We start from the raw sequence: 221,194 nt of genomic DNA on the forward strand, positions 1-221,194 counted from the left end.
CCAGCTTCCAAGTCGGTGCCTATACAAGGAGGCACATATTAGCTTCTGAAGAGCCGCATGTGGCTCCAGAGCCACTAGTTGGCCAACCCTGTCCAAAACCAACTTGAATTACCACACGCTGTTGGAATTCATGAACAAGCTCCTTCAGGAATGCAAACCTCAGTCCAGGCCATCCTGGACACAGGAAAACTAGTTGCAAGATCTTTCCTCTGGGTGTCCCTTAAGGCAGTGGACACAGTGTCATGCTCCATGGTGTCTTGGCTACAGGCCTCGAGTTTCCCCAAAGAGGTCCAAACTACCATGAAGGATTTTCCCTTTGAGGGTATCAACCTCTTTAGTGAGGAAACAGAGTCATCACTGCATACCCTAAACCTCTGAAACTACCCTCCTTTCTGGGGATATATATTCTGACTTCCCACAGAGACTCCAAGGTCTCCTCTGCCTCCATCCTTCTTCCAACAAAGGACATATAAACCTCCCTGGGAATGACTGAGGACCCAGTGGAGTAGACAGCCTGCACCATCATCCTCTGCTCTGCAGTCTTAGCTACTGCTCAGAAAGTCATTTTGATGTGGCATCTGACAGCGTCTTCTGCTACCCCCTTTTTGGTGGCTGCCTGGCCTGTTTTCTTCCAATGTAGACCATTATCACAATGGACAAATGGGTCCTGGTCATCCCTGCAACACCCCTTCCCTTTTCCTCTTCAGAGACACCTCCAACGAAACAATTCTCAAACAAGAGGCAGACTCCCTTCTCCAACTGGGGACACCAGAGACTGCACCATCCCTCACACAGGGAAGGACTTTTTTTACGTAAGGTACTTCCTCACCCCTCAAAAGAAGTAGGGCTGGAGACCCATTCTGGACTTCAAAGAGCTGAATATCTTCCTATGACACGCAAAGTTCAGAATGACCACCCTGGCCTCTAATATCTCCTTCCTCACTTTGAAAGATGCATATTTTCATTTGGACATGCACCCCACTCCCAGGAGCATCCTGTGCTTCATAGTGGGCTCAAAGCACTTTCAATACAGGGTGCCCCTCTTCGGCCTCTCCATGCCCACAACAGTATTTATGAAAATACTTGTGGTGGTGACTGCATACCTTTACAGATAGGGAGGACTGATCTTTCCATATCTGTTCAATTGGCTGCTTGTGGGTTGGTCATGCCAGGAGGTATGAGCAACATCACTATCACTGTAAGTAAGTCCATATTGATACCGAGGCAAAAAATCTAATTCATCAGGATGGACCTGAACTTGGTCACAGCCAAGGCCTACTTACCTCATGACTGATTCCTTGCCATGAGGGATCTCATCAACTAGCTTTAACTCAGACGCCAGCCCAATCCTGCCTCATTCTATTCAGTTACATGGTGGTGTGCACCTCTGTTACCCCGTTTGCACATCCCACTACTGAAAAATTTCTAAAAGGCGTCACATGGACATTCCCTCTGGTTTCAAAACCAGCCCGTCTGGGATCTGAACCTCAACCTCTTTTGCTTTCATGAGACCACCATTTACCTTCTTGTTCCTGCACCTGTCTTTCAAAGTCACCTTGATAGCAATGACCTCTATTAGAAGGGTTGGGGAGCTTGGAGTCCTTCGGGCAGACCTACCTTACACAATTTTCCACGAAGACAAAGTTTTGTTGAGACTGCATCCAAAGTTCATACCAAAAGTACCTTCACTTTAACCAGCCTGTTCACCTTCTGTGGTTTTACCCTTAGCCGCACCACAGCATGTAGGAGACAAGACTCCATTCTCTGGACATGTGCAGGGCTCTAGCCTTCTACCTGCATGGAACAGCAGCATCCTTTTGGAAGTCTCCAAGGTTGTTCACTGCTATTGCCGAAAGAATGAAAGGGTAATCGATCTCCTTTCAAAGGCTCTCTAGGTGAATTTCCTCCTGCATTATCCTTTGCTATGATCTGATGATAACCTCTCCTCCTGAATCTGTCAGGGCCCAATCTACAAGAGCCCAAGTGGCATCCGTAGCGTCCTTACAGTATATCCCCCTTTTAGATATGCAGAGCAACTACTTGGGCTTCGTGCACACCTTTACCAGGCAAGCTTTGGCTGCCAGTGCCTCCTTTGGCTCAGAGATCCTCCACTCTGTAGTACTGCATGTTTCCTGGCACCCTTCTCCTCAGCAAACACTTCTTGGGAGTCAACCCGTAGTGAACACTCAAAGGAAACAGAAAGGAAGGTTGCTTACATGACAGTAACTGGAGTTATTTGAGATGTGGTCCCTATTGGTATTCACCGCTCGCCCTCCTCCTCTGCTCAGGTCATCACGTGATTTGAACCATGCTGCCCGTTATGGCCTCAGTTGGGAGCACGAAGAGGCACAGAGGCAACCTGCAGATACAGCTGTTGAATAATTTCCAGTCCAGGGGGCAGAGAGCACATGGGCACCCAACGAGAATACCACAAATAAAACACATCCAGAAGAACTCCAGTTCCCTAGGGTAAGTTACCTTCCTTTTAAACATGATAAAATTTCCTAAATGAAGACAAGGCCTTGAAATCAAATTCCCTAACTCTTAGCATAGTCAGTGTTGTGCTCAAGATCAGGTCATTTGGTTTGAAAGATCAAGAACTGTATTTTTGAATATCTGGTGAGGATCAGTTTCCTTGGTCCATTTAAGTGCCAAATAGGGTCGTGGTCCATGCCTAAGGCTCCTAGGTGCTATAGTAATACAAATAATTAAGACGACGACAACGAAGACAAAGAAGGGACTTGCAAAAATATCTTCCTGGGTCTTGCAGGTGAAGGAATTTTTTAAGAAAGAGTTAAGATTGCCACACGCCTAGTCTGTGGGTGTATGACAGGTGTGTGCTATCCTCTTGAGGAACAGGGAGTTTAACTTTTGTTTCCATGCTTTTGGAGTTGTGTTGAGTACATTGCTATACACACGATCTTCCCTGTTTAGGAAATTTAAACACACAATTTTATTGTGGGGGAAGAGGATCCTTGAACTATACCTCGCAGTACAGCTACTGCTAGAGACGTTTCCATCTATCAGCAGCTGCACTTCTCTGAAACAATAAACCTTCTCTGTTATTGGATAAAATCTGACTGAAAGGTGTAACTGCTGTCAACGTTTTTATGCATATGCTAGAGAAGAGTTTACCCCACAGAAGATAAGCATTTAGCTGCTTCCCACTAAAAATTTGAGAAGAAAAACAAATACATAGAAAATTCCAAGGCCGTAAAAGCTAACCCGGTGTGAGACTTCACACTGAAAGGCCACCTACATGTAGAGGAAAAGCAGAACTTTACACTCTATTTAAAGCCCATTTCAGAATGCAGCTTCAGCCAGGGATTGGTGACTAGTGCCTCCATAATGAGCTGTTAGTGTGAAACCTCACACTAGGGTTGTGCATGAGGTGTTAAGCATTTGCAAGTTTAAGCTTCTACTTGAAAAGGGTGAGAGAATGTGAGCTAAAAGTGTTTGCTCCCTTAGGAAACTAGCCAACTTCATTCTAGCCTTTCACTCTTCCCCCTTTAGAGCCTGGAGGTCTATAAAGGCACAGAACTTGTCCTTCCGCAGACATAACTAAAGGAAGTTGCGTGTGTGCTTGTCTGTGGAGAAGGTTCCGTTTGGATTTCCAGCCAAGCTGTAACCGCATTTGCTTCAGTCCCTCAGACAGAGACAAACACCTACAGAATCTCTGTCAAGCATTCTTAAAACTGCAATACCTACCCCGTGAAGTGAAGTGAAGAAACAGATTGACTTCTCGGTACCCTTCTGGCTCTGTCACCTACTACAGGACAGGCACAACAAAGAAAGTAACATAACGCCACTAGCCATTACCTACAGCCCCCAACTAAAACCTCCAGTGCATCATCATCAAGGATCTACAACCTATCCTGAAGGACAATCCTTCACTCTCACAGACCTAGGAAGACAGGCCAGTCTTTGCCTACAGATAGCCCCCGAACCTGAAGCAAATACTCACCAGCAACTACACACCACACAACAAAAATACCAACCCAGGAACCAAACCCTGGTGCCAACTCTGTCCACATATCTATTCCAGAGACACCATCATAGGACCTAATCACATCAGCCACACCATCAGGGGCTCATTCAGCTGTACATCTATCAATGTGATACGTCATGTGCCAGCAATGCCCCTCTGCCATGTACATTGGCCAAACCAAACAGTCTCTATGCAAAAGAATAAATGGACACAAATCAGACATCAGGAATCATAATATTCAAAAGCCAGTAGGAGAACACTTCATTCTCTTTGATCACTCAATAACAGACCTAAAAAAGTGGCAATTCAACAAAAAAACACCCTTAAAAAACAGACTCCAATGTGAAGCTGCAGAACTGGAATTAACTTGCAAACTTGCACATCAGATTAGGCCTGAATAAAGACTGGGAGTGGTTGGATCATTACAAAACCTAAACTCAATTTCCCCAATACTAATTTCTCCCTACTGTTACCACCTCAAAAATTATTTTTCCTCCCTTGGTATCCTGCTGTTAATGGATTTATCTTGTTAGACTGACCTCACACTTGGTAAAGCAACCCCCCATCCTTTCATGTATTTATACCTCCTCCTGTATTTTCTAGCCCACGAAAGCTTATGCGCAAATAAATGTGTTAATCTCTAAGGTGCCACGAGGACTCCTCATTATTTTTGCTGACAGAGACTAACACGGCTGCTACTCTGAAACCTGCCACAGGGCTCAGTTTGCTTTCCAACCCATGGTAAAACTGCAGGCTTGATCATGCTCTAACAAGCAGACTGTTGCTATCAGTATTTAACATTCTGCAAACATGGCAACACAGTTTTTCCACAGTTGCAAACACAATCACAGTTGCTAGGTATTAACACTTATCCTGCAAGAGGAAGAGAAAGGGGCTGAATAGCATCCCCTGTAACAAATGGTCTTGTAATCACAAGTAGGAAATGTAAGAAGCCAACGTTTGCTTCTCCTCCCTGTTTAAAGGACAGTGGTGTAGCTACAATGGTGCAAGTGCAGCAGTTGCACCAGGACCCCCGAGGTTAAGGGAAACCAGCCAGCCGGAGCAGTGCTCCAGCACTTCACCTGGCACATTGGGTCACAACCCCATTCACTCAAATTTGGCCCCATGGCCCCTCTGTCAGACAGAGGGGTGGCTGGGACAAATCTGAATGGCTCTGCAACCAGATGCATGTAGGTTGCAGTGCTGCTCAGGTTTGGCCAAGCTGCCCCTCCATCATGAGGGCAGAAAGGTTCCAGGGCAGTGGAGGGGGGGTGAGTGTTGTGGAGGGAGTTATGAGGGGGTATGTAGCAGAGCAATGAGGTATATTGGGGGGTGGAAAAAAAATTTTTGGCATTGAGAAGTGCCATCCTCCTCTCCCCCCAACCTAGTCTTGCACAAGGGCCCTCTGGGGCCTTGTTACGCCACTGTAAATGGAAGAGCTAGCATTTCACTGCCAAACTTTCTAAGGGATTTAAAGCAAGGCTGCTGCTGATTAATTAGCAGCAGCACCTTTCAATGAGCCTAAAGGGACCACTGCCCTTTTTAATGCAGCTCTAAAACACACCAGTTCTGCAGGGAAATCCAGGGAACCAGCAGCCTAGAGAAGGAATCAAATAGGCCAGAGTTCAGAGCAGGGCAGTGCTAGCACCAGAAACAGAAAAGTTTGAAGAGCCAAGCTGTTGCAGCATGGCCAAGTTTGTGCAGCTCCACCGTGACACCCTCTTGACATGACATAAGTCAATTATTTACCTCATGGGGTTTCCCCTCCTCTCTCCTCCCTTTGGGAGCTGTGACAGCAGGTGTGGGAAGCAAAAAAGGGCTGTGGGAGTTGATGGGCAGGGACTGGGAGCTAGAGGCAGCTGGGAAGCCAATAGGGATCAGGGTTTTGTAGGGAGTCGAGGACCATTGGGAGGGTGAGTGGGTTGGTTGCTGTATTATTGGTGGGCAGGGAGGGGAATCCAGGGGCAACTCAGAGATGATGTAGGGCAGTCAGGGTGGGTTGTGAAAGGGGAAAGAGGCTGGGGAGGGGGTTTATGGGGCAATGGGAACTTGGCCTGCTTTTGCCACAGAAGCCTCCCCACTGACGCCATTTTGTTCCTGCCTCCTCCCCACACCCCATGTACTTGGTCACCTGACCCATCAGCTGCTGCCGTTGCCACTTCCTGAAGGCTTCAGGCTGGTCTGCTGCAAGCCAGGGAAGCACAGGGGCTGCCTGGAACCTAGTGCCCCTTATGATACTGTGTGCCCTGTATTCGTCATAGATTGTTATGAGTATGGCACAACGATGATGTGTTTTGTGCCAAATAAGGCATGCGAGATAGCATTGGATAGATTATGAATGTACTGAATATGATTATCCTATTTGTATGCCTGTATCATGTCTGCATCTGACGTTAGGAATATTGACTGTATCGATTACAACCTGTACAGAAAAAACCTGGGGAACACCCACCAGGCAGAACGCAATCCGTCTAGATGGCTCGCTGTGAGGAGGAGCCATTAGAGAGAATCACAGGTCTTTGAAGATGCTAATCTGCCACCCTCCTGGGAAGCTTCCTGGGGATGCTGCAAACAGCCTCCGAGTCACGGCTGCTATGGCCCTATGGAGACATGTGACCAAGTCAGCTGGTACTGGAATCCATCTCGGACTACCAGTGTTTTTCCACTGACTGATGTGGGAACTAAGTTTGGAAACAAAGGGTTCCCATCCTATCCAAAAGCTGTTTAAGGCAAGGGAGTGATATCATCTGAGTTGTTCTTCACTGTCTCCCCCTCCAAGATGACTGCTGTAAACACCTCAGAGTGAACTGGAGAAGAAAGGACTGAACCCAGGTTAGAGGGTGTCTGGCCTCTGAAAGGAATATCTGGAGTTTTAAGCTGCAAGCAAGTCTCTGCAATCTGCCCAAAACATGAGTTAGGGTGAGAATTTTACTACTTGTAAATTTATTACTTTAGTATATTAATCTTCGATTGCATTTTTTTATTTGCTGGGTAGTCTCCTTGATATGTTTGCTATCCGTTATCATTTCAAATCTGTCTTTTGTAGATGTTAAACTTGGTTTTGTTTTGTCTAAAACCCAGCATGTGAAATTCATAACTAGGGGGCGAAAAGCTGTTGCATCTCCACATTGAGGGAGAGGGTGAATTTCATGAGCTTACGCTGGACAATTCTCTGTGCAGCATAAGATGGTACAATTTGGGGGTTGTATTCCGGGGGGTGTACTTGAGTATCTGGGCAGTTCCTTAGCTGAAGCCTTCCCATGCAGGGGCTAGTCAGAAAGTCTGTTTGCATGTTACAACAGCTGGGCGTGTCCCGACCTGTATGTGTGCTGGTGAAAGTGAGAGACCAGGAGTGGGTCTGCAGCTTGTCACAGCAGTACAAGGTAAAGCAGGGGTGGCCAAGCTGTGGCTCCACAGCACCATGCGGCTCTTCAGAAGTTAATATGGGGCTCCCTAGAATCATAGAATATCAGGGTTGGAAGGGACCTCAGGAGGTCAGCTAGTCCAACCCCCTGCTCAAAGCAGGACCAGTGCTGACTCCAGGGCTGGAGCTACAGGTGCCAACTTTCCACTGCTCAACCCTAGGCCCCCGTCCCCACTCCACCCTTTCCCGCCCCCTCCCCTATTTCTCCTCCCCGCTCCAACCCAGAGCTGCCTCCTGTACTCTGTGAAACAGCTGATTGTGGCAGGCAGGAGGGAGGGAAGGTGCTGATCAGCAGGGCTGCTGGCAGGCAGGAAGTGCTGTGGGGGGAGGGACTGCTGATGTATTACTGTGGCTCTTTGGCAATGTACCTTGGTAAATTCTCCTTCTCAGGCTCAGGTTGGCCACCCCTGGTGTAAAGGGAACCCAGGCTGGTTGGTCAGGCAGGCTCAGTGATACCCCAGTTCCAAGTGGCACCTGTCAGCTGGGAGGAAGAACCACAGCTGCCCATGCCTCACAGCCCGGCTACAGGCACAGGATCACAGCTGGACTGCAGGCAGGCTTGACAGAGTTGCCACATGTGAGTAACTTTTGGGGCCAAAAACAGTGGTGTGTCACTTTAAAATCAGGAGGAATAAGAACACAGGCAAAGGTCATATAAAACAAAACTTGAAAAAAAAAAATTTTTTTTTTTTTTTAAAGGCAGAGTTCAGAGTATTTCTCCCCCTTACCCTACATTTCAATTTCTGGTTTCCACCTAACCTGACCACAAGTGATGAAATACCATGGGAAACTGCTTAAGAATTTGGTGGGGGGCGGGGCGTGAAGGAATCTCAGCAGGAAACACCAGACATCTCTTGAACTTTTTCTCATAAAAACTTGCAGCCCAGTATGCAGACTCTTGGGATGGTTAAGCATCAGAGCCCAAACCCTGAATTTTTTTGAGGTGCTCAAGAAAAACAGTGCTCCGACCCTATATTTAGCTCTAAATGACTCCCTACTGGGAAAAACAGACTAAAAACCAAAACCACTACAAGCTTAACGGCTATCGATCCTTCCCTGAAGTTTCACACTAACCATACTACAGTTTAATTACACAAACCACAGACAGACCCTTTCCAAATATACAATCAACCCTTGTGGTCATGCAATACTAGAAACTGGGAGACAAATACACTGGAAATCCAAGGATTGATTTTGGAATCAATATGGTAAAAGAAAAATTGAAACAGTGAGATTTTCTAGTTAAATATATAAAATGAAAGTATATAAGATACTTCCTCAAACTACTAGAACTGAGTGTAAAGCAACAAAGAAAAGAGACAGCAGACAACAATAATAATAATAATAAATCATCATCATGCAGCCTATGCCTGAATCAAAAATGGGGCAGCAATGGGACATGGATTTGTTACATTAAACCTCTCACCTATCAAGCACTGTGCTACTCGCAAATATTTGATGTATCAACTCTGGCAACTTCTGTCATACAAGTAAACTTGTTGAGGTTGGCCACAGAAATCATCTGTCCTTAGTTACATCACCCTTAGGGTCAGTTACAGAGAACTTCTTTGGGCTGTTTGTTTATCCTGTTATGGGAAATCCTGAGTATGTCAAAAGTAATGCAATGCTTGTCGATGAGGTTAAGATCATGGGGGTTGGACGGCAGCCAGCCTCATAGCCCCTCTGAACTCTGTATGCTGGATCCAACAGCTGCTTATTCTGCTCTTTGCTTCTTTCAGAAAGCTTCTCTGTTACCTGTATTTCAGTGCAGGTACTCAGAGTGAACAGAAACCCTTCTGCACAATATTTAGTTTGGACTTGTGCTTTTGAAACACAAGACACTTCTTAAAAGGCCCTTCTCAGTCTGAGTAAATCCTGGTTAGTTTGTTGTGGGGGTTTGGTTTGACTCAACCACATGATCGGAGTCAGGTGATGGAATTGGGAAGAAAAACTAAAAAAGAGACAAACTATTAGCTGTAGGAGCTTAACAGCTGCTCTCGCTTAGTGAGGAGCCGTGACCCGCTTAGAAAATGGGTTCCTTTCCCAGGTCTCTGCTTTGGAGTTTAGGTGCAGCTTGTTTGATGGGTGAGTAACTACTTTTAAAATGTGACACTTGTTCTTTGTGGTCTAGAAAGATACTAGCTATGATTCTAAACTGCTGCACTGGGGCTTTGCATTTTCATACAGTTACTGTTTTTGGAAAGAATGTATAACAGCAGGGAAAAGGGTGAGGGAACAGAGGAAAGGAAAAGAGGCTGCAAAGACATGATTTAAAAGCATTTAGTCTTGCAATTGGATATAAATATATACAGCAACAGTCAGCTGGTACAATGGCCCTGAACAACAAATATGGCTGAGCACATTGCTCAGCTATGTTTAAATATTTTGGAAGAAAGACTTAAGTTGAGCTAAACCCTGAATGTTCTGTAACTTTGCTTGCAGAATGGCAAAAAAAGCAGGAGGAAGTCTTAGAAAATGATCCTTGCAGCTCCTAGGTACACAAAATAATCAGTCTTTCTGCAAAGCAAAGCATAGATACTGAACATACTGCAAGAAGGTTTTACATACTTATCTTTCTGTTACAACAGATAACATGCTATGGGCCAGATGTCACCCTCAGATGCATAGCTCCCACAGAGTTCAATGAGAGTTGCTTTCAGGTCTTTGAGGGCAGAATTTGTCCCTCTGTTTAGTCTGTAAATAAATATTTTATATTAGTTTTAGTGTTTTTACTGTTGGGATTCCAAGAACTTTGTATTCTTTACAATATGTATCATATTTATGCCAAGTGGCATTGTCTGTCCGCATGGTGGAGGCCTATACCTTTTGATTGTAAACTCTTGGGGGGGTGAGGGCAGTTTTTTTGTTCTGCCTAGCGCCAGGGGGCTCTGGGGCATGACTGGTGCACCAACATACTACTGGAATACAAACAAACAACACATCCTGCTACTCCATTGAAATGGGCAGGCTTGCATTTTTAAAGCCACGTACAAGGGTGTTAAGCTGCTCAAATAACTAACTTTTTAGTTTTATGTGTCGGACAAAGATATAACACAAATGAGCAAGACTTGCAGTCCCTGCTCTGCTGAGAGTTAAGCAAATATGGATGCTCTCCCACTCAGAAGACACTTGTTCACCTCTTCATTCTTTAGTAAAACAAAAGGTGGTTTTTTTAATATACTTATCTAGATATGTAGGTTTGTTTTGATTTATTTCACTTGGATTTGAATGATTATTTTCACCAGATTTGCAGACAGTGTAGGGGGAGGAGGGCAGAGGAAGGAAATCCAGCAGACTACCAGGCTTCATTTGCAAACTGTAGACTAAAGACTGCCTGCCTTACATATCAATGGTTGCAAATACTGTAAGTTAGGAAGAATTTGTCTCTGTAATTGAAAGAGTTGAAAGAATTTCCAGGACAAATAAAGGCTGTTTGGTCAATGTTGTGGGCCTAGCTGGCAGGAGTTGTCCCATCTTCAACACTTTCTGGAGGTTTTTTAGCTGTACTTTTAGTGATCTTTTAAAAAAAATTGTTCCATCTAGAAACAAGAATAAATCACTAAATTCAGTAAATTAAAATTTTCAATAAGTCATTTCAGCACCAATTTCTAGAATGTTGGATAAAAACTACTTGTATAAGCACAATTTCTGTAAAAAGTCAGAAACTTCAATGGTTTTGTGAAAATTTGACAACTCCCTCCCTCCACTCACAGTTTTTGAATAAAATAGCTATTTTCAACAAAGGATTTCATTTAAAAAAGTCAGTCCTGTGCAATCCAGGGAACTTAAATCTACTTCAGTACCTGTGGCTGAAGACAAACTTCCATGGCAAGACAAATATCCAGGAGCTGTTCTGCAGCAGGTCTTACTAGGTGATTATAATGGTTCCTTCTGAAAACTTTTCCAGGAGAGCCCAGTGGTATGCTAGAGCCAATGCACATGCACCACTCAGCTTATTGTGAGACCGATTTAACAAAACTGGAATTGGAACTAGGGCAACTCAGTGGCATGTGTTCCCAAGGGGAGAAGATTTTAAGGAAGGCTGAGTCAGAAAAGAGGGACTCCATGTCTTGGTCTTTGGTCAAGGTATGGACACCAAAGTGCCCTTCCTTAAAGGTACTGCAGAATTGCTGTTTCCGATTAGGATCAGCATTGAGTCCCTCACATCTCAGAAGAAATAATCAAGGCCATGGAGGAAATGAGTCCTAGCAAGATCCCCAGCCCTGATGGCCCACTGATAGAATTCTATCAACATTTCAAAGCAATTCTGGCCTTTAAGCTCTAATACAGGGGTAGGCAACTTATGGCACGGGTGGCGAAGATGGCACATGAGCTGATTTTCAGTGGCACTTATACTGCCTAGGTCCTGGCTACTGGTCTGGGGAGCTCTGCATTTTAATTTAATTTTAAATTAAGCTTCTTAAACATTTTAAAACATTTTAAAAACCTTATTTACTTTACATACAACAATAGTTTAGTTATATATTATAGACTTAGAAAAAGACCTTCTAAAAACATTAAAATGTATTACCGGCACGCGAAACCTTAAATTAGAGTGAACAAATGAAGACTTGGCACAGCACTTCTGAAAGGTTGCCGACCCCTGCTCTAATACATTTACGAAGATGCCTTCAAGAAATGTGTTACCTCCTACTCTGAGGGAAGCCCTAATTGCTGTAATACATAAAGCAGGTAAGGATGCACAAAAGTGTCATAGCTATAGACCCATCTCTTTAATCAACACTGATATAGAAATATTTTTACAAATATTGGCTAAGAGATTTGAAAAAGTAATGAGTGATATGGTTCACCCCCATTGGGTGGGATTTAAGAAAATATGCATAGTTCAAATAACACACATCAATTATGCCATTCAACACTCTAGAAATCTCCATGCAATCATTTCACTTGATGCAAAGATAGCTTTTCACAACGTGAGCTGGCAATATCTGTTTCTTACCCTGGATAAATCTTTTATTTCATGGATAAAGCTGTTATTCCAAACACAACTCTTGTATCCTAACAAATAGCACAATATTCACACATACCCCCTCTTTGACTGGTTTCAGGGAATCAGACGGGAATGCTCCCTCCCTGTCCCCTGACCCTTGTTCAATCTAACATTAGAACCGCTTGCAGTACTAATTAGGGAACACCAAGGGATTCCAGGGATCAAATCAGGGTGCCAGGAGACAAATATCCTTCCCTATGCAGACAACATCCTCCTATTTATTAAAAATCCAGATCAATCCATTCCAAATACCTACAAACATTAGATAACTTTGGCAAATACTCTGGCTACAACATAAATTGGAGGTAGTCAGAGTTAACCTAGCTGCATTAATCATGCCATTAGCAATTCCAATAGATGGCAGGCACTAACTCTCACAATGAATTCCCTTCCCAGGATCGTTTTTATTCTGAATTCCCTCCTTAACCATATTCCTCACTTTTATTTTACCAAAATTGACACCATGTTCAGTCCTTCTTGTGTGGTGCTGGTGCTGGTAACAAACCTTAGAGAGATTACAGTTCTTCGTCAAAACAGGTGTGTGATGGTCCATGCCCCTAGGGTCAGGGCAGAGCGGCCTAGCGGCTGGCATTGGGGCACCCCTTATGGGGTGTGGCAGCCCCAGTAGGGGGGGGGCCCGACCCGGGGCCCTAACAGTGGCGTAGCAGCTTCCACTGACTCAGAGGGGGAGTCCTACTGAAACACACTGAGTTTCCCCAGGTGGGAGGTACCATTCCATCCCCATCCCTGGGTCACTTTCTACCAGAGTCTGTGTTGGGGTTTCCCATGAGACATCAGGGCCTCTGTGTTCAGTGGGGCCAGTCGTCGCCAGGGTTTCCTCCAGTCACCGGGGTGCAGGCGAGCCATGGATGGCTTTGGTTCCCGATGCAGTCAGAGGCTGTGGCTGGCCCTCCGCAGGAGCTTCCCACGCAGGTCCTTACCTTGCAGCCTCTCACCCAAAATGAGCTGTTCTCCCTCCCTTTATACTACTAGAGCACTTGGATAATGCCCAGTCTTGCCAGGGAGCGGGACTTCTGCTGTCAATACCTGGGGCTTTACCCTGTCTAGGCTAGTGCGGGGTAAGCAGAGCCCGTCACAAGGTGGTTTCAGATTTTCCAACTTTGAATGTTACTATCAGGCAAAAATTCTCAGCCAAGCAGCACAGTAGCTCATTCCCTCGTGCTGTAGCAGCCTGGATTGACTCCCTCTGAAAGCAGAATTGGTTTCTCCATTACCCCTTCCAAATGTGCTGCTGGGATTATTACTGACGCTCTAAAGAACAGTCACCAACTATTGTGGCAGCCAAATATACTTGGTGTCCACTGTCTGCTAAACTTAAAAATCACCCCATTTTACATACCAAGGCCTCTCTCTGGGATACCTCAAAATTCTGTAAAACCCCATCATTTGGCCAGATTGTATTAGGAAAGTGATTTACTGAAACTGACACCTTCCTCCCTTTTACAATATTAAAAGAAAGGTTCAGGCTGGAGGCTAAGAAGGAGTGGCAATATATCCATCTGAAACATGGTGTCTCCTATCTGTTTGGTCCCATTGCCTGCACTACCTCCACCACCTAAACTACTTTCACTTCTCCAAATATCACTCAGGCTGCCAAGAGCTATGGCAACACTATATGCACACTTGGCTAGCAAATTTGAATTAAACACAGCTTCCCTAAAAAAAAAAATGGGAGGAAGAACTAGGCCAATTATTGTCTGCTAATCAATGGAAACAAATTTTAGCCAGTGCTCCAAAATGTTCCTTCAACCTCTGTTTAAGATTAATCCAGCAGAAAATCATATGGCGGATGCATTGGCTCCCTTGCCAACTATTCAAAACATGTGCCACTAAACCAGACAAATGGTGGCACTGTGATTCAGCAGGTGCTAACTTAATCCATATACCAGTGGTTCCCAAACTGGGGTTTGTGAATCCCTGGGGGTTCATGAAATGTTACGGGGGTTCTCAGGAAAAAATTCCCTAATGGTCCCTTGGAACCCTGGGCAGCATGGGGCCAGCAGCCCAGAGCCCCTGGACTTCCAAGGGCTAAGCAGATCAAAGCAAGCATAGCTATCACACTGAGGAGATTTAAACTTCAAGATTCCTTATAAGAAATTGAAAGGGAGGTGGATATTATTTGCTGTTTTTAAAATTAAATAGGCAGCTAGGATTGTTCTTCATAATAGTTTTAAAAACAAGTTTAAGCTTTGTTGTAACGTGCGTTGTTTGCCTGGACTGCTCAAGACCTGAATACTTGTATAGGAGGAACAATTTGAATTGGCTTCTTAAATACCTTCATGCTGTTTCACATCTGATACTCCCTGATGAAACATAGGAACCTTGTCTTATAACAGGCTTATTCAAAGTGATACAGGCTACGAAAGTGAGATCTTGGAAGAGTGTGGCCGTTTTCATAATGTAATAAAAATACTGTAATGATTAATAACAACAAATAGTGTGTAATAAGCATGTAATAAAAACAAATTTTATATTTCCAAGATCACTGCTTTTAGAATTTATACTCAGGTAAAGGAGAAAATCCCTGGAAATATTCACTTTTAGGAGGGGGTTCGTGAGACGTTATTTTAGTGAAAGGGGTTCACAGGTTGTTAAAGTTTGGGAACCACTGCCATATGCTCTGGGACTGCTCCTCTACCCTTATGTTTTGGGCACAACTTAATTGCAGAATTAATTTTCTTCCTATCAAATAAAATTGCGTTACGAGAGAAACATATAATCTTAAAACGAATGGGTGTTAATTGGAGTTGAATAAATCTGAAAAGCTTTGGCTCATCAGAGCACTAATAATCGCTAAAAGCCTAGTATCACAAATCTGGAAATCCGAAAAAAGACCAACAATTGAAGACTGGAGCATAGACATTGTAAGCTTGGCCACCATGGAAATAACTGTATGCTGTACCAGAAACACCCAAGGAACATTCTCAGAGATGTGAAATGCTTTTCTGGAAGTATCTGAATGACCCTATGAAATGCATGGTCCCCCTTTTTCCTCCCTCCTCTTTACCCTCTTCCTTCCCTCCCTGTCTCTATCCCCCTTCTCTGAATTTTGCTTCTATTTTTGATCTTATTTTAATAATTTTACTTTAACCAGTTGGGAGTCTTATAAACAAATTGTGTTTGTAAATTGTGTAATACAAATAATTGATTTATATTTTGATTACATTTGGTATACATACATATATATGATTATATTCATATTTTATATAATTAAATGTTTCAAATATAGCTAAGGTGAAGTAGCAAATAGTTAATCTATTATAAAAAGTGTATGTATTATGAGAAGTTTACCTATAGTTTATTTGTGTGTGTGTGTGTATTTTATATATATATAAAATTTAATATAAAGTTAATAGGAAAAAAAGGATCAGCACTGAGAAAGATTGCCAAGATCATTCAAGCTAATTTGCTACAAAGGCTTTTGTTGCAAAGCACCCCAAATGTGCTGAGCACTGAATATGCTCTTAGGAAAAAATACCATTAAGAGCTTACAATCTTAACAGACTAGACAAGCAACAATCAATACGGAGCATGCATGGAGAATGGTCAAGATGTTAGGTACTCCTCCGCTTAAATATTTTTAAGTTGTAGATCTCCGATTCCAAATCAACTAAGAAGTTAGTGTCAGTGTAATGTGCTAATCTCTGTAAAGCACAGAAAAGTTTCCTCAACAGAGAAGTTTTCAGATGACTAAAAGGCCAGAGTTCTTAAAGGTTAACTGTCAATGGACCCATTTGTTCAGCTGCGTGATTCTGTTGTAGAAATTAAATTCTGTATTTTTGTCATATTTCTCAAATGTCCTTGGGTTACAAACCAACTGAATTCCCATGAGGATGGTGGTGTTTACATCATAGCAGTCCCAGCTGATTGCAGTCCCATTGTGCCACATTCTGTACAAACGCATAGTAAGAGAATCTCTGCCCTGAAAAAAAAAATTATCATCTAAATAGGCAGACAGAAAAAGGGTGGAGGGGAAAGTAAGCTCAGAGAGGTGAAGTGTCTTGCATTGTGCCACGTTGCAGGTCAGTGGCAGAGCTAAGAGTATAATCCTGGTCTCCTGACTCGCAGTTCAGTGCCATACCTATTAGACCATGCAGCCTCCCCATGGTGTACATGTCCTGTTGTTTCCATAGCTTATATCAAACTGATCCATTCACCTCCTTGAAACTGAACATTGCAGCAGCAGCAGTTCTTAAATGTTGTTTAAACTTGTCCTTTCCCCTGCTACTTACATTTAAGTTCCACACACTCCCTTTATGCTGGAGCCTCCTAAATGTGTCCTGAGTAGGACGAGGTCGGTAGACATCAGGTGAAGCAGAAGAAAATTCAATGAATAAAATGATGGCGTGTGAATCACTGGCTTATTCTGAAAATTAAGATGTTATTTTTGTGCTACACACTTCAATAATATTTACATTTCTTACATATAGTATCGAGATCTGTCCACTTATTCAAATCTAAATTCCTAGCCATTTAGGGAAAGAATTTTATTTCTTTTTAATTAATTTCTCTTAACACTAGCACAATAACTGGTGAGCAGTTTTTTGACATATTGTATCTATGCCCGATCCAGCTTCCAGACACTGATGTAAGTTACAACGATGATGATTCTTGGGCTAAGGCGTTGAGGTGGGAACAAAGAAATCCTTTAGTCTCATAATTGTGTTTTACATCTGAGAGAGGTATCCGTTCACACAATTTCAGCAGCAACAGTTAGTTATTGTAAAAAGTACCTAAAAAATCCCCATGCCAACTTCCTGATCTATTGCACTCCCTCGTCCTACACTGATGTGACAGCTGTTGCTGTTTTTTGAAATGCCTTAATCACTATGTTGCTAAATTTAAATCATCTTGCTACTCTCTTTGCTTTTTAGTTTAATGGGTCTTTCTCCCCTTCAGCGATGGGTAACAGGGCCAAAATGGCTACTCCCAGGTCAAAGGCTTGTAGATTTCACTTTTAGCAAGCAGACATATTTTAACCTATTACATGTAACAGCAAAGCAATCTGAATCACAATCGTTCCTGTAGGATTTTGAGGAATCCACCTCTCCAAACACTCAAAGATGCACAGTGTAAAAGCGAAAGCATTAGGAACCTTACAGAATAGAGCCTTTCAGATGCTGATTCAAGCATTGTAGAGATGCTGATATAGTTCAGAATTATGATGCCCTAAAGGTGACCCAGTGAGTGAAAAGGAGACTTTTTGCATGCAGAATTGTAGATTATATTTTTAAAAATGCACCATCCTCCAATGAACAGCTCCTGCAACTCAAATGTAATGCTGAGGGTGCTGTTCGTTCTGCCCCAGGTACTGTGGATTGCCTGCAGATACTTCCACAGTATCCAGTATGAGACGCATTCCATTTCTAGGAACATAGGAATTGCTAAAGTGGTGGGCAGGGAAAAACACTTTGAAGAGTATGATGCCATGGGGCGGTCTCCTTTAGGTCAAGCACATACTTACTATTGGTTAGTTTAGTCCATAATTTAGGAGTGCTCCTGGATTCCTCACTGACATTAAGCTTTCACAGAGCAGCAACTATAAGTAATGCTTTCTATCATCTCTGGTTGGATAGGACTCTCTGTGCCACCCTGGCAGACAATGACCTGATCATCTTTGTCACCCCTCCTTGGGACTATAGCAATACAATATGGCTCACCAAGAGTCACCAGCCCGTAGGAGATTTCAGCCAAGTACAGAACACTGCAGTTCATCTGCTCAGCAAAATGGGCTACCTCAAACACATCAAACCTGTTCTCCACTCTCTTTAAACTGGCCTCCCTGAGAATATGTAATCAAATCTGAAGGTGTGAGCCTTATCTTCAGAGCACTCGATGGCCTGGTCTGGGATATCTAAATGTATCACCTAAAGCACCAGGATGAAGACTGTGGTTGACAACTTCGCTCCTTAGGCACAATGCAACTTTCTAGTATAAGGGTAAAGCTCATCTGTGCATGAGACAGAGCTTTCTCAGGCGGCCAGTCCAAGCCTGGAATGAACTCCTCCAGGAACTAAGGACCATCACAAACCTCATCACATTCAACTCCCAGTGCAAAATGCACTTCTGTGACCTGCCTTCTCCAATGTAACTACCAAGCAGCATGGACATTAAAACCAAACCAAACCAAACTAAACCCTACCAAAACAAAACACTACACTGCACACACAGTTCTCCCCCTGGAGACGAGATATGAGAGGAATGAACAATATAAGTGACAGATGTTAGGCACATCCCTTAATGCACTAGTGAAAGGCACTCAGATACACTGGTGATAAGAATACAAGGAATAAAATTGAATGGATCAGATGAAAGTCCATCTAGTTCAGTACCTGTCTCCAACAGTGGGCCTCAGAGGAAGGTGTAAGAACCCCACAGTGGGCAGATGAGGATAATTCACCTCCCATTAACTATTAGAGATCAGGATAAGATTTAGAGATTGACATGAGCCCTGAAGCATGAAGTTCAAGATACCCTTCAATGCGTGTTATTACAATTCTGGATATTCTTGTTATTCATATAAATATCCAGTCACTTTCTGGATTTTATATTCTTGGCCTCAACAACTTCCTGTGGCAATGAGTTCCACAGTTTACCCATGCACTTTGTGAAAAATATTTTCTGTTATCAGTTCTGAATTTGTCGCTCGTTAATTTAATTGAAGGTCTCCTTGTGTTATAAGATGGAGAGAATAGAAGCATCTGATCTACCTTTTCTAGACCATTAATTACTGTATATACTTTTATCTGGTTTGCTTCTCTCTGCATCACTTCTTGAGCATAATGGAGAAAATGTTTCCGAACGAACATCAAAAAAGCAAATGGATTTGGGTGAACTGCTAGATAAATGAGTCTCCATGGAGTTGTCTCTCCAGATGGAGTACACTAACTGAACCACTAACAATAAATGTTTCCCTCTTAGGTATTGTTGTTGGACAAACGACTACTGCCCAGGTCTCTGCGGAATCACCAGTGGTATCTGCTGGTGTTTCATCAGCTGCTCCAAATGCAACCATTGTCGGGGTCTCTACGGTATCAACTACAGCTGTAACAGTAACAGCTGAAGTGCTGTCAACCACTGCAAACCCCACGGTGCCATCTGCCACAACAGTATCTGCTGAGGTTTCGTCCACCACCCGAACTGCAACAGTGTCCACTATTCCAAATAGGACCACTGTTCAGGTTTCTCCAGGACCAACATCAGCTATGACAGAATCGGCTGGCATAACATCAGCTACCCCCCATGGCACAGTACCTACCAGCATGCTGTCTGCTGCTCCAAATGTGACAGCATCTGTTGGGGTTCCATCAGCCACTCCATTCGTAACCACCATGGAGTCCATAAACTGCAGTGCAGTGAACACAACAGCCTGTACAGCTTGTTCACCAGGAATGTTTCCCAGCAATGGTAAGATTCGGAAGATTTCCCTCCCCCCTGCAGCTCTCTTGCTTTGTCTATAGAGGTGATTGCAAAAGGGACAAAAACTGGGTGTGTGATTTTATTTTTTTATTGCTGTATCATGCCACAAAAAAAAAAGAAGGGCTCAGTTTTTCCCCCCTACTTGTTTTTTACGTTAGAACATCAGGCCTTGTCCACCCTGTCTAACTGGAGGACTCCATGGTTGATTGAAGAAGTGGTAGAATTACAACCTAAAAACACAATGCAGGTGAAACGTAGCTAATTGAGAGGGGGAAGTGATTCTAAGTATGGTAGATATGAACAAAAACAATTTCAAACTATTTGTTTCAAACAATTGGAAAGAAACCTCCATTAAAGATTCAGTATCCCTACCCCTTCAATTAAGTGTTAAGAGAGCTCCCAGTCCACCTCTGTTACACAGGAAGCCCCTCAGCAATGAGACTTGACACTTCTGATTTTCTAAAGTAAAAACTATCAAACAAGAAAAAAATAAGCCTTTCCAGACCCCCTTCATACTCTTTAAAGAATCAAAAAAGGGCAACCTGCTCCCCCCTTTATTTTCCCCACTGCAGTTCACCTTTAAGGGTGAGTGTGCACTTTCTTTCTCATTTTTAAGCTCACTTTTTTAGGCAATAAGAACGAATTTAAAAGCTCAGATGAATATAAAGCCCAGAAACAGATTGCAAATGTTTCCACTAACCAGTCGGCTGGTGGGGCCATCATCTCCATCCGTACACAATACTGAGTACCTGCTCTGTGCTAATGCCTAGAGTATTCAGCTCTTCAGAAGGATTCATGTTCCACAATGAAAAAAATCACCCCAAAGGAAATTCTCCTTCATATCACATGTGGTCAACCTATGGAATTCACTATAGCAGGAGGTCAGTCGAATAAATACCATAGTTTTAATGTTTAAAACCAGACTGGATAACGTTAGGATCAATAATAAAATATGTATCAGGGCATGCTAAGAGAGGGATAACCAGCTCTCATGCTTCGAGGCATGAGACAATCTTTGCAGAGGTCAAGAACTAATTACCAACACCATCATATACAACTTTGTACAATTGGGTCCGTTATAATCTTTCCTGTCCCACATGCTCTCTTGCAAGGTAGCAGGCACTGGCTCCTGCCAGAGGAAGGATAACAGATTTGAGGACCAAGAGCTGGCATGGAAAATCCTACATAATTATTCTATGTAGAATAAACTAGTTTTGTAGAATTAAGACTGATAGAATTTTTATGCTGTGGGAACAGTAAGTGTCACATGCTCAAAAGACTTTCTCCGTAAGGCAGAATTCTCTGTTTTGGGGTTTTCTGCTTCAGTTCTATTTCCTGCTAAACTTATATTAATCCATGATCAAAAGTAATTTTTTTAAATTTATTTTTTCGACTGAGAGTGAGGAGAAACCTCCTGGACTCTCAAATTAAAACCAGCTTTGTTAACTATAAAGATTACACAATGGAGACAACAGATTTGAGACCCTGGACTATAACCTACTCTCTGTTTAACAATTGTTCTTGTGCCAGTCTGAGCAGAACTCTGGGATTATTAAAATCTGATTTTTAAGATAAAATTAAATATTTTTTGTTTTCCATCCTACAGTGTTATGTGAGGACAAAATTGTGATGTTGTCTGAGGCTCACTTAGAGAAAGATATTTTTACATTCATTATATTGATCTGTGTTTTAAAAACTGGTGTTTTATCTTTGGATACAACTATCATTTTTAAAAAAAAATGTTTATTCTGCTTTAGAGACATTGGGTTGTGTATGCTGCTCAGAGGGCTTCTGCGCAGACCCTATTGCTTGCACACCCTGTCCAGTGGGTCACTATCAGCCTCTAGCTGGACAACTGTCATGTCTGCTTTGCCCACAAGGATATTACACTAAGTAAGTCTCTAGACCACTGTTGTGATTGGGATTGTATTTTTGGTTAGGCAGAAATTGTGTATTCTTTCTCTCTCTCGCTCTCATTGCAATGGGGTCTACTACTTTGTGTTTGTACAAGTTCCTAGCCCAATAGGTCCTTGTTCTTGGTTCACCATTAGGCACTACTGAAATAAACATGATTACTAGTCATTTTATGGAATGAAGGATCTCTTTTGCTGCCCCCAATTAGGCTGCAGGAGCAGTGTTAATGGGGTTTCCCAACAGTAGAAAATGCAAGATTTTACTTAATCAAAAACTAAGGCTGGGAAGCAAGAGATGTGAATTTTTCACTCCAGCTCTTCCACGGACTTCCTCCTGGGTAATTCAAAGGAGTCTTGTAGCCTCTGTCTCTGCATCTTAGTTTTCCCATCTGTAAAAGGGGATAGTATTTCACTACCTCAATGAGGTGCTCTGAGGCTTAATTAATTAATGGCTGCAAGGTGCTATCATGACTATCAAAATGCCTACAAATACATGTGTTGGCCCAAGAAACCAGTCCTCAGGTTGTCCAGACTTCATAACCTAAGTGAGACCTGTGGCATAGTGCAGCGTTGACTTGGTTGCAGCTGTAATTTGTCTGTGCTCATCTGCTTTATTTTATGTCTCCTGTAGAAATTAGATCTTTGCCTCGTGTGCATGGTCAGTTGTGACTCATGGATCATGTGTGTGCAAATATTTCATTTGGAAGAATGTATTGGCCATTTTCACACATTAGATATATACAAATGTTTACAGGCAGCCTCAGAGCTGTAGAATGCATTGGCATACTTTAATAAGAGGTCCTGTCACTGGGTACCAAAAGCTTCAGCTGATTATGGTTTAGCAGCTAATTCTTCTTTCATCCCAGTTCATGAAACCCTCATGGATGATGGAGGGCTCTGCAGTAGCTTGTTCTCTTGGTGACTTTAATTTAGGGCAAGTGAGTGGTCAAAGGCCAAGCTAAATTCTTGCAATTAATCTATTACAATGGCCACAGTTGGACTCCTGAACTATTGAGAGATTACCAGGTTTCTCAATCTGACTAGTGATGCCTTAAATAAGGATCTCACAGGTCCAAGAACAAATGCTTCTACCACTTAAATCTATTCTCCTAATTTTTACCTTTAATACAAATCCCAGCTGGAGCTAGCCACTAGTCCACTGCAATATTAACCTGCATTCAGTGCCTCTTTCCTCCAGCCTGGTATACAATGAATTCTACGAGGCCTCAGAATCAGTAACAATATGATATATCTGATCAGAGTGCAAGTTCCAAGGTGGCATTAATTACCATTAGTAATAGGGGATGGGAAAAGATACCTAAGGAGGCATAGAGGAGAGGGATCAAACTGAGTAGGAAGTTCCTCATGTAGAAAAGTGGTATGATTTGGACCTGCCGATAAGAAACGCAATAGCCAGTATATGGACCCCTTCTGAAAAAAGAGAGAGCATATTTCATTACCATCCCCAGCTCCTGGTCAGGTCTCATTTAGGCTTTATGGCCAAGATTTTCAAAACTGGATACCTAGACTCCTAAATCCTTGTTGAGGCTTCTGTTGAAGTGACCTGATGTTCAAAGGTGCTGAACACCCAGCAGCTCCCATAAAAATCTATGGTAGATGCTGGGTATTCTGCCCCTTTGAAAATCAGGCCTCTTATTCGCCTGAGTGTGAACTTAGGCTCCTAACTTCAGGCACCCGTTTTAAAATCTTGGCCTAACTTCCTTGAGGATGGGACCTTGTAATCTTGTCCCACCCACTTATCTGTAAAGTTTGCAGCACACTGCAGGAAATGCATAAACAATCTCTAGTAACAATGCAATCGAGAACTTCATTTCTTAACTGAATGTTTAAAGTTCAGGCTTTTTTCCTCTGAATTGCCTCACCTTCATTAAACTATTTCTGTATTTCCTAGAGATGCACAATATACAAGCAAGTAAATAGGTCTGTCACGCTCAGAAGCTTCCATTTAAGCAGCTTAAATTTGACTGAAACTTCTTTCCTCATGAAAAATACATAAAACTGAACTAACTCGATTCAACTTTCTTTTTAGTTTAATGAAAAGTGTTGTATGCCTGCCCTGTCAGCCTGGCTCTTATTCCAATGAGTCTGGGGCACCAGCTTGCAGACCATGTGGAAAAGGTATGCTTTGACTCTTACTCACCTCCAAAGTGTGCTGTGATGCCAGAATGTACAAGATTTTTCTTATACTGGTTACAGTAACAGATTACTTAAAAGAAAAAGTAGCATTTAGTAACAGGCTTGTTTTCTCAGACCAAAAAAACTTGAACTATGAATTCCATTTCTTTTGACTGTTCTAATATGTTTTTCTAATTTGATGGAAAAATTGCCACGGAACCATGCATATCACCTTGTTCTTGTGTGTAACAAAATAGCGTACGCTCCCCCCTCACACCTGTACTAGCCTGTGATAACCCTCCTGTAGGGTCTCTCTCTCTCTTCAAGTCCTCTTGATTTTCTTCAGAGTGGGAGGCCAGGTGTTCATGTACCTCGACTAGTGTAAGTTCCTCCTACTTCAGATGACTGGGTCAGAAGCACAGTTGCCTTTCCTCAGTCCAGGCAAAACATCCCTCCCTATAGCTTTTGTATGGGAAGGTAGGACAGCAACTGCACATCCTTGAGAACTCGCTGGTAGCCTATACCCAAAACTACATTTTTGTCAATAGCCTTTTTCACTTTCACTCGATTCAATGTAAAATGGGGATGGAGCGCTCCTCCCTGCAACACCAGCAGCTCTGCAGGGCCTGTCTACCCATCACAGTGGCACTACGTGTAATTTTGCAGTTCCTGAGGGTTTTAAATCTTGGCAATAGCACTAGATTGAAGTGGAGTGTCTGAGCCTCCTAGATGTCATGCTAGTATTGCAAGGTCATTATGATAGTACCCTAGTTTTAGGGCTCCTTAAAAAAAAATCCAAACACCCCTCTCCCTAAAATTATTGGCAGGAGAACACACAACAAGGTTTTACACATCATTGATGAGACTCATCTTAATTCTTTGTAACCTTGATAATTTCGTGACTGGTGACATTACAGGGAAGATTCCTCTTTTCTATTTCTTTAGGGCATTTCAGCTTCCAGAAAAATTCAGCATTCTGCATGCCGTGTCCACGTGGATCATTTTGCAAGTAAGAAATTCATATATATTTCAAGGGTGTGGGAAAGGGTAGTAGGATTCTTTTACTATTGGCAAATGATTCAAGAGACCAATTCAACTGGCAAAAAGGGAGACATCCTTGTTTTTCACGCTGATCAATTAATATCTCCCTGCCGAGCAACGTTATAAGAGGGACCTGGCTGTTTGGAGAGAGAGAGTCTCTTGAAGATCCCAAAACTCTGTTCTCCTTAACTGAAATTGATACTGTAGTGAACACTGACTTAAGGTAAAAGATGCTAAAAATTCAGTGGGTCCGTGATGATGAGCGAATGGTGACCCTATACATGTGTTTCAGTGGTGCCATGAGGCTAGCCCAGTAATCGTGCAATGGCAACATATTTAGCTGCTGCTTGGGAGATTTCAGTTCAGGATTCCCCTTCTTCCCAGACTACGCTGTTGTGCAGCAGACAAGCAGCCAACAAGCGAATAGAATTAGAAACTCCCATCAGTTGACAGTCACACTGCAGTCCAAGATGTGGTTTTATATTAAGGATTAAACTCACTGGGTAACGGAGGAGAAGAGGGCAGCAGATAAACTCCTCTGTACAAAGGCATGCGAGTCATTTTGGATGGAGAGGAACTTGAGAATTCACGAACAAAAATTCCTCCAGGGGAAGGAAGGGTCAAAACGAAAACAAGTAATAATAAGCTGGCAAATACTGGTCTTGTGTTTTAAGAAAGCTGGGGCATTTAGTGTCAAACACTATGTGTGATGAGCTTGGATGCTGAGAAGTTACCAGAACTGATTAGTATTCTGTGAAGGTTTCACATTCCATAAGGCCATTCTCCTTTTCTTTCTCCCCTTCCCTGTTCTGTTTTCTTTTGATGTCTACCTTCTGGCCTAGGCTTTGTGTACATTAGGGTGCCAGCCACTTGAATGCAAATCCCTACTGTAGATGTGCTGCACTACTGTAAGTTGTGACTTGCATTGGTGTAGCTTACCTTAGCTAGGGGGGTCTGCACTAGAAGTTTGTACCAATGCAGCCACACCGCTGGCTAAAACCCAAATATAGACAAAGGCCTCAGTTCTTAATTTAAGGACTGAAGGGGAAATAAAGCCAGCATTAACATCCAAGTAGTTTAGACCTAGTCAGCCTTTGCTCAATGTGATATTCAGTTTACATTCTGTATCAGATGATTTAGCTAGAGTTCAGCTATATTTGTGTATTTCTTTTTCTCTCTCCTCTTCTCTCCAAAGTACTACCAACTGCAGCAATTGTACAATGTGCCCCACTGGAGAAGAGGCCCTTACAGAAGCATCTGAAGAATGTTCACCTTGTCTGCCAGGTAATTAATTAAAAGAAGGGAAATGCAGCTGATATTCTTTCTGGCTGAGGACAACAAGCCTTATTTAGAGAATAAAACTTGCAGAAGCTTTAGGCTGACCTCTACTAGAAAACTGGCCAGCAGCTGGCACCTGTTGTCAGCAACAATGCTAAAATGGGTTTACCAGCTACTATTAGCAGAACACACCATTTCATCATTATTGCAGAAGAGTTCTTGCAACTTTTATTTTTTACCAGGGAGGCAGGCAAACTGTTTTCAGCACCAATACATGAGGATTTTGGCTGCATTTTGACCAATACATCAGCAGTGGTCTGTCTTACCAAATGTAGCTGATCTATTACAAGCTGAATACTAGTACCCTAGGTTGGTTACAGCAGACTCAAAAACACTTCTACTTATTCCTGGGGGAATTTTGTGTCAAAAAGTTAAAAATTCTGCATATTTTGTCAAAACACCACATTATAATCATGCTAGTTTCAATTACTTTGGTAATTTATTTCAAAATACCTGTCAGCAAGTACATCTGTAACAATACAGACCAAAAATAAGATAGTTCAAGAAATGTTTTGACAAATGGATTCCCTACTAGGCATATTAATACAGAACTCTGAGTAATTCATTTAAACTACAATAGAGAACTGTATTTCCTGCACCTCCCAGAACCAGTACAAAGGCTTAGGGGAGTCCAGTGTAATGGAAGAGCTGAGGAAGAGGGAAGGAGCCTGGGAGTGAACCTAGAGGGTTGTTGGGTGTGGGTGGGAGAAGTATGGAACAGGTTTTGTTTTGGGTTTTTGTTGGTTTTTTGGGGGGGATTATTAGGGAGTTGGGGAGCCCCCCCATTCAGACCCTGGCTGATTCCTAGCCTCTTCCATTCCATCAGGCACATCTGCCGCACCGTCATATGGCCCTGCAACCTCCCTACCCCTTGTGGCCCTGCAGGCCCCTTCCCATTCAGTTCCTGTCTCAATGCTGTCACCCCACTAGCTCCTGAGCCCCAGGCTGTCCCCTCACTAGTCCTTCTGAACGCCAGTGTGATCTCATTCCCCCCCCCCCCAAGAACTCCACTCTTTCCCTCCCATGCCTCCTTACCTGACCCCACTGTGAGGAATGCAGCCTCTTCCCGCTCCCTCTCCATTAGCTGGCTGCCCTCTCTTCTGACATCACAACAGCCCTTGATAGGCAAAAGTTGTAATTGCAGCACCTCTCCAACAGAATCTATATTCTGTGGAGAAAAAGAAATCTGCGGGGGACATGAATTCTGTGCACATGCAGTGGCACAGAATTCCCCCAGGAGTATTCTATAGTAGGCCAGACTTTGGCTTATACTACAGACTTTGTCCAGCATAGCTACATTGGTCCAGAGTGTGATGAGGTGTAATCCCTGACTGATACACTTGTGCCAGCAAAAAGCCCCTAATACAGTGCTTTTGCCTGTATAATTTATTTTTCTCAGGGGGAATGAATTAAGCTATACGGGCAAAAGCACAGTCACTAAGTGCTGCATCCACTAGAAGAGCTTTGCTGGGATAATATGCTGATATTCCTATGCTAGTACTCACATTGTAGACCTGGCTTAAGTCTATAAACAAGCAGTGCAGGGAAAGCTCATGAAGGGGAAAATGAGGAAATGTGATTTCTAGCCTCTATTCAATATTGTCTTATATAAACACCAAGCTACCTATAAGTCAGTGATATGGCATTATGCTACAGTCCCTGCAGCAGAGCTAAAAAACACCAGCAAGTTCTCTAGTGAAGTAGAAGCATCCGACGAAGTGGGTATTCACCCATGAAAGCTCAAGCTCCAATATGTCTGTTAGTCTATAAGGTGCCACAGGACTCTTTGCTGCTTTTACAGATCCAGACGAACACGGCTATCGCTCTGATATAGTGAAGTAGTGTTTTTAAATATACAAGACACATTAAACATTAATGCAGCAAACATACAGTCCCACAATTTTAAAAGACTCACAGTTCTTATGAACATATGAAGGTCAGAAAATTTTAAAAAATTAAACATCATTTAACAATTTTTAAACAGCTATCAACTTTCAGTTGGATAGGAGATGGATTCAACCCACAATTATGGACAAACACCACTGAACTTTGGATCCAGTGTAGAACGTTGCAGCTTGTTCTCATCATTGGTTTTGAAATATGTGAAAATGCAGAATAGTATTTCCCTGTATTTTACTGAACTCATGATTCAAACTAACTCTATTTGCCAAGTTTAAAAATGCAGGCTTCCTCCTTCTTCCCCAAGCCCATGTGTTCTCTTTTAGTTTTCTCTGCCCACCAGCATAGACCAGTTGAGAGCCCAATTTTTGCTTTGTGCATTAAATGTTTTCAGCAGTTTTCCTCTCTCCTTTAAAGCACAGGTCAGCCATGCACTGGTACCAAAAGTCCCAGTAATCTAGTCCTACCCCTCATTTTGTGCTTCTTTTGATTTGTAGGTACATATAAAGGCCCCAGCAACAGCAAATGTGAAATCTGCAATATAGGAGAATACCAAGTACGAAGGGGCAAGGAGAGCTGTGACAAATGCCCAGAAAATTATTACTGTCCTGTAAGTATCTCTAAGCTGCAGCAGTGGTCTATCTTACCAAATGTAGCTGATCTATTACAAGCTGAATACATTTTGATTAACACCATCTTTATTCAATCCCCTTCCCTTGTAGGGTTCTTGTAGCTTTTTTTGCTTAAAAAAATGTAAACACAGCCATGTTAGAGAGGAGTCGTTGCAAACGTTAGCCACCTCTAGAGCCATGTACCTATCCTTGTTCCACACATGAAGCTTCCACTGACCTCCACTGGGAGTTTTGGTGAAAACTAAAGCCTGGAAAGTGGCCCATTCATTGTGTTACTTGAAATATGGACAAGGCTGTGTAAGAGACCTGTTGCTCTAAATCCTACAAATAATGGTGCCATCCTGTGTACCCATGAATAACTTGAGCCTAATTTAACCAACCTGAAGTTACCACTCTTCACTTGCTGTAAATTTCAGGCTTGTCTACACCAGGGGTTCTCAACCTTTTTCTTGCTGAGGCCCCCTTCAACATGCCTTAAAAGTGCCAGGGCCCAGCAGGAGTGTGGGGTAACTCAGAGCTCTGGGCCGGGGAGGACTCTTGTATATAGGCATAGTTTTACTTCTATTTGGGGGTCCAGGGAGGGAGCGCCACCTCCACCCTCTGACTCATTCAGGAGGTCACCCAGCTCATCTGGGCTGTGTGGGGACACAACCAAATATAAAACTCAAAGGGGGGACTCAGTTCAAAACGTTTAAAAACTGCTCATGGTGCAGGGAGGGCGTAGCTAGGGGCTGTGTGAAGTGAGGGGGTAGTTCAGGGTGTGGGGGAGGGGGTGGAAGAGAGAGAGTGAGTGTGTGTGTGTGCCATCCCAGTGCAGCTTCCAGCTTCAGCCCCCACTGCTCCTGGCTTATTTAGTGTCCTGCACCATGCTGGGCAGTGTCAGTGCTTAACAAATAATACAGTCTTACCTGTCTGATGAAACTACCTATTTTGTATTTTCACTTCCTTAGAGTCCAGATGTGAACCCAATTGCGTGTCCTTCTAATGCCTTCTGCCCAGCTGGGAGCACTCACCCACAATATTGTATGGAAACATTTCTTTATAAGGCAGGAAACTCTTGTGAACTGGCTCCTCTAACCATTGTATTACTAGCCGTTTCTTCAGCAGGTGAGTAGTATTCATGCTATAGTAAAAGTGGAATACATTCCACTCTGCAGCTTGGGTAACTTCTTGTTTAATCAACCGTGGAGGTGTCCCCTTGGTGGTATATTCTTGACTAGTTTTCTGATATCTTTATTTCTTGTGTGGGTTCTCTTCTTTTGGCCACTGCTTGTTCCTTGTATTTTTGTTTTCAGAGGAATTAATTTTCTGTGCCTTAATTATGGTGCCTCCTAGGATTCTCTAGCCTATTTTCATTAGATTTCTTAATATCCCTAAAATATTGCCCGAAAGCACAATAGTACAGTATGATAGAAGTATGGGACAGCAGCTTTAAAGACACAAGAATAGCTTCCGAGGTTGCTGTCAGATGTCTAAGTCACCACTTGCCTAGTCAAGGGTGTAACATTTGACAGAAATCAGTGAGTTGTTCCATGTTGCTGCTTTACAGCTGTTACATATTGGCACATTTCTGAAGCAGCCAAAGATGCTGCCTGTGCCTTGGTGGAGGATGCCCTAATAATCGGAGGGAAAGAGGCTGAACACCTGATAGTTTGTAGAGAGACACTGTGTGATCCATTTAGAAATTCTGCAATGAGATAGCTTGGCCATTCAACAAGCCAGATATAGCCACTGAGATGAGGAGACAGACTAAAAAGGTCTAGTCCTGTCCTGGTAATAAAATAAAGCTCTGCAAACATCCATCAAATGTAGTTTGCATTAAATGTGACTTCAGGAACAACATTGGTGCTTTATTCAACTAATCAGGTGAAACTCTAGAGCAGTGTTTCCCAAACTGTGTTCTGCGGAACACTGGTGTTCCACATGATGTGAATAGGTGTTCCGTGAAAGAATTGTAATAAAAAAAAAAAGGTCTTTAATTTTTTTTTAATTTTAGGTTTGGCATATTTGAAGTGTAGTTTACAACGCTTTTTGAATGACTATAATTAACAGAAAACTCTTTTTCCGGTTATTGATAGATCTCATATTGAATATCATGGCGTAAAGAGAACACGGCACGCAAGCATGTTGACATCTACCCCTTTTGGGCATGTTTCAGTTAGTGACATCATATCCCTTCCACTCGAGGCTGTGTGAACTGCAGCGGTATGCACACACCATTCTCTTTACGCCATGTTGAATATAACATTCACTCAACACGTTCAAACCTGTGGATCTTTACCGTGTGTGCGATAAGCACACTAAAGTAGCTTCACTCGAAACAATATAAATATTTGTGACAAACAAAATTTGACAAAAATTAGTATTTCTAAATATTGTTACTAATCACCATGGATTTGTGGCTAAAAGAAGGAACTTGGAGTACCAGAAGAACTTGCTTTTCATTTCAAACTGTGGCCGAAATAAACAAGCAAAATATTGTGACACTTCAAAGTGAGGATGAACAATCACAGTCTTTTGTTGCTGAAAAATCTGTTAGTACTAGTGAGTTATCCAAGGTGAAAGAATTTGCACCGAAGTATATCAAAAAACAAGAAGCAGGTGTTAAAACACCTAAACAAAAGTATGATGAAAGTTACGTGTCTTTCGGTTTTACGTGTGTTGGAAATAAAGGTGTTCCTGATGCGCAGTGTGCAACAAAATACCAGCAAACAGTTCATTGGCTCCTGCTAAACTTCGTAGGCATTTGAAAACCAAGCATGCTGATTATAAAGACAAAGATATAAGTTTTTTCAAGAGGTAGTGTGACTCACTTGGAAATTGTAAACTTTCAATGATCAAAATTGTTAAAACAGACAGCGAAAGTGCAACAGAGGCATCTTATCGAGTAAGTTACCGTATAGCGCTTGCTAGAGAAGCTCACACTATTGGAAAAACGCTTATCAAGCCTTGCATGAAAGATATTGTAATATGCATGTTGAGCGAGCAGTCTGGTAAAAAAATTGATGCTGTACAGTTGTCAAATAATAATGTTGCACGCCATATTAAAGATCTTGCAGATGACAGAAAAAGAGCTAGTTTGCTGACTGAAAATTTGCCATGAGTATTCATTGCAGCTAGATGAGTGCACTGACGTTTCAGGACTTGCTGTGCTACTAGTATTTGTCTGATATAGATTTAATACTATTATTGAAGAGGACCTGCTCTTATGTGAATCTCTGCAAAGCAACATGACTGGAGAAGAAATATTCAACTGCATCAATAATTTGATCAGAAAGCATGAAATTAGTTGGGGAAAATGTATTGATGTATGTACTGACGGTGCTCGGGCAATGATCGAGAAGATGAAGGGAGCTGTAACACGAATCGTAAGTGTGGCACCAGAAAGCCCTAAGAGCCATTGCGTTCTACACAGACAAGCATCTGCAGTTAAAAAAAAATACCAGCATATCTGAAAATTGTGCTCGATGAAGCAGTACAAATGATCAATTTTGTCAAATCTCGACCACTTCAATCCAGGTTATTTAAAAATTTGTGTGAGGAAATGGGTAATCAGCACAAAATGCTTCTTTTACATACAGAAGTGAGGTGGCTATCCAGAGGAAAAGTGCTTGTGAGGTTTTTTGAGCTTCGTAGTGAACTACTGGTATTCTTCACTTCAGATAATTCAGGATGAAAATTTAATGACTGTCTGACAAATTCCTCGTGGCTCATGAGACTTGCTATCTTACAGATATTTTTGCAAAATGAAATGAAATTAATCTGTCGCTGCAAGAATGTGACCATTTTTACGACAATGGATAAAATTTTGTCATGAAAAAAAAACAACTTGAATTATGGGCATCTTCTGTAAAACAGAATAACTTGGACTGCTTCCCTACAGTACATGAATTTCTGACTGAAATAAATTCTACAGTCCATGAAGAAGTTTCCAGCACCATTTTACAGCACTTACGTGACTTGCAGGCTCTTTATTAAAATAATTTCCTATAACTACTGATGATGATGCTTGGGTTTGAAATCCGTTTGTAATTACAGCCAAACCAGTCGGCTTCACTGCGCACAATTATGAAAGCCTAATTGACTTAATTTCTGACTCTGATTTGAAAAAGAAGTTTAAGGATCTTCCGCTGAATAATTTTTGTAGCAGCCTAATAGAAGAATACCCTAATATGTGGCTAAAGGTGCAGTTCGAGTGCTCCTTCCTTTTGCTACAACTTGTGTGTGAGACGGGATTTTCGTATTATACTGCAACAAAAACCAAATATAGGAATAGACTTGATGCTGTGCCTGATATGAGGATTCAACTTTCCAGCATCATTCCTAATACTATGCGAATTTGTGATAGAAAAATGTAGAAACACCAATCCCATTAAATCCATATTTGTATTTGTTTATAAAAATAGATTTTCCTAGTAAAAATCTACTTTGTTTGGTGTTTGTGTATATATAAAAACAGTTTTTTTTAAGTAGAAGTGTTTTTAATTTTGACTCTTGCACTTGATTTTTTGAACTACTTTATACGTGCTTTCTAGTTGGAAATTGTTATTTCAAGTCATTTTAAATTTTTTGCTTTGTTTTATAAAAGAAAAATATATTTGAGCATAAATAACGCAATTTTTTATATGAAAACCAAAAACGACTAAAATAATGTTGTGTGTTCTGTAATAGGCTAAAAAGTGTTCCGTGGCCAAAAAAGTTTGGGAAACGCTGCTCTAGAGACCACCTTAAGGATGCATAGGGAGGTCCTGCTTTAAGAGTTTGTAGCTCGTTGATTCTGTGCGGAGGCGATGGCCAATAAAAAGACAGTTGTGAAGCTAAGGTCATTACTGAGCACATTGCTGGTTGGGAAGTTTTCAGTTAAACTGATTGTCATCAGTGATGCCTCGTCATTGAAATCAAAACTTTTTGTGGCCTTTGAGCCTCAGTATACTTGCTGAGTAACTCCACACACTCAAAGGGCATTTCATTCATGGCCTACTCCTTCCTAGGCGTGCTTGATACTTAGAGCCATGATTCTCTACACAGCATCACTGCCAAGGCCACAGATCTAGCTGCTATGTCAGAGGCATCCATTACTGCCTGTAAAGCCAATTTGGCCTTCCTTAATTATTTCCCTGAGTTCCTCCCTGCTGTCATGTAGGAGTTTTGAGGGAATAAGTGTCATTGTTGATCCCAAGTCAAAAGAGTTCTGAAGGTTTATATGAAGGGTTTGATTAAATTTAGTCAAAGCTAAGAACTAGCAGGTCAGATATGTACCAGGTTCTGTCTTGCTGCCATGGGCAATAAGAGGGAACTCAGGGAGGATCACAGCCACCCTATCCTGCACAGCCCGTGAACACTGCCATTTAAAATATATCTCTATATATCTATCTGATCTTATGCATGAAGCACATGTGCATCTACAGTGGGATCCACATTGATACATATACAAAGACATGGCAGTAACAGCACTGCCAGCTTTCCCAAATGATACAAGATTGTTTTGACCCCCATATCAGGAGCTCTTGATGGCTACCTGATGGTGTGGAGCTACCAGCTTCTTCCCATTCTACTTAATTTTGTGTCCCACTTCCAGTCCCAATCTCTGCCGAAGTGCAGCAAATAATCCTGCCCCCCGTTCTCTCACTGCCCCCCATCCCTGCCTCTTGCCCCTCAGTGCACCTCTGCTCCTCCAAGGATTCTTCCACTCCCCACCCAGGCCTGGGACAGCAGTTACAGCTATCCTCTTCTTAGGCATGGGGTGATCCAGGGATGGGGCGGGCGCATGAAGTGTGTGTGTGGGGAGCAGAGTGACCCATTTTTCACTAGGAGGAGGAGGAGCAGAGCTGCCCTGACTTGCTGAGCTTATCCTGCTCCCTTCTTACCCTGCCTTGTGAGAACGGTGTCAGCCTCTCAGCGCCACCTCTTCCCCTCCTGCAAAACCTCCCCTCAGCTTCCAAGAGGAAAAGGGAGAGCCTGCATTCTGCAGTGGACCTGATTGGCTGCTCTTCCTCAGTAGATGGGGATGTGATGAAGGCAGCCAATCAAATGGGGTTTTGCCTGGCCAAGATGGGAAATCATTTGAAGGCTGGATCCTCTCCTCCTTCAGCTGGTCAAAACAGCATTTCAAGAGTCAGGAGCTGTGTATGTTCCAAAATTGTCACGAAGGTAGCAGTTAAAATAGGTATTTGGTACAAAAAAATATTAAAAAAAAAAAGGGCGTGTGTGAAAAAGACTGTCCAGTTTGGAGTCACCTCCTACCACTCTTGGGCTTTCCCATCAGAAATGCTTTTGAAGAAAAACATTCAACACTCAGTTAAATCATGTACTTCAAATGGAGTTTAGCCTGAATGAGGACTAAATAGAAAAATACCAAATTCACAAGAACCAGGGAATATTTCATAAAGGTTCAAAGGTTCTGTCCTGGGTGTGCATGTGGGTGGATCACAGCAGAGGAGCATAAATGTGTCAATAAGATCAGTTTCTCTGGTGTGGTTTGGCCAAAAAGCAACTAAAAATAGCATAGCAGAGCTTGATATCTGTCAATTATTTTCATGTCCAGTATGCTCAGTTTAGAAGTAATTTTTTTCCTGACAATCCTGAACACTCAGTCTAGAATCAGTTAATCTGGGTTCTTTCCTCCTTGTGCCTCATTATAGGATTATAAGGATTCTGCAGGTCAAACTCATTTCTCAGCCAAGTCTTTCAATAGATGTGCACAGGTATAATCAACTCAGAAAAAGAATTCTGGTGATGCATGTTAAATAGAATCCAGCCCTCTTTCTACTAGCACGGAAGAAAAGTTAACAGGAGTGAAAGAGCAGCCAACTTTAATTTTGTCATTCATCTGCCAACAAAACTGCACATCAAAAAGGAGATTTGAATAAGATCATTTTTATAGTCACCTTTCATAGTAGAGTTGTACTTTCAAAGTTGTGTTTTGAGAAGTGAAATTATACCTACCCAAAATCAATTTGCACTAATTTAAATGAAAATAAAGCCTTAGGTTGTCAGAGTGTGAGACTGCTTTGTCAATAAAGCTCAGAATAAGTTACCTCTGACACCTTTTTGCTTCCCTCCTGAAAATAATTTTCATTGTTCATTTTTCCAGGTGGAGTCCTTCTTGTGTCTGTAATAATTCTGAAACAAAGGCAAGAAAATGGCAGGAAAACTGTAAAATCTCCATTACTTTCAAAAGGAGCGAGGCCACACACAACTTATGGTGTGACTGGGCACACAGAACCAGTATATGCTGGCTGGTAGTTGGCTAGGATTGTACAGAGTTGTAAAAATCACAAGCCTTTTCTCAATTTCTATTCTCATGTCTGGTGATTTGATAGATGTGAATTTAGGAATGTAAGACATCATTAATCCATAGGGATTTGTTTGTGTAGCCAAAACATTTAATTGTACCCATGAGTGAACAAAAATGAAACTTAAAAAGTGATTTGATTTGTGCAGGTCTGGCTTAATTCAAGAATAAGGTGCATCCTTACACATTATCACTCCCACCTCCAAGGGACAAAATTGTGTGTCATGGCAATCCTCTCAATTTCAACAACAGACAATACCGTGAGTATACGGTAGCATCACATAACATAGCCTCGTTACAGTATGCTAGCTATTCCTACCATGGCAGGACTTAACACAAAACTAATTCCTCTTAAGAACATACAGAATCTCTTCTTCCACTCCCAAAACATGACTGTTTCCCCTAAGCAGGAGTGGGGCAGAGAAAGCTGCATGCAGGGGCGGCTCTATCCATTTTGCCGCCCCAAGCACAGCAGTCAGGCGGCTTTTGGCAGCACGCCTGCAGGAGGTCTGCTGGTAACACGGATTCGGTGGCATGCCTGCGGGAGGTCCGCCGGTTCTGCGCCTTCAGTGTACCCACCGCCGAATTGCCGCTGAAACCGAGGGACTGGCAGACTTCCTGCAGGCACGCCGCCAAAAGTTGCCTGCCGCCGCCCTCTCAGCGACCAGCAGGCTGCTCCCTGCAGCTTGCCGCCCCAGCACGTGCCTGGGGCGCTGGTGCCTGGCGCCGCCCCTGGCTGCATGATTCCAGATTCACCCTTCTCCCATAACTGTGAGAGGGTATCTGTAGGGAAAGTGGTGGGCAATTATGGAAAAATCTCTCTCCAGTGTTTGCTCTAGTCCCCAATGGAACTGGCTGCAGAAGTTGCTCACTATTATAGGGCTGCTGCATCAGACAAGCAGCCCAACAGTCATTTCCTCCTCCTTCATGGCACTCAGCAACCCGGCCCCCCAGAGCCACTAAACTGCACATAGCATTGGTGAGTATGAACAACAAAAGGTAGGTCTACTCTGCAAAAACAGACCCATAGCAGCGAATCTCAGAGTCCACGTCAACTGACTTGGGCTTACGGCACACACCCCCAGCCAGGTTTGAGAGTCCAGGCTCCAGTTTGAGCCCAAATATCTATACTGCTATATTTAAGCCCCAGAGTGTGAACCCGAGTCAGCTGACCTGGGCTCTGAGATTCACTACTGAGAGTCTTCTTTTTTGCCGCATACACATAACCAAAAGGTGAAAATACAAGATAAGACAGGAGTAAGGGAGAAAAGAGACAAAAGCAGATACAACTACTCAAGTGTGAGGAGGTGTTTCCTCTGTTCCATCTCAATCAGACCTCTATTCAGAAAACGTTGGGAAGCACTACTGTAATTGAAAGCAGCTTTCTGCATATAGGACCAACCAGAACTGTACTAGATACTATTACTGGAATGCCTATGACAAAGTTATGGCCCTATCCATGATGACTGATCAGTCATTACAACATATGAAATGCTGTACTTGATCTGGCCCAAATTGTATAGAAAACTTCAGCCTCTGCTAACACCAATCATTCTTTAATCTACCCATCCTTTTGAGACACTTCTCTCTCTCTAAAGAAAACTGCATGTTGATGCACCTTTATTGGAAGTGATTTTTTAAAAATAATTGTATAAGTATTTCATTTCTGTGTAAGAATGAGGTGAAGAAATCCTAGCCCTATTTAAGTAAGACTCCCACTGACTTCTGTGGGGCCAGGATTTCAACCATGGTGCAATACCACCATTCTTTGTGCATTATTGTCACTTTCTACTAGGGTGGAATTCATACAGAGGACCCATGCTAGCTGTCTTGCAAAAGCTCTATGGAATGGACAGAGCAGTCATGGTGGGAAGTTCCTGCTCTCCCTTTTTGTCACAAAGGTGTACTTCACCTGCTTTAAATACATTGACAGAGAGCAGCACTTGTGGAGAGGGCAGTAAGTCATGCTTGCACATGGATGCAGTTAATAGGAACCCCATATAAAAAAGCAGCAGCAACTATTCCAGACTGTATGTTGCAGGAGGAATAGGGGATTGTACTTTAACTTTCTTATCTCTTGCACTGGGGATGGAATCTGTTTTCACTCAGCCCCCATTTTACTCAAGTTTTGTAGGAGTGGAATGAATTTCACAAAAGCCACTCCTTCCAACTACTTCAGTGTAGAGGCTTTACCATGGGTAGTCTCTCTCAGTGACGTATTTAATTTTTCCATACCGCCTCTGTATGAAGAAATTGCTTTCATCTCCTCATATGTATTTCTGTTTTATCATCTCAGAATACTGGGTTCTCCTTTCTGTATATATCTATTTTACAAAAAAGTGCTGGGTATTAACACACATTTAAAAAACCCTTGCTTCTGTATGAAAGACCCACACAACATACTATCTGACTACAAAGGGTAAACAACACATGCAACATGCTGTCATGGAAACAACATTTTGGGTCTGTGCAAGTTTGAAAGCTTCTCTCTCTCACCAATAGAGTTTGGACAATACAAGATATTACCTCACCCACCTTGTGTGTCTACTCTTCTGGGACCAACACAGCTACACCACAACTGTCTACAGGAATTAACCCTTGCAGCTAAGGCTGGGATCAGCTAGCTCTATCTCCTTACTGAGCAACAGAAGACTCACAGCAGAATCAGCTCATTGTCCAGACTGCCTAACTGGCTGCAGGAACCAAGAGGCACACTCTTAAGCCCAGCAGCAGCATTACGCCAATGGCTGCTCAGAACATTCTCCCAGTAAGTTCCTCTGCTTACCTGTCCCCAGTCTTGCTCTTGCCTTCTTCCTGCTCTGGACCCAGACGTGCCTCATTCCAGGTAACCCAGCTCTGACCCTCAACTCTGATTCCTGATTTCAGCTCTGACCCCTCACTCCAGCTCCGTATCAGAGGGATAGCCGTGTTAGTCTGGATCTGTAAAAGCAGCAAAGAATCCTGTGGCACCTTATAGACTAACAGACGTTTTGGAGCATGAGCTTTCGTGGGCGAATACCCACTTCGTCAGATGCATGTAGTGGAAATTTCCAGGGGCAGGTATATATGTGCAAGCAAGCTAGAGATAACGAGGTTAGTTCAATCAGGGAGGATGAGGCCCTGTTCTAGCAGTTGAGGTGTGAAAACCAAGGGAGGAGAAACTGGTTTTGTAGTTGGCAAGCCATTCACAGTCTTTGTTTAAACCTGAGCTGATGGTGTCAAATTCGCAGATGAACTGAAGCTTAGCAGTTTCTCTTTGAAGTCTGGTCCTGAAGTTTGGAGCTTTTCTGTTTTCAAATAAATTAGAGCAGGGCATTTTGGATTTTACCACCTGAAGTGCATTGTAAATTAGACTGTAAGCTCACTGCAGCAAAGACCTTGGTTTATCTGTTACCATAGTATGCCCATCAGATGCTGGAACCCTGCGAAATAAAAGAAGTATGGATTTTTCATACACTCGCCACTGGGAATAAGGATTCTAAGTATACGTGAGCAGAGTTACAGCTCTTCAAATCTGGACAGGCACAGTTTTTCATATTTAGGGCCTGACCCAACTCCTAATGAAGTCAATGGGAATATTTTGATTGACTAAGGAGAGCTGGAATGACCCCTTGGTGAGAAATTGCCTTGGAACCAGGGATGTCAGGTGATGCATTTTTTTTCCACAAGAGCCATCATCAAACAGGAACGTTCCACATGTGGTAGTTTTGTCTATCTGCCCACAATTAATTCAGAATCATTCTGACTGGAGCAGTGTTGGGCCAGATACCTTTACAATTATTCCTTTCTTTTCCAAGAGTCACAAAACCCTTAACTTGTATCAAAGTCACAAAGATCTACAGCCCTTTATATATATATAAAATGCTTACCAGCAACATTATACTCCAGTGAAGTGTTTGTATACTTAATTGTCCTAAGACTCTTATCTTTAAAAAATGGTCAAGTTCAGAAAATGCCCCACAAGTGTATTTACTCTTACAATATTACACAACTATTACATTTCCTTCAAATGAAAAATCCTTGAGGCATGCATATTAAGTGCCTGAACCTGAAAGTAACTGAAATATTGAATCAGTTCATACAATAAACATTTCAAATGGGTTGTAAGAAAATCTAGTTTAAAACAGTTTTACATAGAGAATAGTCAATGTTATTTTGCTCAATTATTTTCTGTTTCAAGTCTGGTTTTCCAGTTTTTTCAAGTATTAGTACTCAATTCAGAGAATAAAATACCTCAATATACTCAGGAGTCTGAATATTGCTAGTTTCATCTTTAAAAACCTTACGTGAACCAAAAGTGATGACAGTTTGACATTGCTGTGTAGGTATAAAATGGAGCTGGTTCAAATTTAAGTACTAGAAAAATATTTAAAAAATTGGAAACAATGCTTTTCAGAGATCCTTAGAGTAGGAATTCAGCATCATGACTGGGAACTGGACTGGGAACTTGGAGAGCTTTGGTACACATTATGCATCCAGTGTTGTTCAGTATCATAGTATAAAAATCGATTTGCTATTCTGCATCTTAGTTTCCCCAGCAGGCTCCGTGCCCAGACAATCTCAGTTTCCCCCCATCCTCCTTATCTCATCTCACCTTCCCTCCACCCACTCTCTCTCAGCCCCCGCCCATTTAATCTCAGTTCTCCTCCCGACCACTACCCATTTGATCAGTCCCCCCCCTTCTCCTCCAGTCCCTTATCCTCTCTCAAGGCTGCTTGTCCCAATTCCTCCAACACACTGCCTGGGCTCAGCAGAGTGGCACTGAAAGCACAGGGGAGATAGACTCCCTGCTCAGATCCCTGCCTTGTCCACAGCAGCCGCCAGGAGGAGCAATTGCAGGGTAGTTAGCCTGCTCAGGCCTTAGCTACACTTGAGAGTTACAGCGCTGGTGGTGGCTTTACAGCGCTGTAACTCACTCCCCGTTCACACTGGCAAGGCACATACAGTGCTGTATCTCCCTGGCTACAGCGCTGCATGTACTCCACCTCGACGAGAAGAATAAAGAGAATAGCGCTGCTGCTGCTGCAGTGCTGGGGTGCCAATGTAAACAGGGAATAATCTTATTATGCTGTAACTGACCTCCGGAACCTTCCCATAATGCTTTTTAGTAAAGATAACTCTCTGTTTTGTTGTGATGCCTTTGTTTTGTTGTGAACTCCGGGCTCCCGAAGCTGCTTATCAAAAAACCAAACACTGTTCCTGTTTGCTATGAATGAGCTCCCCTTGGAACGCCCACAGCTAGTGTCTGCTTGAAGAGAGGGGGCTTGAGGAAAGAGGCAGCACAGCGTGCGGGAGGGAGGGGTTCCGTTTCAGGGAGGCTGCTTATCTAGTCTGTGAGGGAAAAAAACAAAGAGGGCTAATTACTTTCAGTGAGCGAGAGAGAGGTGGGGGAGGGGGTCTGAACTTGCAGCTGCTGACAGAGTGTCGGCTCCAAAAATCCACTCTCTCTCTCTCCCACGCTCCCTATCACACTCCACCCCCCCCTTTTGAAAAGCACGTTGCAGCCACCTGAATGCTGGGATAGCTGCTCATAATGCACCACTCCCAACACCGCTGCAAATGTGGCCACGACAGAGCGCTAGTAGCTGTCAGTGTGGCCAGACTGCAGCGCTTTCCCTACTTAGCTGTACGAAGACAGCTTTAACTCCCAGCACTGTACAGCTGCAAGTGTAGCCATACTCTCAGTCTCTGCAAACCTGGGATGAAGCATTCTCACAGAAAGGTAATCTGCACAGAATTTAGTTGCCAAACTCAAAACAACTCTCTACTGAGCATATGCAATAGGGGATCTTTCAAAGGCTTATGATCTGGCCAAATTTGGGTGATTTTTCACAGGAAAAGCAAAAGGCACATTCCTGACACAAAGGCTACCCCCCATATCCAATTTGAAATCCCTGCTCCAGAGAATGAATGTGCAAATTTCTCAACAAAACAAATGTGAGAATCTTTTTTCCAACATGGGCAAAACAACAATTTTTTCTAATCTTGTTCTTGGGAACATTTGACCATTTCTGCTGAAACTTGACAAAATAAATATAAAAATTAACCTGACAGTCACCTGGAATGGAAAATGTCAGCCCAAATGATTATAAGCAACTGATAGCAGAAACAGGTCAATTCCTCCTTATAATGAGAAGTGTTGGGCTGAACTACCATCTCTACCTATAACAAACTGAAAGACATAACAGCGAACTCTAAAGCACAACCAGTAACACCTAAATAAAAGCTTAAAATGGTGCTAATTCTGGTCAACCTTTTCAAAAACCCTGAAGCATAAATTTTCATTATGAAGCCACAGTCCTTTCAAGCCTTACTGCTACAGCAATACACTCATGTATTTCCACAATATATACCATTTCATTGTTTTTTAAAAGATTACAGTAAGAATAGAGCCTGCACTATATTCACATATCCAAACAAAACTGGCAATTTCAAAAAGAAGATAACTAGGAATGAACTTTAATATTTAATAAGACACAAATTTCTCAAAGGGTTGCCAAGGAATAATGACTAGCAATATAGAATATTTCCTTTAATACTTCTCCAAAGTAACTCCAGTATTTAAAATATTTAAAATAAAAGCCCCTAAAAACTTATCATGAATGCAAACTACCGAACAAACCCACAATTCAATTTAATTGATTATATTTCCAGACTGTATAAAAATACTTCTGATATGTTTTAACTGGAACCATACTTCTCATTTCATCAGGAGGCAACAACCTATTTTAATTTGCCTATTGTATACCAACTTAGTGTAGCAGAATTTACTGAAAAAAAATCAGCTCTTATATCTCAATGGCTGAGATGAAATGTAAACATTTTGATACAAGTTTATGACATGCTTATATCACAATTGGTATTTAGATGACTTTACAATTGGATGCCCAGTCTTTGTAGATGTTGGCTACTAAAGGTTCTTGTGTCCCTTTACATGAGGCGGTCTGTTTTTTAAGACATAAGGGGTAGAAAGTATTAATTTTAAAAAAGATGTTTAAAATATCTTACTGAACCACAGACTAAATTATACCCTGAGCTACATTCAAAGCAATCCTGCTGAGCTCAGTAAGGCTGCATGGGATATGAATCGGGAGAATTTGACCAATATTTGTAAAGGGTATCAATTTCAAGAGTAAGTAATCAATAGAAAGAATAGGATTTTCAATAATTAACTAATTTAACTAACTTAAAGTAAACATCTAGAGGTGCAAGCCCTAGAGTTTATTCTTCTCAGGGATGCAAGTAACTTTTGGCCCAAATAATTTAGGATTGGGAAGAAAGTAGAAAGAATAAACCACAGACAGCAGGAAATCACTCTCTAAATTTTGAAAAAGCGTTAGAAATGACAGCCATGGAGACTGAAGTCTTTATTTATCCATAGACAAGCACAGCATGAATGGCAGTAGTGCACGCTGCTGCACTGATGTGCTTCAGAATCTAACCAAGAAGGTAAATTGGCAGATTCCACAATCATTCAGTTTTTGGTCTCTGCAGTGGTGCCAATTAATACCAGTGCTGATGGTGGTTTCTGTGATGGGGATATCTGCCCATTAGGAACAGGACCACAACTATTCCAACACACTGGAACTAGGACAGCAATGAGGTGATACAAAGCTACAAACCTATGAACAATATAAAATGTTTAAAGCACTAGAATTCAAGGTAAGTTTTATAAATAACTTATTTAAAAAGTATTCTTATAAACCTTTCCTTACAGGTTATTTTATCCAAAGAAACAAATATTGAAATATTCATTCTTATTACACCAAATTCCTTCATTTTGCTTGAAAGTGATCAGGAAAATTTTTTTTGCTTTTTCTCCCTTCCCCTTCTCCCCTCCCTCCCTTCAAAATATATCTAACTTCCCTTCCCTATCCTGAAAGAATATACAGCATACCTTTTTGGTTTTCATTTTAGGTACCTGTCTATGCTTCAGCCTTGGCAGTATAAGAAAGGACCTCCAAAGAAAGAACATTCCCCACAAACACATTTGAGAAACCTTCAATTTTTACATCATGTGCAAGTCTTTGTATATTGATTTGCTAAAAGTGAAGTAAAAATCTCATAACCACTAATGTAACACTTTTTCCTACATTGAAGTGTTTGTTACTTCAAGCAAAGGATTAGTTGAAAAAAGGAAGAATTAACCTTCCAACAGTGTTTATAAACTTTGATAAAAAACAAAACAAAAAAGCAAAGCAGTTGCTCAGTTTACAGAACAAAAATAAAGAGATTTCAGATTTCGCCATGGGGTAAAGATACATTTTAGAATTGTTTCAATTAAAATTTTCTAATAAAACGACAGTCACAAAGTTTTCATATATGGGGAACAGGTGTAGATTTCAATAATTAAAGCTAGATCTGCAATCAAGCCCTGAAAAAATATACATTTTTATGATATAGCTATGCTTCATTAAAGACGAGCTACGCAGCGGTTCCGCACTATTTTAGGCAAACTAAGCTAGAATATATAAAAATTATTAAATGGGCATAAGAGTGTACATTGCATTTATGTGGGCTAAGTTATGATTGCACAAGTCAAAACTTGTTTGTAACGTTGCCTAACCATATTGCAATTACACAAAAATAGCATCAAATAGCAGGTAAAATTTCAGATATTTTTCTTCACCTTTTTTCCCTAATTCTATAATTATTACCATTTAGCCTAAATATTGTATGCATGTATACTGTAATTTTGAAAATCTTCTGGGAGTCAAAAAATTGAAACAGCTTTGCTGAAATAATGGAGTGGTGGTAAAAAGCCAGGTGGTGAACTCCTAAGCCACTAAGCAATGACTTCAGGTAGTTTGCCCTATCTGAGTCAAGCAGTCATTTTTCATAAAAGCTGTTGAAAAAGGGACATAGTTAAATATAAAATTTAACTTGATTATGTCATTTGTGTTAGTTTAAAATCTATTTCACTTTTAAACAATTTCTTCTCGCTTTTTCATTTAATTGACTATTCAGTTTCACATTTTGTTTTTTTGCACTAACATGATGCAATGTTTGGATTGTAAACTGTGGAGAAATGCTTGACTTTGAACAAAAAATGGTCATCAAATTTGAGGAAAAAACAGTTTTTAAAATTAAAAAACAAATACTCTAAATATTGGGCCCCGATTGCAAGACAATATCACTTAAATCTGGACTTTGTATAGTGCTGCAAGGTCAAGAGTATTTCTATTTAGCTGAAATTAAATAGAGGGGGAAAAAAAGAGCATAGAAAAAAAAAATCTCTTGCAAGGTTTCCCCTTGCTAGTACAGTGTGCTTCTTTCCACCAAGCACCGTATTGCTTGGTGGAAGGATATTTAAAACCAATTATTTTTTATTTAAGAACAATTAGACAGCCATTTTGTAAGAGCAAGAACAAATTGTAAAGTCTGTGGTTATACTGAGCTATGCACCTGGGTTGTGCATGGCACTCGAGCACTTCCTCCACAATGAATACAAGGCAAGCACATCTCATTGGGACTGCATATCAAGCCACTTCTTATTTAAAACAACTTGAGAACTAATAACATCTTTCAAGGATATACTATTTTAAACATCTGTTGGATGGCAAATACTATCTCACGAACTACATTTATATGCCTACCTGGTTGATTTTAATTTACCCCCAAACGGAAAAACATTGGAGGGAACCTTTTACAACTGTAAAATTCAAGTGTAACTGTAATGCTGAGTAATAAGCTTGGTTTGTCCTGAAAAATTTCTGAACTATGTATGCCATAGTTCGTTATCAGTGCAGATGCAGCAGAAGACTGCTGTGGTTGGCTCAGTGGATTAAAAAATGCTTTTCACCCAAATGTAACCTTTACAGGATATATGTAAAATTGTGTCCTTCTCTGGCCCTATTCACAACTTATCTACAACATAGTGTTGGCAGTAGAAACTGCAGTTCATTATTATTTGCATTCAGCTCTCATCCATCTGTTTCTTCGCTTTCTCTTAGGCTTCAACTTGGTCAATTTTTGGGGGGGTTTCTCAGTCTTCTGATTTTCAACAGAATCTACCCCAAGAACATGTTCAGAGCAGCATAACTGTCCATCTAATGTAGAATTTAGTACTGTCCCATCTTCATGTTCTTTGCAGAAAGAATTTGGGCAGAAGTGGCAAAAAGAAACAGAAGGTTTGCCACAAACATCACAGTGGTGCCAAGGACACTCCCACTTTCCTGTAATTAAAGATGAAGAGCATTAGATAAATTGAGATTTTCTTTGTTAACAGGAGAATAAACTTCATGTTGCAAAAAAGCAGAGTATACATTTAGCGTTCTAATGTCTGTATGATAAATACTGACTTTGCTTTAAAAAAAGTGGATAGTTTTTTTTTTAATAACTCAAGATTTTAACTGTTGTTACTAATTACTCTTGTCAAAAGCAAAATAGTAGAGTACTTTTAGTTAAGCTCAGTAGACTGTATTGAACAGCACACGTGACCACATCTTACTTAAACAGCACCGGAGTCAAATCAGTATAAATTACTCAGGGGGTTACTTGCAATATCTTGAGTTCCAATCCAGTATAGTAAAATCTTTCTGCCTTTTAATGAGAACGTCTGTTCATGTGGAAATCAAACAATTCAGTGAACTCCATGCTGCTGCTTTTTTGCTTTGGTTAATCCATGGTTTATGGAAACCTCTATCCATCCCAGAAGTTACAGCACAGAACTGACAGACATCTCTAAATCTACTTTTGTGTCACACTTCTGTGTGCCCATCTATCTTTTCCCTATTCTGAAGTTGCTGACTGCCAAAAAAACAAAAATAAACAAGTGGTGCAGAGTTAAATGCAGGGAAAATTAATTCTTCTTTGAGCATTATCTACATGGATCTTCATTGCAGGTGATGTAGATACCACTGAAACTATGCAAGTTGCAGTGTCCTGTGGGGATTTGTAGACACCGTATGTCCTCAGCACTCTTACTCCAAGATTTTATGTGATACAGCTCCAACCACCATTTCAGTCATTTCTAATCATAGTAGCCAACAAGCAAGATTCAGCAGCATTCATTGCCATCCCTATCTGCTTCCTTTCATGAAAGTTTAGAATTTCTCTGAGTCCTGCATTTAGGGACTATTAAGAATTTCTGCTATAAGCTGGGGGCTAATCAGTTGGAAATAACAGAAGAGGAAAAAGTCCTGGGTGTATTGATGAATCACAGGATGATCATGAGCCACCAACATGATGTGGCCAGAAAATAGGCAAATATTACCCTATGATGTATGAGGTGAATTACTTTCAGTAGAATTAGGGAGGTATTAATACCATTGAACAAAGCACTGGTAAGATCTCATCTGGAATTCTGGGTACATTTCTGCTCACCCACGTCCAGGAAAGATTCATTCAAACTGGAATAGGTGCAGAGAAAAGCTAGAACGATGATCAGAGGAATGGAGAGTCTTACAAGAGGCGATAGAAAAAGCTTGGCTGTTTAGCCTTGGCTGACAGGGGATAGGGTTGCTCTCTATAAATACATCAGGGGGATAAAGAGCAGGAGGGGATAAGAGCTATTTAAACTAAAGGACAGTACTGAACCAAAAGCAAATGGCTATAAACTGGCCATGAATAAATTTAGATGGTAATTAGAAAGTTTCTTACCATCAGAGGGGTGACTTTCTGCAGTCTTCCAATAGGAGTAGTGGGGCAAAACAGCTTCTAACTAGTTTTCAGATGGAGCTTGTTAAATTTATAAACAGGACTATACACAGGAGGTCCTTTCCAGTCCTATGTTCATTCCTATTCCATGCCCCTGCGGATAGCACCATATCCATAACAGCCAAGACAGTCAGGCACATTCCTGATCAGTGTTCATTGTGCAAGGTTTTTACCATCCACAAGGAAAGCGATCATCTTCCAAGAGTGGCTATGTCAGCATTGTCTTCTGGAACTGTCTGTCTGAAGCATGGTGGATTGATTTAAATCCACCAAGTGGAAAGCCTCAATTTAAATCATTAACTTTAGTCAACTTTTCCATTTGTACTTCAGTTATTTTCTAAAGGTACATTCTCATTTGTTGATATAACCCAGGGGTCAGCAACCTATGGCACATGTGCCAAACGAAGCACACAAGCCGATTCTGAGTGGCATGCTGCTGTGGTCCCGGACCCCAGCCCCACTCAGCCCCCCCGCCCACTGCTTTCCCCTGCAGGGGCAGGAAGCAGAAGCTTGGTCCTGTGGCAGCCAAGCTTCACCCTCCCCGGCTTCTTCCCCCAGCATGGTGCTTTCCTGCCCTCCCCCTCTCCTTCCTTGCACCAATCAGCTGATGGCCCTAGTGAGGGGGAGGGGGAAGAGTGGCAGCGTGCACACAGCTCCGAAGAAAAGGCAGAGAAGAGGTAGGGACGGGGCCTTGGGGAAGGGGGTGGAACAGAGCATATCCCTTCCAGCCCCCTGCCTTGAGCTGCTCAGGGCAGGGGGCTGGAAGCACCCGTACGAGCTGAGCACCCCAGCCCTCTGCCCTGCACGCCCCCACACCCCTACTTCCCTCTGCCCTGCACCCCCAGCCCTCTGCCCTGACCCCTGAACACCCCCTCACATCCAGCCTTCTGCCTTGCACCTGCCACACCCCCACTGCCCTCTGCCCTGACCCCCCCCACAACCCATCCCTCCGCCCTACACCCCCCGCACTCCCCATCCCTCAGCCTTGAACCTCTGCACACACCCAGCCCTCTGCCCTGACCCCTGAACCACCCCCACCAGGTCAGGGGTCCCAGCCGCAGGCCCCGCTCAGCCCGCTGCCAGCCTAGGTGAACAGAACCTCAGGTTCCAGCGAGCTGAGCAGGCTGGCGGCGTAAGATCAGCATTTTAATTTAATTTTAAATGAAGCTTCTTAAATATTTTGAAAACCTTGTTTACTTTACATACAAAAATAGTTTAGTTATATAATATAGACTTATAGAAAGAGACCTTCTAAAAACGTTAAAATGTATTACCGGCAGTCGAAACCTTAAATTAGAGTGAATAAATGAAGACTCGGCACACCACTTCTGAAAGATTGCCAACCCCTGATAGAACCATTAAAACGATGTTGCTTTATAACTAAATAGAACCTTTACACTAGATACAGGTACATATTTTTTGCTAGCTAAGAGGGTACACTAACTATAAGCAATTATACAGTTTAATATTTTCAAATTCCCTATTAACTGTACATTTTTATTACGTTAGAAAATGGTAAATGATATGTTGTTTCTTTACTAGATAATTAACTTTTTGCTCTTAATTTGCATTATGATGGTAACTGGAATTCAACTGAACACATAAAACAGCATATACAATTTATTTTATTAAACAGACAACCTTAAATGTTTTGATAAGAGAAGTGTGTGTGTCCAAAATAGATTTCACATTTACAACTAAATGATTTACTAAATAGAGGGATTAACTGTAGCTAGTGAATTAAGCTAATTATTTCAGGTCAGCTTGGGAAAATGTTCAAACATGCCTAAGTGAAAAAAACTGGACTGTAAATTCCTAGTCTCATGAAAATCGAAGTCCCCTAAATTACTTAAGCTTTATAAATATGGCATAGTAGGTCAGCCTGACTTCAAAAGTTAGATTCCCGCCCTCCCCCAATTCTTTTTTATATAGAAAAGCAGGCTTTAACTCACAGCTTTTGAAAGAGGGTCATGGATTCAGCATATTTACTTTTTATTTAAATGTTTTAAGAGATTATAAACAGTTAAGTCCTTAACATAATTTGTATTAAATTCAGATTTCATTTCAAACAGGCTTATTTTAAAAAAGAAAAAAATATAATTTAAACAAAAGAAGTCCAATTTAAATTTTAAAAATTGCATTTTTAATTTTTTTTTAATTATTGATTTTTATCCACCAGATCTGAAGGATTAAACATCCAATTCCTGGAATTGACCTGTTAAAATGGGAATGAGCAGCCAAATGGATTCAAGGGCCTAGGAACAGCTAGATGTACATGAACTTCGCATGTCATCCTGCATGACAGACTGTGTTGAGCAGAATCATGCTAAGCCATCCCCCCAGAGCTGTTCAACCTTGGATGCAATTCCCCTGGCAAAGTAAGCTGGAACATCAACTTAGAAACAATGAGTGCAGACAGCAGGTCTACTGAGTTCAAGGTATTTTCCTTCCTTGGAGTTCAGGTAAAACCATGAAATGACCCTCCTCCATACCATGATACTGAATACATTCAGTGTCTGGACCATCCTTAGTGTTAACATTTTCAGCAACCGGTATCTTGACACCAACTGGCTTCTGGTACAACTGGCCCCTTCATTCCAAGCTTTGGTCACAGGCAGAGTTCCCATATCACCAACTCTATATTCAGCCAATCCCTCCTGCCCTGGGACATTGGCTTGGTCATCATTTTACTTGGCTTTGAATAGACAGGCTTTGCTTGTTTCTCCTTTTCATATATCAGGTTCAGTTCTGGGACCAGAGATGTGTAACAGACCTCACTCAAACACATATGAGGCATAACTTGAGACCCACCACTCCAAAAGTCCTCATATTTACCTCAGTCCAGATGCTGCTGCTTTTCCTTTAGTACGTGCATCTTTGAACTATCTGAGTTCATGAGTTCTTCTGGGGATGATTTCACTTTCTATGTGACAGCAGAACCCTGGCCTAACTGAGTGACATGAGCACCACTGCCTGGGTTCCTTAAACTAAATGTCATTTTCCCAGAAAGGCATGAAAGAGTACTATTAGATCTCAATCTTCAAGGACTCCTACTCCTTTTACAAATACAGCACTCACTCACTATAACAAAAAAAAGTCGATTTCAAAACAGGGAAGTCTTGAAAAGATGCAATGTATACATCAATATTTTTGCAAGCCCTGTATGAGACATATTTCAATAAAGTACTTTATTATATACAGCTTCTTCCCTTTCCCACCCCTTCACAAATGCTTTACTCACCAAAAGGACGTTTCACCAAGTCAAGACAGGAGAGATGGTATGCCTTAGTACAAGATTTCCTGTCACACAATACAAGTTGACCTCCATCCCCACAACGGAAACAGTCATCTTCAGACTCTTTCTTTCCCTCACTTTTTGTTTTACGTCTCCGAGTTCTTTTTTTGGTCTTTTTGCCTTTTTCCTCTGAAGAATTAGTGGAAGAATTCTGAAGAAGGAAATTACAAGTTTTTAGATCCAAATTTTGAAAAAGAAAAAAAAAAATGCTCCATAACTCAGAAAAACATTTTTAAAAGGTAAACAAATCTGGTCACTATCTCTAAAAAATTAAGTTGCAGTACTAGAAAGGGCCAGAGAAGGGAAAGAAGGATGATTGCAGCACGCACGGCTTCATGCTAGAAGAGATTGAGGCAGCTTGGGCTCCCAGTTCCCATATGTTGGCATTAACTGACTTCCTCATGGGCAGTCACAGTAGGGAGGCCAAGGCTCGATTCACTACAGGGCACTGGAATACCCTCTTATCCCCAGATAATATCCTTGCAATGTCAAAGCTGAGACAACACATTAGCAGGATACTGTGAAGAAGCCTGCCCTACTGCCACCCATGTGTGCATGTTTGGTGTATAGAGGACTTCAGTCTCTGGGGCTGTCAAATTTTTCTAACAGTACCAAAAGAATACATAGAAAAAATATTGGAACTATATTTTAGAAAGCAGAAGAGTGGCAGCATATAAAATAAATAATATCAAGAAACTACAAAATCCTTTCCAAATTATAAAATCAAGAGGAACACTCAATATTAAAAAGGTAAGAAAAATAAAATGTATTTAAAATATTCTAAACTTTCTTATATATTTGATGCAATAACCTAGAAACCTAGCCCGTGAGTTTGCCAACTAATTGAATGTTGCATAAAAATATTTTTAAACAGTCACTTGAATTAAGGAGAACATCTGCAGTTATGCTAGCTATAAAAAATGTTGTAACAGCCTCAGATTTTAAAGCAAAAATGGTCAATTTTATAATCTGATCTGCTAAATCTAGGTCATGGAACCTCATCCATTAATTCCTGCATCAAGCCTATTAGCATCTGGTTGAGTTAGGGCATATATCTTTTAAAAAGACATGCAATCTCGATCTAAAGACTTCAAGGGATAGAAATCCACCACATTCCAAGATGTGTTTTTCCAGTGGTTTATTATTAATCAGTTAAAAATTTGTGCCTTATTTTCAGTCTGAATGTATGTAGCTTCAACTTCTAGCCACTGAATCTTGTTATGCCTTTAACTTAAAGACTCCTCTACTATTAGAAATCGCCTCCACTCAGACTATGATCAAGTTGCCTATAAATCTTCTCTTTGATAAACTAAATAGACCAAGCTTATTTTAGTCTCTCACTGTAGAGTAGGTTTTCCAGACCTCAAATCATTCTTATAGTTCTTTCCTGATACTCTTCCAGTTTTTCAAAATGTTTTTGAAGAGAAAACATCAGAAATTGACACATTGTTCCATGGTCTCCCTGATGCTGTACACAGAGGTAATACTGCATCTCTACTGGATATTCCCCAGATTATACATCCAAGGATCAAATTTGTTGTCAGTCACAGCACCACACTGAGAGCCCACATTCAGATGGTTATCTCCCATGAGTGACTTAGCATATATACTCGTTCATAAGCCGAATTTTTTTTAATAAAAAAGGGAAGCACTAGAGAAGGGGGTCAGCTTATGAACGGGTATAGAGAGGGAAAGGTGGGACACAGTCCCTCCCCCCAACAGAGAGAGCAAGGTGGGACACAGTCCCTCCCCGCAACAGAGGGAGGGAGGAGAGGCAGCACATCCAGCAGAGCCAGTAGGGAAGAGGCAGGGCCAGAGTCTCTCCACTTCTGGCCACGCTTCTTTCCCCTCAGCCTCAGAAGCAGCTGCAACTCCAGGGCAGCCACTTGCCCCACCCCCCCAAGCACGCTGCAGCCGTGCTGCCCGTCCCAGCCCACTGGAACATGCTGCGGCCGTGCCGCCCGATCTGGCCTGCCCACCTGCCAGAGCAGCTCCAGCCAGATCAGAGACATCCTCCTCTGGCCCTCTCCAGATAAGGTGGAAAGGGATGGGATGGCGAGAGTGTGGAGGTCCCGGGCTAGGGTTGGAGTCATGTAGGGGGTGGTCACAGGGCTTACTCCCTGACTCCCAGCTTCTCTCCCCACCAAAAACATTTCTCCATCAGTTGCTGTCCCAGCCTGTCAGGGTAAGCAGCTGGCACATTGGGATACTTTGTGCCTGCAGATGCTTGAGGTAAACAAACCATCTCGGCCCCCCAGCAGTTTATCCTGATGGCCCAGGAGCCAAAGTTTGCTGACCCCAGAATTATAGGGTTGGTGTATGAACGCGTTATAAAAAATTTCCATTTTTACTTATCCATCTTAGGGGGGGTTGGCTTATAAACGAACTGGTTTATGATCAAGTATATACGGTACATATTTTGATCCTGGCTGTACATATAACCTCGCATTTGGCTGCATTAAAACACGTTCAAATAAGGCCACCTTACCAAGCAAGCCAGAAAGCTTGCTAAAACTGACCTGTGATGTTTAATTTCTGCAGGGTTCTGTGTATGAGCTGATCACAAGGCTGGAGTGAAAAAACCCTTCTAAAAAGGTATAATTTGGGGCACTGTGGAGGTTTTACATCCTCCCTCTTAAGCGTCTAGCATTGAGTAGTATCAAGGACCAAATATTAGACAACAGCCTCTCCATAGTTAAGTTTGAAACTTTCTTTCCTTTAGGAGCTTGATTTTCCCCTTCCTCTGCCATTTCCCCCAAAAAACGCAATACAGGTTATTTTCACTTCATTTTTGCATGTGGCCTGTGCCCAGATTACAATTTTTGACCAAATTTGAGGGGATTAAGAGGCCATTCCTGTATATGGTACAGGAAAAACACAGATGTCAGTTATATTTCAAATACTTCAAAACTGCTTGTTTCAAAAGGTTCATATGGGCTTTAATCGAAAGAACTTTGAGAAATCTAACATACAAAATTATAATTTTTCAGAGGAGGAAATACTGGTAAACTATAATGTCAGAATGACCTGTTGGGCTATGGTGGACTTTAAAAAGGCACCAAGCAACTATTAGAGATCTAAGCTTTCATTTTAGGAAAGAAAGTCTATCGTTTTTGATTTATGAAGATAAATTTCAAAACATGAACTGATGTGGGAAACGTGTTGCAGTTTTTTAAAAAAAAGAAAAAACAAAGCCACAATCTTCTTTTTCCCTCACTCACTGTGCTCTTGCCAATTCCTCAATCACCAGTAGCCTGAGCTCTTACCTCAATTTCTGACTGCTTCTAAAATACTTTCCTTTCTGCCACACTCTAAAGGAGACATGCAACAATGGAAGGCTATTCACTGTGTCTCCTACTACCTATGTTTTCCACTTGATTTCAGGATCTAATGATAGCTGGTCTACCAATGCCTCTCCCCTAACAGCTGAGCCAACTCAGCTTTTCCCACTTCTACATAATGAAGTGGTTCCCATTAACAACCTGTGAACCCCTTTCAATAAAATGTCAAGTCTTGCAAAGCCCCACCTAAAAATGAATACTTCCAGAGATATTCTCCTTTAACTGAGTATTAATTAAAAAAGCATTGATCTTGGAAATATAAAATTTGTTTTTATGACATGCTTATTACACACTATTATTAATTATTATTTATCATTACAGTATTTTTATTACATTATGAAAACGGCCACACTCTTCCAAGATCTCACTTTCGTAGCCTGTATCACTTTGAATAAGCCTGTTATAAGACAAGGTTCCTATGTTTCATCAGGAAGTATCAGATGTGAAACAGTATGAAGGTATTTAAGAAGCCAACTCAAAGAGTTCCTCCTACACAAGTATTCAGGTCTTGAGCAGTCCAGGCAAACGACGCACATTACAACAAAGCTTAAACTTGTTTTTAAAATTATTATGAAGAACAATCCTAGCTGCCTATTTAATTTTAAAAACAGTAAATAATATCCACCTCCCTTTCCATTTCTTATAAGGAATCTTGAAGTTTAAATCTCCTAAGTGTGATAGAGATGCTTGCTTTGATCTGCTTAGCTCTTGGAAGTCCAGGGGCTCTGGGCTCCTGGCCCCGTGCAGCCTGGTGTCCCTAGAGACAGCTCTGTCCACCATTAGGTATTTTTTTCCTGAAACCCTCCTGCAACATTTTGCAAACCCCCAAGGGCTCATGAACCCCAGTTTGGGAACCACTGCCATAGAGAGACGTCAACTTTTACCAAGGGGATGTCTCCTGATAAAATTCCAGGGTGCTTAGAAAGTTTTGAGGAAACTCCCTCAGGAAATCACAGTCTTTGTGCCACATTTTTTAGGATGTGTGCGGAGTAAGAGAGATGACAGAGGGAGCGATCCAACAGCAAAATCTTTTAGTCTTTCCCTGTCTTCAGCACCCAACAAAGGGGAGGCAAGCAGCAGCAGAAAACTCACCAGTCTCACTGGATGGCAACATAATGTTTACACCTTCCCATGAAGGAAGTGGACAGCATAATGTGCGTACATGTACACACACACACACCCCCCTCAGAAAGGGAAAGGGATATATGATACCATTTCCTTCCACAGCAATTGCTATGGATCTCAGGAATGGACATCTGATAGTTTTTAGAGGATGTTACTTTATTTGCTAAAGTTTTCATACAGTATAACCCCCCTCCAACTGCCACATACTCAAACATACATAATCCCACATATATTTTTGAATACTTACAATATTTTAACTTAATTTTAGTTTTGAAGGATACTACTTTTAAATTCAGACTACACCTTACATACCTTTGGTCTATCCCCAAGAAATCCACTGCAGTTTGGGGCACCACATTTACAGATAGTTTTTTCATTGCCCAGACAGTCAAGGTTGTAGTTAAAAGTCAGCTCTGTCCCTGAACAAAAGATAAGAGACTGTTTATCATTTCCTTTTAATAAATGTGAAATACAGGATAACAAAATACATCAACAGTTAATCCACAAGTAAATGTTCCACTCTGCTTCTCCCCTTTAATATCTGGCCTCTGATCATCTATCTTATTTTTTCCTTTGTATAGTTCACAAACATTGATCATGACTAGGTACATGTCCAGTACAGACTTCTAATATTTATCTTATTCAATGATACGTTTTATATAAATTGATTTGAAACCATCTAGGTGTGCACACAGCTGGCCTATGTAAACATGTTTTTATTACTGTTTGCTACATCCTCCCTTCCCCACTCTGATTGTTACACCCACATGCTAAATCTTGTCTCAAAGAATGAAATTCTATTTAAGAGAAGGACCATCTTTTGCTATGTATTGGTAAAAGAGCACATCACAGTGGGACCCCAACACTAAATGGGGCCTGTAGGAGCTACCATGACACACACAAGCAATAATAATAAAAAGCAGCATTTTCTAGGGTTGTCTAAGGCTCAGTAATAAGGATGAGCTTATTAAAGGAAATGCATGAATCCACATTCTCTTCTCTAAGAAGAGAAAACAAACTGAGCTCCCCGAAGAATACTTTGCTGAATTTAATCAGTTAAATCAAACCATAACTGTCTCACATCAAGTCTCATTTGACAGAAATTCAAAGATTTATGTAGCAGTAGGTTTAAACTTCATGTATTAAAACACAAACATACAAACCTGCAGGAATATCACACACAGCGAACAGGCCTACACGAGTGTCTCCATTCACTGTCCATTTTAGAGTCTCACAATTTGGTTGGCAGCTGTGATTCATAAAACGAGAATAGTTTCCTTTGGGGCCAGCATCAATAATACGGTCCTGGAAATTAGAAGAGTAATAAAATGAAATTTTATTCATCAGAAGAAATTACACAAGATATTTTAAAAATTAAAGTAATTTTTGAAGGATATGAATGCTCTATTTAGCCAAAAGCATGCAAACATGTCAACTTTACATGTTGTACTGAAAACTGTTGTGTCTCACAAACTGGGATGAGACACTCCCAAAGCAATACTCATGATCTTGCTCACATTTTTCCAACATCTATCACAGTCACATGGCAGGATAGGTTTGCTTGTGAGCATGCTGGTTTAGACAGGCAGGCAAAAGCTTCAAAGAATAAAAACCAAATTAATCAATTTACTTTTAACTCTGTGTTTGAAACACTTATGTTTTGAAAATACCGTATTAAATATTTGTCAATTCGCCATTTGTTTGCAGGCATTACAAGTTCCTCACAGACTTTTTAAAAAAAATTATCCTTGTCCAATTCAAAAAAAGTGTTTAGTAAATTGTCTTTAAGCAACTGCATCCTTACACTCCGTGCTCTTTTAATTTCCACAGCCCCAAAGACACCACATACAATAAAAAATGAAATAATGAAAGTAGTCTAAAATAGTTTTGAAAACATGACTCCTTGAAGAGCTGTTTAAGACTCCTCTATGGTTAGGTAAGTCTTTTGGCATCCTGTGAGATCAGAACCAACAAAAACCTATGCGAAAAACACAGTACCATTATATCTTTAAGGTAGAATGATAGTTTAAGACATGAATAATAAATTCAGAGTTCTTAATTTTTTGAAGGGGGGCAGCGGATGAAGATTTTATGTTGCTGTCTTATATATAAAGGGAAGTGTAACAACCTTTATGTATGCAATAACAAAATCCCTTCTGGCCAGAGGTACAGAATCAGTTTACCTGTAAGAGGTTAAGAAGCTCAAATAACCTGGTTGGCACCTGACCAAAAGGACAAATAAGGAAAGAAGATACTTTCAATGGGCGGAGGAGGGAAGAGGGAGAGAGGTTTATTGTGTGCTCTTTGTTTGTTCCCTCTGTGGATGGGGAGAGAGACCAGGGCAGGAAAAAACATCTCCTGAAAACATACCTGAAGTGAGCATCTAAGATTACAAAAATTGTAAGTAAGGCAAGAAAATGTGTTAGATTACCTTTGGTTTTACTCTGTGCTAAGAGTGAGTTTTATTCTTGTTTTTGTAGCTTTGAAGCTAAGCCTAGAGGGGAATCCTCTGTGTTTTAAATCTTTTTATTACCCTGTAAAGTTACCGTCCATCTTGATGTTGCAGAGATGATTCTTTTACTTTTTTCTTTATAACGAAGTTCTTCTTTTAAGAACCTGATTGATTTTCAGTGTCCTAGAAACCAAAGGGTTTGGTTTGTGCTCACATTGTAACCAACTGGTTAGTATATTATTCTCAAGCCTACCCAGGAAAGGGGGTGAAGGGGCTTAGGGTGATACTTTGGGGAAATAGGGACTTCAAGTGGTCTATTTCCTGAATTTTTGTCTAAATCAGTTGGTGGTGGCAGCAATACTGTCCAAGGACAAGGAAAGGATGTGTGCCTTGGGGAAGTTTTTAACCTAAGCTGGTAGAAATAAGGTTAGGGGGTCTTTCATGCAGGTGCCCACATCTGTACCCCAAAGTTCAGAGCGGGGAGGGAACCCTGACAGTTGTACTTTACTGAGTTGGGAGGCAAAATTACGTATTAATTTGTTGCATTCTGGTGTTATTTCAAAAGCAACATATCAGAAAAGAAAGTATTTAAATAACTTTATTAAAACTTCATCCTTGTAATTTAGGGCCAGTTTATATTGTGTGTGTGTGTAATTATTTTGACTCTATGTGTGTGTAAATCTAGTAACTTAGTCAGCAAATGGCTAGTTACAGGCTTCACTGGTCATTTGCATACAGTTATCACATCTGCATGCATGCACATTTTGGGCACGCAAATGTATGGATATTTTTGAAAAACTGACCCTAACAACCTCAGGCTGTTGGCTATATCAAGGGTCAATTACAAATTTCCAGTATTGAGATTTAAAACTATGTAATGGTGTGTTAGTTTTTTACCCCTTTATTGAATCAAGTAACTGGATGGTTATAGCTTAATCTTCATTAGGTGATGAGCTACTTCTCTGATAGTAACTAAATCCTACAGGACAAAGTAAGAGCGTCTGCAGAGACACAGCAAACTGTACTATGTATAGTGAAGATGACTGGAATTGAGCAATATGCAGACAGTACTTCTAGGGAAGATCTTCTACAAAAGAGCATGCTGTTCTTGGGTGTCTTTCTGCAGATCCCTGCTTCAAACAAACAAACAAAAACAAACAAACTGGCTGAAAACTCAGATTAGAAGACCAAAAAACCTGACCTACTGTGCCAGTTAAAATTCCTCCCTCTCCCTTCAAGAAACCTGTTACATTTTTAATTCAGTCTTACTAGATCTAACAAATGTATACATTTTCCCCTATGCCTTTATCTTTGCTGTGCTTTGTTGCAGGCAACAAAGTGCAAATGACAAATCTTCTATAGACATTTCCAGAAATGCTTATCACCTCATTTCTAAGTGTTGAATAAAGCAAACATCCACAGAGTGAAAAGAATTTTGAGTGCACGAGACTACAAATCAAAGCATAATTGATAGGTCAAGCCTTCTGGCCTACTATCTTCCATACTGTTTTTCTTAGGAAAGGAAATCAAAAGTGTATTAAAATTATAATTACATTCAAATAAGAAAAATTGTAGAATACTGTACCTTATCAATAGTGAGCATATAGAAGTGAGTGATGTCATTTTCATGTGCATATTTGATTCTTGCCCTACACTCCTCTTCATCGATTAGTTCACCAACATATTCATTCACAAACTCTCCCTGAAGGATAGAAGAATGTCACTAGTAAAGAACACACCAAGCCCATCAACAGTGTCACAAGCTACCAGTGCTTCATTAGGATGGAATGAAGAGTTCTCATTTTATTTTGATGTTCACTATTGAGCAAATAAATTCCTTTCAGAGACAAAGATTCATACGTTTTTCTTTTAGGCGCAATGTAAAATGTCCCCCAAAATAATTATGGAATATTAATTCCTGTTATCAGGAACTGAGAAGTGTCACGATTCCTACCTTTTTTATGTCCCTCTTAGCGACCAGACCCCACCCTTTGCCATCGGTTTTGATGATCTTTGTCTCAGGGTAATGACGTTTGGTAAAGCACTGATTTTGGCAGCGTTCTCCAGCTGGACAAACTTGTGGATGACATTCATACATTAGCATCCGGTTTAGACACTCAGAATCAAAACCACAAGGGTTTTCATCTGAGGGTTTGCAGTTGCACTTGGGAATTTCAGAAATATCAGCAGTATAAATCTGAACTTTACCACAAGGTTTGTTCACCTGAATAAAACAAAAATAGTTCAAATATTTTAAAACGCTTGTTAGATTTTTTTTTAAAAAAACATTTAAAGGTTAATATATATTCAAGTATGAGAGAGTTTATCCAGTATAAGCTCTCCTCCCCATCTTACAACCCATTCTATGCACTCTATCATCAGTCTTGGACTTAGTCATCTCTCTGGTCCATCTCCAACTCTTGTCCCATTTCATCCTAGCTACAGACCTCTCTCACTCCCTCTCTTCCATTCTCTTACACTTATATTCAAACATGCTCTTATACCCTCCTGACCCTATTTATTTATTCAAATTCGTCTCCATCTCTCCCTTCTCAAATGCCTCTGACCTCTTAGACCATGCTATCCAGAAACACCCTTATATAAACCAGATTTCACTCTTCGCTCCATTAAAACTGTTTTTCTTCTTAGATAGTATCTCCATTTCTGGAGGTTTGCAACCAGGGTAGGACATTCTGTATTATCCTCTGCTAATGTCTTTGTGAATGAATAGTCCTTTTGATACACTCAGGATACCACATCGTCCATCCAAGATCATCTTTTTCTGCCTCATGTTTCTTCTGCCATCATAACATTCCCTTCCAGTGCCCATAAAACATACATCAACCCCTAAACATCCTAAAATGTGCTCTTCTAATAGTCTCTCTCTTTTCATAAGATCACTGACCAGCATTTGCTCAGTTCCAATCATCTCCAGTACTTTTTCACAGATTATGCAGTCTAGCCATGATATTTTCAGAATTATTCTTCAACACCATAATTCAAAGGATTGTAGGTTTTTAAATTATCAATTGTTTGAATGCCCATCTTTCACAGCTATGATTTAACACAGGTCAAATCTAAGTTTTTAAGAGAGATGGCATTTAGTCTTCAGACTTATGTCCCTTCTTATCAGATGTTTGTTCTTCCAGAATGTCTTACTGTTCTGGTGCTGACTTCAGTATCCATATTTTCATCTTTTGATATGATGATTCCTAAATTGGAATAATTTTTCACTTGCTGTACAGCTGCGTCATTCACTGGAAATTGTGCACATTTCCCCAAGATCCATAGTTTTTGTCTTGTCCACATTCAACTCTACACCATATTCATATATAATCTTCACTAACTTCATCAATCAGCCAAAAGCACTTTCATCTGCACAGCAAATGCTATTCACCCATTTTCGATTCATCTTAATACCTTCTTGTGTTTCTTTGATTAATTTAATCAAACACTCACAATAAATGTTGAATAAAGTCAATGACATTATACAACATTTTCTCCTCGAGTGCTAACATTTTAATTTTTTTATCTCACATTATAATCACCTTCTGATTCCAGTATAATTGTTTTATTATTCGGTGTTCATATCCATCAATCCAACAGATCTTAATATGTTGAGCAATTTGTAATTGTAGATTCTGTCTGATGCTTTTTGTAAGTCAATAAAATACAATATACAATTTTCCTCATCAACTGATCTTTCTAATAAGAGCTTCAAGTTCATAATGGCGTTTATTGTGTTCTCTCCTTATTTGACACTATTATTGTTCACTTATTTCCTTTCCATTCTTTTCTTGTATTTGGTCTTTAACAACTCACAAAAGTATTTTAGAAGCATGCAATGCTAGGCTGATTGTTCTGTAGTCTTTACAATCCACAGTGTTGGTCTCTTTTGGGATTTGTACACAGTGAGATTGTAAAAAGTCTTCTAGCAATTCTCCTGTCAAACATATTCTTCATTACCTCGACAGGACTTTCAAGCCTTTATCCCCTATGCTTTTAAAAATTCAGTTGGTATTCCATTCTAACCCAGCACTTTTTCATTCAGAAGTCTTTTTATTTATGCCACGATTTCATCATTGGCAGGCTTACTTGATTCACATCCACAACTGAGGTTTTTCAGGTCTATCATCACTATAGAGTTCCTTGACATATTTTGCCATCTCTTGTTCTTGTCTTTAGGATCTGTCATTTTTGTCCTTAAGGATCGTATTGGTCACCTTTCTTTCTTCTGTCATTGTGTTACTTACCTTTATTGTTTTCACTAAGGTCATAAACTTGGTCACAAGGAGTGAGATAAAAGTACCTCTTTTCTCTGTGCATTTCCTTAATCCATCTTTGCTCCTCAGAGATGATCATTCTCTCCTCAGGTTTCTGTGACTGTATATTCTTCTGTTTTTCTTCCTACTTTTCCATCCAATCTTTCAGTGTCTTCTATTCAATTACTAGTTAGCAACCCCAATTCTGTTTTCAGATGCCTACTTTAAACATTTCAGACCCTTTCAATTCTGTTTCTGAGCAAGCACAACTGCTCCCACAGCTTCCTAATTTACATGCTGATTTTCCTCAAATCTGCATCTCTCCAGTGACCTCTTCCTGCGTTCAATCTTTTCTTGATGTCTTGTTATCATCTCAAATTTCGCATGATGAAAAAAGCCTTATTCCTCCTCCTAAGTTCTCTTCTCATTCCCTTCTCTTAATTGTAGGCACTGCCATCTTCCTCTCAGCTACTCAGGATTGTAACTTCAGTGTTAGACTCATCTTCCCCCACCTTCATGGCTCTTCTTAAATCCTGCATCTTTCTCCTCTCCAAGATTTTGAAAAGTCAGCTCTTTAAATTTATCACCAAGATCCTTCTCCAAGTCCTGATGGTTATCTCTTGCCTCAAGTGCAACCTTCTCCTTTGTGGTCTCCCCCATCTCACATTGTCCATCTACTCTAAACAAAACACTGCTGCTAACATCAACATTTCAATATTATTCTCCCCAAAGACAGATCAAATTATTTTTTTCATTCTCCAAAGATATCTGCACCACTGGTCCAAACATTGGACCTTCATCAAGTTTATCATGAACTGTGTCCAATTTAGACTAGATTCCCTAGGGCAGACCACATATTAAGAGAAATGCATTTTTTAAAAGTCATATTAAGTTCAACATCCATACATTTCAAAATAAATTCTGCAACTTAAAATTTGTCCACCTTTTTCTCCTTCACAGCAGATTTCCTCAAACCTTACCTTTATGTGTTTGTATGGTGGAGGTTTACGTTCATTTTCTTGGGTTTCTTTGGCTTCTCGCTGAAGTTTTATTTCTCGAAATCGAGATTCAGCTTCTTGCAAGGCTAAAAAACAGTTATATCATTAGAACTTGTAGACAGACTATTATTTCCTGTAGCCCACCATGCCCCTCCCCATTTTTTATTTAGTTAATCCCATAGTATCTTCTACCTCCCCTTCTAGACGCTTTAATCCCCTTCTATAGAAACAAATCTAAGTATCTGTATATAAACTCCTCTCTATAGGTAAGGATATTATAAGAATTGCTAAAATAGTAAGAAATAAAAACAACTGCATTACTTCAGTGACATCCTGGGAATGCTATATAGCAAGGTAAAACCTGAGTACTCTCTTGCTTCCTAAGCGGGGGATGGGGAGATGCTTCAGTAAGAATAGGGTTGTTTTGTCTCTTTATGCAGTCACAATGTACAATCCAATTTAAAAGATAAAGATATCCATTCTGGAAGAGGCTCCATCCCAAGAAGAAGAAATAGTATGTTTTTAAATCCAAAGTGGAATATGTTAGAGATAAACAGCTGAGATCCAGTCTGAATTGATTTTGAGCAGTTAGATCCATGAAAATTTTACATGATTCATCAGTGTATGATATCTGGGACAAGGAATTTATTGTATTATTTGTAAAATTATGGTTTAGCTTTGTGGTGCTAGCAGACGTGCCATGGCACCAGGCCTCAATCAACACTTACAAATGCATAGCTGGAAACCAGACTGAGTAATATTGTCAAAATAGATATCAGAGTAATAAGAATGTGTTTAGTGTTTAGATTTTATGTTTGTAGGATGCAGCATATATTAGTTTCACTTATCTGGACCCAATGTTATAGAGCAATAGCAAATGTTTGCATTATAAATCTCTATAATTGTGTAACTCACCAAACAGGAAAGAAGCATTAACTAGTGTAAAGTTCTGGGGCTGCAGACAAGAAGGTCCATTGAAATCAAATGAGCCATTGTGTAACATAAAAGGACGAAGACTATGTCAATTGCCCTCCCCCTCACACGAAGATGAGAGAGGCTGAGACGCTTGTATTCTGTTAGTCTGAACTCTGTGAGAGGGGAATAAAAATGCCTGACTAGAAGAAACCTGTGGTGATATGCTGCTTGAACTCTGAGGGGGCAAGGATTTCTAAGCACAAGCAAGAAGTCCCAAACGATTTAAGCTTGCGTTAGCCCAAAAGGACATATAAAGCATGTATATTATAACAGCTGCTATCAACTTTTGGAACCTGAGACTGTATTTTATTTGTGTGTGTATATCTTTACCTATCATGAGCCACTCCAGATGGCGTGACAAACTTATGCTGGCATTTATTATAAATGACACAATTTACTTTGTACCCAAGACTGTCTCTTCTCCACTCAACCAGTTTGAACTGTTTTTCACAGAATGCATTCTTGTCCCTTCAAAAGCTAACATACATGGGTATTTACACAGGTGACTAATATGCAAAGACTGCTGAAACAATTTTATTTACACTGCAAGTGAAGAAAAACGGAGTTTACTTACCTGTAATGGGAGGCTGAGATGTATGGTTTTCCCATCTGTACTCCACTGTGGGTACACATACACCATGTGACTGAATCCATACATTTTTACTAAGCTGTGTTCGTTGGTTCACACGCAAGTAGTAGTTCTCTTTGTGCTCCAAACAGAGTATAATTAGACAACGCAGACTGACATCTCCACTTCCTTTTCTTACTGCAAATCTGGCTATCGCATGGAATGGAATACAGATAGGGACCACACATCTTGAAGAACTTCAAGTTACAGGTAACTAACCACCACAATAGGAGGATGAAAAGTGCTGATTGCTGCCAGACTGACCCATAGAGAACTGATAAAGAGACTTGATGTCTTAAGGGTCAATCAGTAAATTAGGATAGCAGGGAACTCTGGAAACAACTGATGTTGTCGTGACCAAAAGGAGAAATGCTTCCCATTTGGCTGAATAACATTTCCTGGCAGATTGCTTCCTATCTGATTGACGATGGATTGAACTGCTATTGAACATGAATGCTGTACATCTGATGTCCATCCGAATACCATGCCTTGAGCTCAAGATCTCGTTAAGAAAGGAATCGTCAATCTCCCATTCGAGGTCTGTTGAAAAATGTATGCTGAGACTGAGGGAATTCTGAGCACCTTATCAGTATGCTGGTGAGTTATGTAATATCTGACTAACTAATTCCAGAGGTCAACTGTCTATACACAGGGGTAGGTATCTTGTTCCCCTGCTTGATTACAAAGACGACAGTTATGTTTTCCATCATCATCTGGCTATGACGAGATCAGATGAGTGGAAGGGATGCATTGTAGGCCCAGTGGACCACCCTTATTTCCAGGAAATTGAACCTGCTGCAGAGGAAAGGAGGGGTCTGGCCCATCCTACTCTCCATGTTGCCACCACGACCCTCACCAGGAAAAGCAGCATAAAGGAAAAAAAGAAGCTTCTCATATGTGGATTCATATGGGAGTTTATGAAGTATGTCTTTACAGTCTGCAAATTTGACATAATTTAGGAGATCGTATTTCGTTACCACCACCTGGTAGTTTGCAACTCTGAACTGGAGACTAGCCAAAGAGAATACTTTCCTACCCAGAAGGCTGAGGCATTTAGTGCCCTTGTCTAATGGAGTAGTTTCGGAGTACTGCATCCTGGACCTTTCTGTAGCCACCTGCACCACTAAGGAGTAGGGCACCAGATGAATGAATAAAAACTCTGCTCCTCCACTAGATGGCACAAAATATTGTTTCCAGGCTCTCTTCAGGGTATGGGACAAGAGGCAGGGGTGTGGCATACTGATCTGGTGGGTTCCAAAATGGCTTGGATAACTGGAAGGGCCAACCTCAAAGGGCCAGATTATGTCCAGTAGGGCCTATTGTGTGTCCTGGACCTTTGCAACAACTTCTGGTACTGTTTGTGGTCATTGGGTGGACAGGGAGATGATGATGCGATCACCTCATCCAGAGAGGAGGTCAACACAACCATCAGAACTGTTGGGTACAGCTCAACTACCTCGTCTGCAAATTCTGATGGAGCCAGTTGGCATAAGTTGGGAAACGAGGGTCGGTGGGCTTCCTGCACAGATCCAGGGTGCCTGCTGTATGGATCCCACAAGCTTCCGTAAGACCAGAAAGCTCAACTAGAGGGAGAGGCCTCAAGGCATTGGGTACCAGCAGTCCCTTGTGTAGCCATATTTGGAATGAAGCAGCTAGTTCTAATACCATCCTTGGCCTCCGACTAGGCTTGTTTCTCTTGGGGGAGAAACCCCATCTGGAGTATTAGATTTTTCTTGATGAAATGATAGGCTCCTATTCTATCAATGATGCCGATGGTACCAGTGGGAGGATGTTCTAGGTTGTGATCGCAAGAAGGCAGGATACTCTTCCCCTCAAGGTGGTTTTTTCCAGGTGTAGGGATATCTCTAAGAAGAGCTGGGCCCAATACTAGGGGAGATTGTGCGCCAGACAAGGTGAATATCTCCTCCAGCAAGGTAAAGGCTTCGGTCCTTCCCTGGTATTTTAGGGCTCCTAAGAAAGGTACCAGAGGATCAGATCATAAGAAGGTCTAATGTTAGGGGAAACCTCATGGAGAACATCAGAGCCACTGGATGGGGTCCCAGCATCAAATTTCCAGATGGAATCATTAGGTACCGCTCATTAGGTTATGGGGTGGAGTTGGAGCTAGTATCACTGAATCCTTCCTCCAGATGGAATCATTAGGTACCGCTCATTAGGTTATGGGGTGGAGTTGGAGCTAGTATCACTGAATCCTTCCTCCTTCACACCTTTCTTTCTTGGCCAGAAGGTTTATATAAAACTAATTCTTTAGGATCCATTCCTGAGAACTTGCCTGACTTTGACCAACATGGGGCAGAATCCTTTCTATTAGAGGCAGATATGTACCTGCCTATGTTCACATCCCCTACTCAGCTGTGAGAGTTTCTTAGGCTTCATAATTTTTGCCTTGATGCCAGACCTTGTGTCCGGAGGGCACTGCTTACTGTCTGAGGCTGTTGTATGAGGGAGTCTCCTTGGTCTGAATCTAAATGGAGTTTCATGGCCTACTCCTTGTGGTACTTTTGCAGATGGAGTTCTCATCCATCATGAGTTTAGGGAAAGAAGGAGCAGCAGATGCTGCACTTGGTGGTAATATGGGCCTCCCCACGCAATAAAGGCAGAGCTGGTGATCATCACTGAAGGAGATGGAACAGGAGCAGGGGAGACAATTCTTGAACCCCAGAACTCTTGGCATAGTCCCTCTTTACAGGAAGGAGCTCCCTGGGACAGGGAGACAAACTACACTTACTACAAAAACACTAAAAAACTAAACTATTAAAAGCTATTTACAAATTGCATTCATAGGTTCACTGTATAGGAAGATTAAAGCAAACATGGAGGATTCCAACTCAGGCCATGTGGCAATAAGAAAAGAAACTGCAGAAGCATTCGTCTGCACTGCCCTCTACGCTCTTGACTTTGAGTACCAGGAGAACAACTGTGCATGTGGAGACCAATGAACACTACTTGCTAAAAACATCCAGATGCAGGAGCATGCGTATCCACGTGCACAATACATGTAGGAACCATCACTTGAAGAATGATCAGATTCACAGATTAACTGCCAATGTAAAATGACCTTGCATGAGTGAAGTAAGTAGTGTTTATTCTAACTTCATAATTATCAGCTTTAAACCTCTGTTGTATTTCAATGTTGCAGCATTCTGCTATACACCCATCCTTGTCAAGTACAACGTAAAGAAAAAAAAGATGTACCATGGTTAAAACTCTCCTTATTCAGAAGGTGTCAATATATTTAAAGGATTATCCCAAGTTTTGTGGATGGTCATTTATGCTTAATGCTTGCCTGTCAGAAAAGCAAAATTGTCAATGCACTGCTTAGGTTATACTCTGCTAGACGTCTCAGGAACAAAGCTTTTAATTCAGAGTAATAATAGTAACTAAAGTGTTCTGAACAATTCTCCTGTTGTATATTGTGACATGAGATACTACATAAGCAGACCTGGGCTCAGTATCTTGTCTAAAGAAAGCAAAGCATACATTCCACAAGATTAATTTTTATTTGATTAAAGCTCTATACCAGTTTTGAAGACTTTCCCAATTCCTTTAATTCCTTGGTATCTACTTCCTCTGTCTCCCTCCATATATGGAAACACACGAGCTTGATGTGTCCAATAATAATCCTTAGAACCAAAGAAAAACACTGGAAATTCTCCAATTTCATGCTTCATTTTCTGGATATTTGGGGGAACATTTTTTGGATGGCAAACTTCTGCAGGCCACCATCTATCACAGAAGTACAAATGAAAAAAAAAAAAGTGACAGAATTTTAGTCAAGCCTTCCTCCAAAAGACAATTTAGCAACAGTAGTTTAACAGTAAACAATTACTACTTAATGTACTGTGAATAGGGTGTCACGTAGAACAAGATTTAAGGGAGCAAGTCACTAGACAATAAAACACAATAGAGCAGTTTTAAACCTAAGCAAAAAAAATAAAATAAAGGGACCCTGCTCTGAGTGCAATGGCATTTTAAACATTGCATCCAATGAATTTTCAAATTTCAAGGGATGTTCTAGGTATCAATGGGCAGAACCTTATGGATTTTGACAAAAGTCAAAACCCAGCAAGGGGAAACTAGGGGACACATAGCTGCTCACATCTGAGTAACAAAACCAACAGCTTTAACCAGGTCTTTAATTGTCTATAGATCGAAGAACTGGTTGATGGTTCCATTAATACCTTCCAGCAGAACACTGCCCCTCAAACTCAGCTCTGCTCACTGTTCCAATGGCTTTTAAAATGCAGACACACTGCAAGACTTCTCTCCCAAACTGAAAAAATTATAATTTAGCCAGGAACAGATTATACAATCTTAACAATACATATTTACATATGTCTCAAATACAGGAGGACATGAAAGCAGCACACCAAGAGGAGGTTACTAACCTGTAACTGGAGGTTCTTTGAGATGTGTGGTCCCTATCTATATTCCACTGATGGTTATACTCATGTGCCGTACATCAAGCCAGAGCTTTCTAAAGTAGTAGGGTCTCTTGGTCTGCACAGGCACTCTTGCTCTGCCTCATGGTTTGGAGAGAGGCAATAAAGGGTGAGGCGGACCGACTGCATCCTCAGTTCCTTCACTGCAAATCGTGCAGCAGAGGGTAAGGAGTGAAAGATTGGAATGCAGATAGGGACCACACACCTTGAAGATCCTCCAGTTACGGGTAAGTAACTTCGAGTGATTGTCCCTATTGTACTCCACTGAGGGTGATTGTTATGGATGTCTTATTCAGCGTGGCTGTTCTTCGTTCCATGGTTCTGTCATCTTCATCACATCTTTCTCCTAATTAGTACTGCTTGGCAGAGTCCTGCACCAGGGCATAATGGGAAGACAAGGTATGTACCAAACTTCACGTGGCCTCCCTACATATGTCCATGAGTGGCATATCGTGAAGTGCAGCTATAGTTGATGCTTGCACTCTCGTGGAGTAGGTTCATACCCCAAGGGCTGGAGACAGTCCTGATAATCGATACAGAGTGATGCACACCAAAACCCACTTAGAAACAGGGTTGCCCAGAGCAGGGGAGAGGGTCGGGGCGGGAGAGACAAGTGGGGCAATTTGCCCCCCCCACAAGAATACAGTATTCTATAGTATTGCAACTTTTTTTTTATGGAAGGGGCCCCCGAAATTGCTTCGCCCTAGGCCCCTCAATCCTCTGGGCAGCCCTGCTCAGAAATCCTCTGAGTGGAGCTGACCTGCACCTTAATCCTTTCCTCCGTAGCAATAAATAGTCTTGGCTTCGTCCTCTGCAGGTTAAAGGCCACGGACCTACAGACATCAAGGGGGTGAAGGAACCAGTCCTCCACTGAGGTATGCGGCTTCAGAAAGAAGGCAGGTAAGCATATGGATTGGTTGAAATGAAAGCGAGAAACAACTTTCAGAAGAAACTTGGGATGCAAGCACAGGGAAATTTTATCTTTTTGGAATGTGCGCGCACGTGTGTGTGTGGGGAGGTTTCCACCATCATGGCCCCTAGTTCGCCCATCCTTCTCACAGAGGCAATAGCTACCAGGAAGGTGACTTTCATGAAGAGAACAGTAGCATGAGGCCTGAGGTTTGAAAGGAGATTTCATCAATGCTGTCAAGTATCAGAAGGGTAGACGTGTTAGTCTGGATCTGTAAAAAGCGACAAAGAGTCCTGTGGCACCTTACAGACTAACACGTATTGGAGCATAAGCTTTCGTGGGTGAATATCCACTTTGTCAGATGTCTCTTAGTCTGTAAGGTGCTACAGACTCTGTCGCTTTCATCGATGCTGTGAGGACATGGTTGAGGTCCCACTGGGGAGTGATAGGGAGAATAGGAGGATACATTCGGATGAGGCCATTCTAGAACCTTGCAGTCAAGGGGTGAGTGAAAACAGAGTGCCCTTCCACAGGGGGGTGTAAAGCACTTGTGGCCACTATGTGTACCCCAGACTCCTTCAAGGACAGGAGATAGTCTAAAAAGAGAGGAATGTCCGCAGCCTCAGAGGCAAGGCCCTTCTGCTGGGCCCAGGAGGCAAAATGTTTCCATTTGGCTTGGTAGGACAGCCTCGTGGACCCTTTCCTCCTACTCGACAGGAAAGTAAGAAAGGATACATCCGTGGGTAGGAGAATGGACATAAGGAGGAAGGGTAATGTTGATACTAGTGTAATAGGTGATACTGGCAGTAGAATGTCTGTGCCTAATCGGGTAAAGAATGTGAGAGAAACCAAACAGCAAAAATTAAGATGTTTGCACACTAATGCGAGGAGCCTAGGTAGAAAAATGGAAGAACTAGAGGTACTGGTGCAGGAAGTGAAACCGGATATTATAGGGATAACAGAAACATGGTGGAATAGTAGTCATGACTGGAGTACAGGTATTGAAGGCTATGTGCTGTTTAGGAACGACAGAAATAAAGGTAAAAGGTGGTGGAGTAGCATTGTATATCAATGATGAGGCAGACTGTAAAGAAATAAGAAGTGATGGAATGGATAAGGCAGAGTATGTCTGGGCAAAAATCACCATGGGGAAGAAAGCTACTAGTGCCTCCCCTGGGATAGTGCTTGGAGTGTGCTATAGACTACCAGGATCCGATCTGAAGTAGTGAGGACTTCATAGAAGAAATGGTTGTAGGGGACAACCTTGGTTCGAGTGATCATGCTGACTCATCAGTTCAAACTAAATGGAAGGATAAACAAAAATACATCTGTGATTGGGGTTTTTTATTTCAAAAGGGCTAACTTAAGGAAATTAGTTAGGGAAGTGGATTGGACTGAAGAACTTGTGGATCTAAAGGCAGAGGAGGCCTGGATTTACTTCAAGTCACGGTTGCAGAAACTATCAGAAGCCTGCATCCCAAGAAAGGGAAAAACTCATAGGCATGAGTTGTAGACCAAGCTGGATGAGCAACCATCTCAGAGAGCTGATTTAAAAAAAAGCAGAAAGCCTACAAAAAGTGGAACATGGGAGGGATCAGCAAGGAAAGCTATCTTATTGAGGTCAGAACATGTAGGGATAAAGTGAGAGAGGCCAAAAGCCATGTAGAGTTGGACCTTGCAAAGGGAATTAAAACCAATAGTAAAAGGTTCTATAGCCATATAAATAAGAGGAAAACAAAGAAAGAAGAAGTGGGACCGCTAGACACTGAGGATGGAGTGGAGGTTAAAGATAATCTAGGCATGGCCCAATATCTAAATAAATACTTTGCCTCAGTCTTTAATGAGGCTAACGAGGAGCTTAGGGATAATAGTAGGATGACAAATGGGAATGAGGATATGGAGGTAGATATTAACACATCTGAGGTAAAAGTCAAACTCGAACAGCTTACTGGAACTAAATTGGGGGGGCCCAGATAATCTTCATCCAAGAATATTAAACGAACTTGCACATGAAATTGCAAGCCCATTAGCAATAATTTTTAATGAATCTGTAAACTCAGGGGTTGTACCTTATAACTGGAGAATTGCTAACATAGTTCCTCTTTTTAAGGGAAAAAAGGTGATCCAGGTAACTACAGGCCTGTTCGTTGGACATCTGTAGTGTGCAAGGTCTTGGAAAAAAATTTTGAAGGAGAAAGTAGTTAAGGACATTGAGGTCAATGGTAATTGGGACAAAATACAACATGGTGTTACAAAAGGTAGATCATGCCAAACCAACCTGATCTCCTTCTTTGAGAAGGAAACAGATATTTTAGACAAAGGAAATGCAGTGGATCTAATTTACCCCGATTTCAGTAAGGCATCTGATATGGTTCCACATGGGGAATTATTAGCTAAATTGGAAAAGATATGGATCAATATGAAAACTGAAAGGTGGATAAGGAACTGGTTAAAGGGAAGACTACAGAGGGTCATACTGAAAGGTGAACTGTCAGGCTGGAAAGAGGTTACTAGTGGAGTTCCTCAGGATTGGTTTTGGGACCAATCTTTTTATTACTGAGCTTGGCACAAAAAGTGGGAATGTGCTAACTGTGGATGAGAAGAAGCTGAGAGGTATTGCCAATACAGAGAGGACCAGGATATCATACAGGAAGATCTGGATGACCCTGTAAATGAAATTTAATAGTGAAAAGTGCAAGGTCATGCATTTAGGGTTTAACAACAAGAATTCTGGTTATAAACTGGGGACGCATCACTTGGAAGTAACAGAGGAGGAGAAGGACCTTGGAGTATTCGTTGATCACAGGATGACTATGAGCCTCCAATGTGATATGGCCGTTAAAAAAGCTAATGCGTCTTGGGATGCATCAGGTGAGGTATTTCCAGTAGAGATAAGGAGGCACCAGTAACATTATACAAGGCACTGGTGAGACCTCATCTGGAATACTGTGTGCAGTTCCGGTCTCCCATGTTTAAGAAGGATGAATTCAAACTGAAACAGGTACAGAGAAGAGCTACTAGGATGATCGGAGGAATGGAAAACCTCTCTTATAAAAGGAGACTCAAAGAGCTTGGCTTGTTTAGCCTAACCAAAAGAAGGCTGAGGGGAGATATGATTGCTCTCTATAAAGGTAGCAGAGGGCTAAATACCAGGGAGGGAGAGAAATTATTTAAGTTCAGTACCAATGCGGACACAAGAACAAATGGATATAAACTGGCCATAAGAAAGTTTAGACTTGAAATTAGACAAAGGTTTCTAACTATCAGAGGAGTGAAGTTCTGGAATAGCGTTCAAGGGGAACAGTGAAGGCAAAAGACATATCTGGCTTCAAGACTAAGCTTGATAAATTTATTGAAGGAATGGTATGATGGGATAGCCTAATTTTGGCAATTAATTGACTATTAGCGGTAAATATGTCCAATGGCCTGTGATGGGACACTAGACAGGGTGGGATCTGAGTTACTACAGATAATTCTTTCCTGGGTTTCTGGCTGGTGAGTCTTGCCCACATGCTCAGGGCTTAGCTGATTGTCATATTTGGGGTCAGGAAGAAATTTTCCTCCAGGGCAGATTGGCAGAGGCCCTGGGGGTTTTTCATCTTCCTTTGCAGCATGATGCACGGGTCACTTGCTGGAGGATTCTCTGCACCCTGAAGTCTTTAAAGCACAAGTTGAGGACTTCAGTAGCTCAAAATAGGTCAGTAGTTTGTTACAGGAGTGGGTGGGTGAGATTCTGTGGCCTGCGTTGCGCAGGAGGTCAGACTAGAAAATCATAATGGTCCCTTATGACCTTAAAGTCTATGAGTCAGTGTTCATTGGCAGTACAAGACTCACACTCATTGTAGCGAAGATGCCCATCCAAAAAGCCGGCTCTCGGGTGAAGCATCTGCAGATCGGGATGTCTGATCCTGCCATTGTGTTGTGTGAGCAGTTCAGGGAACGTCAGTAATGGAAATGGAGGATGCTTCAAAATACAGAGAAGAGGAGGGAATCAAAACTGGTGAGGCCAGAATGGGACAATCAGGATGAGCATGGCTCTCTCCTGCTGAATCTTGTGGAGGACCTGGGGAAGGAAGGATGGGATGGGAGAAGGCATAACTTATCTGGTCCGACCAGCAGATGACATGAGCATCACCTTGGGAATAGCCTCCAGTCCCATCCCTGGAACAGTCCTGGAAGCATTTGGTATTAGCGTGAGAGGCGAAAAGATCCCTGTTTGCAGTCCCCAAATGGTCAAAAATGCTCATGACCACAGTGTCGTGCAGCTCCCATTTGTGGTCGGCCACAAAATTCCTGCTGAGAGCATCTGGAATCATGTTCTGAGTCCCCGGGAGATAAGCTGCTAACAACAAAGTCCTGTGTGCGATGCACCATTTCCAGAGGCGAACAGCTTTCGCAAAAAAGCACTGGTGACCCTGTGTCCATTGCTTGTTTATGTAGTAAACAGTGGTAGTGTTGTCTGACATGATGAGAACATGACGGGAGCAGATGGGAGAGGAGAAATACATGACATGCTCTCTTTATCACCTGAAGTTCCAGGATGTTGATGTGCACACTGGATTCCCGAACGGTTCACCTCCATGGTATAATGTGTTTGCCCACGTGGGCACCCCATCTGTCAAGCGTTGTGTCTGCAATCATCATCATGCTTGGGGAGGACGGAAGAAAAGGCATCCAGGTGCAGACCTCAGCCGGGTCTGTCCACCACTAAAGGGAGGAAAGAACCTTGGGGGTGGGGGACAGTCACTGGTTGTCCATGGAATGGAGCCTCAGGAATGGGCTCTCTGTAGCCACAGCAGTAGACAGCAGAAGGGAAGGTGAGAGAATGGGGTAACGTATGTGCATGTCACCATGTGGCCAAGTAGAGAAAGGACTGGGTGGATATCTATGTGGAAGTAAGCGTCCTGCATATCGAGATCCGTAAACCACATGCCTCTTTCTAGCAAGGGTATGACTGTGGCAAGAGTGACCATACGAAATTTTGCCCTGCATATGAACTGCGTGAGATAACTGAGATCTAGGATTGGTCTCAATCTTCCCTTTTTCTTGGGTACCAGGAAATAGCTAGAGTAGAACCCTGCACTCTGAAAGATTGTGGGAACAAGTTCTATTGCTCCTCTCTGAAAGAGGAAGTCCACCTCTAGAGCGAGGATACTGTCATGAAAGTGGTTTCGAAGCTGGGATCGGGACAGGGGATATGGATGAGGTAGTGTCATGAACATGATCATATAGCCATATCTGAATAAGATCCAGGACCGCACTCCACACTGGTAGAAAAAGAGTGATAGATAGCATCCAAAGAGGGTGGGTTGTAAAATCTGTGGGGTGCAAGGTGGTTGATAGCTCTCTTCAAGGAACTCAGAAATATCGCTTACTCAAAGATTGCGTGTGTGATGTCAAAGATTGCGCTGATGGACCAGGCAGATGAGGCCATCGGATATTTCAACGCTTATGGGGAAGCTCAGAGGGTCAGATGGAAAAACTGAGGAGCTCTGTACCGTTGTGCTGGAGTGGACAATAGCAATTTATACACTAGCTCCCAAGTACAAAATCAAGCAATTGCAGGGTGGCTCTAGAGTCTTTAAGGGATATCTGGTTAAAGAAGTGAGATTCATCAAAGGGGAAGTCCACAATTGTGTTCTGTATCTCCCTTGTGAAACGAGACTAATGCATCCAGGATTCCCTCCTCATGACAATTCCTGTGGCCACAGTGTGCAAAGATGTGTCCGCTGAATGTACTTCAGCTGGAGCACTCTCTCGCCGACCAGTTTGCCTTCTTCTAAAATAGCCTGGAAGAGGGTATGATCCTGCTGGAGAAGCTTGTCCACAAGGTCTGCTAACTGGCCATAATTCAAAAAGTCATATATTGCCAGTAATGCCAGGTACTTAGAGATGCGAAACTGAAGGCTGGCTGAAGAAAAGACCTTATGACCTAGGAGGTCATATCTCTTATCCACCTTATCGGTCAGAGTGGAACATAGGATTGTTGCCTAGCCCATTCAGTAGCAGCCTGAATAAAAGACGGTTACTCACCTTTGTAACTGTTGTTCTTCGAGATGTGTTGCTCACATCCATTCCAGTTAGGTGTGCGCGCCGCGCGTGCACGTTCGTCGGAAACTTTTTTACCCTAGCAACTCCAGTGGGCCGGCAGGTCGCCCCCTGGAGTGGCGCCGCCATGGCGCCCAATATATATCCCTGCCGGCCCACCCGCTCCTCGGTTCCTTCTTGCCGGCTACTCCGACAGTGGGGAAGGAGGGCGGGTGTGGAATGGATGTGAGCAACACATCTCGAAGAACAACAGTTACAAAGGTGAGTAACCGTCTTTTCTTCTTCGAGTGATTGCTCACATCCATTCCAGTTAGGTGAATCCCAAGCCATACCTAGGCGGTGGGGTCGGAGCGAGAAGTCGCGGCATGGAGCACTGCAGATCCGAAGGCCGCGTCCTCTCTAGACTGCTGGACCAGGGCGTAGTGGGAAGCAAAGGTGTGGACCGATGACCAGGTCGCTGCCCGACAGATTTCCTGGATGGGCACACGGGCGAGGAAAGCCAGCGACGACGCCTGCGCCCTGGTAGAATGCGCAGTCACACGGCCCGTAGGGACATGGGCCAAGTCATAGCAGGTCCTGATGCAGGACGTTACCCAAGAGGATAACCTCTGGGAGGAGATAGGAAGCCCTTTCATGCGGTCCGCTACTGCCACGAAAAGCTGGGGGGATTTGCGGAAGGGCTTGGTCCTCTCCACGTAGAACGCGAGAGCCCTACGGACATCAAGCGAGTGGAGCTGCTGCTCCCTGCCTGAGGAGTGAGGTTTCGGGAAAAAAACCGGAAGGAATATCTCTTGGTTGACGTGGAAGGCTGAGACCACCTTGGGGAGAAAAGCAGGGTGTGGTCTCAGCTGCACCTTGTCCTTGTGGAAGACCGTATATGGGGGGTCTACCACAAGAGCCCGGAGTTCCGACACCCGTCTAGCCGAGGTGATAGCTACTAGAAAGGCCGTCTTCCAAGAGAGGTAAAGCAGGGAGCAAGTGGCTAACGGCTCAAAGGGGGGCCCCATGAGCCGGGACAACACCAGGTTAAGATCCCAGGTTGGAGCAGGGGGACGGACGTTAGGGTATAAACGTTCCAACCCCTTAAGGAATCTAGACACCGTCGGGTGAGAAAAAACAGAGCGACCATCCGCACCCGGATGAAAGGTGGAGATAGCTGCTAGGTGGACTCGCAACGACGATATGGCCAGACCTTGCCCTTTAAGGGACCAAATGTAGTCCAAGATATCGGCTACCGAAACTTCCATAGGGCGGAGATTTCTCTCCACGCACCAACAGGAGAAGCGCTTCCATTTGGCCAAATATGTCGCTCTTGTGGACGGCTTCCTGCTGCCCAAGAGCACCTCCCTCACCGGCGAGGAACAGCGCAGCTCAGAGCCAGTCAGCCACGCAGGAGCCACGCTGCTAGGTGCAGCGACTGCAGGTCCGGGTGACAGAGGGTCCCGTGCTCCTGGGTAATCAGGTCCGGATGAAGGGGCAGGGGAACTGGGTCGGCTATAGTCAGGTCCAGCAGCATGGGGTACCAGTGTTGTCTGGGCCATGCCGGGGCTACCATGATCACGTGAGCCCTGTCCCTGCGTACCTTCAGAAGGACCCTGTGGACCAAAGGGAATGGGGGAAACGCATAGTACAGGTGGGTCGACCACTGGATGAGGAAGGCATCCGCTATCGACCCGGGCTCCCTGCCCTGAAAGGAGCAGAACGCTTGGCACTTCCTGTTCCCCTTGGACGCGAAGAGGTCTACCCGGGGATAACCCCACCTCCGGAAGATGGAGAGGGCGACGTCTGGGCGAAGGGACCACTCGTGTGACAGGAAGGATCTGCTCAATCGATCCGCCAGCGTGTTCCGTACTCCGGGGAGGAAGGAAGCCATGAGGTGAATGGAGTGGGCTACACAAAAGTCCCAGAGTCGTATCGCCTCGTGGCACAGGGAGGAGGATCTGGTGCCGCCCTGCTTGTTGATATAATACATGGTCGTCGTGTTGTCGGTGAACACCGCGACACAGCGACCCTGAAGCTGATGACAGAACGTTTGACAAGCAAGACGGACCGCTCTCAACTCCCGCATGTTGATGTGTAGCCCCACCTCCTCCTGGGACCACAGGCCCTGCGTTCTCAGGGTCCCTACGTGGGCCCCCCAGCCGAGATCTGAGGCATCCGTTGTTAGGGACACCAAGGGCTGAGATGGGTGGAAGGGGAGACCCGCACACAACACTGACTGGTCTAGCCACCAGCCGAGAGAATCTAGGACCCTCTGGGGGATTGTGATTAACATATCTAGCGGCTGTCTTGTCGGCCTGTAATGACTGATGAGCCACAGCTGGAGGGGCCTCATGCGGAGCCGAGCGTAATTGGTCACAAAAGTACAAGCCGCCATGTGGCCTAACAGGGTTAGACATGTCCTTACTGACGTTAAGGGGGCTGACCGCAGCCGTTGCACGATCGCCGACAAGGCCTGGAACCGCTGCAATGGCAGCAAGGCCCTGCCCACAGTGGCGTCCAGGACGGCCCCGATGAATTCCACCCTTTGAGTGGGAACCAGGGTGGACTTGTCTGTGTTCACCAAGATGCCCAGAGTGGCGAACATGTCGGTGATCACGCGGACACGGCTGCAGACTTGTTGTTCCGACGTGCCCCGAATCAACCAATCGTCCAGATACGGAAACACGTGGATACGACTGCGCCGGAGCTGCGCCACAACAACTGCCATGCACTTCGTAAACACCCTCGGGGCCGTGGACAAGCCAAATGGGAGGACTGCAAATTGGTAATGAAGAGACCCCACAACGAAGCGAAGGAAACGTCTGTGACGTGGCCAGATAGCAATGTGAAAATACGCGTCCTGCATGTCGAGGGCGGCGTACCAGTCTCCCGGATCCAAGGATGGGATAATGGTCCCCAAGGAAACCATGCGGAACTTCAACTTCACCAGGTACTTGTTGAGCTCTCGCAGGTCGAGGATAGGCCTGAGGCCCCCCTTGGCCTTGGGGATCAGAAAGTAGCGGGAATAAAACCCCTTGCCTTTCTCGTTCTCCGGCACCGCCTCTATAGCTCCTTTGCGGAGGAGCGTCTGCACCTCCTGCCGAAGGAATTGCTCGTGAGAGGGGTCCCTGAAGAGGGACGAGGAAGGGGGGCGGGGAGGAGGAAATGAAACAAACTGCAGGCGGTAACCCGACTGCACCGTGCGTAAGACCCAGCGGTCTGATGTTATTAGGGACCACGCCGGGAGGAAAAACGAAAGGCGGTTGGAAAACGGGGGGGAAGGATCCATTGGGGAAACTGTTACTGCGCCCTCGGGCGCACCTTCAAAATGAAGGCTTAGGTCCAGGCGGGGGCTTAGAGGAGCCTTGGTTCTGCCCCCCTTGGTTCCCCGAGTGCCTGCGCCTTCCGTTCCTGCCGCGGCGCCTGTTAAGGTCCTGCCGCTGGCGGAACTGGGAATACGGCCTGCGCTGTTGTTGTTGTTGCTGCGGCCAGAAGGGTCTGCGTTGCGTCACTGGTGTGTGCATCCCAAGTGACCGCATAATGACTCGGTTGTCTTTCAGACTCTTGAGTCTGGGGTCTGTCTTATCCGAGAATAAGCCTTGGCCTTCGAAAGGAAGGTCCTGTATAGTGTGCTGGAGCTCCGGCGGAAGGCCAGAAACCTGCAGCCAGGAGAGGCGACGCATCGTTACACCCGACGCGAGGGTACGGGCAGCCGAGTCCGCAGCGTCCAAAGAGGCTTGCAAGGACGTGCGTGCGACCTTCTTGCCTTCCTCCAAAATGGCCGTAAACTCCTGACGAACATCTTGTGGCAGCAGCTCCTTGAATTTATCCGCTGCCACCCAGGAGTTGAAGGCGTACCTGCTCAGCAGGGCCTGCTGGTTGGAGACCCTGAGCTGCAGCGCCCCAGCGGAGTACACTTTACGGCCGAGGAGATCCATCCGCCTGGCCTCCCTGGATTTGGGGGCTGGAGCTTCCTGGCCGTGACGCTCTTTATCGTTGACAGATTGGACCACCAGGGAACACGGGGTCAGGTGCACGTGGAGGTACTCGTAGCCCTTAGAAGGAGCCATGTACTTCCTCTCTACGCCCTTCGCGGTGGGAGGAATGGAGGCCGGAGACTGCCAAATGGTGTTGGCGTTGGCCTGGATGGTTCGTACGAACGGCAGGGCGACTCTGGTGGGAGCGTCTGCCGAGAGGATGGTCACAATTGGATCCTCTATCTCCGAGACCTCCTCGGCTTGCAGACTCAGATTTTGAGCTACTCGCCTGAGGAGGTCCTGGTGCGCCCTGAGGTCCAGCGGGGGGGGGGCTGTTGGAGGAGGTCCCAGCCACCGCTTCATCCGGGGAGGAGGATGAGGAGACCCCCGGCAAGAGAGTGTCTAACGGTGGGTCTCCTTCGGCCCTCGCCTCTGCCTCAGGAGCCAAAGCGGAGTCTTGATGCTTGGACCCTTCCTCCCCATCCGGGGAGGGAGGGGGGCGAGACAACGAGGCTTCAGGTGCCCTGCGCTCCGCAGTCGCCGGCCTAGCAGGGAGCTGTTGGGGGCCCTGGGCCTGATGATATGCCCAGGGTGTCCAGAATCCCCATTGCTGCGGGCCTTGGTCCTGCTGTGGCGGATCGCTGAACAGCGCCGCCTGCCGGTCGGTGCCCAGCGCGTACCCACTGTCCGTCAGCGAGGATACGGACGGCTGTCTGGAGGGCCATGGCGGGGCGGACCCTGGATGGTAAGGGTCCGCGCGGGCCGGTACGGACGATCGTCTCGGTGCCGGGGACCGGTGCCGGGAGTCATATCGGTGCCTGGACCGGGACCGGGTTCTCTCACGGTGCCGGGATCTGGACCGGTACCGGGCGCCGCTTCGTTGCCGGGATCGGGACCTGCCACCAGCTCGGTGCCGGGAGGTCGACCGGGACCGGGACCTGCCACCAGCTCGGCGCCGGGAGGTCGACCGGTGCGGCGAATAAAGTCTGGATCGGCTCCTGGAATCACGGTGCCGGTGTCGGCGGCTGGAGTCCGACCGCGATCGTCGTGATGTCGACCGGTGCCGCGAGTGCGACCGGTACCGCTGAGGGGAGCGGTGCCGGGACTGCGAGCGGCGGCGGGATCCGGAGCGACCGTGACGTCGGGACCTGGATCGAGAACGTGAGTCCCGGGACGGTGCCGACATCATAGGTTTGCCTCTGGACACGACCCGCACCGGCGGTACCGGGGGTGGCCGCTGAGTGGGCTCAGTCATGGCTATGAGGTCCCGTGCCGAGGCGAAGGTCTCTGGTGTGGATGGCACCACTATCTCAACCCCAGATGTCATGGGGGAGCTTGGCGGCACCGGACTCGACGGACCCGCCGGGCCCGGAGTCGACGGTGCCGGCGGCGCCGCGGCCGATGTTGAGGCCGGGCGCTCCAGTCGGGTCTGCCTAGCCGGAGTAATAGACTTCGACGGCCTAGGCTCTGTCCCTGGTGCCGGAGAAGGTCGGTGCCGGGGAGTCTTCTCGGTGCCGGTGCGATCCGGTGCCGGCGCCGAGATCACGGCCTGCGAAGCCGCCGGGTCAAGTGCCGCCTCCATAAGGAGAGTCCGGAGCCTTTGATCCCTCTCCTTCTTAGTCCTTGGCTTAAAAGCCTTGCAGATGCGGCACTTGTCGGATCTGTGCGATTCCCCCAGGCACTTCAGGCACGCGTCGTGGGGATCGCTGGTGGGCATGGGCTTCTTGCAGGCCGCACACTGCTTGAAGCCCGGCGAACCAGGCATGAGCCTGGTGCCGGGTGCCGGGAAGGGCTAAGCCCCCGGCGAAGAACTATTTACAAACTACTTAACTTAACTACTACTATCTACACTTAACAATCTAATTAACAACTACAATAGTGCTAGAGATAAACGATAGAGAACAAGGAGAGCTAGGGACGTGGAGGACAGCTATGCCGCGCTCCACAGTTCCAACGACCGACACGGCGGTAAGAAGGAACTGAGGAGCGGGTGGGCCGGCAGGGATATATATTGGGCGCCATGGCGGCGCCACTCCAGGGGGCGACCTGCCGGCCCACTGGAGTTGCTAGGGTAAAAAAGTTTCCGACGAACGTGCACGCACGGCGCGCACACCTAACTGGAATGGATGTGAGCAATCACTCGAAGAAGAACCAGGGAATTGGGTGAAGGGTGAGAAAACAGAAACTCAGATCCTTTTTAGAGGAACATAGTATCTTTTTTCTGCCTCTTTGAGGTGTGTGCGCAAGTGGCCAGGGTATCCCAGACAGTACATGGTACCAATCAACAATGCCATTCTTCAGCAGGCACCACTCTAGCTGGTAACGATGCATGAAGAATGTCAAATAATTGATGTTGGCTGTCCTGCACCTCCTCCAGTGGAATAGGGAAGGCATCAGCCACCCTCTAACGCCAGTTCCAGGAATAGATATAGTTGGCTGGGACAGGGAGGAAGGAATTGACACTGCTGCATCTGGAGACAATGGGAATCTCTCCAGATCTGGCGGCACCGGATTCAGGCTAGCTGGTGCATCCTCCCAACCCTCGTTCCGAACATCTACTAGATGAAGGCCAGAGTGGCGAGATAGGGGACTCCATTCAGATGGATTGGGAAGGTTCTGAAGGGGTTATTGGGGCCAAGGCCCCCAATACAGCCAACCAGACAGATCTGGCAGTTGCTGCAGTGGATAACACAGACTGGGGTACCAGTGGCTTCTGTGCTGAGTCGGTGAAACCTTCGGCTGTTTATGCCAGCGGTACAGGAGAGGCGGACCTTGTGTTCCATCTGAGTCCACCCATGCTGAGGAGTCACAGCTTTGTTTGAACTGTGGTACTGTCAGAACCAAGTTAGTCACAGGGGTGCGCACAGGAACACAATCCAAATGCAGCAAGTCCAATGCTCTTATGAGGCAAATGCACCAAGAGACGTGGCGATCTTACCTCATCCAGGGCAAACAATTCATGAATGGAGAACTGCCTCGGAACCAGTGATTTCTGTGACTTTGGTGGTACCGATCCAGAAGGCACACGTGACTCAGTAACTGGGATCAGCTGGTCCAGTGTTCTATGTGACTTCTTGCCATGCTTGTGAGCCTGGAAACGCACTGCTTTTCCGTGACTGAACTTGTAGAGGATGAAATGTCCTTCTTGGGCCTTAAGGAAGATTTACTGCCATGCTTATGACGTGCTTCCTTGCCCCATGGCTAGTCCCTGGCATGGAGTCCTTAGTACTGGTACTGGCAGAACCAGACTGGGACTCTGCAGTAGGAGGCGTTCTGCTCGACTGCTCAGGCAGATGTACGGGGTGTTCCCTGGCCTGGATCTGACCATGGCTTCATGGCAATCTCTATGAGGTGCTTCTTGAGGCGGAGAGCCTGGACTTCCTAGGTATGGGCTGGAAAGGAGAGACAGATATTGCACCTTGATGCAACATGGACTTCCCCCAAGCAGTAAAGGCAGCATTGGTGCTCATCACTGATCAAAAACAAGCGATGGCAGGAAGCGCAGATCTTGAACCCAGGCGTCTTCAGCATAATCCAGTACCCAAGCATGGGTGCTGGGGGATGAAGGAGGTCAGTAAAACAGTATCCCAAAGTCCTTAAAACCTTGAAAAACACTAATACTAAGACTACTACAAAAATAACAGAATACTGAACTATATACAAGCATATACTGAGGAAAGTGCGTCACAAGAGACCAGCGAACAGAAGACACTCTGAATTAGACCATGCGGTGGCGAGAAGGAGTCTGCCCTGCCCTTTATCGTCTCAGTCAAAACCATGAGGTAGAGCCACGGCCCATGTGTGAATGAAGGGACAATGCTATTTTCAAAAGCTCTGGGTCCATGTGCATAACCCTCAGCGGGACAACGGGGAACATCACTCAAATGAGACAGGGATACAAGGAACTACTGATGTGTGCCATGAGCCTGGCCTACAGAAGCAGTGGGTGACACTCTAGTCTAGACACAGATAGGCTAAGACAGGAGCAGTTACAAGGGAATGGGGGACACACAGTTCCTAGCATGGGGAAAATGGGGATCCCTGGTAAGGGAGAGAGGGCACACAGAGCCCCTGCATCGGGCGAGGGGAGAATGGGTCACAACAGTATGGGGGAAAAGGGCATGGAATAGAACAGCTCCTGGTGGGGGACTGAGGGGCACACGGAGCCCCTAGTTGCTGTGAGTCCCTGAAATGGAAGAGGAGAGAGTGGCACACAGAACAGTTGGGGGGTGGGGGAGAGGAAAGGAGTCGTGCAAGGAGCCCTTGGTTCATGCACTGATCTTGGCCTCCAGATGCACCAAAGCATGCAATCCCCTAGTTTAACAGATTTCCACACACAAAACTTGTTTTCAAGTTACTTTTAGCAAAAGTAATTTTATATTATATTATATTTATATTAAATGAAAAAATCTAAGTCCATTCATCAGACCTGTAATTTCCAAGTTTGACCCAAATGATATCCTGGAAACGGAGTTTCTTTCCAGCCCTACAGTCGTTGCAGTACCAGCTACCATCTGGCATTTCAATATTTAAACAGTCTGGGTGAAATGCTGCAGGACATGACTCACAGCACAACAGGCTTCCTCCTGTGTACAAAATAAAAGATTGAAAGTTTAAGTTTCAAGGGGGAAAAAAGTTTAGCATTTCAGTGTGATTTAAATCACAGTAGCATGTAACTAGACACTACATTTTTTTTAAAACTGGTTGGAACATACTGATCTGCAACAAATGGATATCACTCATTCATATGAAAAAACACAGAAAACCTCATTAACTTGGGTGATTAGAAGACTCAGATTACTAAATTATACAAATTAGCAATATGCCGTGATGTTGTAGTCCTATTTAGCTGTGACACACAGAGTCTTCCAGACCTGAAGAAGAGCTCTATGTAAGTTCAAAAGCTTGTCTCAAAGCAACAGAAGTTGGGCCAATAAAAATATTACCTCACCCACCTTGTCTCACAAATTAGCACATGAACTAACAATCAAATAAAAGCTAGGATAATGCATCACAAATTGTAATTACTCCATTTTATTTTAACAATTGTAGTTTAATTTATGACAATGCTTAACAGTATGTAAATTTTTAATAAAAACTAGCATCTAAAGAATGTTTCCAATCAAATTGAATCAAGGAGATCTCACTATTTAGCATGTGTCACATTTGGTACTGCAAAACAACACCCTGGCACTCCCATATTCACCATATATATATATATGGTGATATAATTATGATGTGTTTTGTACAAAGCATGCTTTGTGAGGTATCATTTTAAAAGTACCTGCTGAACATTAATATCCAGTTGGATTGTATGTGCTATCATTGTATGTGAAGTTATGAAGTCTTCCTATATGTGTGTGTTGCTGAAATATGTTGGGAAACACCCACAACCAGCCTTTCAGGTACAACAATGGAGAAGCCAGGCAGCATTGATGGCCCAGTAAGGGGAATACACGCGCACAAGGACTACTCCAGGAACTATATACAACGGAGACCTCTCAGAGAGAGTATGTAGACAATGGAGACTGCTTGACTCACCTCATAGCAAAAGATCTTTCCAGCAAGCTGGAGGATCCTATAAAGGAGGGGAAGTGACATCATCATTTCTCCTCTCTCCCCCCACAACTCAACACCTGGAAACACATCTGGAGGACAAAGACTGAACTGGGGAGGTGGTCCCAGGCTGGAAAGGAGAATCCCAGCTTGTGTATTAAGAAACTATACCGTCAGGATGAGAAACTGCTTAATTCATATCCAGTTTAGTTAATAGAACTCAGATTGCGATTTTACTTTGATTTCTTAACTGACCAACTTTGATCTGTATGCTTACTGCTTATAATCACTTAAAATCTTCCTGTAGTTAATAAATCTGTTTTACATTTTACCTAAAACCTTTTGCTTGAAGTGCTTGGGAAATCTACTCAGGAACAGGAGCTGGTGCATGTCCTCTTCGCATGGAGGGAGGGGTGGACTAGGTAAAAAACTTACAATGGTCAGGCTTCTGACCAGGGAAAGATGGTACAGCTCTGGAGTCCTAGGGCTGGGGAGCTGTGGAGAACTGGCTGGAGCCTCTCTATTGTTGATTCAGGAGTGGCAAGCAAAAGTATTCATGTAATGCAGCTGGGTGTGTCCCTGCCTTTCGATGTCTGTGTTAAGTGCAGTACCTAGAGAGGTTTGCAGCTTGTCACAGCATCACAGTGTGAGAGGAAGTCCAGGTTGCTGAGACAGAGGGCTCAGTGATACCCCATTTCCAGGCTGCACCCTGTCACAGTGCGCATGAATTTTCAAGTGGGTAGTTAAGCAAACTGTGACTTAACAAGCTTCCACAGTGTTTATTTAATTTGTCATCAGGTCTGGTAGTTTGCTTCCTCCATATTCTAATCACCACTGTGTACAGTGGCTGTACTCATTAAGCTTCTCTGCATAACAATTAAATCAAAGGGTAGTTGGATAAAGTGCAAGTAAAAAAAAAATCCAAAAAATTTAATGACATCTGCAGTTAACAAGATATTCCAATACCTTCAACAACACTTTGAAGAAATCTGAAGTTACACTATGTGTCTGGTGTTTTTCTTTAAATATCTTAATAAAATACATTGAAAAATGAATATTTAGATGCTGATTAGTTTATACTTTTAGTAAAGCAATAAAATAAAGATTTGCACATCAATTTACCTTTTGAGCACACAAAACACCAGCTCACATTGATGTGTGCATGATGACTTTTTCCCTTCATGGCCGTGAAATGATTGGTACAAACAATGCTGTTGGAAGTGATCACTGCACACCCTGCAGCAATGCAAACATCTCCAGCATGGTAAGCAACAGGACAGCGAATACACCGCATCATTTTGCCTAGCAGAAGCAGAATACTTTTATATTATCTTTCTAAACTAGAGATTTAATTGGTCTGCAGATATATTCAAAAATGTTTGTTATTACTGCATAATGTAGCCTATAAACATACATACAAAATGTGAAAAACATCGTATCTTTAAAAACCATGCATTTTAAATTCAATCAGAATACTGAATTAATGCAGGTTTTCTACACTGAGTTTTGCTTTTAAGGAAGAAGAGATCCCACACTGAATTAAAGGCACTGTAACATGCTAAGAAGAGCTTCATACATACACAACAGAATGTGTGTAGTAAGTTGTTAAAAAAAAATAAGCTTTAAGTACACATTAAAACTAAAGGGTCCCCAAATTAACAACATTTCATTGCATGTTATTTATATAAATATTCCCAATTCTCTCTTACTCACACTCTCCCACATCTGTCCTATCTAATTTCTAGCCTGTTTAGGAAAGAGATGTCTAACTATCAGTATTTATTCTGTGACATGACTGGCACAACTTGACAAGATACAAGTAAGAATCCTCATGACGACAGATAATTATTCATGTACTTCTACATGTAGTTTCCCAGATAATAAACTTTATTTTGTATATATGTGTGGAGATCTGCAGTTGGCACATACTTTAAAGGGGAAATTCTGCTACTCTTACTCACGTAAGTACCCATTCAAATGAGTAGTTCAGCTAACATTAACGGGACTATATATCCAAGTGCTGAAGGAATGGGGCCTGAAACAGTAATAAAAGTGGCATAGTGCATAGGTGCCTTATGGCTTTTCAGTCCATTTGAACACTTTTCCCAACCATTTTTCTACTTTAGACATAGCATACACTTCTTCTTGAGTTGTTCTGAATTCTCAAGGTGAAAAAAACAACCTCCCCCCCCAACATTTTATTAGGGCAGTTGATTAATTGCAGCTAACTCACATGATTAACTAAAAAAATTATCGCACTTGCAATTTTAATCGCACTGTTAAACAATAATATACCAACTGAAATGTATTAAATATTTTTGGATATTTTTCTACATTTTCAAATATTATGATTTCAATTACAACACAGAATACAAAATTGACCGTGCTCACTTTACATTACTATTTTTATTACTAATATTTGCACTGTAAAAATGGCAAACAAAAGAAATACTATTTTTCAATTCACTTCATGCAAGTACTGGTGTGCAATCTCTATCATGGAAGTGCAACTTACAAATTTATATGTTACATAACTGTACTCAAAATAAAAAAATGTAAAACTTTAGAGCCTACAAGTCCACTCAGTCCTACTTCTTGTTTAGCCAACTGCTAAGACAAACAAGTTTGTTTACATTTAGGGGAGATAAAGCTAGACGCTTCTTATTTACAACGTCACCTGAAAGTGAGAACAAGCATTCGCATGGCATTCTGAAACGTAAGTACCTTGTAATGCCAGCAACAAGTTATGCTAAACATTTGTATGCCCCTTCATGCTTTGGCCACTATTCCAGAGAACATGCTTCCATGCTAATGACGCTTGTTAAAAAAAATAATGCATTAATTAAAATTGTGGCTGAACTCCCTGGGGGAGAATTGTATGTCTCCTGCTATGTTTTACCCTCATTCTGCCATATATTTATTGTTATAGTAGTCTTGGATGATGACTCAGCACGTTGTTCATTTTAAGAACACTTCCACTGCAGATTTGACAAAATGCAAAGAAGGTAACAATGTGAGCTTTTTAAAGATAGTTACAGCACTCAACCCAAGGTTTGAGAATCTGAAGTGCCTTTCAGTATCTGAGTGCGATGAAGTGTGAAGCATGCTTTCAGAAGTCTTAAAAGAGCAATACTCCAATGCAGAAACTACAGAACTCAAACCACCAAAAAAGAAATTCAACCTTTTGTTGGTGACATCTGACTCACATAATGAAAATAAACATGCATCAGCCCGCATTGCTTTGGATGGTTATCAAGCAGAACCCATTATCAGCATAGATGCATGTCCTCTGGAATGGTGGTTGAAGTATGAAAGGACATATGAATCTTTAGCGCATCTGGCATATAAATATTCTGCAATGCCGGCTTCAACAGTGCCACGTGAAAGCTTGTTCTCGCTTTCAGATGATATTGTAAACAAGAAGTGGGCAGCATTATCTCTTGCAAACGTAAAACTTGTTTGTCTGAGCAACTGGCTGAACAAGAAGTAGGACTGGATTTGAAGGCTCTGAAGTTTTACACTGTTTTGTTTTTGAACGCAGTTATTTTTTGTACATAGTTCTACATTTGTATGTTCAACTTTCATGATAAAGAGACTGCACTACCATACTTTTATTAGGTGGATTGAAAAATACTATTTATTTTGTTTTCTATAGTACAAATATTTATAATAAAAAATAGAGTGAGCACTGTACACACTGTATTCTGTCTTGTAATTGAAATCAATATATTTGAAAATATCCAAAACTATTTAACTAAATGGTATTCTATTATTGCAGTGGTCTCTAACCTTTTTACGCACAAGATCACTTTCTGAATTTAAGAGAAACCCAGGCTCTACCCTGTCCCTTCCCCGAGGCCCCGCCCCACTCACTCCATCCCCACCTCTCTCTGTTGCTCTCTCTCTTACACCTTCACTCACTTTCACTGGGCTGGGGTAAGGGGGTTGGACTTCGGGAGGGGATGCAGGCTCTGGGCTGGGGCCGAGGGGTTCTCAGTGTGGGAGGGGGCTCTGGGCTCTGGGGAGAGTGTTGGGGTGCAGGTGGGGGTGAGGGATGCAAACTCTGGGAGGGAGTTTGGGAGCAGGAGGGGGCTCCAGGCTGGAGAAGAGTGCTGGGGCGCAGGAGAGAGTATGGGGTGCTGGTTCTGGGAGGGGAGGATCAGGGCTGGGGCAGGGGTGCAGGAGGGGGTATGGTGTGCTGGCTCTGGGAGGCCTGCCGTGGCCCCTCGCCGCTCCCAGAAGGGGCCAACGTGCCCCTGCAGAGGGGTGTGTGTGTGTAAAAAGATATGTCTGTGCCTCCGCACGTTGCCCCTCTCTGCGGGCACTGCACCCACAGTTCCCATTGGCCACAGTTCCCCATTTCTGGCCAATGAGAGCTACAGGGGTGGTGTTTACAGGCAGGAGCAGCACACAGAGACCCGTATCCCCTCCTCCCCTGTGGGGGGGTGTGCTGGCCACTTCTGGGAGCGGCATGGGGCCGGGGCAGGAAGGGAGCCCACCTTAGCGACAGCCTCACTACAAAGCGGGACTTTTAGCGGCCGGAGATTGCGATCGACAGGGAGAGTCTCTAGGATCGACCAGTCGATCACGATCAACCGGTTGGTGACGTCTGTATTAAAAGTGCAATTAATCACACAATTAATTGTTTTAATTATTTGACAGCCCTAATTTTTATTGTTATAGATAAAATAAGTACATGAATAAGAAATGGCCATATGGAATTTTACTCGACATAGAAAAAAGTTACTTTTGATCAGGGATCCATCATGAAATACATAAATCTGAAAATAATTTTCTTTCAGATAACTATAAGTGACCGAGGCTCCAAGTGAAAGTGCCTCTTTAATTACAACCAGAGTTGTCCTACAACATTACTATAATAAAGTATGTTGAATAGGTTGAACAAGATTAACAACTCAGTTAGCAGAGGTACCTTTAATTCTTTATGTACAACAATGCTAGTTGGAGCTAAACTCAGAAAGTTTAAGAAAAAAAACCTGAAAAAAAAAATGAAGGAATACCTTTTGATATTCTTGGATTTGAGGGGTTAGTAACATGACAGCTTACACAGCTGTGGAAAGGACATCGAAAACCTCTGTTCTCAAATACAGTAAGATGAAATTTTCTCACACAAGCCTCATGGTAGAATTTACCACACTGGGATACAATACAGCGTTTCACATCTGCCTTTCTCTCCTTACACACAAAACATGTGTGAACACCTAAAAATAAAAGCAAAAAAGCAACATTCTATTTTTTACTCGAGTTTCTGTATTTAGATTATATTTCGCTGGGGAGAAAAAGGAACAAAAACAAAACTCTTACTTGATCTAAATCATTGACTCAAATTTAGTTATAACTTTGAGAATTAAATGGCTTCTAATCAACCCATCCCAAAACAAATCAAATATAACTACAATATAAATCAATTACTGTGTAAATTGTACACAGAAACTCCAACTCTTCAATCGCTGACTTGCTTACGTGTTCTTAATTAAAGAACCTTTTAATACTACAGGAGTACTATAAAGGCAATTCTTTTTAACAATGAAGTCAATAACATGGGTTGTCTGTGATCCTGAAGATGACAAGATCAGCCTACAATGTGAGACAGTTTATGAAGCTTATTTCTGTGCCACTTGAAAACCAAGTCATGAAAACTTCATTATTATGAGTCACAGTTTACTTTAACAAGGTTCAGCATCTTTTCTGTTTAAGGATGCAACAGGACTACAATAGCTTTTAAGTCATGTTCAAGTATTATAAACCAGCAGTAGTTATTACAGGAGAAAGAGCAACAGAGATTTATTACTAAGAAGTACAGTTAGTCTTTTTGTAGGATGAAGAAGAGATTGAAAAATGAGAAGACTGGGGGGCAGGGGGAAGAACAGGAATTGTTTAAACTACTTCTTTTACCTGATTGTAGGACTTCTAATGCTTTCCACAGGTTTTGAGTCTTCTGGAATTACATATGATGACAAGTATTCTGCAAGTGTTATGATTATGCATTGCACATGCTAAACCAGCTCAAGATGCACGTGGTTTCAACTAAAAATGCTGGGTACCTGGATTTTCCAGCACTTACATGAAGAGACAAAGTTAATGGTAATGTGAGCTCCCATCCTGCCTGGCACCAGGAGAAAAATGGTTCCTTCAGATATACATAATCTCAGCTAACAAGATTTGTTAGGACAAATGATATAAACACTATGGCTTTTTATTAACAGAAATGGACAAGACTTGCCTGATGTACATTCACGACAAATGAATTTTCCTGCTGGTCTTCCAGGGAGCCCAAGGCAGCTTACATGAAAAGCTCCAAAGCACAGGCCTTCACACAACAGGAGATCACCTGGTTTTTCACACAGCTTTTAAATCAAAAAAGTATTGAGCGTTAAAAATACGCACATGGGATTTACTGTTTTCTTTGTTATTTCTCTCACCTACTTCTCCTCTCACACTCTTTGTATCTGAAGTGGAGGAAAAGATAATTCTACAACCATCAGATCATCTAGTTTCCAAGCAGAAATGTTTTTTCCATTCCTACAAATATTTAGGATGTATTTAATAAATACAAACTATTTACATGTATGCCTTCTAGACAGACACACACACAGTGCTAAATAATGTAGATTCAATCTAATAAGTACAAAAAGATTGTAAACAAATTTTCTACTCTTGGAAATTGCAGACTAAGGAAGGCTAAAAGCAACCTTATTTTCTCCTTACCAGGAATACTTAACGTAATATGCTAGGCCTTGTGATACTTCCAGGCCTGAATTGTCAGCATTAGCACATGAATAAAAAGCGGTTACCTGCCTTTTCAAATCTGTTGTTCTCTGAGATGTGTTGCTCATGTCCATTCCATTTTAGGTGTGTTCACATCCACATGCACAGTTGTCTCAGATTTCTGCCTTAGCAGTATCCATAGGGACAGCTGTGGAGCCCCCAGAGTGGCGCTCCCATGGTCTGGTACATCAGGCACTGCCGGACCTGTGCCCTCTCAGTTCCTTCTAGCCAGCAACTCTGACAGAGGTAGAAGGGTAGGAAATGGAATGGACATGAGCAACACATCTCAAAGAACAACAGTTATGAAAAGACAGGTAACTGGTTCTTCTTCTAGTGCTTGCTCATGTTGATTCCAATTTCAGTCACTCACAAGCAGTATCCACGGAGGTGGGCTCGGAGTTCACAGTTAGCGGCTTGCAGTACTTCCCTACCAAAGCCAGCATCTGGGTCAGTGCATAATGGGACGTAAAAGTGTGGATGGATGACCAGGTGGCCACTCTACAGATGTCTTGAATAGGCATATGGGCCAGAAAGGCTGCCAAATAAGCCTGTGCCCTGGTTGAGTGAGTGATGACAATCGCTGGGGGTGGCACCTTCATTGGTCGTAGCAGAAACGAACGCAGGCAGGGATCCAAGAAGAAATTATTTCAGTAGATACAGGGTGACCTTTCATTCTGTCGGCCACAGCGACGAATAACTGCGCTGACTTATGGAACGGCTTAGTCCTGCCAATGTAGAAGGAAGCGCCTGTCTGACGTGTAGGGCACGTAGCCTGTGCTCCTCCACAGACTTATGTGGCTTCGGAAAGAAGACTGGTAAGTAAATGTCCTGGCTCGACTGAAACTGAGAGACTACCTTGGGAAGAAATGCCAGGTGTGGCCTTCGTTGGACCAAGTCTAAGACTGTGTAAGGTGGCTCCAAGGTGAACGCCTGAATCTCAGATACCTAGTGGGCAGACGTCACTGCAACCAGGAACGCAACCTTCCAGGACAAAAGGAGGGAGCAGGAAGCCAGCAGCTCAAAGGGAGGACCCACAAACTGCGACAGCACCAGATTCAAGTTCCACGGAAGGTCGAGATCCCTGACATACTGGCAGAGGTGCTCTAGGCCCTTAAAGAATCTGGCTGTGATATCCTGAGCAAAAACCGACCTGACCTTGAATGGCAGATGGAAGGCCAAGATGGCCACTAGACGGACCTTGATCGATAAGAGGAACAAGCCCTGGAGCTTAAAGTGCAGGATGTAGTCCAGAATAAGTTACAGTGAAGCCCGCTTAGGATGAACACCTTTGTCTGCAATCCAGCAGGTGAATCGTTTCCACTCGACCAGGTAGATCGCTCTGGTGGAGGACTTCCTACTTCTCAACAGAACGCGATGAACCTCAGCCGAGCACTGCTGCTCCTTCGTGTTTAGCCACGCAGCAGCCAAGCCATCAGATATAACACTGCCAGGTTGGGTGCAGAACAATACCATGGTTCTGGGACAATAGCTTCGACCTGAGTGGTAACTGCAATATGGTCACCACTGAGCGGTCCAGCAGAGTGCTGAACCAATGGTGGCGTGGCCGCATCGGTGCTATGAGGATGACCCTCACCCTGTCCTGTTTGATTTTCATGAGGATCCTGGGTAGCAATGGCACTGGGAGGAAAGGCATATATCAGAGCCTCGAACCTCAGCAGCAGAAAGGTGTCTGACAGAGCTCTTCTGTCCATGCCACCAATTGAGAAAACGACATGGCATCTCCTGTTCTGCCAGGATTCAAATAGGTTCACCCGGGGAGTTCCCCACCTCTGGAAGATGGAACCGACCACCTCCGAATTAAGAGACCACTTGTGGCGAGACGAGAATGTCCTGCTGAAGCAATCTGGACCGTGGAAGGTGAGCAGCCATGGGATGGATGTTGTGATGTAGGCAGAAGTCCCAGAGCCAGAGGGCTTCCTTCGCAAAGGGCAGACAACCTAGCTCCACCTTGCCTGTTGATAAAGAAGTCTGTAGCCATGTTGTCCATCAGGACCTGAAGTACTCTGTGTTGTATATGAGGCAGAAAGGCTTGGCAGGCTAGTCAAACCACACTGAGTTCCCTGATATTGACTGAGGTTTTCGACCTTCTGAATGAGGAGTTGCTCATGAGAAGGGTCCCTGAAGAGGGATGGGATAATGGGGATGGGAAGGATGGTTGGCGATAAACTGCAGGGTGTAGCCTGAAGAAGCCGTATCAAGCACCCAGTGGTCTGAGGTGACACGGGACCAGGCAGACTGAAAATGGTGGAGGCAGTTGAGGAAAGGGAGAGTTGAGTCCAGTATATTGACTGGGGTGCGGTTCTCAAGCGCATCTTCAAAATGACTGCTTCTGGCCTCCCTGACTTGTGGGAGGGTCAGGTTGGGCAGCCAGGCAGGAAGAGGACAGGTAGCGTCTTAGGCCCTTTGTCCTTTCGCCTGTAGGAGTCAGACTATGTCAGAAGAAGTGGAGGATGGAACGGCGGAGGGGTGTGCAAGCCCAGGGATTGGAGGGTGACTCAGGAGTCCTTGAGCCCACAGCCAGGAGTCAAATAGCTCATAAAAGAGCACCGAACCCTCGAATGGCAGGTCCTGGATTGTGGTTTGCATCTCTTGGGATAGCCCAGAAGCCTGCAACCAGGAGCTACGTCTCATGGCCACCGCCAACATGACCACCCTGCCAGCCAAGTCCATTGTGTCCCAGGACACCTGAGAGGACTCCCCAGGCCACCACTGTGCCTTTGCTCACCAACATGGCAAACTCTTGGACACGATCCTGTGGAAGGGCCTTTGTGAACTTATTGAGTCCCACAGGTTAAAGTTATAACGTCCCAACAGGGCCCGGTGGTTAGAGACCCTGTACTATAAGCTGGCTGTCAAATAAACTTTCCTGCCAAATAAGTCGAGTCTTTGCAAGGACACAGTATTTCTTTTCCGCTTTCGCTGATGTCAGCGGAACAGATGAAGGGTTTGCCACACCAATTTGGTTATTTTGAGCACTCCTGGGTGGATGGGAAATGCAATTTTTGCTAGTGTGGTGGCCAAAATGACATTGAAGAAGTCGTCTGCCTCCTCAGCAACCTCCTCAACATGCAGACCAAGATTTTCAGCCACCCATTTAAAAGATGGCCTGGTGCTCCTTAAAATCGTCCAGAGGACTGCTGGTGTGGGAAGGTCCAGCCACCACCTCGTTTGGGGACGAAGAGGACAATTCTGTTGCCTGAGGGATGGTGTCATCCCCTCCCTTCTCAGGGGAGGACTTCCTCGACTCCAGGGTATGGTGCATAGGCTCTGCTTCCACCGTGGTACCGTGTTCTGATTGTGGCACCAACGGTACCTCAGCTGGTTTGTCTGATGCAGCCAGGGAGGGCTGGGAGTACTGGACCGGCATCACTGGCACCCCTCACAGGTTCCAGAATGGCAACTGGGGGGTGGGGGGCCATGGCCCCTGCTGTGTTGGAACCGTGGCCGGGGACCACCTCCGTCTCCCATGTCTCGGCGACAGACTAAAATTGCAGTCTAACCCTGATCACTGTCCTCTGGTGACCATGGAGGGTCTGTTGAGGCCTGGTTCTGCCTACCGACCCTGGTAAGCGATCAATAGGGGGAAACAGAGAGTAATGTCACCTGCCGGAAGAATGGTACCAGGGCAAGTGCAAATGACACCGAGATCTTGAATGAGCCCTCCAGGACAGAGACGAACGACGAGGAAACCTTCTGGGAGAGCGTGTTTGGCATCTAGGTGACATATGGACAGATGGTCGTTGGTACGGGGAGCAGCACCACGAGTCCAGAGTCCCTCACCTAGTAGGAGGGGATCTTGATGGAGATTTAGGCCTTCTGGCTAGCAAGCTAGGCTGGGGTGCCTGATCCCGAGGTCACAGCGATGGGGACTTGCGCCTTTGATCCGGTGACCAATCTATGCTGCAGCACCCTGGTGGCTTTCTCCTTTGGTGCCGTGAATGGAGTCGTTACTGGTCACCTGGCGTGGCACCTGTGGAGCCAGTCGGCCTTGTTCCTTAGCCACTGGGACCACTTCGGGCACTCAAGGACCCACCACTGGCTGGGACCCCCTGCTGCTTCCTAGGGTGGGAGGCGGGGCTGGTGGGTCAGACATCTGCGCTACTCCCATAGTGAGTGCATGACCTGACACAAGTCCTTTGCCCGAAGCCCCTCTCTCCTTTGGTGCCAAGGGGCTTCTTTTCTTCAGCCTATTCTTTGGCGCAGGTGAAACGGAACGGTGCCAGGCCAAGTCTGACACCGGCGGCGAGCACCGAGGCCAAAGTGTTGGACGTTGGCGCTGCCATGGAAGGTTCTGATGCTGGATGATGAGCAGCCTCCATGAGTAACGCCCTCAAGAGGATATCCTGCTCTTTCTGAGTCCGCAGGCAAAAGATGGTACAGATGCGGCACCTGTCTTTCCTGTGGCCTTCACCCAGACACTTAAGACAGCTATCGTGTGGATCGCTGATAGGCACTGGCCTGCTGCATGACGCATACGGCTTGAAACCGGGGGAGTGAGGCATGCCCGCTTAGGGCAAAGTCCAAAGTAGGACTCTCTTGACTAACACACACTACCAACTGTCTATGAAACTATGTATAACAACCACTAAATCAGTCAGTGGACAACCGCTGCTGCTCTTGTGAAGCAAGACAAGGCGCTCCAACCAACCGTAATGGGAAGTTAGAAGGAAATGAGAAGGCGCAGGGCCAGCAGCACCTGATATTCCGCCACAAAGGAGTGCCACACCAGGGGGCGCCAAGCCAGCCCTACGGATACCGCTAAGGCAGAAATCTCAGACAATTGTGCACCTGGGTGCGCACACACATAAAATGGAATCTACATGAACAAGCACTCAAAGAACTAAAAACTATCAAGCTATAATGACTGCACAGTTAGTGATCAGTCACCTCAACATTTTAAAATAAATGTAATTTCATTATTACTATATGTAAAGAGTGAGAGATAGAGACAATTTGCTTGTTTGGTCCTTGGAGACAAACCAGATATTCCCTGATGTATGTTACCTCATTTTCACAAGTAATGATCCCTTTTTAAATACTGCTAGCAGCATTTTATTTTATTTTTTTTTAAAAGCCTGACCATACCAATACCATCATTAAAGCAAGTGTTATTTATATTACAGTCGTGCCCAGAGGCTGTAATCTGGGTCTCACTGTGGTGTCACTGACACTTTACAAACACACACACACACACACACACACACACACACGTCTCTGCGCTCTAGGGTTTACAATCTAACACTATCTAGTTACCTGCCCTCCTTTGAGAAAGGTATTATGTTTGTTTTGCAGTTATAGAAACTAAAGTGTAAAGGCTACATCATTTGCCCATGGTCAAATAGAGGAATAAACTAGAATTCAACAATCCCTGTCTTCTAGTCTAGTGCTCATATCACTGAACTATTCCTCCCTCAAGAGATGTAAATAACCCAGGCTTGGATGAAGCACTAACTCCCCCTCGAGTTCCCAAAACTCTACTTCCAGTCTCAGTTTTGTATCTTTTAAAAAATGTTTCTAGAGAAAACGCAACAGTAACAAATGACTAACTAATGTCTCTCACCTGACACACATATTCTTTTTTTGCTGCTGCTCCTCGCTCAGATTTTTTGGATGATATAGATGCTTCTGTCTGAGTCTCATCTGCACTTTCATAGGGTGACTCTGATCGCTCATCTCCTTGACCATCCGAGATCTGAAGATTAAATGTACGCATTAAATCTATCAAATTCACAGAGGAAAATGGTTGAGTGTAATCAGTTTTGTGAGAAAGTTACTAAAGGAAATATGAAGATGGAATTCTAGACTAAGACCGTGTCAGACTATTATTTGCTTTGCCACCACAAAAGTAAATTTTCTTAAAAAAACTAGTTACATGATTGTGGATGTCCTGTAAAAAGGACTAAACCACTGTTTTCAGAGACTAAACAAATAGTGTAGATCAGGGGTAGGCAACCTATGGCATGAGTGCCGAAGGTGGCAGATGAGCTGATTTTCAGCGGCAGTCAAGTTGCCCGGGTCCTGGCCACTAGTCTGGGGGGGCTCTGTATTTTAAATGAAGCTTCTTAAACATTTTAAAAACCTTATTTACTTTACATACAACAATAGTTTAGTTATATATTATAGAATTATAGAAAGAGACCTTCTACAAACATTAAAATGTATTACTGGCACGCGAAACCTTAAAGTGAATAAATGAAGACTTGGCACACCACTTCTGAAAGGCTGCCAACCCCTGGTGCAGATAAAAATCTCAGGATCTTGCTGCATGCCATTTTAGATTCAATTTTCTATTATAACTAGTCAAAGATCAACATATTGTACCATATGCACACGAATGGTAGATTTGTCTAAGGACTAGAAAACATGTGTTCTTTGAAGAACGTTCTCTGCAAATTCACACTTATTAGATGCATATAATCAGTGCTGTTGAGCTTTGGATACCCTGTGGAAAAGCACTGCCCCACTGGACAGTAGAAACATCACTTCATAAAACTGAACTTTGGAGCCTTGCCTAGAACACGTGAAGACATCCCCAACTACCTTGACTCAGTCCACTAAATCTCCATCTCATGAATGCAGAGCTCCAAGGAAAAGGAAAAGACAGACCTGTAGTGTGAATATGCAGAGGCAACACACTCAAAATCACATTTACTATGGTAAATAACCTTTTTCCCCCTTTTTCAGGGTGGCCTATGCATATTCATACCAGTGGGAGTCTAACAAGCAATAAATCCCCCCCCAACCCCCTCAAGGAGAGCGGGGTGAGGACTTCTAATTAAAAAATGATTGCAAAACTGTCCTCTTAAAGTAAGCATCAGAACCAGAAGCCAAGTCAAAAGAGTAGTGCAGCATTCCTGAAGATTTCTACAATTAAAATACTATGGAGGCAGGCAATCAATGCCACTTTAGCCTACACTAAAGTGAAGCTGAAGACTTTTGGTACTTGTCATCCTAGTTAACATATGTTTCAATACACAAATGAATTCTCTTGGAGACACTGAATGAAAATGAAATGGTCCTTTAGGCTAACCCCAATGGCTACAAAACATCCAGTTTACTTCCTAAATGCTCTAGTTCTATTCCAAAAACAGGAATTAAAGCCCTTTTGATATCTATGGTACAGATGACCTAATGTATCCTGGTGAAATACAGTGACTGGAAAAAACTTGAAAGCTTATCTCACAGATGTAACTGGAATTTAAAAAAAACGCCAGTTCCTTAGGGTACATGCTCTACATCTGCTGACACAGCTGGCTCCCTAAAGCATGCTGATTCTTCAGCTCTATTGTTTAAATCTGTGAAAAATTAGAAAAAAAAATCTTTTAAACCCAGATATTCATGTATTACACCTTAGCTCATCTACAGTGTTCACATTTAAGATATTCTACCTATTTGCAACTTCTATCTGTAAGAGATATTTGTTCTACAGGGAAGACTGCTAAAACTGGTAAAAGCTTTCAAATAGGTAAGAGGTGTGTCCACTCTAAGGCCCAAAATTGTGACCTAATATAATTATTATAAATATGGGGTGATCATTTGGATTGTAGAGAGTTTCTGTGGTTCTGGAAACTTGGGTGAGAGGGCTGTTTGCTAAATGAAGAAAGACAAAATTGGTAGGCAAGGACATTTTATTTCAAACTGCTGAAGTTTTACAGAAAGGCTCAAATCCATATATTGCAATGGGAAGAGAGGGAGAAGGGGAAAAGGTGTTTCTTCAAATATGTTTAGATAAAGTTTTGGATAACTGAAATAATTTCAATGTTAATTGATGTAAGAAGAGACGATCCTGATTTGGATAACAGGAAATTTCATATAATTGAGGTCCAGAAAGGCTGTGGGTTTTTAAAATTACCATTTTTAATCAGTTATTTGTAAAGACAAAACCATAGTTTGATAGTGTTCTTTTAATCCCCTAGGACTATGTATGTGTCTACACACACAATGATTTTTACCCATTTCAAAACACTGAAGAATTTTGTTTAGCAGTTTTAAAACTCTCAGAATTTAAATAGTTAAAGGAAACTGTTTCTCTGAGCAAAGTAATCAATCAATTTATATTGGGAGATGTACCTCATATCAAAGAATTCTGAAATAATTAGTTTCATATAGTTTTAAGTTGAAAATGAAATTTTTGAGTGCACCGCTAGCAGCAGTTATCTTGCTGAAAAATGAGTTTGAGATAGACAGTTTTGGGAGCTTGTGGAAATACACAACCATTTCCATTCTGGTTTAAATTATCTGACACATTGACCATGTTTATGATAATCATAGCAATTTTAATTTGTATGAGCAGTATTTAAACTGTTTTGTATTCTCATTTTTTCATCCCCTAGTATGTTTACATCCCCCCCAGACGGCCCAAACTGATCATTTTTAAACAAAACATCCAGGAGCTGTTAGGTACCCTTAAAGGAATGAAAACTTAACTCTGCTCTATATGCTTTAACACTAAAAAAATACAAACTAAAAAATGTAAAATTTATAAAATACAGCAATACTAGTTGCTCCCCCAAAGAAACACCATCAAAAAGCATTCCCTAAAACTTGAGAGATGCGAAGTGTGCCTTAAAGGTTAACATAGCCTCTGCTGCATTAAAGAGGGTAAGAATGTTCCAGAATCCTCACATGGAAAATGCCTTTCTCATTCCCAGTCTCCTTTTTCTTTAAGCCAGAGTAATGTTAACACAAGATTGTCTCTAAATTTTTATTTTTTTTTAAATTAAAGATATGTTTTAGGAATTATTTTGGGGAAACTCTATGGTCTGTATTATACAGGTGGTCAGATTAGATGATCACAAATGGTTCCTCCTGGCTTTGTAATCTATGAAACATTTCAAAATGTCACAACAGCAAAGGGCAAGTGCTAAACTATTTGGGTTTTATACCTTAAACTCAACCCAGGAGCTAATAGGAAATCAGCAAGAACTTGAAATACTACAACAGTCATCTGCATAAACACTGGCACCACCAGAAAGGACCAACCCACGCACCTCCAATGCAACTGCAGTGATGACTTAATCAGCCCACTTAGGGTAACAAAGAACCGTTAACACCTTCCTGGGATACTAACACAACATACAAACTCTCAGCCAAATCTAGTTTTGTGGGAGGAAACCACCTACACAGAACAAAAAAAAGGCACAACTATGCCACCATTCAAATACTCTCCCGGACTGTACCATATATCTGAACAGAGACGAACCCATCAACAATGGCCCGACAGTGTCCTCTGATCAGATCAGTTATACCTCTATTGTATAACAATGCGTGAAACTGAGGGTAAGTCTACACTACAAAATTACATCGACCTAAGTTATGCCGACCTACAGCCACCACAGTAATTAAATCGCTTTTGCACGTCCACACTATGCTCCTTGTGTTGGCAGTGAGCATCCTCACCATGAGCATTTGCACTGATTTAACTGTTAGTGTGAGGCATTGTGGGACGGCTTCTGAAAGGCAGCAAGTGTCAATTAAGCAACACAGTGCCTACACTAACACTGCGTCAAACTAACTACATCAACTTAAGCACTCCACTGAGGTGGAGTTATTAAGTTGGTACGGTGGGTGTGTAACATTGGTGGAAGCTACATTTTAGTGTAGATGCATACAGAGTTAGGTCAACGTAAGATGCCTTATGTTGACATAACTCTGTAGTGTAGACCAGAGCTAATAGAACTAAAATCAAACATCTCAGCTTTTCATTATGTCCACAACACAATTTCACATAACTTGCTTATGTCCACAACTGCCATACAAACTGAAAGGGGAGCTTCCCATAATCCTTCTTCCACCCTCCAGGTGCTTCATGTTTTCAATGCACAGTGGCATTGTTCAACCCTGTAACTCTAAGGTAAGTCTGATCTACACTACAGAGTCAGGTTGACGTAAGGCAGCTTACGTTGACCTAACTAAACATCTATGCTGAAATCTCCCATCCATAACTCGCCCACTCTGCCTACTTAACTCCATCTTAGCAAGAGGCATAGTGCCTAGGTTGATGTAGTAAGGTGTAGATACTGAGTGGCTTACATCGACTGTTGCTGCCTTTCAGAAGCCATCCCCCACAATGCTCTCCACTCACCGTTAAATCAGTGCTTGTGCTCAGGTGAGGATGTGCACTGCCATCACAAGGAGCATAGTTTGGATGTACAAAAATGACTTAATTACTGCAGGGGCTGTACGTCGATGTAATTTAAGTCAACTTAATTTTCTAGTGTAGACTTGCCTGTTGCCATTGAAAGGACACAGCTATCAAACTAGGGGAAGACTGCAAACACCTAATGAAACACTCACCCAAACAACTATTAACCACTTCCACAAAGTAATCTCTCCAACAACCCAAGTCCATCCAAGCTTCTCTCCAACATCATCAGTATCAATACTCCTATATCCCACTCTGTACCACAGCCTCCAAGTGCCTCATGTGGGCTGCTGCTATGAAACAATATCCTTGCTGCCATTTATGGCAGCATGGTAGATGAAATCATTCTGAAGGTGGAGAAAAGCTTAATAATTATGTCTCATAACCATGCTTCATGAAACACTCATATGTAAAACAAGAATCCCACAAATATCTACCACATCATAATCTTTATGTTCTCAGCTTCTTTAGCTCTCATCTCATCAAGATTTGTAAGCGAGTTCAACAATTTCCAATCTCCAAAGTTATCCAGAAAAGAGGATGGAAATATCTGGTACAGGTATTAAGAATAAAGCTAAAGGCTCTGCTATTGCACGCATGCTACTGGGCAGCAGGAGGTACATGTAAAAAGGAGGCAACTGAAAGAAACCCTATGTCTAGCACAAGAAGGAAAACTCATGAGACTTGACATACGGGACACATGCGAAGTGTGACCTGGACTAGACAGGGATGGCAGTGCCTTGCTCATGCCCTAAACAATGTCTGATATTGTGGGAAGGATTCAGAATAATCTGGGTGATGAAAGAATTTAATAGCACTAAATATTATGTTTTTTTTAACTAACAAAAGTATAATTAAGGATCAGTTCACTCAATGTACTGCAGTCACCTCTAGAGTGAAACATAACTAAGAAGATTACTATTTTAATGTGTCTGTTAAAATACTGCATAGTAAAAGCATCAAACAAAAGATCATATGCAGGCTGCATATTTGGGGGGAGGGGGAAAGAGAGAGAGAGAGAGAGAGTGTGAGTGTGTGTAAAATGTAAGTTCCTATTTATTAGAATTTACCCCAAGTCCACTAACTGAGCATGTATTCATATAACAAACAGTAGAGCAATCTCCTTATATAAGGCATAAATTGCATAAAATTAACTTCTCTTTCCTGATCTTCAGTCAAAATTGAGGGTGACTATCACTCACAGTGGCAAGACCAGATATTTAATACTTTTTAGCTATGGGTAGCCTGCAATTTTAATTTTATTATGTGTCTTTTTACACTTACAAAGGAATATTACCCTCCCCACACACTCAGTGCTACTTTTAAAAAATAATAACCAAAAAACACTAATGGGAAAATAAGCTTAACTCAATGCAGACATTTGTTTAAAATATTAACTGTAAAAATTGGCAGGTTTCTTCAATGTGACCTTACTCAAAAGTTAAGTGTTCTATTACTCTTTTGTGCATTGTGTACACAATGAAATACATACAAAAACAGAGGATCGCTATTTCATTGTTTTGCCTAAGTTAGGTGGAGGTGTGTCATCAACCTATCTAGAAACTTGAGCACTATCAAACCTGCCAGTTGCTATAGGGTAATCATTCTCTCTCTAACTCCCCTCCTCCCCCAAGTTGTTAGGAAAGACTGCCTCTGAAGCATCTACCCAGCATAATATTGACAAAGCAGCAAATGACTTATAGTCAGTTGACAGGGAGGGAGTTTTAGAAATCAAATACATAATTTCTTCACTGGAAATTGGGGGAAAGGAGGAGTGAAATTCTGGCCCTATTGAAGTCAATGAGAGTTTTGCTGTTGACTTCAACTGGGCCAAGATTTCACTCTGGGACTTTGTTCTCACCTAAATAGCAATGACCTCATTAGTCATTCAATTAAGTCACTTGCAGGAGTAAAAAAATTCTTCTTTAGTGCCTGAAGATCTCATATTCCCAGTGCATGCTATACATCATATATTGCTTAAGTAAGCAATACATGAGATCTTTAAAAAAAAGTGAGTCTAGTCAAGAAATTTGATTGCATTGCTTTTTAACATTTAAATTTCTCCATAGTTTTATTACTGACAGACTTTGCAGTACTGAGTCAAACTGAAATAAACATTTTCAGATGCATTTATAAAATCTTTTGTTTTAATAGTGCCATGTTTCAACTGATTTTCAGCAACTGGAAGTTATGTAAAACTATATAAAATGTGATAGTATATAATCAAGCAAAGCACGTTGTCAGTAAGCCTGAGTCTCTTCTCTCACCCATTTTATACTAGTGTAGTAACATTCTCTTCAATGAAGTTACTCCAGATTTACACTGGTGTATGAAAGAGCATATTCAGGCCTCATTTCCTACAAAGTTCCCCCTTCCTTGAAATACGTCTTTAAATTGCCTTACAGTCCTTTCCATGGTTACCAAAGGCAGAGGATTGTCTAATGGATTGTCTTTGACAATGGTAAGCATACTTTTAAGAAGGCTATATAAATGATTTTAATAAAAGCTCTCTTCATTATTGTTTCCTTACATAACAAGAATGCTTTGCATACCACAATATTTGATGCACAAATCTATTGTAACTAAACCAGTAACAGACCCTGAATTTTGGTTCATATTAGTCCATATTTATGGGTATAACTTTGCAAGTAGGCCCAATATTTCCCACCTATTCTATTACTTTGGCCGAGCAGCTTTGTGCAGGAGTAAATAATAATAATAATGCACAATAAAACCTCAATGGGCCTGTACAAAACAATGAGACAGTTTTGTGGAATAATGCAGTTTCCTTCCTGAGAAAACAGATGTTGATTAGATGAGGGTGTGCTCATATGCAATTTTTGTGGGGGATGCTAGGGAAGGGTGAAGGAAGAAATTAGGTGTTTCTCTGTACAAGCTGAGATAACTAAGGCCCAAGAATCAGTGTATATTTTCTGGAGTTAGTATTTCTAATTTCAATGTGTCTAGTGAAATTGTTTGGTGGCGTTTTCTCTTCTGGAACAAATGGGAAAGGGGGATTAAAAGTAGTATTTATGTACAAAAAAGTCATTTTTTCCAATTTTCTTAATTTAAAAACTCCCATCAGGTGCAAGCTATAATTATGTGCCAACTAAAAATCATTCATCAGAAGGGTCTTGAGGGCTCAGAGGATATTATGACACTGCAACAGATATCACACAAATGTTAGGCATTTTATCTAAATTTGAGATAAAACAATTCCTTTTTACAAGTAGAGTCATTTATCACAATGTTTTTGTAGCAAATATCTGATGCCAGTTCCATCATTGTATTTAACAGATAACGAGGGAGCAGCAAGCCAATTCACCATACTCTAGGGACCAAGAGCAATTGATTTTTTAAAATTTAGATTATCAAGTGAGCCACACCTAATCTGCGCACACTCACTTCACATAAGGACTAGGTGTATGCACACCAAGTATTAACATGGGCTCCACACCTGGACAAAGGAATTCTCATGTGTAAAGTGAACTGGACATATTGATATAATCGATTTGGCCTCCAGACATGTGATAAGCAGTCTGGCAGCAAAGAAAGGAAATTTTAGCCGGAGTTTCAAATGAGCATGTACCAAAGTAAGTTATTTCTGAAGTTGTTTTTTTTTTAATACAAAAACAAAAAAAAGCAATATTCACTCCCTCCACATACACATTTCTTTACAGAAAAACATACTACCTTTAAAACAGTCAGTTCCAAATATTAAATACGTAGGTTCTTGGGGTGGGAGGGGGCGAGAAGGGTATAGGAATTCTAGGCACCAAAATTATAAGCAAAAGAAGGCTGCACTCATCCAATCTGCAGTCCATTTAAAAAAAAATCCAAATTGATTTTCTCAGCTGGCCCTTAGCTAACAGACCTAGAGAAATTAAACATTAAGACTTTTTTGTCCTAGGTTTATGATTATCTACAAATTTAAGAATTTTTTAAAATGTATTTCTTCAATGTCTCATTTGCCATGAATTTTTCCTTAAAAAAAAACAAAAGCCAAGACATCACTTAGTTTTAAATGGCCTAGAAAAAAAACGCAAAAATTTGCTGATGCAAGAACATGAAAGTCAGGAAGCAGAAGCAAGTTTTGAATATTGTCCATCATATGTTAGCAAACGCAGAGCTAGGAAGGGTTAAGTACATTTTCTATGGCATTAGTATTAAGAATTAGTATTCTATGGCATTAGTATAGCATGGCATTAGTATTATGAATCTTTCCTTCCTGTAGCCCTGACTTACACAAGCTTTCCCAGAGACAGGCAAATCCTCTCTAGCCTAGTAAGGCTCAAAACAGCATTTTAAAGTGTAAAAGTGTTAGTAATGTTTTTACACTATTTGTTTTCCACCTTTGATACACACATGGAATGGACTCCAAGGTAGGGTTAGCCCCTCACATAGCCAGTCTCCTTTCAGATTTCCATGCCACTAAAAGTGTAATTTTAAAGTTTCAACTATTTTTTCCTTAGATTGACACGTCATGTTTTTATTATTTAATTTTTGTATAAAATGCTTGTTATAATACCAGCACTGTGCATGTGTAACAGCACTTCCCCAAATGCTATACAGCATGATTCTATGTGGCCTTAGATCTCACACTGTACCCAAGACATGTTAAGTCACAACTTCCTAGTCAGGTATTGCTTGCTTTTATTATCTTTAACATTGTGCATATGCATTTTATAAAGAGACAGATATCCAAGAAATTAAAGAAAAATGTTCCAAGTACCAGAAAAGCTAGCCCTCCCAATTTCCCATTTTAACCAAGCACTGATGTTTAGAATCACGAGGAACCTAGAAAAATACTCAACAAATTCATTTTTAATGGATATTTAAAATGAAAACAGGTATGTCAGAAAGGTTTCATTTGCTCCTACTGCTGTCTGTTAAAACAATCACCTCTACAGAATTACAAACAAGACCAACTCAAATACCTTGCTTTCCCATAGACCTCCGTGGACCTCCCCCATTTCCCCAATTAAATAGTTTGAGTTTTCTCAAGACACTGGGCTGGCTTAAGTGGCATCCTCTATCAGGCACCCTCCCTCTCCTTTATAAACACATTAGTAGGATTACAATCACACAGAAATCAAGGTTTAGAAGTTTCTTCAAGAAGTCTGGGCTTGAAGGCTGGCTATTCACTTCCACGACTCTTAAGACTAAGGACATCCACCCTTCAAGCCCTGAAGTAACTTCTAAGACTTGATTCCTGTGTCATAGTAGTCCAGGAAGTGGTTTTCTGTATAAACTTGAGTATGAGGGTATGCCTATGCTACAGTGTCACATATACAGCACTGCAGCTGCGCCACTGTAGCGTAGATGCTTCTTTCAGTGATGGAAAGGGTTTTTCTGTCTATGTAGGTAAACCACGTCTACAAGAGGCAGTAGCTAGGTCACCTTAAAAATTCCGGTTGAGTCTACAGGGAGTTAGGTTGACTGCATTCCATGGGGCACAAAATTTTTCAAAGCGCTGAACAATTTAACTGGGTTACTCTAATTTCTAGGTGTGTACCAGGCCTGAGACTTCTGACAAACTAATGTTTTCTAAGGTAAAGAATCTACTTTAATTTATTCCTCACTTTTTTGAATGGCTTAACTATTGTGGTTTTTCAATCTAAGTAAAATTGATATGGGAATCATATAGCTCAACGTGCAAATGACAGACTGTATTCAGAACACAAAAATCTATTGTGGAAAGAGACAGAAAAACTGACAGAGCCAACTGAGTTACAGTTAAATTTTATTTTATTTCAGTATAGGAGATCCTGAACTGAAGATGTATCTTTTGGCCCAAACTGTTAAACTGGATACGTTATTCTCTAAATATATTGTGTCATAAGTGTACACGGTACTATGATAGTAAGAAGTCTAGTACATGTTCCACCTTTACCATTAGCAATGGCTTGAAGTTTCAGATAAGGTATGCATTGCTGAATAATCCTGGAATATAAACGACAACTGTGGAACTTTATTTAATATTATTGATTGCATACAGGTATTCAAGACACCATGGTGATGGATGTGGAATAAAAGCCTACATTATGTGAACATGTTATAAACAGAATCTCAGCTTTTGGAAGTTCAAAGAGTTTACAAGATGAGAATAATACGTGAGAAATTCAATTATCTATTTTAAAAAAACATGTTGCCAAAGAACAACATTCAAGCTTAGAACTTTCTCATGTGAATGTGAAAGCATCTAAATAAAACAGTAAGGTATGGCAGGCAACGCCGGTCTCTTCAGTTACTGCAGGCCTTGGGTGATGTTAAGTAGTAAAAGACTAAAATTCTGTTACTTGCAATGATTCCCCATTTCAGATGTTTATTGGTTGCATGAAATAGGAAAAAAATATCAAAAGTTAATCCCCTCCCCTCCCCTCCCCATTTCTCGCTAATGCGCACAGGACAAAGACAAGAAAAACTCCAGTAGACATTAGAATTACAGGTTGTGGATAACCTCCAATGATTTTTCATTTTGGTTTATTCTTAAATATTATTTTGCAGAGGGGATTACCTAGAAGGATCGCTAGAAAAAACAGTGCTAGAAATACAGATTTTAGTTTTCCAGGCCTGCAAGAACAGCTTGAACTACTTTTCTTTAGCATAGTAATTTCTTCAAAATCCTGTGAACTCATTCCTCTATCTTCTGGGATATCTCCTCCTAAGATAGTATCTTTATATGTTTTTAATCGTGGTATTTTGAGGATTCTATCTGTATACTGTATAAAATGAGACTTCTGTGTAGATAAATGGAATTGAAGTGGTGTTTTAATTATAAGTTGCATGTGTTTTATTAGGCTTGTCTTCATAATCAAATATCTTACCTTGTCTTAGATTTCTTCATTGTGTGCGTATTTGCTAGCACCAGTAAAAACAAATGATATAACAAATCTGCCACAAATTGATAGTGATAGAATTATTTACTGTATGCAAAAACAGTACAACTTGAAGTCGATGTTTTGGAATATTATGTCATTCTAAACACTGTATGTTGTAGTTATGAACAGAAATCCAGCTTTTGATACTGGGTGTTAATGAAGTAAAAATTTTCTCCGTAAGAGGACAAAATTTACTATGCAGTATTAATATAATACTGTTAAACTCCTTGCATGGGAAAAACCCTTTCACAGGTTTCTTTAAACTGCTGTGTGATGGCCAACTCAATTCATTCTTCCCATGTGTGGGAAATGACAGCCTGACTAAGAACTTAGAATACTTTAAGTCCCATACTTCTCACTTCCACTTTTCTGTGTCAAAGTTTGAGAATGTACCTATACCTTAAACTGCATGAAATTGATACTTTACCTGTTCTGAAATATTAAAAAAAGTCTACCAATTTAACTGAATCTAATCTATATCCATAAAATTTGATTGGAATGTTGAACCAGGTATGCCTCATTGCAAACACAGTGAAAGATGTGTGCCAATAATCTAGTAGTCCTAGGGGCCTGGAGCTTTAAAAACAAACAAAAAAATGGTTGCACTCTAAGGGCACCCACATGCAATACATAAATATTTACCCATCTACTCCATTTTTTTTTTTTTTTTATCAGAGGGGTAGCCATATTAGTCTGGATCTGTAAAAGCAGCAGAGTGTCCTGTGGCACCTTATAGACTAACAGACGTTTTGGAGCATGAGCTTTCGTGAGTGAATACCCACTTCGTCGGTTGCATCCGACAAAGTGAGTATTCACCCACAAAAGCTAATGCTCCAAAACTTCTGTTAGTCTATAAGGTGCCAAAGGACTCTTTGCTGCTTTTCCATTTTTTATGTAAAGAACCAAAAAGTAAAACTAAACACCACTTGTTTTATCCTCTAGAAAGAGATCAATGACATAACAACATGTCTTCTCACAAAGATCATGCAACTTTCATGGTGTTATGCCAATTTGTTCTATATCATATACAAGCCTTTTCTCATTCTCTATAGCCTTTGCAGTGTTACAATAAAATTCTAATTCTATTCCATCATAGGTAATTCGTTTAGAATTTTACTTCCAAAGTAACATTTCACATGAGATATAAAGACAAACATTACTGATGCAAAGTGCATATACAAAAAATTAACTACTTTTGTCTCAGAAGTAGATTCATCTATAGTTTTATTTCTGAGGTGGTGATCTACATTAACAACTACAAAATAATTAAAAACTAAGTTTCATCTGGTGATGAAGTCTAAGATTTTCAAAAATGATTAGTGATTTTGGGTGTTCAACTTAAGACACCTTGAAGGGCCTGATCTTTTGAAAGTCTTAGCACCTACCGTCTGAAAAATCAAGACCCTTTAAAGTATTTCAAGTTAGGCACCCAAAGTCACTATTAACTGGAAAATTTTGGACTTACTTGATTGTTCATGTGACTTTATGCAGAATTTTTTTAAAAGCTCCTTTTAATAAATAACTAATTTACTTCCCCTTGTTTTAAACTAAAATACTTCCTTTATAAAAATTAGTAGCAATGAAGACAAATTTAAGGGCTCAATGCAGCTTCCAACAATCCCAGAAAAATATTTTGTTGCATTTGAATCTGGTCCCATCCTGGAATCAATCTACATTCATTTATTGAAAAGAGCACGAAGGACAGAAGTTTTTCCACATTGCACTGTGAATGTGCACGTGCGTGCTTATGGAAGCAAGATGTGTGTTATTTTTCTCATCCACCTTAAAAGACAATGTCTAACTCAACATTTTAAGCTATAAAAGTGACCACAAAAAATATAAAGCAGATCAAATATGTTTAATATAAAATAATTGCTTCCTATAAATTAGCTTGCACCTCTGTCCCATAAAAACAAATATCAATTTGCTTAATCATCTCATCTTTTGTTTTACATTTATTTTTAAATGCTCCCCTTCCTTTACCAACCAGGAGATTTTTCTGTTGATTAACACCCTTAGGCCACATGTCTACATTGCCAAACATGCAAGCACTAAAGCAACATTACACTTTTTTTAAGCCACCCACAAGATCCAAAGTTTATTTACATCTTACTTTGTTTCATAGAAGAATCACTAATAAATTCAGTAGCAAATGCCTAGCATGTTTCGTTTATTTACTGGCATAATAGCTATCATCATAGAAAACTCACTAGGACAAATCCTTAGTTGGTATAAATTAAAGTCAGTGCTGATTTACACCAGTTAAGGACCCAGCACATGACCAACTATTACTCTGAAGTCTCCACTGTTTGTGAAAAATTTAAGATAATGTTAAGTTGTCAATAAATTTCTTTTCAACCTTCCTTAGAAACCATTAAAATAATTCACTTCCTTGTTTGCAAACCTGTATTGTGTTAGCACAGCTCTGACAATAGTGTGTATTACTCTTCCTCCTATCTCATTTGCAACAGAGTTTGCAGCGGAGATTTCAGAGGTTCCAACTCAGCCCATGCACTTGTACAATTTGGCTCACAATCATTTGTAGGTGGAAAAAGAATTTGATCCTAGATTTTCCTAAGTCCTAAAACAACTGAACCTTTGAAGAAAGATCTCTGGACAGTGAATTTTTTTAATTGATATTTAGAAATCAGAGAACATGTCTTCCCAGATTACAACATCGAGAGACGTACATTTTAAACCAAATAGATTGACAATTTCCTCCTTACATGTATTTGATTGACAAGTCAAATCCCACAAACACATACAGCATTAGGTAGAAAGCCTCAACAGTTGCTCCAAAAAAGTGGAAAGCTTAAGCCAAAAGAAGGAACACAGCTGATTCAGATAAAGACGAGAACTAGTATTAACTAGGCTGTCCTTCCTGAGGGTTTTTCTGTTTTTGGTTGTTTGGTTTTTTTGTTGGGGGGAGGTGGGGGTGAAGAGCGGGAAGTAAAACATTTTTGAAGTCATAGTAACTATACACAGCAGTTAATGTGCTATCATTCCAATTTGTAAAAATAAGCCATTTACGGAAAACAGTCTAGATACTTATATTGCACTCATGATGCTATCTGAGCACCTTAGGTTTTCAACAAAACAGTGAAATGGGAGAAGTGAAAGGAACTGAAGCTTGAAGTTCTATTGCCTCGCAAACAAAACATTAATTCTCTTCTTTGACTAACCTAAAACCTTCATGATTTCTTTTATGTCTGTTCCTGCTAAGTGTCTGGAATCCCCTTTTAGAACAGCATGCAAAGGTTGTTCTCATTATACCATTCTTTGGCTGTTTGTTTTAACAGTATAGATGACCAGTAGAATGGATTCCATTTATTGTATATGAATATACACTTAATTTACTGTATGTCAATGGAGGAGAGTTACAATACCAAATATGCAGACCTAAGACTACGATAAGTAAATATCAAAAAGATACATCCTTCACTGCCTGTTTAAGTATGCTGGAGATTAAGCTACTTGCACCACAGAAATAGTACCCAGTTGAACAGATCAAAAAAGAGCACATAAAAGGTCACTGCTCAGAAAACTGACCAAGACTGGTGTAGACCAAATACAGAGGATCAAGAAACTTGCTTCAATATAAAACCTATGGCAACATGACATTTTTCTTACACGATGTAATTAACATAGTCGACACTTGAATAAAATCTGTAGAAGAAAATACACAACACACTGGCATTTTACTTTGCTTCTAATAGAGGGTTACAATTCAATTTTTTTGGGTTAAATACATTTAAAAAACACAATATCTGAAGTCCCTAAGTGGACGTTTGTTACAATAAATGAATTTGCAATACACACACTAACAGGTTTTACAGAGGCCAGAACTGTAGCTCATCTAGAGCAAGGTTAGAGAATTTAATCTGTCTTTTTTTTTTTGTTCTGTATTTTTAAAAAAGATTTACATCTGATACTTTTTGTAACTATATGGCTGTGTGTGAAGACCACTTTTTTTTTACCTCATTCTCAGTTAAGGAAGCTGAAGGAGATGAACTCTTGCTAAAAGCAAGAGTTGAAGATTCTGCTGCTGAAGCCCGATTTCGCTTCTTCAGTGGTTTACATGCATCAGACAGATTTTTCGTTGCTGTAAAATAATTTTGGTTTACAAAGTGAAGTTTGGAACTTTAAAACGTTATCTCCCTGAAGCCATTTAAAATATTCCCTCAGATAAGGGAAGGAATTGTTTAGGTTTGTCTTCTGGGCGCCTATGTAGTACCGAGTAAGCAGTGCACAATCAATCAGTTTTGAAATAATGATGTGTTTTGTTTTGAAGACTCAAGAGATCTCCAATTAAACAAATATGTACTTAAAATATTGTTAAAAATTTCCCAATTAGTTTGCTAAATATTTTTAAATTATAATACTCTGTAATTTATGACTTTTTTAAAAAAGATGTAACACTAATTTGCTCAAACACTACATTAGAAGGCCTACATGAACTCAGCAAAATCAGATTCACTTTGTTAACAAACATCCCCTTTTTCAAAAAAAAGTTATATATAAGGAACTGGATGCTTACATTAAAAATAGCAACAATATCATGTATATTAGTTTAGATCTTTTTGCAGCGTATTAACACTTTTGAAACTGAATGTAAGAGTTAAATATATGTGTTCTTGTGCTCTTATAAAAAGTTACCTTAAACCTGCACATGATTAACAAATCTGATCAATGAACCATTTAGCACACAAGATTGTTTTACAACTCCCTCTCAACTCTCCACATTGCCTCCCGTCAAACAATTGTTATAAAGAAGTTCTTGAATCACATATTAATTTAAGTTTGATGGTCACTATTTAGTAAATACAGTTATTTTATTGGATAAAATGTATAATTAATCATGCATTTGAACAGCAAGGTTTAAATTGCTACTTTACAGTATCAATGGGCAACAGCTTTAATTTGGTGCCATCAAATGGTGAACTTCAGAACTGCTGCTTTAAATCAGCAATACACAATTTCAATCAAATATAGTACTGCAAAATGCTGGCAGTGCAGAAAAGAGTGCAACCCCTCAAACTGAGGTTTAATGAGTATAACTCAGTGCGGCTTCAGCAAAGTTTAGATGGCTGTCTCAGACAACCTGTTTAGTTTAAATGATTTAACTGAAAAAGTTAATTAAAACTTATTCTGACCACATTACCTGACTGGTTCTTTTGTGAAGAGAAGGTTTCTGTGACCTTTGTTTTTGCTGTTTTGTCATTGCTTGTCTCCCTCTGTCACAAAATAAAAATAAAAAAAGAAAAAAGAAAAAAAACTCCTAATTTATGAGTGATTGGATAAAGGTGGAAATTACGTTTGGATTTCTGCTATTAGAAAGAAAATGTCTTTGCAAACATCCTGGTCTATACTGTAATGTAGTTCAGCTATGGTAAGTTCCCATTTCAGGCATGTTTATTTTTTATAAACCACCAACAGCAGAGGCTATAAAACTTGCAAACAAAAAAACCCAACCCCAACTTGATATTCAGTTTCTAATCTATTCACCTGAAACTGAAATATGAACCCCTGCATGAAAAGGAAAATGCTATATGAAGATAAAGCATTTCAAGCAGCTTTATTATTCTTGTGTCCAAACTGGTCAAGTTAATACCTTTAAATTACTAATGTAACTGCAGCAGAAATATATAAATTTGAGGACCCTGAACTGAATTTTAAGTCTCAGATACTTGTTTTCAATGTCAGTGCTTATAGCAGTGTCATTTTTTTGCACTGTTATTGTTTAAGGTTGTGCCAGCATTTCCATTATAAAATACTATTTTCAAGGGAATATTGATATTGCATAAATTTGCGCCAGACTGAAACTTATCAAATATTCTAGGCCAAGAAGTATTTTGAGAAATTTGGGAATTTACATTCAGCAGTTTGACTATGGACATTGCACCTGGTCAAAAATAGGGCACCTCCCTTAATTACTTAAGCAACAGGGATAGCCATGAATATCTTAACTATAAGCTATGGATCCACTGAAGTAGGAAATCATGCAAATACACCTCTACCCCGATATAACGCTGTCCTTGGGAACCAAAAAATCTTACTGTGTTATATGTGAGACTGCATTATATCAAACTTGCTTTGATCCTCTGGAGCGCACAGTCCTCTCCCCCTCCCCCGAAGTGCTGCTTTACCGCATTATATCCAAATTCAGGTTATATCGGGTCACGTCATATCGGGGTAGAGATGTAGTAGTCAACGTTGCTTAACCCTAAACTGATGCAGATCTAATCAACAAGATGGACACTATGGAAGGACCCAACTGCCAATATATTTTGATTTTGAAAAGCAGATTTAAGTATTTATTGATTTTCCTCGGTCAATCCATCGTTGAGCTGGTAAGGTTTTGTAGAATACCTCAAAGCCAGATTACAAAGGAAGAGGTGGCCCTGCTGGATCAAAAAACCCCACCATAATGGAAACCAATACTATCCATAAGCCATACTCTTTGCTGAATAAGTCAGTCTGTATTTATATAAACTTCCTATCACCGAGACAACTAGAAGCTATAGTTCCATCAAGTTAATAAATTTCTTGATTTTTTTTTTAACAAGATGATTGAGGATCCATGGCCTGATTCACTTGTCACTGAAAGTGTCCTTGCTTTTGTTACATAGTTATGCTCCTTTAATGCAGCTCCCATTGTGCCGATGTGATTTCTATATGCACCATAAGTTCCGAAGTTACACATTTTTCAGACAGAATCTATGAATATGTATTATTACCTAATCATTTTGTTCTATAGCATTTAAATTTCATAAAGAATAATTAAGGACACAGAATAGCAATAGCAACACACTGATCCTTTGCAAGGAACAAAGGCTCATGATCAATCCCAAAGCTTCTTGCTCCCCAGGACAGAGGACATTAAAAATCTGCCACTGAGTTGAAACTAAAGAACAGGAAGTGCAGCTTCAATGCTCTTCACTACTCCACAGGTGGATGACAGCTAAGTGATCTTTAAACTGTTTATGGTGATAAAGTGGACAGCTGGAACTATTCTAGGTTTCTAAGAGGAGAAAACGGGTAAAAGGTGATTCATACAAAGTAATAAGAAAGCAACCATTCTGCTATGTCTGAGACCTTCTGGAGCCAAAGGCATAAAAAGAGCATGCACATATGTATTCAAATTACTTAGTAAGCACTGGATCACAATGCTCCTTCCTCCAGAGGATTCACAACACTATTTTACAGTAAGTCTTCATATACTATATTACTATGGCCTGATCTGGAAAACACTTACATACATGCTTATGTTTTCATAAGATTAGTCACACAGAGTTTGCAGGGTCTACCCACATGGAAAAGGATAAGTACATGCCTAAATGTTTGCAGAGTATGGGCTCACTGTTATAAACAGAATCCCTAGTGATCTAGGCAAATCCATAAAAGAAGTTAGTCACCTTGTGTAGTAAAGATGATTCTTTAAGATGTGTCCCCTAATGGGTGCTCCACTGTAGGTGTGTCTGTGTCCCTACAGTGGAGCACCCATTTGGACACTATTCAAAGAAGGAGAATTATCTAATCCTGACAAACAAGCTAGAAACTGAAGAGGAGCCAGTTAAAGGCCTGCTATCTGAACAACAAGTTGTTATATATACCGCAAATTTCTAAATTTGACAGATTGGAGTTCAGAACACCATGCCAGCCTAAAGTGCTTTATAAGTTTAAATCTGATTCTTAAAAGTGTTTATTTGTACTTTATTCATTTTTAAGGACACAATCTTTGATTCAGACAAATGGTGGTAACAGTCACATACACATCTCTACATTTTGACACATAGAAAAGGGATGAAATTGTAAAGCAAGAAAACCAGTGGGCTAAGCCCTTGCCCATGGGAATTGAATTCTATTCGTATATTTTTTCAGCTAGGTTCAAGTAACTAGCAAGGACCTCTTTTCAGATGTCTCCACCTCAACACTAAATTAAAAAAATCTGTTTAACAAGTGCATCCAAACAGACATCTTGACAGTTGCTTCATTTGATGCAGTTAAAAACCAGTAAATATTAAATCCTGAAAATGGAAATGCTGACAAACTTAACTATAGCAGAGTGACTGGTGCTGCTATAATTGACTTAAACAAACCAATGATATAATTACCTTCCGATTATTCTGTTTATCCATCCTGAGTCTTTTCCTAGGTGCTTCCTGAACTTCAAAATCTTCTGAAGGTTCCTTTGTCCTCTTTTTTTGGTTTCTTTTATTTCCATGTAAGTTACCTTGGGTGGGGGATGGGGGAAACTTACATGAAAAAAAATCTAATGCTCACTTTGAAATTATCTTAAACTGATCTAAATTATATTTAAATTGTTACTTTTTAAAAAACGGTTAAAATTTTTAACAAATTTGATTAACCCCTTGATGCCCAGGGTCCAGTTTCTATTATTGAATGCTAGTTCTAAAACATATCCAAATTCCTAATTGCTAAATGTTCCACTTTAGTAAGACAGATCTATCTGCACAAGCACTAGTCTAAAATCTGAATATGCAATGTTCCACATTTGTGTCTTATCAAATAAGATAGAGCTGTTCTAAAAAGCTGTAACTGTTATTCTCCGTAACAGTGCTTTACCACTGAACAAAAGTTTTGAATGTCTCCCTCATTCTTTTATTAAGTTTTCCCAAGGATATAGATGTAGGTACTGGAGACTGAAGACATCTATTAAGGGGCCTCTGTCAGAGACAGGATATCACCAATCATATGGACCATTGGCCTTTTCTTGCATGGCAATTCCTATCTTTAAACATACAAGTGCATAGAAGGCCTTAAAAACTCCATTGTGCTTCTGTTTTGTTCTGTTTAAGATTACATGAATTCTTTATATAATAATTCATTTGCTTAATTTCAGTGTAAAGCTCCAACACAAAAGATCAGTGACTGGTCTACATAGCCACTTACTAAGTTTAATTATCTACCATTTTGAGGTACGGTTGGCATAATAACGGCTTAGAATGAAGTCTGGTTCATTTATGATGCATGATGAGACCTAGTACACTTACTCTTAACATTGACCCTCCAGTACTTTCCAAGGTCAGAGGCAATATTGCATGTTTAGTATGGAGAAATTACAGAGTCCTAGACCATAAATATATTATCTAAAAATCTTTCACAAAAGTTAGCATTTTAAAATTGTTCTACAGCTAGAAGTGTTCTGTTTCAATGGGAACTGATTTCTGATAAACATTTCAAAGAAAGGCAACAAACTTAAAATTAAGAATAGTTGTCAAATTGGTTTTTTTCCATATTCAATTGATTTAGGACTTTACTATCTTAAATTCAAAGCAGCTCTGAATCTGCAAACTTAAATTAAAATGGCTCCAGGAGAACCTGCTATTTACAAAAAGCCAGCATTAAAAAACAAAAGCAAAACAAAAAAAATCCAATACGTTTTCTAGTAGGGTCTGGATGGGGAACGATTGAACTGACATGTTTTCATTTATAGAGAACTGAAAACGTACACAAAGATATGTACTAGAAACACCTGGTACAGGTACAATTCCAATTACATTTCTTGCAATATGACACTGAGGAAGTTGAATAAAATTCAGTACTACAATTTTTAGATATTTAATTTGGGATCTATTAAAACTAAGTCAAAGACGACAACATCTGAGAAGAAATAAAGAGGTTATGATACGTGAGTGATTACAAAAAAGGTACACTCCATAGCTACTTATAATGATGAACTAATTGCACATAACACAAATTTCAATTACTTCTGGATCTTGATCTCCTTTTAGGTGAGTCTTGAAACACTTTACGTTTGGCCTCTCCAATATTCTTCAGAGATGAACCTTGAGAGATACAGAATGTTGTTGTTTTTTTGTTGTTTTTTTTTTAAAACCGATATCCAAATATTTGACACTTAAAATTCTGTTAAAAACTTCACCAATTTTCCACAAAATGTTATTTCACACACAGAAAGATAACAAAAACTGACTGCTGTTTTTATACATTTTTTTTGTTTCGAATCTGACAATCTTTCAAACACTTTCTCTCATTCTTGTCACTGCCCAAAGCAGCACCTGGTAGCTTCAAATACTTCCACAGCAGGCCTTCCTATAGTGCTATAAAATACTATGTATACCAGACATTTGTAACTGGACTGAGAAGGGTCAAGCAAATGCCACACACCCTCCATTCTTTCTTTTTAAGGAAGCTACTCCAAAGAACGACTCAAATTATCGTCTCAAAATTCTAAATAAACTGTTGTTTATCAAGACCATGAATCTTAGCCAACAGCAAAAAAGTTATCCTACAATTTCTTATGCGGTCCTAAAAGCTTTGCAGTACACCACAATAAAATGCCAAAAATGGAAGAAAGGTTTACAACATAGTTTGGAATACTTGCTTCCTGAGCTGATGAATGTTGAGGTAACACTTTTTAAAAAGTGTGTGTGTGTGTGTGTGTTTGTGTGTGTGTATGTGTGTGTGTAAAGAAAGGACAGTACTGGTTATATTTTATAAACCATTTCTTAAACTATTCTTAAGAACTAACTCATAAGTTTACATTAATAAAAAATGACTGATCTTCCCATTCCCACCACCCACATTTAGTGGGCAGTGAAGATAATGGCAGCTGCTTATGGGCAGAAGAAGAAGGAGAACCCACCAATCTCTAAACAGTAGAATGTTTACATATAACAACTTTGTAGAACAATGAGTAAGGAATGTAGACTTCATGGATTGCTTTTATTGTAACCATTGGCATTCTTTGCCTATTGGCACAAACACCAAGAATTAAAACCAGAAAACAATGATAGCTGTTTTCCCTACAGGTCTCATATATGTGCTTAGTTTAACATCACTATGTATATCAAATTTAGTTAGAGTACACTAGCACAGTTTTACGTTTACCAGAGTCTTCTTCAGATTTGGGAGAGGTCACTATGGCAAACTTTGTGTTATAGCGAGCTTTCTGTTTTTCACTAAGCATGTTCCACTGCGATTCAAGCAGTTCTTCAATCTCCTCACGCGAAGCATCTGGATGTTCAGCAACCACCTGTTTATGCAAAAATGGGGCATACATTAACAAGACAAAACATTAAAGTAGTGCTGTACAGATCTGTATTATTCTAATACAGTGGTTTAATACATACAAACCCACTTAAAATTTGTACTATATTCATAAAGAACTACTACAGTACAGACTGGAAGATTCCCTGCATATCCCATTTATCCCAAAAAATAAGGTTTTAGTAACAGATTTCAGCAGCATGGATTTAAAAGTACAATAAATAATTCTAAAAAATTACTTGGATACCTTTTAACATTCACAATACTGAGAATGAATGAACCACCTCATTGAAAATAAATCTTGTAATTTCATAGTTGGCAAAATTTAAATAAATACCACAATAAAAATTAGGTGAATATTAGTGGAAAAAAACCAAGTGATGGCTTTCATAGATTCCACTGAAGTAATGAGAAGTATTCAGAAATAGTTTGGCAGATATAATTATTATATGTGCTGCAATAATTTAGAGTTAAGATCTTCCCAAACCACTTTACATATTTTAGAATATATTCTATATTTAATTCTATTCTATACTCTAACTACTCTGTTTAAATCCAATCAAGTATGAAGAAGCCCATGTGTGGTAGGTATCTTTAGGATACAAAAACATTTGCGTTTTAAGCATACTGGGTCAGATTTGATCATATACTCTTCTTGGAAAGTAAGGTAGCATAGAGAAATCCTCCCAAATCCCAGCTATCACTGGTCTGAGGCGGCATCCCTCAAAAGCACCACACAATAGGAGAAACTCAAAGGCTAGGCCCCTAAAACCACATTCTCAATCAGAAAAATCATTAAATGGAGAAGGAAACAACAACCACTTTAATCTTCTGCTGATGAATACAAGATCAGCCACCAATAAAACCAGCACCATTCATTATTTTATTTTTAATAAAGCACCCAGCCTTGCTTACATCACTAAGATTTGGTTCAATGTTACTTCTAACCCTATTGTAATACATCCAACCCCACAGCATATACCAGTGTTTCTCAACCAGTGGTTTGTGGCCATGAGCAGGTTTCAAGGCCCCACGGCTGAAACCTAGAGCCCCGAGCCCCAGTGCTCTCGCGGGACTGACAGCTCCAAGCCCTGGCACCACCCATGGGGTTAAACCTCAGAATCCCCCAACCTGTGGAGTTAAAGCTGGGAGCCCCGAGAGGCAGAAGCTCCTGTGCTCCTAACCGCACAGGGCTAACACCCCACGCCCTCCTCCCTGCTCAGTAAGGGAATTCCAGAGCCCTGAGTGCCCCACCCTCACCCGTGGCTGAAGTTGGGAGTGCCAAATCCCCTACTCCAGCAGCTGAAACCCAGGCCATCTTCCAGCCCCTCAATGGGCCCTGGAGTTTTTATAGCATGTGCAAAAAGGGTTGAGAACACCTGCTCTATACATTACAGGACAAAGAAAGACACCTAGGGGGGCAGGGGGAGGAAGTAGCAGTCCTGTTCCCCAACCATCTCAGTTGCAGAAGACATCCCTCTCAAGACAAAAATATTTATCCCACCCAAGACAAAAATATTTGAATGCATCTATGAAGAGAAGTACAAGACACACTTAGGACTCTTAGGCCATGGCTACACTGGCACTTTACAGCGCTGCAACTTTCGCGCTCAGGGGTGTGAACAAACAACCCCGAGCGCTGCAAGATACAGCGCTGTAAAGCCTCACTGTAATCAGTGCCGCAGCGCTGGGAGCGCGGCTCCGAGCGCTGCAAGCTACACCCGTAAGGGATGTGGTTTACATGCAGCGCTGGGAGAGCTCTCTCTCAGCGCTGGCGCTCCAACTACTTTGAAATTTCAAGTGTAGCCATACCCTTAGTGGTATACACAGGTCCATATAGAAACCTTCTCAATTTCCTGGAAAAACTAATGACGACTGCCCAATAGTACTGGAATCTCCCTAATTCTTTGTCCTGTTACTTCAATCTCCATAAATAGAATGCAAGTTATACAATAGTACTTGATCTAATGGCCTACATGAAAACCATGGGATTGTCCTGGAAGTTTCTGCACCTACACATGCAACTGGACATACATTTAAACCAATCTTCAGCCCAGGAGTAGATATGGGAGACGTTGCCAACATATTACTTTCTTGGTCTCACCACCACCTCATCTAGGCAAAATCAGAGCCTTCCTTTCTATTCATTAGCACAGTGAACAACCCAACCTTGCCCACTCCCAGAGACTCTCCAGGTTTTCAGCTTAACTTAAGAGAACAAGCCACACAAATACAAGGACAAAGTGTCAATAAGTTAGCTCAGCAGTCCAATCACATGATATCCATTACTACTGATACCAGCCCACACCCCCTGAGATAATTATGGTTCACAAGATGAAGTGTCCAAGCAGAAAGAGTGCCAGTGGTGCAAATCACATTCTGAATCCATTTGCCAGCAGCACAAATCTCTCCTACAGGAATGCACCACTCCAATAAAGGATACAAAACAAGTATCCTATTCCTCCACATCAACCCAGCAGAGTCACATCCAGTAGAGCTATTCCATCTTGTGAACCAGCTCTTATCAAACCAAACTGCATAGCTCAGACACCAGACCCAAGCATGGGCTGATGTTGAGAGCTGTCAGCATACTTCATTATGAGATCAACTGAACATGTATGGTGACAATCAGTAACAAGAATTCCACCCGAGATCCGAGTATTATCCACCAAATCACCCTTACTGAGTTTGGCCTCACCACACATTTCAAAACTCAAGCACCCAGGAAAGTTTTAGAGCCACAGTTTGTGAATGAGATCCATGCCCCTCCTTTCTAGTAAAAACTAGCATAGAATAACTATGCCCGCTACCAAATTGAAATAGTCAATGCCTTCCCTTCAGAGAAGCCCACCTACCAAACTCCTTGAAAAACACAATAAGTGGCCCAATATTCAAGCAGCCATCACTTCATCTTGCAGTTTACTCCACAATAATTGAGGGCCAATTTCCAAAGCAGAAAATAATTATGAGCTAATTCAGCCAGGAAGAAGAATTTAATAAAAAACTTGAGTGATAATTGGGAATCATGTAAGAACACCTTACTTGTTGTACAAAAAGCCACAATCCCACTAGGCAGTGCTGGTTAAAAAAATGAACCTGATTTAGAGCGGAAGCAAAGGCAGCTATAAAAAATAAGATACAAGACATGGAAGAAAGAGGAAGTTGATAGTAATCAATATAATTCTGAAGTTAGGAATTGCAGAAAACTGACAAGGAAGCAAAGGGATACAAGGAGAAATTAATGGCCAGCAAAGTTAAGGACAAGGTGCTTTTTAAAATATTAGGAACAAAAAGAATGGCATTGATCCATTACTAGATGGAAATGGCAGAATCATCAATAGTAATGTAAAAAAGACAAATATTTCTGGTTTGTATTTGGGGAAAAACATAATATAGCCTCATCATATGGTGATGAGAACACACTTTTGATTCCACTGTTACCTCTGGAACATGTTAAACAGAAACTACTAAAATTGGACATCTTAAATCACCTGGTCCAGATAACTTGCATTCAAGGGTTTTAAAAGAGCTGGATCAGTAGCTCGCTGGATCATTAATGTTGATTTTCAGTAAGTCTTGGAGCATTGGGGAAGATCCAGAAGACTGGAAGAAAGCTAATGTTGTGTCAATTTTTCTAAAGGGTTCATGGGATGACCTGGATAATTATAGGTCTGTGAGCCTGACATTGATGCTGGACAAGATTGATGCTGGAATGGCTGATACAGGACTCTATTAATAAAATAAAGGATGGTAATGGAGATAATCAACATAGGTTTATGGATATTATTAGGTCCTGTCAAATTAACTTGATTTTTTAAAATAAAGTTACAGGTTTGGTTGATAAGATAATCGTGTTCTGTAAGTCATCTGACTTGGTACCACATATTTTGATTAAAAAACTAGAGCGATATAAAATTAACAAAGCACACAAACGAATTATAAATTTGCTAACTGATCTCAGAATATAATTGTAAACAGGGAATCATCATCAAGTGCATGTGTGTCCACTGGGGTCCCGAAGGGATTGGTTTTAACCATATGCTTTTTCACATTTTGATCGCTGACCTGAAAGAAACTGATAAAAAGTTTGCATATTTAAAAAAAAATTAGGGAAGTGGTAAATAATGAAGAGGACAGGTCACTGATACAAAGCAGTCTGGATTGCTTGATAAACTATGCACAAGCAAACAAAATCTGTTTTAATACTGTTAAATGGAAACGTATACATCTAGGAACAAAGAAGGTAGACCATATTTATAGAATGGGGGACTATCGTGAGAAGCAGTGACTCAAAGAGATTTGGGAGCGGTGCTGCAGTCAGCTGAACATGAGATTCCAATGTGATGCTGTGATCGGAAGAGCTACTGCAAGCCTGGGATACATAATCAGGGAAAATTTCAGTAGGAGTAGAGAAGTTATTTCACCTCTGTATTTGGCACTTGCAGCGATGTCCTGGTGCCTGTCCTGCCCTCATCCACGAGAGCTAAGAATTCTGGCTTAGAGTCTGGTGGGACAAGGTCCAAAAAATTGGACATTGCACCCCATGAATTAAAGTTATATCGGCTAAGGATCGCTACTGGTTTTCAGTCTGAAGCTGGAGCCCTTCAGTGAAGTATATCTTCTTCCTAAAGAGGTCCAGCTTCTTCGCATCCTGAGCTCGAGGAGTAGGTCCTTGCCTCTCCTTTTCATTGACAACCGCAACAAATAGTCATAGCCTTTGGAGGGCATGAAGTACTTTCTCTCGACTCTTTTAGCTGTGGGAGCCAGAGAGGTTGGCATTTGTCAGAGAGTTTTTGCGTTCTCCTGAATGGTTTTAATCAGGGGAAAGGCCACCCTGGTGGGTCTTGCCGGGGATAAAATGTCCACTATTGGGTCTGACACCTCAGTGTTTTCTTCCATCTGTATGCTGAGGTTCTGAGCAATCCGCCTCAGCAGTTTAAGGTGGGCTCTGCTGTCAGGAGGGGGAGGCCCCGAAAATGCTCCTGCCACCGCCTCATCTGGAGAAGATGATGATGAGGAACCCCGAACTAGGGAGGGCCCCTCCTGCCCAACCGTTTCCTCAAAATGCTTCGGCTCCACCCCCAAATCGGAGTCCGCATCTGTGCTGGCCACGGTACTGGCCATTGTGCTGGCTGCAGTGCCTTCCACAGCACTGATCGTAGCCGCAGTGCCAGACAGGGTGCCTGGTGCGATGCCAGCTCTGTTGTCAGTGCCAGGCATGGTACGATTGTGGTGCTAGCGGTAGTAGCAGTGGCCGACACTCAAGAGAGATCCCTGGCACTGGATGCAGTCTCTCTCTCAGAGCATGCCGAGGCGGACCCCTGTGACTGATGGTAAGCCTACAGGGTCCAGAAGGGCCACTGAGTCTGCATCTGAGCTGGTACTTCCATTGTGGTGGTCATGGTACCAGGGGGAAGGTTTGAGTCCATCCCCGCAATCTGAGAGTGCCAGCAGCTACGGTGCTGGCTTCCATGGAGCACATACGAGTCTGTGTCCGATTCAGACTCCCAGGAGTCTGCGCAGAGAGACTATAGCGGCATTGTGCCCGTTGATGCCAGGGCAATGAAGATCATTGCCAAGTCATGGCCACCTTGCCCCTGGACTGCACAGGTAGCCTCTGTGTTGTCTGGGGCCTTGGGGATGGTGCAGTGCCTCTGTGATCAGGAGAGTAAGGACCCGTTGGAGTTATCAGGGTGAAGGCAACCTCATAAGTCTCAGGTGTGGAAGGGAGTTCAAAATCCTCCACCTGGGTCTCCTTCAGTGGCACCAGATTTAATGATCCCTCCCATGGGCCTGGAGTCGACGGTGATGGCTGTTGAGCAGGAGGGGAGGTTTGTTCTTGCAAGTGTCGCCCTCCCTTGGGTGGTTCCTGTTCCCTTGCTTGGGAGGGGGAGCACCTCCTGTCCATCTTCCTATGCTTCTTCCTTGGGACAGGAAACTGTGATCGGTGCCGTGACTGTCACCGTGCCGCGGAGATCAGTAATGGGGAGTGCCGGTGCCAAGGGTCTCTGACCCCAGAGTCCTTCCACAGCACCTCCTGGGATCAAAGCTGGCACACTGTGCACCAATGCTGAGGAGCCCAGTGCAGTCTCCATGGGGCTCGACTCGGACTGAGGGCGCAGCGCTGCTTCCATTAGCAGTAACTTTAACCTGTGGTCCTTCTCTTTCTTCGTGCAGGGACAAAACCTCCTACAGATCTTACACCTGTCCATTTGATGGGACTCCTCCAAGCACTTTAGACTAGCCGAGTATGGGTTGCCCTTGGGCACAGGATTTTAGCAAATCCCACAAGACTTAAACCCCTGGGAACAAGGCATGTCCCAGGCCTGGGAAACAGGGGAGGGAAAACCCCCCCCCCCCCAGTACCCTGACCTCAAATATTTAACTAACTACAAACAACTTCTTAAACTGTCTATTTACAGAAATACTGTGCTAGAGGATTGCTCAAGAAAACAAGACAAAACCCTCCAACGACCATCACTGGCAGTAAGAAGGAACTGGGGAGACAGCAGGTTGACAGGGCCCTATATACGGCGCCATGAAGGCACGACTCCAAGGGATGCAGAGCCAACCCGACAGATGCTGCTAGGGGAAAAACCTTCTGACGACTGTGCATGCAGCATGTGCACACCTAACTGGAATCGATATGAGCAAGCACTCGAAGAAAAACTTTTCAGACTTTATGAATTTAATAGTCTTAGACCCAAAATAGGTCTCCACTCTCCATCTTTCTTTGGTACAAAGTACTTTGACTAGAACTCCTTTCATCTGTGAGGAGCTGGGACCGGCTCTGTCACTCCTAACTGAAGGAGAAAGTCTATTTCCTCTCTCAGAAAAGGCTCGTGAGAGACATCCATAAACAGTGACAAGGAAGGGAGCGATGTAAAGTGGATGGTGTATCCAAGTGTTAGGACATCTATGATCCACTTGTCTGCAGTAATCTGCCTCCAAGCATGATGGAAATGAGGAAGAATGTCACTAAAAGGAGTGAGGTGGGCAAAGGGTTGCAGCTGCTCAACTAGAGAGAGAATCCTGAACCCTCCACGACCCATCAAAACTATTGTTTTGATGATGATGACTGGGTACATGTGGAAGGAAGGTGAGAAACACTCTCTCTCTGGAACTTCTCTCTCCTCCTGGTGGGATTCAGTGGATCTGTAAAATCCAAAGAACTGAGCCAGGTGAACTTTCCAGGCTGTTTGTGACTGCTATACCCAGAGATCTTAACATGGCTCCGGAGTCTTTCAGTGAAGCATGTGAAGAGATTTGTTCATAGTTTCTGCAAAAAGCTTTCAATCAAAGGGGATGTCATCAGTGGTATTCTGAAGCTCCCTCAGGAACCCTGAGAGTTGGAGCCATGATACCCTACGCATAACCACGACCGTAGAGATGGGCTTGGCAGTGGTGTCTGTAGCAACTACAGACACTTAAAGAGACATCCTGACTAATAACTGACCCTCCAAAATGATAGCCTGAAATTGTTCCTTCTGTTCCTGTGGAAGACCATGAATTTATTATAGTTTGTGAAACTGTATTTGGCCATAAACACTGATGGTTTGAGATCCAAAATTGAAGCGTTGTGGAAGAACATGACTTCTGTCCAAAGAGGTCTGTATGCTTTTGGTCCTTGTCATAAGGGGCACACTTGGAGTAGTGTTGATTACCCTGTTCATTCACTGAACCACTACCAGAGATTTAGATAGGGGGTGGGAGAATAAAAATTTGGAGTCCTTGGAGGGGACATATTTTTTATCCGTCTGTTTGCAAGTTGATGGAACAGTAACAGGCGTTTGCCAAACTCTCTTTCCTGGGTCCAGGAGTACTTCATTAATGCGTAGCACAAGTCTAAACGGTATTCCTGACTGCAAAATGTCAAGCAATTTGTGTTGCAAATCCTTGGCCTCTTCAAGAGATATTTGAAGAGACTGTCAGCTACCTGCTTTATAAGATCCTGAAACTTACACAGATTATTGACCATGGATTCTGGTGGAGGCATGACTTCATCATCTCCAGATGAGGCAGAGACAGGAGTACGAGGCGGCTTCATGTGCCTATGCTCAAACATCTCCTTTTGTTGCAGAACTGGCTGGGGAGGAAATGGCTAAACATCTAACCTCATGTGTTAGAGCCAGTGATCTGGTAAACTGCAGTCAGTATGCAGCCCAGGGATCCCAGTGTAGCCATTGAGGGCCCAGGTGGGAGACATGTGGCATCCAGGATTGGTCCCACCACCCTTGGTGTCAAGCATCAGGGTCTCTCCTATGGGAGTCAAAGAACGAGTTCCTGTATGGATATGTAGGCGAATCCTCCTTGGAGATGGATGAGACTGAAGAAAGGTCTTCCCCTTCTTCAGTGTCCTCCAATGGAAGGTAGCCATCAGTAGAAGAGAATGGAGAGTCTGACAATACCAAAGGGTGATGGTAGATTGGACACTGGGGTCTCAGTACCAAGAGGCATTCAGTACCCATGAACTGAGGAGATTCTGGTTTATCTACCACTGATAAGTTCTTTGAGTATCTGAATTCCTGCAGCACTGAGTGAATGATCGATACCAACATAGTAGCGTGCCTGGCAATGGAAGCAGACGGTACTGTAGAGTTTAAGCATACTGAGGGAGCAATGGTATCGGATGCTTCAGTTTGCATAGTACTGAGGGTCCTGACTAGGGAGGTACTGATGACTGAGTCATGCTTGATTGTACCAGTCTAGATGACTGCTTATCCTTGCCCTTCTTGTCCCTCTTAGACAGAATGGGGGGAATGGAGGATCCCCAACAGGGCAAGCATGATGAATCCAGTGGGTGTTGCACCAGGCCTCAGGGTGTAGGGAACTATTGGCTCCTCTGCAGCTGTAAACGAGGATAATGCCACAAATGTAGACCGCCTCTTTAGGTACTTGTAGAAGCAGTAAAGGATGGGCAGACCCTGTGCTTCTTCCAAATCCTCTGAGCATGGAAACTCAGATCCTGGTTCCATTGGCAGTACCATCGGAACTGGTGGAAGTGTGTGGACCACTGGAGGATGTGGTGAAAGCTGTCTTGACTGTGGTATGTCTTGGGTGGAAGATCTGATCTCCCCAGAGGTGGATGGGAGTAGAAGGCATGGAGATCACAGGGCAAACAGTTCGTGGCCCTCTGGCACTTTCACAGCCAACCTGGTGTTAATGGCACCCTTTCTGTAGCCAGAGGGTGGACTTCCCCAGAGCCAATAGGTCTCATACCTTACTGGAAACCAACACTGACAATGTGCATGGCTTGGTACCTGACACCAGCAGATCCGCCGGTACGTGCATTTTTTTGTCATGTTTGCATTTTTTGAAGTGCGCTGCTACCCCATGGCTGGAACTCATGGAAGGTGAGTCTCCCTTCTTCTGTTTAGAGGAAGACTTAATGTCCTGCTTATGTGAATTCTTCCTTACCTCTTGACTAGGCCCCGGCATGAGGTCCATAATGTTGGTATTACTGGAGCTGGACTATCTTCATAGCCAGATACACATTCCTGGCTATCTCAGGCCGATGTATGGGCAGGGTTTCCTGACCTGGGTCTGACTGAGGTCTCATGGCAACTTTCATGAAGTGCTTCTTGAGGTGGAGAACCTGGCCTTCTTGGGTATGACTTGGAAAGGACTGGCAGACTCTGCATCAGGATGAAATATGGGCTTTGCCCAAGCAGTAGAACCAGCACTGATGTTCATCGCTGATCAACAAGGAAAACTGGCAGAAGGTGCAGATTTTCAAGCCTGAGATCTTTGGCATAATCCAGTACCCATGCATAGTGCGGGGTGGAGGGTTTAAAAGTAAACAGATTTGCCCTAAAAGTCTCAAATCAACTCTAAATAACTACTAAAATGAGTAAAAACTATGTAAAAACAGCTAAATATTACAAAAAATAACTATACATACAGGTACTTATCAAATTCATGGTCCATTTTGTCAATTTTATGGTCAAAGGATTTTAAAAATAGTCAATTTCATGGTTTCATACGTTTACATCTGAAATTTCAGTGTTGTAACTGTGAGGATCCTGACCCAAAAGGGAGTTGTGGGGTTGGTCGCAAAGATGTTGTAGAGGGTGGTCATGTGATTGCTGCCTTTATTTCTGTGCTGCCTTTGAAGCTGGGCTCTGAAGGTAGTACAGCCAGAGCACTTCCTGAAGGGAGGGTACATGGAGGTGGCTCTGATCTCCCCCTGAGAGCAGCCATACAGGGGAAGAGGAAGTCCCATTCCTCTCCAGCCCCCCACTCAGACTAGTACTTGGCCCCCAATGCACGGTAGGAAGCCCCAGATGGATGCCCCAACCCTGTCCCTCTTCTTCCCCTACAATAGTCAGATTTCACAGTGTGTGATGCATTTTTCATGGCTATGAATTTGGCAGGGCCCTACACACACACACAATACTCTTTTAAAGGTGCATCATACACAGGAGGATACGAATAGTGCTGACCCAGACCATGTGATGGTGAGAAGGAACTGGATATGTGGTCGGTACACCCTGCCCTTTGTCACCTCAGACGAAACCATGAGGCAAAGCAAGGGCGCATGCGCGGACTGACAGACACTACTTCTTTTAAATTCTCCAGCTCCGGATACATGGTGTGCATACGTAAACCCTCAGTGGAATACAGTTGGGACCATCACTCCAAGAAGAACTGCTTTATTTGAAAGGGGGCTTTTGTTTTTAATAGGTTTCTGACTGAAAGAGCATTCAAAGAGTAGTAATCCAGATGCTCCTAACTAACTGAAGACTATTTCACCCCATTATTAAAAGCTTCCAAAACCCAACTGGCTTTCTGTAAATGTAAAAATGGTTGTAATATTGGAGTATAATGGATTTCAAAACCATTTGGTTGCTAAGATATTCTAGGCAGACTTCGTAGCAACATCTAGAGAATTAAGGTTGCTCAACAATTTCCTTTACAAATCAGTTTTCAGATACTTATAACTTTGCTGAACTTTAACCATCTGGTCAAATTTTCTCATGCTCATTCAGGATGATTTTTTAAGTATCAGCAAACTAAGTTGTTTCCAAAAGAGAGGGTAAGGGAAAAATAAATAAATTTTCCCAATGTTAATTTCTTCCTTACTGTTTCCTTGGAGAGCCTTCATGTTTTGGAAAAGGAACTTGAAATCTGACCTGGGGAATAATTCTGAAGTCAGAGGAGTGCTTTTGTTATCATGGTGAAAAATTTAACCAGATTTGTTCAAGTTATAAGCCTCTGGGAGATGATAAAAAAATCATAGTTTACACATACTAAGTAGAACTTTTGCTTGCCATTAAAATCTCTGAAGATTTCAACTGTACTGAGCATGCTGCCATCTCCTCAGAGCTTCCTACAGACTCACTGCCATGGCATTCCCTAAACTGCTCTACATGGTACACAAACAAAGCAACAGCTGCTAAATATCTTTTGGTCTATGGGAAGGTGGGCTCTGCTGGGAATCAGATCAGCAGCTATAGTCTCTGCTCTTCCACTGACTTGCTATTAACCTCATTCACGTTACTGCCTATATTACTGGGCAAATCCACATACCCTAACCTTAAGAGGAAGGAAAGTAACATGTCTCCCTGACATTTTACAGAGGCTGCACAAGGGGATTTCTAGCACAGCTGGAAATAGAAATCAGAGATCTAATATGGCAGACCCAAGTCTCATCCCCTCATCAGAATGAATGTGCCAAATCTATGTGCTTGACTAGGCTGTCTGTAAGCACTAGAGCATTCTCCTCTCCACACAGAGAACAACCACCACCTACTACTGTTAGCAGTCCTTCAGCTTAAATGGCAGAGATCTATAAAGGTCCTGGATTCATGCACTGGTGAGGACCCATACTGCAGATGGTCAATATGGATCCACACAGTGGAATTTGTGTTTCAATTTTTTTAAAGCTTAGGAAATAACATTTAAAAAACTGTCACAAAATGTTACAATAATATAATAAAGACTATTACATTAGAGAATATATTATTTGTCCTAGAGGACACCTGCCTCATTCAGTGCACAGAATAAACAGAATGAGGAAGAGGGTTGCAGGAAGAGACAATGTTCAAGTGTTTAACGTAATAGCCTAGGACCCAAGTAGCTAGGTTTATTTCTGGCTCCACCAGACTTCCTATGGGATGCTGGGCAAGACTATTATTTAAACACAAGATCATCCTTACTCCAGAAGGGTGTAAGGAGGGCCTTTGTCCACATCCCATTAGACTACAGACTTTGGACAACTGTTGAGAGATTCATTTATTTATTTAGGGAAAGGCTGCAATTTCCCTTCCCTCCTAGGTAGTGAGGAAGAGCATTTGGGGAATTGGAAGACAAGGGAACAAGTAGTGTTGAGTAAATCCACTTACTTATGGGGAATGGGTGGGTTAAGGATAAACAGAAAGCCAGAAAGGTACTTGGGAACATAAGTTTATGCATTAAAAATAAATGTAAAGAGGAACTAACAACGACTAGATAAAAGGTCACTAGAGGATAAAATATTTAAACATAAATTAACAAAAAACAGCACTAGGATAATGGCACTAACAAAACCACTTTATTTTACGTTCTATTCTGTCCTTATCCTCATCGCCACTTTTTGTCTTATGTCTTTAGACGACAAGTTCTTCGAGGCAGGGATTAGCTTCTTAAATATCTGAGGACTATCTCATAGGTTTTGGCTGCCATCTTCAAAAAATATAACTTACTTTTCAGATGTTCTTCAGCTAAGAGAAAGAAGATACTCTATACATGTGAAAAACAGAACACGAATAGAACAACACTTACACTTATTCACGCAACAAAAAACTAACCTCATCTCTGTGCTTCTGACAAAAGACCAAAAACTGAGACACGGCATCTCCCTTCCTGCTTCGTGGAGTGGATGTTGCAGCTTTCTTTTTACTGATGGGAGAGCCTATTCCTCTTTTGGCTTCTCCTTGTTCAAATGCCTTCTGGGGAGTAGTATTCTTAGTCCCTGACTGACCACTTTCTTGTGTGCCATTAGTCGCAAGCAATTTTGATGTCCTCCTCCTTCTCTTGCTAGGAATGCCAGACTCCTTCATCGATTTCAGACTTTGAGTGGTTTCTTCATTCGAGTAAGATGACTCATCTATTTCCTCCAATGGTTCCACAGCAATACCAGCCTCCTTTGCGACTCGAGGATTAAGATGAGGTCTGTCCCTAATGTAGATAAAGGTGAACTTGGCTTTCCGTTCTTCCACTGTCATGCCTAGTGCTTCAGTGGCTTGCTTAATGCCCATCTCCCACTGAGGCCGTAGTTTCCCGGAAACAGGCTTTAACATCTGCAAGAAAAATATAAGCCAGTTTGAGTTGTTTACCTTTTTTTACAGAACATCAGTAATAATTAAAAACAATTAGAAGAAGATTAAGTGTACAGTATGTCTATATTGCAAATACTCCAGTGAAACCTGTATGAACGGTCCTGATATAAAGGAAGAACTACTAAACAAATCCTTCTGTGCGTGAATCAGTGACATTTGCCAATTTGCAAAAAGTAATGAGCACTCACTGAGCCATCATGTATTCTATGTTTTTAAATGTGAAATGCAAAACTAAACGATGCTATAAAACAAGCAGTCATGAAAGCTCTCTAGATTGTTTTGAAATGTCATCTGATACCTAACCATTGGAGAGAAACAAAGTAAAAAGCCTGCAAAAAAATGGGAGGGGGGTTGGAGGGGAAGGAGGTGTTGTAGCCTCTTACCTTTATTTTCTCAGCTTTAAGGAGGGCTTGTTTTGCACTTTCCTGGCATAATTGTTCAAACTGTTGTTCTCCTTTGAATGACACAAGGCTCTTCTCAAATATCCAAGCTCGTTCTGGGGCATCGCCAAAAAACTGTACATGATACTGACGAAAACTCTTTTTTTGTCCTGAAAATTTAACAGTAAGTTTATACAAGTTACTGGGTTGGTTTTGGTTTTAGCATTTTAAATACGTTTCACACTTTGAAATCCTTCAGCAAATTGCAGTATGCAGAGCAATGACAAATACTTTTTGTCCAGTTTTCCTTCTAAAAATCTAATAGATTGACATTTCTCAGTAAACTAATCTATGAAGCTTCATGTAAAAGGAATGACTCCAACTGCTATGTTAATCCAAAGAGAACCCACAGATGCAAGAACAACAGTATGATCATCGTGCTATCTGTTTATTTTGGAAAGAGGAATGTTGGTCTTATGCTTAAGACACCAAAAATCAGTTTCTTCTGATATAAACCAGGTGTTAATTTTAAGATTAATTTAGAGGATCTAAACAGGGATTGGAAAGGCTCTTTCTTTTGCCTTCCACAATAAAATGTTTTGTTTAAGAAATAAATAAATAAGGTAGTATAAATTTAACTAGAGAAAAAAAAGCTGAATTGTTGGATTGGATAGAAAGTTTCTCCCTTCACCCAGATGCCACACAAATCTTTTGTTAAAGTGAAGTTAAGTTTGCAGGTTTTGGGAAGAAGACAGGTAAACAATGATTCAGATAAATTCCAAGACCAGCTTGGGGATGAATTTTGGGTGAAGTTTCAGTATCGCTTTATCTCTCTGGATTGTTGTGTAAAGAGAATCAAACAAACTGCTATAATTCACTCGCTCTTCTGTCCAACAGGATGGCTACTAGGAGACTGCCTTCAGAGTAAGATGATGAAGTGTTCTGAAAGATCCTCAAAGAGAGGCTCCAGAAGCCTCAGGAGAACTATACTGAGATCCTAAACAGAAGTAGCTTCTCTAATTGATGGGTAAGTATGGAAGATCCCTTTCAGAAACTTGGACACCTCTGGAAAGTATTGGAAAAGACTGCACTAAGTGATGGCAAAAAAACAGATTACTACAAGATAGATCTTAATCAAACTAAATGAAAAGCCAGCTCTTTAAATGCAGTAAGTAGTTGAGGATCTTCAGTACAGACACGTACACTGGGTCCAGCCCCTGCTGAGCTGTCCATATTGAGAATCAATCCTATTTTGATAAGTAATCTCGTTGATTACTTCCTGCTCTGTATCAGGATTTCTTGGATTGACAGGGCATAGTCTCTGTCCATGGTACTTAACCAGCCAACACCTGTGCTGTGATTTGAGGTCTGGATGGTGTATCTGGAAGCAATGTTGTGATATCAGATGTAGGCAGTCTGGGAGCTAGATGGATGGTTAGATGGACACACATACTAGATCTATCTACCAAAACTGCCATGACCAGTAAGGAGTCATGAGGCTGATCTGTCTCACTTAATCTAGAATATCATACTGAGAAGCAGAGGAATCAGTGGAAAGGCATAAGGAGGCCTTGGGACCATTGAGAAAGGAGGAGTCCAGTAACAAATCCAGGCTCATGCTCCCTCTGGAACAAGAGTTCTGACATTTGGTATTGTTGTTGGTGACATACACATCTACCCTGGAAGTTTCCCACTGAAGGAATATCTGTTCCAATGATGGACATCTGCGGTGACCATTCGTGATTGGTAACTGCCTGCCTGCTCACAAAGTCTACCAAGTTGCCGCTACCTTGTGAGAGGTGAAGAGCCATAAGGGTTATCCCATTTCAGTGGCAGCATGACCAGAGCTCAATATCTTCCAGACCAAAAGAATGAAGAAAAGCATGCAGCTCCTTATTTATGTAGTGCATTGGGGACATATTAGCCACCAGTATCTCCACTGTGGAATTTGGGAGAAGTAGTAGTATGGCTATGCAAGCTAGCCAGATGGCCTTGAGCTTCAGGGCCTTTACATGAAGCTTCATGTCTTCTGTAGGCCAGGTCCTTTGCATTCATAGGTAGCCCAAGTGGGCTCTCCAACTTGTTCCTGACACAGCCGTGATTAGTTACTATAAGGAAGGGAACCAACACTGCCACTCTTCCATGTATGTTCTTGGGTTCCTGCTACTACCTCAGTTTTGTGATGATGGGAAAAGGGAACCACGACTCTTTTGCTCATATACAGTGCTTCAGAGTATTGGACTTGATATAAGTCAGAGTCACAGGATGAAGCCTGACAAATGGCATACACACTGACATATGGCCCAAAGAGTCCCAGATGCATCAGCACCATCATACTTGGGTTTACCTATCCCAATTAATAGAGATTGCATTAACAAGAACCTACCTTGGGAAGCTATGCTCTCACTGATGTGGAGCTGAAGACTCCTATGAACTATCATTTGTGATGAATAGGGTTAAGATTTTGTCATGGTTATTTTTAGTACAAGTCATGGACACGGGCAATAAACAAAAATTCATGGATGCCTGCGGAAGTGGGTGAGATGAGAGCTCAAGACCCACTGCAAGGGAAGGGGGAGTCTCCAGGGCCCCTGTCATAAACATACCGTTAAGGGTTAATTCCACTTTAACCTGTAAAGGATTAAGAAGCTCACATAACCTAGCTGACACCTGACCAGAAGGACCAATAAAGGGACAGGATACTTTAAAATCTGGACAGGAAAAAAAAAGTATTTTGGCTGTGCGAGGTGTGTGCTTTTTGCCAGACACAGAGAAAGAAAAAGCCACTCCACTCCTATAGGGTAGTGAGTATGTAGAAAAGGAAGGTATAAGATTACTTTTATTTTCTACTTGTGATTTCTTTTGCAAAATAGAGGGAAGATAAAATTGGGTTCTTTGTGTAACTTTAAAGTTTGGCCCAGAGGGAAACCCTCTGTGTTTTGAATCTGTTTGTCTGTGAGATTATCTTGCATGTTAATCTTGCAGATGTATTCCTTTCACCTTTTTCTCTAATTGAAATTCTTCTTCTAAGAACTTGATTGATTTTTCATTGTTTTAAGATCCAAGGGTTTTGGGTCTGTGTTCACCAGCACTAACTGGGTGAGGGTATACTCCCAAGCATACCCAGGAAAAGGCTGTAAGGACTTGAGGGCGGGGGGAGGACAAATTAGTCTCAAATCTGCCCAGGAAAGGGGGGGTTAGGGACTTGAGAAATATTTGGGGAAAGGCAGAGTTCCAAGTGGCTCTCCCCTAAGATTTGGAACATGGTTGGTGGTGGCAGCTTACTGTTAACCTAAGCTGGTAAATAAGCTTACAGGGTCTTTCATGCAGGTCCCCACATCTGTACCCTAAAGTTCAGAGTGGGGAGGGAACACTGACAGCCCTCACCACCAAAAGGGCTCTGGGAGCCTGCCAGCTGACAGCTCCAGCCCAGTCACCCCAGGGCCGAAGAGGAAAATGTCATGGAGGTCTCAAAGTCACGGAATCTGTGACTTCCATGACAATTTTATCCTTAGTGATGAGCTAAGGGATGATTTTTGTAGTTCAGCAGAAGATGTAGCTGTTAACAAAGGAAAAGGACATATTTAAAGCTTGCCATTTTTTCCTGTTGAGATACACCTTTGTTCAGCCAATTGTCCAGGCCAGGGTTGATATGAATGCTCTTCCTTCACAGATAGGCTGCTATCATCCACAGGCACTTTGTGAAAACTCTCAGTGCCATGGAGACTACTGGTAATGATTAATGCCCACTGTGAATCTTAGTAACTTCTTCTGGACCAGTTGGATGGCTGTGTGGAAGTACACATCCTGCAAGCCAAAAGCCATGAACCAGTCTTGAATCTGAACAGATCCTGAATCTAAGGTAGCATATGTATTGCTCAGCCTTCTCAGATCTAGGACAGGATAAAGACCTCTTTTCTTCTTCAGGATAAGGAAATACCAGGAGAAGCAGCCTCTTCCTTTCTACTCTGTAAGTATCTCTTCTATGGCTCCTGGATAAAGGAGGGGGTCATTTCTGTTTGTAACAGGCTCTCATGAGAAGAGTTACTGAAAAAGGATGGGAAATGGGAGTGGATAGGGTAAGGAGTAGAAACTGATATGGTAGCCTTGGTCAAGGATGTCTACTACCTATTTGTCAGCTGTGATGGTCACCCAGGTCCTGTGGAAAGGGACAAGGTGGTTCATGAAGGTGGAAGCACACTCTGGATTGGCACCTATGACTCGATGTTCCTCTCAAATGGTGTTAGGTTAATCATATGAAGTATTTAGACCTTTCTTTTGTGGGTAGTCTGGCTGTCAACCATGGGAGTACTACAGTGTCCTCTGTTCTTTGGCTAAAGAGCTCCATTCCATCAAAGGGTTGATCCTCTACTGTGGCTTCTACTTGCATGGTATGCCAGATACCTGAAGCCACAAGCCCCGGCTCATTTTGACAGCCATGGCAATCAATCTTGTAGCTGTGCCATGTGTGTCCATAATTGTCTGCAAGGATGTTCCAGCAACAATCTGGACCTCTCTGATAACTTTCCTTTCCTGCAGGAGTTTTGACAGGGAGTGGATGACCCTCTCCCAGATGAAAAAGGGTTATTTTGCAAACATATCCTGATAGTTCACAGCCTGGAGCTGCATATGGCAAGGAATGTGCCTTGCATCCTAATAAGACTAGCTTCTTAAGATCATTTGTCCTTACCTATGCCATTGGCGGACTTGGAATTTCCCTGCAGTGATAACACAGCCAGCAACCCTCAATTTGGATAGGTGCATAAGTTCTCAAAGTCCTTTGGAGGCATCAGGTATCTCTTCTCCACTCATTGGGAAGTGGGAGGAAGAATGGCAGGGGTTGCCACAGTCCTTTACCCAGTTCAAAGAACACATTGCTGATAAGAAAGGAGATCCTAGTCAGAGTTGTAGAGCTTGAGACGTCAAAAAACAACGGGACTTCTATATGAGTGTTGCTTCTACATCTGTGATATTCTCAGGGTGGGACAGGAGGTCCTGGAATGCTTTAAAGTTGTCAGTTGCTGGCATGAAGACTAATGCCTCGTCTCATGATAAGGATGACTCCTTGGATAGAGATGGGAGTTGCCATTGTCCTATTTGCCTCATGTTTGCAGAAGCTATTGTCTTGCTCCAGTGTTGGTGGTACAGCCAACGATGACACTAAGGAATGATACTGCCTCATCTTTCTAGGTGCCTGTGAACCAGATCTTGCTCCTAGACACTTGCAACAAAAGTAAGGCCAATATAGGAATACTGGCCTAGTTGAGGCTGGCTGGCCCAATGCCATTCATGGGTGGATGTCTCAGTTAGGATAGCCTACTGTGCTCCCTAGTGACACTCTTCAAAGGTGGGAGAGGGAGCTCTACTAAACATTGGAGAAAAGGAGTGACTCAACAAGAGGAGTAGATCTCTTCTTCAAACTGCTGTCTCATATGGTGATACATTTCCAGTGCCAATCATCACTTCAGCGCAAAAGATGTCTCCACAGAGAACACTGAGTTCTCCAGGAAGTAACACAGCCCTCTGCAGGGCACAGACATGGGAAATCAAGGTCAGTACCTATTCCTGTACCCCACATGCTCCTCCAGTTTTTGTGGAGGATACAGGAAGAGTTTTGTTTCAAGTCCTCCTCCTAGGACTGTCCTTGTGGGGCTATGTTGAGGCTCCATCTGGCTCTGTCTCACCAAGTCACCTTTTCATGAGGCACTAGTGTTGACTTTATTGCCGTATCTGGCTTTATGACTGTACTGTTAGCGTTTTCACTGACTGAACCTAGATTGTGATGCCTGCTTGAGGGAGTGCTAGCTGATGCTGTTTTTTTTAGCCTCACTTCAATTGCTAACAGGTGTACCATGAACATCCCCTGGATTTGCAGATCCTTGTAGACAAGGACTTGTGCACAGACCACATAGCTGGCATGTGGCTCTCTTCTAGGTAGAAGAGATATCAACTATGTCCATCCTTAAAGGAACCAGTCCTTTGCAGAAAGGAAGGGTTTGAACCCTTAGGACTTAGAATCCACCACAAAGTGTAGTGGTTGGCACAAAGCGTACGGCTCAGAGGGTACTGATTTGTCCAATTGGAGGAAAAAGCAAATGGAAATGTGAAGGTAAAGTTCCTCCGCAGTAGATAAAATCAAGTTCAATTCTCTAAAGAGAGCAGCAGGTCAGGCACTCGTTGTGTTCTTCCTCACTGACTGGGTGGCAAGAAGGAAGTTTGTGATCGCTCTGCTTTTTATGCTCTTACCCAGAAGCATGAGGTGGCACAGGACATATGCACCCAAGAGAAACTGATCTCAGGTGCATGCACACCTACAGTGGAATCTGAGATTCACGCTGAAAACACACTCAAAAATTTTCCTTCTTTACTGGCAAGATATCTTAGAACTGTTTAAATTTGAAATCTCTTTGTGCAAGAAAAAGGGTTATTCCACCCTCTCTCCAATAATGTAAAATATAGGCCTCCAGCAGCCATTTGACATCACAGACAGGACTGGAAGGGACCTCGAGAGGTCATCTAGTCCAATCTCCTGCACTCATGGCAGGTCTAAGTATTATCTAGTCGATCCCTGACAGGTGTTTATCTAACCTGCTCTTAAAAACCTTCAGTAATGGAAATTCCACAACCTCCTAAGCAATTAATCCAGTGCTTATCTACCCTGACAGAAAGTTTTTCCTAATGTCCAGCCTAAACTGCCCTTGCTCCAATTTAAGCCCATTGTCTCTTATTTTATCTTCAAAGGTTAACAAGAACAATTTTTTGCCCTCCTCCTTGTAACAACCTTTTATGTACTTGAAAACTTATGTCCCCTCTCAGTCTTCTTCTCCAGACTAAACAATTTTTTCTATCTTTCCTCAGAGGGCATCCTATACAATCTTGCAAAAACTTATGACCTATAGAAATGTTTCTACTGAGACGAATACTTTTCAAATATATTGTAATCAACTAAAAATTAGTCCTAGACACTAGATCTCAGCCTGGGAAGCATAGTAAACTAGGTCCTCTCTCCGCCTTTACATAACTTGCTGAACTGTAGCAAAAGTTTGAAAAAATTCTAACTCTATTGAACCCTACAGTTTTGTGACATCATTCTGAAACTTGTTGTCCAATTCATTTTGAATTCCATAGATTTTTTTTTTCTTTTTTTTAAACTTCAACTCATTTTGAGATTGATAAAACTCTCTGGATTTTAGAAAAGACCCAAACTGGTCACTCCATAATGAAAAATGTAAGGGAAGAAACAAACCAGAAACTGTATCCTCCTAGAAGGCAGCAGGATTTCTTTTATTGCTTCACTAGGAAAAGGAAGATTGTTTGATAAGAAAAGCTACAAGACAAAGCCTTAGCTATATTCCTGCCCTGATGAAGAGCAGCAACACAATTATGCAGACACTAAAGAATTTATCCTGTTCACTGTTGATGTAATATAGGGAGTTGTAACTTCTCTTTGATTTAACTGAAAACACAAACATTAAAATATTGAAAACAAGTTTCAAACTTTAAGGTATACTGTGAATTTTCTCTCCTACTTCAGTCTTTTGTTTCTATTAATTCATTGTTATCAAAGGTTTTACCTTCATATTCTCTAACCTATTTTTCTAAATTTCCATTTAAATTAAGCTTCCCCAGAACATCACTTCTTTCCAATGCAACCTGATGTTACTAGCCAGTAAGAGGTAATTAACAAACAGCATAAACAAGTGCTGAAGCACAAAGGATTTTGGTTTATCAATTTATCTGAATGGATGAAATGAAGAAATGAAACTTCCAGAATGTAATGTCTCTATGTCCATGAAGATGTGTGCAGCAATGAAGACATACCTTTTAGTTTAGTGTAGGAATGAAGAAGAGGATCAGCTGAAACCATGCATGGCCACCAGGGGTAACCAGACACTTTAGACCACACTAAATCCCCTATATTGTACTTCAACACATGGATTTTGTCGTCTTTCACAGTACTTGGAATTGAATCTTTCTTAGCAGGAGTCTTTTAAAAAAGAAAACATACACTGTGTTACCATATTTCCCCTTTCAAAACTGTACCTTGATTAATTAATAGTATACGCATAACAAATACTAATTAATCAACTAACACAGCTTATAAAGTACATCTTTGAAGTGTGTGTGTGTGGGGGGGGGGCAGATTGGGGTGATAGCAGTGGGTTGTGACAAAAAATAGCATGGCAGAAGAGAAAGCAATAATGTTTGCCCAAAAGAGTAGTAAATGAATAGTATTTCACATGTATTAGAAAGGGGAATGAAAAAGATTTTTTTTTAAAATTGTTTGCTCTTTTGTTTGTTTCTCTTTCTTCCTTTCTGTATATAATAAAATATGAACTTTGGTTGGTTGGTTGAATTATTTATTTTTTAAACCTTTGAAATATCAGTAATGTCAAATTTGCTCTTTTCTGGTTTTAGTGGATGACCGCTGGGAAGTTCACTGTGAGCTCAAACACCTTAACTGAAGAGTACAAGACATGAAATCTTAAACAGTCTTTCTTTGTATAAAATGTTGTTCACTAAAGTTTAGTAAATATTAAGATAAGCATGTTAAATGAAGTTTAAACACTACTGTAGATTCTTCCAGCTGACATAGGACCTACATTTCTAAGCAAAACGAAAATGAGTATATTTCAGGTCTTCTTCATATGTCAGAACATCAAAATACAGCAAAAGGCTAGAGGTTTTTTTCCTTTTTGCTAGCCACTTTTTGAAAAAATGCTTTCAACAGTAGAAGTAAAATCTTTAGAATTTTAGCTGGTCCCTCCCAACGCTATTTATTTTAAATAATATGAGGAAAGCATAAATACTTCTGCTTTAAGGCTCTTTGTCAAGTTAACAGCAAAGCATTTAGAATAAACTAAAAACAATTTCCTCCCTGTAGCTATGACACACATACTAACAGGTTTGCCATATCATGGTATAGTCGAGTTATAATAAAGACAAAGATTCACACGCCAGCATAAGTCATTACATGTTTTATTTCTACTGTGTCTAACTTTCACTTTATCCATAATACATTATTTGCCCGTATTCAATATCAACAGGCATGTAGATCTATTGCACATTTTAAAATCTAGCATTACAAGTAATTAAAGTTATGTTTAAAGAAACGCTACATTTTGATTCATCATTTCCAGTGGTCTGTTACTATTTAATCATTTAAAATGTGACATCATTAGCCTTTTCCAGCACCATTCCAACGTTCAGAAGGTGGACCAAAATGTCTAGACTCTAGGCTTTTAGACTGTAGAATTGAGCAAAAAGGGAGAGAAGAGATGACATTATGAAGTATCTAGAGTGTTTAAAATAGAATTAAGAAGCCTAGTGTTTTGAGATGTAGTACTAAGTCAGGATATTCATAGGTCAGATGAGAATAGTACCTCCTGGCTTTAAAAATCTATGACTAAGACATGATTTCCAAAACACAACAACAAACCTTAGCTACACCATAATGATTTTAGATTATGGTACTTTAAAAAAAAAACATTATTTAAAAAGTTATGTCTAGTTGTGAAATAATGCTTAAAGCTTATTATTTTTGAAAAGCTTTCCAGGGTTGAGAGGAGGGGAGCCCTTCTTGTGATGAAAAGACGGTTACTCACCTTTGTAACTGTTGTTCTTCGAGATGTGTTGCTCATATCCATTCCAGTTAGGTGTGCGCGCCGCGCGTGCACGTTCGTCGGAAACTTTTTATCCTAGCAACTCCAGTGGGCCGGCAGGTCGCCCCCTAGAGTGGCGCCGCCATGGCGCCTGATAAATACCCCTGCCAGCCCACCCGCTCCTCAGTTCCTTCTTGCCGGCTACTCCGACAGTGGGGAAGGAGGGCGGGTGTGGAATGGATATGAGCAACACATCTCGAAGAACAACAGTTACAAAGGTGAGTAACCGTCTTTTCTTCTTCGAGTGATTGCTCATATCCATTCCAGTTAGGTGAATCCCAAGCCATACCTAGGCGGTGGGGTCGGAGTGAGAAGTAGCGGCATGGAGCACTGCAGATCCGAAGGCCGCGTCCTCTCTGGACTGCTGGACCAGGGCGTAGTGGGAAGCAAAGGTGTGGACCGATGACCAGGTCGCTGCCCGACAGATTTCCTGGATGGGCACACGGGCAAAGAAAGCCAGCGACGACACCTGCGCCCTGGTAGAGTGCGCAGTCACACAGCCCATAGGAACGTGAGCCAAGTCATAGCAGGTCCTGATACAGGACGTTACCCACGAGGATAACCTCTGTGAGGAAATGGGAAGCTCCTTAATGCGGTCCGCTACTGCCACGAAAAGCTGGGGGGGGATTTGCGGAACGGTTTGGTCCTCTCCACATAAAACGCGAGAGCCCGACGGACATCAAGCGAGTGGAGTTGTTGCTCCCTGCGTGAAGAATAAGGCTTCGGGAAAAAAACTGGGAGGAAGATCTCCTGGTTGATGTGAAAGGCTGAGACCACCTTGGGGAGAAAGGCAGGGTGCGGTCTCAGCTGCACCTTATCTTTATGGAAGACCGTATACGGGGGATCTACCGTGAGAGCCCGGAGTTCCGACACTCGTCTAGCTGAGGTAATAGCTACTAAAAAGGCAGTCTTCCAAGAAAGATAGAGCAGGGAGCAAGTCGCTAACGGCTCAAAGAGGGGCCCCATGAGCCGAGTCAAAACCAGGTTAAGATCCCAGGTAGGGGCAGGGGGGTCGGACGTTAGGGTATAGACGTTCCAGCCCCTTAAGGAATCTAGTCACCGTCGGGTGAGAGAAAACGGAGCGGCCATCCCCACCCGGGTGAAAGGTGGAGATAGCCACCAGGTGGACCCGAAGGGACGATATCGCCAGGCCCTGCTGCTTGAGGGACCAAATATAGTCCAAAATATTGGCTACCGAAACTTCCATCGGGAGGAAACCCCTCTCCGTGCACCAACAGGAGAAACGCTTCCACTTGGCCGAGTACGTCGCTCTCATGGAAGGCTTCCTGCTGCCCAAGAGTACCTCACGTACCGGGGTGGAGCAGCGTAACTCGGATCTGGTCAGCCACGCAGGAACCACGCTGCTAGGTGCAGCGACTGGAGGTCCGGGTGACAGAGAGTACCGTGGTCCTGGATGATCAGGTCCTGGTGAAGGGGCAGAGGAACTGGGTTGGCTATGGCCAGGTCCAGCAACATGGGGTACCAATGTTGCCTGGGCCATGCTGGGGCTACCATGATCACGCGGGCCCTGTCCCTGCACACCTTCAGAAGGACCTTGTGGATCAGCGGGAACGGGGGAACGCGTAGAACAAGTGGGTCGTCCACGGAATAAGGAAGGCGTCCGCTATAGACCCGGGTTCCCGGCCCTGAAAGGAGCAGAACACCTGGCATTTCCTGTTCCCCCTGGACGCGAAGAGGTCCACGCAGGGACAGCCCCACCTCTGGAAGATCGAGAGGGCGACGTCCGGACGGAGGGACCACTCGTGCGCGAGGAAGGATCTGCTCAGGCGGTCCGCCAGCGTGTTCCGTACTCCGGGGAGGAAGGAAGCCGTGAGGTGAATGGAGTGGGCTATACAAAAGTCCCAGAGGCGCATCGCCTCGTGACATAGGGGAGAGGATCTGGTGCCGCCCTGCTTGTTGATATAGTACATGCTCGTCGTGTTGTCAGTAAATACCGTGACACAACGACCTCGAAGCTGGTGACAGAACGTTTGACAAGCAATGGGGACCGCTCTCAGCTCCCGCATGTTGATGTGTAGCTCCACCTGCTGCGGGGACCACAGGCCCTGTGTTCTCATGGTTCCCAGGTGGGCCCCCCAGCCGAGATCTGAGGCGTCCGTCGTAAGGGACACCGAGGGCTGGGGTGGGTGGAATGGGAGCCCCGCACACACGACGGACTGGTCTAGCCACCAACCGAGGGAATCCAACACTCCCTGGGGGATTGTGACAAGCGTGTCTAGTGACTGTCTGGCCGGCCGGTATTGTGCGATGAGCCAAGATTGGAGGGGCCTCATGCGGAGCCGTGCATACCCTGTCACAAACGTGCAGGCCGTCATGTGGCCTAACAGGGTTAGGCATGTCCTTATCGAGGTCAGGGGGGCTGCCAGCAAGCGCTGAATGATCGTCGACAGCGACTGGAACCTGGGCAACGGTAGAAGGGCCCTGGCCAAGGTGGTGTCCAGGACGGCCCCAATGAACTCCACCCTCTGCGAGGGAAGCAGAGTGGACTTGTCCACGTTGATCATGAGGCCCAAGGTAGCAAACAGCCCAGTGATCCTGCGGACGTGGCTGCGGACCTGCAGCTCTGATGTGCCCCGAATAGCCAATCGTCGAGGTAAGGGAACACGTGAATGAGACTGCGTCGAAGATATGCCATAACGACAGCCATGCATTTGGTGAATACCCTCGGGGCCGTAGAGAGGCCAAACGGGAGGACCGCGAATTGGTAGTGATGGCGGTCGACCACGAACCGAAGGAAACATCTGTGGTGTGGCCATATGGCAATATGAAAATAAGCGTCCTGCATGTCGAGGGCAGCATACCAGTCTCCAGGATCCAGGGATGGGATAATGGTCCCCAGGGCTACCATGCGGAACTTCAACTTCACTAGATATTTGTTGAGCTCTCGCAGGTCGAGGATGGGTCTGAGGCCTCCCTTGGCCTTGGGGATTAGAAAGTAGGGGGAATAAAACCCCTTTCCCTTCTCGTTCTCCGGAACCGCCTCTATAGCTCCTTTGTCGAGGAGCGTCTGCACCTCCTGGCGGAGGAATTGCTCGTGAGAGGGGTCCCTGAAGAGGGACGAGGGTGGGGGGCGGGAGGGAGGAAAAGATATAAACTGCAGACGGTATCCCGTCTGCACCGTGCGTAAGACCCAGCGGTCGGATGTTATTTGGGTCCACGCCTGGAGGAAAAACGAAAGGCGGTTGGAAAACGGGGGGGAAGGATCCATGGGGGACACTGGTATTACGCCCTTGGGTGCACCTTCAAAACGAAGGTTTGGGTCCAGGTGGGGCTTTAGAGGAGCTTTGGTTCTGCCCCCCTTGATTCCCCGACTGCCTGCGCCTGCCATTTCTGCCGTGGCGCCTATTGAGGTCCTGGCGCTGGCGGAACTGGGGGTACGGCCGGCGCTGCTGCTGTTGTTGCAGTCGGAAGGGTCTGCGCTGCGTCCTGGGCGTGTGCATCCCAAGGGAGCGCATAATGACCCGATTGTCCTTCAGACTTTTTAGTCTGGGGTCTGTTTTCTCCGAGAACAGGCCCTGGCCTTCGAACGGGAGGTCCTGGATGGTGTACTGGAGCTCCGGTGGAAGGCCAGAAACCTGAAGCCAGGAGATGCGGCGCATCGTCACCCCCGAGGCGAGGGTACGGGCAGCCGAGTCCGCAGCGTCCAAGGAGGCCTGCAACGAGGTTCTTGCGACCTTCTTGCCCTCGTCAAGAATTGCCGCAAATTCTTGACGTGCCTCCTGTGGCAACAGCTCTTTAAACTTGTCCGCTGCCACCCAAGAGTTAAAGGCGTAGCGGCTAAGAAGGGCTTGCTGGTTGGAAACCCTGAGCTGAAGGGCCCCCGCCGAATAGACCTTGCGGCCGAGGAGGTCCATACGCCTGGACTCCTTGGATTTGGGAGCTGGGGCTTCTTGTCCATGACGCTCCCTCTCGTTCACCGACTGCACCACGAGAGAGCACGGTGTCGGGTGAACATGGAGGTACTCATAGCCCTTGGAGGGGGCCATGTACTTCCTTTCGACGCCCCGTGCAGTAGGGGGGATGGAGGCCGGCGATTGCCAGATCGTATTGGCGTTGGCCTGGATCGTCCGAATAAAGGGCAGGGCGACCCTAGTGGGAGCATCAGAGGAGAGGATGCTGACGACGGGATCCTCGATCTCGGAGACCTCCTCAGCTTGCAGGCTCAAGTTCTGCGCTACGCGCCTGAGGAGGTCCTGATGTGCCCTGAGATCTAGCGGAGGAGGGCTATTGGAAGAGGTGCCTGCCACAGCCTCATCGGGAGAAGACGATGAGGAGACCCCTGGCAAGAGAGTGTCCAGCAGGGGGTCTGCCTGAGCCCTCGCCTCTGACTCTGGGGGGAGCTCAGGGTCTTGTTGTTTTGACCCGTCCTCCCCGTCCGGGGAGGGGGGGGCGAGACAGCGACGCCTCCGGCGCCCTGTGCGCCATCATCGCAGGCCTAGGAGGAAGCTGTTGGGGGCCCTGGGCTTGGTGATACGCCCAGGGTGTCCAGAACCCCCACTGCTGCGGTCCCTAGTCCTGTTGCGGAGGGTCTTGGAAAAGGGCTGCCTCCCTGTCTGTGCCCAGCGCATACACACTGTCCGCCTGTGACGACACCGACGCCTGTCTGGAAGGCCATGGAGGGGCCGACCGCGGCTGGTAAGAATCTCCGCGTCCTGGCGCCGAAGATGTTCTCGGTGCCGGGGACCGGTACCGGGAGTCATACCGGTGCCGGGATCGGGACCGGGACCTGCCACCGACGCGATGCCGGGAGGTCGACCGGGACCTGCCACCGACGCGGTGCCGGGAGGTCGACCGGGGAGCCGATCGACGGCGGGAACGGCTCCTAGAGTCCCGGTGCCGGTATCAGTGGCTGGAACCAGACCGGGACTGTCTGGAGGCCAATCAGTGCCGCGAGTGCGACCGGTACCACCGAGGTCAGCGGTGCCGGGAGTGCGAGCGGCGGCGGGATCTGGAGTGACCACGGTGCCGGGACCTCGACAGCGAGCGCGAGTCCCGAGACGGCGCTCTCATCATTGGTTTGCCTCTGGACACCACCCGCACCGGAGGTACCGGGGATGGAGGCTGAGTTGGCTCAGTCAGGGCAATTAGGTCCCGTTCCGAGGCGAAGGTTTCCGGCGTTGATGGGACCAATAGCTCAGCCCCAGATCTTATGGGGGAGCTCGGCGGGACCGGACTCGATGGACCCTCCGGGCCCGGAGTTGACGGGATCCCTGTCGGTAGCGCCGCGACAGATACAGGCGCCGGGCGCTCCACTCGAGTCTGGCTGGATGGAGTTGCAGACTTCGAGGGCCTTGCTTCTGGACCCGGTGCCGGGGAAGGTCGGTGCCGGGGAGTCTTCCCGGTGCCGGCGCGGTCTGGTGCCGGTGTCGAGGTGACGGTCTGCGAAGCTGCCGGGTAGAGTGCCGCTTCCATGAGGAGAATCCTAAGTCTCTGATCTCTCTCCTTCTTTGTTCTAGGCTTAAAAGCCTTATAAATGAGGCACTTGTCCGAGATGTGCGATTCCCCCAGGCACTTTAGGCACGCGTCGTGGGGGTCGCTGGTCGGCATCGGCTTCTTACAGGCCGCACATTGCTTGAAGCCCGGCGAACCAGGCATGGGCCCGGTGCTGGGTGCCGGGACGGGCTACGGCCCAAACCGGCTAACAAATATTTACAAGTATTATTTACACTATTTACTATATTAGTACTTAACTAACTACACTTAACTACTAACTACAACTATAAACAGTACAACAAGGAGAGCTAGGGACGTGGAGGACAGCTATGCCGCGCTCCACAGTTCCAACGACTGACACGGCGGTAAGAAGGAACTGAGGAGCGGGTGGGCCGGCAGGGGTATATATCAGGCGCCATGGTGGCGCCACTCTAGGGGGCGACCTGCCTGCCCACTGGAGTTACTAGGGTAAAAAGTTTCCGACGAACGTGCACGCGCAGCGCGCACACCTAACTGGAATGGATATGAGCAATCACTCGAAGAAGAACGGGATAGCTCCTCATCTTCTAATTAAGCTTTTCTGAAGATCTCAGGACTAACTCTCTTGGGTTCATACCTCCAGGAAGAATTGTGTTCCCATTGCTCTCAAGCTTTTTGGCCCGTAAGATGGCCCCAAGTGTTCCCTCCCACTGAGGACGCTTCAACTTCAGAAATCTCAGAAGACTTGGAACATTCCAGCAGATATTTTTCAAAAGTGAGAAATAAAAAGCTCTCCCTTACAGTTAAATACAACATGAAAAATTACATTAAAACCACGCGTACAAAATTCCAAAGAACATGTTGGAAAGAGTTAATACCCAGAATACATAATTTCAACATTTGAAAGTAAGTGAATGAACAACAATTCTGAAAGATGACAGATACAATTCTCAAAAGCAACTGATTTACAAACCTAACACCCGTTTGCAAAAATGACCAAAGTGCCTAATAATTAGGGCTCTACCAAATTCACAGTTCATTTGGTCAATTTCACAGTCATAGGAATTTAAAAATAGTACAATTCACAATTTCAGCTATTTAAATCTGAAATTTCACACTGTTGTAATTGTAGGTGTCCTGACCCAAAAAGGAGTTGGGGGGGGGTCACAAAGTTATTGTAGGAAGTGTTGTAGTACTGCTACTCTTACTTCTGCACTGCTGTTGGTGGTGGTGCTGCCTTCAGAGCTGAGCAGCTGGAGAGCAGCAGCTGCCAGCCAGGAGCCCAGTTCTGAAGGCTGAGCCACCATCACCTAGAAGCGCAGAAGCTACGATGGCATAGTATGGTATTACCATCCTTATTTCTGCACTGCTGCCTGCAGAGCTAGGCCCTTAGGCAGCATCCGCCACTCCCCAGCTGCCCAGCAGTAAAGACAGTGCAGAAGTAAGGGTGGCAATACCATGACCCCCTACAATAACCTCATGATCCCCCTGCAACTCCCTTTTGGCTCAGAACCCCCAATTTGAGAAATGATGGGCACCCCTCTGCAAAATCTGTATAGAATAGGATAAAAGCCACAAAAGAGATGAGATTTCGTGGTCAGTGACACATTTTTCATGGCCTCGAATTTGGTAGGGCCCTAATATTAGAACTATGTGCTTTTGACAATTGTATGGGGTATCTCTGTAGTAAAATTACAAGATAGTTTGCCCTTCTTTAAAAGGTACCATGTGCACAGGATTCTATGGCCTGGGGTCTATACCAAAAATTTAGGTCAACATATTTATTGTGCTTAGATGTGTGAAAAATCCACATCCCTGAGTTCAGTAACTACGTCAACCTAACCTCCAGGGCAGACACAGTTAGGTCAATGGAAGAATGCTTCCGTAAACCTAGTTACTACTGCTTGGGGAGGCGGTGTTCCTACAGCAATGGAAAACTCTTTCCATCGCTGTAGGCTGCGTGTACACTATCTGGACTAGCTACAGTGCTGTAGTTATACCACTAGTCCCAATACTATAAACACGGCCCTAGCTTTAGAGGAAAAAAGTCACCAAAAAAAAAAAAGGTAAAAATCTTTATTTCCAGATTATTTAATTTGTACGGGAAAAATAATTCAAGTACTTTGACACAAATGTATCATCAAATTTCTTACAGGCATACAGCCAGCACATTAGCAACTGAAGCAGAAGCAGCTTAAATTTGAGCAGTGTGTACTCCCTGTATTGTTAAGGAGATGGCTAAGGAGAAGACCTGCGTAGAGTGAGAGACTACCAGAGATATCCTTCTTCCCAGATTGATCTCATTGTTTTGCCTTTGAGAAGAGCAAAGTTAACACACCACTCTGGGATCAGACCATCTCCTTTCTCCCCTCCTCAAGTATCAGGACAAGTAGCATAGGTTCTCCTGTAGCTGACAAGTAAGGCACAATTTACTGCCCTGCTCATCTTCAATTATTTGAGTGCAGAAGAGACAGAACTCCTGAGAAAGATGTTATTGGCCTTTCTTACAGGACAAAATGCTTAGATGCCTCCCTTGGAGAAGAGGAAAGAAGACAGCAGAAGAAATTTCTCTTCTGTTCTGGGATAGGATAAAAGTTACTAACCTTTCTGTAAGTGTTGTTCTTTCAGATTTGCTGCACACGTCCATCCCAAGCACTTTAGACAACTTGAGTGGTGATCACACATGGGCGTAAGTTTTGTGCATGATGCACATGGCTTGAAGCCCAGAGATTGGGGCATGCCCCGGCCTGGGCACAAAGTCCCGAAAGGGGACTAACACACCACTACTAAAACTACCAACTATTTACAACAAGAGTTCGGAAAAAAATCACTGGAAGAAACTGCCGAAGCACAAAAGAAGACTGTTCCAGCAACTGTCGTGAGTGGTAAGAAGGAACTGAGAGGGCACAAGGTCAACGGCACCACTTATTCTGGCGCATGAGTACAGACCTCTAGGGGGCAATAGAGCTGGCCCTATGGATACCACTGGGAGAAAAGATGCACACCTGACATGGAATGGACATGACCAAGCACTTGAAAGATAATGAATTTTTCGAAGACCCTGAATGTCTGCGGCCGGACTGTGCAGGACCTGCCAAGAAGCATGGGGAAGGAAGGTCTGTGCCTGAACCCCCTGCTCAGTCTCCTCCGCTGCTCTTATCTGGCTGGTTGAGTAAAGTAACAGCCCATCTCCTGTGGTCTATACTGCCAGCACAGAGTCCCAGGAATTTCAAAGTTGCCTTCGGAGATCCTGAATAGTGTGTCATACCTCATGAGGGAGCCCTGTGGACTGCAACCAAAAGCTCCTGCACACTTTTACTGCTGTCACCATTGATCCGGCCATCCAATCAGCAGTGTTTGCAGCTGCTTGCAGAGAGATATGAGCCAGTCTTCCTCTCCTCAAATTAGGGAGGAAAACTGTTTAGAGTCTTGGAGGAGTATGTCTTTGAATTATAACATGGACTCCCACATATTAAAATCATAATAACTCAACAAGGCTTGCTAATTCTCTATGAAGAGCTGCAGGCCCCCTGTGGATGTGGAATATGCTTTCTGTTGAACAAGTCCAATTTCTTTGGATCCTTTGCTTTGGGCATAGAACCCACCTATCCGTGTCAATTTCTTTCTTTGGCGGCTGCTACAACCAGAGATCCCAGGGGAGGATGCAAGAAAAGGAATTCATACCCTTTGAAAGGAACGAAATACTTGCACTCTTTGCACTTTGCTATCAGATGGAGGGAAGCTAGGGTTTACCACAGGGTCCTGATTGGGTCCATGATGGCTTCATTAAGTGACAGAGCCACTCCAGAGGGCCCCGCAGGTGACATAATGTTCAGGAGACTATGTGTTGTCTCCATGACCACTTCTGCTTGGACATCCAAGTTCAAAGCTACCTGCTTTAACAATTCCTGGTAAGCCATGTGGTAGTCTTGTGGCGGGGAGAGTCCTGGTCTCATTATCACCTCGTCCAGAGAGGAGAACGAGAAGGCTAAAATGGGCTGAGGAGCCACTGTTGATTCTCTGACATGTGCAGGAGCCTCCAGGGCTTCCTCCGGAGGCTCAGTACCAGAGTCCAGGTACTGAGTGTCTCTGCGTGGTGTCAGGGGAGCTCTAACCTCCAAGACGATGGAGTATGAGTGCCTTGCGGTGGTGCCCTGAGGTGGGGGGAACTCCCAAGGTTTCCAGAAGGGTCACTGCATGGCTGCCAGACCCCATGCACCTGGTGGCCAAACGCCTGGGATAGCTCCAAACTCAGGGCCATGGGGGGGGGGGGAGGAAACGGAAACAGGAACGGACTGGGGAGCAGCAAGGTTGGCTGTGTTGATGAGGAGAATATGATCCCACTTCCAAGTCTGGTGGAGATGAGAGGCTGCGGCGCAGAGAGTGCGCCTTGCCACTCAGTTCCAGAGAAGCTCGCTGAGGTGACACCAAGTTACAACATGAGCTTTCCCCTGGACGGCGGCCGCAGCATAGGTTGAGGTTTGGGTGATAACTCTCTGTTGTTCAGTGGCACCTGAATCCTGAACCTCCAGGGACCCGGTACCAGCAGATTGAGAAGGTCCCTGTCCCCTGCAAAAGCTTCACGGGTTGACAGCACCACAAGCTGGCTAGTGCACTGTCTGCTCTGAGGTGGTTCCCAGTAGGTGTCTAAGGGGCTTGCTGCGGCACCTGAGGTGCAGGCACCTGATGATGCGGTGGCCATGGATGAAGAGTGGCCTGACACCAGTCTTGCTCTCTCCCTGTCTCTTTTTGCCGTTCACACTGGCTCTTCTCTTGCTGCTTACAGTGTTGTTTCGTAGACACTGGGGAAGACAATCAGTGCCGAGAGTCCAGAGCCTTTGAAAGGGTGCTCTCCATCAAGGCTGAGGTGCTAGGTGCTGAGTCCGAGCACGGCTCTGAAGCAGGTCTTAAGGCTGCCTCCAGGGAAAGACCTTACGTTGTGCAGCTTAGTCCTTCTTGGTCTGGGGCCTAAAGTCCCTGCAGACTTGGCAGCTGTCTTTCATATGAATTTCCCTCAAGCACTTGAGACAGCTCGGTTGTGGGCTGCAAAAGGCACAGATGTACTTCAGGAGGCACACGGTTTGAAAGCCAGCAACCGAGGCATGCGCCGGCACTGGGGGAGCAGACAACCCCACTAAGCATGGGGGCATCCAAAACTGCCTAAGTTCTAAAAACTACTAAAACAAACAACTGATTAGACTAAAAACCTGGAGAAACAACCACTAGGAGGAATGCCTGAGCAATGAGGTTCCAGCAACTGTCACAGGCAGTAAGAAGGAACAGAAGGAGAGCAGAGTCGCCAGGGCCCTTTATACCAACATTATGAGTGCCTGGCACCAGAGGGCACTGGAACAGATCCAATGGATACCACTGGGGAAAAAATTCTGGCAGCTGTGCTTGGGGCACGCATACACTTACATTGGAATGGACATGTGCAAGCACTGGAAGTGTGAGGAAATCACATGACAATTGAATGCTTGGAGTGTACAGAAGACGGCTGCCTGCTGGATCTCTTTTGTCGCAGTACTGGCAAGTCCTGCAGCGTTTTTAGATGGCCAGTAGCTGGTATGATGGATATCTAATCTCAAAAGAGATACACCTTACTTCCTGGATAAGTCTCCAAGAAAAGTCTTTGATTTGAAAAGTGGTTGGGCTGCTTTTCATCCATTTTTTCTTAATTAAGAGAAATGTAGTTGCTTCAACTTATTCACAATTAAGTTGAAGTGGAAAGTTATACTTTAAGGTACCAGCTTTATGAAAAAAAGATGAAAGAGAAATGGGTAGGAGAGGGCTCAAAAGTAAAAGTTGTAATTTTGGATTACCTTCTCCCCTAGCCCTTCACATTTCAAATACCTTGTTTTTTATATTCAGAAATTTGATAAGCAACCACTGCCATTCTTATGGTACATCCATAAGAATGTGTGACAGCACTAGCTATTTTTTCGCAAACCAAAAAAAGGTGAAACATGACAGCTTGCAACCTGATGACATTGCTATGTAGTTAACGTTACAGTTGAGTAAAGAATCCAGCCTATCGACTGACTGTATTAACCTGGATCTGGTCCAACTCCCAAACAAGGAGAATTCTGTTTCAGGATGTCAATGGGATTGAAAAGGTTACTTTATAAAATGATCATAAACGAGGACATGTGTAATCTATGCCAAGTTGCACCTTTAACCTATGGGCAAGGGCTTCTGGCTTCTAGAGTCTCCCTGTGCAGGAGACTGGAAATTCTGCAGATTTGGATAATCTGAAAAGTAATAATGCAAATTAGTTTTTCTTTGAGTTTTGATAGACTATTTTATTCTGCTCATATATATTACATTTTGGAAGTATTACAAATGTTTGTATCAACAATGTATAAAATTATCACAGAAGTTGTCTTATGAGTATGTAGCGGTGGGAGGAAACTGAGCATATTAGTAGCCAGTAAGGGACAAATAAAGCTTCTTTTTACACCAAGAGAGGAATGAAAGGTAGTTTGGGATTGTGGAATAAATATACTGTCTGAATGTTTCTTCTAAAAATGATGAGCAGGGACATTGTTAACTGTGCTAATATCTAAATTGTCAATAGGAACTATAGTTTCAAGCTGACTGCAGCATCAGAAAGTTAGTATTTCATTACTTTGTCATTCACATTTAAAAAGGACCTTCCCAATCATAGGAACTTAGAAATAATTTAAAAAACAAAAACAAAAAAAAAGAACATTTACATTCTGGAGAATAATTCTGCAACAATGAGTGGATTCTAACCGCAAGTTCTGAAACTACAAAATGCACAAGGCTGTGTCTAGGTATAAGAGATGCTGCAGGAAATTTAGTCACTCCCAGCAAAGAATGTCACTAGGCAAAAAGAGTTGGTACTGGATATCCAGTAAGTCAGAGGCAGTTGTTAAAGTAGATGAAAACAGGAGGAGACAAGTCAACAGATTTGTCCACGAGGGTTGTGATATTATATGGGAATATGATGTTACATCATCATGTGGCAACAACACACAAAAACAAGCATGGGAACAAAAGACATCTGTATCCAAAGTAGTTCATGCAAAGCCAGCCAATTCCTAAAATGGTAGACAGGTCAGGATTCTCCATCACAAAGTCTTTCAATCAAGATTGGAGGTCCTTCTAAGAGACATGCTCTGCATCAACCATGAATTTATGGGCTTCATACTGGGCAATATTGCAGGGTCTGTGGTACATAGGAAATCAGACCAGATAATACATTTGTAGATTTCAAGGTCAAAAAGGAACTACGAAAATACACTTAGAGATTTGAGCTGAATGAAAAATATGTATTGACAGAAATAAAAACAAAAATGCAGGGCCAGAGGAGTCTTCCTTAAACATTTTTAAGATACACAAAACAATATAAAAGGTTAGAATTTTTATTTTTTTATTTTGTTTAAAGGAGAGAGTTTTTTCATAAATAACATGTTTAGTTTTAGACAACGCAATTTAAAGTGAGAGAGGGCCCTGTTTTTTTACCACTGCATAATTTGGTTGCTGGTGAATTTGTTGCAGAATGTATCCCTTGCCACAGAATTGTGCCCCAGGACCTCAAGCTTGCACTTTTTAAAAACCTGCATATTTCTAGCATTCATGGCTGTGAAGAAAACTTTATAAATGAATGTAAAACTAATACAGTGATCAGTTCCCAAGTCTGCAGATAGCCTGAAACAGCTATGAGGTACAAATAATCCCAAACATATTAAACAGCACATCCTATCTCATAGTACTGGAAGGGACCCCAAAGGGTCATCGAGTCCAGCCCCCTGCCTTCACTAGCAGGACCAAGTACTGATTTTACCACAGATCCCTAGGTGGCCCCCTCAAGGACTGAACTCACAACTCTGGGTTTAGCAGGCCAATGCTCAAACCACTGAGCTATCCCTGCCCCCAAAAACTTGGAAACCTAGAAAAAGAACCCATGACATACTGAAAATTGAATGATATCAAATAACTGAATATAAATATCTGTGTTTATTGTTTTATTCAATAAAACTTACATTAAAAAAATTCTTTGACGCTCCCGCAATATTTCCAAAGTTTCTAGCAGAGAGCCACAGAATACACAGACCTTGATACATAATAAAAGTCCAACTTGCTGGCATGCCTTATGTTAAAAAAATAAATTAGAAATATGCAGAAGTTAAAACATTACAGGTAAGGAATGTAAATAGAACGTACACAGTTTTAAAATAACACAATCAAAATCAAGTTGCATACTTACTAACCTAGGCTACCATATGTTCCTCCTCTGAATTTGACCATCTGATTATACCCAACTTATTGCTTCTTGGTTTCTTAAAACCACACAGTTAGAAGAGACCACCAGGATCATCTAGTCTAACCCCCTGCCAAGATGCAGTATTTGTTATTTCTGAACCATCCAAGACAAATGGCTAGCCAGGCTCTTTTTGAAAACCTCCAATGACAGACCTTCCACAACTTCTCTAAGCAGTTTGTTCCACTGTCCTTTTACAGAAGGAAGTTACTCCTAAAATTTAATCTAAATCTGCTGTGCAGTAGTTTGAATCCACTGCCTCTTGTCCTGCCCTCCGTGGCAAGAGAAAAGACCTAACATTTCTGCAACTGGTGTTCTTCGAGATGTGCTGCTCATGTCCATTCCATATTAGGTGTGTGTGCTCACCATATGCACTGGTGCCAGAAACTTTTCCCTCAGTGGTATCCGTTGGGGACTGGCTCTAGCGCTCCCTGTAGTGGCGCACACATGCCGCAGTATGAGGGGTGCCGCCCCCCACCAGGTCCTTCTTGCCAGAAACTCCAACAGTAAGGAAGGAGGGCGGGTTATGGAATGGACATGAGCAACACATCTCAAAGAACTCCAGTTACGGAAAAAGGAAACTGCCTTTTCTTCTTGGAGTGCCTATGTCCATTCCATATCAGGTGACTCCCAAGCAGCGCTAATGGAGGGGGGTAGGAGTTCACAGACATGTAGTTTGCAACACAGCTCTGCTGAACCCAGCGTTGTCTCTGGCTTGCTGAGTGATGGTGTAGTGTGCCATGAATGTGTGAACCGAAGATCATGCTGCAGCTCTGCAAATGTCCTGGATCAGAACCTGGGCCAGAAAGGACACCAAGGATGCCTGAGCTGTGGTCAAGTAGGTCCTCACAATTGGCAGCAGTAGGACCTGTGCCAGCTCATAACAGGTCTCGAGGCAGGAGATGATCCAGTTGGAAATCTTCTGCAATGACACTGGAAGACCCTTCATCTTGTCTGCTATCATGATGAAGAGCTCGGTCAACCTGTGAAAGGGTTTGGTACACTCCAGGTAAAATGCCAGGGCATGTGTGACCTCCAGAGCATGCAGCCTTCTTTCCTCTCCAGTGGTGTACGGCTTGGTTCACACACTGTGGGGAAGATGTCCTGGTTAACATGGAAGGAAGACACCACCTTCGGCAGAAAGGCTGGATAGGATCATAGTTCAACTTTGTCCTTGTAGAACACTGTATAGAGTGACTCCAATGTCAGGGCTTTAAGTTCCGACACTTGACTCACAGATGTTATTGCCACAAGGAATGTGACCTTCCATGACAGATGGGAGAGCCAGTGCTCAAAAAGCAGACCCGTGAGCCTGGAAAGAAAAAAACAGTTACCTTTTCCGTAACTGGTGGTCTTCGAGACGTGTTGCTCCTGTTTATTCCACAATAGGTGTGCGTGCTGGCCACATGCACTGGTGCCGCAAGTTTTTCCCCTAGCAGTACCAGTAGCGGGGAGCGCCCCCGCAACCTCTGGAGTGGCACCTGCCTGGCACAGTATAAGGGGAGCTGCACGCTACCCTCACCCTCAGTTCCTTCAGGCCAGACAACTTCAACAGAGGGGAAGGAGGGTGGGATGTGGAATAGACCTGAGCAACACATCTCAAAGAACACCAATTATGGAAAAGGTAACTGTTTTTTATTCTTCAAGTGATTGCTCATGTGTACTCCTGTCCTGGATAGGGACATAGGCCACAAAGGCAGCCAATGAGGCCTGTGCCTGGGTTGAGTGTGCCCTCACAATAGGTGTTGGGGGAATGCCCGCCAGCTCATAACAGGAATGGATGTACGAAGTGATCTGATTGGAAAGCTGCTGAGTGGAAATCGGCTGGCCCCCTGCGCGCTCAGCTGAGGCGAGACACTGTTGCGAGGACTTTCTGAACAACTTAGTCCACTCGAGGTAGAAAGCCAGAGTCTGCCGCATGTCAAGAGTGTGGGGGTGGTGTTCCTCCCTGGATGAGCGAGGCTTGGGGCAGAGGGCCAGCAGAAAAAATGTCCTGACCCATGTGATAGGTAGAGACCACTTTCAGGAGGAACGCAGGGTGTAGGTAGAGCTGGATCTTGTCCTTATGAAAGACCATGTACAGTGGTTCAGAGGTCAGGGCCCTGAGCTCCGAGACTTGCCTGACCGATGTGATAGCAAACAGGAAGGCCACCTTATACGAGAAGTGAGACCAAGAGCACGTGGCCAGTGGTTCAAACGGGGGCACTGTGAGACGAGCCAGCACCAAGTTTAGGTCCCACTGTGGAACCAGGGGTCTAGAATACGTGAAAAGATGGTCTAGACCCTTAAGGAACTGGCCAGCCATAGCATGGGAAAACACTGTGTCCTTGCCCCGGTGGATGGAAGGTCGATATGGCTGCCAGGTGCACCTTGACGGATGAGGGCACCAGGCCCTGGGCCATCATGTGGAGGAGGCAATCAAGGATAAGCTGTATTGGGGCGGTCACCGGACAGACACTCTGGTCTGCTGCCCACCTAGAAAACCGGCATCACTTTGCCAAATAAGCGCAGCGAGTGGAGGACTGTCTACTTTCGAGGAGGACATGCTGAACTTGCTCTGAGCACCTCCTTTCCTCCTCACCTAACCACTGAGTGGCCACGCCGTAAGATGACTAGCCGCTAGGTTAGGATGGAGGAGGCAGCCCTAGTCCTGTGAGAGCAGGTCTGGGCGGATCGGCAATGGCAACGGCCACAGCAGAGCTGCCGCCAGGCCCATTAGGGTCCTGTACCAGTAGTGCCTGGGCCATGCCGGTGCAATCAGGAGGACTCGGGCCTTGTCCGACTTTATCTTCTCCAGGATCCTGCTGATTAGAGGGAACAAGAAGGCGTAGAGAAGCAGGCCTGACCAGGACGAGAGAAAGGCATCGGATATAACCCCCTTCCCTAGACCCCACCCCCGGGGCAGAACCGGGGGCATCTGCTGAGTTGTGAATAGAACTCCCCAGGTGGACCCCCACCTTCGGAAGAGCTGGTGGGCCACTTCCCCGTGGAAGGACCACTCGTGTTGCGAGGAGAAGTCCCTGCTCAAGCAATCCACCCTCTCGTTGCGGGCATCTGGTGTGGAAGGCCTTCAGGTGGATGTCGTGAGCTATACAGAACTCCCACAGCCTGAGGGCTTCAAGGCAGAGGAGCAGGCCCCTCCTTGCCTTTTCATATAGAACATCGAGGCCGTGTTGTCGGGATTACCTTGCACTCCAGGTGCAAGCAGAAGGCCATACACGCCAGCCGCACCACTCTGAGCTCCTTGTCGTGTGTGTGTAGGATCAGGTCCTGAGCCAACCACAGGCCTTAGGTCTGAAAGCTCCCCACATGGGCCCCCAAACCCAGGTCCGATGCATCGGACACCAGCTTCAGCAACAGGGCCCTGTCCCTGAATGGGACCCCTTGGAGCATATTGTTCGCGGTGGACCACGAGGTAATCACAGCGTCTGGTATGGTGAGGGCCTTGTCCACCCTGTACGTGTCCTGGGAGAAATTAGAGGCCAACCAGAGCTGGAGGGGCCTCATCCTGAGTCTGGTGACGGACCACGAACGTGCATGCTGACATATGACCCAAGAGCTACAGGCAAACCCTAGCTGTTGTCACCAGGAACCTTGCGACCAAGTTGATGAGACCTTTCAGGGTCTGGAACCTGTCTGGCAGGAGGGAGGCCCTGGTCGACACTGCATCCAGGAGCGCCCCGATAAACTATGCGTTGGACCACGACTAACATGGACTTGGTGTTGTTTACCAGTAGGCCCAAGGGGATGCACATGGACAGGAGGAGAGCCATGTGATCCCTCACCTGCGACTGGGAGGTGCCCTTGACCAGCCAGTCGTCCAGATAGGGAAATATCTGTACCTCCCGCTGTCTGAGGTAGGCCGCTAACACCGACATGCATTTTGTAAACACTCTGGGGGCAGTGGAGAGCCCAAACGGAAGGACTATAGATTGGTAATGATTCTGTTCCACTACAAAACGGAGGAAGTGCCTGTGCCCCTCAAATATGTGGATGCGGAAGTATGCGTCCTGTAGATCAAGGGCAGCATAGCAGTCCTCGGGATCCAGGGAGGGGATGATGGAGGCCAGGAAAACCATGCGGAACTTGAGCTTCACCATGTGCTGGTTCAGATCCCGTAGGTCCAGTATCGGCCTGAAACTCCTTTTAGGCTTCGGGATAAGGGAATAACAGGAGTAGTACCTCTTGCCCATGAACTCCTCGGGCACCGCCTCTATCGCTCCTAGTCCTAGGAGCCGCACCATCTTCTGCTCGAGCAGAGCTTCGTGTGAAGGGTCCCCCAGGAGGGATGGTAGCAGGGGGTGGCTGGGTGGGAAGGAGGTAAACTGGAAGGTGTAACCCCGGGAGATGGGGTTGAGGATCCATCAGTTCGAAGTAAGCCAAGACCATTCCGAAGGAAAGCACACAATCGGTTGGAGAACGGAAACTTTACTGTGGTTGGATCCCTGATGAGTCCTGTTGCTTCTTATGGGCAGCCTCGTACTTCGGGAGGTCAGCTGCGGTCGGAGTCTGCTGTACTCCTTCATGTAGGGGTAAAAACATCTTGGAGGGTGCCGTGGACAAAAAGACATCAAAAACAGTGAATCTGACGGCTCCTCGAGTGCCTCTACCTCAAGCCCCATATTAGACGCCTGATGAGCCCTGGTGTCATCTTGAGGAACTGGGTGAGGGGGACCCATAACAGCTGCGTGGGGCAACGAGGATGAAGCTAGTGCTGAGAGATCTACCACATCCTCTCATGGTCCAGCTGACTGCTCCCCTGGGTCCTCACAGGCCTGTGGGTGCGTCTTCCCCCCTGGGGCTTCCACCTCCAGAGGGCAGGATGCTGTGGCCGATGGCCTATCTGAGGCTCCACGCCACTGATCAGGCAGCCTGTGAAGGCTGAGTAAACTCCCAAATGTTCTGGGGTACCACACTGCCAGCCATTGGCCAGGGGGTCTGTTATGGTGCTGATGTTGAGGGTACTGTCGGTGTCAGGGCCTGTCCCGCTGATAAGGACTCCTGTTCAGCGCCGGAGTCGTAAGCGGACTGGTTGCTGCGGAATGACCATGACTGGACTGGCGGCCTTCCTCTGTGCAGTGCCAGCTGCTGTGCCTCTACGTTGACCTGTGATCGAGACAAGTCCCTCACATGGGCCCTTGAGTATCTTTGGTGTTTGGCATAGGTAGACCAGTGATCTACGCCTCATGCTGCTCAACTGGTACCAGGACCTAGAGCGGATTTGCGTCTCAGCGACAGGTGCCGGCAGGTGACCAGTGGATCCATTCAACCAATAGGTTGCGTGACCGGTGCCAAGGCATTAGAGACGCAAAAGGTCTGTCTCGACGCTTATGCTGGGGGGAAGGGGGCCACACATGCCTCTGCAGTCTGCGCCAGTTTACCGGCAAGCCTCACCTCGAATCCCGCTGTTGGTGCCCAGGGTTCGGAGATCAAAGAGGGCTTCTCTGAGCCTGCCTCTCTACTTCTGAGGCATGACAGCTCCATGTTATCGAGCACTGGTGGGACGTGCCCTGCAACTGGGCAAGGTGCTGCTGAGGTGGGGCACGCGGAATGGTCCCAAGGTGGGTTTACCCCTGGACTTGAGCACTGTCAAAGCCAGTGCGGGTGGTACCAGTAGCTTCAGGATTTCCTGCACTACCTGCAGGGCCTCGGGCATCAACTGGACTTCTAGTTGACAAGGCCCTTGTCACTGTCCAGCGTGGCAGACACAGTAGGATAGGGGCTTGACAGCTTGACTTGAGCTGGGGCCCGAATGCCTGACGGAGGTGTTGAGCTGCCCAGTACGGGCATTGGCTCTCCTACAGCCTTCTTCTTATGGGAAGTAGGAGATCTTCCCCTTCTTGGTCCTCTTAGGCTTCTTGACCAGGATGGGGGATCACTGTCAGCTCATAGATGGCATTGGCGGGGCACTCTGCACCCATGCTGTGGTGCTCAGGGCCAAGTCGGACTCTGCTCTGGAGTCGATGCTGACCCCAGAACCATCAGGAGTGCCCTAAGACGGATGTCCCTTTCCTTTTTTGTCACTGTTTAAATGATTTACAGATGTGACACTTCTCGCTTATGTGTCCTTTGCCTAGGTACCTTAAATAACTAACATGCAGGTCGCTGATAGGTATAGGCCACTTACAGTGATCGAATGGCATGCCCCATCCCTAGGCTGAGTCCCGTCCAGGAGCAACTAAGTAGAACTAACACTAAGGATAACTACTAACTATATACAATATTTTATAGTAAAAAAAGTTTGAGACACACACTGAACGAAGTGAAAAGCTAGCTGAAGCAGCAGACATTTCAGCACTGTCACTGGTGGCAAAAAGGAACTGAGAGTGGGGGGAACTGGCGGCGCGCCTTATACCACAGCATGTGTGCACTACTCCTGGGGGGTGCCAGTCCCCTACAGATACCAGAGGGAAAACGAGCAAACACTCCTCATATGGAATGGAAATGAGCAAGCATTTGAAGAACAATTTTTCTCCATCTTTTTTAAAGCAACCTTTCAAGCATTTGAAGACCACTATTATGTCCCCCCTTAATCTCCCCTTTTCCAAACTAAACATACCCAGTTCCTTCAGTCTTCGCTTACATGGCTGGCATTCCATCCCTTTGATCACCTTTGTCACTCGCATCTAGATCCTTTCCAGTTTCTCTACATCCTTTCTCTACATTGGTGACCAAAGCTGGACACTGTACTCTAGCAGAGGACTAACCAGTGACAAGTTACCACCTCCTATGACTTGCATACCTGTTAATCGCTGTTAATGCAACCCAAAATTGCTTTTGCTTTTTTTTTTTTTTTTTTGTGTGCGCGCAACAGCATCACATTGCTGACTCATGTTGAGGTTGTGATCCACCAAACTCCCAGATCCTTCTCAGCAGTGCTGCTGCCAAGCCAGTTATCCCCCTGTAAGGAGGCACCCTGGCTCCCCGCCGCGCCTGAGAGGGACGAGCCAGAGCAGGCACCTCAGTGGGCGGAGCCACCGTCACCTGTCCTCACCCCCCAGAAGTCAAGGGGCGGGACAGGAAGTATAAAAGCCCGGCCTAAGAGCTCAGTTGGTGGCAGGCTGCTGGAGAGGACAGATGCTGGTGCCCGAGCTCCCGCCAGGCTCAGCCTACCCTGTGCTCACTACCCAGAGGAGCGCTGGCCTGACCTGCCCCGCGCTCACTACCCGGAGGAACGCTGGCAGGACTTGCCTCATACCCGGTACCTGGAGGAACGTCGGTCGGACCTGCCTTGTGCCCGGTATCCCGAGGAGCGGCCTGAGCTTCCCTACGACTGGTATCCCAAGGAGCTGCCTGAGCATCCCTACGACCGGTACCCGGGGGAGCCCATGGTCTGGGACCCCCCAGACGACGCTGGCGAGAGACAGGTACCCAGAGAGAGGGAGGTCGGAAGTGGCCCGGGGGTAGCCGACCCTGGTTTGGCTCCTGAAGAGCCTGAACCCATGTCAGTGTGTTGCGGCCAGGATCCCCACTGACAGCAGCGTACCTTTGCTGCTGCTAGGGCCCCGGGCTGGAACGCAGTGGAGTGGGAGGGCCTGCGTTCCCCCTGCCACCCCCCCAAGGATGGCAGACTCCCCCTCTCCCTGGCCTGAGGAGGCCTTCTGTGTAGACTTCTGGGTTACTGTGTTTGCTCAGCCTGCTGAAGGCCTGAGCCTGAACTGCTACTGCCCCGCTCTGCCCAAGGGCCCGGGCTGATATACTGTGGTTGCTCAGCCTGCTGAAGGTTGAGCCTGAATTGCTACTGCCCCGCTCTGCCCAAGGGCCCGGGCTGATATACTGTGGTTGCTCAGCCTGCTGAAGGTTGAGCCTGAATTGCTACTGCCCCGCCCTGCCCAAGGGCCTGGGCTGATATACTGTGTTTGCTCAGCCCCTGCCTGAGAGTCTGAGCTTGAACTGCTTACTGCCCCACCCTGCCCCAGGGCTTGGGCTTATGTACTTTGTGCTTACCCGACCCCAGCTAGAGGGCCGGGACTCTGCCTTGTTTGCAGACCCTTTAGTCCCTCAACGCTTGCTATGGGGTTAGGCCTACCGGACTGCTGTGTGTGTAAGGAGGTGCCCTAGCTCCCCTCCGCGCCTGAGAGGGATGAGCCCCGACACCACCGGTTTATACCCCCATTCTGTATTTGCACATTTGGTTTCTTTCCCAAGTGTAGTACCTTACATTTGTCTTTGTTGAATTTCAAAGTTCTCCAATTTATCATGATCCTTTTGAATTTTAGCCCTATCCTCCAAAGGGTTTGCAACCCCCTGCCCCAGCTTTGTGTCATCTGCAAATCTGATTGTTATGCTTTCTATTACTACATCCAGGTCATTAATAACGATGTTAGGACCCAGAACAGACACCTGTGGAACCCCACTTGAGACCATCATTCCATTAAGAGTTACTTGTTTGTGATTGTTTAACCAACTATGTAACCACTTAATGGTAGTTCTATTGAGTCCACATTTTTTCCAGCTTACTTATGAAAATGTCATATGAGACCGTGTCAAAACCCTTGCTGAAGTCAAGGTATATTATGTCCCCTGCATTCCCCCTTATCCACCAAACCAGTTACTCTGTCAAAGGAGAAAATCAAGCTGGTTTGGAATGATTTGTTCTTGGATGCTGGCTGTTAGTGATCACCCCATCATCCTGCAAGTATTCACAAACTGAATGTTTTATACATAGCTCTAGTAGTTTCCCAGGTATCATGGTCAGGCTGACTGGTTTATAGTTTTCCCGGATCCCCCTTTTTAAGATGGACACAGTTGGCTCTTTTCCAGTCTTCCAGGACCTCTCATCCATCAGTTTGCAAATATAATTGTCAATGGCTCAGGGATTTCTTCAGCTAATTCCTTCATCATCAGGCCCTGTGACTTAAGTCAGTCAAATTAGTTAAACAACACATCAGAGATCTTCTACTTATCCTGATCTGCATCCCTTCCCCTTGTCTATGATAACATGTGATCAGACTAGCAAAATTGTTTTTTGTGTGAAGACTGAAGCAAAGTAGGCATTGAGCAGCACCACCTTATCTTCCATTACCAGCTCATCTTCTTTACTGGGTAGTGGACCTACACCACCTTTCTTTTTTGTCTGATATTTTTGTACAACCCTTTCTTATCTCATAACTAGCAAGAAATGTTAAACTCATTCCTTTCCTAATTTTGTCTCTACACACTGGTGCTATTCCCATGTATACTTCCTGGGGACATGTCCCTCCTTCCATTTCCTGTATGTATCCCTTTTGATGTTTAGATAGCAAAAAAACTCCTTTTGCAGCCACGCTGGTCTCCTGTCTCTCTTCCGGCCTTTCCTCTGCATCAGAATAGCTTGATGTCGAGCCTCTCGTTTACATCTTTTAGGAACTGTCAGCCAACTTCGATGCCTATTCTTCCTAACTGGTTTCTCCATGGGAACTTGCCTATTATTTCTCTGAGTTGGTTGAAAGCGGTTTTTCTGAAGCCCAGTGTTCTTGTTTTGCTGTTTTCATGTCCTCCTTTCCTTAGGATCTTGAATGCTATCAGATCATGATCATTTCATCCCATGTTCCTGACCACTTTCACATTCGCAACTAATTCATCCTTGTTGGTCAAAACCAGACACAAAATGGATGACCTCCTAGTTGTTTCCTATACTTTCTGAATCAGAAAATTCCCCCCTACGTATGCTAAGAACTTGCAGGACATATTACATTTTGCTGTATTAATCTTCCAACACATATCTGAGAACTTAAAATCCCCCATTAATACCAGCTCATGTGTGGTAGCTAATCTCGATACCTGCTTGAAGAATATCTCATCCACTTCCTCTTCTTGATTAGGCTGTAAATTCTTCAGAGGGCAAGAACAAGGTCTTACTATGCATTTGTGCTTAGTCCAGCTTCACTGGGGCCACTGAGCATTAGTGTAATGCAAATAACGTAATAAAAATATTGTCTTCCCTGCCCCTTCTAATCGCTAATAAGCAGGAAAGCTGATGGAGGTGGTTGTGTAGGCCAGAAGCAGGTCCCCCTCTCCTGTGGAAGGAAAAGGAGGCTCGCTGGGGGAGGAAGACAACAGAAGAGATCTTCCTTCCTTTAGAGTTTTTGATTGTGCTGTAACTTGCGTTAATTGATGGTCAAATTAACTAAAACAACTGCAGATGCTAGTGTAGATACTCCACAAATGTGGATTTTACAACTCAAACATGTGTTTCAAGGATGATGTTTAGGATTTATAGCAGAACCCCATTTAACCGATCTAACTGGAAACGGGGCGCGATCGGATAATCAAAAAATTGGATAATCCAGAGAATGGGACAGTGCTGCCACAGGAGAGATCACCCATTTATGGCACTATATGTGTTGGTTGTTTGATTAATACAGAGAGCTGGATAGTGGAGGATCAGATAAACAGGGTTCTACTGTTTTTAGGGGGGAGATGGAGGGGAGAGCTCCTGCTTCCTGAACAATTCAGAAACTAACTGGAAGAATCTAATGTAACCAAGTTAGAGTTGAATTTGTATAATCAGCATGCAACATCCTGGGGAAAAAAGCTTGTATTAAAATAAGCTGCCACCATCTCAGAGGTTCAAAAAACTTGGACCTAGAGGAGAGTTGCTCCATCCTCATTCTGTGACTAAGTGACAATGACAATTCCATTAAGCAATATATTTTTAAAAAACAAATGATGAAATTTTAACAACATTCATTTGTTTCTCCTGGTTTTAATTTTGTTGCAGTATTTAGCGTACAGTAGCCAAGTAGCATTTTCTTAATGGTTTCTATTTTTAGAAAAAAAGTCTGTTTAAATCACCAGTTTGCTACTGCACAAATTCTTAATGAGCAGGTATCTTGGTAACCATGGTAACACTGCATCTCAGCAGAAAGGATAAAATTTTTGTTTCACTTTGAAAACAAAGGTATAAAGAGAAAAATCTAGAATAGTTTCAACTCATTACAGATGGAGCGGAGAGAATTTAAGTTCTGGATCACATTTCCAGCACCAATTCCAAACAGAACTTAAGTGCTTTCTCCTTCAAGTATGACACAAGCTTGTTTCAGCCACTTCACTGGAGTTTTGCACTACCATTTAAATGGTCTATTAAATCAAATGCAACTATTTGAAGAGTTCCGTGTTTAAGTAACCAGTACTTAAGCTTCATCAAGCTAAGAGAGCGTAAGACAGATTTCTAAAGAGAAAGTAACACACCTCTACCCTGATATAATGACACAATATAACACAAATTCGGATATAATGTGGTAAAGCAACGCTCCAGGGGGGCAAGGCTGCACACTCCAGTAGATCAAAGCAAGTTCGATATAATGCGGTTTCACCTATAACGCGGTAAGATTTTTTGGCTCCCAAGGACAGCGTTATATCGGGGTAGAGCGTACCTCCATCCACACCAAAATATGTACTTAGACATCATTGCCATGACACTAGATAGAATTTTCTACAGAAATTTAGAACACATTCCTTTAGAACAAAAAACGTATTTAGAAACTTCTGTGATGAATTTAGTTTGCTGTAGGGTCACAAGAAAGATTGGAGCACCTGCATCCTGAAATAGGTAGAAAAAGCCTAAATGAGTTCCCTTTTGGTTTGGGATTCTTTTAGAAAAAGGATTTAACAAACTAAGCATTTGTCATTGATCTGTCCTTCACACAAAACACAATATGCACCTAGTATGTCCACCACAAAAGGGGATATCTGCTCACATGAGAGGTAGTATTTGAATCCCAGCAGTTTTTGAGCAGACATAAGGGCTGAAGATTAGTACCAGGTAAATGAAAAAGGAAAAACTACCAAGAACAGAAACCAGGTAAGAAAAGCTATCCTAAACTAACTAGTAATCTATACTAAATAGGCAACTATATATAAAAACCAGTTTTAATCGTAAGTGTGCAAGAGACAGGGCTTTCAATTCTGTCTCATAGTCAAAGACAGTAAAGAAGAAACTGAGTGCCTGCTGACCCATTCCACCCTTTATGCCTTCCTACGTGTGTGTGCGTGGGGTGGGGGTAGAGAGGAGCGGGGGCTTACATGTGCACGAGTGCACAAGCAGCACAGTCTCAACAGACACTGGTGACTAAACGACTTTGATCAAGAGCATGGAGCTCAAATGCACCACCAAGAGTGGAATATATACACCCTAAAAACCATCTTTCCTTTTGTCTCTTACATTTTTTTTTTTTAACTGCACAATTCCAGAACCTCTCTATGAAGGATCCTGTCTTTAATGCTAACACCTAAAGTACGGTACAAGCAAGAGAAGCAGCTGAATGCAACCTTTTGTGATCCTCAGATCAATTTTACTCTGCTTTTTTTGCTGGAGAAGCGCAAAATACAAGAACAGTATAAGGAAAGATCCTGCACTGTGGGTGCTCTGGAAAAAGGAGACAGAGAACTTCAAATCCTAAGGTGGTTATAGAAAGAACAGTCAAAAGGGACTAGAATAGAAAACTGCTGTCCTGAATTGGTGACCTAGATTAGTGCACAGTTCAGGGACAAACTCTAACCCCGGGGTTGGCAACCTTTCATCAGTGGTGTGCCAAATCTTCATTTATTCACTCTAATTTAAGGTTTCGCGTGCCGGTAGTACACTTTCATGTTTTTAAAAGGTATCTTTCTATAAGTCTATAATATATAACTAAACTAGTGTTGTATGTAAAGTAAATAAGGGTTTTTAAATGTTTAAGAAGCTTCATTTAAAATTAAATTAAAATGTAGAGACCCATAAGACCGGTGGCCAGGACCCAGGTAGTGCAAGTGCCACTGAAAATCAGCTTGTGTGCCGCCTTTGGCATGCATGCCATAGGTTGCCTACCCTTGCTCTAACTTTAACTCTCCGGCCAACACATCACATTAGTGAAGTCATTAACAACGCAATTTTGTACTGATCCCTTCTGGTCAAATGAAGGATTCCAGAGAAATCAAAGTCCAGCCCCACTGAAACAGCATTCTACTGTTAACCTTTTATAAAATAAGCCTATTAGATGAACAATCTTTAGATGCATTCACAAAAACAATAGTTATTACAATACAGCCACTAAACCAGAGTTTTCTCAAACTTTTGAAAGCTGAGCCCCTCTTCAGGAAAATGAAATCTATTACACTCAGCCCAAATTCTGCTGAGTGTTGTTAAAAGCCTATCCAAAATACTCATTAGAGGGATAGCTCAGTGGTTTGAACATTGGCCTGCTAAACCCAGGGTTGTGAGCTCAATCCTTGAGGGGACCACTTAGGGATCTGGGGCAAAAATCAGTACTTGGTCCTGCTAGTGAAGGCAGGGGGCTGGATTTGATGACCTTTCAAGGTCCCTTCTGGTTCTAGGAGATTGGTATATCTCCTATTATTATTATGAGCAGTCACTCAAGAGAAGATTATGTAGATCTGTATAATACACTTCCTCTTCTTTGTTTTAATGAATAGTGAAATGGTTAACAATGCTAACATTTCAAGTATCATCACTGGCATTTAAGTTACCACCACTGAAAGGAATGTGGCTTACCCCTCAGAACTTTCTACAGACTGCATGGTTAACCTTGAAAATAAGAAGTGCCTCTTCACAGCAAGCTATATCTTTCCCACTCAAGGGCAGAGATGTGAGGGAAACAACCACAATCTGGGAAACTGCATTAAACAGTGAAAGTAAATGCGCACACACTCTTCCACAACCCAAGAACCAAAAAAATGATCACATCTTCAAAGTATCTGCAGTACTAGAACTATCTCTGACAATAAGACCTTTGCATACTGTTTCAGATGGATGAGAGAGAATTCTGAGGATGACCTAAAGTCTATCATCCTCTCAGCTTCCAAGGAGGATCTGGACAAGTTAACATCAGGAGAAGGGTAACAGTGGCTTACAGGTCTTCACCACTCCCACATGGAACCAGACCTTTCTTCTAATTGTTAATCAGTGTACACCAAATAAGGTCATCTACCACCACCACCACCTACCAAAAGAAAATTTGCACTTAATTCTGTGATTAAGACTGTTGGTAGGGGGATTTGGATTAAGATCTGAGATTTTATTCCCCATGCTACATATGGCCAATGATTGTGTACTGCATGTATCCTACCACAAGAGCTCCCTAACATCCAAAATCTGCTCTAACTGAATACCACTTTTGACACCAGAACATGAAGTGTTTATCTTGAATTGAGGGGGCTGAAATTCAAGTGCAAGAATTTATCCAGCCTGACATTACTTACAGGTGCAGGGATCCATACAAAGTTGTCTATACTAAATTCTATAAGCTCTGTTCCACATGTTTAGTAACCACAGATGGTACCATCTGCTACCTAACCAGGAAAGCACCTGAAGCAAGGGCATTACAAAATAGTACATTATACTGACTGAGCTCCTTGAGTTGAAGAGAAGATTAAGGAGTGACAATTACAATTTATAAAGTACCTATATGAGGAGCAAATATTTAATAATAGGCTCTTCAATCTAGCAGAGAAAGTTTAACAGGATCTAATGGTTAGAAGCTGAAACTAGACAAATTCAGACTGGAAATACGGCATTATTCATTCTATCAATAATTTATCCTTGGAACAATTTACCAAGTCATGGTAGATTCTCCATCACTGGCAATTTTTAAATCAAGACTGGATGTTTTTTCTAAAAGATCTGCTCAAGAAATTATTTTGGGGATGTTCTATGGCCTGTGCAATACAGGAAGGCACACAAGATAATCACAATGGTCCCTTCTGGTCTTAGAATCTATGAAAATATTGCCGTTTTCCCACTGGGTGAAACATTGCTGGAGCAGTGAATGTAAAAATCAAGTGACAGAGTCACAATCAGCCATAGAGCAGGAAATGAGGATACAATCCCAGAATATATTAACTGAGGTCAGAGGTTTGGGACTTTCCCACATGGATCTGAAAGCCTCATGGGAAAACCACACGCAGATCACAATCGCTGGAAGCAGTAGATGTAGACCACAATCCCTGGATTTCCTGCTGGCTTATATTTTTCCTCCTTTTCCTCCAAACAAACGTCTTATCAGTGATCATCCTAGTGGTGCCCAACAACATTGCATAAAGTATTACTGGTGCTGGCAGTTGTCCCATTCCTTCACATGCCCATTAGAGCAAAGACTGGTCTCATCATGATGGCAGTAGAAATGGAGCATGTCGCCATGTCAGCTGCATCAAGTGCAGACTAGAGAGATGTCTTAGCAGCCAGTTGGCCTTCGTTGTCTATGGCGTTGAATTGTTCCTTATGCGAATCAGGAAGCTGTTTTATAAAAGAGCTCAGTTTCAAATGATTCTTGTAATAGTATTTTGCCATTAAGGCTTGATCGTTTGTAATGAGGAACTGAAGCGTGGCAGAGGAGTATGTTTTCCTGCCAAAAAGATCCAAGCGCCTCCAGTCCAGGTCATAGGGGGTGGATTTAAATTGAGGGTCCTTTGAGTTGACCACATCCACAATGACTGAATTGAGAGGTGGGTGAGAGAAGAGAAACTCAGTGTCTTCTGCCGACACTTAATATTTTTTATGAACCTGCTTGCATGTCAGTGGGACAAATACAGAGGTCTGCCATATGATCTTGGCAGGGTTCAAGAGTGTCTCGTTAATAGGGAGGGCTACTTTGGATGAGGCTGAAGAATGTAAAATATCCACTAGCTTGTGGTGTGACTCAGTCACCTCTTGTAGTGGTATCTTTAGTGCCTCTGCTACCCGCTGTGCCAGTCCTGGAACAGTTTAAAGTAATCTGTCATAGACGACAAAGGGGACATCACGGTCTCATCTGGTGAAAATGAGAGAAATGGGCATGAGGGGTAACTGCCTCCTCACCTTCAGCCTCCTGTTCCTCTTTTGCCTGATCAGGGGGTTCAGATGGCCTTGAAGCAGCAGCTGAAGGAGGGTGTCTCCCTGGTTGCTGGTAGGAGACACTGGAACTATGGGAGGCCTGTTGTCTTTGAGCCTGCCAATGCTCTCAATAGGACCACTGTGATAGAAAAGGATGCAGTGGTTGGTATGATGGCTGATCAAACCAGGGAGGCTGTGGATAAGGATGACAATATGACTGAGGTCCATAGTGAAATTTGGCATCATACAGCAGGTAAGAAGAGAGGCAGGAGACCACATCCTCTTGCTCACTTTCTGACTCAGAAATCGAAAAGGGTGGGGCACAGCAAGAGGTTGTCAGCAAGTCAAAGATGCCAGGTGAACTCAGTACCGGAACATCAGACACCAAAAAGTCTGTCACGCACCAAAGTCTGGCGGCGCCGAAGGCATAAGTACCAGTGGTGATTGTCAGTGCCAAGATGCCTGTACCAAAGAAGCCAGTGATTCGGACCTGATAGTATAGTCTGTCAGTGCCTGGCGTACCACAGGCAGTACCGATGTTGATATTCATATCGCAAGAGCCTTCCCCAGGATGGATTATCTACGTTTCTCTTGCCCATTGAGTCTTTAGGCAATCCAACGCTCTCTGTCGGGACAGTACGAGTCCTAGGTACCGGATTAGGCGGTTTCAGTGCCGTCAGTACCCATGATTACTGATCAAACTGATTGTTTTCAGGTCGATCGGGGCTGACTACGAGGACTCACAGACCTTTTCTTAGAGGCCTTACGTGAATGGCTGGTGGGTGTCCCTTTGGGCTCACCTCCCTTCAGAGTAGAGAGTTGTGGTGAGGTCTCCCACTATGGCTTGGGTGATTGAAGGACTGACGCCATGAGGAGGAGTTTAAGCCTCAGTTCTCCATTCTTTCTGGATCTGGGCATTGGTTGCTGACACAAACCACATTTCTGTGGGATGTTTCTCTCCCCCAGGCAGAGACACACTGAGTGTCCCCGTCAGTCAAAGGAATAGATTCCTTGCCACTGAGACTTTTCTTGAAGCCCGGGGAACCAGGCATACCATGTCCGGGGGAGTCCTCCCCCGCCAGGTTTGATGAACAAAGTCGTTTCTTTTTTTTAGCAAACAGCCAAATAAAAATGTAAATGAAGTAAAGAAAGAAAAGAGGCTTCAGAAGGAAGCTAAAAATTAACAATTCTAAAAAAAGTTCACAAATCGGCGAATGGGTTCACCTGGGCACACTAGTTAGCCTCACGGCAGAGCCAGGGCGAACGGGTGGAGCTCATGTGTGGGCTGAACAGACCAAAGCTCTCTGATCAGCAGCATAGGAACACAGACACATCTACAGCAGAGTACCCATAAGGACACTACTAGAAGAACAACCAACTGTTAACTTCTTACCTAAGGTGTTGTTTCAGTTCTACCTAAGTCAAGAAGTTACTCTATTCACTTTGTGCCTGAATCCTCAAAATCACAAGATGTTCCATAGCCATGGTGTAAAAAAGGGCACTGAAGCGTTATTTCAAGAAGTTGCTTTTCTTGGGAACCACCAAGAAAGGCTTGAGGGCAGCAAATTATTTAGTAGAAAGTTATTAGGGAAGCCTAGAGTCTTAAACACTCTGCAGCAGTAAAAGTGGACTCTAACGAGGGGTAGGCCACAGTATCAGTGAAGAGATCAGAATGCTCTCCACAAATTACACAGAGCAATCACTTGGGCTTTGCATATGCATAATACATCACTTGATGTTGAACACTCTGGGCCAAATCCTCAGCTGATGTAAACTGGCATAGCTCCATTGAAGTCAATGGTATTACCTCAGTGGTGATGAGATCTGGCCCAGTTACTTTTATGATGCTACCTTCTGAACAGTAGTTAATAAATAATTGTTGAGAAGTACTGTTTTTGAAGTCCCATTTATCTGGGCAACACCAGACAGGGTAATTTCTTCGCAGTTCAATTTGTTTCCCCCAAAATCTTCTATACAACAAGCAGCAGGCACTCATCTAGCATATGGAAAATGTAAAGTGCTGTACAGACATTAAGTAATTGTAGAAGTCCAATATAGCTCTATTTAGACCTGATTTATAAGCAGGTAGGGGAATACATGGAAAATCTGAATAATATATACTCATTGTGAGGTCCACAAGAATCATTCCCCATCTGTGGGCTCCAGACCAACAGTGGCCTGTGGCGCAATTCCTGGTGGTCCACAAAAAAAAATTTGGTCACATGGAGCGGGCTCCCCTTGTTTGAATCTGCTAAGCTACCTTAAAGTCAACTAAAAATGCAATCCTCTTCTAGTATTACTTTTCAATGACAACTGCTGTGGTTGGCACGAGGATGTTATTGGGCTGCAAATATAACAGATTATGGGAATCACAAATGTGAATGGAATTTGGTCTTATTATGAAAAAAGTCTGAGAACCCCTGGTCTAGATATTCAACATAAGATATTAAGGGTGTTAGATAGCGAACTTACTGAACCACTGTCTATTTTAAATGCAGGGATCTGGTGGAACCAGACTGGAAAAAAGGAAATATACCATTGTTAAAAAAAAAAATTATAAAGCAAGTGATTGACTTAACTACTCAAAAAATCCAATTTCAGTTCCTAAAAGAATAATGAATCAATTATTTCTTCAAGAACAGAAAACCTACAGTAGGACAACAGAACTATAGACCATAAATAGCATGTTTTAAAAGGAATCATGCTATAAAAACAGTAACACTGGATTGAGAGGTGAGAAGGAAGTAAGCTGATGTGAAAGAAAACTTATCTCTTCAATACCCTAAAGAACATCTTTATTAAATTATCTGTAAGAAGAGGTAAACACTAAACAGCACATTTAACTGGCAGCTTACTAAATACGGGAAGCATTGTTAAGTGAAGACGAGTAAAAAAGGGACTCTGGGTCCAACTGTATGAGGGGCCACTCCTTTTTGCAATCATTTCAGCCAGCTGAAGTATTTTGTTCCTTGTTGCCTGAAGCTCTCTAATCTCTCCAGGTCACTTTACAATTTGGTTCTGTTCTCCTGGCTTTGCTACCTCAAATTTTATGTCATCCACAAATATGACCAATGGATCACTTCACACTCAAATTTGCAGAGGACATGATCCACTGGCAAAATTTACAGCTGATAGATACAAAGCTGTTGTGTGAAGATGGTTTATAGAAAAGCAATTGGTTGGTCTGCTACAACTCAAAAGATGTGTCAGATATTTTGGTTCTCTCAGACTGAGATGCTTGCTGAATACATTCAAGTGGGCCACAAATCTACTTCTATAACATCAAAGCCATCAGTGGCTCATGAGTCACTGTCCCAAACAATCATGGAGATCACTGTGCCAAGAAGTCAAATATTAACTTCCACTGAAGTAAGACTGCATTCAGTGTTCACTTTGTGCTTAATTGTTAGATATCTGTTACAGTCTTATTTTATCATTTTATGCATTTTCTGTAGCTGGAAATAACTTTCTAATTAGATCATTTTAGAGAAACTTAACATTTTAATTTAAAGTTTTAAGTCTCAGGTTTTAACTTAGTAGATTTAGCTACATTTATATACTTCCTTGTATAGCACAATAAGCTATTTTATGCTTTTTGGTCCGCAAAAATTATTAGAAATGTTTTAGTGCTAATGTTTATTATTCATCCTGTATATTAGATCTAAAATTTCTTAGATGAACATGAGTAACATTCCTGATACTTATGAAAATGGTCCAATTGATGCAAACTTAAAAAAAATTAGTAACAAATGTTTTCATGGTATTAATTAAAAATTTTTGAGGAAACAAAACATAAAAGTTCTTGTAATGTCAGATTTGAGCTCAGGATGACAACAAAAAGGACCAAAACATGGCCTTGATAGAAAATAAAGCCATTATTAAGTGTTTATATATAATCATTTAATTTTATAACTTTTATAAAGAGTTCCTTTCAATTAGAGTAACATCTTTCTTTTGGCCATACTACTAATAAATGTTAGTCTTGATTTCTCTATACAAACTATTCCAAATTTGCCATTGAACGTTATGAACAACATACATATAAGGAACCTGTATTGCAGGGATACTTTCCTGTTATATGAGTGATGAGAACAGGTTCTCTTCTCATAATGGGAAATAAAAAAAATGAAGCTATTTCCTCACTTTAAAATATAACAAAATGAGCTCTATTTAAACAAGCACTACTGTTCACATTTTAAAAATAGAAATAATAAATAAAGTTCAGCAAAAATGTGGAGACCTTTGATGAGTACATGTAACATGACTCCATACCTATTTAGTTGTGTTAAATATAGCTAATTTAAAATCAGCACATAACCTCTGATTATGTTGTGGCTACCTTTTTCAGATACCTTTTAATTTCTGAAGTTTAATAGGCGAAACTTATGTTTATGTAATCAGTTCAAGAGCAGATAATGAAGCAACTCTATCCATTTGTCTTTTTAAGTCATTCAACTTCATCTGAAGCCAGGGAAAATAGAGTAATGGTCAGAAAACATTCAGGGTATTCGGAACTGGGCACAGTGTGATGGTCCAAAGACCTAAATGGCTCTGGATTTAAGAGCATCGACAAGACTAACTTGCTTGAGAGAAGGTGCATATTCAAAATACTTGAAACAGAAACACCTGGTATGTTCATGGGTCCAGCAGCAATAATCTGATTAACAAACAAGGCTAGTGCAAAAAGATTAAAAAACAAGACTTACTACCTTCCTTTCAGAGGGGCTTGAAGTCTTCGATACTAACGCTGCTTCAACAAGACCCTGCTCAAGTAAGGAGTCATATTTTATGCTTCTTTTTCTATTTCTCCTCTCCTTGTTTGCTGGTTTTTGTTCATTTTCCTCTGACTGGGACACAGCTGCTCCACTGTCTCCACAAATGGAAGATTCAAAAAGAGGTTTTCCATTCATGTAGGTTTTAGTGATTTTCAGCTTAATCTCTGGAGAGCCATTCTTGATAGGAGTAGTGTTGGGTGGCGTTCCAACTCCTTTTATCTCCTGGGGATCAAAGTGCAGCTTCGCATCTTGTGCCCCGGACTCGCCATTAAACACACGAGAAGTCAAATCTTTCAATTTATCAGCTGGAATAAATGGAAGGGCATCATGACCATTATATTTTTGCATGACACCCTCCTGTAGAGCGGCAGAAAGTTGTGCTTTGCCTAAGTAGACAGAACACTCACGATTCACTTCACAATTCTGTGTTTTCCCATTGCCATTTCCAAGGATCTCTGGTACCTGCTTCATTTTGATGTGGTTAGCAATTTTTCGAGTTAACAGAGGAGAACTTCTTTTGATGCTAAAGTCCATTCAGCCCAGATCTTTCCAGGTTTACACTGCTGTAACAAAAACAAAAAGATTTTTTGAAATATAGAAGAATATGCTAAAAGAATTGTCATTTTAGTGCCTGGTTAAGGCTGCTTCTGTAAGGTTTTAATCTTAAAAATCTTTTTAAATAATGTTTTTTTTAAAATGTAGATTTCTTTCTACAAAATATGCAACCTAAGCATTGCAGTGTGTGTTACTTATTGCCAATGCATAAGTACCAAAAATTCTAACAAGTAGTAACTGACAATAAATCATTCTAATTTCACTAAACATGTTCTAGCAAACTCCAAATAGGAAAACATAGTGATTTTAGAGTATTAATTTTAATCATCTACAGCCCAAATCCTTCTCGCATAATTTACACAAGCAGTTCCATTTACTTTAAAAACATTAAAGTGTGTAAAGATTAAAATTTAAACATAACATCGTATTAGTAACAAAACTATGTAAAAAAAACCTGTTTAATTCTAGTAAAGTGTACCAGATTAGACTTAAATTTCCTGTGTATTCACATAATAGATACACCAGTAATTCTCAAACTTTTGTACTGGTGACCCCTTTCACATAGCAAGCCTATGAGTGTGACCTCCACGTTGCCGCCCCCCGCCCCCCAAGAATTAAAAACACTTTTTTATATATTTAACACCGTTATAAATGCTGGAGGAAAAGCGAGGTTTGGGTTGGAGGCTGACAGCTTGCAACTCCCCACATAATAACTTCACGACCCCCAGTTTGAGAGCCGCTGAGATAGACTATGGGAAGTGACGAGACAAACTTCACACTACATTGCAAATGGTGGCCAACCCTGATATCAAAGCACCCCCCTCTAGGGAAAAAGTATAGATCAGTCTTCATGATTTATCCTTGGTTTCTCTGCTAAAACTGTCAGTAATTAATACCACTTGTGGTGGTGGTTTTATTATGTGGATATTTGTCCACTAGGTACTGGATGGGCCAATAAGATCCCTTCCCTCAGGCCAATGACCAAACTGCAAAATTTAAACCAGCAATCTAAGGTTAAAATGAGGGGTTTTATTATGATTTTACACCATTTTGTAACATCCATTCTCCAAAACAAAAGGAGATTTGAAGAAGTTTATACATGAATGTGGTTTCGGCTGCATAATCAGATCAAGACATGTTTTAAAAATTAATTTAAAAGAGAAAAAACCCAGCACATTTTAGTGTTAAAAACTCTGCATCAGGCCTGCACAACTCATAAAGTGGCGAGGGCCACATTACTCCAAAGAAAACAGCTGAGGGCCGAAACCCCCCCGGCCCCGCGGAAACACTCTGCCCCAGCACCGCCCAGCCCTGCAGAAACAAACCCTCCTTTCCCAGTGCCGCCCCACCAAAACAGCTGTGGGCCAAAAAGGAAGGTTGGAGGTGGGGAGATGATACTTGATTTTAAATCAACCAGGGGCTCCCAGCTGAAGAGCTGGCTGGGAGCCCTCAGGGTCAAATTAAAGGGCCCGGGGCTCCGGCGGCTGCGGGAACCCGGAGCTTTGTGGGGCTGGGGCAGGGATTTAAAGGGCCCAGAGCTCCTGCTGCTGAGGGGAGCCCAAGCCCTTTAAATCCCAGCCCCAGCGCATCCGCTAGAGCCGCCGCTGGGATTCAAAGGGCTCTGGGCTGTCTGTGGCGGCGGGGAGCCCTGAGCCCTTTAAATCTCAGCCACGGCCGAGAATCTCTGTGGGCAGCTCAGAGCCCTTTAAATCCCAGCTGCGGCTGAGATTTAAAGGGCTCTGGGCTCCCCACGGCTGTGGGGGCTCAATTCGAACATTTTTGGCGGGGCCCCAGCAGGGATGACTGAAAGAAAAAAAAATGTAAAAAAAAGCCTTTCATTTCTTAGCAACCGGTTCCCTATAAAAAGTTCTGCCACAGTACGTATTTTTTGTACCAATAGGGTTACCATACGTCCGTATTTTCCTCTTGGATGGCGATTTAAGATCCAAAAAGCCTGACATGTCCGAGAAAGTACAGATGTATGTTAACCCTACCTAAAGTTCTTTTTAAAAAAAGATGTGTCTGAACTAGAAATGAGCTCCGCCAATCCCTGGGGGTGTGCTAGGGTGCACGTGTGGGTCCCAGCTGCTCCCTGCCCACCTCATTGAAGCAGGTGTGCAGGGTTACTTCCCTAGGAACTACAGGGCACCAATGGATATGGGGCTGGCTGGAGGTGGGAGGGAGGTGGCTGGAGGCAGGGTCTGGCTGCAGGCTGGGCAAGGGGTGTGGGGCAGGCTGGAGATGGCGTGTGGGATGGGCTGGCTGGCTTCAGGCAGGGCCACGGGGGTGGGGGGGGTGCAGCATGGGTTGGCAAGGCTGGAGAAAAAGGAGTGCAGGACTGACTGGCTTCAGGCAGGAGGGTGCGGCAGGGGCTGGCTGGAGACAGGGAAGAGGGTGCAGGGCTGGCTGGAGACAGGGGTTGGTGCAGGGCTGAAGGCAAGGCAGGGGGTGAGGGGCTGGCTGGAGACGGGCTGCCTGTGGGCAACGGGAACAGGGCTGGCTGCACACAGGAACTGGTGCAGGCAGGGCAGGAGGTGCGGCAGCGGTTGGCTGCGGGCAACTGGTGCAGGTACAGGGGGTACAGCCCATCCTGTATGGTGAGTGCCCTCTCCTCCTGCCTCCCCCACCAGGGTAGCAGTAGCAGCTTTTGGCTCAGGAGCTATTTAAAGGGCCTAGGGCTCCCCTGCTTCCAGTGCCCCAGCCCTGTAAATAGCTGCAGGAGCCCTGGGGAAGTGGTGGGGCTCCAGGGGCTATTTAAAGGACCAGGGCAGCAAAGGCATCTGGAGACCCTCCCCCCAAACTACCCCAAGGCTCTGGGGGTATTTAAAGGGCTTGGGCATGTGGCCCTCTTAGAGGCGGGCTGATTCAGGGGAATTGGTTGAATTGGCCTAAAGCCGGCCCTAGTGGCTGAGATTTAAAGGGCTCTGAGCTCTCTGCAGCAGCGGGCAGCCCAGAGCCCTTTGAATCCCGGCTGCGGCTGAGATTTAAAGAGCTCTGAGCTCCCCGTCACTGCGGGCAGAGCAGAGCCTTTTGAATCGCAGCCGCGGCTGGGATTTAAATGGCTCTGGGCTCCCCGCGGCTGTGGGCAGCGCAGAGCCTTTGGAATCCCTGCTGCGGCTGAGATTTAAAGAGCTCTGAGCTCCCCGCCGCTGCGGGCAGCTCAGAGCCTTTTGAATCCCGCCGCGGGCCGCACAGTGAGCCTCTGCAGGCCGCATGTTGTGCAGGCCTACCCTACATTTTCAAACAGAAAGCATCAGGAAAAGCAGTCCATTTGCACCGGCTTTACTTTCCTCTCTCTTTCTGGAGAAGAACAGTAGGAAATATAGAGGTTTATGCTACAATAAAAGTATCTATCAGTGGTCCCCAAACTTTTCAGCATCACACCCCTTCTCCCCTGCCTTGAACCAAGCCACAGCTCAGGAGGGGGGAGGGGAAAGAGAGCTGAGGCTGGGGCCACAGTTGGGGTCAGAGCTGGGGCTGGGAGTGGGGCTGCGAACGGAGCCACAGCCAGGGGCCAAGGCTGGGACTGGGTTCAGAGCTGGGGTCTGAGGCTGAAGGTAGGGTTGGAGCAGAGCTGGGAGTGGAGTGGGGCTGGGTGGCACTCCCTCCCTGCCCTCCGGGAGCTGGCCTTGGCCACCCCAGTTTGGGAACCTCTACTCTATATGCATACACCATAGTTTAACTTTAGCAGGACTCAGATCAGTATTCTAATTACAGATTCATATATAATTAATACTGGCAAAGCACAACACAGCTATGAATTCAGGATGAATGGAATTAAAACATCTATTCACAAGGTAATCAAGTTCTGCTTTGACATAATCAAATAGGAACTGCTATATTGGATCAGATCAGATTCACATCACATCCATCTAGCTTAGTATCAGATACTTCCAATGAAGGTGTAAAAAAACCCATAATGGGCAACCACTGAATAGCTGTCTACCATAGAATACTTTTGTCCAAACTCCTATCAATTAATGATTGACTTATGCATGACAGCTGATACCTCCTTTGTGACATTCTGTGCCACAGCACTAGATTTTGGTGGAATTTCTTCCTCAAAGATGTTGAGCTGAGTTATATTGAGGTCTCTATTATTTAGTGGTTCAGCCTATCACTTCTTGAACTCCAATATGTTACTTAGGATTACATTGAGAATAGCCTTTCCTCTTGTGTGCTCCCGAGCTAGCTGTTCCCTGAAACAATAATTTAAGGTATTAAGAAACTGTTTCTCTAAACCTTGTCTTTATGGGATGTTTCGCCAGTTTACACGTATAGCTGAAGTAACACTTTTACTGTTTTATTAGTTTTAGATGTCTCTGATTCCATCAGTGTTATACCAGAGTTAGCAAAAATAAAGTAAGGTCTGGAGGCCTTTTGCACAGATAATTTAAGCCAGTGTTTTTCAAATGCAGCCACTGTGGCCGTATGTGGCCACCACAGGCTTTTCTTGCAGCCACTGCCTCCTGGGTGGTGACTGGGGACAGGGGACAAAGCTTCCTTCAAGCTCGCCCCCCCTCAACACAAAAGTTGGAGGAGCACCTCTCCATACAGGGCTTAAATTAAATTGTCCCTGGGCTTGCTGAGGTTGAGTAAATCTGCTGTGAAAAAAGTGATATTTGTTAATATAACTTTTCACAGCAGATTTAGTAATTAGCTTGGAGGCTGTGAAAAGTGATTAACATAAGTATCATGTTGCATAGCAGCAGACTTACCAGCTAGTAAGCAACCAAAGAAGCAAAAGAAACTACAAAAAAAAAAAAATACAAAAACGTGCAAAGCACCTTATTTGTGTTATTATTCTGTTTAGGTCCAGTAAAGAAGAGAGACATTTTTATAGTTGAGTCTGAAAAGAAAAAAGAACCCTACATAAGTAAGTTACAATGATTTGGACATGTGTATGTGCATATTTATTTGTTTTTCCTAAAATTAACTTTTTAGGAAAAATTTTCAGAGTGGCCACCAGCAAGAGTTGGTGGCCACACTCTTGAGGCCACCAAAACTTTTGTTGTGAGAACCCCTGATTTAGGCTACACAAAGGAATGCCATTTCTTGTGCCTAAACAACTTCTTTTCTCGAATAAATCCAATGAATAGATAATCTATTCTGATTACGCCTACCTGAACAGTCATCATTCTACTCGTAGAGTCAAAGAACTAGATGGACTATGTGATCCAAGAAGACAAATTCTGATTGCAAATAAAGTGGTAGTGAGATACCCAGGGAAAAGTGTCAGGAGTAAGATGAAGGAGAGATGTGAGAATCAGCACAGATTTGGATGGCGACAGAATTTTTAAGGTTAAAAAAAAGCAAACTCCATGTGTGAAGATTTAAAATTAATTATATTAACCAGGAAGTTAAATTCAACTAAGGTCAGGGGAAATGCTGTGTTTTCACCACATTTCATACTCCATAACCTCTCTAGTTGTCACTTGGAATTGTATAGAGTCTGAAGACTATATCTACACTACAGCTTATGTCCGCATAATTTATGTCATGTGGACAGCCATATGTCGGCGGAAGAGCTTCTCTCCCATTGGCATAGAGCATCTTCACCAGCGCACTGCAGCTGCACCGCTATATGTGTAGGAAAGCCCTAAAGTTACACATCAGTTCGTATCTCTAGATTGCTCCTCTACAGAAGCACTCCCCCAATGGTATAATTGGAAGATGTTTGAAACTGACAATTTGGAAAGCACTACTGTGAACAAACAAATTAAGCATAGTACCTGATAAATGATTAGACTGATTAATGCTGCTGGAAGCAGTATTTGCAAGGCAAATTTAAAGAGTTGGTAACTGTACAGGAAATTTGTGAAAACGCAGAAAACCAAACCACCTCAGAAACTCTCCTCTAAAAACAGTGGTTCCATTTTTTGACAGAAAAATGAAACTGAAAACCTAATGCACATTAGTAAATTCCAGTCTTTCATACTCAAATTCAATGGAATTTTTAGCATGAATTGTTCCTACAAAAGAATAGCGATTCCAGCCAAATTACATAAGGAGACATAACCATCACAGAATAAACTATGAAATTTAAAGTTATTGCAATGAGCACAACTTTTCTTTTTGAGCACTTATTTTTACTATAAATGATATATGTATGACTAATCTTGTACTTCCCACCCAAATTCTTAGTGTAATTTTATAGTACAAAAAGCCAGTAGTTTATTTTAAATATCTAAATTGCCTTAGCATACAAAAAAGTCTCTGAAAACCTGCCATATACAGAGACCTAAATGAGGCTAAGAGCTCCCTCTAGTGGCTAATTGAACATCTGCTCAACAACTATGAGGCCTATTGGATTAAGAGGTTTGTATTTTACAATCCTGTTGTGTTTGTTCTCACTAGTGTGAAAGTAGAATGAATTATATTGTGAAAATAGAAAGAATTAAAGAAATGCTGTCTGTACCTTTAAGCAAAATTGTTGGAATGCTGCAGTCCAGGTGTCAGGAATACAGACATTAACATAGAACAACTGCACCGTTTAAGGGCAATTGGTGAAGTATTAGCCTTAGATGGATAAGAGTTAGTAAGGAAGTAGGATATGCATGCTGTGCCCCAGGTGAATTTTACAGTTTTGCTTTCTTTGTCCCTTTGTCTAATTCCCGCTCTTTTATCTGTATAAATGAGACTGTTTGGGTCTTGCATGGCCACTCACATTATCTGGGTGCTATTGGCGGAGCGCTGCGCTAATAAAACAGAGTGGTCTGACAAACTGTGAGTCCTGAGTTTTAACTTTGACACTAGTAATTCATTAACATTTTTCTTTTAGCAAAAATGGATTCTTATTCTCACATTTTTTTTAAACTAGAAAGTCATCTGACAAAAGAAATTTAACCTACAAAACCAGACAGCTAGAAATTAATTATCCCAATAAACATAGATTCATAGACTAGGACTGGAAGGGACCTGGAGAGGTTATCGAGTCCAGTCCCCTGCCCTCATGGCACGACCAAATACTGTCTAGATCATCCCTGATAGACATTTATCTAACCTACTCTTAAATATCTCCAGAGATGGAGATTCCACAACTTCCCTAGGCAGTTTATTCCAGTGTTTAACCACTCTTGACAGTTAGGTACTTTTTCCTAATGTCCAACCTAAACCTCCCTTGCTGCAGTTTAAGCCCATTGCTTCTGATTCTATCTTGAGGCCACGTCCAGACTAGGGTATTAAAATCGATTTTAGATACGCAACTTCAGCTACGTGAATAACGTAGCTGAAGTCGAATTTCTAAAATCGAGGTACTCACCCGTCCAGACGGCGCGGCATCGATGTCCGCGGCTCTCCATGTCGATTCCGGAACGCCGTTCAGGTTGATGGAGTTCCGGAATCGATGTAAGCGCGCTCGGGGATCGATACATCGCGTCCAGACTAGACGCGATATATCGATCCCCGAGCAATCGATTTTAACCCGCCGATGCCGCGGGTTAGTCTGGACGTGGGCTGAGAGGCTAAGATGAACAAGTTTTCTCCCACCTCCTTATGACACCCTTTTAGATACCTGAAAACTGCTATCATGTCCCCTCTCAGTCTTCTCTTTTCCAAACTAAACAAACCCAATTCTTTCAGCCTTCCTTCATAGGTCATGTTCTCTAGATCTTTAATCATTCTTGTTGCTCTTCTCCGGACCCTCTCAAGAAAGATGTGGAGAAATTGGAAATGCAGTGCCCAGAACTGGACATAATACTCCAGCTGAGGCCTGACCAGCAGAGTAGAGAGGAAGAATGACGTCTCGTGTCTTGCTCGCAACACACCTGTTAATGCATCCCAGAATCACGTTTGCTTTTTTTGCAACAGCATCACACTGTTGACTCTTATTTAGCTTGTGGTCCACTATAACCCCTAGATCCCTTTCTGCCATATTTCTTCCTAGACAGTCTCTTCCCATTCTGTATGTGTGAAACTGATTGTTCCTTCCTAAGTGGAGCATTTTCCATTTGTCTTTAATAAATTTCATCCTGTTTAATAAAGACAAATGCAAAGTGCTCCATTTGTTTAATCAATAGTACTAGGCATAGTGGATGAGCACTTACAGCATCAGAGACTGTCAAACATATTTCTAAATCATAGTCCAGTCTCTTTAAAAATATTGGTTTTTCAGTTGAAACCTGATATATTTCACTTTTTAAAATTGCCTTCTTCTATCAGCTTTCATTTTATTATGTTAGAGGCCAGCATTTTTTTTTAAAGCAGGTAATTTGAAACCAGACTTAACCTTCCCCACAGGTTTTCTATCATATTGAAGGTAGCGAGCCTTCACAACTCTTCCATCCTGCCGGGCTCAAATTATAGTGGAGTCTCATCACATGCGCATTTAACTCAAGCAAATTCAACTATATGCGCTCGGCAAAAAAAAAAATAAAAAAAAATACAGTAGTGCGGGTGATTCCAACCACCATTCCACTCAATGAGCGTATGCCCCAGAGTGAGTGTGAGATGGGAGATGTGAATCTGCTGTTCCCTCAGTTGGTCTCAGTTCCTGCATGCCTCTCATAGTATGAGCATCTCACTGTGCTGAATATGATTCTAGTGTTTAAAGATGCGTATTTTTTGTACAACATGGCCCCTAAATGCAAGCCAACTACTTCATCTGGTGCTCAACCAAAGAAGCAGCTATCTGTCCCAATGCTGGAGGAAAAACTGGTTGTGTTGGACTTATTGAGAGACAGTATGTCGGTCTCCAACACGGCGCGTAAATATGGCCACAACAAATCTAGCATCCATGCCATCAAGAATCGAGAGAGAGAAATTCATCAAGCCGTGGCATCAAGTGCTCCAATACCTGCTAAGGTGACAAGCCAGGTGCATGATAAGACTTTAGTGAAGACTGAAAAGGCATTAAACTTATGGTTGGAAGACATGAACCGTAACTGTGTGCCTATCGATGGCAATATGTTTTGAGAAAAGGCTCTTAGCCTTCATGCGCTTTTCAAACCTCCCGCTGAAGAGAGAGAGCCTTCTGATGAGAAGAAATTCAAAGCTAGACAGTTTTAGGAACTGCTTCAACCTCAAAAACGTGCAGACTACTGGTGAAGCTGCATCTGCCAATGAAGAGGCAGCAAAAGCCTACCCCGAACAAAGAAAATTATAGAAGAAAAGGGATATCTTCCGGAACAAGTTTTTAATGCTGATGAGACTGGGCTCTTCTAGAAAAAAAATGTGTAACAGCACTTATACTTCGAAATCAGAAAGACAAGCCCTTGACTTCAAAGGAGCTAAAGACTGTGTGACTGTGTTGTTTTGTGGCAATGTGGTTGGGCATTTAATAAAGCTGGGCTTGCTCTACAGGGTTGCAAATCCCCAAGAACAAAAATCTCCTGTGTTTTGGCAACCAAATAAAAAGGCTTGGGTAATGGCAGCATTATTTCTGGATTGGTTTCACAAGTGTTTCATTCCAGAGGTCAAGCGGTACCTTGCAGAGAAAGGACTTGACTTGAAAGTGTTGCTGATCATAGACAATGCTCCTGGCCACCCTGAAGCACTCCAGTTTGTGCATAATGACATTGAAACTGTCTTTCTCCCCCCTCCCCCAATTCCCTTCTCCATCCTCCAACCTCTTGACCAAGGCATGACTCGCTATTTCAAGGCCACGTACACGAGGCTTACGTTCTCACGGATACATAGCACTATGGATGCTGATCCCAATCTTAATGTGATGGAGTGTTGGAAGTCCTTCAACATTGCCAATTGCATCACTTATATTAAACAGGCAATGGATGCAATCAAGCCTGAAACAGTCAATGCATGTTGGCGAAACCCATGGAAAGAATGTGCAAACGATTTTAAGGGTTTTTCAACCACTGATAAATAAGTGAAACACATTGTTCAGATGGCCAGGCAAGTGGGTGGTGATGACTTTGTGCCCTGCTCTGGTACTTGGAGGGGTGGGAGGGGTGTGCTGGGGCTTGGGGTTTCAGCCCTGCAGCGGGGGGCACCAGGGCTCAGGCTCTTGGCCGCAGAACCCGTTGACAACCGCTGTTTTAAAGCACACTAACATGTTGCACATTAATTGATCCACACTAGAAGTTCCCAAGTGTGCTTTAACATAACGCTGTCACCAGGCTAAAATGCACTAGGGTGCTTTTAGTGTACACCAACAGGATCTATGCAGACCAATTAACGTACAATACATTAGTGCATTATAGAAATCTCCCCTCCCTTCCTGGCAGTGTGCATTATCCCACCAAGCAGACAAGCCTTGAGGAAGTCAGCACACAGGGATAAAAGTTAAGAAGGAGGAAGTCAAAAGGCAGTATACAGGAGACAAAGGGTGTGAACACTGGATTCAAAGGAGAGTGGGGGACAAACTAGTTAGAAAAATGGCAGAAAATTAAAGAAAAAGCCTTTATTCACTGAATCATCATCATCATCATCTGCTTAGTGTTAGGTTTCCATTCAGAGGTTTTCAGCAGCTAAGGCAGGGGTAGGCAACCTATGGGCACATGTGCCGAAGGTGGCACACGAGCTGATTTTCAATGGTACTCACACTGCCTGGGTCCTGGCCATCAGTCCGAGGGGCTCTGAATTTTAATTTAATTTTAATTGAAGCTTCTTAAACATTTTAAAAACCTTATTTACTTTACATATAACAATAGTTTAGTTATATATTATAGATTTAGAGAAAGAGACCTTCTAAAAACTTTAAAATGTACTACCAGCACGCGAAACCTTCAATTAGAGCGAATAAATGAAGACTCGGCACAGCACTTCTGAAAGGCTGCCAACCCCTGAGCTAAGGAATAGATGAAGCAAGGAAGCAAGATCTAAGGTGCTAGCCAAGGATGGAGTTAAGTGGAATAATGGGAGAGAAGAACAATTAATTAAGAGTTGAGGAAGGAGGGACAGGAGAGAGAGTCAACAGTAGTAGATACATCAGGAATGCAGTGATCTTAGAACTTATGAATGAGAGTGTAACGATACTGAATGAAATGAGATGGTCAGAAAGAGATACCTGACTGAGCAATGTTACAAGAAAATATTATGATACAGCGGTTAGGGTTACCATCATTCTGCTCCTCTTGGAAAACCATGTTGTACAAGTTTCAGAGTAGCAGCCGTGTTAGTCTGTATTCGCAAAAAGAACACGAGTACTTGTGGCACCTTAGAGACTAACAAATTTATTACAGAATAAGCTTTTGTGAGCTACAGCTCACTTCTTCGGATGCACAGAATGAAACACACAGACAGGAGATATTTATACATACACAGAACATGAAAAGGTGGAAGTATGCATACCAACAGGAAGAGTCTAATCAATCATGTTGTACAAGCGCAGCTACAAACCCAACCTCTAACTTGGAGTGCTCTGCATGGAGTAGAAGAGGAAGATTGGAGAGCTTAATACAAAAAATCAGTAATAGCTAATGAGCTCAAGTTAATGCCTTAATAGGATACTGCCCAATGACCCAAGCAGCGCCATCTACATCAGCAAGTAGGAAAGATGGGAAAGTCCGGGGCCTAGTAGTTTGCTGTATGAAAACTGTGGATACTTAGTTTCACAGGAACCCATTTAAGGTATTTGAATACACCATTTTCTTTGAATGAAGTGGGATTTTTTGTGTTTTTGTTTGTTTTAAGGGGGATTTGGACAGAGAAGCAAGTCTTTAATGGGACAAATGCATGTTCTTGCAAGAGCTTTGTATTTACTGTTTATAATTAATGGAATGCTTCTACATACATAGAGTAAGTTATTTTGTGTACATTTTAATAGTTTTATTAACTAGCGGACCATCTATTATATGACAGCAAGTCAGGTGCCAAATGTGTTTATTCTGCATATCAAAAACACATTCCAATATTTTACTGTCCAGATTGTTAAGAGCATTTATATGGTATTATTTCTTTCTACCACCTTGGCAGCAATCTCAGAGATGCTTTTTCTGTGTCATAGAAATTATGAGCTAGCCAAGTGGGATTGTTTTTCTGCCAAGCCAAGAAAATGGAAGAAAGTTATCAAAAGAAAACTTAACGTGAACTTCCTCTATAGCTTCAGGAAAACATCTAAGATAAACAGCACAAAAGTTGCCTGCCCTCTAACATATCGATGTGTATAAACTTTTAAAAACATTTATCCACAAACACCACCTTTAACATCTACAAATCAGGCTTTCAGCTGATGTTGAAAAATGCCTACAGATGGAAGATTTTCTGTAGGAAGTCTTTTGAGAAGGAAAACATAAGATGAAGCTAGTTTTGCAATCCTAAGAGATTTCTCTCTTCCTCTTTCGTTCATCTTGAGATCATCCAAAATTTGTGCTTGTTCTCAGATGAGAATTAAATGAATCCATACATGATTCACGTATAAAAACAAGGATATGGGATGGGATAAGACCGTCTTCTGAATAATGCATTTGATATCCTGGACAGTTGTTCATTCAGATTCTCTTGTATATAAAATCATGATGCCAAAGAAACATCTAGACTTTTGTGTGTGTCTTGCAGTACAGCACTAGTGTGCAGCTCAGAACATTTTTAACATAGGACCTCACTCCCCAAATGTTAGGAAGGCAAAATTACTGCTAACTTCAATAGAAATTACTTTGCACAAGAAAAATACCAGACTGGGCCAGTTTCTTTCTAATCCAAATTTATCCGGTCACAACAAAAACATTTGACCCATTGAATACTAAATATATGCAAGATTGATGTTTTAAATATAATCTGAGTTATCTAAGTGCAAATTAATGCATTAAAAACTTTAAGAGCATGACACACACTGATAAGACTGTCAAAACAAATTTTACCAAAAAATGAAATGTGCCATATGTCTGAGAACAAACTGGGAAACTTTAGTCCAAAGGGTTAAGTCCTAAAGAAGTTATAGGCACCTAAATGCAAGAATTTTAAAGTACATCCTTAACCAGAACCATATAACACTAATGTATCTGAGATGTAATGCCCGATTAAAAAAAAAAACTAATAAAAACTGGGATAACTGAAACTTATGAATGCGTAAAACACTGAAGTTTACCAAACTCTCTCTAAGTTACATTTACATAGAAAGATTAAATCTTAGTACTTTCTTAAAAGAAGATTTGAATGGCCAATATATGCACATATACAGTAGCTATTCATCAAAAGTGCTAAGATGTTCTAAGCAATACTGAAAGTAGTTCTAGCAATATAGGTCTGGCCCCAATTTTTTGTTTTTAAAGAAGGAGCAGAATTTAAAACCCTAATATGAAAGCATGTTTTCATTTAAGAGAAATAATGTTTACATGTGGCTTATCCCTGCCTGAACAAAAAAGGGGCTGAATCCCTTCTCTATGTGACAGGAGAAAAACAGCCTTTTAAGTGCCAGAGCTGCCTAGCTTGGAGAGAAGGAACTGACAGCTGTGGACTGTTAGGCTACTGAGACATGTAGCCTAACAACAGCTATGCCTAAGTAAGGAAGCTATAAAAATAAGACACTTCCAGAGAGAGAAGGGGAAGAGTGCTCAGATTTCCTCCTAAATCAGGAGACTCAATGAAAAGCAAAGAGAAACTGGAAAATTAATTTTCCCACACTAACTCCCAGAATCAATAAGCACTGATGGCAAGCAGGGTTTCTTTGGCAAGTACTAATATTGTGTTTCTGGTGCAGCAAAGATAATTACAAATATCTGATCAATGTCACTTTGCCAAACATTTTCCTGACCAATCGCAACAATAGAACCACTGCTGGGGGTGGAACTGGAAGTGTATATGATAGGAAAGATTATATGTAATCTCTGCAAAATCATGAGGAAAGTGTGTCCTCTAAGCGTCACTCCTGCTGTTCAAAACAACAGGAAATTTGACTGAAACTGATCAGATTCTCCAGATTGGAGAGGAAAGAAAAAGACTTTGGACAGCAACAGTGGTACGAGCACAATCCAGGGAGAGGACCACAAAAAAATCTAAGGAAAGAGGAGCCCCATCTTCACTCTAAATACCCACAGGGAAATAGCTGAGTCTCCTTGCTCCATGGGTGTGACTGGGAGGAAGTGAGAATAACTACTCTTTTCCAGCCCAGCAAAGGAACTTCAAATTGACCACACACACACACACACACACACACACACTGAAGATGTGGGCATCTACAGCAGGATCCAAGATCACACTCTGGCGGCAACATCAGCATGCCATTTTCTTCCCTAAGTCCTGTCCACCCAAAGCTACAAGGGAGCAACTACACTGGATTTCTTATTAGGGTACAGCACCTGATATAATCACTATGAGGTTGTATCCTCTCTCTCTCCCCACCATCACCTCCCAATACAACTGGGTCTGCTACATTTTTCAAGACAGTACTTGAAGCTTCCCTTATTTTCCGGGCAGTCACAATAGCATCACATGACAGTAGCCCTTCCTCTAGCAAAGGAGGGTTGGATAATATAGCCCACTAATGCTACTCCTCCAGTTGTCTAGGGTTCACTAGTGAATTCAATGAGGTGACTTCTCCCACAAGGGCTCTGAGTGTTGTGTCTGTTTTATTCCTAAACCTCTATCAGTCCTTGGATGACAAGCTAAGTTTAATCTCAAATTAGTTATCCTACTGGTGCAGCTCCTTCTCCTAAACCATGTCTCTCTCCTACCTCTTCCCACCCTTTATGCCCCACTCCTTTTTCCTTCTAACCACTTTTTCTTTTCACCATCACAATTCTCTCCCCTTCGCCTGCTCCGGGGGACAGGGCCAACCAGCATGGCTGGTAGCCTGCTAGCCCCAGAGCTGTAGCTGCTTCAGAGGCTAGGGGGAGAGCAGTGTGGCCAGAAGCGGAGAGAGATTCTGGCCCCACCTCTTCCCTTCTGGCTCTGCTGCCTCTCCTTGCTCTCTCTGTTGCGGGGGAGGGGCTGTGTCCCACCTTTCCCTCTCTATACACGCTCATAAGCTGACCCCCTTCTCTGGTGCTTCCCTTTTTTACTAAAAAAAATTTGGTTTATGAATGAATATACAGTACTCTCTACCCTCAGAATGCCACCCCCTAACTTCCATTGCATTGGATTTGTTCAACCACTCAATCAAATCTCAGATGCCAGAAGCACCCTAGCATAAGCCACTGTGAAAACTGCAAAAGGCAGTACTGCTGTTTAAAGGCTTTTCTACACAAGGAGGGTTTTGCCAATATAGTAATACCAGCAAAACCCTCTAGTGCGGGCACAGCTATATCAGTATAATTGTGCTTATACTAGTATTTGGCAGAAACTACACTGGGATAAGCACAGTTATATTGCTACAGCTGTGACCCATACTAGAGGGTTTTTACCAGTGTAGCTAGTGATTTGGTGAGACAGGCACAGATAACAATCCTGAACAGCCATTTAACTGTGGGTGGCTATCAAGATGATCTCCACTGATCTAACCAACCCATTCTGAAAGACTCATTGCAGGGAAAATCAAGGTAGTGGCAACTACCATACTAGAAATAGATCTGAAAAGTGAATCTATTAAGGAATCCCATCTCTGATGACATACTCATAAAAAAAAAAAGAGTAAGAGAAAAGTGAAAGCTCCCATAATGTCATCAGCCAACTTACCATACACCTGCTGATATAATATGGAGAGGTATTCCTCCTAAGAGTTTTTGCTAAGAATAACTCTTGTTATGCAACTGCTGATGAAATTTTTATTTGCTTAGTTCTTGGAATCTAAGCTTTTTCCATCAGTAACATCCTGTACCAGGGAGTTCCAATGGCAAATACACATTGTGTATGCACTGTCTTTTATCCATTTTTAATCTGCTCATATAATTTCATTGATTATCCTCATTATTCTTTTACTATTGCTTAACTCCAAGCAGGCTGTTGACTGGGGCTCTCTGATACTTGTTAACATGACTAGAGTAGGTTTTTACACACGTACCTCAAACTCACAAACATACTTACTTCCCATTACTAACCACTAAGAAAAGTGGTGTGTAATAGTCCACGACCAAGTACACTGAGACCACCCTGACAGGTGTTTGTTCAACTTGTTCTTAAAAACCTCAAGTGACAGAGATTCCACCACCTACCTGGGTAACCTGTCCCACTACTTAATTACCCTTATAGTTAAAAGATTTCCCAATATCTAGCCTAAATCTCCCTTGTTGCAGATTAAGCCAATAACTTCTTGTGTCCTACATTCAAGTGGATACGGAGAACAAATGATCACTATCTTCATTGTAATATCCCTTAACATATCTTTCCTCAAGTGTGGTGGCCAGAATGGGACAGAACTCCAGCTGAGAGCTCACCAGTGCCAAGAAGAGCAGAACAGTTACCTTCCATGTCTTACATATGATATGCCTGTCACCTCAAAATGACAATACCTTTTTTCACAACTGCATCACATTGTCAGCTCATGTTCAATATGTGATTCACTATAACCCCTACATCCCTTTCTGCAATACTGCTGCCTAGCCAGATAGTCCCCATTTTGTAGCTGGGCAGTTGATCTTTTTTCTTCTCAAGTGTAATACTTTGCACTTTTCTTTACTGAATTTCATCTTGTTGATTTCAGATCAATTCTTCAATTCATCAAGGTAATTCTGAATGTGCAAGTGCAAAGGGCAAGCATCTCCTCCCAGCTTGGTGTCATCCACAATTTTATAAGTGGACTCTTCATTCTATACTTCAAGTCATTAATGAAAATACTAAATACAGTTGTACCAGACAGGATAGATCCCTGCAGTACCCCACTAGATATGGCCTACAGTTGACAGCAAACCACTGATAACTATTCTGAGTATGGTTTTTCAAGCAGTTGTACAGCCACCTTATAGTAATTTCATCTACAGTCCACATTTCCCTAGGTTGCTTATGAGAATGTCATGAGGGACTCTGTCAAAAGCCTAAACAAAATCATGATCCATCACATCTACTGCTTCTCCCCTCTCCATTCCCCACATCCACTAGACCTGTAACCCTATCAGCAAAGGAAATTAGGTTGATTTATCATGATTTGTTCTTGGCAAATCCATGCTGGCTATTACTTTTCAGCCTATTATCCTCTAGGTACTTATGATTTAATTGTTTGATCATTTCTTCCAGTACCTTTTCAGGAACGCAAGTTAGGCTGACTGGTCTATAAATCACTGGGTCCTCTTTGTTTCTGTTTTTCAAGATAGATACTATGAATTGTTGGACTACTGAGCGCCTCTCACTGGGAAAAGAAAAACTGCCCAACCATAAAGGAATGGTTCAAAAAAAAAATACAGGAAGCTGTAATGGAAAAGTTAATACACTAGTTATGTACTTGGCAAAATAGGCAGAGGACAGATAAATACAAGGTTACCTTTTATTCAATACTCAGGCAAAGTACATTCACTTGCAAAAAACCCAGCACATCTTTCCAATTATTTTTTAAAATATTAACATTTTACAGACATGCCTGGTCTGTTAAATGTGTGTATAGAGATATCATTCAATTTAATAAAGCCACCAGAACAACATTGGTGTTGTAACGATGCTCACTTTCTAATATGGTAACACTCTGGTAAATAGAAAGCACTGACTATATTCCTTTATAATGTCTCTTCAAATAAAAGCTAACTCTTTTAATGATTGTTTTGTTTCTGGTATTTATATGGCAAGGTTTTGTCAACTGGTCAAAACTTCCTAAATAAATAGTAGGTACTATGTTTGCCCTTCTCCAGTCCTCTGGGACCTCTCCCATTCTCCATAAGTTCTCAAAGATAATTACTAATGGTTCTGAGATTGCTTCAGCTAGTTTGTAAGTACCCAAGAGTGAATTTTGTCAGGCCCTGCTGATTTGAATACATCTAATTTATCAAAATAATCTTTAACCCCTTCTTCCCCTATTCTGGCTTGTGTTCCTTCCCCTTTGTTGTTAACATTACTTGTGACCAGATACTTAACACAATGAAGCAGGACAGGCACTGAACATCTCATCCTTCTTGGTGCTGTCCATTAGCAGCAATCCTTCACCACCAAGTAGTGGATCTACACTTTGCACGTCTCTCTTGTTCCTAATGTATTTACAGATTTCCCAAACATTATTAAGATAGTCTGTTTTCAGTATGGGTTACATCATCAGCAAAAAGGTTAATTTAGAAAGTAAAACTGATTTCCATTGAACAAGTACTGAGAACGTTTTCTTCAGAACTTGCTTCAAGATCCTACCCCAGTAAGATTAAGATACGTGATGCCTGACAACTTTTGACAATGAAGTATCTAGAAGTTTACACAGGGATTTTATATTATGCCCTTATAAAACCCAAATACGACACTGATCGTGCTCAGTTTTTTGTTCAGCAGGATTTTGCCTGTTGAACAAACAAATCTGTGTTTTCAGTTCACTCATAAAAGCTATCAAAACAACTTTTGGCAATCCATATTTCTCATAGGAATTTCTTCAATTAGAGCAGTAATTTTTCTAAATTATTTGATTCAAAGTTTGTGGTGCTACCACTTTTGAACTTAGAGTGAAGTGACCCATATTCTAACCTTATATTCTGTACCGTTCCTCAAGGCCCATACTGGCTTTGCTCTCTTGCAGATTTATGTGCTTCCTTTGTCTCCATTATGAGATTATAACCTGGGCATTCATTTCTATAGAGATAACACTCTGATTTAGCCTTTTCTGAATGCCAGTGTGGACAGATCTCCTGCTTCAATAGCATACCATCAAAGTGGCAAGTTTCATGATCTCAAACCTTTGCTACTCAAACTAATCCATACTAGAATAACATTTTAAAGAATGCTTGTTCACTATTTATCACAAACCTGGCAGTAAATCATTCAGGATCTATACACTATGACAGGGGATTATGTGCATGCACTGTTTTGTTTACCATGGTTCTTAAAATTATTAAGATTTTCTTTTATTCCTTTATTCTTCTATCACATCAATTTTTTCATAATATTTCAAATGGATTTTAAATATTTTTTTAAAGATCTCATTTTGCCTCATCTTCTATTCCTTGAATGCAGATTCATTATAAAACACACAGAGAGGACTAAGACAAAAGGATAACGCTCATGTTTCTGTTTGCAATATAATCAATTATTGCAAAAGAAAAATGGTACTCCTAGGTATCTTTCATATGACCACCATCTGACGCTTTGCACCTCCCTATGCACATATGTTTTTCGCTTTCTCCCTCCCTCCTTACAGAAGTGGAAATTGAATTGATTTTTAAAACATCTTATGTTAAATTAAAGAAAGGGTAGTTGTAGTGTAGAGGGCAAAAAAAACAACAGAAACAGGACAGCCACCTGTTGGGGAAAACTTGTAACTTTACACTCTTTAAACCACCTATATAATTTATTGCTTAAGTTTCAAATTATGTCAAATACCAGTGCTTATATGTCAACTGTGCCCCAAGGCTAAGGAATTCTGCCCAACATTATACAGCTTTGAAATATGTATAAGCTAACACTTTGCATTTCCAGATCTTTAGCCAGTTAAAGCACAGAATATACGGTTACGAAATGTTCAGACAGACGCTTTAAAATGTCTATGTCCAACGTTATGGCCCATTATAGCAATGATCTGTCTAAACAACTCCCATACAACTTTGTTATTTTTAATCACTAAAAAACACAACCACAGAAGACTTACTTTTGGTGTAATTCAGTTAACAGGTATTTGTTTATGGCAAAGCGAAAGCATACTTAAAATGTTTATTCTTTCATTGGATACTCTTATTATATTTTTACCTTCATAGTAAGAGGTAGCTTTTTATATACACTAAAGAAACACTGATTTCTTAAGCCTAACATTGAAATTTAAAATTTATCAGGTAAGATATTTGATGGTGAGCACACTAATAGTACACATTCATTTATCATCAACAGGCACAGGGTATTAAGACGTGCAAGACATCTATACTCCAGAATTCTAGGGTGTCTCAGTATTTTGCCTGTCCTTTTAGTTATGAGAATGCAGGGTATAGAATAGGTATAGGTACACATGATACAAAGCCCAGCATTCAGTTTGCTATTGCATGCCACCTATCCTATCTTAAAATTTTATATATTATAGCCCCCCCTTTTTAAAAAAAAGTTAAGTTTCCCTAAATTAATAGGGTAAAGTCAATATGCTCATTTTAAAAGGGTCACTATCAACTTGAAATGTAGTCAGCTGAACAAAAAGTTAAAAGTAGTTTCAAACTTTTACTATCATTTTCCCATTTATTCATTATTTTCTCAATTTTTGACAAATGCACAAAGTAATCTGAAAAAAAGTAATTTATTTTTGTACAATTATATTTTATCTTAGGTGCTACTTGTAATTGTAGGTTAAAAAAGTGAAAGAAATATGATTTTGAAGTTGACAATATCTCTATGGATTGAAGGGACATTTCTTACATTTCAATACACTTTTCTTCTGTTTTCTTTCTGTTGTCAATCACAAAGGCCTCCCAACTATTCATTTTCTACTTTAACTATAAAATGAAACCAACCCATTCACAATTTGCTAGACATGTACATTTTTTAATTTGGTTCTCCTCCCTATTTGGCCATTCATCCTTGGGTGCCATATTTCACCTTCTCTTCGTCAACTATACAGCAGAGATGTCAAGCTTTCTTTGGTGAGGACACACTTAGGCTTCAAAGCCACTCCACTGACAAGAAAATAAGATGCTTGTTAGAAAAGTAGATGTGCCTATCCACTTTATTCTGCCTCAATATTTCCATTCTTCACTGGTCAAAAAGTAAGACACCAAAGCTATACATTCAGATCTCTTACACAGATGAATATACACCAAGCCACAAAGACACCTTATTTGTATTTTGTGCTTGTTATTCCTTACAAAAATGTAACGAAGTTAAAAGATTTAAATAGGCACAGGATAGTACAGTGATGAGCATGGCACAAAAACATAGACAAATAAGCAAACAGTCAAATTTTCTACTGAATACCAAATTTATTCCATTAGAAAGACTTCTTGAATATCAGGGTATGCATATTGCTTACACTGGCACCAGCTCAGAAGAGTCCTACAGTGCAGTGCTCAGCTCTTCTGGGGATTTGAGTTTTTTCCTATAAGTAGTCAGATGCTTTACAGAGTTCTGTGGAGGAAATGCCTACAATTTGCATAAGTTTCCAAGTCTTTAATATTAATACTGTAAATTTAAAATTCTGTTGTACTATTATGCAAGCATCAGAAAGAAGAAATGACTGGAGATGGAAAGGCTGCTATAATATTTACAGCATACACATCTTCTCCAGTAATCTGAGGCAGGTGCAGCCTTTTGCCTCTATGGAGTACCAGTGAAGTAAATGGGCACCTATTGAGCACAAGGGTCCACACACATCAGATTGCAGGACTGAGGCCTAGATTTAGATACATATACTAGTGGCATGAAAGAAACATAATACATTCAAAGCAAAAGCGAGAAGTGAATGAGCTACAAACAATGGGACATAGTAACAGCTCTCTCTTTCCAGGCCTGCACTGTTTTGTTGAATGCATAATTTTAGAACTCAGTAAGCCTTTTTAAACAAGATACATCATAGCCCTTTTTAAGTTCCCAGCCTAAAATAATTAAACCCCATGTCTTAGAAGCCAGTGTCTCATAGGCCTAAAACAATTTTTAAAGTAATATTTTGAGAGTTGAAATGATACCAAGAGAAAGAGAGTTTACATGCTTGTTACGGAAAATGAAAAATTATAGTATTTAATATCTTTGCATCATTCGTGTTGGATTCTTAATTATTTGAGAGTAGTTTTAATATAGTTATATTTTTAATTTGATTAATTTCAACTCTAAAAACTTCTTTGAACTGGCAGCATTAGTACTTCCCCTACACTCCAATTACCTGAAATAATGTAAAGGTACTTATTCCTTTTTGACATTTCCATTTAAGGTAACTAAGGTAAATTTATGTTTTATTAGCCTGTCAGTGTTTGCATATTTCTAAAAGAGTGTTAACGGTGGCAGTGAATGTTTATTCCCATAACCTTAACAAGAAATAACTTATTTCTACCTGAGAGGTGAAGACTATTTAATTATAAATTAATATCACCTAAAAAATTTCATCAACACTCCTTATGGCTCTAAGCTGGCACATAATCCAACATAAATTGCATTTTAGTTTTCAGTGCATATCTGAGCACTGACTATCACTGCTCCACAGCAGTTTTATTCACCATGTGCATCCAACAGGTCAAATAATTTAATTAAGCGGTACTGGAGAGTTTATTCAGATATATTTGTTCTGCTTCTGAGGCACTACCACAATAAATAATAATTTCAATTAGTTTATAAAGATTCCATTGCAGTAGTATTTAGATACTATAGAAGAGCAAATTTATTTGATCAGATTTAATAGTATTTCCCACATTTAAAAGACCTTTACTAAGCACAACAATGATACATGAATTACCAGCAAGCTGATCTTGTAATATCGACACAAAAACTTCATAGGTAATTTACGCTATGGAGCTGCTGTCTTTGAGTCTTTTCAAACCTATCTCCCTTTCACAAGAGACCCTTTTTATTCAGCATAGACAGCATTCAATCTTAAATATAAGATTAATTATAAACCAATTTTAATGCAAAAAGCAATAGGAAAATATTCAAGAAACAGGCAGTGACTTATACCTGCCTCATGTTTGTCTAACTAGCCTGTTAGCAAGCAGCCCTTCTTTCCTGAAATCTGTTTTAATACAATATCTATTTACTGCTCCTATACTTTTGATAGTATTTGGCCCTCCTCTTAGCAGACATATTTTGAAAGACCAAGTATAAATACGCTCAAGAAGCATGGTGAATTCGCTCCCCCACTCCCAGAGCTATAACCCACAACGGATGAGCTATAACTATGGCCTTGGAAATGCAAGTTCCCCTGCTCCTTTTAACATACAAATATCAATTCAAATTACGAAAGATCTATCCTTTTGTACTTAATAAAGACTGAGCCAAAGAGCACGTAAAGCTTAGCAGAAACATTTTATTTCCTCTTCTCTAAAAGGGATTGCCTTCGCCTCCCATACAGGTCCGGAATGAACTGCAACAGGGGTAAGTATAAGGATCATCACACCAGTCTTTGGTGGAGGAATAAATCAAACATGGCTTCCCTCTCCATACATTTCCAGAGTTACTCTCACTCCTACTGCCATGGAATCCCAGTTCTACCCACAGGGAAGGCAGCAGGAGCAGCCCTCAGATGATTACACCACACACAGTCAGTGCAATGGAGGGGGGGGTACGTTTATACCCACTATCACCATTTAGCGAGATATTTTAAAGCCTCAAGCAGATTTCTCCCATTTGTGTATATATTGCACTGATTGATTTTCACCCTGAAAAGGGAGGTGACACCGACAGGCGCCTTGTCCCATCCCTTACACATTTTCTCTCGCCTCCTGCAGTAGCGATGAAGAGATTATGTGTGCAGGGCGGGGGGGGGGGAGGAAGGTTGTATTAGAAAGAGGATGAAGCAGCAACAGCCGGGACTCCAGCCTCGGCGTTGCTCCTTTCCGCTCCTCCAACACCCAAGAATCAGAGGCCCAGCCAACACCAGTAATCCTGCTGCAGCCTTCGGCGGGAGGATGGGCAGACACGGGGGGGAAGCCGGGGGTACATGCAAGGCGGGCCCGAGAGCCACTCGAGGGCAGGAGGTGAGCAAGGGGTGCCGGCGAGGTAGTGGAAGCCTCCCCCTCAGCCCAGGAGGAGGCTGGGAGAGCCGGCTAAGCGGGGGGGAGCTAGACTCCCGCGAGGGCAGGAGGCTCGGGAGACCGGGGGGGGGGGGGTAACGCCGTCGAGGGATGGAGAAGCTGGGGGGGGCACTATCCCTCGCCTCAGCACCGCAGAACACCCCCACTGCCAGCCGCTGGCCCTCCCAACGGCAGCGCACGGGGCCAGGGCACAGCATCCCTGCGAGCCAGCGAGGTAACCTCACCGCCGCTCCCGCCTCCAGCCGGGGCCTGCGGTAGCGTGCCCGGGGCCTCCCCCCCGCCCCAGGGACACCGGCCGGGCCCGGCCCGCCCCGCTGACCTGTGCTCTGGCACATCCTCCCGCACAGGAGCCGGGCGAGGAGAGAGGCGGTGGCTCAATGCCCGCGAACGGCGGCAGCCGAGAAGACGCAGCGGCACTAACGGCAGCAGCGGCGGCGGCGGCAGCTCCGGGAATCCTGCGCGGAGGCCCCGCCCCCTCCTCCGGCCAGAACCAGCGCGAAAAATCCTCGCCGCTGATTGGACGCCGCCGCCGCGCGGCCCTTGGAGCGGCTGTTTCAAATCCCCCCGCACGGAACCGCCCGTATACGCAGCCCCGCGGTCGGGAGCGGGGTCAGGCTCTGCCTCGGGCCGGGCTCTGCTTCGCTGGCCCCTGCGACAGGCGGTAACGGGACCTAGAATGCAAACGGCGGGGGCCTGGAGGATGGGCGGAGGGAAGCTGCCGGAGGGCGCCCCAGAGTGAGGGGGGTGGGGACTCCCGAGACCTGAGGCGGGGCGGCGTCTTCCCCACCTCATGAGTCACGGCTCGGTAGAACTGAGGCTCTGCCCTGTGAATCCCCGACACGCGTTCACCCCCCTGCTAGCCAAAGGCGGAACAATTCGCCTCAGCACCCCACACTCCCCTGCCCCCCGAGCCCGTCCTGCGGCTCCAACCCCAGGCGCTGCCCTCCCTGTCCAGGCTGGGCCTCTACGCGGAGTCCCATGCAGAGTTCCCTCTGTGCTGCTGCATGGAGAGACTCTTGCCCTTTTACAGGTTCCTCTAGCTACCCACGGCTCAGCCTGCTAGGGCAGATGCTCCTCCCTAATATTGCCTCCTTTTCTGAAGTCTTTTGCAGGTCAGTAGTTGTAAACTCTGCTGCCTCTCACCCTCAGCTATAAATTCACTCCATTTCATACCTGAGGCCTTTCCTTTCCCAGGCATTTAGACATCCCTCTACAACTGTGGAGGATTTGGGTGTAAACAATACATAGAAGGCATAGTCTCCATCAGCAGAATCCAAACAACCTTAACTCTACCTTTTTGGCTTTGTCTAGACTAGGATTTAAAGGTGGGATGTTATGTGTTAGCTAGTCTCTCCCTGTGCTTTAACTTGATCAATTTAACACCTTAAAGGCAGCATGGATTGGCCTGGAGTCTCCTGGGATTGGCATCAATCTTCCAGTGACTATTGAAAGCAATCAGGTAGATTTTAATAGGATATTTTAAGAAAATGACTTTTATGTTATGTTGTGGGGAAAATTTCTCAGAAGAGCTTCAGTCAGAGTTGGCAACCCTACTTGCATACTAGACTTTTAAAACATATTAGCTAAGGGTTAACATCACCTTTTAAATCCTAGCGTAGACAAGGCCTAACAGTCACAATAACTGCAAAGTGTAAAAGAATCCTAGCATTCATGGCACAATTGCTTCTGAAAATGGTACACAAAAATAGTATTCTGGTCTTCCATACAACTACTTAAAAATCTAAGACATTTTAACCACTCCGGCAATATGGAAACCTTTTAGATAGTCATATCACAGCATATCCAAGTAGCATTTTTTTCCCTTGGGGAGCAAAATAATTCCACCTCTAACTAGACAAATATAATTAGAGACAAAGCTAATCTTGATACCAGATCATAAATATGTCCATTACATCAGAACAGGAACTAATGTTGTAATAAACCATCAAACTCAATGATGCAAAGCACATAATAGACTCAGACTCTAAGGTCAAAAGGGACCATTATGATCATCTAGTCTGACCTCCTGCACAATGCAGGCCACAGAATCTCACCCACCCACCGCTGTAACAAACCCCTAACCTATGTCTGAGTTACTGAAGTCCTCAAATTGTGGTTTGAAGACCTCAAACTTCAGAGAATCCTCCAGCAAGTGACTCGTGCCCCATGCTGCAGAGGAAGGCAAGAAACCCTGACTGAGAACTAGTTTAGCCCAGGTCAAAATTTTCAAAGTGTGTTTGCCTCAGTTTAGACACCAGATAAAAACATCATGAATTTCAAAAGTGCTTAGAGCCCATAGCTCCTATTTAATTCAGTGGGAATTGTAGGTAATTAACATTAAGGATCCTAGTTTGGAAAACTTTGCACAAATTTATATTATTTAAAAGGTAATATGCAACTCCCATTAAAGTCAAAGAAAAAAAAATTCAGCAAAGAGTCCTGTGGCACCGTATAGACTAACAGACGTTTTGGAGCATGAGCTTTCGTGGGTGAATACCCACTTTCGTTTGCATCTGACACAGTGGGTATTCACCCACAAAAGCTCATGCTCCAAAACGTCTGTTAGTCTATAAGGTGCCGCAGGACTCTTTGCTGCTTTTACAGATCCAGACTAACACGGCTACCCCTCTGACACTTGAAAAAAAAATTGACAGGGGAAAAAAACATTAAGAACCACACTACAGGAATAACTAGGTGAAATTCTGTGACCTATGTTATATGGAAGGTCAGACTAGCTTGGGGATCTCAGCCTTTTTTTAATCAAGCCCCACTCCCTATTTATTTTAGTAGGAGGCCGCCTCCTCCTCCTCACAAAATGGGTCTTTCCAATGTAATCAAGAATGGAACTGGAGTCATTAATGCATTGATTCTACTTTAACTAAATCAGTCTTGCTGATCATCCTGCCCCACCACAAATACTACTGGGCAACTTTCAGCACCCTGGGATCATCACCTGGCCTCGGGCTGCAGCAGCCCTGAGAGGGGGGCTGCCCCTAAGCAGCCTCTTCCTGACCTGGGGCAGCTGGTAAGCACTTCAGGGTAGGAAGGGGGATTATTCCTGCCTTTCAAAGCAGAGTCCTAGAGGAGCTGTGTAAAGGAGAGAGTCTCTGCAGGACACCTTTGCAGCCAGTGCACCTGACCCTCTGCCAGTGGCTGGGTCCTGTGGTGCCCTATGTGTTCCCGTGCAAACTTCACCTGGCACACTGGGTGCTCGTGATGGGACTGGAGCTGCCCATACACATGCTAGCAGAATCACGGGGTTTCTCTTGGGGGCTGAGCAAGGCTCGCTTTGAAGTTGGGGGCTTGGCACACCATGTTCGGCCTTTCCTGAAAAGCTGGTAAAGTTGGATACCTCAGGGGCAGCCTGCCAGGTGCAACATCCCACAGAGAGCTGGATGCAGAGGTGGAGGCTCTAGGTCTGCGCTCTGCTGTGGGCTGGTATCATGCTCCTTGGGAGGCTGCACAAAGCACCAAGTGATGGGTGAGGAAGTAAATGGGGGAGAGGTTATAGTGATTGCAAGGTTCATGACAGGGCTAAGGCTGCATATACAAAGCAGCGAGTAGGAGGGGATGCTGGTACTGCGTAATGGGTAATAAGGATGTTGGGGCCAAAACACTGGCATATTTTCTACTTAAGCTATTCATTGGTTGGGCTGAACTATCAGTATTTACAAATGGATCCTGGTCCAAAAAAGGTTGAGAACCACTGGTTTATATAACTCTTAACTTTGTATTTCCATAGCTTGTAAAGTTTGTGGGAGTTTTTACAGATGTGTTTAATGGTACATCTTCTCTTGAAATGCATTTAGCAGTTAAGTGGTTAGCACTTAAAACTTTAAGTACTCATTTCTTGGTAATGGTAACTTTAATCATCAGGTGATTAAAGTTTTAATCACCCAACAATTAAAGCTTTAATTTCAAAATGGCTGGAGGAGTTCTGTCCATAATGATGAAGATTCATTAATAACTTTTTTTAAATGGCTTTTCTATGAAAACTACCCTATGCCCAAGTGTATAGAGCCCTGTCTACAAGTATGAAATTTGGCGTTCTTAAACACTTCTTGTGCTGAGAAAAAGGTGGCCAAAGAAATGTGACACTGGTGTAAAATTTTAATATAGCTAAATTTGGGAAAAGTACTACCTGAAAGGTTTGGGTTTTTTCTTTTTTTGGTTATCGGTAATTTTCAATTTCTCCTAGCATGTTTTCAGTCAAATCACTTCTTCCAATTAAAATTATTACAGCTGGGTAGGACTTAAAATGGAAGTCTGAATGCAACCCTAACAAGACTGCCATGCTCCCAATCTGTGTATTTAAACACAGAATTTCCTCATCTCTTTTCTTGTGTCTTCAGTTTTGTACAATGTTTCATGGAAATATAAAACTCCCAAATGATATTTTTCGAGAGATGAAGCACACTGGTGATTCCCACAGGAAAACACTGAAGTAGGAAAACTGGGTTACTTACCAGTAACTGGAGTTAAACAAATAAATTGCCCACCTAGTCTTGGGGGCAAATTCTGTGCTCAGTTACACTACTATAAATCTAGATGTATGACAGCAACTTTAATAAAGAGAATCACATTTTTATTCTGCACATATTAAAATATACAAGATCCTTACAGTCAATGTGGTTCTCACATGTGGTTTCCCCTCCCCTTCTTTCAGTAGTCTTAAGATTTAGTGAAAGAGTTTTACTTTAGTGAGATAAGCTCAAGAAGACATTCTTATAACAAAAATGTTGCACGCACTTACTTATTCAAATCATAGGCCTTGTCTACATTAGAGAAATTTGCACCAAAGTTAACTACATCTGTATAGTTTGGCTGTAATCTGGTTATATGAGTAAGCTTCACCAATGGAAGCTCCACTTCACATTGTGTAATGTGTCTACATAGGCGTAGTTAACACTGGTGCAAATTTCTCTAATGTAGACAAGGCCTATAATCCATTTGCCTAATAAATGAATGCAACAAATTTTATGTTAAAAAGAAAAGTCTGTTTTCTTTAGCTTATACCATACAAGCAAATCCTTCCATTTATCTACACAATAGATGTTGGACGTGATTCTCCACTGCCATCTGCCTTGTGTAGTCATTTACACTTTGCACAGGTTTAAATCACTACATGGAGCAATGAAGAACGAGGCTTTGGGTATTGTTAATCAAATATGATGCATAGTATATATGTTTTTCAATGGTGTGGTTAAAATACTTGAAGCAAAAGGCTTTGATTTGTTTTCAGTACTTGCAAGTTCCCGTAGTTTCCAGATCAGAGCTCTCCGCGTTTTCATTCTTTTTCATTTGCATTTCTTATGATTTTGAATTAGCCAATCGTTTTTTTAAAACAGGTTGATGTTCTGGTGACAGAACAGATCACTGGAGCTAAATGGTCTCTGCCTTGAGCAGGCAATAGCATTCATTTGCTAATTACTCCTTTGTTTAAGTTAGTATCTGCTGTTTCGTTGCTCCTTACTTTCAGTTTTATGGATATACTGTATAAAGATAGTATCACGCTAGGTAGTCCTTTGTTCAATTGAAATAACAGATTTAAACAAATGTAATGATTGCATATTTTTCTGGAAACATTTAAAAAAATTAATTGGTCTATGCTATGTGCGGTGCAGAGTTTCACTGCCACAGTGAGACCGCTAGAAGGAATTGTGTATACACTGCACCTTCCCTTACAAAGGTGCAATTTTGTGCAGTGTTAAGTCACTATAGGACAGCCAGAGAAATGCCAACTAGTGTAAGACCTCACTTCACTCAGCCAGAAATCAATATTTTAATAAATAAACCTTTTTTATAGTCTCAAGTGATCTCAGGAGTGAGATCACACATACTCTTCAAACACTTCATATAGTTAAAATTCACCTTTATCTCATGCATAGGAATAATGGTAGTTTTTGCTGCTGTTCTTTATAACTAAGTTTCTTCTTCAGTCTGAAAAATAATATTCTCTAATAAAAACAATGCACATGATTGTTTATTTGCATTAACAATCAAAATGGTTATTATATGGTATCACTATATGACAAAATTAAGGCAGTTTAGTTGCCCTAACTGAGCATTTCTATACCATAGCTTGTGTAGATTTATTTTAAGTTTAACCTTAACTCTGGATTTCCTGGATTTATAACAGTAGTTTTGATAATTACATCCTAATAATGTATTTTGCCTTAAATGACTGACGCACATGCTCTGACTTTTAATTTCTTTTTAACATATTTGTCTAGAAATAAATAAGCCAGGGTGAATTCCACATACGAGTAATTGAGAAAAAAATTGCTTTTTTATACAAGTAGAAGAGAGACTACCAGTATTTTCACTGTATACCATTGCCAAAGAATAAAACATTTTAAGGGTTAAATTGATAAAACAAGACTATTGTCTTACAACAGGTGTAGGCAACCTATGGCACGCGTGCCAAAGGCGGAACATAAGCTGATTTTCAGTGGCACTCATGCTGCCCAGGTCCTGGCCACCGGTCCGGGGGGGGCTTTGCATTCTAATTTAATTTTAAATTAAGCTTCCTAAACATTTTAAAAACCTTATTTACTTTACATATAACAATAGTTTAGTTATATATTATCGACTTACAGAAAGAGACCTTCTAAAAACATTAAAATGTATTACTGGCACGTGAAACCTTAGAGTGAATAAATTAAGACTCGGCACACCACTTTTGAAAGGTTGCCAACCCTTGTCTTACAATCTTTTGCTCTCCTTAATGATGATGAGCAACTCTTCATTTTGCAAATATGTTCATCCTTGCTATCTCAGTGCTGAATGGGGAGGATGAATATACCCATTCTAAGGGTTAATTTCACTCTTCTTTTAAGCATGCCATTGTCCTGTTAACAGTAATTGTTCTTGGAGTGATTATGATCAGAATAACCGGTTGTAGTTATTATGTTGATCAGTTTCCTGTTTTGAGGGTTTGCAGCTCATTCTCTTGATATGTTTGTTTTCTTCTTAGGAAGATGTCTTGGCAGCCATTTTCAAATGAATCCACTATGTTTGGGTGCTTCAGTATTTAGGGGCCCAACCTGAGATACTTATGATCTGTTCTGCTGGGGTACCAAGCCCCTACATAACCAGTTGACTTTAATGGGAGCTGTGGATACATTGAGCCAGATGTGATAGGTATCTTAAATTAGGCACCCAAAGCGAAAGGACAGCATTTGAGAGAATGTAGGCCATACTGTTGAAAGGTCACCTCTGCTGACCTTGTCTCTTGCTGTGAACACTGAATAAAGTAGGATTTTTCTTCCCTCCCGCCCAATGTTACTATCCTCATCTTCACCCTAGATATGTTTTTAAATCCTCTGAACTATATTGGTTTGTTTCAATGACTGTAGGTAGGTCACTCTCTGTAAGAGGCTGCAGGAATGACCCACAGGTACTTCTTATGATAGTTGTGTTGGTAACTCCAAATCTACAGGCATTTGATATAAATACATCACTACAGAAACATTGCCTCTCTGACCCCCAAGTACCCAGTTGCAGAACTAATTACTGTCAACGTTAAGAACGTACTCAATAGAGAAAAAGATTTAGGGCCACAATGTGCCCAGCCACTGTTTGGGTGCTTACGGAGGAGTGCACAAGAAGACTCTACACCTTGCTCTTCCTCACACAGCCTCTGGGGACAATGCCAGTTCCTTCTATCACTCTCATGGGCACTAGCCACCCCTAAGGGGTATGGTCATGATCCTCAACTCTTCTGTAATGGCCTGAGTATCTGGCTAGACATGTTGCATTTGTTGAACTGGTATGGTTATCTGGATCCTCTGCTGGAGCTACCCCTGTGGCTTCACAGCACCACTAGGGTGGGACAATGGAAAGCCTTTTATCCTTAAAAGATGGGTGAAGCAGCAATTCAGATGCATCCTTTTTTCAGTGTAGTTTGGAATGATCTCTTCTTTTTCCCCCCTCTATCCATTTCTCTCATTTTTTCCTCTGTCTTTTTTCTCTCCAGTTCCCTTGCACATTTGCCTAGCTGTGGATATGGCTTTGGGTTTTGCCCCTATCAGAGTATAGAAAGATTATGAAATGACATTTCTCTGTTGTGCATGTTGAGGGAATGAGAGCTTGTCTTTTTTGTGGCCTAGGATTGGAAAAGAAACTGGGTAGAGTTATATGCTGGTTGATGTGGAAGCAAGATCTAACTTCAGGGAGGAAACTGCAGCAGCATCTAAAAACTATTCTCTTTGGGCAAAAGAGTCTGAGGCAGGAGAGAACTGCCAGTTTGCTACACCTCTCACTGAGGTTATAGAATCAAGGGAAAATATTTTGTGTGTAATAGAATGATTCCCAGAAGCTCAAATGAAATTCTGCAGAAGATCAGGTTAAAGTTGTAAGAGGAGACCAGATATCTGATCAGTAGCCCAAGCCTCACATAACACACTGACCACAGGACTTGGATATTAGAGACTAGCTTCAAATGATAATTATGCTTCCTCTGAATGCTGCTACTTGTGTTCATTGGGCCTGTTCCAATTCCCATTCTCTTTAAAACTTGCCAAAACACTTCTGCAGGAATTCTAAGATGGAAACAATAAAATTGCTTACTCATTTAGTGAAGTGAAGACATCTATGTAACTGTGACTGTGTATATTGTAATATAGAACATGCCTTATATGAAATGCCACACTTAACATAATTCTAAAGTTAAAAAACAATAGAAAGCAATTTGTTCTTAATGTTTTTAATAAGATACCCACTTAAGAAATCACATTTAAACTTCCTGTAACTCCAACTGCCTATTTCTGTTCCTCCTTTAAAAGGTATGAGTAAAATATTCTTTCAAATCATTCTGTTGCAAATATACCTATTTACTATATGTATTCTGTATTTTACTGGTATTTTACAGTTTTGTTCTGAGTTCTCACTGTGGACTTGGCTACACTGGAGAGTTGCAGCGCTGGTGAGGGGGTTACAGCGCTGCAACTCAGGATGTGGCCACACTTGCAAAGCACAGCCAGCGCTGCAACTCCCTGGTTACAGCGCTGGCTGTACACCTGGTCTGCCTCGGGTGTAGCGATTCCAGCGCTGGTGATGCAGCGCTGGTCATCAGATGTGGACACCAACAGCGCTTTTATTGGTCTCCGGGGTATAAGGAGGTATCCCAGCATACCTTTTCAGCCACTCTAGTAATCGTTTCACACTCCACTGCCCTGGGCTCAGCTGACCCCCCCTTTAAATGCCCCGGGAATTTTAAAAATCCCCTTCCTGTTTGCTCAGCCAGGTGTGGAGTGCAATCAATCAATCAATCAGTGACCATGCCTCCACGCCCCAAACGAGCCCCCGCATGGAACAGTTCCGAGCTGCAGGACCTCATCAGTGTTTGGGGTGAGGAAGCTATGCAATCACAGCTGCGCTCCAGCCGGAGAAATTATGATACCTATGGGGAGATATCAAAGTCCTTGCTGCTAAGGGGCCATGAACGGGACGCGTTGCAGTGCAGAGTAAAAATAAAGGAGCTGTGCAGTGCCTATTGCAAAGTCCGTGAGGGAAATCGCCACTCAGGAGCTGCCCCCACGACCTGCCGTTTTTACAAGGAGCTGGATGCCATACTTGGGTGTGACCCCACTGCCAATCCGAGGAGCACGCTGGAGAGTTCAGAGCAGGGAGAAGTGGGGGAGGGTGTAGAGGAAGCGGAGAGTGAGGCTACTGGGGTGGAGGGAGACACCCCAGAGTCCCAGGAGGCATGCAGCCAGGAGCTCTTCTCAAGCCAGGAGGAGGCTAGCCAGTCACAGCAGCTGGAAATTGTTGGTGAAGAAGAAGCAGAGAAGCGTGTTCCGGGTAAGCAGATTTTATGTTTTGGGAGAGGAGGGTTGGGATTATGGCTGCCTGCATGCACGTCTAAATGTGGAGTAGCCCATTGATTTGCTCTATCACGTCTCTGTAATCGGCCTCGGTAATCTCTTGAAAACTTGCAGCCAGAGCGTGGGCAATGTGCTTGCGCAAGTTTATAGAGAGAGCCACCGTGATCCTTGTCCCGGTCAGGCTAACTCGTCCGAGCCACTGTGCCGCGAGGGGTGGGGGGACCATTGCTGCACATAGGCAAGCTGCATAGGGACCAGGGCGGAATCCACATTGCTGTAGAAGACCCTCCCTCTCTTCCCAGGTAACACGCAGCAGTGATATATCTGGCAGTAGGAAACCCTGTTGAGAATGTAGGGATACTGCTCAGTGCAGGGCACCAGGTTCGCGGGGCCCCCCCTCCCTTGCAGGTCGCCAGCTTCCCGGTCCGCCCCTCCCTTGCAGGTCGCCAACTTCCTGTTCCCTCCTGTCCCCTGTGCAGGCCCCCAGCTCCCTCCTCTACCCAGTGCAGAGAAACCCCAGTGAGCCATCAGGCAGTTCCCCTTCCCAGGTGAAGTTGGGGCAGAAACACTCACCCCATTGCTCGCCATGCCTTTGCTTCCGTGGCCTCTCTGTGCTGTGTTAGGTATGTGGGAATGATGCTACAAAAAGTCTACAAACTCCTTCACTGTGTGATAATAAACAATGTAGCCTCTGTGTATTACATGTTTCCATCTATGTTTTTTTAAGTGACCTTGAATAATGCAGCCGGATCACCGCCTGCCCATCGCTTGCAGAACTTGAGGAAAAATCCGCGAAAATCAAAAGAAGAATTGATCAAAGCAGTTCTGAATCACTACAACAGAGAAAGTAGGAAGACGCAGGAATGGAGAGAGAAAATGCATGAGTGGAGGCAAACAGAAAGCAGGAGAAAGGAATTGGCTACCAGAAAAACCTCGAAGCAGGTGATAAGCCTCCTGGCTCGCCAAACTGACTCTTTCGAGTTTCTCGTAGCCATGCAGGCAGATCTGTACCGTGGTAAACCACACCCCTCCCAAAGCTCTCTTTCTTGTTACCCAGTATTTGCACAAAACACCCTTCTCCAGCAGCCTGTTTCTTACTACCCCCAGCTGCACCCAACACCTGTACGATCACCTACCAGCCCTGATAACTACAATCCTTACCCTGTGCACTCCACCCCCATGATGCTGCAGCATATTAATCCTGAAGTGCAGCAGACATTGAACAGCAATCCAAACAGGACATATTCAAACCTCTGAATGTACAGTCCACCACCCTACCCGCTTGCCCTTTTATGTACTGTATTTTGAATAAAGGATTTCATGGCTTTTACAATACTTTTTATTATTGCAGAAAGTGGTAAATACTGTACCCCAAGGGAAAAACGAGCACAGCAAAGGCACCAAACATTACTGTTGGCTCTCAGCATCAAATTGCTCCCTTAAGGCATCCCTAATCCTTGAAGCCCTTTGCTGGGCCTCTCTAGTAGCCCTGCTCTCTGGCTGTGCAAATTCAGCCTCTAGGCGTCGAACCTCGGCGGTCTATTCCTTACTGAATCTTTCACCCTTCCTTTCACAAATATTATGGAGGGTACAGCACGCGGATATAACAGCGGAGATGCTGCTTTCCCCCAAATCTAGCTTCCCATAAAGACACCTCCAGCGGGCTTTCAAACGGCCAAAAGCACGCTCCACAGTCATTTTGCACCGGCTCAGCCTGTAGTTGAACTGGTCCTTGCTCCTGTCAAGCTTCCCTGTATACGGTTTCATGAGCCATGGCATTAAGGGCTAAGCGGGATCTCCAAGGATCACAGTGGGCATTTCGACGTCCCCTACTATGATCTTGCGGTCTGGGAAAAAAGTCCCGGCCATCAGCTTCCTGAACAGGGCACTGTTCCGAAAGATGCGTGCATCATGCACCTTTCCAGGCCATCCTGAGTAAATGTCAGGGAAACGCCCACGGTGATCTGCAAGCGCTTGGAGAACCACGGAGAAATACCCCTTGCGATTAATGTACTCTGATGCCAGGTGGGGTGGTGCCAGAATAGGAATATGCGTCCCATCTATTGCCCCTCCACAGTTAGGGAAACCCATTTGTGCAAAGCCATCCACAATGTCCTGCACGTTCCCCAGAGTCACAGTTCTTCTTAGCGGGGTGCGATTAATGGTTGTGCAAACTTGCATCAGCACTATTCTAACGGTGGACTTTCCCACTCCAAACTGGTTCGCCATCGATCGGTAGCTGTCTGGAGTTGCCAGCTTCCAGATTGCAATAGCCACCCGCTTCTCCACTGGCAGGGCAGCTCTCAATCTCCTGTCCCTGCGCCGCAGGGCAGGGGCGAGCTCAGCATGCAGTCCCATGAAAGTGGCTTTTCTCATCAGAAAGTTCTGCAGCCAATGCTCGTCATCCCAGGCTTGCAGGACAATGTGATCCCACCACTCAGTGCTCGTTTCCCGAGCCCAAAGACGCCGTTCCACGGTGCTGAGCACGTCTGTTACTGCCACAAGCAATTTACTGTCTTCAGCTTCAGGCGAATCAATATCGTCGTCTGACTCCTCACTGTCACTTTGCAGCTGAAGGAATAGCTCCACTGCCATGCGTGATGTGCTGACAACATTCATCAGCAAGGTCCTCAGCAGCTCAGGCTCCATTTGTAACAGAAATCGCGCTGCAGACTCACAATGCCACCAAACTGCTTGGAAGGTGTAGCAAAGCACCACGGGGCGTTGGAACAGGATGCGGAAAGACCCGCACACTTCCTTCCCCTTCCCACAAGCCACAGCGCCAAAATGGGATGAGGTGCTCTGTGGGATAGCTGCCCACAATACACCACTCCCAACAGCACTGCAAGTGCTGCAAATGTGGCCACACTGCAGCGCTGGCCCTACACAGCTGTACGAACACAGCTGTAACTACCAGCGCTGCAGAACTGTAAGCGTAGCCTTGGCCTGTGACTTTCTATGAATTTCCTCTTAATTCCCTGGGGTAAATCCTTCAATCTCTAGCTGCCTTTGGGACAGCTCCATTCAATACTTAGGAGTTCCTCTTAATAACTGACTCAAGCTCCTACCTAGTAATCTAGGAAAACTAAATACCACACCTGGGCATCTGTAAGAGGCAATACTTCCTGGCACACAAGTGCTGAGTCTGTGTATTTAAAAAAAAAAAAGGAAAAGGAACCCTTATTTACAAAAGCACCACAACTATGGTTTGAAAGCATCGTGTGTAACCATAAGCAAACATGCACCCCACAGTATGTTGGGTAGTGTCCTTTGCCTCAGATTCCCACCCTGTGGTGTGAAAGTCTGATAAATGAATGTACCTTTAAGATACCACTCCTCTTTCCCTCCATAGCACCTCCCTCCCCTGAAAGGAGGGAGAGAGGGCATCAAGCAACATCTCTGCTGCTGCCATGTGCCTCAGCAATTGGTTTATTGCTTCTGTTATCTCTGCCACCACTGTTGTTGTAACGCAAAACTGTTCGGACATTAGGTGATGCTGTGTATAAAATACCTTATTTAACCTAACTTCTATTCACACACCAGGTCTCAGACTTAGGCCCTAGACCTGCTCATCAGTGTTTCATCTCTAATCAGTCTAAACAGATGTCTTTAAACACTGGAGAGGAGAAGGTCAAATGGTGTCTGAGGGCTTGTCTTCACATACAGCAATGCAGCTTCTCCCATCAGCATAGTTAATCCACCTCCCTGAGAGGTGGTAGCATGTCAATGGGAGATAGTCTCCCATCGACAGAGTGCTATCTACAGAGGGATTTAGGTTCGTATATACCAAGGATTTTTCATGTTCCTGAGCAAGGTAGTTATATCGTTAAGGTCTGTAGTGTAGACCTGGTCTGAGACTCTAAACAGAGTCCACTCCACCAGATAGGAGCATTTCTCTTCATCCCCTCTTTCTTTAACTGGGATTTGGCATCTCTAACCCCCACTTAGCAAGTGAAATTTTGTTTAGGTGACCCCTCAATTGGGGCATGCTAAGTACAGTTAGGGGTGGCAGGCTTGTATAATTTTTGGTGATGCTCAGAATGGGTCCTGCCCAAGGCTCTGGAAGGGAGTTTGGCACAGGAAGCGGGAGGGAGTCAGGTTCTAGGAGGGAGTTTGCGGGTTCTGGGCTGGGCAGGGGGTTGGGGTGCTTACAGGCTTCTGGCTGGATTTCTTCAGGTTGTCTTCTGCTTTTTTTCTGGTTCTGTGGTCTGCCTCTTCTTTCCTCCACCCTTCCAAAAACACACACAACAATTCAGTAAAAACCCTCTGTCTATACAGTCCAAAACACATAGGTGGGCTCACATAACCCTTTTGTTGGAGGATTGTGATTATCTTTACAGTAATGTTAATTGAAGGGTGTGTTCATACCCATTGTCTCACTGAGGTTTTAACTCAGCTCATAACAAGGTTTCATTCTGCTCATAACCTTTTTAATAAAAAAAGATTCAAACCACTTGCACAGTTGTTCTAACACTCAGTGTGGTAAGGCCATCAGATCACTGTAGCATTCTGACCATGTCCTCCCACCCCCATGGAAGGCCCCCAACGTGCACCCCATGCCAAGGTCATCAAGAGGGGATAGCATATAGAGTGAATTACAGTGGGGGGAATTCTTAGCTATCTCTGATGGCAATTTTGTGCTGCTCATTGGCACAGAGAGGCTATAAAAGGGGCATAGCAGGGATCAGGATCTGGCCCAGTTTTTCTAAAGACTTATTTTTCTAAACATTTTCCTGTGATTTATAGTAAGCAATTGGTTTGTAGTTTAATATAGTACTGTGCACTTAAACACACCAATATAGTCACTGGGGATTTCTGAGCAGTTGAGAGAACACATCTGCATAATGCTTTTCACTTGCTTTCAGAGCAGCCCAATTTGTGGATTGGCTGTATAAGACAATGTTTGGAGCACAGTCACATGATCAGCCTGCATTTTCTTGCAGTCTTTATGATCTGTTACACCATTCTGTTACAAGCTGTTTAGTCTGTTGATGTATAGATCTGAGCATCTTCCTTTAAGAGTAATAAATCAACATTACACAATGTTTAAGATTTCATTAAGAGATTTCAGAATTAAGACATTGCTGAGTGAGGGTCATATAAATCAATCTTTCAATTATTCCATTTTCAGTTGTACTATAGTGAGCAGTAGCCTGCTTGTTGCTAGAAAGCTTATGGTGTTAGAATACTGATAAGATGATATTGCATTCTGAATACATTTTCTGCTGTTGGAGGAAATCTGCAATGTATTATGACATGCATTTGGATTTATGTTAATACGCCTTGAAATTGCCAAGTTATAACATTCTAGAGATGAGGTTGGTTTTGAAAAATTAGAATTATTCCGGGGAGAACATTTAATAAATGAAAATTCTTGCAATGGGAAGAAAGCATAGTACTAATTTTGTTACTAATCAATGTAATAATGAGTCCTGGTGCAGTCTTAACTGTGGAGCCATAATTGTTACCTCTAAATAATGGCTAATACTCGAGAGCTCATATTCATATTTAAAATGTTTCCCAAACATTAATCTCTGCAAGATGCCTATACAATAGGTAGCCATTTCAACAGATTGTATCTCATTTTCATACAGAGGTTATGTGACTTTATCAAGGCTACATCTAATGTTAGTGGCAGAGCCAGATTAGAACACTTAAATTCTTGGCTCTCATTCCTGTGCTCAGGCTACTAGACTACAGTACTTCTCTCTCTCTCTCTCTCTCTCTCTCTCTCTCTGTAGTGATGGAATAAAACTAAATGGAGCTCACATACAATCCAATCAAAGGGCCTGTATCAGCAATGTAGGCTTCCATATGTATAGTTATGCAGTGATTTCCAGATTAAATGTTCTCAAAAGGAAGCAAGAGCATGTCTTACTACAAGCTCAACCAACACAACCTGGGAACCAACAGTCAGGCTGAGCTCTTCTTTTCTTACACATCACTACCAGAAATAAAGGTTCTGCAAGCTAGATTATCCCTTCATTTATTTTGTGCAACACCACTGTCTTCAAATGGTGCCCTCAGTGACACCTGTATTGCTCCATGGGTTTGCACAATCTATTTCCTTGTATGATGACTTTTTAGTGATAAAAGGAGCAAAAAGCAGTAAATAATTGGTTGTCACTGAAGTAAGTAGATGGGATTTTGCAGACACATAGGGAACAGATTAAAAAATGTTAGTTTCTGTTAGTCTCTTCGGTCATACCTTAGAAGCTTGAAAAGCAAATCTTTTCCAGCTACTCCTGTTTTCTGTTTGGCAAATATTGGCACCTTTACCTTGCATTTCAACTAGTGTTAAACTTAAAACAGCATCATAGTACTTACAGAAAGGCAAGACCCTTGATGTCATAGAGTCAGATTTATCCCTAGTGTAACTTTATTGTCTTCAGTGGAGTTACACCAATGAGGTCTTTGGGCTGTACATCACTCTGCAAGGGTAGAATACAGTCTTACTGACAGAAAACATGCTCTCGTTAAATCAATTTTTATAGCATCTTGTCTTGACATATGAGAGATCCATCTTTCTCAATTAGCATCAACATGGTTCTGGTAATAGTCTTTAGTAATTAACTGGTGCTGCTGCAGAGTCAATTTTAGACACGACACTGATGTCTAGTGTATTTTGCTATTAATTTTTTGGTGACTGTAACAGAGGTCACTTACCAGTGGCACCTCCATCTGGGTACACTGGGGACTAGCTTTATCCTGGTCTGGCATCCCCTCCTTCAGTTGCTCACCCTCTGGTGTCTCTCTTAATTCAGGGTGCTCCATCTTCAGTAACCTCCAACCAGGTCACTGTAGTCTTCCCCTTCTGGAGTATCATAATACCTCCACACCAACCATACACCATCCCAGACAGTCTTCCATGCCTATTCCCACTCTGGGCCACTTCCCCAGTGACTGGTAGGGGAACCCAGGCCTGCTCACTGGAACCCAGAATAGCCCATGGACCCTATCATCATCATTGCTACTCATTCCCTGGGCTTCTTATTCTGCCTTCCATAGGTTTTCTCCCCTACAACTCCTCTGATTAAACTCCCCTCAGGGACAGGATTCCATAGCTTTTGCACCTCACTCTACTTCTGCTCAGCTTGGCTTCATCATCAATTAAACCTTATCAGCCCTGACTCTCCTCCAAGTCCAACCTATAAGGTTAAATGACCCTATCTGTACTACCGTAACCCTCTCAGGTGTGGTGTGAACACCCCATCACAGCAACAGAAGAGCAAATTTTAAAATAAACCAATCAAGTAACAAGCTAGAATCCGGAATATTTTCTCAGTCAGATTAACTCAGTTTTAAGGTTGACCAAATTTGGATCATGAAATCCTTTACAGTGTTTCTAGAGAGAAAAAGTATTAGTAATCAACCATAGGAAAAAATCTAGCTCAGGGCTTACAAGCTTCCATGCACCCAAATTCCTAAGTCTCTTAAACATCTGAGGGCTCCACAGGATGGCCATTTTAGAGGACTAGCTTCCTTGGGATGCTTTGCTTTGGATCCATTCTTATTGCTCTTCCCAGCCATACTTCTCTGCTCTCTTGCCAACATGCTAGCTGTCAGACATAGATGACTGAAATCCTGCTCTTAACTGTACAACTACAAGAATATGAGAGCAGAGAAGATGATGTTTAAATAGGAAGAAAGGCAATGAGACAACACTGAATTGGTTTGGGGAGACAGATTACAGCATAAAATTAAAAATGGTAAAAGATGCTGATAAGCAAAAGCCGGTAGCAGGAGCGAGAGAGAGAGAAATTTCTGTGTACACCATAATGCAATTTTATATACCTTCACTGTTTTCATGATGATGACCCACTAGGGGGAGATAAAGGGTAGCTTGTTGCCAGGCAGATTATGGTACTGAAGTCTGGTCTGTGGTCTGCATAAATGATGCAAAGGGGTAGCTGCGATGGGAAAGCTCAGGAAACCGAAAGTTCCTTACCCCTATGGAGCTTATTGCTGCAGTGTTCTTGCCGTAAGCTATCAACTGAACAAACGCTCTTCCCCTTTCCAACCTTATTTCCATTAGGCTTTTGTTTGAATGATTTCCCACAGTTGCTGCCTTGCTAGTGGTAGCAACAATGAGAGCGAAGTGCGGGTTGTGACTCGTGTGTTTGCCACCATGTCATTTAGAACTGCCCTAACCAGGTAGTGCTTAAAATGCTGGCTATGGTCTGGTGCCTTGCCGATAGTAGGGCTCTCAGCTTTCACACGTTTTCAGAGCAGACTTCAGCCCTTACAAAGCGTTGGACTGGCTAGTATATCTCTAGGTGAATCCTTCACTGGGACCTCACATGTACCTACTGAGCATGTCCTGTCTCTATCAGCAATAACAACAATCTTCTTCCAACTATAATCTTGCCATTTTGTGTAAAAGTTGGTAGACAAAATAAATCATTATTTAATTATTTGTATTACCACAGTGCCTAGGAGCTCTAGTTATGGACCAAGACCCCATTGCGCTACAAACCCAGAAGAAAAAGATGTTCTCTGCCTCAAGGAGCTGGCAATCTAAGTTTAAGACAAGAGACAGATGGACAAAGACAGATAGGAGTGTACAAGGAAACAATGGTCAGTATGATCTTAGCATACTAGCAGCTTAACAGTTGTCCCATTTTGTGTAAGTATCACTGCAAAGGACAGTTGCTTGGGGTCACATAACTAGGAATTAATACTGGGAATTAGAGAACAAATGAGCCGAAGGAATAATTTTACTCCATTGGTTGTACAGGGTGAGTGCAGCTGTAATAGTGCAATGGTACAGATGGGGGTTATAATCTCACATGCTATTAACCCACTAAGAGTCAAAGGAGTAAAATCAATGGGGAGTGAAAAGGAGAGACCAGAGATTGGTGATAACGGGAAGAAGCCAGACAAAGGCCATGTCTACATCTAAAATTTTGCAGCG

General features: G+C 42.9%; 2 protein-coding genes across 4 annotated transcripts; one reads left to right on the forward strand and one right to left on the reverse strand.

Moving 5' to 3' along the window:
* Positions 1-9,160: 9,160 nt before the first annotated feature.
* Positions 9,161-39,316, forward strand: LOC127048217 (sushi, von Willebrand factor type A, EGF and pentraxin domain-containing protein 1-like). 2 transcript variants are annotated; one of them, XM_050947791.1, is made up of 11 exons: positions 9,161-9,497; positions 19,366-19,851; positions 21,621-21,756; positions 23,827-23,915; positions 24,858-24,921; positions 26,149-26,237; positions 28,688-28,800; positions 29,773-29,929; positions 35,916-36,049; positions 36,266-36,376; positions 38,619-39,316. In XM_050947791.1, the coding sequence occupies exons 1-11, from the start codon at positions 9,443-9,445 to the stop codon at positions 38,709-38,711; spliced, it is 1,527 nt and encodes a 508-aa protein (XP_050803748.1). In that variant the 5' UTR covers positions 9,161-9,442; the 3' UTR covers positions 38,712-39,316. The 2 variants fall into 2 exon arrangements, with proteins under 2 accessions (XP_050803748.1, XP_050803750.1); XM_050947793.1 differs by lacking the exons at positions 35,916-36,049; positions 36,266-36,376; positions 38,619-39,316 and adding an exon at positions 35,464-35,527.
* Positions 39,317-42,559: 3,243 nt separating this feature from the next.
* NSD2 (nuclear receptor binding SET domain protein 2) lies at positions 42,560-202,898 on the reverse strand. Of its 2 annotated transcripts, XM_050947351.1 has the most exons (23): positions 202,773-202,898; positions 178,233-178,861; positions 142,173-142,338; positions 134,355-134,521; positions 133,441-133,932; positions 120,494-120,638; positions 119,353-119,430; positions 117,736-117,854; positions 114,783-114,855; positions 113,599-113,723; positions 98,157-98,288; positions 92,031-92,154; positions 90,808-91,008; positions 86,909-87,088; positions 84,660-84,816; positions 68,392-68,597; positions 63,230-63,333; positions 59,942-60,211; positions 59,573-59,689; positions 56,699-56,840; positions 55,848-55,954; positions 51,016-51,220; positions 42,560-46,291 (listed from the first exon to the last, which is right to left on the reverse strand). In XM_050947351.1, exons 2-23 carry the CDS (start codon positions 178,830-178,832, stop codon positions 46,023-46,025), a joined length of 4,179 nt encoding a protein of 1,392 aa, XP_050803308.1. In that variant the 5' UTR covers positions 178,833-178,861; positions 202,773-202,898; the 3' UTR covers positions 42,560-46,022. The 2 variants fall into 2 exon arrangements, with proteins under 2 accessions (XP_050803308.1, XP_050803309.1); XM_050947352.1 differs by lacking the exon at positions 59,942-60,211.
* Between the last annotated feature and the right edge of the window lie 18,296 nt (positions 202,899-221,194).

This window comes from Gopherus flavomarginatus, chromosome 3 (assembly GCF_025201925.1).
Source record: "Gopherus flavomarginatus isolate rGopFla2 chromosome 3, rGopFla2.mat.asm, whole genome shotgun sequence".
Taxonomy (NCBI): Eukaryota; Metazoa; Chordata; order Testudines; family Testudinidae; genus Gopherus; species Gopherus flavomarginatus.

Excerpts from the sequence above, each read along its gene's own strand:
- LOC127048217 (XM_050947791.1), top strand. The coding sequence starts at position 9,443 with ATGGGTTCCTTTCCCAGGTCTCTGCTTTGGAGTTTAGGTGCAGCTTGT. Across the intron at positions 9,498-19,365 it reads AGGTGCAGCTTGTTTGATGG|GTATTGTTGTTGGACAAACG; the intron begins GTGAGTAACTAC and ends TTTCCCTCTTAG. Across the intron at positions 21,757-23,826 it reads CCACAAGGATATTACACTAA|TTTAATGAAAAGTGTTGTAT; the intron begins GTAAGTCTCTAG and ends CTTTCTTTTTAG.
- NSD2 (XM_050947351.1), bottom strand. The coding sequence starts at position 178,832 with ATGGACTTTAGCATCAAAAGAAGTTCTCCTCTGTTAACTCGAAAAATT. Across the intron at positions 84,817-86,908 it reads GTGTTTTGTGTGCTCAAAAG|GAGGAAGCCTGTTGTGCTGT; the intron begins GTAAATTGATGT and ends TTTTGTACACAG. Across the intron at positions 59,690-59,941 it reads CTAAGAGGGACATAAAAAAG|GGAGAGTTTGTGAATGAATA; the intron begins GTAGGAATCGTG and ends TCTATCCTTCAG.